Consider the following 288,358-nt stretch of genomic DNA (forward strand, 5'->3'; position numbering starts at 1 on the left):
GAAAATCAATTTGTTCATAAATTTGTCTTGGAAGATCTCATGTTCAGCTAAATCAAATTTACTTTTGTGTGACCTTAAATTTGGGCACCGATAGTGAATTTGTTTTGGCATATTCATAATTTTGATTGGGAAACTTAGTGCTACAGTAAAAGAATGATCAACTGATTTTTACCTTATTATTGTAATGACTTGCAGGATTTTTCACAATGTGATGTTGCATACGTTTTACTCCTCTTTGTTATCAAATACATAAAAGAGTATATTCCTAATCTGATATTTCTTCTTGGTTGATCTTTACAATATGGTAACTGGTAGTTTGGCGACATTTTGGAGGCGATAGAGGTTACTACCTGGCACTTTGGTAATAATGTGAGCAGTACTCAGTTCCGATTACGCATTATTTTGTGTGAGGGAAATGAGAGATCATGGGATATGTCATGTGATATTAATGGACGAATTACGGTTCTTTAATCGGAAAAGGGGAGAAATCGGGAAAAAATCTGGAAATTTTGTATTTGGCTTTATTCTGTCTTGTGTGAAACAGTGTTCGTGAATTTTTGGATCCCATGGCCGTAACTAAAGTGAATTCGAAATGGGTATTTATGTATGTATTAATTTAATGTATGTGCTCATTTATATTTTAAGTAGTGTTTTTGAATTTAATTATATTTTAATTAAATGATAGTTATTTTGTGAATTTTATGTTTGTAGGAATTTGGTATACGTTTTAGTTGAAGTAAACGTGCATGGAAATAATTTAAATATCTGACACTAAGTATTTGTAATGGTTGCGGTATGAATTCGTTTTTGACGTGTATAATGTAATAGATGATTTAGAGGTAAAAGTTTTTGGATATTTTATTTATTTTATATGTGGAAATGTTCATTACTTTTTCGCGATCAGGTAATTTCATATATGTTCTTTTTACCGGGTTTAAAGATTGAGAAAATTGTCATGTATTTTCGTGAATTTTTTCTAATATATGAGAAAAAAGCAGTGTACATGGATATAGTGAAGAGTGTGCGCAATGCCATTTTTGTGCAATTCTGGGATGTTTTTTTTTAAGTAAAAATAAGTCGGCGTGTATATGGTTTATGTGTATGTGTTATTTTGAAAAACGCGTAAAGAGTATGGTATTGTGCACTTTTTCCCAATTTTGCAGTGAATATTTGTCATGATTAAGCAGTTTTTTTAGATAAAATTTCTAGCATAAGTGTAATTCGGCTAGTAGATTGTTGGAAGAAGTGTTCAGTAGATAAAAAGAAAAGAAACATGTCTTTACTTCGTGAAGACAAAATGGCGGCGGGAAAAAAAAATAGAGGTTTGCTGTAGGAGAGTTCGTCGCCAAATTTTCGCCAAAAAAACGCCAAGTTACCATAATGTAAAGATCAACCTTCTTCTTTTATAAGAGTGTAATATATCATAATGTGATACTTGGGATTTTTTTTAGAGTACATAACAGCATTTTTTTTTGACATGCTAATAGAACCAGAGTATTTTATTTACTTGTTGCTTTAAAACAGGTTTTAAATCAAGGCTATTTTTTTCTGCTTATTCAGTATGCACATAAAACTTACTTAAGCTATATTTTTAACAAATTAATGAGATATATGTTTTAGGTTAGCTGCTTTAATAGAAAAAGAACTAAACTAAAATGATGTACCTTGAACATTTTATTGAAAATAAGAATATCTTAGCAGTGTTGGCTAAGATTATTCAGACCTTTTTTTTCATTTATTTTGATATTTCCATATACACAGAGTCGTAGCTAGGGTTTTCAGCGCCCAGGGACAACTGAAGATTTCGCGCCCCCTACTGCCTGCCAAGAATGGAAAACATTTAATTCTAAAATGTCGTAACATCAGTTTGACGCCCCTTGGATTCTGCGCCCGGGGACAGATGCCCCCCTTGCCCCCCTCTAGCTACGCCCCTGCATATACATTCATTTAAATAAGAATCCAGTAAAGTAAAATCATTCTATATAAAGCTGTTGATTTATAATAGAAAAACATATCAAATTACTGCTGTATTTTAATAAGATTTCAATATAATGGAATGAATTGCACTACATTAAGAAAAAAAAAAGTGAAAAAAATTCTGTTTTTGCATTATTTTCACTGTCTGTGTTTTGCATATGCTTGTTACAAGAGGCCATAATCTATAGATCTGTAGCTAAATGATATTTTTATGTTTTTACATATGGAAATTAACTAATAAGAACTGTGATCAGAGTCGTAGCTAGGGTTTTCAGCGCCCAGGGACAACTAAAGATTTCGTGCCCCCTACTGCTTACCAAGGATGGAAAACATTTAATTCTAAAATGTCGTAACATCAGTTTGACGCCCCTTAGATTCTGCGCCCGGGGACAGATGCCCCCATCTAGCTACGCCCCTGACTGTGATTTAAGCATTGCCCTTGCAGTGGTATAGATTGAATCTTATATAGGTTATGGAATTATCATTAAATATTCAGATAAGTGTACTATTAACAGCATATGTATGTTTTTTTCATCATTTAATGCATGTAAATTTATCAGTAGCAAATTTATCAGTATTTTTTCTATGTGTTATAAAAAGTAGCTGTCAATAACAAATAATTGACTAGTAAATAATATCTGCAAATTCCGTATGTAAAAGTATTATTTTTATTTATTTATGTACGTATTATTTTTTAATTTCGTTTTACCTAAATAAGGGTGAAAAAATGTTTTTGATGTGGAATTTTTACTCTACTAAATCTATACAATTTTTTTTTTTTTTTTTTTTTTTTTTTTTTGCCATCAGAGAACTGAAGTATATTTTACAGCATCATTTTGCACTTCAATCTGAGCATTATAATTTAAAGGTGCTTGTCTTGAACCAGTATTTAAAATCATAAAGCCTTTTCTGGAAACACATGCAAAATAACATTTATAACCAGTTTGCTACAATAATAGATGTTAGATTCCATGTAAGCAAACTTCAAATAGCAGATTTAAAATAAAAAACATGCTTTATATGCAGACATGCTATTAATTTTTTTCAGAAGTTTAAACTGTGAACTTGCTAGATATATTAAAGCGCCAACATGCACTTATGTATTCATCATGTAAAAATTTATTGACAATTTTAGGAAATTATCTGTTGATTCAGGAAAGCTTTAGAAACTTAAAAATTACTGAAGTTGTATTCATACCAATTTGTACCCACAGCTTTAATGGCCTCTAAATAGTTTAACATGTAATGTAAATAAAAGTAATATGCTTAACTCCATCAGTACTGAAATGCCATAGCTGAGAAATTAAGAATTATCATACAAATAGAGCACTGAGAGACATATAATTTTTATATGACACATGAAATTACCTTGAATTCTAAAAGGAAAAAAGTTTAATAACTATGAAAGGATGATTATAAATCCAGTACAACCTCATAAAAATTTAAACATACAGCTGCGAGGAATTTATTGTCAAAAAATAGATTTTCAGATGCTTAACATTATGCATGTATTTAAAAGTAAAAATTGAAAATTCAATAAAGAAAGTATTTTTAACTAATATACAAATGTGAAATATACTATATGAAAATGTTTTAGAAACTTTCAAAATAACTTAAATCATATGAGAAATTTGGCAGTTTAAAAAAAAATACAAGAAAGAAGCTGAACTGCAGAGAAAAGAAGGGGGACAAATCCACACATCTTTATATGAATGCAAAAAATCGGAAGTTTGGATACCCTAGAATGTTAAATAATAACGTTTTAGCGAACACTGCTAAAGAGCCAAAAATGGCACCCCAAACCTGAAATACAACCCTAAAGCGTGGCTACAATACGAAGGCCCACGCTTGAACATGGCTGATGAGTCAACCTGTGTCTCTAGTAGCTGTAATATGATTGGCTTATTTTAACGAAGTTTCCCAACTCTCGAACGAAGGTTGCTTACCGTAAGGATTCCTCCGACGGTCGTTGTCACGAATGCCAATTTAACCAACAGTCCTTACGGTTACTGGAGCCGTGAAATTTAGCGGTCGTCCGTTAAGAGAAGATCGTTATTAACGCTCCTTGTCGTGAATAGGGCCCTAATTCAGTTTCGAAGTTAGTATGTTTCCCCTCTTCCTAACTCAATACGTCGGAAGTTCCACGATCCTGACAAAACAATTTCTTAGTTTCTATTTCTCCTCTGATAGGCAAACATATTCATGAGGGTTCAACTACTGAAAAGATGTATATGAATCCTTTGCGTTGCACATTAGGAGATATAAGCAATAAACAAACGATACTACTTTTTTTTTTTTTTTTTTCCTCTGCCAAATTAAGTACTGTACTTGTTAGATGTTCTGATTTCATCCAGTCGTACTTTGCCATTCGTAGTTTTTCTTTCACACTTGTGTTTACTTTTTCGCCTGGCGAGCAGAAAACCTTAGCAACTGCAAAAGGAAACGTGGTTTGTTTGTAAATATATTTGAAACACGGAGTGTTTATACTGATTTGAAATTATGAAATCTGCTATTTTATATGATCTTTGAAAGTTGAAAGAGTGTTTGAATTTTTAACCTCATCATAGTAAATAAAAAATATAAAATGTAATTTTTTTTATAATTAGGTAATTTGTATCAGATTGGATTCTAATTACAAGAAGCTTATTATAACAAATTCAATTTAATGCGAAATGTTTTAGAAATTTGATCTTTCATTTAAATTTTAGAAATATGTCAGATTTAGAAAAACAGTCAACTGAAATACAGTTAATTAGACGGGAACTGAAGAATATTCGGTGAGTAATTAAATAAAGTGTAAAATATCGGCAGTCGCAATCATAATTTAAATGTGATATTGTGAGTGAATACAGCTTAAATTGCCCCGGAGTCTGTCTCGATACTTCTCAGGGCTCTAAAGTAGAATTGGATGTCCCATCGATTAGCGATAAATTTTGTTCAATTTTGGCGATAAAAACCCCATTTCTGATTACCATGATAGTTTTAGCTTTGCTTTATCTTCCTGATTTTTTTTTTTTTTTTTTTTTTTTTTTTTTAAGTGAAAATAGATCGATGTGTACATGGACACCGAGTTTGTGCAATTCTTTGATTTCTTATTTTAGTTTTGTGTAGCGGCTCTCTTGAAATTGTGCCATCCTGCCGTCGAATTTGGCGTCACAAAAGAATCGCTAGAAAAGCAAGAGGCACCCAATTGTAAACTTTTACCCATCTCAGTTTTTGGAGTTAAATCATAATTCAAACAGGAGTACACCAGTGTCCTACATAAGAAAAGCTCCGGCACGAAGCTGAAACACAATTTAAGGAGAAAATTCTTTTAATCTTGTAAAATTTTATTTTAGTAATATATATGCCTTAAAAATGAGCAAAGATTTAGAATTTTAAGAACAAAAATGTCTCACCCATTTGGAAAAATTTCATTTTGAAGGAGTTACAATAATCTTTATGAAAGCTTGTTTCAGAAGGAGTAAATTTTTCTGTCATGAAAGTACTAAAAATTATTATCCTGGTTGTGCCTCTATATTCACTGATTAGGTATCGATTTTAGTTACTTATGATTTAATATAGAATGTAGAAGGCTATGTTTATGTTCCTGAATGGTTGTAATTTACGGTTTGTCTATATTTTAGGGTGCCTCTTGGATTATCACCAAGTTGTTGTTTCATTTATGGTAACCTGAGTAGTCAAATATTATGGGAACCTTATTATGATGTGATTGGTTGTATGATTGCGGTTAATTTGACTGATGGGAAAACATTTGGGTTAGAGTTGACTTTAGGGTATGCCTTGTATTATCGCGAAATTGTTGTTTCATTTATTGCCAAGTTGTTGTCTCATTTATGACAACCTGAGTAGTTGAATGCTATGGAAACCCTATTATGACGTAATTGGTTGCAGTGAATTTGAATCATGGGAAAAAATTTTTAAAGTGTGTGTCGGATTTTGGGTAAGGGCTTGTGTGTGATGGATAAGTACGTTGTTATTTTGTGGTTTACACGATAAATTGGCTGAATGTAGTAAGATTAATTTGAAGTTTCTGTAGGATTTGGAATGAAAGGGAAAAAAGCATTAATTGATTGGTGTGTAAATGAAGGTTTACTTAGTAGCCATTATTAAGTGCCCTGCTTGGAGGAAGGAAATGCGAACGGTCGAACATCGGATAATTTCGAACGGAGGATATTTTTTACTCTTATTTTTGGGATGTGTTTGACTGAAGACTCATAAATTCGTAAATAAGGTAAGTGGATATTTCCTTCGTGTAGTGCTAAGATCAATTTCCTTTTTTATCTTATTTTATTGTTTGATTTAAAATGTAGTTTATTCAGATTATGTATTTTTTTGTTTTGCTTCTTTGACTTTTGAAGTTAAAATAGGTCGATGTGTACATGGATAAAGTCAAGAGAGTGCGCAATGCCATTTTTGTGCAATTCTGGGATGTTTTTGTTTTTAAGTGAAAATAGGTTGTTGTGCACATGGATACCAAGTTTGTGCAATTTTTGTCTTGTTATTTTGGCTTTGTGTAGCGGCAATTTTTGCCCCAAAAATTTCTGTTACGCAAGGCAAAATAAGCCAAAGAATTGCACAAACTCAGTATCCATATACTGCCAAAAATCGCAAAGTTTCGCCAAGGGGTACCCTGAAGTATACTTTTGCCAATATTTGTAAGGGCTTCTTTCTGTGTTGGATGTGAGTTAGGAAGTACATTGCTTATTTTGTGCTGTACACCATAAAATGGCTGTATGTGATTAATTTAATGTAAAGTTTCTGTATGATTTGGAACGAAAGGGAAAGAAACCATTAATTGACTGGCGTGTAAATGATGGTTTACCCAATAGTCATTATAAATGTTCTGTGTATACGAAGGAAATGTATGTGTTCAAACGTAAAGATTGTTCAGATGGATTTGAATGGGTTTGTCTGGCACTATGGAGGATATTTTTTACTCTTATTTTTATGAATTTATATGGTGACGGCAGTATGCACATTCTAGTTGAGATAATTTAGAAAAGTTTTTGGATGTTGTTAAGGAATTTTGTGTGCCACATACTGAAGACACAGAAATTTCTAATATGGCAAGTCGATATTTCCTTTTTGTAGTGCATGTATGCAATAACATGTATTGGGTAGAGTAGACTTTAAGGTACCCCTTGTATTATGGAGAAGCTGTTGTTTCATTTATATTGCGACGTAATCGGGTGCATGATTCTGAGAAATTTTGAATCCGGGGATGTTTTGTAAGCATTTTTGTGGTTGTGTGTTGGTTTGATTCTTTAGACAGTAGAATGGCCGCATGTAGTAAGATTAATTTGTAATTTGAACTTTCTGTACGATTTGGAGCAAAAGGGGAAAAGAGCTAATTGACTGAAGTTTAAATGAAGGTTTACTTAGTAGCCATTATAAGTGTCCTGTATGTAGGAAGGATATGTGTCTAGTCGAGCATAAAAACCGTTTAGATGGATTTGAATGGGTTTGTAGGAAGAAAGGTTCAGATGGTCACTATGTGAAGGGTTTGATCAGAAAGAGTACCTGGTTTGAAAAAAAGTCATTTGAGTATGATTGATATTTTGATTTTTACGTGGTTCTGGGTGTACGAAGCGAATTCGAAAATCATGGTAAGTGAATATTTGCTTTTGGTAGTGCTTAAATGTATAACATGTTTTTCCTTTTTTATGTTATTGTATTGTTTGGTTTAAAATGTATTTTATTGAGATTGTGTATTTTTTGTTTGCCTATATTGTAGAATTTGGTGTTTCTTTGACTGTTTAAATGAAAATATATCATTGTGTACATGGACAAAGTAAAGGGAGTGCCCAATGGAAGTTTGTGCAATTCTGGGATTTTTTTTTTTTTAAGTGAAAATAGGTCGACGTGTACATGGCTAAAGTTAAAAGAGTGCGCAATGCCATTTTTGTGCAATTTGGGTATTTTTTTTAAAGTAAAAATAGGTTGACGTGTACATGGAGATAAAGTCAAAGGAGTATGCAATGCCATTTTTGTGCAATTCGGGGATTTTTTTTAAGTGAAAATAAGTCGATGTGTAAATGGATACCGAGTTTGTGCAATTGTTTGTCTTATTATTTTGGCTTTGTGTAGCGGCGATTTTTGGGGCAAAAATCGCCACTTCGCAAGCCAAAATAACAAGTCAAAGAATTGCAAAAATCGGTATCCATGTACCGCCAAAAACCGCCAAGTTTCACCAAGGGGTACCCTAAACTGTACTTTTACCCATGTATTTTCTTTTTTATGTTATTTCATTGTATGATTTAAAATGCAGTTTATTGAGCTTTGATTGGGTACAAATTTTGTTCAGTTTTGGTGATGAGTAACTTAACTTTATATGACAGCATTATTCTCCTGATTTTTTTTAAGTGAAAATAGATCGATGTGTTCATGGACAGAGTCAAGGAACTGTGCAATGTTGAGTTTGTGCAATTTTCTGATGTTAAGTGAAAATAGCTCGATGTGTACATGAACACTGAGTTTGTGCAATTCTTTAATTTGTTATTTTAGTTTTGTGTAGCGGCGATCTTGAAATTGGGTCTCAGTGGCCAATTTACTACAGACTGTAAATGATAAAATACTTTGAAAAATGCTCAGATGCACTCAGTGCTACTGAATTTCCATTAAAAGAGCATCTGCAGACCTTTTGGAAGGATATAACCAAATGTGGGAATCCAGATCATCATTTGTACAGAACCTCAGGTTTGTCTTTAGCTTATAGATCAATCCCTCAGATTTGAGGCCAATTCTTTCCCCTGCCACATTCTGCTTGACAGCTGGAATTATGTAAAAAAAGTAATCATGGTCAGAAAATGTATGACTCTTTTCTTTGTGTTTTTGTATCTATACTTCTCTTTTAATTTTTTATCTTGATGCTGTTATACTAATTCTAGTATTTTTTCTATTACTATAAGTGCCACTTTATTTGTTGTATTCTTTTTCATTGGTATGCTGGGGAAAGAATGATTTTTGTATCTGGTGTCCCCTAAACAGCAACTTATCCTGTTTATATCCAACATTTAAATTCAGTCAGAGTATGCCTGTGCTATTTCTTAGCTTTTGAATAAAATCGTAATTCCAGCTGAAGCACCAGATAAAAGAAAGTCCAGTGTTTTATTTTATTTTGTAAATATTTATCATTAATTTATTAAATTTTTATTTATTGCTTTATAATTTGTTTAAATTAATTTTTTTATTATTTTAATCATTTGTTATTTTAATTATTAATTATTTTATTTAGTTACTTTTGTTCATCTTTCCTGGTAGCCCTCTACAGAGCTCTGGCACTTTTAATTTTAGAACATAAACTCTGATTGTGAGTAACATTTGAAAATTTAGAGGCCATTCTATGGCTATTGGGGACAAAAGTCGCACATAAATTTGGCAATATCTCCTTGATAAAATGGCTGATCCATGGTCAACCAGTAAAAGTGTGGACATTGGAGGTTTGACCCAGCTTCAAATTCCGGGGAGTGGATTGGTTGCATGGGTTGTTTCCAAATGAGTAATATGGACCTTAGCCAGTTTTCCCAAAATATTCTCCACAAAGTATCACTTTCCTTAGACAGATGACCCTTGAATGTTTTCACACAACAAGAGTTAGATTAACAATTAAAAATACTAAGCAAGGCCTTAGAGCTTCAAGGAAAGAGGGCACCACAAAAATCTTCTGTTGCCAGGTTTACCATGGAAAGCATGGTGTAGTTTAACTAAGACTGAGAGAGAAGGAATAGGAAAAAAATTGATGTAAATGTATGAGGAGGCAACTAAAACCTCTTAAGTGCTTAGGGCCACAAAAAATCCATGGCCTAGCCATAACCCACATAATTCCTGCCCTAGCCATAACCCACATTAAGCCGTAAGCCACATTCCTGCCTTAGCCATAACCCATATAATCTAATCCAGTCCTTTCTAAAATTAGTCACCACACCTTTTTCATTTAAATTAGCAAACTTGATTGCTCTGTCTATAATGTGTAAATTTCAAATGTTACTAAAGCCTTATGTGGGAGTTTCTGTACAAAATAAATGGATCAGTATGACAGCACTAGGTATCAAAATTTTAAGAATTTAGGGAATGTAGAGAGTGACAGAATCCAGTAGCCACAGAGTTACACCATGTGGCAACATACAAAGCACCAACCCTGACAAGCAAGTACCAATATGGGAATTAAGTGTGCCAATCTTGGTAACTAACCACAGTAGCCACTTTAATAAGGAATTATCAGTAATTTTTATTTTTGAATTTTGAACAGATATTCTAGAATTTTGTTTGTGGCAAACAAGATCGCCGAAATCAATATTACATTGGCTATATAAATTTGTTAATTAACTATTTAAATTTGAACATTAGAAGAATAAAAACTGCACAGAAATAATTATGTACAGTCAAAAGTCGTTAATTCGGACACCCATAATCCGGACGTCAAAGCTGCGCACGTAAGACCTTTACGGCTGCGAATACGCGTGTAGGCGTGCGCAAAATACGTTTGCGAATGCGCGTTTAATGTATAACGGACGGTATAAACTAAGCAAAAATTATCTAATTCAGTTAATGTTGCAGATTGCGTTGTTCCTTAATCTTCGAATTGGATTCGGCTTATTATTTTTTGCAGACTGTTAGAGCAATTTTATAAAAGTAAGCTTGAACTTTCGATTATGTCAAATAGAATTTCTGATATATATTTACTAATATGTAAAGGATCTACAAAGCGAAAGTATGTTTCGAAATCCATTAAACAAAAAGTGGAATTGCTACAAAAAAATGGATACAGGCATATCCTTTGTTTATCTAAACTTTAACGTTTGTTTATCTTTAATGCCGCGGCGCGCAATGAATTGGAAGTTGATTTGTCAGCACTATCCTTATCTTCAGGGCAGATGTTTTTATTTTATTTGGCTTATAATTCCTTAGTAAATGTAGTATTTCATCTCGATGTACTCCGTTTTTGATATGATTTAAATCAAATTCCTCGTCATTATAATTCGCTTCGATAGCGAAGAAAGTGACAGAGGTTATTGAAAACGAAAAAATTTCAATTGACAAATTAGTCGGTATTCTCGACACAGCAATTATAGGACTTGAACAGCGGAACTTTGTAACTGAACAAGAAATTATGTCTATTTATAGAATTAAAGAGAATGTATTATCACATAAAAAACGAAGCAACTTAAACAACTTATTGAAAGAAATGTTTAATAAAGTAAACAAATAAATATTAAGCTTTTTTTTTTTTTTTTTTTTGTGTGTGTGTGTGTTTGTAAATTTTGATACCCTTTAGGTCATAATTGTTCTTTATTTCATAAATTACGGTTTCATATTTTTAATTTTATAATTTCTGCATGCCATCGTACCAGATTTAAACTGATGATCTATAATCCGGAAAAATCGGTAATCCGGAATCGCCGAAGTCCCGACGAGTCCGGATTAACGACTTTTGACTGTTAATCAAAATGTCATCCATAAAAGAAGAAAACATGAAATTATTTACAAAGCAGTGATTATATTAGTCATAGAAATTTAAATCATGAAAAAGTATAGGTAGAAGCTAGGTCGGCCCCTCTGTAGTACCGTAGGTGATTAAGGTATTGCAGTACCTGGCTAAGTAATAAGCTTTCACTCTAGTTGTAATTCTGAGGGAAAACTTCCCATGGGGGACGGTCCAAGGATCTCCCATCCGTGTTCTAATACCAACTTCTCGTGAGGATTTTGGCTGACCATGTATTTTAAATGCCCTCTTGTCGCATGTATACATCATTTGGGATTTGAACACAGGGCTATTGATATGGCAGTCAGCATCACTAACCACTAACCCCGTCTGGGTGGCAAGCTGTCAGACACCTTGAAGGGGTATTTTGTTAATTCCACATATATGGAATACAACTGTGTTATGTTCTAAATAACCATTTATATTATGAATTTGCTCATAAAATGTTACTAGGTTTGGTATGCATATTTCCCAACCACATTCATCAGATGAGAGCTTTGAGTACTCTCAAATAAATAACTAAATATGCTAAAACAAAGAAATAATCAATTTTAAATATAGTGCATTATAAATAAATAAGAAGTCACTTTACCGTGTGGTATGTACATTGGATTGTCATCTTCGAGGTATGTGTGGATGGGGTGAGAATGAGGTTAGTATAGTAGATGTCACTTCATGTGATCGCATTTAATTTAATTAATTTAATCGCATAATTCATAAGGATATTGTTATTTAATTGCTGATGTTCCACCCTTTTAGATATGAAAACATGAAAAATCAACAGTTTATGTTATCAAAATATTGCAAAATGAACTTTCTAAACTGAAATATATTTGCCAAATTAGTTTAAAATACATAATAAAAATTCCCAAGTAAGGGATTAAGTAAGGATACTTTCTAGAAATAACTAAGCAAGAATTCCAAGTAAGGCGTTAAGTAATCCAAATTAAGGATGCTTTCTAGAATATGTATTATATAGAAAATGTATTATATATGTATTTCTAGAAAATGTATTCTAGAATATGAAATTATAAGTAGTAGCCAAGATATCAAAACCTGCAAAATTCTTAAAGATCAGTTAATTAAAATATTTCAGTCAAGTGGCATGTGCCTACATAAATGGAATTCTAACTGTGAGCTTCTAGAAATAGAAAGGTAAAACTCCAAAGAACATTTATTTGTCCAGAGTGAAGAATCTTCAACTAAAGTTTGAAATTCGAATGAAGAAACATTTGGTTATAAAGTTTCAGTGAAACTGCAAAATGTTTATATCAAACAAGAAGTTTTATCGACTATTGCTAAACTGTATGACCATTTGGATTTATTGGATGTGTTATAATTAAAGCCAAGGTATTTTTCCCAAAGCTTCGGCTAGAGAAAATTAACTGGAATGATGAACTTATTTATCAACTGAAAAGAATGAATGGAACCATTTTCTTCACACCTTAAAGGAAACTGAAAACATTAGCAGTCTTCTTGTTTGTTAGTCTCACAACTTTTTAATAAAATCATCATTTCTCTAAAACTGAACATTGATAAAGTCCCCCCCCCCTTTTTTTTTGACACAACTGTCTCTCTCACCTGGATAAATTCGTTCCTTTATCAGCTCAAAGCTTTTGTAGGAAATTGAGTATCTCAAATTCAATATCTTATGTCAAATTACCAGTGGCAACATGTCTCATCTAGTGAAATTCCTGTTGATCATGGTATTTATCCCTCTGATTTTAAGTACCTGAACCTTTGGTACTCTAGGCCAAGTATTGCTTCTGAAAACACCTAGGATGGTTCCAGTACAAAACAAATAAACTGCACCAAAAAAGAACTATATTTGACTGAACTTAGAAAATTATATAACATCATCTTAGTTTTTTTTTTTTTTTTTTTTCCTATTACAAGGGACTTTATTAACCAATATCTCTCTCTAAATAATAACTTTCATAAACTAATACAAATTCTTAGTTTTATTTTTGGATTCACAAATAACTGCAGAAACTAGGAAAAGATACTCATACTTAATTAGAACAGTACGGGTAAATGCATTCCGTAGAGAAACTAATGCTTTACAGAAAAAAACAAAATGTTAAGGGAAGTAATATGAGTTACTTAAATATTTTTCTTGGTGATTCATGTTGATGGTCAACTTGTTCATTCTGATCAGTCATCTGACCAGAAACATCCTATTTTACTGCCTCAAGATCACAAGCTAACTGATATCTAAATGGATCATTTTCACATGAAAAATTTGCATGCTGGTTCCCAAAATTTACTTAATCTTGTAAGGCAAGAATATTGACCACTAAATGGAAGAAATAATGCTAGGAATTTGTACATCAATGCATTAATTGCTTTAAGGTGAAACCTAAAATAGAAGAGCAGTTAATGACATTTTTGACAAGGAAAGCATCGCAGTAAATCCCCCTTTTACCAATACTGGTATAGCTCTTTGTGACCCATTTTATATAAAATATAAAAATCAATGCAAAACTATTTTAAGCAAAATTTATGTAGCAGTATTTGTTTATTTTTCACATTCATGCAATACACTTGGAAATTCTCAATAATCTAACAGCTGGGACTTTAATTGTGACTGTAAAATGATTTTTTGCTCATCATGGCATTTGTTCCACAATATTTTCAGACAGTGCCAGTAATTAAGTAATCACTAATTTAGAGCTGAAAAAAATTATATAATCTCATTTCTAGTCTCTGAAAATCTAGGTGTTCATTTAGTATTACAATCAATTTAGAAATTTTTTTTCTCCTAGATCTAATTTTGGTGGACTTTGCGAGGCAGGAATTATATCATTTAAATAGCATCTGAAACAAATTAACTCTTGAAGAATCCGAAATAGTTGTTAATCAAATTGAAGGTATCCTTAATAATCAACCATTTATTCGAGTATTGTCAGATCCAAATGATTTTGAGACTTAACACGTGGTCTTTTCTTCATTGATCGGCCCATTAGTATCCCTTCTGAACCTCAACTAATTAATGTTATGACTAATAGACTTTCTAAGTGGCAACAAGTTCAAAAACTTAACCAAATCATTTGGCAAGAGTGCTCAAGAAGCAGAGTCGTAGCTAGGGTTTTCAGCGCCCAGGGACAACTGAAGATTTCACGACTCCTACTGCTTGCCAAGGATGGAAAACATTTAATTCTAAAATGTTCGTAACATCAGTTTGGCGCCCCTTGGATTCTGCGCCCAGGGACAGATGCTCCCCCTTGCCCCCCTCTAGCTACGCCCCTGTCAAGAAGTTATTTAAATAATCTCTTGCAACAAGAAAAATGGCAGTTTGAAAAAGGTATCCAAAAGGATAGTCTTGTACTGTTAAAAAAATATAACCTTCCAATTTGTTCTTCGTTAATTAGTAGAATGCATGATGTTATACCAGGAACAGATTGAAAAATGCGCACTGTTTTAGTACAAACACTTCCATGGGATTTTTAAACATAGTATTTCTAATACAGTCAAAAGTCTTTAATCCGGACTCGTCGGGACTTCGGCGATTCCGGATTATCGATTTTTCCGGATTATAGATCATCAGTTTAAATCTGGTAAGATGGCATGCAGAAATTATAAAATTAAAGATATGAAACCGTAATTTATAAAATAACGAGCAATTATGATCTAAAGGGTATCAAAATTTACAAAAAAAAAAGCTTAATATTTATTTGCTTACTTTATTAAACATTTCTTTCAACGCGCGCATGCGTAAAGCATACCTTACGCATAGCCGAAATTAGAAAATTGCAACCAGAAAACTATTTGATTTGTATTCGTGATATTTATAATGATGAGGAATTTGATTTAAATCATATCAAAGACGGAGTACATCCAGATTAAATACTACATTTAGTAAGGAATTATAAGCCGAATAAAATAAAAACATCTGCCCTGCAGATAACGATAGTGCTGACAGATCAACTTCCAGTTCATTGCACGCCGCGACGTCCCCCCCCCCGCGCAGAGCAGCGTGAAATTGATAAACAGATTTCGGAACGGTTAGATAAACAAAGTATATGCCTTTATCCATTTTTTGTAGCAATTCGTTTTTTGTTTGATGGATATCGAAACATACTTCCGTTTTCTAGATCCTTTGGGAGCTCCAGCATCGGAAATTCTATTTGACATAATCGAAAGTTCAAGCTTACTTTTATAAAATTGCTCTTACAGTCTGCAAAAAATAATAAGCCGGATCCAATTCGAAGATTAAGGAACAACGCAATCATCAACATTAATTGAAATAGATAATTAGATAATTTTAGCTTATACCGTCCGTTATACATTAAACGCGCTGACGAAAACGTATTCTGCGCTTGCGCTGACGCATATGCGCAGTCGTAAAAGTCTTGCGCGCACGCGTAAACGCACGCGTCAACGCATGCGCATGCGTCAACGCGTAAACGCATGCGCATGCGTCAACGCGGCGCATGCTCAGAAAGATTTTAGCTTTGAGGTTCGTATTATAGATCATTCCGGATTATGGGTGTCCGAATTAACGACTTTTGACTGTATATGTTTATTACCTTTTAAACATAGTATTTCTAATATATGTTTATTACCTGTAAATAATACCTTAACTTTCTATACTCTTACAGAATTTTATTATTTTGAGTAAATATTCTATATTGCATTTTAAATGTTCTTTGGTATATGATTGTGCTATTTTAAATTTTTTAAAAGTTTCATTATATAACTTCTTAACAATTTCTTAATAGTTTTGCTAAATCAAATTTGTTAAAATCCAGAAGATTTGAAAGTCGGACAGTGTTGATGCCACCCTGTAAAACAAACAAACAAACAAAAAAAGCAACTTATTAGTGCCAAGTTGGCTGTATTTATACTGCTTGATATGGCAGTCCCTTTTTGCTATAAAAATTATAGTTTTTAGGCTTTCAGTCATTCAATTGTCTCTGATTTATCAGAAGTAGAATTTGGTAAAGAAATGAAAATAAAATGTTAAATTTCTATTGGACTTAATAGCATATTACAGTCCAATATGATACTGTGTGAAAAAATATCATATGTTGCATTTCAAATTTAAATTAACCTTTTTATCCCTTTAAAATGTCCAGAAACATATTATTTTACAATACTCAAACATAAAGTATATTGTTAAAATAAAATATATAGCATAAAAATGCAAAAGTAAAATAATTTTTTTTTTTATTTTTTTTTAAAAAAGCAAAAGAAACTGTACAACTTGATAGAAGATGCTTCTTATTTCGCTAGGTTTCAGGAATAAATAAAGTGGAATGAAGAATATTTTTCATCTTTGTTATGCTAGGGTTCCAAAAAGTTTTTTTCCTTCTATTTACCATAGACTGCATTCCAAGTCTTTGGTCTTTATTAATTTTAAAGTATCTTAGTTTTTATTAATACAAATTTACAATTTATTAATATTTTCTGTTTTGATGTTAAAACTTTTCATATTAAAGTTAAGATCTCTATTTCATTCAAGATTTCATTAGTGCTAAGATTCATTTGAAATCTCTTGTTTTTCCTTCTTTTAGCCAAGAGTTAATGAAACAGAATGCAAGACTTAAATCTGAAGTTAGTAGAATCAAAACTGTTTTAAGTCAAGAGCATTTGAAGTCAGGTTCATCAGGTGTTAAAGGTTAATTTTTATGCTTGTCAAATATTTTATTCATACTTACATATTTTATTAAAATATATTAATACTGCATTTGTGTGTTAATTTATGTAGCAGTATTCAGTATGCAAATATTATTATGATTAACAGTTTGGCAGTTTAATATTTTTATGGAGTGAAACTTTTATTTAGTTTTAATTTTAATTTCAGCAGTATTTGCTTTTAGTTTTAATGTGCTTAGTTCTCAGTAGAGTTTATAGCCTCTGTAATCTGAATGTGATGCCTACTTCTGTTTATTTCCTAGGGCATCTGTATTTGAAGAAAGAGAAAATTTTCAAACAATTTGGCTGGAACTTGAGTCAAGATTTCTTTATTTCTAAATAGGCTTATTATCAGGGTACATCAAAGCTGATAATTATGCTCATCTTATATCTACTTGCAGTTAGGATCTACTTGCATAGATCACATATGCCTACATATTTCTCTTGTCTGCTTGCAAGGAGGATCAGTATTGGAATTATGCAATATGAATAAGAGTTCTCTTCTGTATCTGTGATATTCTACTTAATTAACTGCTGTAATAAAGATTTCCTCTGGCTGAGAATTGAAACCAGATTTTTTTTTAAATCTGATGATGAGTGTATGGCTACAGCAACATAATGGCCTTTAATGGCACTTATTTAACTATCTACCTGCTGAAATTTGGTTTTGTTGGATATACCTAACAAATAACTGAAATATATATATATATATATATATATAAAATAAAAAAAAATAAAAAAAAAAAACACTGTATTAACACATTCTTGGAAACTAATTTATAGGTGATTTCCATTAAATTTCCAAAAAAAAAAAAAAAAAAAAAAAAAAAAAAAAAAAAAAAATTCTTGATGACTTAAATGGTGTATACTTTTTATAGCATAAATGTGGACCAGTTCCTAGTAAAACAACATCTTTGAAAAATGTGAAGGATGTATATTTCTTATATGTAATTACTTTGCATAATTATCACATCATTGAATACTATAAAAGTTTATGTAATATATCAGAGCTTATGAAAAATTTCAGAAATATAAAATTAACATGTTTCCAAATTTTTAATAACCTTTTAAAACATATTATAATTCCATTATTAATATTATGATTGATTGATCATTATTATTATGATGTTACTGTAAATTTCTTTCATATTAACATTTATTTGTGTTTGAATTTTCAAAACTATCATCTACAATTTTATATGTATTAATTATAAACACTATTCAGCCGAATGAAAAGTATTCAAATGTTTGTATTTTGTTGCTATACATTATAACTGGAAAACTATGATACCAAATTTTAGTTGCTATGCAATATGTCTATAAAAGTCCATATGCAGCATTTTTTTTTTGAAATTGTTATTAGACATTTGAAAGTGTTTTAATTGATACAGATATTCACACTAAAGTATTTTTTAGTTTAAAAGAAACATCAGTTTTAAAGAAGTTATGAAATCTGATTTTTTATGCAGATCCCACTCTACATAGTTACATTTAGTAAGAGTTTTCATTCATTTAAAAAATAAAAGAAAGTTAGACTTTTTTATGACAAAAATTGACTGATATTCTTAATTTTAATTGTTTTTCCCCCTGATTTTTTAGTGCCAAAAAACCAAATTTATCACTCTTCTTTAGGGATCAAATTAATAAATTAAGGTCATTCAAGGCTGATATTTTCCCATTAAATATCATTCAGACATATATCCATCTAGTGTGTATATTTGGTAGTAAATATAATGTGTAAATTTTCTTGAATATATAATATTTCATTTGATATGCTGGGAACATTTTCACACTTCTAGAACACATGCTTTGTAAGTGATTGTAATGGGACAGTGGAGTTTCCCAGCTGATAGAAAAGAAAGCTGTGCACTTGTTCAGAAATATGACGTTTTGTCCAACAATGGACAAATCAAAAATGTGCTTCCATGAAGTTGTACTTCTTAAACACTAAATTATTATGAATCAAAATTTATGCACAATGGCAAATTTGTGCAAATCTGTGATTTTTTTTTCCAAGCAAAAAGTGGTTGCTATGTACATAAAGAGAACACCAATGTGTGCAAATAGCTGTGTACATAGTGCAAGAAAAAATAAGTGTTTTATTTTGGTTGTTTTTTGTATTTTTAATTTTGTTAATAGGTAACTATTTTATGTAATTCTTAGTGTTCAGCCAGTTTCTAAAATGGCTGTTGTCTTTCAAGTCACAGCTTGGCAAAAAATTAATCACCAAGTGTTAGTGATTTTTTTTAGATAGAAGGGGGCTGATGAAAAAATACATATTTTTTTGGTATTATTTGTGCAATTAATATTGTTTTCAAATTTTAGGTGAAGAACAGAAAGGTTTCTCCATGGTACCAATAGGTCATATATCATCTTGTTTTAATACTAAAAATGGGATTCCTAGACAACCTTCACTGTGTAGTGCTGCTAAAGCCACACTGAAAATTGAAAATTCTATTTTCACTAATCCAGAGCATTCATTAATAGGCTTAGATGAATTCTCTCATATTTGGTATGTATTTATCAGTATATTATAAATACTTTGGTCAAAATCTCCTCAAATAGTGTGAAAAAATATAATATTTATTTTTATTATAAATTCATAAAATTGGGTTGATTTAGAAGTAAATCACAATTTACTAGAGGTTGTTTTCATCATGTAGTATATCATCAGCTTAGGACTCAAACTCATGTCATCAATATATTATCTCATTTTGTTTATTGTGAATATATTATTTCATAGTTACTTTGCAGTCTTAAGTTGAAGCATGTTTTTAGACTGCAATGAAATTATAATGATGCATAATAGTTTATTTTGAGCAACTGTAATACTATACAGACAACCTCAGTTGTAAATCTTTTTCAGGTGTAATTAAAAACAACTTGTTAATAGGAGTGACTTCTAAATTGGAATTTATAAAAATTTTTAAAGCTAATATTGTTATTTTTTTTCTTAAATTCTTTCAGATGCTTTTGATTTTTAATAGAGAGAAAATACTCTTCATAGAATTAGATAAAATATTAAAAAATATTTAAAAGTTTAATTGTATCTACTATTTTTACCAGATTCACAGTTTAAACATGGAAGATATACCAAAGTCCACCACTGCTGACTTGCAACTCCAGGCTTGTTCCTAAACTTTTCTAACTAGTAATGATTTAAGTTTAAACATTGAAAAACAGTATAGATTGGATAGTGCTGCTTACAGGCTCTAATAATAGGCAATACTTGTGGAAAGAAAGCTAGATTTTAATCTTTAAAGAGTTGCACTTACAGTAGAGCTGTGTAAGATACTTAACATGTGGGAAGGGAGAGAGAAGAAGGATATGTATCTTAGAAATTTAATGATTTTTACAGAAAATGAAAACGATGATAGAATAATTGCTAGCTGAAAATAACATATTAATTTCCATAGATCAAAGATAAAAAATAGAAGTTATATGAAGAAGTAACATATATTTTGGAGCTTTGATAAAAAAACATATGATGAGCAGGTGTATATGTTATGCATATGATGGATCAAAGAAATTTGTGTGCTGTTTACAGTGTTTCAGCTCCAAATAATATTATGAACCACAAAATATTTACTGAAAATATCTCGACTTTGCTACTGTATATGTATTGTTTTACTTCACAAATAGTAATAATAATTGTTTTGAAGTAAAATACAATTTTATTTCAGTACAACTGATTTTTAAGGTAAATTATATCATTGGAAGAGAAAAACTGCAGATTTTATTGCTATTGGTGTTTCTTTCATTGTATCATTCCTAATTGCTAATTGCACTGAAAAGCAGTTTAAACATATTTTAATTGTAATTATACAGAAATCATTTCATGGGTGGTAACTCTTCACTAAATAAAATTGAAAAATAACAAGTGGATTTTTTCCTCCTTTATAAATGTTATAGAGAACTAGGAAAGGTATTGATTGATTGTTAGATTTTTAATTTAAGTTTAATGACAGCTTAATCATTTTTATCTAATAAAATTTTCCTACAGAAATTTACAAATCTGTAAGATTAAAAAACAGTGTATATAGTATGTACAGTCAAAAGTCGTTAATTCGGACACCCATAATTCGGAATGATCTATAATCCAGACCTCAAAGCTAAAAACTTTCTGCGCATGCGCCGCGTTGACACATGCGCATAGGCGTTTACGCGTGCGCGTAAGATCTTTTACGACTGCGCATATGAGTGTGCGCAAGTGCAGAATACTTTTTCGCGTGCGCGTTTTATGTATAATGGACGTATAAGCTAAAATTATCTAATTATCTATTTCAGTTAATGTTGATGATTGCGTTGTTCCTTAATTTTCGAATTGGATCCGGCTTATTATATTTTGCAGACTGTAAGAGCAATTTTGTAAAAGTAAGCTTAAACTTTCGATTATATCAAATAGAATTTCCGATATATATTTGTTAATATGTAAAGGATCTAAAGCGAAAGTATGTTTTGAAATCCGAAATCTGTTTATCAATTTCACGCTGCTCGGCGGGGGGAACGGCGCATCGGGCGCGTAATGAATTGGAAGTTGATCTGTCAGCACTATCCTTATCTTCAGGGCAGATGTTTTTATTTTATTTGGCTTATAATTCCTTACCAAATTAGTATTTCATCTCGATGTGCTCCGTCTTTGATATGATTTAAAACAAGTTCCTCGTCATTATAATTCGCTTCCGATAGCGAAGAAAGTGACAGAGGTTAGTGAAAACGAAAAAATTTCGATTGACAAATTAGTGGGTGTTCTCGACACAGCAATTATAGGACTTGAACAGCGGAACTTTGTAACTGAACAAGAAATTATGTCTGTTTAATAGAATTAAAGAGAAAGTATTATCACATGAAACGAAGCAAAACTTAAACAACTTACATTGAAAGAAATGTTTAATAAAGTAAACAAATAAATACTAAGCTTTTTCTTTTTGCAAATTTTGATACCCTTTAGATCATACTTGTTCTTTATTTCATAAATTACGGTTTCATATTTTTAATTTTAGAATTTCTGCATGCCATCTTACGATATTTAAACTGATGATCTATAATCCGGAATCGCCGAAGTCCCGACGAGTCCGGATTAACGACTTTTGACTGTATTACTTAATTTCCTAGTTTTACAAATATGTATAAATTTCATCCCAAGTTGTTTAGCTAGAATTTCTTCGTTTGTTCACTTAGAATTAGTTATTAGTTTATCAGTTGTGGAGCCATTCATTTAGATGCAATAAAACAGAATGGTTAAAGAGGGTTTTTATTAAGATTTGTATGCTGAAATTTTAAAACTTTTTAATTTATTGTTATTTGTGATTATTTAATTGACTTCATTCCTTAATTCTGTATCTGAGTTACTCGTATTTTTTAAAAATGTACCCAAGTGTATGGTGAAATTGTTATACATATATGTAATGCGTATTGTTATGTATGTAAATATACTATATATATATATATATATATATATATATATAAAGGATGAAATAAAATTAAGCAGATGTTGTTTTTATTGTTATACATATATGTAATGCGTATTGTTATGTATGTAAATATACTATATATATATATATATATATATATATAAGGATGAAATAAAATTAAGCAGATGTTGTTTTTATTGTTACATTTGAATGTAGATTTGATTGTTCAGTCTTTTATTGATATAATTTATAAATTTTTATGAAAGAAGTGTTAACTCAGATTTGGTTTACTATGTCAACTTATTTCATTAATTTATGTAGTTATTTATATTATAGAGTTTTTTGGTATTGTAATGAATTATGTTTATTAATAATTTTTAATTTCCAGGGTTTTATTTGTGTTTCATGAGAACAAAAAACAGAATTCAGTGAAAGCAAAAGTTCATCCACCACGTTTAAATGGAGCTTCAGTTGGTGTCTTTAGTACCCGCTCACCACATAGACCTTGTGCCATTGGATTATCACTTGTGAAATTAGATAAAATTGAAGGTATAAACATACTATGGTTTTTGATTTATTTTATGAAAATGCACTGATGCCACATTATTTGAAGTTTCTTATTGATGTTAGAAACATGTGAGATTATTATAATAATTATATTTTTTAAAAATAAATATCCTGTTACATTTTGTAGCATGAGTAAAGAACATTAGGAGTCATACTTAAAGGATTCTAGTTTTCTATTCTCATTCAAACAGAATATTAGAGAAGCTTTCAGGTTATTGAACATTTGTAGTTGAATAACACTAAGCTGTCCAACACCTGGCTATTGGAAACTGATTTAAATGTTTGATTGTAAGCAATGCATAATTGGAATTATTTTCCAACTCTTAACTTTTTACGTTAATTCTGAATTGCTGTATTTCACAAACTGTGAGAAATTCACATATTAGAAATAGAAATGTATTCTTTAACTTTTTATGTTAATTGTGAATTGCTGTATTTCATAATCTACTAGGAATTTACATATTACAAATAAAAGTAATGAGTAACACTTTTTTGGAATGGGGTAAAATGAGGTTATAGTTATACTAAAACTTCAAATATCCAGACTAAATAGGGTATATGTAAACATAAAAAAAAAAAGGATAACTAGGCTCTCTTTTTTAAGGCCAGATACTTATTTGCTGTAATGAAAAAGAAAATGATCATATTTTTTTTCTTTATCATATTTTATTTCAACAAAAATTACACTTAAAAAAAAAGGTTTAGTTTGTTTTATATAAAACAAAAGAAAATAGCTCTTTTTCTAATGATAAAACTAATTTATATATCTGTATATTATTTGCTGAAACACAAAACCCATTTGTATTTTAACTAATCAGAAATAATGAAAAGTCAACTTTTATTATACAGGGTATAACTTAAACACATAATCCAGTTTTTATTTTTTACTGCATTACAATTCAAATTATATTTAATAATATATTTTTTAATTTATATAGTAATAGTTTTGAATTATAGTCATACATGCTTTCAAGTTAATTATTTGTCAAACATTACATGGTGCATAAATTAGTTAACTAACTTTGGAAACAAACTCCTTTTTCTTACAAATGAATGGACACTAGCTCCTTAAGCATTTGTTAGGAATGATTGATCCCATCAATGATTTAGTTGTCTCATCACCGTGAACATGCTCAAGTCATGTAAAATCACATGCTGTAGAACGACATTACATCTATGACAAGGATTAGACTCGCAGAAACAACCAAACCTTGCATGAGATTCAAATCTACGCCTTGGAGTTTGGGCTAGTATTTAGCATCTGATAAACTGTGTAATATTCAGGATGACTTTATAATATATAAATGTACTGTATTCACATTTTAAAATTTTTATGTCAAAAAAAATTAAAAGCATATAAATAAAATAACAGCAGTTTCAATTTCATTTGAAAATAAATTTAAAGTTATTATATGATTTTAAATTAATTACTGAAAAAAAAAAAAAAAAGTCCAGGTAACTAGAGTTTTACTGCACTAAATGTATTGGTGTAAATAAAGTAGATATTATATTCACTTTTTTAATGTCCATATTTTTTATTCAAAAATTTCAATACAGATTTTGAGGTGTGAAATTACACAAATCTTTTAGTTCTTAAGTTTGATAATGTGCACTTCTCTCTTGTAGGAATCTTATAATAATGAGAGGAGCACTGAGCAGCAAAACTTAGGGATGTTAAAATTTTAGAATTTCAAGAGGCAGCAGAATTTAGGAGCCACAAAAATTGCACCCGATGGCAAAATACATAGCGCTGTCCTGCCTCCTCCTATAACTACTCAAAGGCCAAATATGTGATTCTGGCCAACATCAATATAACATCAATCAATACAGTGCTGCCATGCAACTTCTTAGCCAGCAGGTGTTTAAAAATGATATGAAGAAGCCTCAATCAGTTGTGAGAAAAATCCCATATGTATGGCACACCTTCTTTCTTTTGTTCCCTTCCTAGATTTTGTAAAAGGGAAATTTTTTGGCTGGTGGTCCAGAGGTCCAGATATTGGACATCTGCATTCTGGACTTTGTACTTTATATATATTTCATAGCTTTGTATCATATATACACCGAAGAGCCATTACATTATGACCACCCTCCATCTATAACAATTGGCTCACGCAGGAACAATACCACAGTGCATTCACAGCTGATGTTGGAGTATATAAAGTGGCTATGCATTGTCTTTCCAAACATGCAGAATTAGTGACATAATGGGAAAAACAGCTGAGTTATCAGACTTCAGTAAAGGTCAAATTGTTATGGTTTGGCAATTCGGAACATCAGTATCAGAAATGGTGCTTTTAGTGGGCTGTTCACGTGCAGTTGTTGTGATCATGTATCGAAAGTTGTGTGTGGATGGTGAAACAACAAGTCGGCGACCAGCAGTGTGTCGTTGAAAGCGCATTGATTACAGAGGAGAGCGGAGATTGCTAGGCATTGTTCACCATGACCAAAGAGCTACAACGGTCGAAATCACCCCCAGCTACAACAGTGGCGACCCAGATAGTGTTTCTCAACACACTGTGCAGCATACATTGTTTCTATGGCCTAAGCAGTCGAAGCATGGTTTTTCACTCACAACACATCACTGCCAGCTGCATCTGTAATGAACCAAGAAACATTGGAAGTGCACATTAGAATGTTGGAAGAAAGTTTCATGGTCCAACAAATTATGTTTTCTTGTCCATCATATCAAAAGGCATGTACTAACACATGATTACCAAATGAAACCCTGGCTCCCATATGCACAGTTGGACAGAGACAAGCCGGTGGCGGGGGGGGGGGTATTATGGTGTGGGCAATGTTTTCATCAAGCACATTAGGACCTATAATCCCCCTGATGTCTGTGCGCTACGTGAACGTCATTGCAGACCAGGTTCACCCATTCATGACAACAGTATTTCTGGCGGAGGATTGTGTTTACCAGCAGGATAATGCACCATGTCATAAGGGTCGAATCGTCAGGGAGTGGTTCGAGGAGCATTCCAGTGACTTTCAAGTAATGTCTTGGCCTCCAAATTCACCTAGAATTAAACCAATAGAGCATTTATATATGTGTGGTAGGGGAGTTGAAGATGCTTTGCTAGGGTTAAATAAACAATTTCAACATTTTCCACACTATGGACGACATTTAATGAAAATAACAGAAACGGTACAGTTTGAATATAATACACGTGCTCTTGCGCCTTCTCGCGCTTGTTAGATATAAACACCGTTCTTTATCACTTTTAGAATCTAAATAGCAGCTTAGCGCCTACTCGCACTAGCTATATGCAGTCAAGTTACCACCTTCACATGGAAACACAGAGTTCCATATTTAACACCTTCACGTGTAGACCTACGTCTTACCACCTTCTCGTGGAGACATCTTATCACCTTTGTGTGGGTTAGAAGACTGTTTATCTATGTCATCATTCTCTTTCACCTCGCTCTCGCTGCTGGCACATAGGTGAGGCCTTCTGGTGGTTGTGTTGCACTTACGGATACCACAATTCGGCGATCCTGACTTGGTTTTTGTCCTCGAAAACGCGGATCAGCGACACCGAAACATTAAGACAGCACCTGAAAATAAATTAAGAAAAAAAAAAAAAAGAAAGAAAGAAAGAAAGAAAAAAAAAAAAAAGAATGAAAGATGTGCGGAAGAACCACACATAGTCCTAGACATGAACAGTCCAATCCTTCATGTGATCAGCTGCTGTAGTGTTACATCCAGGACCTTCATGGTGTCCCACGTTTTCCACCTGGTAGCGATCTTTACCTTTCCTCGCTGTTACACAATATGGAACTTTGGCCTTAACTTTAGACCACCTCCATACTGCGTTCTTTGTATGGCAACTAGGTTGTTCACCATTGTATACCTGTGCCTCTTTTCTCTTCTTGTTGTATGTTTTTCTATTCTCTTCCTGAATTTTTAAAATGTTTTCCTTGCATCCTCTCTCATATCTTCTCGATCTTTCATCAGAATATTTCTTTCTTCTTCTTCGAGAATTTCCATTAAGTCTTCTCGATTTCTCATTTTAACACCAGTGAGAAACTCAAATGGAGAACTCTTTGTGCTTCTGTTCTTAGTGGTGTTCAAGATCCATTGTACATCTCCAACATATTTGTACCACTTGGTTGGATCATCTATGAATAATTTGGATGGGACTGGAATCAGACTGAGATGAATTCTTTCCACTTATCCATTTCCTCTAGGAACGCCTGTAGTTGTACATATGTGCTGGATCTACTCTTGACTACAGTAATCTTCAGAGTCTTTAGAGATAAACGCCGTACCTTTGTCACTTATTATTCTCAAAGGATTGCCAAAAGTTGACTGTTGCAGTTTTAGCTTCTGCAATGCCTCTTGAGCTGATGTAAACTTTACTGGATAAAGCCACACGAACTTTATGAATGCATCAACCACGGTTAAGATATGATTGTAGTTCTTATTTGTCGAAGGTAATGGTCCTATAAAATCGATATGAAAAGTGCTCAAAGGGATACTATCTTTTGGTATGGGATTCAGCAATCCTTTATTCTTACCTCGTTTTCTGTCACACAAAATACATTCTACACAATTTGAAATAACTTGTTCAATTCATTTTCTAAGGTTAGGAATATAAAAGTCGATTTTCAGCGGATCTTCTATTTTAGACACTGCAAAGTGTCCCTTGTTGTGGATACTACGTATGATTTTTAGCTCTAATGCTTCGGGTACCACAAGTAACCCGCGACCACTGTCGAACTTGTATAGTATACCATTCTTCACTAGGAAATCTTTCTTTAGTCCTTGCTCGACTAAGGATTTTAGCAACTGGAGACGCTCATCACTTCTTTGCGCAGCTGCAATTTTGGCTGTAACTTCTCCCTGAGAACAAGTAACCATCATGACAGCCTTTCTATTTAATGAATCCACATGCTTCATTTGCTGCCCAGATCTGTGAACAATTTCATAGTCAAATTCTTCTAGAAGTAACGCCCATCTCGCCACTTTAGGAGTTAGATCTTTCTTAAACATAGTCTTCTGGAAAGCATCACAATCCGTAATTATTCTGTTCTTAGATCCTAAAAGGTAATTCCTGAATTTCTTTAGAGCCTCTGTTATAGCTAACACTTCAAGCTCATAACTAGATAGCTTCTCTTGTTGGAGACTACTTTTTTTACTTATGAAGTAAATGGGGTGTAACTGTCCATCATCTGAATTTTGTAGCAATACAACGCCGAAACCATGACTGCTTGCGTCTGTATGCAATTCTAAAGGTGCTCCTTGTTTAAAAATATGAAGAACCGGACTTGTCGATAAAAGTTCTTTCAATTTATTAAATGCTTCTTTTTGTTCAGGCCCAAATTTGAATTCTGCTCCGTTGCGAAGAAGATCACAGTGCAAGGATGTCAAACTCGCGGCCCACAACAAATATTTTTGCGGCCCGGCCAATATATCGGCAAATAATAATATATAATAATAAAATAACATATCGACGAAGAAAAAAATGAAATGTTTACTGCAAAGTAATTAACGATAATTTATTCAGTGTTGTTAGATTACTCACAGCGTGCTGACACACACACTACTTAAATTACAAATGCGTGTGAGTAGCTTGCGTTCAGCTACCTTCGGCTTTTGGGGAACACGTGCACTCAGAACTTGTACGCATCTCCCGATAGCCGAATGTGGCCGAACTCATGGTCTCAGTTTTCCAATCATAGTTTTGTACAATATATTGGTGCATGCACTTTTGCTTTATTATTAATTATTACTGAATTCATATTGTTACCGATTTCATAGTTATTTATTTAGTTAGTATTTTTTTATTTAGAATTGTAATTAGATTTGCTTCATGTTGCCTTAGCAACGCAGACGATTTTTGAAAAGACAGCTGCGTTGGAAGGTTAAAAATAGAACAGCGCGTGCATTTAATACCTAATAAATAAATATCTCGTAATTGCTGTTGCCATCCACAAAATTCCAGATATTTATAGATGTTTCCAGTATATTCGAGAAATTAATTATAAAACTTATAAAAGCCGAGAACAAACAACTCATCTCAGTAGTAATTGTAGTTCTAGCGAACTGTTTGTTTACTTAATGCTGTGATTGATTTGTAGCGATTTCCTGTGAGATAGAATTAGTTTCTCTGTTTTGAATTGATTTTTGCTAAACGTTTGACATTTTGTGATATTGTTAGAATATTTTTGAAGAAATATTTCAGCATTTTGATTTATCTCTTGTGGAAAGAATAAATTTTTGTTAACTTTTTAACGTTAACCGTGTTTATTCCAGCCCTTTGTATTCAGTATGTCTATATCAAAACCAAGTGGGAGTAAAATCAAACGAAAAATCGCTGATGAACATAGAATATTCCAAGTAAAATGGGAATTAGAATATTTTTGCTGTGAAATAAAAGATAAAATAATCTGCTTGATATGTAATAATACTATTAATGTACCAAAGTTATGTAATATTAAACGTCATTACGAACAACACAAATCGAAATATAACAATTACGAAGGATTAATGAGAGAAGAAAAGTTGAAAGAGCTCAAGTTAGGAGTGAAAAAGCAACAGTCCATGTTTAGTAAAGTATTGCAAGAAAGTGAAGCGGCGGTACATGCAAGCTACGTCTTGTCCGAGTTGATAGCTAAACATTCGAAGCCTTTTACTGACGGTGATTTCATCAAGGAATGCCTAATGAAAGCTGGAGAAATTGTTTGTCCTGGAAATGTGAAGGCTTTTCAATCAATTTCATTGTCTCGAAATACAGTTGCGAAAAGAGTTACTGATTTAGCCGCGAATTTAAGTGATCAGATCAAAGCAAAATCATCTAGTTTCGAAAATTTCTCCATTGCCTGTGACGAGAGCACAGACATTAACGGCAATTAGCAGTGTTTCTTCGTTCTTGTGACAAGAATTTTACCATTTTTGAGGAATTACTGGAACTAATACCGATGCCTGGTACTACGACAGGAGAAGATATATTTACTTCTGTTTTTGGACTTCTGCAGAAATACAATCTACCTTTGGCAAAATTAAATTCTGTAGCTACAGATGGCGTTTCATCAATGACCGGGAAAAACAAGGGCTTCGTAGCATTACTAAGAAAAAAACTTAGTGAAATTCACGGTTCAAACATTCATCATATGCATTGTATTATACATCAAGAAGTTCTATGCACGAAAGTAATAAATATGGAGAATGTTTTGTCTTATATAAAAAAAGTTATAAATTTTATAAGATCTCGAGGTTTAAATCAGCGTCAATTCACTGCTTTCTTAAGTGAGTTAGATAGTGAATATTCGGGTTTGTCCTACTATACCGAGGTACGTTGGTTATCTTGCTCCAAGATTCTCAAACAATTCTGGGATTTGAAAGAAGAAATATGTCAGTTTTTAAAAACGAAAAATCAAGACGTAAGTTTGTTTTACGATCCAATATGGATACAAGATTTATCTTTATTGGTTGATATAACCAAACACTTAACCGATTTAAATTTATCGTTACAAGGAAAAGATCATATCATTACGAACATGTTTGACATAATTAAAGCATTCAAATGTCAACTAGTTCTTTAGGAAAAACAACTTAAAAATGAAGATTTGACGCACTTCCCGACGTGCAGCATGAAGAAATCAAGTTTAGATGATACTTGTTCGTATCAAAAATACGCAGAAAAAATTGCAAATTTAATAACTGAATTTGAAACGAGGTTTAATGATTTTAGTTCCCTCGAAGACAATTTTTTTTTTTGTTTGTTTTTTTTTTTTTGTTTGTTTTGTTTTCTTCGATTTTCTCAATAAGTATTGACTCAGTACCCAGCCATATGCAAATGGAGGTGATCGAGATTCAATGCAACTCAAATTTGAAAGCAAAATTCATTGAAGTGGGCGTGCCTGAATTTTACAAATATTTACCAGCCAGGTTTGAAAATACTCGAAAATTCGCATATAAATTATTTCCATGTTTGGTAGCACTTATCGGTGCGAGCAGTTATTTTCAGTCATGAAAGGTAATAAGTCTCCTATTAGAAACCGTATTAATGATGCGCACCTTGGGTCAGCATTGAAAAGTTATCACTGCAAACAAAATTTCTCCCGAAATAGGAAAAATAATAGCAGAGAAGAGATGTCAAGTGTCAGGACGTAAACATTAAAATTTTCTTGTTCTTTTCTATATAAATATATTAAATATATATATATGTTTATTATTGTATTATTCGAAATAAATCTACGTTTCTATGAATATTATTATTTTTTTTTTTTTTTTTTATTTTTTTCGGCCCGCCTAAAGTTAAACCTTGTTTGTTTGGCCCAAGTGTACCTATGAGTTTGACATCCCTGACTTAGTGGTTTCGCTATTTTTGAATAGCTGGTAATAAATTTCCTAAAATACCTAGTAAGGCCCAAGAAACACTGAATCTGCTTAAGGTTTTTGGGTTCCGGGAAATTTTGAACAGCCCTAGTTTTTTCAGTAGAGGGGCGAATTGTACCATCCTCAATAACATACCCGAGAAATTCTATTTTTCTTTTCAAAAATTGGCATTTCTTAAAATTGATCTCCAAACCGTATTCTTTGGCTACTTCTAAAACGCGTTTTAACTTTTCTAAACCTTCTTTCTCGTTTCGTGCTGGAATAATAAAATCGTCCATGTAAGTAACAACAGTGTCATCTCGAATTTAGTCTCTAACAGGGATGTTTGTGCTCCGGGGAAACCCCGGAATTCCGGGGATTTTGAACTTCGATACCCGGAAGTTCCAGGGATCATCGTTCAAAAGGAAGTAGGAATAATAATGAATTATTTATTTTGATCTGGGTAATTTTGTTTGCTTTGAAAGCAGAAAACGCAAGGTCAGTGTGTGTGGTGAAAACTTTTCCTTTCTTTCTCCAAAGGCAGTGATAATGCGTGAAAAGGGGGAAAAAGCTTCTTTTTTGTTCTTTCCTTATTGCGAGTTATGACTCATTCCCCCGGTTCTCGGACATTCTCTTCTGGATTCTTTTCCGCAAGTAGGCGCGGCAGAAAAAAAAAGGAGAGACTTCGTTCGACCAGATGTGCGATCACGTGACTCTGGGTTCAAAGCATGGAGGTAGGAAGTAAGAAGGAGTCGCCCTAAACAAGTTTCTCCGTACCCTGCTCTGAAGCACCGGCGATCCCTACGTGGTGACCAAAACATTGGGTCATTTACCATTGAGTTCTATGGGATTTGACGCGTTCGGGTGTAAATATTTTGTAATTACGTCGCAAATATACATATAAATGTATATATTTTCTTTTTCTACAACACTTCAGAGTCCTAAGTATGTGAAAACAACATATTTTTAAACAACATTTCATTCTGAACGGAATTAAATGCTATACTTTTCACAGGACAGTTTTCTCAGAATGGTTTAATTTGAATGAAATATTTTCACAAGTTTTCGTTAATTACATTAGAAAAAAAAATTAAGGTAATTCGATTTTATTCGGTTAAGGTACAAAAATTAAGATCAAAGTTTATTGTATTATTAATATTAAAATTATGCATTATTTCTTTTCTATTTATAGAGCTTCTTCCTAAAATACTTTCTTAAATATGACATGATTTTTTGGCTTCTTTTAAATCGAAAAATGTAAGTCAATTTATAATTAATGCTCTATTCGGTTCATTTTAAATTAGAGAATTATTAGGAATTAGCGAAATACTTTAAATAGTACTTGACTTACTCTAAACATTTCTGAAAGGGAATAAAATAAGGTGTTTTTTTTTTTTTTTTTTTTTTTTTTTAAGTATTATTTAAAATTTGTAACTGAGTTATTATAAAATGTAAAGGGAATAATTCTTTTAATTATACTTATCAGATTTTTTTTAACCCTTCATTTCAACAATACATATTCCAAAACTCTTTATTACGTTCTTAAGTGCGCATCTTATAGCATTTGCTTTACAATACCTTTTAACAGATTGCTTTCCAATACGAACAATTCTTGCTTAAATAGTTTTATAACGTATTTGTCAACAGGATTTCAATTTATGTTTACAATTCAATATTAAGGTTATTATATATTTAGATAACATTTATAATCATTATAAATTAGATACATTTAATCATTAGATTTCTTCACAGTACTTTCACAGTTGTTTATAAGTGAATAAATTCTTCATTTCAAATACATTTATAAATAATTTAATGGATATTTAAGTATTTTGTCAAAGGCAGATACATGCTTTTTGCAAGCACATGCATAAATACCCGTACATATTTCCTATTTATCATTTCCGGCATGTGCAAATCTTTAATTTCTGTGCATTCACTATATTTTTCGTGTAAAGTAATTTACACTAATTTAGCATACACCCGAAAGTTTTACATAAAAAATATATATGAATATAATTTGAATGAAAATTATGATTATTATTTTTAATACCCACTCAAAGGTCAGTTTTTCTTCAAAATTCCTCCACGATGGCATCTCTCTCTTTAGGCAGATAGCCCTTGCATGCGTTACTCTATTTAATAAAAACTTAATCTGACCTATGTGCCTAATTACAAATATTTTAACATACATAATTTTATATTTACATTTAGCCATCAAGTTTCAAACTTTTCAAATCTTCTAGAAAATAAATTTTGGCAGATCTCTTTTAGCAATTTTCTTAAAATCTATATTTTTGTAGTGCAACAGCTTAGAATTTTATAAAACAAATTCATAATCAAAATCGCTGTTGTTAGTTATCGAAAAATAACCAAGATGTGATTTTTGCGTAAATGTCAGTAAACTATACAAATTGCTATTATCCATCACACTATGAATGTTTCATGCGAGAGTGTCCCTTTTTCGATTTCTATGGAACTGTCGTGTGTCGAAATACTATCAGAATCTTGTCAAGCGAGCTTCTGAATGTAAACAAAGAACACCCCGCCTGGTGACCCAAGCTTCAAAGCAGTGCTTCACTTCTAGCGCGGAATGGCCCTCCTCCCTTTCCTACCTCCATGGTTCAAAGGTCTTATCTCTCCTGGCGTGGCGCCAATAAGTAGAGAAGGGGGATTTTTCGCCGTATTAGCTATTTGTCATTGATCGCTTCTCAACTTTTGTTTCTCCGCTGTGTAAAATTTTCGTTTCGTTTATTGAAATATTTTTTATTTATGTACGCAAGAGAATTTCACTATGAAATTTCTCGATATAAATAGTGATATTATACAATTAGAAGAAGGTGTCCGGAATGCATTTAGGTGGAATTGGATTGAACGGAGAGATTGTAATGGGGATACCATCGGCACATGGTGCAAGAAAATAAATGTTGCTGGACAAGCATATTGTGTTTTTTGTAACTCACTGCTGAAGTATGGTGGGGAAGGATTCAAGGCTTTCACAAATCATTCTAAAACTGTGACGCACATAAAATATTCAAAGTGCATTAGACATTCAATGACTTTAAGTAATTATGCTAATTCAAAAAATACTGATGACTTACTGGAGACTGATGCTGGGCCATTGGATATAGTGACAAAAAAAGCACGCCAAGAGGTATTAATAACTTCGTTTATCGCCGAGAATTCTCTTTCTTTCAATGTAGCTCCCAATTTAATTGAGCTCTGCAAACAGTTGAGCCTCAATCAGACGGCACTATACTCGTTGGAAATGTCCAGGACTACTGCATGTTATAAGATGAAATGTGGACTCGCAAAAACTATTAAGGAAAATATCATTAAAACTTTAAAGGAGACTCCATTTTCTCTAAATTTGGATGAAAGTACTAGCAATGCTCAAGAAAGTATACTGGCAATATTGGTGCAGTTTTATGACAACAATCAAAATGAAGTTGTAGTTCATCATTTTGCATCTCTAAAGATGGAATCTTGCAATTCAGAAGCTGTTTTTAAAGCAGTTGTTAATACTATTGAAGATAATAATATTCCATGGGCAAACTTAATTAGTGTATTAATGGACTCATGTAACACCATGCGTGGAAAAAAAAAGGGTGTTGAAACCAGACTACGATCAAACAAAGCACCCCACTTATTAGATATTGATGGTGACACATGTCACACAGCTAATAACTGTGCAAAAAAATTTGCTTCATGTTTTCATAGATACTTAGAAGATTTGTTTGATGACATCTATTTTGATATGAAAAGCTGCAGTAAAAGAGAAAATTTTTTCAAAATCTGTGAATCCCTTGCCATTAAAAAACTTAAGCCCTTGAAGAGACCAGACCATAGGTGGGTGTACATTTTATGTGTTTTAGAAAGAATCAAAGATCTGTGGGATGCTCTTATTGCATTTTATTTTCACTACTTGGATAAAACTGATAAAGGAGATTATTTTTTTTATGTTGAAACTGTATAGAATAAAAGAAATATTTCTGCAGCTCAGAAAAAAATTATTGAAGGGGTGTATTCTTGCTTGCATTCCCAACAACTCACAAAGGATGCTTTAGCTTGGAAAAAGAGAATACTAAATGGGTTATTTGTTATGCAAAACAAAACTTTATTGCATATGGCATTATATTCAGCAGTATTACCAGAGTTCAACACATATATTAAATTATTTGAAACAAAAAAACCAGTGCTTCATTTAATACATTCCAGTATTTATAAATTGATGGCAAAATTTTTCTCTTTTTTTATGAAGCCAGAAAATATAGAGTGCACATCTTATAATGATTTATTAAAGGTTGATGTCACAAATCCAGGATTCCATCTACCTAGCAAAGTAATATTTACTGGTGCAGAAGCTTCCACTCTCCTGAAGAAATTATCAAAAAATCATCCAATAGCAAAAGAATTCCAAATTTCTCTGATGAAAGCTTATACTAATACAGCACAGCATATGAAACAGAAATTTCCCCTTAAAAATTCATATCTAATTAGTTTTACAGCATTAGATCCAGAGCTAAGAGGTAAAACCAGTACAATATTAGCTTTTGAAAAATTATCATCTTTTATGTCCCATATTTTTAGTGATAAAGAAAAGTCAAAAGTAGAAGCTGAAATAAGGTTATACCAGAGTGATATTGATATCACCAAAGAAATGCTCTACACATCTGATGAAAGTGTAAATCAAGTCAAGTGTACAATTGATAAATATTGGTCTAAATTTTTTAATTTAAAAGATGATTTCACAAATGATTATAAGTATCCTACATTGGCTAAATTGGTCAAAGCCTGCCTTAGCTGCTTCCATGGCCCATTAGTGGAAAGTGCATTCAACTTAATGGATACACTTGTCACTGACTATAGAACCTCTCTTAAGATTGATCCCCTAGATGCAGTGCAGACTATTAAATATGATTTAATGGCTTCTAAAGAAACCTCATGTGAAAAATATGGCTCAAAAAATCCAATGACTGATCCAATTCACAAAGATCTCTTACTGAATATGAACAGAAGTTGGAAAACATATCAAGAGAACTTAAAAACATGTATTTCAGATGAGTCACCTATAAAAGTCTGAAAAACTTTCTTTCTACATTAGCAGAAAAGCAAACTGCTTCTACCTCTGCATGTGCAGTTCTCGAGGAAATTTCTTCAACTGTAAATGAGGAAAATAAAAGTCAACCTTCCTGCAATTATGAAGTTCACCATAAAAGAAAGACAATCCCACAAACATCAGAAAATAAAAAAAAGCAGCAGAAATTAGATAATTTTTTTTAAAGAATTAATTCAGGTAATTTAAAATATTTACATAAAATGTAGTAGTTTATATGTTTGAAAATTTATGGTTATTAATTTTGCAAAAAAAGTAATTCATTGAACTTTTATAATTAGGTCATTCAATACTTCATAATTGTAATTTTTCATTTCTCTCCCCCCCCCCTTCTTGAAACTCCAAAATGTCGGTAGTAAAAATCCGTAAAAGTTTCAGGGGATTTTTTGGGGTCCCACAAACACCTCTGCTCTAAGCACATTATAAATAAATCTTTGGAATACACTAGGGGACGTGCACAAACCAAAAGGTGCTTTTAGGAATTCGTACAAACCTGCATGTGTAATGAATGCCAAATATTTAGTAAAGTTTTCCTCCACTGGAACATGAAAAAAACCATTTTTTAAGTCTAATGTCAAAAAAACCTTTGCTTCACCCAAACGATCTAAAACCTCTTCTTGTGCCATGAGAAAAGAATCCTTAACTATTTTTTTATTTAATTGCCTGAAGTCAATACAAATTCGTGTCTTGCCCAATTTTTTCCTACACAAAACAATTGATGAAGCATATTCTGAACACGATGGCTTTATAATTCCATCCTTTAACCATTCATCTATTTGATCATCAACAATTTTTTGGTCAGCAAAAGGAATTCTCGAACGCTGAGAAACTGGAATTTCATCTTTTAATATTACTTTCATTTTTTCTGTACTGCGCGGCTTTTCTAACGGTTTATACTCATTAATAAGAGTGGAAACAGAATTACGTAATGCTGAATGTATGATAAATCTATTTCGTTGTCTCCGTCAATGGCTGCAGAAATAAATGAAAAAAAAAAATTCCTTTTCAAAGAGATGGGATCATTTTCATATTGTGCAATCATCACTCCCTCAGAACAGATGTCACCTAGACTCGAAGGCGGCAAAACGAATTCTGTAATTAGCTCATGAACCATTGCTGCTTCTATCTCTGTTTGTTTTTTGCTTTCGCATAAAGAAAAAATCAACTTAGCCATTTCCGCTTTAAGCACCTGACCAACCGAACTTTTGAGTTCCATACATCCACATGATATTTTATTCGGAAAAAGAGATTTCTTTACAACTAACAGTTCACTTCCAGAATCTATTAAACATTTTATTTTCTTACCATCGATCAACAGTTCAATAAATTCTAACTTATTTCTAGCTGCATTATTCGATTCAATCTTTAACCCAGATACCTTTTTTTGAGAAAAACTTTCCTCCTCTTCTAAACGTTTGGGACAATTTCTCGCAAAATGAAACAATTCCCCTTTACTCCCACATACATAGCAAATACGTTCTGTTTTACTACTATTCTGATTTACAAGCTTCCCTGAATCCTTGAAATTGCTCTGAGCTTTCCTAAGATTGTTTCTGGAAAAATTAAGCTTTTTATTTTCTGGAGTTTCGATTCACGTGTTACTGGTATCAGGTAAAGATTTACACCTAGATGAATAAAATAAATCACATTCTCTCCCCAATTAATTAGGTGGGAACCAACTTTGACCCTCCTGAACATTGATATGTTCCTTTGTTTTAGAATCCCGAGTTCCATACAACTTATCAGATACAATAAGATCACACAATTTCTTAAACCTCTCGCAACTTACAATAATAATTGAAAGTTGCACCGAGTCAAGATGCAAACTGAAAACGCGATTCAGATGAATATCTTTGTGCATTTTTTTAATTATTCAAACATTCATGCGGTGTCAGCTGAAATTCTTTCAATATTAGTGTTTTTAATTTATCATAATCCGCGATCTCTTGTTCAGAAACATACGTTAAAACATTATTACATTTATCACCTAACAAACTAATCAACACTTCTGATTTTAATTCAACTGGTACACTTTTAGTAGTAAAAGCTTTCTCAAGAGACTGAAAAAACAAATGCAGAGCTTCCGGTTTCTGAGGTATAGCTATAGTTAGTGTTTTGACGCTTTTAATGATATCTTCAAGACTAGTCTGCGTGTTTCTTCTATCACCCGATAAGGATTGGGATTTTAAATTTTCTATCTCAATCTGCTTTTCAATTTGAGCTAATTTAAGACGTTCAATCTCTAACAGATAGTGTTCATGACTTGTTGTAGGCATCCGATCCTCGGCGATCGATTTGACGACATCACGAACAAATTCAACGTTCGTTTTGAAGGCATCAGAATGTTGGATAATTTTTTTAATGTCAGCTTTTTTAGCATTTTCTGGAACAGTCTCTCCAATTTGTTCGCAATTACTATTAAATTACTTTTCTTTAAATTACTTAAGAAACTCATTTTAAAAATGAAACATAAGTATCACTATCTTCAAAAAAGAAATAAAGCAAAGTTTTCACAGTACCTTCTCTAAAGTATTCCAGACAGAGCTCCCAGATTTTCTATGTTAGGGAAGTTCAAGATGCTTTTCTAGGGTTCAAAAAATAATTCCAATGTTTTCCACACCACAGATGATATTTCATGAAAATGACAGAAAAGGTACAGATTGAATTAAATACAAGCGATGTTGCGCCTTCTCCCGCTTGTTAGATATAAACACGGTTCTTTATCACTTTTAGAATCTAAATAGCAGCTTAGCGCTGACTCGCACTAGCTGTCGTATATGCAGTCAAGTTGCCACCTTTACGTAGAAACATAGAATTCCATATTTAACACCTTCACGTGTAGACCTACGTCTTACCAGCTTCTTGGGGAGACATCTTATCACTTTCGCGTGGAATAGAACACTGTCTGTCTATGTCATCCTTCTCTTTCACCTCGCTCTCGCTGCTGGTGCATCGGTGAGGCCCTCTGGTGGTTGTGTTGCACTTACGGATACCCCCCATATATATATATATGCACACACATATACTACAAAGATGAATAAAACTACTCCTAATTAAATGGAATAGAAAACAAGAAATTCAAAATTCTTATGTAAATACATCTACAGACTTTTTGTCCAAATGGCAGCAAAAGTTTTTTACTAATCATTTTAAAATATATTATATAAAATAGATTATAATTTTAATCACAAAATTTTAATCACAAAAACTTCATCACAAAAATTCAAGCACATTCTGTACAATAGTAGTTTTTGTTTCCTGATCATATTCCTTTTGTTGAAATATTACTTTGTCTTTTACACTATCATGATTTGAAGCATTGCTTTTATACAGTAAATTATTTTCAGTTCCTTCTATTGCATTCTGAGAAGCCCACTCCTTAAAAAGTTTTACAAATGATGTCCTGGGATGTAATACTCTATGCTTAACAAATCCCATGAATTTTTAGCCAATTCACCAAAAGACTGCACTTCATTCATCCCTTTGCTTCATAAAAATGATAATGTGGAGAATACAGAGACCAACATTTTTTTCATATATTCCTTCATGAAAATCAAGCTGTGGTTGTCACATAAGCATACACGGGAATTTTATAACACCACCATATACTGAAATAAATAAGTACTATATATTTGATAGCTTTTCAAAGAAGAGAGTGATTTGTATTTGCCAGTAGATCAGCTCCTTTGCTCCATTCATGAGTGTGACTTGATAAAAAATAATCGCTTGAAAGAATATAGTAATTTAACATAAAAAAGTAGTTTGGTACATTTTTTCCTTTAGTTTCCAAAATCATGTCAACATGTTGGTTTAAAAGATGGCTGTCAATATATTTTCATCTGTGGTTTGACCAAGAATATCCTAGAGAGTTGAATTTGAGATTTTACATTCCTATACCTGATATAGCTACCACCAGTGTCTTGAGAGAATAATCAACAAAATTTAATTAATAGAAGTAGATGCTTTTTTTTCATTTACACAAAAGGAAGCACTTTTTTCTTCTTGTTGATATAGCCTGAAAATACCATGTTTACTTGCGTAATAGTTATACTTTTTTTTGCTAATTTTTCATTGTGAAAGTCTAGGTGCTACTATTATGTGGGGAAATCTACTACACAGTATTGCACACGTTTGAAGATTTTTTTCTGCTTTAAAAGGGGGGTGCAACTATTATGCAAGTAAATACGGTAAATCTCAGAAGTTGTAATATGTAAGATATTCTTTCATGGATCTTCTCAGCTTTGGTTCCCAATTATAAAGTAATGATACTTAAATTATAGAGTATAATTATAAAGTATAATTTTTACTGCTTCAAATTTCTTTCTTGAATGATTGAGGTATTTTAATTTTTTTATTTATTTTCTTCCTTCACTAAATGAACATTTTAAACTTTTATATTCTTTATTCAAAAACTGGATTTAATTGTGTAACATTTCATTTCTTTTGAAGCAGTTGGTGAAATTGTTTTATATAAATTACATACTAAAATTTGTAACTTTCCTTTTCTAGCTGTATAATTTTTATTTTTTCAGGAATCTCTCTCAGAAGTTATTTATTTCTCTTATATGAATTTAATATTTATTTTATTGAGGAAATATTTGGTACTTAAATATTTTTCAATAGTTATATGTTCTAACTAATATGAAACTAATACTGGTGGATACAAATTTTATTAGTATCCACCAGTAATATAAAAATATTACATATATTTAAAAAAACTGCATGGTTCATACTATAATGTATTTAAAATTGCATTTACAGTTATACATGTTATATTTTTATTTGCTTTCTAGGGAGCATATTATTTTTGTCTGGAATTGATATACTAGATAAAACACCTGTACTTGATATCAAGCCTTATATACCATTTTATGACATTCCAAATGCTCTGAAAATTTCAAGTGAAAATGAGTTGTCAGAAAAACATCAGTCTGAAAGTGAGTTAAATAAGAAATTAATTGTTTAAAGAGAAATATAATTAAGTATATAAACTTGGTTCCAAATTTATGATGAATTATATCTAGATGAAGATCGTGTAAAAAATAATTTAATTAGAAGAAGTAGTTATAATCCTGTGTCTTGTGTATATCTTAAATGTCTGGTAGAAGAAAGTATAGGAAAAATAAATAAGTTGTTTTATTATACCTGTGTATTCCTAGCATGTGGTCATTCCTTAAGTAATGCAGTTTCTTTCCAGTACTTTTTTATCATCATTTTCTGCATGACTTATCAAATGTTAAGTTAAAGCAAAAAATGCAGATTTCTTATCTGCATTTTTGTCTTTAGATTTCTTATTTGCATTTTGTCTTTAGATTAGAAAAAGAGTGATTTCTCAATAACATAGTCACTGTAATCCTTTGCTAGCATATGAAGAATGATAGCTTAATAAAAACAATATACATATCTATAACTCAGGGCACTTTTATTCAAAAAAGATACTGCTATGTGTTTTTGGTAACATATGAAAAGAATCATCTATTTCAAAAATCAAGTCTTCCCTGAAGAGCTATATGTATGTAGTTTTATATGTACTATAAAACAGCTGACAGGGCTAAAGCAAGACACTGAATGGGGGAGGGGACAGGAGACAACCTACTGTATTTAACAGAAAAGGCATATTTTTTTCATTGTGAAAACATGACCTCACATCGCATGAGAAATTTTAAAAACGCAAAATGTAAATTGACTCATCCGACATATTCTGATCAGCCACTGTCAGATTACCTTGTTTTTCCAAGACAAAATAATCTTAATGTAATATATTTAAATTTGTAATTAGATGTCTGAAGACAACTTGATTTATTTTTTGGACTAAAATACAAAAATTTCTATTGCCATGTTACTGAAAATTTAAAATTAAGCTGAGAACTGTATAATTAAATGATAATGATTAGTATATCTAAGTTCTCCCCCCTTTTGTAAGGGTGGTTTTGTATGTGTGTGGTATTTTAAACACACTAAAAAATTGTGTTATTTATGGGATGACCGAATGCATTTATTGAATCTATGCTAAAGTGATGGGTTAAATTATCACTAAAATAAAGAAAAGAAGAATGTTTTAGAATGGCAGTGAGTATTTTCCATCTGTTTAAATTGTACTGCTGGTAATTGTTCAAATATTTTGTCTTAAATTATGGAACTTTTGCATTATAAAATTTTCTACATGTGAAGAGATTCTTTACATTATTTTGAGGAAAGTTATCAAAAGTCATTTTTCAATGTTCAGGTTATTTTATATTTTTATAATTTTTTAAAGCCAAGCATTTCTAATTTTTTTTTCTAAATTAATTCTTATGTAATTGCATATAAGTTTTTATGTCTTGTCACATGGTTATATATTCTATAACCATAATCGTCCACATCTACAAAAGTGAAAAATTTTACATGCATTTAATATAATTGAATATAAAAAATGATGAACCCATGTTACAGGTGGCTGGTATCCATAGGGATTCATGTTTAGTGTCTTAAGCCTGCAGTTGATGATAGTCCATTAGAGCTTTCTCCAATCATATGCATTATTGAATGTACTAAAATATAGTTATAAGTGCTTTAACTCACACAATAATAACAGAATATTTAGTTGGAAATTCTGGACGACAGTATTCATCATTTTTAAGTGAACATAGCAGATGAATATCCCTATGCATTATCATACAAAACAATTGTATGTCATGCTAATGTCTAAGTTTCGAAGTTTATTTATTTATGCTAAGTGTGAACAATTGCTTTACTGTTTTAGACATCTCTTATGATAAGACAAATTTTCGAGATAAGCATTTTTTATCAAAAATACTTCTTTTTTTCTTTTTAACATTAACCAGTGATTTTCCCATTAAATCATTAAGCTTATTCCCAATCAACCAAAATATTGGAATATGAAACTTTCTATAACAAAGCAAGATTATTATAAAAATTTGATTTTTTTTTATTATTATTATTACTTACATTTTGGTAATAAAAATATTTTCTTTAAGAACTGTGTATTTTGAAACATGTTAACTTTGAAAAACAAACTGCACACTTTAGATGTAATTTTTAACAGTAATTTTTAAATTAAAAAACTGCGTTGAATGTTCTGTTATGTGTTTTGCATATGATATATTTTTCTGTTTAAATCAATTTTAGGTGGTAGCAGCTCACAGTTTAGTTACAATTGTAAAACTGAGCTTTTGCCAAACCAAAATGCTAAATCAGAGTTCTTTGAATTAGAAAGTTTTACAAATAGCAAGAAATTCAACCAGAACTTGCCTTCTCTAAGTAAAGCACCAGAATATCTTGATGTAATGTTTACAAACAGAGCAGTGAGTGATCTTGAAATGTTTCATTCTGAAAAAGATCACAGTGAGAAATGTAGATATTGCTTGACATTTGTTGATGGCCAAATAAGTGCAAAAAAAGGAATAATAGAAATACTTGAAAATGATCCAAGATCTGTTTACAGAAGACAGAAGTGTACAGACAGACTATATTATTTCTACTTGGATAACATGCATATTACCTGTTGGTTTGATGAAATGATTGCAGAAGTATTACGAGTAAAACCTTCATGTAAAGTTTGAGAGAAGGAACTGTATGAAATATGCACATGATGTATCATATATTTATTAATAAATTATTTTAAAATATATACTGTTTTCTTCTTTTATATCTAAATTATATATATATAAATATATATATTATTTAAATTCTAAATTATTATATTATGAAAATATCTAAATTATTATGTTAAATCATTAAATATTAAATTTATATAAAAAAAACTACAAGAGATAATTAATTAATCTTAAAACTTATTCTGAGCATCAGAACAATTAAAAACCTTCCTGAATCCAATTTCAAATTTATTATAATATATTTTATGACCTTCAACTTAGAATTGCAGTGTGTCTGCATTTTTAGATATACTTACTTCGAATACTATCATGACTACTAATTACTTAACAGCAACAGTTTTATTTACCTTTAATGACAGGCAATCATATTATCACTTAATTATCAAAGTGACAATTTGATTAGAGTGAGTCATGTAAGTTATAGATAATTAAATCATTAATGATTAATTTAATTTAAATAATTGAATGAAGTTACTCGGAGAATTTATTTTGAAGGCTCTTTAGCAACCGTAAGGTTAGTAGCTGATTCGGACATCTTTCTTGCCAAAAGCACATTGTAAAATTTTCTTTATATGCTTTCTGGGTTGTTACTTGAAAGCTGTTACTGTCACTGTCAAGGAACAACAGGCGTATATGGATAACATTTGGAATAATAGGTGGAGAAAAGAGTGCCTGTCAATCAAAAGTTTGGTGAATCTGCAAAACGGGGAATGCAGTACAAAGGTCTTGTATATCTTTTTTCTCCCTCCATCTTCTAAAGAAGAATTTATTATGCACAAATTTTGTTTTCCTGTCCTGCACTTTCGAGGATTAAATCTGATTGTTCTGTAGCTCTTTGTTAACCTCTCAAAACAAAATTTAGGTTAATGGATTTTAAGAATTCTCCTTCAAAAATAATATAGTCATACATCTTATTCATGACTTATATCTGGGTCCACTGGTGTTGGGGACATCTTTATTAAACTTATAAGGTTCCAACCTTAAAGTTACAGCTGTGTGTATGGAACCTTGAGAACTGGTAAGTGAATAATTGCTTTAGCTCAGGAAACAGAAACGTAAACTCAGGAAGGGTTAATTACCCTTTATTGCTCAAAATAAAAATTAACAGATGGCCATTTCTCAGGACGTACAGAAAAGCCTCCACTTGGGTTTGAACTCAAGAGTACTAAGAAAATCAAACTTAACTAATGCTTAACTAAAAATATATAGCCGAAGCTATCAAAATTCTACAGGAGTTGGCTCCTAAATGTCAACTAAACGGCGAAGCTATCAAGGACCTGAAATACGGCCGAGCATAGTAATAGCTTAGAGAGAGAGTGTAGCCAAAAGGCGAACACGCACTAGTCAGAATCTCTGTCAGTGGAACTTCGACTTGAGTAGGGCAATCCTTCATTTGCATCTATGGCTAATATTTTGCAGTCCAAAAATTTAAATGTGCTACAATGTGTAGACCACATAAACAGAATTTTAATGCTTGTAAAAGAACATATAAGAACAACAGATGTTTTATGCCAGGAAATTCTGCCTTTCGCCTATGTCTGAGAGCATTGGCACTGAATTGCAAGCACCGAGAATTGCAAAACTGCAAAAACATCACTGAAATCCTCCAGCATCTACAATCTATAAATTCTATAAATGTGTGTGTGATTATGGCAAAGCCTCACATGACGAGTTTTAAGAGAAAGGTACGCCGAAAAATTAGAAATACAGGAGCACGCGCATTTTAACATTCAATAGACAGATATCTCGTAATTGTACTCTTTTGCTTTCCAGAAACCTCGAGAAAATACCAGAATGTTCTCGTGCATGATTAAAAAGCTTATAAAAATCGGAGCAAAACATCTCAGTTCAGTTGTTTACTAAGTTTTTGTTGTTGTTTGTAGCGAATTCGCGGTGAAATCGGATTAGCTTTCTCTGCGCTTTGGATAAAGTTCTATTTAACGGTTTAGTAGTTCAAAATATAAATACTGTGCGATATTGTGATATTGTACGAATATCTGTGAGGAAGAATTTCAGCATTTTGTTTTATTTCTTGTGATAAGAATAAATTTTGTTGACTTTTTATCGGACTTGGGCATTCTATTTATTAAGAAACCGTACGTACGCAACAATCACCGGAAGAAAGATTTTCCAGTAATAATTTATCAGCATTTTCTTTGTTGTTATTACATCCTGAGGCTATGCTAAAGATGCCAATGGAAAAATTTACCAAAAATGTGGAGTGCTTTTACAGCTTTCATAATTTGAAAAAAATTGACAATGAGAGAAAACTCTGGTATAATTTTTGGAAAACGAAGAAACTCGAGATCGACAACATGAAGGGGTTAGCTATGGAAGATTTGGTAATAGAAGCGATAATTTTTTCCCCAGAAACGAAACGTGCTCTTCTTATATCTTTTTTTTCAACCTTGTACTAGGTGTATTATTGAGCATTCATTTAGTACGCTGTGGAGAGTAAGATCTTGGTGCAGAGTAAGAAGAGAGAATCGCTTAAATAGGCTGTGTATGTTAAGTGTGCACCAAAAGCTTGTCCAAGAAACAAGAATAGAAATTAAAAAATAATAATAATAATAAGTTTTAGAACTGTTGCAAACTCAGCCGATAGGGGGCGATAGTGAGCCCTTGAATTTAAAACTGATTTGTTTACTTTTATCTTTAGAATGTAGCTAGATATGTAAGATGTGTTTTGTCAAGTGAATTGTTCTTCGTTATAATGTGTCAATAAAGGATTAAAAGCTAAGTAAATTTCAATTACTTTCTTTAGAAGCTAAGAAGATCAAGAACCAGGCAATATCTATTATTTATATCCGATTTTGTTTTATGGTGTCGAACTACCGAGAGCTATAGTAATTGAAAATGGCACAGCCTAGTGAATTAGAGAAGTTAAAGAGTAAAAAAAAACTATTCGAACTTCTTTTAACTAAAATTGTGAATAAAATAAATGGCACATTAAAGGGGGACAATATTGATTATGACGATTTGGATGATTTAAAATGTCAGTTAGAAGAAAAAGCTAATCAGATCTATCAGCTAGATTCTACCATAGAAAGCATTATAAGTGATTTAGAAATGCTTGAAGCTGATGTTCTGACAAGCCAGGAATACCGCGAAAAGATTACGAGTTCCAAATCGAAACTATTAGAAAGACACGTTAAGCGTAAACGTGAAAACGAAAGTAAAATTGATGTACACGATGAATCCTCTAGAATTTCTGAAGAAGGAGTAATTATTAATTATCCTAATGTTAAACTGCCAAAATTAAAAATAGAACCGTTCGACGGCAAATATGAAAACTGTCAGGGATTTTGGGGACAGTTTGAGGGTGCAATTCATGAAAATAAACAGTTTGAAGTGTCTGGTATGCAAATGTAAGATAATAACACTTCTCTGACTCCAATGGAACCAATATTTTATTCCTTACAAAGTTATAGATTTTTATTCATAAGATTTATTTACATTTTACATGCACGTAGCATCGCGTGACAAAAACTCGAAGTTTGTTTACTTCGTTCTTCGCGGAGACTAGAAGGTGTTGCCATTCCGCTTTAACTAAATTTAATTAGAAACTTGACGGAACTGAAGCGACTCTACACACCCCCTTCCTAGTGACAGCGATTATGGAAGATAGTCTTTAAAGTGACTGGGGAACTTCACATGTCTGCCGGTTCTAGTAGTCTTGGTTTCATGATGAGTTTCTGAATTTCCTTCAGTGTTCTTGAGTGCAGGTGTTTCCCCAAGTTCCGCTTTCTTGGAATGGGAGTTTTGGAAAGGAATATCAGAAGTTTGCACTAGGAAACATGGCTTTAGTCGGTCTATTGAAACTCTTTTAACTTTTCCTCGGATTTCAATATCGAAGTACTTATCCTTTCTTGCTCTTACAGGATACGGTCCAAGATAGACAGGCTGTAGCTACGAATTATTAATGTTGTTGTATAGGAATACGTGAGAACAGTTGGAAAGATGTTTAGAAACAAAGACTGTTCTATTTCCACGGGTGGTGGTAGAACTTGGCTTCATAGCTCTTATTATTTTCTGAAGGTTTTGAGAAAATTCAGACTGTTTAATATGAGGTATTGTTGAAAAGAATTCACCAGGTAATGCTAAAGGAGTTCCGTATACAAGTTCTGCGGATGAGCAACCTAAGTCTTCCTTGATGGCAGATCTTATGCCTAAAAGAACGAAAGTCAACGCTTCCAGCCATAATTTTGATTCGAGTAGATGACATTTGAGACTTGCTTTTAAAGTTCGGTGCTGTCTTTCGATCAGGCCATTGGCCTGTGGATGGTACGCAGTTGTAGTGTTTGTATGAAAACAAGATATTTTCCTAAAGCTTGAAAGAGTTGGCTATCAAATTGCCGACCTTGGTCATATGTTATGCGATTCGGAATTCCAAAGCGTGAAAACCAAGTATAAATCAAAGCTTTAGCAATAGATTCTGCTGATTGATCTTCTAACGCTACCGCTTCGATCCATAGTGTATAACGATCGATGATGGTTAGAATGTATTTGAATCCTTTGCAAGAAGGTAGCGGACCCACCAGATCTCCCAAAGATGACTGTGTATGTCTGTGAACTTTAGATCTTTGGCAAGATAAACATGCTCTAGTCCATAGTTGGCAGTCTTTATTCATATTGGGCCATATGAAACGTCGTGTTATCAATTTTATCGTGGATCTTATTCCAGGATGAGATAAATTATGGATTGAAGAAAATATTTTCTGCCGAAACTTTGCAGGGATGTATGGTCGATTATAATTTGTAGAAGTATCACAGTAAATTTTCTTGTCGCTGTCCGGTATAGGGATCTGTAGAATTTTTAAGTTTGGGTTGTTTTTTAGTATCTCCAAGTCGTCATCTTCTTGACAGTCTACTATAGTTTGTAAGTCTATTGCAGATGGTACAGAAATGATGTCTATGCGAGAGAGAGCGTCAGCGACGGTATTTTCATGCCCTTGTATGAATCGGATATCGGTTGAGAACTGGCCAATATATGACAGTTGTCTAGCTTGTCGTGGTGAAGCTTTTTCCAAATTTTGTTGGAAGGCAAATGTTAGTGGTTTGTGATCCGTGTATATTGCAAAAGTTCGCCCTTCTAAGATGTATTTGAAATGTTTTACTGCTGTATAGATAGCTAAGAGTTCTCTGTCCGTTTATTGTATATATTTTTGTTGTGCTGATGTCAAATTTCGGGAAAAGAAACTTAAGGGTTGTTTTGCATTATTCACAATCTGATGTAAAACGGCTCCAATGGCAGTATCGGAAGCATCAGTTGTTAGCGATATTTCAGCCTTTTCGGATGGGTGAGTTAAGTTTGTGGCATGAATAAGTGCATCTTTTAAGATCTGGAAGGCGTTTCTTGTTTCTGCCGTCCAGGTTATTTCTTTTCTGCAGTTCTTTTTAATACCACTGAGCAATGTTGTTAAAGGTTGTTGCAGTTTCGCACAATTTGGTATGAATCTGTGATAAAAATTCACCATACCTAAAAATCGTCTTAAACTAGTAAATGACTTTGGTTCTGGGAAATTTTTGACATCAAAATCATCTCATCTGCTTTCTGAACTGCTTTCCTCGCTAATTTTTTGCCAGCTTCTTTAGATCTGGTTTTGAGGGAGACTTTAAAATTTTCTCCCGACAATACGTCGTTTGCAATTTGTGTTCCAGTCCGCAAACCTTCTTTTCCAACTCTTTTGGCTCCACTCATCAAAAAAGGCATAGCACTGCGAAACAGCTTTGCAAAAAATTCACCAATACCATAACTTTTCTATAAAATGGTTCCTTGATAGTAAGGTAATCCATTTCCAGTTTGAGCTAAATAATAATCTTCAAATTTTTTCGTGCAACACGTGTAAGGCACCTGCATGTTTGATGCTTCTAATCTTGCATACACAATCCAAATGAAATCAATTTGCAAATGAAGGCTTCTTTTATAGAATTTGTCTCAGACGAAAATGCAACACAAGAAATACTTTGCCTCTTTCGAATGGTACTAAATCTCCAGAGTGAAGTCTTATGTCAATATGTATAGTCTGAAAATGTTGACGGATAACTGGCAAGTAAATGGGCCGGGGGTAATGAGCATTTATGATGTCTCCGTCATTTCCTTCTACGGTGACAATTTTTAACAACGGAGCTTGTACATCTCCGACAATTTGAGGCTCTACGAGATCGCAATACACATACATGACAGGAATAGATACTTTGGGATCGGCTACAAAAGGACTTTGCTCCAATCCTTTGTAAACACCCGGCTCGAACCCTAGAAGCTCAGCTAATCCTTCGTGAAGAATGACTTTGCAGTTTTCGTCGGTCTTAATGGTCACTTTTTTCGTGACAGGATGATAACTGAATTCAATCTTATTTTTATGGGAAGGTATTTTCATGGCTTTTAATAAATCTGGTATCGTTTCATAACATCCTGGAGGCACTCTTCATCCTTCCAATTTTCCATCACCCAAATCAAATCCAAATAAATTATTGTCTTTTCGGACGTTATACCATGTGTGAGGGTAAATAAAGTCTACAAGAGACAACTCCCACTGACTATTTAAATCCATCGGAGTAGGAAGCTGAGTGGTAAATTGTGATATTTTGTTGTCTGGAAAAAAGTGCATGGAGCTGTCACTGATCAGTGTGATAAAGAAAGACATGTTTCGTTCAAATGACAGATAAGCAGAATGTACAGGCCTTTTATACCCTTCTCACATCATCTACCCAAGCATTGAAGCTTTCGGGGTACCCCTGAAATTTCACAAAATATTCCACTTTCCCGCGACGTTTCCTCTTTTTTAAAACTTTTTCAACGGGATAATAACCAGAGTCCGAAACCTTTTGAAGTTCTTGTTTGTAAAAAGTTCCTTGTATAACTTCTCCTGCTAGATCTTTGAGTTTGTAGACGACTGGAATCCGTCGAATAATTTTATAGATTGCAAAAATTTTTCTTGTCCAGTTTTGTTCGTATCCTTTCTCAAAGACCATTTTTTCTCGGCTGATGCGTACCGCATCTCCAATCTTTAAATCTGAAGAAACAGGCACTTGTGCTAGTTGCTGTCCGTACAATGTTTTTCAAATTCTTTCTTGATTTTGTAATGTAACCGATACATGTTCTGTCTTAATACTACGATGCCATGTATGGTTATAACTGGATATCAATTTATCAATCACATCAATATACCTTCGTGTATTCATTTCGGTAAAGTATTTCCACATTTTCGTTTTCAGAGTTCGATTAAATCGTTCTACGACAGAAGCTTTGGTTGCATTATGTGTCGTGAAAAAGTGAACATTTCTCTTTTTCAAAAAATTTTGAACGTGTTTATTGGTAAACTCTTTCCCTGCATCTGTTTGTAATGATTCAGGTGTACGTTCCGAAAATATCTTTTCGAAAGCAGATTGGATGGACACAGATGTTTTATCTTTGAGAGGGATAGCCCAAGCGTATTTTGAAAGGATGTCTATACAGGTCAGCAAATATTTATATCCATCATTAAAAGACGCCAGGGATTGCATATCCACTAAATCAGATTGAAATTGCTCGTTTAAGCCTCCTACGATGACTCTGTTCCTGGGAAACTTGTGCCTCAAAGGCTTGTGCAAAGTATAAGAATCTTTGGTTTGCAACCATTTCTGGATGTCTTTTGTTTTTACGCGACCTTTTAAAGCACGATGCAAAGCAGCAACACCCCCGAAACTTGCGGGAACCTGTGGATCTCGATAGGTCTGAGACAGAGCTGCGTTCATTGCAACAGTTGTTATGATCTAAGCGTACGCTGATATTCATTTATATATGTTTAACTAAAACAGGGAAATAATGCCGAAGTTTCTAATAACTTGCCGATATGAAGATTTTAGAAAATAGGTCTAAAACATGTACAAGAGAGAAAATGAATGTTACTTAACATCTCAAAGGTTGAACAAGTAATGATATATATGTTTAAGAACAATTATATTTATACTATAAAAATCAATAGGTTTGTATTCAATAGGTATATTTAAAATTTATCTTAGTGTTCATTACAGATTAATTCTTTTAAATAAGGTCTGAACCTGGAGACAGTCATGAGGACATTGTAAAACAAAATAACATTTTATTGAATATCCTAATTAATTTACAAATATTCATAGTATTCAATACCTAAGACACCATTGGTAGTACAAAATGTGTTTCTTACTTCATCGAGTACATGATTTAAACGCACAGATTTTAAAAAGTCCTTGGTAATGTAGTGAGCAGGTTTCAGTAACATTAAATAGGATTGTTCAGCCCAAATATTTCCGTAAAATTGTCTGGCGATGTTAACAGCATTGAATCTCAGAGCAATGGCATTCACAGTTTCTGTCTTATGAACAAGTTCTTCACAATCTATGCGCTGGGGATATTTTAGTTCTTCTTGTTGGTTAAGAAGCTCTTCAAGTGACATCTTTAGAATGGTTTGGAGGCGTGCTCTTCCCATAGAAATGTCGAAGGACTGGGGCAGATTTTCTTCCTTAACAGGTTCGTCGGATATGCTTTCGTAGGCTTCACAAAAGTTCATGTTTTGATAAACGAGGTTGGTGACAATGTCACTGATACGGCTAAAGTGGGTCATCAGTTCTTCCCACTGCGTAGTTGTAATCCCGAGGCTACTTTTTTCATCTCCTTGAGCAGAAAGTTGTTTCAGAGTGAAGTGAGAATGCTTATTATACGTGACCACAAAGTTCTTGGGCAACTCCAGATTTAGTGTCAGCAGGTCTGGTTCCTCTACTGTCATGTTGGTTGCGAGAATATTCAACACAACGGCTCAAAGTTCACTCCACGTCTTGTCGGATAGTAAGCTTTACCATATTTGGCATACTCTCGGATGTGCACAGTCACTTTTCCCTTGTAAATGCTGGGTCCCACAAAGACATTGTTTCCCATGTGAGTGAGCTCCTCTGGAATAGCCTCTTCGGTGAAGAGTCCTTTGCTCTGAAAAAAAATTAAATCAGTTAGTATATAATACATAAAAATGGGGTCACATACAATATCAACTTTAATATATAAGCTTTTCGCAAATACGTACTTTTTTCTCGAAATGGGTTGTTTCTTCTGCTTTTCTTTTGGCACAAAAGCTAGCAGATTCTCTTGGAGCATCTTGGGTGCGGTCTTCATGGCTCAACACTTTATCGTTCAAAGGCATAGGTTCTTTCTCAAATAGGTTTTCCATCTGAAAAAAAGTAAAGACAAATTAAGCACATATTGCAAATTCAACTATTTTTAAAGATTAAAAAATCTAAAAACAGTATATTTTCAAAAAGTTACTTACCTCTCTGTGGTTTCGTGCCTGATCCATTCAAAGCAGTGAAGAATGATTGTCTAAGCAAAAGCAGGTACGTACACTCAGGGCGACAGGCAGGAAAGAAATGAGGAAAGTTGCTCGAGATAACCTTATATCGGGTAGGAACTCTTTATTTCATCTGAACGGTGATTGGTTAAGAGACGGTGAGGTCATATTTCAAAGAATCTGATTGGTTCACAGAAAAGTATCCATACACCTGAGCGGAGGCATACAAAGGTGTGATACGGCAGACGCCATTTTGTAAAACAACATGCCCCAACAAGAAATGGATGATGTCATGCCAAACACGTGGTTCAAGAGTTCGTTGCCACAAAACCTAAAAATATATATTCGATGCCACAAAAAATAAAATTGAAAAATAGTGTCGTTGCTACAAAAATAAAAACTTTGAAAAGATCGTTGTCACAGAATCAAAAACAAAACGATGCATGACGTCGTTCCATCACGTGATACAAGATGGCGCTGGTGTCGTCACTTCCGGAGAAATTCAAAATGGCGAAGGCCACGCCCCCTTTTCTGTGACGTCACTTCCGTCACCCGAGTACTGTGGCTTACTACTCACAGGCAAATGGCCTGATCGAAAGGCAACACCGATCTTTAAAAGCAAGCCTCAAATGTCATCTACTCGAATCAAAATCATGACTGGAAGCATTGCCTTTCGTTCTTTTAGGCATAAGATCTGCCATCAAGGAAGACTTAGGTTGCTCATCCGCAGAACTTGTATACGGAACTCCTTTAGCATTACCAGGAGAATTTTTTTCAACAATACCTCATATGAAACGGTCTGAATTTTGTCAAAACCTTCAGAAAATAATAAGAGATATGAAGCCAAGTCCTACCACCCATGGAAATATACACGGATATACAGTCGTTTTTTCTAGACATCTTTAAAACTGTTCTCACGTATTCCTATACAACAACATTAATAATTCTTCACTACAGCTTGTCTATCTTGGACCGTATCCTGTAAGAGCAAGAAAGGATAAGTATTTCGATATTGAAATCCACGGAAAAGTTAAAAGAGTTTCTATAGACAGACTAAAGCCATGTTTACTAGTGAAACATTCTGATATTCATTTCCAAGACTCCCATTCCAAGAAAGCAGAACTTGGGGAAACACCTGCACTCAAGAACACTGAAGAAAATTCAGAAACCCAGCATGAAACCAAGCTTACTAGAAAGACCATCTTCCAGAATCGCTGTTACTAGGAAGGGGGTGTGTAGTGTCGGTTCAGTTCCGGCAAGTTTCTAATTAAGTTTAGTTTCCGAGAAGAACGAAGTAAACAAAGTTTCTAATTAAGTCTAGTCTCCGCGAAGAACGAAGTAAACAAAGTTCGGTCTATCGTGCGATTTAATGTGCATGTAAAATGTAAATAAATATTATGAATAAGGATTTATAACGTTGGTAAGGTATAAAATATTGATTTTATTGGAGTCAGGGAAGTGTTATTTTCCTACGTTTGCATACGAGACACTTCAACCGCAAATAGAAACTATTTGAATATATAAAGTAATAGGGAAGACAAAGCTTACCAGAATAAGAGAATCCCTTAATTTTTTATTTTTTAAAATTTACATTACTCGTGTCCCACAACACAACATTTTCTCTATAGAAATCTATTAGTTGAAAAATTTGAGTTTCGCTCCAACGAAATACAGCCATGTTTATTATTCCAAATGAGGAGAAAAGCACGTGATTATTCAAAGCAATCTTATTGGCTAGAGACTCCGATTTTATCGTAGGCTAGTGAGCAGTGAATACCAGTTCTGAAATCGTGGCAGAGAACATAACCGATTTTTGGCGCATGCGCAGATCTTTAAAATTGTTGCTCTACCAGAAAGTCGGAGGAGAAAATCTCGGCAACATTAATCACGCATGCGCACCAACATTAACCACGCATGCACACTGAGTAGTCGAATCCGTCATTTGAACCCAATTGAAAAGAACGGATTCTACGTACGCGAACTGCCTAAGTGCTGTCAAGGATTTTAAGTCCTGACGACTTTCAAAAGTTTAGAAGGGAAAATGGGTTCCTTTTCTTATATATATATTAAAAGAAGGAACGCATTTTCTTTTATTAAAGTATATATAAAAAATCTGATGTGTACATCACATGACTTCACATGACGGAATATTAAATTATACGCATTTTTTCTTGCATTTCATTTAAACTTATTGGATTGTATTAAATCTACTTCGCCGACAGCGCATAAACCACAATAGAATAAATGCATTCTTTAAAATTCACTTTGTTTACCATACGACACTCTGGTGCTAGGTTTACTTAACAGTATTATATTTCATTCATATTATAACTCAGAATGCACAAAATGTATATCATTTAAAGAATTATCTAATCGTTGCCACATGTTCTATTCAAATACTATAATAAAGCTAGAACTAGAACTATGTATAAAAGAAATTAAGCAAACAAAACAAAACAGAAACAGTTTTTCACAGACGATTGAGTATTTCTCATTTAATTACTTCAGTTCTCACTTCGCGAGAAGGCAAAAATACATAAAAACTTAAAATATCTATATTAAAAATTACGAAGTAAATCTTAAACGCTTATTTCCTCGAAAAAATTCCAGAAAGAATTAAGCATGATTTAATTGGCAATAATAAATTAAGGCGTTATCTTTGTTGTTGCGAAGCTAAGTTGCTCTAGATTGGCAACAAATCCACTAGTCTGGTGTTTCAAATGTAAACAATCAATGGCCGCCATCAACAACAAAAAAAAAAAGGCTTAGTGGCACTTAAACAACTTTAAAATTGTTGATAATTCTAAAATTATTGCATACAGGTTTACTAAAGGCATAAAAACCTTAACCGGAAGATAAAAACAACATAATACAATCATTTTTAAAGCAAAAAACGTACAATTTACAAACATATACGAGTAAAGAAACTGAGATCACTGAGCTGGGTAACAGAGTGGATATATATATAAATATATTTATATACGTTTGGTGCGGCCGATTGCAACCAAAATACGAGGTGCACATCTATATGTTATAGCAGTCCTATATGCAAAATTTCAACGTTCTGAGGCTACTTGTTTTGAAGTTATGCGAGATACGTACGTTCGTACAGACACCACGAAAAATTCTTTTCAGAATTAATTTTAAAGCAATTTTATAAATTTTTTTGGAGGAAACAAGTCTTTTATTCTGTCTTTACGTACAGATATCACGCAAAAACATCGTTAAATTGCATTCGATAGCGGTCAAAATGGATATTTTCGTTGAAATATGCTGCCTGAAACTTTTCGCGATTACAGTACTTCGAGTTACTTTGGTAAACGGTTGCACGGATTTTGGCGATTTTTCGTTTGGCGAGTAATACAACTTATGGTAAACCCATTGCTGGATAAGTTATTTACGGTAACCGATACTTTGTTGTCATTTTATTAAAAATAATGCTTTTTATTATGCATAAATTCCGTGTTTTAAATATTATTTATGGCTTCTAAATGTTAAAAATGAATTTAATTTTGCATTTTTATTTGAAATAAAAATTTTGTTGTTTATTATATTTTATATAATTTTATGTTGTGGATGATGTAATCAATGACGTCTCCTTACTTAAAAAGTAATTGGTTTTATTAATATCTATAAATTTAATCTAATGTTTTAAACATTATTTATGGCTGTTAAATATTAAAACACAATTTAATTTTGCATTTGTTTTAAAAATGATTATATTATGAATGATTATTTAAATAATTTTAATTCTGTGCGTGATGTAATCAGCTCCCTGATTGGTTACTGAATATTTGTGCACTACCGCGCCATTTTAAAATTTTATTATTCATTTCTTCGAATTCCTCAGATTTCAAATGGAATGGATATGTCCGAAGATGAATGTTGCTATTGGTAATTACCAAGAATTATGGGTATTAGAATAAAAAAATTGCCCTTTGAGACCTTATTTTGGCCAACCAGTCTTTCCTAATCAAAGATTTATTTATAAATTGTTAATAGCGTCAGAGGAAATTTATTTTAAATTTTTGGATATAACCTCGCTAATTGCTTCTTCAATGAAGTGCGAGAAATGTGTATCAATGATGAAGATGGTTAAAGGAGCCGATTCAATTATGATTCCGATTTTTTTTGTGGTACTTAGCAATAAAAAACAGGTTAAATGACTCCAAAAAATGTAAGTACATATTTTTTTTTTATTTTATAATTGTATACTTCAATTTTTGTTAAAAAAATTAGGCTAAATCGCAGAATAGGCTGCATCAGTCGATGCTGTGTTTACTTCTCTTATGCTTGGACACGCCTTTTTATGACGTAATATTGGTTACGCCTCTTCTTAAACACAATTTATAAGTATGCTATAACTTCGTATTTAAAGAAAACTTAAATGAAGTTTTAACTCAGTTGAAATGGTATGTTTATAATGTTCTGCGCGAGATTTTTTTAATTATAAATCTACTTTTGTGTGGTGTGTGGTAGTGTTAGCATTTAACGAAACGAATTATCTCTGACAAATGTATTATTAAGATACCAAACGATTGAAAATATTGAATGCATGAGTTGAAAATTATAACCGTAACTTCTGAAAATACAGAAAAGAATTCTTTTGCTTAAAGAATGTTTTGATTATTGATGAGTGTGACAAAATCGGTGCTTACTGCAGAATGGATGAGTATCTGAATCTAGATTTTTTTTAATCAGTTGGAGCGAAGAGGCAAAAAGAGCGTTATTGAGTGGTGTATGCAGAAAAGTTTGATTGCAATATCGTATAAGTGCCCAATTTGTGGAACAAATATGAAACTAGTAGAGAGACGATTTTGAGACGTATAGACGATTTTGAGTGGTGCGCAATGCCGAGTTTGTGCAACTCTGAGATTTTTTTAAGTGAAAATTGATCGATGTGCACATGGGCAAAGCCAATGCCGTGCGCGATGCCGAGTTTGTGCAATTCTGAGGTGTATTTTTTAAGTGAAAATAGATCGATGTGCAGACGGGCAAAGCGAGTGTGGTGCGCAATGCCGAGTTTGTGCAATCCTGGGATTTGCTAATATGGGATTTGTTAATTCTGGGATTTGTTATTATGGGATTTGTTAATTCTGGGTTTTGAAAATAGATCAATGTGTACATGGGCAAAACCAATGTGGTGCGCAATGCCGAGGATGTGCGCGACGCCGAGTTTGTGCAATTCTGGGATTTTTTTAAGTGAAAACAGATCGATGTGCACATGGGCAAAGCCAGTGTGGTGCGCAATGCCGAGTTTGTGCAATTCTGGGATATTTTAACCCTCTGGGCGGCCAGGATTTTTGCTTAGAAAGCACAAATTTCCCAAAATTACTATGAGAACAAATTATTTTTTTGATTTTAATGTAAAAACTCTCCTGGTATTTTATACCTGAATTTGTTTTCTTTTGATATATTGCCTTAATTTCGTTGACATATTTTAATATACACGTATATATAAGTTCTTACAAATATCACAATAAATATTCTAGGCCATATATATACGGCCTTGCCGCTTAGAGGGTTAAGTGAAAATAGATCGATGTGTACATGGGTAAAGCCAATGTGGTGCGCAATGCCGAGGTTGTGCCCGATGCCGAGTTTGTGCAATTCTGGGAAGTATTTTGAAGTGAAAATAGATCGATGTGCACATGGGCAAGCCAATGTGGTGCGCAATGCCGAGGTTGTGATAGATGCCGAGTTTGTGCAATTCTGGGATTTTTTTAAGTGAAAATAGATCGATGTGCACATGGGCAAAGCCAATGTGTTGCGCAATGCCGAGGTTGTGCGCGATGCCGAGTTTGTGCAATTCTGGGATGTTTTTTGAAGTGAAAATAGATCGATGTGGACATGGGCAAGCCAATGTGGTGCGCAATCCCGAGTTTGTGCAATTGTGGGATGTTTTTTTAAGTGAAAATTGATCGATGTGCGCATGGGTAAAGCCAATGCTGTGCGCGATGCGGAGTTTGTGCAATTCTGGGGTTTTTTTTAAGTGAAAACAGATCGATGTGCACATGGGCAAAGCCAGTTTGGTGCGCAATGCCGAGGTTGTGCAATTCTGGGATATTTTAAGTGAAAATAGATCGATGTGTACATGGGCAAAGCCAATGTGTTGCGCAATGCCGAGGTTGTGCGCGATGCAGAGTTTGTGCAATTCTGGGATGTTTTTTGAAGTGAAAATAGATCGATGTGCACATGGGCAAGCCAATGTGGTGCGCAATGCCGAGTTTGCGGAATTGTGGGATGTTTTTTAAGTGAAAATTGATCGATGTGCACATAGGCAAAGCAAATGCTGTGCGCGATGCCGAGTTTGTGCAGTTCTGGGATTTTTTTAAGTGAAAACAGATCGATGTGCACATGGGCAAAGCCAGTGTGGTGCGCAATGCCGAGTTTGTGCAATTCTGGGATGTTTTTTGAAGTGAAAATAGATCGATGTGCACATGGGCAAGCCAATGTGGTGCGCAATGTCGAGGTTGTGATAGATGCTGAGTTTGTGCAATTCTGGGATTTTTTAAAGTGAAAATTGATTGATGTACACATGGGCATAGCCAATGCTGTGCGCGATGCCGAGTTTGTGCAATTCTGGGATGTTTTTCTAAGTGAAAATAGATCGATGTGCACATGGGCAAAGCCAGTGTGGTGTGCAATGCCGAGTTTGTGCAATTCTGGGATTTTTTAAGTGAAAATAGATCGATGTGTACATGGGCAAAGCCAATGTGGTGCACAATGCCGAGTTTGTGCAATTCTGGGATGTTTTTTGAAGTGAAAATAGATCGATGTGCACATGGGCAAAGCCAGTGTGGTGCGCAATGCCGAGGCTGTGCGCGATGCCGAGTTTGTGCAGCTCTGGTATGTTTTTTAAGTGAAAATAGATCGATGTGCATATGGTCAAAGTCAGTGTGGTGCGCAATGCCGAGTTTGAACAATTCTCTGATTTTTCTTTAAGTGAAAATAGATGGATGAGCACATGGACACCGAGTTTGTGGAATTCTTTGATGTTTTTCGAGCGAATACTGATCGTTGTGTAGACGAGAAAACGAGGTTGTGTGTGATGCCGAGCAGTAATGTAACTTTATGTATGTGCAATGTTTAACAGATCTTTAGTGTATTTTAAATTTGTATTGTTGTTTTAATTGTGAATTATATTTAAGACGTCATTTTTCATTTAAATTGTATTTTTAATTTTTTGGCTTTGTTATGTTTATAACGCTTTCCGACATGCGACATATATCGATAGCCCGACGATCTACTCAACAGTAGCAAAATTGTTAACTTTAACTCTTGAAGTAACGTTTACCTCGTATTTTAATTGCACTTTATAATATGAGTTCATTGATAATATGTGTGTGTGTGCGTATGTGAAGCATTGCTTAGTGTTCCAAGTTTGTAGTATTTATTTTATTATATTATTTTCTTTCATTCTGAGAAATTAGATTTTTTTATTTATTAATGCGTAGAATTCTAGCATGCCTACACAGAATATGGCGTGATTTAGGAATTTTAGAACTGATATGAAAGTTGTGTAATGATGTTTATATGCAATAAAAAATATTCTTTTTTTATTAATGTAAAGTTTAAAAATTTTTAGAAATAATGAAAATTGTCTAATTATTGGTATGTAAGGAATTATGTCGTTACGTAGCAAGAAGGTAATTTGTAAAAATGATAAAATTGAAATGTTCCACAATATGAATTTAAATTTAAAAAAATATTTTATTTGTATAAATAAAAAAAATTAATAAAAAAAATAATAATAATTTAATAAAAATCTTTGAAAATATTGAAGCTCTACAAGTATTAGAGACTGCGACGTTGTTTATCGTTTTAATAATTGGTAGAATTCGCTCACTGTATCATGGTAATTTTAAATATAAACAATTTATTATACTTATTATCAGTAACGCCTAAGCTTAAATGTTATAAATGTAAATTAAAAGTAAAGAATCTGGTATTAATTTACAATAATAAACAATTTAGTATTGTTATTTTTAAGAGAAAATAGAAAGTACCCGTAGTGTAAATGCGAGACTACATTGTGACGTCATAAGCTTAGTCCCACCCATTTATGGACGTCATACAGCTCCTCCTACTGAACTTTGTTGATGTAGATTTGATTTGCCTATTCTGCGCTTTTACCAAAAATTAATACACTGTTTTCAAAAATTGCTGAGATAATTATTGTCACATATGTTTTAATTTTAATTATATTCTATATAACATATTTTAAAGTATTTGAATTTAATAATATTCTAATTCTTTTAAATGTTGGTGTGATGGTTTTTAATTCGATATTCAATTTCAGTAATATTTTAATGTAATTAAACGTTGGCACAATGTTTTTATAGCGGTGTTTTTATTCTCTTTTTTGCTATGTGAAAGTAATAATAACCTTACTTTAGTATTTTATATTCATAGTAAATGTATTTATTTACACTTGCCTGCCATCTTAAAAAACGACATTTTTAACAAAAAATTAATCCATTACTTTTAACGATATTTATTTTTTTTAAGTTTCGAATACTTTACAATGCGTAAAAACAGCGTTTTTCAAGATGACTGACGATTGTAAAAATCGCGCCAACAATAGCGCCAACGTAAACCGCCAAAAATTCCTGCAACCGTCTACCAAAGTAGCACCCTTCATTTTTACTTCGTACAAGGAAGTAAAAAAAGCAGATTTTTATGTTCACAATGTTTATCGTTCTCCTGAATGGTTGGAATAGTTTAATGACTGATTTGTGGGGCGGGACAAAATCTTGTTTACATTTTTTGTATTTGTTAGAATACATTTAGCTTCAAAGATGTGTTTTGCATAATCAAGACTTTAATTCATTCCTCTTTGAAATTGTCTGAGAAAAGGTAATAAAAATTAGACAGAGGATTTCTGTGTAGAAAATTTAGACATGAAATAAGTTAAAAGCGATTAAATCAACTATTAAATAAATAACTGATCATATAATACTGGTTATTAACAATTTTGCATGGCCTGTTTATTTTTTTATGGAAATACTTAGCATTTTCAGGACTCAAAAAGTATTTAAAAGAAATTTGAAATATTAGTACAAACACATTAATAACTTAAATTGAAATAAATAATGGGATGTAATTTAAAAGACAGAAATAATTTAATGTAAGAGATTTAGATTTTAAAATTTCCACATACAAATGATTTATCAGATTTTATAAGGTTTTTTTTTTTCATAAATAACTTTGATTTTGAAACATGGCATTTGAACCTAAAAACATGTGTGGATACTGAAAAAGTAATGAATATATAAGAATATTATAATGTTTTCTTATTGAATATCAAATTCTGACAGCCCTATGGTATAAGACTAGGGTCTAAGTTTGCATAAAAATTCCTCAGTTAAATAAAAGAATTTAAGTAATTTCTGTAGCCTTTTTGTCAATACCTTAGAGATTTTTAACTGTCCTTGCTTGCAATTAGAACCATCCAGTGGCGTAGCGAAGGGGGTGGCAAGGGTGTGTATCATGCCCGGGCGCCGCTCTCAGAGGGGCGCCAAATGGTCTCCAAACAAGAATTTCTGGAAAATTTCAGTTTTTATTTTGATCGATTTCTGGAAAATGTATTTAAAATTAATAATTATTGTAATATAATTAATTAATTATTTTCTTGATTTGTCTGATAAAATGTGTACTAAAATGTTTGCAGTACATCAACCAAATATCTCCGCATACAAAACGTTCTTTCTGACCACTTTACTTCTCTAAAATGGAGATATATTTTTAGTTTTTTTAAACAAAATGCGCATATAGCTCCCGTTTTTAAAACTATCGTTTTAAACTTAAAATTTGATCCCAAATTTCTCAAACATATCTTTCCAAAAATGATTCCATAGTCTGGAAATGACATTTTGAGAAACTTCTAACGCTTTCGCTACAATGGATTTCGTTTGACTCTCCTATAAACGACTGATGGCCTTTCTGACTACCAAGTCAACTTACTGAGACATCGTATATTCACTGCTACAAAGCATTCAACGCGTGTCAATTGTTTCTAATCTCCTACTACAAAAGGAATGTTGCAGGTCGATCTTTACTCCTTATCTAAAACGCATAGTTTTCGATGTCAGAGACTAAATTTGCATATTCCCAACTTTGTAAAGGTTATAATTTTCCTTTAATAATCTCTTCTCTTTCCTTTTGTTAAAAAGGTTGTCGATTATATGGTTATTTCATACCGAACTCACAATATCCCTTAATTGTTTTGAGCAGTGAATGTGACTGCAAGATATTACTGCGCAGTAGAAAAAAAGAAACTGAACCTAAAAGTCCATTACAGATCTATGGAGAAAATATTTTTTCAAACCTAAGAGTCGCACTTCAAATACTCCTTACTATTTCATTATCAAATATTATCTATGTACGTTCGTTCAGCAAATTAAAATAAATTTTGACTATTCACAATCAACGGTGGGACATGATCCCTAAGTAATCTAGCGTTTTTAAATGTGGAAAGAGAAAAATTTGAAATGACCGATTTTGATGAAGTAATTGATAAATTTTCTTCATCTAAGGCAAGAAAAATGTGTACATAGTAATTAATTGTATTAATGTATTATATTATTATTAATAAATATATCTACTTATTTATAATATACATTAAACTTTTAATTGTTTAAAACTTGTACTTTATTAAAAACAATTATATAAATATGTAAAATAAATAATACCTTTTTAACTAATTCCAGATCATCGTCTGTCAGAATTTTCAGCCGACACAGATACATTTCCGACTCCAATGCTAGTGTAGTTAGGTAATGACTATTCTTAATATATTTTAGAGTATTTTATGGCAGATTCAGCATTTTATTATTATTTACATTATTTTCTTATTACGAATATATTCTATACATTATATTACTATGTTTTTTTTGGGGGGGGCGCCAGAAAGGTATTTTGCCCCAGGCGCCAGTTATGCTCGCTACGCCACTGGAACCAGCCTTAAATCCTTATTTTACCTAATAATTTCCTGAACTTTATCATGTATATAGATTGACCTCGTCTTTGTAACTGATAATTATTACTTGCAAATTATTCTCTTGCTGGTGAACTATTAACAACCCTTTCTATTGCTGAGTTAAGGTTAACAACCTTCGCTCTTGCTACCGCCTGCCTTACGGAAATCAGCGTAAAATGCCTGTACCTGAGTTAATTGTGCGCATGCGTGAACGTAGGTGGTGTGACTAGCCTGTTAGCTATTCGCATCGTCGGTACGATTAGCCAGTGCGGAAAATCGCTTCGTGTAGACGAGCCTTAACACTAGTGTAATGTTAGCCAAGAAGATTAGACCTTAGAATATCAAGTTGAAAAATGCGTCTCCAGATAACCTTTTTTTTAGAAACCGCTACGTAGGCATCACATATTCAGCAGTAACAATAGTTATTCATCACCTCTTGATGAATAATTATTAATGTAACGTAAAAAAAATAATTAAGTTCCCAATTTTCATGAAAATGATGTTTTCAATTTCTTTTTGTTTGTTAGCCCAAAGGAGCTTTAGGTCAGAAGGGCTATTAATTTCGTTTTGGCATTTTGCGTCGATTCACTTTTTGAAATTGTTGCCACCAAATATTATCGTCCTGTATTATATTTAAAGAGATTTAATGATGAACAATCTGCATAAACGTATGAATGTTTCTCGCATTATGATGAAACAAAGGTACACTGCGGGAAAAAAAAAGGGGTGGACAGTTTTATATCTCCCGTTCTACTGGGCCGATTGACAAAAATCAAATTGCGTTTTTCATGTCTCGAAAGCGCGACTTAGGATATATATATATTACACTGAAGTGACAAAAGTCATAGGATAGCAATATGCAAATATACAGATGGCAGTAGTATCGCGTAGAAAATGTATAAATGCGAAGTGCTTTGGCAAAGCTTTCATTTATGTTCAAGTTATTCATGTGAAGAGGCTTTGACGTGATTATGGCCGCACGACGAGAATTAACAGACTTTGAACGTGGAATGGTAGTTGGAGCTAGACGCATTTCATTTCGGATATCGTTAGGGAATTCAACATTCCGAGATCCACAGTGTCAAGTGTGTGCCGCATATTCACAAAGCCTACAGACCATTTCTTCTACAGTCTGCTCTCATTGGATGAAACATCTGCTTGTCGGTCATATTTGGAATGGCGAGTTATCGCTTTGTAGGCGTGGTAATTAACGCCAAACAAACCTTGTAGGCTTTCAGTACAGCGAGAAGAAATAGCTTTTATTTCATTTGATATTTTTTTATTTTATGAATGAAAGCTAAGGTGAATTTTGTGAAATATATTTTAAATAACCTACTGATCTTATTAACAGTTTATTTGTATTTGAATTTAAACTGTTAAAAATACGATAATTGTTTTGCAAGAAAATGTGTTTACAATTAATATTTACAATCAATAGAATCAATCAATTGAATAAACATTTAAGGGCGTCGGATACCTATTCTTTTAGCCTAAATTATGAGTAAGTATAACTAAAATTATATTTTATTCCATAATGCGCTGTTTCTATTGAAACGTTTTTCGGGATCTTGGATCATAATCTTGCTACTGGTACCTACTACAAAGAGTACAAACCAGTAAATAAAAATAAGAAAAATTAGCATTAACAAAAATAGAGAAATTCAAAGTGTTAAATTTTTAACACCACACCCGAAGGAAAAAAGACCAATAATGACAAAGTCAATTCAATAAAGTGAGTAATAAAAGTAATAAAAACAAATCCGTCCATGGCAGAGTTCGTAAAAGTTCACGAGCGGGGATAGAACCGGCGATCTAGAAGTCCGACAAATTTTTTCATCCTCGTTACCGTTGAGCTGCTGTTTCGGCGTTGGGTTTTGCACACTTTTCGGTACACGAGGCTGATATGCAAATAGTAATGGCGATGATGCAAAAGTCGCCAAGTACAAGATTCTGTAACCCTACGTTTCCTGTTTTGACCAATCGGAGCAAACAGTAGAAGAAACGGTCTGTAGGCTTTGTGTATATGCGAGTGTGCCGAGAGTATCTAATTTCAGGCATAACATCCCACCATGGACAGTGCAGTGGCCGACCACCTGCACTTAACGACCGAGACCAGCGACGTCTGCGTAAAGTTGTCAATGTTCACAGACAAGCAACACTGCGTCCAATAACCGCAGAAATCAATGTGGGACGTACGAGGGACGTGTCCGATAGGACAGTGCGGCGAAATTTGTCTTTCTTGGGCTGCTGTCACATATCGCTGAGTGGTCAGCGCGCTGCCTTGCAAATGGAAAGGTGGCGAGTTCGAACCTTACCCGTAGACAGTATATAATTCAGTTAGCTTTTCAATATCCGTGCCCAGTTTCGCAAGATACAGAACGAGATAAAGACCGAAACCCGCTTATTAAAACAAGCGGAGTGGAAAACATACATTGAGTTCCTAAGGACTGAAGACAAATCGATTTGGCGCGCAGCCGCCCGATTACGCAAACATAAAGCATACATTCCGCCCCTTCAAACGGCCGATGGCGCACAGATGGCCTACACTGACTCAGAAAAGGCTAATGTCATACCTGACAGCCTTGCAACTCAATTCACACCAAACCACGACTCCTACTGTAACCGCACGGTTACACAGGGGCGCATACAAGCACGGGTTAAAGATTTTTTAACACAACCTATCACAACTGAACTCAGACCAACGGACCCTACTGAAGTCAAGGTTTTCATTGATAAATTTAAACCTGACAAGGCACCTGGCATAGATTCTATTTCGAATCGCATGATCAAAAACTTCCCCCCTATGTTTATCGTATGGATCACGGTACTCATAAATTTAATGCTCAGGAGAAGCTATTTCCCCGACTGCTGGAAAATTGCAGCAGTCGTCCCCATTCCAAAACCGGGACAAAATTTAAACTTACCCGTCAACTACAGACCCATAAGTCTGTTATCTCCTCTCTCTAAGATCTATGAATTTGTCTTACTTAATCGCCTGAATGAATTCTGTCGGGATCAAAATTTACTAATCCCGGAACAATTCGGCTTCCGACCTAAGCACTCCACGGTACACCAGTTACTCCGTGTAGTGGAATTCATTCATGAAGGCTTTCGTAAGCGAGAGAAAACTGGAATTGTCTATCTGGACGTTGCCAAAGCCTTTGACAGGACTTGGTATGACGGGATTATGTACAAGTTCATGCGGCTTGGTTTTTCGGCTCATCTCATTAAAATTATTAACTCGTACTTGACCGGAAGCAGTTTCCGCGTGCGAGTTAACCACGTATTCTCCTCTCCCCGCCCAATCTATGCTGGGGTAGCTCAAGGTAGCCTCCTTGCCCCGTCAATCTTTAACCTTTATGTAAATGATATTCCTAAGGCCCCAAATATCGATCTTGCGTTATACGCAGACGATACAGCCATCATCTCACAACACTCCAACACCCTCCAGGTAATCTCACAATTGCAGAGTTACCTTTCGACCTTAGAACTCTGGCTCGGTCTGTATAAAATCAAAATTAATGTCGCAAAATGTGCTGTCACTATGTTCATCCGAAGAAATATCCCAAGTTTACCTAATTTAATGCTCTTCGGTGAACCCATTCCCTGGGTCTCTTCTTACAAATATCTAGGTGTTTTACTAGACTCAAAATTAACTAGGCAGCCTCACATTCGCAAAATCATAGCGGGTGCTACAGCTGTCAAAACCGCCCTACGCCCTCTTTTAGCTAGTAATAGCGACCTGTCAACTGATAACAAAATCTTGCTCTACAAATCAATGATTAGGCCGGTTCTTACTTATGCGTGTCTCGTCTGGGGCCCATCTGCACTGACTAACAGAAATCATGTCCACATTTTTCAATCTAAAATGCTTCGGCAAATTTTAAAAGCTCCGTGGTTCGTACGGAACGAAGAGATTCATAATGACCTCAAAATTATGCCCATTAATCGCTATATACAGCGACTTTCGGAAAAAGTTTTCAAAAATATTCAACTTGTTGCAAATCCTGTGCTTCATATGCTACCCGTATACGATCCTGCTGTTGCTTCTTCCCGGAAAAGACCCAGAGCGGTTCTTAACAGGGAATATTCAGCTCTTCCATTTAAACGGGCTAGATATGAGCACACTGATAGCCACGTGAATAACTACCTCTCGTTCCTTAACCCCCCCCCGCCTCTAAAGTTCTTTAATGCACACGGCATTAACTCGAGGAACCTCCTTTAACGTTTCTTTAATAAGAAACATCAGAGTCAAATAGGCCTGATTTAAAATACTTTAACTTATCAAATGATGTAAAACTGTAAAAGATTTTTAAATTATAGCTTCTTTCTTCCTTTAAAAAGGAACTTTCTTAGGTGCTTAACAGCGTCCTTTTTGGCCTTTAAATACCACATTGAATAACGGTCAAAAATGAAACTTCTCCCTCCCAGCTGATCACTGGCAGAACTGCTTTTTCGACCTGTAAACAGGTTCCCCCCTCCCTCCCACCTCGAAGAACGCGCATCGGAATTCCCTTGCGTATTCTTCATCTGACGTATGCAAAACATGATTATCAAGGTTCAAGGAAACTTCACCTTTTATTTTTCTAGTCAAAATTTTATAGCTGCCCCTATCTAAATTATTCTGGCCCTTTTTTGGCGCAAAATTAAGACCTTCTGAGTTTTTTGCCTTTTTTTGACTCAGTGTGAAGGCACTTATTCCAAGTCATTCAGCTTATCAAAATTTTACCCTATTTGACAATCCCCTCTTTTTGATGATTTAATTTCCTTTGAAGATGTGGAGGTAAAGGCGCAATTGCCTATGAACTCCGTAAATTGCACTTCCTTCATCCTTGATTCCTTGGGCTATGCCAGCAGAAGACCGACTCGAGTGCCTTGTGTAAGCGCATTGTTTCGGACTTCAAAAATGATACTTTCGTGCTCCGGATATGGATGTAATTCCAGATATGTGAAAGATGGAGGAGTAACATTTCACAACTGAGCTTTTTCTAATGTTTTAAAACCTAATTTTATAAAATGTAGAGGTTTTTTTATCCACTCTACTTACCTTTTTCTAATAAAAAATAGATTTTCTAATTTTATATAATATATGCATACTTGAAATAACATTTAAATAAAAGTATCTTAATATATATGTATGTTTCTAATAACTGTTTTCTGAAAAAAATGTTAAAATTTTAGTAATACAATATAATTTTAATTAGTCTAGTATTCTGCTTTGGCGACATTTTTTATACGCCAACACACTGCTTTGAATGCGTTTGTTTATATATTCTTTGCGTTTGCTCATGCGGACATGTGCGAAGTAGTAATGTATGTATTTAATACTTGGTAATGTTGATGTAACACTATGTAAGAACTGCATAAAATTATGTTTTTTTTAGGGGGGGGACATGAATGACTTTATTTATATCCTTTTCTTGCATCCAAATATAACAAATTTGTTTACCTTCAATCACGTATTTTCTTTCTTATATCATGTTTCTGGCATTTATTCCAATATTAATAATTTGTTAAGTATTAAGAAAATAGCAATTATATAGCAGTTAAATTTCAAAACTTTAATAGTTTTAAGTTTCTTTTTAAAAATAATGAATATTATTTAAATTTTACCTTCTAAAATTATTTAAAATAAGTGTGACTACATTGTGAAACGTGCATAATATATATATATATATATATATATATATTGCTAGTAAAAGGAATATATATATATATATATTTGCTAGTAAAAGGAAGTCTTAATTTACCACCTTTTTGTTTCATAATTTAATTATTTATCACTCTCTCTCTTCCTTTTAACTTATATCTGCTATATTGACATTCATTTTTAGTTCATTTTATTTAATATCTTTCTCACTTTGATTTGCCTACTCTGTAGTTCTCTGTAATACACCGTATTAACACTAAATTTCCTTTTCGTATTAATATTAAATTTCCTTTTTGTACTATTTTCTGTTTTCACTCATTCTTCTTATGTTATCTATTTTTTTTTATTTTTTATTCTGTCCTGAGTACTAAAAAGCCTTCTTTTTTATTTATTTATTTTACTTATTTATTTTTTAGTTTGCTATTAGTTTATTATTTATTATTTAGTTATTAGTTTATTATTTAGTTTGTTCTCTCCAGTTTTTTTAATTTTATTTTAAATTCGGTAGACGCCGATGGACATATTGCAAAATATTATTCTACAGCATGAAAATTATTTAAATTTTAAAAATTAAAATTTAAAATAAAGTAAAATTTTAAAATAAAGTGTTCAATTTTAGGGAAATTATTAATTTTGGCTGGTGTTTATCGATCTAACCTCTTCTGCAAATTCAACGGCAGCTTCTGCGAAATGACGTCTTTCCAAGTTCGCATTTCGAACTGAGAGAAAAGAGAAAAAAAAATCGCCAGCCATGGCGATAGTACGCCAAAGTCTGGATTCAGTTCCATTTCATGCCCAAACTCCTGCAGCCCATTCCTGTGCCACTTTTTCACCCGGTTTTGAATGGCGATGCTCCGTCTAGTATATAACAGGTCTATGGTCAGATGAGTCACGTTTTCAGTTGGTAAGAGCTGATGGTAGGGTTCGAGTGTGGCGCAGACCCCACGAAGCCATAGACCCAAGTTGTCAACAAGGCACTGTTCAAGCTGGTGGTGGTTCCATAATGGTCTGGGCTGTTTTTACATGGCATGGACTCGGTCCTCTGGTGCTACTGAACCGATCATTGACTGGAAATAAATACCTTCAGCTACTTGAAGATCACTTACAGCCATTCATGGACTTCACGTACTCAAACAACGATGGGATTTTTATGGATGACAGTGCGCCATGTCACCGGGCCACAATTGTTCGCGATTGGTTAGAACATTCTGGACAATTCCAGCGAATGATCTGGCCACCTAGATCGCCCGACATGAATCCCATCGAACATTTATGGAACATCATCGAGATATCAGTTCGTGTCCAAAACCATGCACCGTCAACACTTTCACAATTATGGACGTCTATAGAGGCAGCATGGCTCAATATTCCTGCAGAAGACTTCCAACGACTTGTTGAGTCCATGCCACGTCGAGTTGCTGCACTTCGCCGGGCAAAAGGAGGACCGAGAAAATATTAACAGGTATCCCATGACTTTTGTCACTTCAGTGTATTATATTTATATATAGCACTATTCTAACATAGGTATTTTGACAGAAAATCGGACCTTTTCTGAAATAACATACCAATTTTTTTTTTTACGTATTTCGGTTCTACGACTCAAATTATTTCTAAATACTAAATTTTGTAAAATTTGGTGCGAAATTTATGGAAAAATTCAAAAATTTATTTTGGCGCATTTTTTTCAGGTTGCGCCAAGAAACATTATTTGAAAGAAAGACACATCGTTCTTTCTTTCAAATAATTTTCTTTATATTATATTTTGAATTATAATTGTTATTATTTTAAATATATATATATTTTTTTTCTTTTTTGAATTTCATTTTAATTGTTTAAGTTGCATGGTTTCTTTCAAATAACTGCTTTAAAAATTTCTACTTACGCATTCCAACTGCGTCGTTTCCGTAACTCGATAATCCATTTCATCAGTATTTGGTCACAGCCTCTATCAGTCTTTAGTGGCTAGACATTTTGAAGGCATGAGATAAAAAGAAAGACTAGTTTCATCAAGAGGGAAAACGTCCTTAGATGACATCTATATACATCACTGGATAAATTCCTGAATCTTCAAATAATTCGCCTGAGACAGTGGCGTAGCGAGGGGGGGGGGGCAAGGGGTTGTATGATGCCCTGCCAAATGGTCTCCAAACAAGATTCTCATCATATCACTGTATTTTTTTCAGGAGGGCGCCAAAAACGTATTTTGCCCCGGGCGCCAGTTATGCTCACTACTCCACTGGACTGAGATATCATGAGATGCTCCGTTATGATGTTTTATAAAGTAATTTAAATTTATACAACCATACAGTCAAAAGCCAGTCGCTCATCACTTTAATCTGCATATGGTTTTGTCTTTTCCGTTAGCACAAACTCAATTGCTGCTATTTGCTGGTGTATACGTCCAAGTGTTTTCTCTTTGAACACCCAACTACCTTGAAGTACATTCTCCTTTAAATTTTTGCTTTTTTTCCCCTAATTTCCTTCCTTCAGCTCATTTGTTTTCAGTGCTGAGACAAGAAAATTATGATTTTTCGTTTGTTACACTTCCATAAATTTTGCATTGTTGTGAATTTTTTAAATATCAGTAAATCAAATGCGTTTCAGCTGAAGACAGCTTTTCATTTTCTAGACATTTCGATTATAAATAAAGTTTACAGAAAAGTGCAAAGGATTAATATTTGAATTAAAAGATTTTTGTTAAATGAAAAAGAAATAAACCACTCCAGCAGCGCTTATCCTGTACCATCGAGTGATTCGATTCTTATACCGGGTGCAAACAATCTAAATCATATGATTTAGAATTTTTAAGCCTAATTTCTACATTAAAGATTTTTTTTTTTTAAATCTACAACATGAGAGAAAATTACTACTTAAAACATTCTTACTAAGAAGATAATGTAAAAATTTGTATTTATATATATATATTTTAAAAAATACTGTCAACGACTTGTTTGCTTAAAAACATTATGAAAATAAACATCAAACGAACTTTCTCAGTTTTAGACAATTCATTTTAAATTAAGTTAAAGTAAAGTAGCAGACGATAACATTCTTTGGCATTGGCATCAACAGTAGCTTGGCGATTTTTTACGGCCCTCATAACGAAAGTGTACCAAATTATTTAAAAATAAAAGACAAAAAATGTGTGAATTTTATTTGGAATGAGCCTAAATTTCGAAATGTGAAAGGAAAAATCAAAAAAGTTCAATAAAAAAAAAAAAAAAAAAAAAAAGATATTAATAAATATATGCCAAATTCAATTAACATTGAGAAGCTATTTTTTAAAAACTACTCGTACAATTTTTACAAAACTTGGCAGCCTGGCATAATTTGAGTAGTAAAATCGAAATATGTAAAAACAATTGGTATGTTATTTCAGAAAAAGTCCGATTTTGTGTCCAAATACCTATGTTAGAATAGTGCTACATATAAATCTAATATACGAGGGTTGGAACTTTAATAGTGGCAACTATTTATTTACAAGGAATACAAAAGTGATTCATGTCACCATGTTTTACAGTCCTTCAATATAGCCACCAGCATTGTGTACAACCCGTTTCCAACGATGTGGAAGTCGCAGAATACCTGTAGCAGCGCCTGTTTTGTTGATAGTTTGAATGGACCGGTCTACTGCCACAAGAATCTCAGGAACAGTTTGGAAGCGAGTGCCACGAAGTGGTTCCTTCATCTTAGGAATTAAGTCATAGTCACAAGGGCTTAGATCTGGGTAGTATGGTGGATGGTAAAGCACTTCCCAGCCCCATCGCTTGAACAAATCAGTCACAGCTTGCGCTGCATGCGGCCGAGCATTGTCATGCAAAATGAGAGGAGTGTTCTGCAGAAAGTGTCGCCATTTTTTTCTCAAAGCTGGTCGGAGATTGTGCTCCAAAAATGAGCAGTAATACTGAGCAGTGACGGTCTGCTGTGGATGACACCATCACAGTCGTACACGAGAATCACCGTAACTTTCACATTGCTGGGGTTCTGACGAAATTTCGAACGTCGTGGTGATCCGTGATGACGCCATTAGTTTGATTGACATTTCAGTTCTGGCTGGTACGATCAGGCCCAAGTCTCATCCAGCGTAATAATACGGCATAAAAAAGCATCTCCTTCGTGCTCATAGCGCTCCAAGTGGGTTTGGGCAGCATAGTATCGTAGCCATTTCTGCATTTCCGTCAATTGATGTGGAACCCATCGCGAAGCAATTTTTCTCATGGACAGGCATTCCTTCAGAATGTGCGCCACAGTCGTACACGCCAATCCTGTTTGTCCGGCCAGCTGACAAATCGTTTGGCAGCGATCACTGTCCATTAGTGCGGCAACAGCTTGCACGTCTGCATGGCTGACATTCGGACGACCTGGCCACAGCATGTCTGCCATGTTTTGGCGTCCTTCATTGAATGCTTTCACCCATCTTGCTACGATTCTGTAAGGCAATGCAGATTCCTCGCAAGCCTCTTGAAACCCTTGATGACACTCTCGTGCTGTACGACCTCTGGCATATTCAATTTTTATGCAACATCGTTGTTCTTGTTTTGAGAACATCCTGACAACACTTACTTTAGACCGCGAGCTAATACAAGGATCCGTTCTTCGCGTCACTCCGCATGCGCATGACGTAGGCAGTACGAGTCTTTTTGCTGAGAGGTAAGGTAGGTATGTAGTTTACGTGTGGTATACGCGATATTCTTTAGTTTTGTTGCATAGCGTTTTTTCAGCTGTGTTGCCACTATTAAAGTTCCAACCCTCGTATATCCTAAGTCATGCTTTTGAGACATGAAAAACGCAGCAATTTGAATTCTGTCAATCGGCCCAGCAGAACGAGAAACTTGTCCAATTTTATTATTTTGCGCAGTGTATCTAGAGCCATAAAATTTTCAATCACGTACGTTTTCACCCGAATATGGGCATCTTTAAGTCTAAATGTGGAATTTGTTTTACTACCTATTTCATATTTTGTAAAGCATTTATGAGTTTATGATTAAGAAACTTAACAATTTCAAAGCGAGCAATGGCAACACTGTACATTAAAAATTCTAAAGATATGCCCTTTTAAATATTTTGCGATATTGCTGTTGGATTGAATTTTATAGTTTCAGTGCGAAGAACATGATATTGTTACGAAATGTCCAGGCGCGGTAAGATAGCTTCCCCGCAAAGCAGGTTTAGAGCTGCCATAAAATGCCAAAAGAAGGCAGGGTTGCCACATTTGACGAAAAATAGCCCATTTGGCGGCATCATCGGTGATATGCCATGGACGGATGGAGAACCTTCTGGAACGAATTCTTACCGGTTTAGCCCAGTGTGTTCTCGAACACAAGCCGAAAGCTATATAAACCCTGCTGGTACCCGAAGAGTTAGTAAGTCTGTGCGGAGTCCAACGAGTTGATAGTCAATGAGTGCCGAGCTGGTTGCCAAGCGCACCAAAAGAGTCTCTTAGTGTATCGTTGAGAGAGTGTGTTGAGCTTTGGGAATGATTGAATCAGGAGCTGTACTCTTGTATATCGTCGAGTGCATCGTGAATTGTAGCATGGAGACTCTCGAGAGTATGTGGAGTTCCGGGAATGACCAAGCAGAGTCGGGAACTGTACTCTGATGCTTTGCCGTGAAGCTGTTTCCACCTTTATAGCCTGATAGTGTGAAGGCTCTGTTGCTGATTGTGTTAGTGTGTGTATAGTTCTTCGACAACTGTAAAAATGTGTTTTGGAGCTGTCCTGAAAATACTGGCCAATAAAGTGTGTTTTGATACTTCATAAAGTATCGTCGCTACTCACACCAAACCCTGTACGTACGTAACGTAAAGGAACAAAATAATGCAACAATATTTAATAAATAAAAGTAACACACAAAAAGTTTAAAAAAAAAATAACCTCTTTGGGCATAATATAAAATCTGAAGGCTTTCAGATTTCGGATGACTTTACTTAATCTTGTCTAAACAGCACAATAAAGATCTGCAGTAATGGTATGGCCACACTCCAGATACTGGATCAGGACAACAAATCACAGCTCACACCTCCAAGCGAGACGACTTTTCTAAACGTCTTGCCATTTTCAATTGGTCTAACACATCTGCAAACTTACTCTACCTATCCGCACAACTGTTGCCATCTGCCTACACTCTGGGGATAACGAAAATTACTTTTCACATACTGTTGTTTGTAACCATTTCTTTCGAATCAATCTACGTATGCTTTCAACAATGGTATTACATATAATGTGGGTAAATAATATCCAAATAAATAAACAAAGTTTTAAAAATGATTCTTTACTTTCTTTCTAAGGATATTAATTATTATTTACTGGTTACTATTCAAATCATGAGCTCTTTTATTTAGAATTGATCCATGCTTTCGTTTTTAACTTCTCCAAGTTTTTCAAAAAATTTCCGATTTTCCATTACTTTCTGAAGTTTTGATTTTTTCAGACCTTCCAGCTAAATGGGAATCCTGCACATAATTATGTTTTAATTTATATGGAAACTCTATTTTCACATATGCTTTAATTGTCACCCAAGCATCAAAACAGTGATGAGATGCAAGCCTTGTCTGTTTCAGACTGTTCAGTGTTCAACCTTTGTAGAGTTGCATCTGCAGTCTTCTTGTTTTAAATTTTTATTGTTTGCAACAGGAGTACATATGCTGAATGATTATTTATATCACTTCTGTTGCAGACACTGTTGTGCAGACTCTTAGCCTGAATTTAACAAGTTAATGTGAACTTCAAATTATTAACCAGAATAAATGATTGAAGTATTTTTTGATATATTTTTGAAATAAAAAAATCTGCAGAATTGTTATTTAAAAAAAATAATTATTCATATTTTGTATGGTGTTTAAAAAAATCAAGATGTTCTCGTTTTGAAATAATTTAATAATCTAATTACTATTTTATTCATTAATAAATCATCGGATTTATTTATGAATAAACTACTCTCAGTGTAAATTAATTCTATTAGAGAATAAATATAAAAAAAGCATGACAGCAAGCTAATATTACAAACTTAAATCATTATGAGTTAAAATGCAAGACATTTAGCAAAAAACTTTATTTTTAAAAACTGCTTCATTTACAGAAACACAAAGAATCTGAGAGACATTTATACATAACAAGAAAATCATATATTTGAAGGGGCAGGGGAGAAAAATCAAGCTTATGTTGAAATATTCCATATATTTATATATGTGCAAGTGTTAAATTTAAAATCGAAAGCTGTACGAAAACCACAACTACAACAGTTTTAAGTATACCTGGCTAAAAGTGCCTGGTTTTAAAAAATAAAGCTGCTTCAGACGTGACTCAAGAACACGTTTATATAAATTAATGAGTGTAAAGATATGATACATACATTCAGAAACTTCCAAGTATTTTTCTCACTAGGATTCCCATTTATGCAGATATATGAAGGCTAAGGAGAACATGCATAGTTGAAGTCCAACCCAGCCGAAGGACATAAAATTACAATTTAGCTTCAGCAAAAGCATTAGTTTATTATACAATGTGCTGCCAATGAGGCAGAATATATTACCTGAAATGGAAGCCATTCACCTGAGCACTTGATACGTTTTTCAAATCATTCATATACATTGTGCATTGTTTTTAAAACCTTTGTTTTGTTATCAGTGGTGTAGCTAATGTGTGTGTAGGGGGGGGGAGAGAAAATTAATATTCCAAGGAAAGTACAAGTAAGCTTAGAGGCTTCTTCCTTTCACATCAAAATAAAATATAATTCTCTTTACTATAATTTTGTTTTCTTATACTTTTATTAAAAGGCAATTTCACTCTTTTAACACTTTTCCTCGCCCCCACCCCAACTTGAATCACCATTAGTAGACATTTATCATCAAAAGTTAAGAAATGAGAGAGTGCATTTTTTATATACTCAATGATATAACATTGCTTATTTAGCCCATATTTCTATATAACATATTACAAAATCTAATTGAGGTTACCTTTGTGTTATGTTTGATTATTAATTCAGTAAATGAATATAATTAAAAACTGCTTAAAATTCATGACAGCAACTAAAAAAGGAAATATATTATATTTTAGAGCTTAATTATAGCTGACAGTTCTAAGAACTATTGAACACATACAATTTGTCTCAGGCTGAATTTGCAATGAAAGAACAGGTTGGCTGTATCCCTCTTTTAGCAGTTTATCACTGTGTTATATGAAAAGAGGCAGTGTTCCTTAGGAAAGGGCAGACTGTTTCCCAATGTAAAAACAAATTTATATTAGTAAAAAGTGTCATTAATTAACATTTTATTTGTATTTACTATAAGGTAAATAGAAATTATCCGTGTTTGTTTTGAATTTTTTATACCAAACCAGTGAAATATGCATATAATTAAAAAAAAAAGATTCCCTTTCGTGCCCACCCCCAAAAAGGCTTCAAAACCAATAAGCTACACCACTGTCAACAAGATCCATAATGAAATAAGCAAATGGGAAAGAAATCGGACATGTTTTCAAAGATTGCAAACACAGAAAACAAGAAAGAAAGAAAAAAAAAAAAAAAAAAAAAAAAAATTATTGCACACAATCAAATACAGTTCATAATAGTAATAATGACTGAGTTCAGGCAGTAATGAACCATACAAAAAAATGAAAATAACATGCTGCACCTCAGTGACATTTATTTAAAAAAAATGTTCCCATTCTGAAATACTTCAGAAACGTCTAATTATAAGCCTTTTGCAATGATAAGAATTTGAAGCAACATTTGATACTTACACCAAACGCTTTTTCATAAACACTCAAATAAAGCTTTTTTTTTCCCTATCTCTAGCACTTTAAATAATAGGTTCGATATTTACAATAGTAGCAACACAAGAATCTAGGCATTAGCATTCACATAAAAGAAACTAAAAGGCTTAATTTAAACTAAAATAATAACAAAGTTTAGATGCAACAATTTGCTTTGGAATAATAGCTCATTTTATGTAAATTAAACAAAATTTCCAATAAATGAAAGTTGTGCTATTTATTTAAATGTGGTGGAAACAACAATTTTCCAATTATTAATGCTCATACAAATTAAAATATTTACAAAAGAATGTCTAAATGATTTTATTTTTAATATATAAATCTTAAATTATTTATATAAATATCTGTACACATACAATATTAAATGATGCAGCAATGTAACATCATAAAACAGATACAGTAATTTACAAGGAAATTTTACATGGATTGAAAGAAAAATTTACCAAATAAACACTTTTTTAAAATGCACATACAGACAACAAATCATGCAATCTGGCTCTGCCAATTGCTCTTTTCTTATTATCAAAGTATAGTTCATGAAAAACATTCACGAATCCATAACACAAAATGAGCAGATTCATGAGGTGGTTCAATTGAAATAGTATTTACAATTCAAAAATATACTATGTTCTAATTTATTTCTAATTGTAAAACTTTAAGTCTGCTTTAAGAATAACATTAAATATTGAGGAGGTAGATGCCTGTAGTGTGCAATATACCACTAAATACTTCACTAATGACCTTTTACAGATTATATTTGACTTAAACAAATTCAATGAAAAAATTTTTTCAACAACAATTTTATAATGCTTGAGCATAATTAACAGCAAAAACTGCACAACAAAATAACATTTTATTATTAAGTATTAATGTGCGGGCAGGATGGGTGTCTATTATAGGATAAAAACCTAATTTTTCAAACGATACTATTATCAGCTTTGTTTATATTACAATGATAGATCAATCTTAACAGTAATTATTTCTAACATTAGAAATACCTTTAGGAAAATTTTTATCCTTTTTGCTTCTTTGAATAAAAACAATCTATAGTTTAAACCAGTTCAAATACCTGAATTTTTTCATACCCATAAATTTACATTCTATATCATTTTTCTTTGATTTAATCCATTTCAAAACAAAATCAATATACTGAATTTATGCCAAAAGTTACGGTATAATTTTATAAGTGAAGCTAATACGGTAAAAAATCACTTAAGTGAATATAAAGATATTTTAGAACTAGATCTTTGATTGAATATTCATCCGTACCTGATACTTTGTTTCTGGTAGTTTGAAAGAAAACTTCATGATACTCTATTGCAATTTTTTTTTTTTTTAAATTTAACTTTTAGGATCTAAGTTTTTTATTATCAAAAAGGAATTAAGACTTAACAATTGATTAATGATTGTTTTAGCTAACATTCGATGTTTTAAAATCCTGAAGTAAATAACACCCTGAGCATGGTAGGTAACAGTATGTTTAACAAACCTTGGCCTAAACTTCACTTTGCTCCATAGAACAAATACATAAAGCTCAGTTCAAAGAAACCAGACTTAAGTGTGTGCAATATATTAGATCAGAGAGTTCATCACAGTTCAACCTTTTCAAAAAATGACAAATAAAGGCATAAGAAAATTTAATGCTCACATTTCTCAATTTATTTATTTAAAAATATTAGATAATGGCAGTATTTTGCTTCTGAATAGTACAGAGGAAACACTAATATGAACTGATATATATATATATTAAAAAAAAAAAAACATTTATTATCACTTAACAAACGAAAGAAAATGACTTGTGACCATCACACTTATGTTTAAAGGAAAATGCTGCAATAATAAATAATACACATATGAATATAGCCATAGTTCTTCACTGTACACAAATATATTTTTCGTTTTCCCTTTGCAAGATGCCACTGGTCTTATTTATTCATTAATCACTTAACCATTAAGAACAAATTTAAAAAAAAAAAATAATTTGGCTTCATTTTTCAAAATTAGCTACTGCAAAACACTCCTATTAGTGCACCCATGGAAAATGCATAAGGAAGCTGCAAATATGTTACTAAGAAAAATCTTGGCTTGTATTAAATAATTTTTTTTTATCACTTCTCTTCAAACCATCACACAGAATACTGGAAACTTTCTTTGAAATGCAATGTAAATTTACAGATTCGAGCATCCCTCTTGGCTACGCCTGATTAGAAGTCACCGGAGATTCTTCATGATTTAACACATACACATGCAAAATTTACATGTGTCATATAATAAAAGCCATGCAAAGGGATAGGCTCGCAACTCTACATAAACAAAAATTGCTGCTACACTATGTACAAAAAGATCATGTCTTCCAGTTGATGGAACCTTGAGGAAGTGACCGCGGTGGGATCATGTCCAGCAAATACTGGCGTTGTAATTCTGCAGAGCTCATAGGAGATTTACCAAGAAGCTGATATGAATATGCCTGAGCAGCCAGTAATGGAGCAAATGGCAACATGTGGGCTGGTTGAGGTTGGGGCATTGTCTGTGCAAAATGTTGCAACTGTTGTGCCTGTGCATGGAGAAGAGACTGATGAGCTGCACTCAACTTTGGTAAGTGCTGTAATAATGAAGCAGAGTTTACCATGGCAGCCTGAGAATTATTCCCACTGCTGCTAGAACCCATTTTAGACATAAGACCATGCACCGGACTGTGTGGTGCAGGAGGTGTTGGTATTGAAGGTCCACTTGATGTAACAATAGCAGGGGTAGGAGTAGAACAAGGGGTATGAGTAGGAGAAATGCCAATAGGAGGAGGACTTGGCATGGCTTGGGACATTCGCTGTTCTATCTCTTGCTCCTGTTGCAAGGCTTTCACAAAAGCAGTTTTTAAACGATTTGTGTGCTCTGCTTTTAAAGCTTTCTTGATATTTGATGTAACACATGTTTCACAAATAACTGAAGGCTTGTGCATACGAGATCGGCCTGCATCTTGCCACTTCCATACTGGGCTAAAATCAGTACCGCACTGAACACATTCAAAAGGCTCTGGTGGAGGACGATTGATGTTTGGATCCTCTGTTATGAAATCAACAACCTTTTCAAGTCCCAGCAGACAAATAAATTCTTGATTGTTAGCATTTGGAACAAAATGCATTTCTGGTGGAGGTGGTTTAGGAGGTGGAATTTGTAAAAGAGTTTTCTCCAATTGTTTTCGTAATGCTAATTTTGCAGCTGCTTGCCTTTGAGCTGGAGTCTGGTTATCTAATCTTTCTAACTGAGATTGTTGTATTGTTGAAGATGGTGATGGACAAGCTTGAGGTGTAGCCTAGACAAATGTAAAATAACATATTACTGAAAAGTACACTTTAAAATTATTATTAGCCATATTTCAATAATGCATCTGATTTAATTATAAATCAAAAGTAAAGGACAAGCTGATATTATAATAAGTCAAATAAAATGTGCTCTTGTAACAGTTGTTTCTTCCTTGGCTGGACTATATTTTCACTCAATTGTGCATCATAGAACAAAACAGCTCACCTCAAAATAATTATAACTGTAATACAGAGAAGACAGCTGTAATATAGAGAAGAGCTGGTATATACTAAATATAGTAATATAGAAAAGATACTCATTATTCAAATGTTATTTTCAAAAACCAATATCTGATATTGATTACGGACTATATTTTGCACATCATAAAATATTAATATTTATAAATAAAATGTTGACTTAAAGCCTTTAGAACATTAATTTACAACAAGATGAATTCATATACTTGGACATGAAATTTTTGCCACCAAAGTTTTTTTCCTCATTTTCTCATGAATTTATTAGAAATTTTTAAGACTATAAAATTAGATTTTACTTTTCTTCTGCTCAAAAATTATTAGTATCTGCATAATTCAAGCATATGTAACTTCAAAAATGATGCTACTTGATTATGAAATTAGTTGAATGAAACCTTATGAACATATATTCTTGTTACTTTCAAAAACAAATTAATGTTTATGTAATGTAATGTAAACAGAATATTTCATGCAACACATCACAAAAATGAGCATTGCACTTGTGTCTTACTTCAAATAATAATGAAATTTTGGATATTCCATCTATTTTAAAAGAAACAGAGAAAGACAAATATGAAGCATGTTTTTAAAAGCATGCTGTTAAGTACTATGAGGGCAGATCAAAAAGTAAGTTGCACTTCCAAGTTATGACCATTTATTGAATTGTCAATACAAAAGCAACACTTCTATGTCAGCATACAATGTAAATTCACTTTTCCACATAGTTCCCAAGACACTCTAAACATTTCTCCGAACAAACAACCAACTTTTCGATTTCGGATACATAGAAATCTCCTCCAGCACCATATAACCAAATGCAACTGCTTTCATCTTTTCATCATTTTGGAATCACTGTCCACCGAGATGCTTTTTAAACTTAACAAAAACATAAACGCAACACCTCACAAGGCTCACCAAACGTGTGACCTGCTGCAGCGATTTAAGTGGGAGGTTTGGCAACATCCTTCATACAGTCCTGATTGAGCACCATGTGACTTTTTATGGGTTCATATACAAGGGAAATTATAAGTTCTGTCGTATTTTAAATAGGCAGGTGATTTTTCTTATAAATAAAAAAAAATCTGGCTAGTGAGTCAATCGGATTTTTTTTTGTTTTTTTAGCTGCTGTATAATATAAAAGGTGCCCTTTTTTACCATTCATCATTTACTTGTAATATTTAAAGGGAAAAACATGTCGGTAGATAAAGTGCATTTACGACACTGCATTTTATATGAATTCCAAAAAGGAAGCAACGCATCTGTTGCATGTAAAAATTTATGTGCGGTATTTGGAAAAGATATTGTAAATGTTCGTACTTGTCAAAGATGGTTTAGCAAATTTCGTTCTGGGGACCTGAGCCTCAAAGAAAGTGTTCGATCTGGACGACCATCCAAGATCGATAATGATGTTTTGTGATCCATGTTGGAAAATAATCCACATTTAACAAGTCGAGAAATTGCAGAAGAGTTTGGCATTCATCATACAACTGTTGGAGATCACATTAAATCTCTTGGGTTTGTGTTAAAGCAAAGTGTTTGGGTTCCACATGAATTAACGGAAAAGAATTTGTCTGATCGTGTAAGAATATGTTCATCACATCTGATTAGACACAATGTGGAGCTGTTTTTGGACAGGCTGGTTACTGGAGATGAAAAGTGGATTCTTTACGAGAATATTAAAAGAAAAAAATCTTACTGCAAACCAGGAACATCATCAACAACAGTTTCAAAACCAAGTATCCATCAACGAAAAGTACTGCTTTGTTTGTGGTGGGACAGGAAAGGTCCAGTGTATTACGAGTTGATGAAACAGGGAAAAAACATCAACGCGGATCTGTACTGCAATCAGCTGGATAAATTGAATGCAGCTATCAAAGAAAAAAAGGCCAGCATTAGCGTCCAGAAAAGGAATAGTGTTCCATCACGATAATGCTCGCCCGCATACTGCAGTGGTGACACTACAAAAATTGAATGCGTTAGGATGGGAAATCCTTAGTCACCCCCCGTATTCACCTGACATTGCACCCTCTGATTATTACCTGTTCAGATCTATGCAAAATTATGTAACGGGAAAAAAATTCAAGTCTTTTGAAAGTGTTTCTAAGGCAGTTGCTGACTATTTTAACTCCATGGATGAGAACTTCTACAAAACAGGAATTTACAGGTTACCTGAAGATGGCAACAGGTTGTAACACATAACGGAGCATATATAATTGATTAATATTAAACACATATTTTTATAAATGAATTCAAATATTTTCTTTAAAATACGACAGAACTTTCCCTCCAACCCAATAGTTTGGGACCATGATTGTATATCAGTAATATCAGTCCCATGTGTTGTAATCTGAGCACATGATCAATAATCTTTAAAATTTTATAACAGGATATTAGAGATAAATTATTTTATATAACGTTTTCAATTAATTATTGTTTCACTCCTTTTCCTTTTTTAAATCATTTTTATAACTTCCTTATCATTTTATTATTTAATTATAACATTGTTAATATTTTGAAATTTATTAAATATGAATTTCAATTTTTGGTCTTCGTGAAAAATTAGTTCTAAATTTCTTACTTTGTGTCTTTACTGATAATTTTTCAGCAGCTTAACCCATTAACCGCCAAAACTGTAAGGAATGATTCTTTTCTCATGAAAATAATAACAAATATTAAATTAAGCATTTATAACATAAATTTACATTGAAAATTTAAAAAATGCCTTTCCTTGTGGAAAAAGGTGAGTGTTGCATTCGTGCAATGTCAGCGGAATAAGACTACGGATGTTTAGTGAATAGGATTGTACTCGTGCGATGTTTTCTTTGAGTAGAGCACTGGATTACTTTTTAGCTACATAACGTTTCATAAATCTACAGATCACTTGTAATTAATTTAATATTAAAATATACATTTTATTTCTTTTACAAATACAGATTATTTCGATTGAATGATTCAAGCATGAAAAGCTTCACTGCAATCATGATGTAAAGTTACATTACATACTTTCATCTATAAACAGTCTGGCTATGGCACTCTTTACTACGAAGTCTTTTGTTATCATTGGACTTTACGATAAAATGTCTGCCATCTCCATGCAGTGGTTTCTGAATGCTGAATTTACTAGGTCTTCATGTTGCTGATCTATTTCTAGCTAATTCTACAATCTCAATAGGAGTTTGCAAAAGGAATAATGCAATCTCGTGCCTGAAATCTAAAAAAGACTTTTCATTTCCAGTAGTAGAAAGTCGTGATATTTAGTAAGTTTATTTACATTCTCACCTTATGTAATTTATCAGTATTGTCAATTTGACTACTGTGAGCTAAAGGCAAATTCTGCTTCATATTCCTGTACTGCAAACACGATATCGATTCTCGTACAATAAGAACAGAAATGTCCTTATCAAGAGACCAATACATTTCTTCTTGAGGTAAAGAAGGATATCCCGTTAGCAATAATATTCCAATAAATCTACCCATATAAGCTTCAGATGCAATAAATTCTGGGAATCTTGTTGAGCGTATACATTTGTCTGTTCAACAAGAAGAGAGTAAATGTCTAACTAAAAAGAAAATCGAAAATCTCTCCAATAGTCTTACCTTGTATTTTGTCTTTTGTAGTTTCTGTTCTATCTCTTTCTTTTTTTTCTACCTGAGACATAACTGGCAGTTCCTTTTTTATCCATTTCAAGTTTTCAGCTTTTTAAACTTTTTGTATTACTACCACTGCTTGTAGGAGGCTGAAACTTACTTCTTACATGAATTTCAACTTCCCTAGCAATATCATTTGGTAAAATATCATTACCAATATTTAAAACGTTGCCGCTCCCTTTTTCTTCATCACTAACTTCTGCAATTTCTGGGGGAACAACAACAATATCAGTTTCATTCTGGTCATTATTAACATTATCATCGTCTGTTTCTTCATCAAAAAATCTTTGAAGAGCTTTTTCTAATGTAAGATATCTTGCTATATAGGCATTTTTAAAGCAGCCAGAACATCGAGGAATGAGTAAAAAAGGAGATTACTCGTTTCCTGATGATGATGATGCACCTGTTTTCCCTTCCTTCCCAACACAAATATAAACATCTGAATGATGTAATGTTCTGATAAACGGTGACCTTGACTAAAAATAGATCATTCATAAAGACGGCGATTCTCTCGTTAAATATTTTCGGCAAAAATATCCGGTCTAAGATGTTTTTAAAATTTTGCTTAAAGTATGAGATTAATTATTATAAATAAAATAATTGTTGAAGGCAAATATTTTTTTTACAGAAATAATATTCATAATATTCCCTACACACAATCATCTGCTGGTATAAAATATCTTACATAGTTATATTCACACGCATTTATTTTGATCGTCGCGTCAACGCAACACCAGCGGCTAATGGGTTAATGCAAAGAAATACTAGGGCATGTTTATACATTTTTTTGTAAAGTTTTGTAATTAATAATATTTTATATATACCCTGCATTCGAAATATTCTACTTCAAGCCATGGTCCAGCAAAAGGATCCCGGTTTTATTCCACAGTTGCTTAAGATCACCAATGCCTACTTTACAAATGTTTTAATTTTTTAAAAAATGCTTTTCACACACACACTAAAGAAGACCAATTTTCAAATAATGTCAATAATTGTTTAAATAAAAGTTTTCTTTCCTTTTCCCCAATTAATTGGGAAGTCCTTGAATACGAGAAAGAAAAAATGACAACAAATTTGTTATGCAGTTTTTAAAAAAAATTATTTATTTAAATTTCAAACTATTGCTTTTCCAAAAGTACTGAAAATCTGGCATTTTCAAATACTTTCAAGGAATATATGAACTTTAAATTAAGACTACTTTAACATGCTTTGATTCAATTATCTAATTCACTAAATACAATCTTTTAAAATGTACCAATATAAAAAAAAGTACATTTAGTTTTACAAACCTGAGTCATAGGTATCTGATGTTGATTACTTGGAACAGGCTGTTGCATATTATGCAGATTGTAACCCATCACCATATTTGGAGGTGTTGTAACTGGAGTTCGAGAGACAGAATTATGACTGGGTCTCATCATTCCAGCTATCATATTAGAAGACACTGTGGAACTTGCACTGGTGCTGCTCGCTCTTTGTCCAATAAGTGGCGGAGGACCACCATGAGCATTTTGACTGCACATCTAAAATCCAGATATAAAAGCTTGGGTATAATATGCAGTGTAAGATACAGTAACTGCATTAACATCAAACATGTAAATGAAATGCTTTATGGTAAAAATAAAAAATACAGAAATATTCCTTTATTTGATTTTAAGAAATGAGGTATCACAGATTTTGTTTCTTCAGGGTTAAATTATCAATAAAATATAGGATATTTTCTTCATACAAAAGTAATAATGGAAACAAAAAGGAATAAATTCTGAATTACCCCTTTTTTGCCCATATACCTCTATTCATTGAAATGGGGTGATGCAATTTAAATTTTGGGGACCCGGGGAAACGATAGTCAGGTTTGTTTTTATAAAATATAGAAAAGGCTTACTTTTGCATGCTTGAAAATAGTCATTCTTAATGTATTTTGAATGAAATAACCTTAAAAACTTTGCTTAGCCTATTGTAAATATATTTTTTCATTCAAATTGCATAACAGAAATATTACACGTCCATAATTTGAAAACGATAATTACATTTTACAGCAAGACTAAAATAAATGGCATACGGCACATTTCCTTCCCAACACAAAATCAAACAGGATAGAGGAGGGGGGGGGAATAAACTTGCACAGAATGGCAAAAACTCAATTGGTATATACTTTAACATTAAAAAAATATATATATTTCAATGCCATTTTTCATTTATCTTTAGAGAAATAATGTTCAAATTTTAACTGATAAATGTATCAATAACAAGAAGATTTACAGCCTATTTCTGCATACAAACACATTGCAATCACTTGTTTAGTTTAGAAAAAAAGAATTTACTTTTAAATGCTAATAAAAAAATACATTCATTTAAAAAGAAATACAAACAGAGTCACTCTTAATTTACTTCGCTTTAAAGTGAGAGAACATGGAGAATGATAGCAAACGAAATATTTGTGAGAATAATTAAAATTCATTAAAAGAAATTCTGAGTCTCATAAAAGGTTGGATGATTACACTATAAAAGTTGAAAATTTATGAACACTAAGCTATTAAAATTACACAGAGATTCACTTTGAATTGCAATGAAATTCATATTTATTAAAATCAGATTCCTCTCAGTAAAATAGGTACTCTCCCGTTATCAGGACCGGATTCAGAAATGTAGGTAAGTATATACATGTGGGTGTTTATATGTGTGTACACATGCATGCATACATGCATACATTTTCGTGTACTATATGCATGCATACATTTTCAGAATCCGGTCCTGATAATAGAAGCGCACTGTAAAATATCTTAAAGTTAAAAATGATCTAAAATCTTCAAAAATGGAATTAAGCTAAATGCTATTATTTTTACATAAGGAGTGAAAAATCAATTGCATTGATAAATAAATATAAAAACATATATAGTACTATTTAAAAGCATATAGAGTATCAGGAGTACAAATAAGTCTTCGTCTTTTCTCTCTGTCTTATTAGAAACTTGGCATTTATTCTGAATGAATGTTTATGATATGTTTTATTCATTCATGTTTAGTTCAATATCTTGCATTACATTGTATCCATCACTAGCCACAACTTTTTCTCAACTTTCAGGCAGTGTATGGATATCGCGGACGAATGCTTCATCTTTCAAGATCACTTCTTCATTAATTAATCCAATTTTTGGTATCTTCATATGATATGAAGTGCTACTTCATATCATATAGGAGTACAGGCCATGCATTTGAAACTAGTAATATCAAATGATGATGATGTTTTTAATTATGGCAAAGCACACTAGGGCTATCTGCCTAAAGGGAGGGATGCCTTTGTGAAGGACTTTCTAAGGGAAACAGGCTCGTATACACGTTACACATGAGGAAAACCACGAAAACACCCATGCAGCCAGCCCGTTCGCGGGATTCGAACCTCGGACTGAACTACCAGTGTTCAGTGACTTTACAGTAATATCAAAAGGAGCAATGTCTGGCGAATATAGCGGGAGGGGGAAAACTTCTCATCTGAATATTTCTGAGTAAATTTTGCAACATGTGGAGCATTATCATGCAGGAGAATAATTTGTCATATTTGTAGTAGGCACATTTATCTTTGAGTGCTCAGCTCAATCTTATCAACTGTGTTCGATAGAGAGCGTTCCATTCGGTCTGAGCAACTCAAAAAACATGACACCAAGTTAAGCCCACCATATACACAACATGCTTTTTTCTTCCCCCAGTTTGGCTGTCGATGTTGAAGCATGGCCAGTGGTCCCCTTGTTTTCTTCTTTTTGTCTCCATTTTCATCATCAGTGACCGTATGATTCAAAAAACTCTTTTGTTTATGCCTGGTAGAAAGCATTTCATATGTAAAAAATCTGCATTCAATGTTTCTCGACTTCAGTTATTTCGTAGCTTTTGAAGAATTTCAAGTGCTACGAATTTCAAGTGTTAAGAGCAAATTCTATTTGTGTTTTGCACGAATCTTCATCCAGTAATGCTTCCAATTTCACGTCTGCATACACTGTCATCCTTCTGCTCTGCCTTCACATTAAAATCACAATTCTTAAGCTTTTGAAACCACTAAGGCAGCCTCACTATATGCTTCTACAAGCAAATGATGCATCTCAGCTGCAGGTTTCTTCAAATTAAAGAAGTAAATCAAAAGTTCCTGTAAATGATGCTCTTTCTGCTTAAAACTCAACATTTTCACAAGAAAGAAAATATACAATGCTGATATAAAATCGTTAATATTTCAAGGTTATGGTATTAGCAGACGTCCAACATTACGCTATGACATTTTATATCGGACAATTTTAACCATAACTTACTGGTGGTGCCATTTTTTTTTTTTTCATTTTATATCTAACAATTTTGTCGCGAGCAACTCAACGATTGTATAAATGTAATTTCTTTATAGCAGACGTCCAACATTACGCTATGACATTTTTAAATTGGACAATTTTAACCATAACATAAATAAATGCGTATATAAATATAACTACCTAAGATATTTTATACCAGCAGATGATTTTGTGTAGGGAATATTATGAAGATTATTTCTGTAAAAAAATATTTGCCTTCAACAATAATTTTGTTTATAATAATTAATCTCATACTTTAAGCAAAATTTTCGACCGGGGTGGTGCCCATTTTTTTTTTCATTTTATATCTAACAATTTTGTCGTGAGCAACTCAACGATTGTATAAATGTAATTTCTTTAAAGGTTAATTTTACGGTTTGGCAACATTGTATCGTTTTTATGTTTTAGAATAAATAAAGTAAAAATGCACTATGACTTTGCATTAACGTGGATTGCCTGTTTTATAGTGAGTTAATTAAGGTGGATTGCCAGTTTTACAGTGAATTAATTGGGTGGATTGCCGTACTACTTAACTATAAGTTTCTCTTGTCTCTTAAGTGGATTGCCAGTTTTACAGTGAATCAATTGGGTGAATTGCCCGTATTTAAGTTTCTCTTTACATTTCTTTTAACCCTGGTGTTGCGTTGACGCAACGGCCAAAATAAATGCGTATATAACTACCTAAGATATTTTATACCAGCAGATGATTTTGTGTAGGGAATATTATGAAGATTATTTCTGTAAAAAAATATTTGCCTTCAACAATAATTTTGTTTATAATAATTAATCTCATTCTTTAAGCAAAATTTTCGACCGGGTATTTTTGCAGAAAATATTTAACAAAAGAATCGCCGTCTTTATGAGTGATTTATTTTTAGTCAAGGTCACTGTTTATCAGAACATTACATCAGTCAGATGTTTATATTTGTGTTGGGAAGCAAGGGAAAACAGGTGTTGCGCTGATGCAACGTCAGCAGGAAACGGGTAATCAATCTCCTTTTTCACTCATTCCTTTCGATGTTCTGGTTGTTTAAAAATGCCTAGAACGAGGTATCTTACATTAGAAGAAGCCCTTCAAAGATTTTTTTGATGAAGAAACAGATGATGATAATGTTAATAATGACCAGAATGAAACTGATAGTGTTGTTGTTCCCCAGAAATTGCAGAAACTAGTGACGAAGAAGAAAGGAATGGCATTGTTTTAAATAATGATAATGATATTTTACCAAATGATACTGCTGGGGAAGTTGAAATTCACGTAAGAAGTAAGTTTCAGCCTTCTAAAAGCAGTTATATTCATACTAAAAAGTTCAAAAAGAAGATTGAAATCTTGAAGTGGATAAAAAAGGAACTGTTAGTTATGTCTCAGGAAGAACATGAAGAAAGAGATAGAAGAGAAATTATAAAAGACAAAATACAAGGTAAAACTAGTGCACAGATTTTCGTTTTGGTTTAGACATTTACTCTCTTCTCGTTGCACAGACAAATATATACGCTTGGGGGGGAAACAGAATTTATTGCATTTGAAGCCTATATGAGAAGATTTATTGGAATATTATTGCTTACAGGATATTATTCTTTACCTCAAGAAAAAATGTATTGGTTTTTTGATAAGGACATTTCTGTTCCTGTTGTACGAGAATCAATATCACGTTTGCAGTACAGGAATATGAAGCAGAATTTGCATTTGACAATAGTCATATTGACAATACTGATAAATTATATGAGGTGAGACCATATCTAAACTTACTAAATATCACCACTTTTTACTACTGGAAATATAAAGTCTCTTTTAGATTTCAGATGCGTGAATGCATTATTCCTTTTGAAAACTCCTATTGAGAGTGTAGAATTAGCCAGAAACAGATCAGCAAATGGAAGACCTAGTAAATTCAGCATTCAAAAACCATTGCATGGAGATGGTGGACATTTTATCGTAAAGTCCGTTAATAACAAAAGACTGTTGTAAAGAGTACCATAGCCAGACTTTTTATAGATGCAAAGTATGTAATGTAGCTTTACATCATGATTGTAATCAAGCTTTTCATGCTTGAATCTTTCAATTGAAATAATCTGTATTTGTAAAAGAAATACAATGTATATTTTAATATTAAATTAATTACAAGTGATTTGTAGATTTATAAAACGTTATACAGCTAAAAAGTAATCTTGCGCTCCACTCAAACGAAACATCACATGAGTACAATCCTACTTACTAAACATCCGTAATCTTATTCCGCTGACATTGCACGAACGCAACACTTGCATTTTCTACAGGTAAGAGCATTATTTTTTATTTTCAATGTAAATTTATGTTATAAATGCTTAATTTAATATTTGTTATTATTTTCATGAGAAAAGAAACATTCCTTGTAGTTTTGGTGGTTAATGGGTTAATGGAGTACCGACTGAATGAACAAAATTCAGGTAGAGTCTCGTAATAAATTTCAACCATAACTTACTGGTGGTGACATTTTTTTTTTTTTTTCAAACTGCAGAGGCTTATTTGTACTCTCAAAACATTATAGAGAAATAAATAACTGAATGGATAAATACACTGTCTTTAAAGTGTCATTATTTTCCTAATTGTTGGGTTAATGGATATATATTTCGAATTACAAAAGTATTTTGAATGATGCAAATATTCATGTTTTGGTGATCCCCCTCAAAAAAAAAAAAAAAAAACTCTTTTGTAAAAATTATGAAATCTTATTTTTTACTGTCCTCTGATGCATATAGTCATATTTAGAAAAATTCTACCTTGTTATTAGATAGAAAAGGGGGAGACAAAAAGTTTCTATATGACAAAAATTAACCTGCATTCCAGTTTAATCAGCACAATTTGACCTCTTTCATCCACATTATCTAATATGCACAGTCATCAAAAATGAATGTTTGGATTATAAAAATACATTATATCAGAACTATTACACACACTGAAATGGTTTAAATATTAAACCATAATAAAGTAACTTTAGTTTTGTATACACACGAGAAAAAGAAATACATGAGAATTTTCTCAATATCTAAAACCAGATATTATGAGGTTGCTGAGAAATCCAATCTTACTTATAATTGCAGAGATATTTCAGTTTTGTCTTTGCAGATTTATTTAGATGGAACAAGCTTAGGTACATATGAGAAAAACACTTGAAATCTTCATCAACTGTGGCAAATGACAACACCCACTGTAAATGCAATTTTGTAATTCAATAGAAATGTTAAAAGACTGGATACAATTTTGAAGTCTGCTGCCCAACAGTGGGGGAAAAAAATGAAAATATGTTAAATTTAAGAAAAAGCTTGTGAGTATATACCAACATTAAAATCCTTTTGACATGTTTATATTTTTTAAATAGTATGTCTTTAAAAACCATCAATCTTTTTTCTTAACGACTCCAGAATATCCTCAGTGAAATTAATAATTAAAAAAAAGTTACTATCAAACAGTTCTGCAATTATACTATTGCCACTAGAAATAAAACAGCTGCCCAGACGGGAAAGTGGTTAGTGATTCTGACACTATTGTACCGAAGAGCCAGTGTTCGAATCTTGGAGAAGGCATGGATGTAATTTGTTCGTCCTTTCATAGGAGGCAATGGTTGTCTACCTATTAGATGCCTTCACAACAAATGGACCACAACTTTGGCCTAAGTAGTGGCCAACATCTATGGATTGCCTGGGCCTACCATTGGGGGGAGGGGTAGAAATAAAAAACTTTTAAATTTTGCATTTAAGTATTTTGTTAAGAATTTATATTTACTTAAATAGTCAGTAATTATAATGCCTCACTATATATAGTTTTTAGGATGCCTACGATTAATATATAAACTGAAAGTACAGATGTAAAAACCTGAAATAAATTTACAAATAATTATAAATCAGAAGATTTACCAGAGGTGAATTTAGCATTGATGACTGGTGTGACAACTGTTGACTCAACATTTTATTCTGAGTCTGTGGAACTTGGCCACTACGTACAAGTGGTGGTGGAGCGGCACTGGAGGCACCTCTGTTTGCTGTAGGAACCATTTTACCTGCCATTGCTGCAGCTGCTTGATTTATTAAGTTCTCTTTAATCATTTGACTTTGGTGTAGCTTTTTTAAGAGGACTAATTTCATTTCTTCACTCCTCAGTTCATCTCGAAGCTCACGCAGAATCCTTTGTTTTTCTTTCAGTTCTTCCGGATTCCATCTTTTTTCAGGTGGTAGAGGAGGCATCTCCAAAACCTCAGAGTCAGAATTTTTCGAATCACTTTCATACCCATTCAAATGACCATTCAGACGAGGCTTTTCTTCATCCGAGAGTACTATGACATCAGGTGATGAACAACTGCTGGCACTATTTTGCTGCTGGTCAGAGACACAGAGTCTCTTTCGCGGCAGCATACGTACATGATGGCTTGACTTGCTCCTTTTGTTGTCGTGTGTCCTCTCTATGCAGCCAGACTCTGAGGTATTAGAGGCTGAGGCTGGCTGTGCAAATGTTGAGCTGATTGAGCCACCTAATTTTCTTTCTGAAGGTGGGGGTGCTCGCCATTTGGTACTTAAGTCTATGGTTTCATCTAGTCCATAGGATGATGAATAAGAACTCTTTTCTCTACTTCCAAAATTAACAGGTTTTTCTTTCCTGCAACAGGGAAAAAAGAATAATTGCAACTCCATTAGATAACCAAAATTTCATATCACATTTCCACACAGAAAGAGCAGAAAACAATAGCATTGGGAAAGAATTACTTAAAATTGTACATTTACTTAATAAGGCCATAAGCATTAATATTTTTTTTCCTCTTAAAGAATGCTGAATTACTAATGCTAACTGTTGCAATACAAAGGTATAAATGTTATCGATTAATACCAGAATTAATCTATTGTATACATAAAGATTGTAAAGCATATGCTGAATTACTAATCAGAATTTTGCCATATGACCACAAAATTACACAAAATAATTCAGCAATCACATATGTTATAAATTTCAATTGCTACAAGGAACTTTTCACACATGAAGGTTAATGAACTAAAGCCTCTCTTTTTGAGTTTAAAACTTCACTTACTACCACCACCATCATTCAAACCGGGAGCATGCAGAGAGAGAGAGAGAGAGAGAAAAAAAAAAAAAAAAGTATAGAAACTTTAGCTATTTTTAAAAAATATATCAGAAAATTCCACCAAGACTTCAAAATAGTAACAAATGCTCTAACCTATTGACATTTTTAAACATTTTTAAGTGTGCTACACTTTAAAAAGCACAGTTATATCTACACAGACAGCGTGAGGAAAATTAACTTTACCAATGTACCGAAACTATCTTTATTTATTTTATAATTATACTCTGCTCTCCACTAACTTGTAAATTAATTAAATGCAACTGAATGGACTACTGCAACTAATTTAAACACATATGCAGAGTGTATGATTTGATAACAAATATACAACAAGAAATAAAAATACATCTCAAAACGTAACATTAATTAATTAATTTATTAATTAATTAATTTTTTTTTTAATTTTGCAAGTCTTCAAACATTATTTTAAATCACCAAAAGTACCACCTTTTGCGGGGGTGAAAAGGAAGGAGGAGGATTTCAAGTTTGATAAAGAAATGAAACTAAAAAGTGAATCAAATAGGATGTAAATCTAACAAAATAAACTAAATTATTTTCCACAAACTCTGAAATAATCAGCATGACATATATTCCAGCCATGAATCCTTATTTTAAGATAATTTAAGTATCAAATTCGAATTTATTTACTTCAATGATAAATCTGCAGCTTCCTCAAATTCCATAGCACTGAACCCCCGAGCATGTCCTTCAGGTGTAAGGACCGATCGAAATATTGCTTTCCTAGAAATACATATCAAACAAAATGAAAATGGATAAGGTAATAAATAACAGAGAAATCTCAACAACTATTTTCACATCCAACTAAATTAACCAATTAATAACAAAACACTAAAACAGATAATTGAATTTTGTATCATACAGTCCAGTTACACAAGGTAAAAGAAAAATTAAATTATTACATTGAATACGGATCACAGTTTTTTAAAAATAATAATCATATTTAACCTTTTACAGCATGATTTTATTAACATTTTTTTTTTTCAGAATTATTTTCAATTACTTTTTACTCATTTTATCTTTTAATGCATTGATTTAAAGATATGAGTCATTAAAACAGGGTTTTATTCATATATAATTTTATGGTGTTTCCACAGTAATCACATTTGTTAAGCTCACAATGCTTAACCAAAAAATAATATAAATAGACTAAATAATAAATAAAATAGTCTGAAATTATTAAGTATTCATTTTTAAATACGTAATATACAGTAATCACTTTTGGTTAAGCTCACAGTGGTGGATTGAAATTATTAAGTATTTATTTTTAAATACATAATACACAAATTCAAATGAAAAAAAAAATGTTACATCTAAATTAAAAATAACCTTTTTTTTAGCATAAAAAATGCGTAAGATTAAACATTATACTTGTATTTCATGGTCCACTGGAAAGCAGTCCAAATGCATAGCTTTAAAAAAAATCTTTTTTTAAATAAAATTTATAACTCATCAGTTATTAAGTGCACATCTACCTTGTTGCTAATAAGGTAATGACTATCACTTTTCTTCTGTGATATAAGATAGTGTACTTTTTGTCCTAATTAAGATCCCTCCTTTCTAGCCCATTCATAAAACAGCAACTATATTGGCTATATTTTTCCGTGAGTTTCTGCTTGCAAAAGCCATTTAGAAATGATAGCTATATTTAATACATTTTCAAATAAATCTCCCCCCCATTTCTTATACTAAAGTTACTCATTCCAAAATGATTTTTATAGATAAAATTCAGTTGTTTTATGTCCTCTCCCCTTTTTTGGCATGTGAATATCATTTAGCAAATTGGATTGGAAGATGAATGCAATAATTTGCAGAAACAATTCCAATGCGACAGAAATATCAATACACTGGCAATCTGGCATGTGAATATATCATTTAGCAAATTGGATTGGAAGATGAATGCAATAATTTACAGAAATAATTCCAACGCGACAGAAATATCAATACACTGGCAATCTGGCATGTGAATATCATTTAGCAAATTGGATTGGAAGATGAATGCAATAATTTGCAGAAACAATTCCAATGCAACAGAAATATCAATACACTAGCAATCTGGCATGTGAATATCCTTTAGCAAATTGGATTGGAAGATGAATGCAATAATTTGCGACAGAAATATCAATACACTGGCAATCAAATGCCAGTATAATTGAAAGTTCGAAAGACAATTCCTTCCAACTTCCAACTCAGTGGTCTGTTTTGGATACAATCAATGTTTTAATAAATGGATTCCATAGCTTTTGCACTTCTATTTGCAAGTTCCTTTGGCAAATCATAAAGAGAGAAAACTATATTTAAGAGTGTTAGTAACAACTGACAGATGATTATTAACAATCCCAGAATGAAACAACGTTGTTTAATTAAATTCCTTTCTTGCTTAAATTCCCATTTTATATAGATAACCAATAATAGCACAAATCATTCAAATTTTGAATCTAAAGTAAACTGGTTTTTTGTTGATGAATATTTAAGAAGAATGGTGACTGAAATATGGATCCATTTATTTGTGAATTAATTTAGCTGAATTTTTGTCTAATTTATTATTAGTATGCAGTAGATTCCTGGGAAATAACAACAGATTCAGCATCTATCACCAATTTTCTCTCTTAGATCATTTTTGATGTCCTTAATAAACATAGAATTCCTTCTTCATTTTTTAAAATTATTTATTTATTTATTTTTAAGGAGAATTAAAAACTGCTTTTTGTCTCTCAAAAAGTTTTCTCTATAACTTGTTCTTCAGAATTATTTTTGCTATTTCACCATAAATTAAAATACTAGTTTGTCCATTAACATTAGATAGCATAATAGGACCGAGAATACTTGTCATCAATATTATCATCTTCAGTTTCATCAACAGATAGTTAGCATAAAATTGTTTGCCACAGATTTTAGTAGAGAGACTAGATAGTGGGCAAATAGATACTGATGTCGCTTTATTTCCTGAAGAACATTCCACTTCCTAATGAAGAGGGACCTGTACCTGTTCACCCCAGAATTGATAATGTTTTGACTGAACTCTATGTCAAACTCAAGGTTGTTGCTTTGCTAATTTTATATTTTAAATTGGCATGTTTCTCTTTTGTCCAGATAGTTACGAGTTTCCACTAGTTTCATTAAGAGGTATCTAACAAATTTTATGTTCTTCCTAAGAAATAATCTGTGTACCCAAATCCTTAATTGCCATCAAATATTCAACAGTTTTTTTTAAAATCTAACACGAGAAATAATTGGACATGTGAAAATCTGTTAAATACTGTATACAAATACTATGCATCAAATGTGGTACTCTGTGTGTTGGCAGGAATAGTCCCCCCCTGCATATAACAGTTCAAATGGAACATACCAAAGGCAAGGTTTTAAGGCTTAAAAGGAACTGTTCTATAAAAGATAGAGTGTTCGAATATTCCAATTATGTATCTCTCTGTAACCCATATAGAAGGCACCCAGCAGTAAATCCAAAAATCAACTGTATTGCAAAAGACACATAAACTAGAGACTACTACCGATGCATATATACAGATGGCTCCAAAATGAAAGAAGAAGTCAGATGTGCATACTTTAATTTCTCAAGTTAAAATAATTTGAAAAGCTAAAGTTAGAAATCAAAACAGTATTTTTCAAGCTGAGTTATCAGCAATAAAAATGGCCCTAGATTATTGTACCAAAAACTAACAAAAAAATATTCAAATATATACAGATAGTCAATCCACGATTCTAGCTATGAAAAATACTAAACATCATTGTCCAATCATTCAAGATATCTATGACATCTCCATCTCAAATCCTGATATACAACCTACTATTTCATGGGTTAAATCCCATGTGGGGATTTCTGAAAATGAAGAAGCAGATGAAGTGGCACAATCTGTTATTGCTGACACTGATGCAGAATTAATAACTCCCTCTTGGCCCAAATCTCAGCTAAAACACCAACTTAAATGCCTATGGGAACAAGTATGGGAAGAAGAGTGGAAAAATAGTGAGAAGGGGTGAAAAATCGTGATAAGTGACTCTTCCAACTTCAACCTCACAGCAATATAGACAACCTAGCATGAATCAATTGGTTTATGATAGGACATGGGCCCTTTCCCCACATATTTTTACGAAAGAAACATAGCTCATGCCGAGCAATGTATATGTGGGAAAGGATACCGAGTTTGTGCAATTCTTTGACTTGTTATTTTGGCTTTGTGTAGCGGCGATTTTAGCAACGAAAATCGGCACTACACAAAGACAAAAAACAAATCAAAGAATTGCACAAACTCAGTATCCATGTATACACTGGCCTATTTTTACTTAAAAAATATCACAGAATTGCATGAACTAAAAAATATCACAGAATTGCATGAACTAGGCATTGTGCACTCCTTTGACTTTATCCATGTACATGTCGACCTATTTTCACTTAAAAAAAACATCAGAGAATTGCACAAACTAGGTATTGCACACTCCCTTGACTTGGCGATAAATGAAACAACTTCACAATAATACAAGGGGGTACCCTTCAGTCTACTCCAACCTTTCTAGTTTGATCAAAATTTTTGTATAGCTCTGTTTTCCACACCTTTCTCTTTGCTCTCCTTTCAAAGCTTAGCTATTCAACACTTTTCAATAAAATTATTGTTAATAAATGCTTATTTTTTGAGAATATAAATTAGTTACTCTAAACAACTATACCATTAAACCAAATTTCAGGAATCAATATGGTTCAGTATTCAGACAAGACTAACCTCTTAATTCAAGTATCAGAGATCGATTCAATTCAACTTTAATTACCAAGCTTATACACAAGCTTCCTAGGTCATTCCAAAAAATTGCTAAAATTATGCCCAGAAAAGGTTATGATGGTCAAGATGGCATTATCAGGGCAGCGAGCTCAGTTACTTAACATTATGCAATGCAACTGTTATTCCTCTTTATTTCTTCAAAAGATAGACATTATTTTAAACTATTCCAACAAAATAATTCCACAAGCATAAGCTTAAGGAATTATACAGTTCAGAATCTCTTGTTCTAAATACCCACAACCAAGCTGTTAACATAAGCCTTATGGATCAATCTGGTTTAAGTGCTAACCTACTATGATATGGCATCAACTGATTTCAAGCCTTCCCTGAAAAGCTGCTCTTATACACAGGGTCAGCAGCAAGCCAATATGGCCATGCCAGATGGCAGAAAATAGTAGCCATGGAGAATGTATATGCCAATAAAAATTTCAGCCCTGCTTATACATGGAAAAAGCTACAAAAACCAGGACAATCAGAATAATGCAAAAAAAAAAAAAAAAAAAAAAAAAAAAAACAGCTGGGTTATTGAAGGGAGACAATTTTTGAGAGCACTATGAACAAGCATTTGTAGGGACCTGGCAATGCTGTTTTAAAAGATAATGAATAAGCATTTAAAAAAAAAAATTATGTAACTTTTTGAAATTAAATTATTTCTCTGATATTTAAAAAACTTTTACATCTCTTCACATAATATCTGTATAAGCCCATTTTTGATATGGTAGTTGGTATTTCGAGCAAACTTAACTGTGTTCTGCTTCAATTTTAATTTAAAGAAAATACATAGATTTAAAAACAATCCTTAAGTAGTTATTTAGTAATCAATTTTAACACTCGATTTCAGTAAAGCAGAAATCGGAAGACATTAACACGTCTCCTATTCATTAACATTTATAAGGAAATATACAATTTCTTTGAAGATATTACTAATATCCAGTAAATAAACATAAGAATTTGAGGCACACATCTAAAAAATTTCATAAATTATTACAATACTCAATTACAATGAAATTCTAAATTATTTTATATACTAACAGGCCAAGTAAAATGTCCATTGCAGTTAACTTAAAAATTTTAAATTCAAAAACTGCAGAATCAAATTTTTTCAGGAGATATTAACATAACTGAAATACAATATTTATAATTTAACAAACTTCTAGTTAAGTTTAATACATGGTACGTTACAGAAAAAAAATAATTTATGCATCTTATTAAGAAAAGGTTACATAAACAAACAAAATACCTTTATTTAGTCTTTATAAGTCTTTACGTCTCAAATTTTAAAAAAAGTACAAAGTGTTAGTTTTACTAATTACCTGCTTTGATTTCCAAACAACCCAGCAGCAAAGTAGTCTGATGGACCATTCCATTCTTTAGGCATTATTGATACCTGAAAAAAAATTTACCTTTGGTTATTTATAAAAAAAGATATGAACATTTAAAAAAATTATTCTTCCTTAAATACTTAGTAGGACAGTTATGATTTATTTGTGTTGGCAAAGCACACAAGGATGACTTCATGGAAGCCACTCTGAGAGAGAATGGCTCACATATACATTACACTTTTGAAGGATCACAAAAACAAAGCCATGGTATGCTGAATGCCTGAATGCTGGTAAAAAAATTACCTTAACTACTGACATGAAGATAAAATCTGTAATTTGGATAAAGGTTCCAAACTTCATCTATTCTTTTGATTTAATTAAGAGTAGAAGCTTGTAACATAAAGCCTTTCCCACACACAACAGTACAGTCAAGAGATGCAAAAATAGAGTCAAAATTATGCATTTTGCTTAAAGCTATTTATTCTCAAAGGATATTAAAATGATTACTAGGCAATAATTAAAAATTTCTTGTCAGTCTAAAATTTTCATTATTGATTAAACAATCAAGGGAAAATACTTATATGTTTGTCTCATTTTATTTCAGGAGCATTAATTTTCTATTTTACTTGCAGTGAGGGATTTCATTTCATTTTATTCAGTATTCATTATGCATTAAATGAAATACAATATCCATCCATCCATTTTTTGTAACATATTTTAAATTAAAAAAAGAACCTGGAATACTTAGGCTCATAAAATTTTCATACTCAAAGAATCATTATTTAACTGTAGTATGTAGTTAAAAATACTTTTACATTTTCCATTAGGAATGAAATTTTCATGCATTGCATTATTCTTATTTATAAACTAATGCAATTTTGCATTACAACTAGACTATAACAATGTTTTACAGAATCTCCCCCTCCCAAATTCTGGTTACCTGGCAACTAATATTTATTAAACCTGTACTTGTCCATCACTGTATAATGTGAAGTAAATTCTCATTAAAAAAAATATTTGTTTAGTTACTCTCTTAGAATGGTAAAAAATTGTTGACTAAAATGAAAAGTAACAGGAAGAACATTACACCCTAAAAGATTTAATGCAAAATGTATTATTATATATAGATTAAAGAATATATATTTAAATTGGTAAATATGCATATACAGATATAGCATGAGTTACTTATTTTTAATGACATTATGTATGATGGCAATAATTTACTGTAATAAAACACTTCTAAAACTAAAAGGCCTTATATTGCTTTACACTCCTTTCTTTTTACTTTTCTCAAGTTTCCTGTCTTAGAAACTCCAAGCAATGTTCCCTTAAGACACATGGTATATGCATAATTATGAATATCAAATCTATATTCCGTTTTTAATATACACAATGACATAAAAGGTTTTCTCTCATAGAGAAGAATTTGTGTAAGTATTAAAATAAGAAAGGCAGTGGAATTCAAGAGCAAGCAATATTTGCTTATGCCTCATATTCAAATTTAACATCATCATCCAATGGCTATTCCTAGAACAATGATTCTTAGAATCAATAAATATCTTACTATGTTATTCATAACTTATTCTTTATATAACTATTTATTCCTTAGGTTCGAAAAAGATTCTTAACTAGGTGAAGAACACGGGGAAAAGGCTGCCATAACGCAATGCAAAATGCAAAGTTCATGACATGCTCCAGCAGAATGGGAGGGGGGGAAGCGAGTATTGAGCAAACAGACGAGAAACTACTTAAAAGAATTTCGAGCAGCCATCTTGCGCGACGCTTTCCGCCAAGTCGCCTTTTTTCCTCCCTCCACAATTTCCTCCTCCCCTTCATGATAGAAGCTGCGAGGAAGAAACAAAGGGCTTTGGGCTATTGATCTTTGTTATCCGACCACCACTTTTAAATGCACGGTCACATGACCCGGCTAAGGTAGAGCGAGGTGATCACGTGATCAAACTGACCTGCCCTAACCAGTGGGCATATTTCCTCCAAGAATTTAAACTACCAATGCACAACATAAATAAAAACCCTTTACGCAAAAGTCGTTTAGTTCTAGAAAAAGCCAAGCAAATAATCTTGCGATATTTTCCCTCCTCCCATACTCTAGACACTAGAGAACACCCCCTTCCGCCCACTTTTTTTTTATCGATCTTCCTCCATGCGCACACGAGACGGGTTTTTTTTTCAAATATCCGCCCCCCCGGTAATCCACGATTCACAGTTAAAAGCAAAGCAAAGAAGCAGCAGAAGTGGCACAAAATATCGATCTTTTATATCGTTGTCTTTTATCGCCGGGCTGAAGACGCGCGCCAGACATTTTATTTGCCACGAATTCAGAGCTTTGGAAGGCACGCCTCGTACATGTACATTGCGCCGCAGGGGTTTTTTAGTAAGAGGTTAATAACAACGGCATGGCATTAGCATGTCGGAGGTGATAACGCAACGTTCTTAAAAAGAAAGGGAAAAAAATCTTGTTTTATTCAAGCATTATTTCTGGTTCGGCGATCTCCAAGTCATTTTTCTTTTTTCCCTTCTCCTTATGCACGATGCCCTACATTTCAACATTTGCTATTTTAAGCTGGCAGTAAATAAAACCTCAACTTGCACGAATCGCAGTTAAGGGTGACTATAATTGAGTCTTGCGCTATCTTTCAGATTTCGACTGATAGCTAACGTAGCTTGGAACATTTAATCCCGCAGCGATACAAAAACAGAAGTAATTTTCACTATTTTACAGCTCACAAGTGAAAGATTTAAACACTGCTATTCACACATTCATAAAAAACATAAAATAAAGAGTAGAACATTATTCTAAAAACTGTATTGTAATCATTAAAGCAGATCACTAAAGCTTTATATAAAAACTGAACATTCAGCGTTATCAAATAAAATATGCAACTACCAAAACATTCAGCAAGATAAATCATCTCTAAAATATAAATTGTATGTAAAGCTGTATAAACAAATTAACTCTGATATCACACATCCCTAAAATAAAAATTGTATGTAAAGCTGTATAAATAAAGTAACTCTGATTACAACTCGAAACAATTTTGCCGATACCAATTTTTTATTAAAACGATAATAAATAAGTGATGTAATGCAATATGTCATAATTCAAAACTAAAATGCTACTCTAAAACCATTTTAAATAGTTAATTAAATAAATAAATAAATGAAAAACTAATAATAATTTTTAACCGGTACTGATATGAAAGAGAAATTACTTATTTTAAATAAAAAGTCCTCCAGAAATTCTTAAAAAGGGGAATTACCCTCAATGGATAAATCTAAAATCAATAGGGCACAAATGCATTATTTACTTTTAACTTTAGCAAAGATTAAATTACTAATGAGCCGTAAGTTCAACATTTATGAACATCAGAGATGCCACAGAACTGCTAGACGTATTTTAGGATTCTCTTTCCTATGTCAGTGAAAGAGGAAATGTTCCATAATTGTCACATAAATTTATTTTCACTCTAATTCAAACATTTAAATTACTAATTTCACATCAAACATGCTGCTCAGAAAAATTGTTCACACTGTATCAAGATCGAAACTAGTCTCGTCTCAAGTAGCTGGCAAGCTTTATTTATGCGACTGTTTCTGACACATCTGAACTAAAAACTAATTAAAAAAAAAATCTAAAATAATACAGTTACAATAGGAAACGATGGAATACAAACTGGGTAATTTTTAGACAAGATTAATATAACTATTAAAAACAACCAGCAAAGATTAGGGTTCGAATATGAGTTCAACCGGGTTCGAATTTCGGTGAACGAGCTGACTGCATGGGGATTTTCATGGTTTCCACCGTATATGACGTGAACATGAGTTATTTTCTTTTTGAAGCCCTCTACGAAGGTACCCTCTCTTTAACTAAATAGTCTACACGTGGTTTGCCGTAGCCTTTTCATTTTGAAAAAATAAATAAATAAATAAATAAATGCTTTCAAAAACAGAAGGGGAGACCGGTGATATAAAAGTGGTAAAAAAATATTCTAATCAGCTTAAACTGACAGAAAACAGACGCACATACTGCTTTAACAGAAAAAGCAGAATATGATAAGGCAAAAAGGGATTACAATGAGACAGAAAAGCAGAATATGACTTTTTTATTCTACTTTTTTGACAGATTAAGGACAAAAGCATTGTCGTAATACGATTCCAATCGGTTTTAGCTCACAAATTCATTTCCGGCGCTACACAAAACGTTAAATGTTGCACAACACATCATATGCAAATCTAAATCAATATATAACAGAATTCCAGTTTTCCGGACTAACTGAAGTTAAAGCTAATCAGGGAACTGGTAAATCCGCATACACTATTTAATATTTTGGGATAATTAAACATGTATTTATCATAACGTAAGCGAAAGCATTCCATTTTCCCGTTTATCGTATTTTATTTCCATAAAGCTATTAAGTCAAAAAATATTTATATTTCCGTAAAAAGAACACAGCACGTGCTTTCATTGATAAAAACCAAACAGGGAAACCATTTTTTATTTGCATTAATATAAATCCATTTCTATTTCAACTAAATAAAAAAATTGAATGTGGCCACCACATGACCTTCCTCGTACGGCCAATTAAATTACACACTTTTTTTTTTTTTGTTGCACTTCAATTAAACTTATTTCGGCGAATTGTTGTAACTTAATTTATTGATCCCTCAAGGCAAGTTGAAAATGACATCAACAATTGCAAATTTTTTAAATTAAATATCTCGGTCAATTTTTGGCGTAGGGGGGGGCAAACATCATATACACTTGAATGCAAACTTAATAGAATTTACATATTACGCCGAATTTCTGAAAAACTAATGGGCAGATTTCAGTGAAATCCATTTACGAATATATATTTGTAACAAAGAAAAATATGTACCATCTAAAGGTCATTTCATGCACAGATGATTATCAGAAAAGCTCATTGTGCAAGAATGTCTGAAGTCTACATTGTGATATCAAACTGAAAAGGAGTCTAATATGGAGTATGGTCCCTCTGACAGCCACACATGTCGCGCGAGGTGACTCCTACAGCAAAACGGTTTTCGGACGGGGGGGGGGGAGTCGAGAGATGAAATTATCCTCCCAACAGCGTGCCAGACATACGGTTAAGCTCAAGAGATCTGACTGGCCAATCCATGTAGCGAATTTTCTCACTTTCCAAGTTATCATCAACTAGCTACGTGAACAAGAGTAATCATCCATTAACGCAGTACCAACTGTGCCTCTGAAAAATCGAACACACGGCTCTAAGATCTATTCTCTATACCTTGCAACTGTAGTAAGCGTTTGTCAAACATATGCAAGGATGTACGGCCGTCCAGCATTATACCAGCCCAAACCACTACACCTCTACCAACGTAATGACCCTTTTCCTTCATGTCAAAGGGACGGAATTGTATTCCAGGCTATCTCCACATACAGGTAGGGGGAAAATCAGCGTCCAGGCTGAAGCTCGACTCGTATGTAAAAAGCACGGTGCTTCGCTGAAGTCTGCTCCAAGGCACATGTTGTTTGCACCATGCTAAACGCACCCTTTTGTGTGCTGCAATCAGCGGGTCTTCTGGCATCTCTTAAAGCGTTCAGGTGATTGTAAACCGTGAAACCCAGTGACAGCCATACAGCTCATGTGACAGCTGTGAAGCTGTAGCAGTTCTGTGTCACCGCGCTGAAAGTGCCAAATAACGATCCTCATTCGTCGATGGAGATCTTGGTCACCTTGTCAGGTTTTCTTGATATGGATCCAGTGTCTTCAAACTGTCCCCACAAATTGAAGACGACACTGGTTACACTAAGTTATACATATACGCCTGCACTTGTGACTGGCTTACCTCCGATCTATCCACAATGCTCCATCTCACTTTTTCATCCATACGTGATGTTCCCCCTCCCGAGGGTTGACTCAGGAGAATTCCTGGGAAGTACTGGTTAGGATCAGTACCTAGGCAATTTCAATCACGGGGGTATATAATTTGACTCAGCAGGACAAGAACCCGAGTATTGTACTCAGGTTGTTTCAGGCTTGGCAGAGACCGTACTGGTACTGTATGTTCCTTCGGTTGGGGTGGGTCTAGATTGGAGATCGTCGACCAAGTCCCCGGGGTTTGGCCCCATTAACTTCTCGTGACGGGAACTGACAGAGTGGTCAGAGCGCACTTTACGGCGTTTGATTAGCCGATCGAGTGGTGTCCGGAGGCAAAATGACTAAGTTTAATTCATATCTATGATTTGTTCTGCCCAAAGCTTCGTATAAAGCCGGGCGGGGACTGCGCATATATATCAGGTTTTCTTTCATATATGCGGTTACTGACCCAGTCTCCTAATAGGTCAGTTAAGTTCTTGTAGTATTTTTCTTAAAGTAATTTTAACGTGCATTACCAGGTACCTTAGGGTACATAAAAATCAGACGGACGAAGACCTCTCGGATTTGGACAGGTCGTTCAGAGCAAAGAAATCACTTCCTTTACGTAAAGAAGATTTTATCAATTCCCCCCCCCTCCTCGAAGAAGCACAAGAAAGTGAAAGTTCAAAGAAAGAGGTCCCCTGGACCATAGATATCCAAACTCCGCATGGGTCCGCAAGTCGGACATGGGTCGGGGATCTATGTTTGTCTGCTGCGTCTGTCATGCATACGTTCGAGGCTAAACATTATATCGGATACCATATAAAATTTACCTAATTCATGCGAGAAAAACGTCGAATGTCCTTAAGGAGTTAAGAACACACAAATCGTCGAGTGACTGACTAGTAGAGTATTGCCGAAAATGCCACGAAGGGTGCGGCGTGACCGGCTCAGATGGAAATTTTTGCCAGTACGACGCATCACATGAAACTATCTTAACATGAGAAGCAGGTCTGGGCTTGGGATAACCCGAAATATCGCAGGAACAAATCGTCGAAAACACATCGCGTACTTACATATCCTCTCCACAGTCACAGCTCCGCAGACACGGATATGTACGCTTACGTATTCGACTCTGAATATTTGCGTAGTACGGTTTAATACTTTTCGTAAAAATAGACATAATTTACAAATTTTTTGCATACAAGTGTAATTTTATTTTCTTCATAATGAGTATAAACTTTTCTAAATACAAGTATAAGAACCAAGAGACCGTTATTTGTTCTTTTTTTTTTTTTTTCTTTTTTTTAATTTGATTTTGCCAAACATGGAATATGTTTGTCATTTAAAACACTTTTGTAACTGGATGTATATCACTACGACCAGCGATGGAGAAAATAAAGGTCGGGTAAAGTCTTTTAAGCAAAGGAAGGAGGGCGGTTATATATATAAGATATATAAGGCATAAAATACAACAGAAAATTTAGCCCCTTTCGTTCCTGCTTATAATTTGGCTATATTCCCGCCTTGGAATCTGTACTGCGCCACTTATGTCATTAGTTTCATTTGCAATGATCCGCAGTGCGTAAGCTCTTCTCCAATCACCACTCAAAACTGAAACAAAAGAGACGAGCCAATATATACACTCGTTTGCAAAAAAACCGAAGCACCACAATCGAAGTGGCTGTTTTTTGATGAAACTGAATATGTGTATAGCTTATACACAGATAATAATATGATAAACTAACTGATTATTGGCTTCCCTGCCTCGTTAGACTAAACAACATTACAGGTCCCCTATACCTTCAGAACAAGTCGTAGAGGTTCAACCTCCGCTATTGCCCCTCCAGGAGAGCGGCGCACCACCTGGCTTTTTGGTCAGGCAGCATTGGTCGTTTGATTTGCTACCTGCCAGTCACTCGGGCTGCCCGTCGCAGCGGGACATTGCCCAGCGAAACCGGGGACGCTACCGCTCCGGGCTACTAGAATCACGCCGCATTAGGATGTTCCAGACCCCGACGCCGGCCAATAAGTGACCTTTCCCAGGGCCTTCAGAACTACCAAGTTTATAAATTTTATACCCCTGTGGCCGAGACTACCTAGGTACAGATCCCAGCCAGTAGCTTCGCAGAGTTCTTTACGTCGACCCCAATCAAGGTCATGGTACCTGTTGAGTGTTCAAATTAGTAGTTGGTCGAACCGCCCCTAGCAGCAATGCATACTTGAATTCGTCGAGGCAAGGAGTGGTAGAGGTCCTCATGTCATCCTGCGACACATTCTGCCAGGCATTTATGGGTTGTCGCTCCAGATATGCTATATTTTGTGGTGCCCGAATCTGGCGGTCTACTATGTCACAGACATGCTCGATTGGTAAAAGGTCTGGTGACCTTGCTGGCCAAGGAAGAGTATCAACCACACGGAGACAGTCCAGAGATATGCGAGTGGTATTATCCTGTTGGAAAATGGCCCCAGGATGACGAGCCGTGAAGGGTAATGCAACCGGCCGCAGGATGATATCAATATATCGTTGAGCTGTCAAAGATGTACGCAAGATGACCAAAGATGACTTTCTGTCATAAGAAATAGCGCCCCACACCATTACACCAGGGGTTATGGCTGTATGCCTTTGTAAAACAAAGGCTAATTGGGACAGCTGGCCCCGTCCTCCCCAGACATGAAAACGGTGGTCATCTGCTTCAAGAGTGAAGCGGAATTCATCGCTGAATACTATACAATGTCAGTCTGATGGCAGCCATGATGATCGGCTGCGACACCACTTCAGACGACTCCGCCAATGTTGTGGGGGTTATAGGCAAACGTCTTAAAGGCCTCTGTGAGCGTAACCCCGCCTCAGACAAGCGCCGTGAGATGGTAGACGGTACCACGGGAGGTATATACGTGGCTGTAGTGCGTTGAATAGTCGACATTAATAATGTTGGGGCGGTTCGGGTCTGGCTAATAATTATCGTATCTTGTCTAGCATTTTGTGGTCCTTGGCCTTCCAGAGCTTTCATTTCGCCGGCAATTTCCTTGTAGCAACCATTGCTGCCAACATCTTTGCATAGCAGTGTATGTACGCTGCAGGTGGCGGTCTATTGCTCGATATGACCACCCAGGTTCACGCAACCCTCAATGCGACTACGTTCGAAGTCGTTTAGTTGTCTGTAAGGTCTTCGATATGGTCGTAATGGTATCTTTAGTTGCTTCTTTAAGGAATTGCAATTGCAGCAACAGAAAGAGATAAATTTTCTGCCTCTGTTACTGGTTTTATAATTTGCGAATTGCGCAGACTAATGCGCGCTGTGATCGCAATTCCTGTTCATTTGCCTTGAAACTTTGATCATTTGCATGTTCGATCAAGATGTTTTTGCATATAAATTTTCCGCCTATCTTACTGGTTTTATACTTTGCGAATTGCGCCCTACTAATGCGCGCTGTGATCGCATTCTTGTTCATTTGCCTTGAAACTTTGATCATTTGCGTGTTCGATCAAGATATTTTTGCATACCAAATTTCGTCACGATCGCAAAAGTCCTTCTTGGTGCTTCGATTTTTTTGAAAAAGAGTGTATCCCAGCTAACACGCACTTACTTTTTTCTCCCTTTCCTCGCCTAACTTCTGTCCGCTGCTTTGTAGCTTTCAAAAAATTTCAAATTGTTTAAAAATGCAATATATTTTATCTAACATTGAGAGGAGCTTACAACAGTTACTGGGAGGAGTTATGAAAATAGAGAAGATATATCCTCAAAAATTAATGATGTGTGATATAAGATATGTATCAAGAATGCTTAGGAATAAATTGCGTTGAACTCAGCATGTCTGTCTGCAAGACCATAATTATATCTCTGCTATAGTTCCAAGCTATCTATCCTCTAACATCGTCCTACCCACGAGTGAAAAATAATTTGTGTCTTTTGCCTTTGTGTGTCAAATGTCTCATCCAACAACAAATTATCAACAACAATCATTACATATACACTTTTCGTACCGCCGACTGCAATAAAAAAAGGGTGATGCATAATCAAATGTTACAGCAATCCCATATACAAAATTTCAACATTCTGCGGCTAATCGTTTATGAATGACAAGGAGATACATACGTTCAGACGTCACGAAAAAATCCCTTTTGAATCCACTTTACAATCCGTTTTGGAAAAAAAAAACAGTCCTCTATTCTGGCCCTACGTACAGACATCACGGGGAGGGGGATGAATTCGGGAACGATCAAAATGGACACTTCTGTTGAAAACTGATAACCGAAATTTCTCGCGATTACAATACTTTCTTTACTTCGTACAAGGAAGCAAAAATGGTATCAATCTATATTTGTTTAAAATAAAAAAATAAATAAAAAATAAATAAATAAAATTTAATAATAAAAAATTACATGATGTTTCCAATTCTCCCCTCTATAATAATAATAATAATAATAAATTAAAAAAAAACTCTAAATTATTTGCTTAAAACAAAACGCACTATCTATTTCTGTTTCCAACCAATATTAAGCTACAGCATCATTTCTTTATTGACATAAAATAATAACCAATGAATATTGTTTTAACTGATGTAAAGTAATAATAAAACATATCTTCAGATTAAATTCATAAAAAACTCAACACTGATTCAATATGATGCATACATATATATCAACCTCGACTGCAAAGAGGCCGTAATAACGAAGCAAAGACTTCAATGAGAATTCGTGTGTTATTTCCATACAATTTTTCATTTTCATTCAGAGTTTACGATACGAATATAGTGAAACGATTTCAGCAAATTATGCAAACAAATAATAATACTTATCGCGATGACCAAGTAATAACAAAGGTTAGGTAAAATCAGAATCGATGCCGGTATTTGTATCAAGGTCGCAGTACAACGGATACGAAATTAAATTTTTTGAAGAACCTGAGGTAACTATCAAATAACTCCATTTTGTGTTTAAGGCGAAATTTGAGCCATTGTAAATGTGTAATCTAAGACACAAAAATATATTATTACTAATTAAAAATACTATAATGAGCTTAATATTAAATGCTTATTTAATTCAGGATACTGAGTTATAGTTTGAATTGTATAATTTACTGAAGTTACACTTTGAAACACCTAATCATATTACATTTCTTTTATTTCTTTCATTTTCCTACTTTAAAATTTCTCTTTTTGTTTTGAAAATTTGAGGATTACAGATATAAATAACATTTCCCCTTTTTCTACCTCTCTCTCTCTCTCTCTTTTTTTTTTAATAGTCTCTTGGTGCTTAATATAACTAAGATGAATGATGCTTTTTAATAACTCTGGGGTGTTTATTATAATCGAGCTGAATGATAAGATTATGCATTCATATTAATGAATGAGAAAATTTAATGACACAAAATTCACATATAAATAATTTTGCAAGCTTAATGAATGGGTTAACGTGAAATGTGACAGTACTTAATACGTACGCTACTGATGTCCCACGTGATAAGATCAAAACACCACTCTGCAACAATTCAAAACTTTCTTGTGAGTTAAGATGAAACATTTTTTAATCTCAACTTTGAACCTAACGGATCTAACCTGCCATAAAAGCTTATTTGTTTTGTTATTTGAGAAATAAACTCCGATAATAAAGTATATGAAATAAAATCTAAAGAAAAATTTCACTTAATTAATGCAATGGAAAAATAATAATAATAAATACCTTTTGAAAAATGAAGGGGAAATATTTTAGCATAATTTCCTAACCGATAGTGAAATTCAACTCGCTTTACGAATGAAATTCTCTTTGTCACAAATTTTACTAACCCTTAAAATGCTAATTTCATTTGACTTGACTCCGTGTTGGTAAAATTGTAATGATTCCTACTGAGTTATTATTGCAGCTGTTATCCCAAAATACCGCTGATGGGAGACAAAGATTCTTTTTTAAATTGCTAAAAATGGCCAAAACGATATTGCCATACAAACTGAGTTTGAACTAGCGTGGTCTAGACTAGATGACAAACCAAAAATGTTAAGCTCGGTATCATATAAACCATATAAGTAAGAAAATATCAGAAATTAGAGATTGTTGATATTATTTGAATAAAGGAAATCACACAAGAAGGGAAGGAATGCCATCGTGGAGTATTTTCTACGGGATAGTGGCTCGTATTTATGTTACACATGGAGCAAACCACAAAAACCAGCCAGTCCGTTCGCTTGAATTCGAACCTACGTCGAACTGCTAGCATTCAGAAGTGATTCCCGCCAGGCAACTGATTGGACAGAAATTAGAGGCTGTGCATGCCTACAAATTGTTTGTCGGTTTTTGCTTTTATTGGGTTTCGAATTCGGGGTTCGCTGACCTGGATATTTTGAGCATTTTTAACACCGACTTTTTTCTCTTAGAAAAAGAAGTCCATTAAGGTGTTATTAAGTCATAGAGGAGGCGAAGTAACATCACCAACGTGCCCAATGTCTTTCAAAGATTATCGTATTCAAAGCTATTCTTAAATTTGCTATATTTCTTTAAAATATACGTCATGAACTCTCGCTGACTGATTAGACCATCACAAGAAGCATGCCTAAACGGTCTCGCGATTTGTAACACATCAATATTAAAAGTTCCTGAAACCAGTATACTAGTTATCTGATTTGTGAAGTTATTCGAATCAGCACATATGAACCAAAGATGCAGTATTAAATACCGCGCTGTAAAAATGCAAAATATAAAGCGATAGCAAATAAATATTTAATAAAAAAAAGGGAGAGGTTCTTCAGAAAAAGGATTTTTTTACCATAGAAAACTTAATTCAGACATTCAATAACATTTAACAGACATTCCATAAAAACACCCACAATTTTAGGCCTCAATATTTCGATTCACATAATAAATCTTCAGTAACAAAAAGTACGATAATAACGATGATCCTCCAATTCAATTACGAAATTTCTACATGCTTAAAATATCATCAATACCCGAAAAGGAAGCGTTATTTTTTCTTTTTCCTTTCTTTTAATTTTCAAGCACGAAGAATTTAAGCGAAACAAATAAGTATCTTTTTCCGTTTGTAAACCGTCATTACATTTCAACGCTTATGAACAACTTCCTCGTTTCCACTGGATGTAACGGGCTTTTGTATTACGCAATTTTGTTGATGAGTGCAACAAATTCTTTTCAGAATTTTTTAAACGGATAACAGATAATATTATATATATATATATATATATATATATATATATAAAAAAAAAAAAAAGCTGACCCGCGAAAATGGCGCCAACAAAAATCAAGGCACAACTACCGAAAACTGTAATAAAACCATTCTCTCGTTCTTTGCCTAAGTTACAAGAAAATATGCTTATAAATAAAATCGATGACATTCGGGCTAATCTTACGAAAAATTCTTCCTTTTCTTGAAAAACAAATATAAAGTTATATGCAAATAACTTTATTTTACAAGCGATACAAAACATTATACTGCGAAATCAATTTGCAGTCACTCTCATCGAAATACTTAATAAATAACATAAATAATTATAATAATAAAAAGGTCTGAAAGGTTTCAGATTTTAAATTACGTCCAAAAGAGCGTTTTTTTAACGTTTTGTGTGTTACATTTATTTATTAAATATCATGTAGTCTCACGCGCTGGAGATAAAAATGTTTTTTTCTGAACAACGTTGCCATTTCTCGCTTTGAAACCATTTAGTTTTTTAATAAAAAATTTGTTGATGTGTCACAAAATAAGAAATCGATAATAAAATAAATTTCAAATTCAAATTAGGGCTTCCACATGCCCAAATTCAATGGAAGATTACGTTAGTCAAATTTTGATGGCTCTAGGTACCGTTGCTTTATCACAATGCGAGAAACATATATACATTTATGGAGATTTTTCATTATTTAATTTCTTCAGATATTATAATACAGGGCGATAATATTAGGTGGCAACGATTTGAAAAGTGATATAGCCTTTTAAAGGTTTCAACGCAAAATCGCAAAACGAAAACAATAGTCCTTCAGGGCAAATTGCCTCTTTGGAAAATTAACACTATTTATTTTTTACCTCCCAAATTGCATACCGTAGGTATGGGAAATAATGTTTTCGGTTCAGAAATTCGACAGTAGTGAATGAAGACAAATTAGGGTTCCCACAACATATTTTACTGTTTTTACAATGACGTCTGTGTACTTGTGTGACGATGTTTTCGTTCATAGTAACTCTTATACAACACTTCCAAAAATTTCCATTTTCCGTATTTGAACTTTCTACATTCACATAATGAGTTGATAAGATTTTGGGGAAGTCGTACTTCACTCGAAATCTATAAAAGTATGTTTACACTAGCGGAAATCCCATAGAATGTTTTTACTATTTTTACAATGATGATGTTCTGTATATATGAGAAACGATTTTTTCGTCCACTATAACTCTTACATAAACTTCCAAAAAATTCTTTTTTCAATATTTAAGCTTTCAACATTCATTTTGGGTAAAATGGACGACGGCAAGTGATAGTTTACAAGTAGCCTATAACAGTCTTTAATGGACAACCGGAAGTGGTATTTTGCTTGAAGGCAATAACAGTTTTTAATGAAAAAATATTAAAAATAACTCAAAACGTTTCGATTTCAGCATGTAAGACTTTTATATCAGTGGGAACACATATTAGATTTCGCCAAAAATTGGTAAACCGAAAGTCATACTTTACTCGAAACTTTGCAACAGACTAGTAAAAAAAATAAATTATGAGATTCAACAGTTCTCAAATTTGGTATGTGATTAAGAACAACATATTACATTTATAAGCATTAAATATATTCCTGGGATTATGCTTGAGAAAAGGCTCATTATGAAGCCGAGTTCTCATCATGAAACAAATGTATCAACCTTAATCTTCAATTTTGTGTTCGTTTCACTTTTGCGCCGAATCGATTTCCAAATAAAAAGATGCTGTCACCAAATGTAATTGCTGAGTATTATTTTTAAAGAAATAAAACAGAAAATAAAAATAATATAGCGAATGCACAAAGTAATGTGTAACCCTACTTAACAATCGGTCGGAAATTCTGAAGATACGCTGCTTTTGAGAATTTTGTGATCGTTAAGTCGTTGATTTTTAAATCAGAAACACTATTTCAGAAGTCAAACAACAAAAATCAGCGTTATACCTACAAAATTTTCACAGGACTAGTTTCGATGGTTTTACCGAACCATCATCTTCAGCTGCAAAACCGCAAATGAAAACATTGCGGTTTTGCAGCTGAAGATGATGGTTCGGTAAAACCATCGAAAGTAGTCCTGTGAAAATTTTGTAGGTATAACGCTGATTTTTGTTGTTTGACTTCTGAATTAGTATTTATTCGGCGTGTTATTGTGTCTTAATTACAGAAACACTATATAAGCAGTGGATGCTTCCAAGCCGGTATAGAGGTTGTTGACCCTGTCGTAGCGATGGGCGTGGGTTCGATTCCCGGAGCAGGCATGGCTGTAATTGTGCGTCCCTTCATAGGAGGCAATGATGGCCACATATTTGTTACTTCCATAATGAAATGGCCACCACTTCCGGCCTTTGTAGTGGCTCCAGGCTATTGGTTATTAAATAAAGCGACCGGCCATTAATACCGGAAGTGATACTTTGTCTCAATATTGGTGGAGGGGATGGAGATTTTAAGCACAAATCATTAAATACAACTGAATCACCTTTTTGTATAGTGCTGAGATTACTTTGATATTGCAACAAAAAATGAGGAACGGCTACATAAATAATAATTAAATAAATTAAGGAAATTCTAAATGGTAAAACATGTTACAAAATTATTTATTTTTGCACCTTTATTATTTTAAATTCGATCTGAAACAAACCATTCTTACTAAAACCAGTGAACGTATGTCAGCAAACGGGCTGGCTGCATAGGCGTTTCTGTAGTTTTCCCTATGTGCTACCTAAATACGAGTCAGTTTCCTTAGAAAATCCCTCATGAAGGCTTCCTTCCCTTACGCAGATAGTCTTTGGTTGTTTTGAGCATTTAAATCCATTCATGTTTATATAACCACGAAACCAATAAAACAATATTTTTTATTCTCAACATAACGGCATTTATGACCTGCATAATAACTTACGTACCACAAAAAGTATAAACACGTATTTTTCTTTGCTTTTATTAAATATTAAAATAAATATGGCGTGAAAACGCGGCGTAAAGTTGACTGCACTCTATGAATTGGCGATTTTACAATCCCAATTTTTAATCTGACGTAACTGGCATCTACCGTTTCAGCCGGGAATTCAGTTATCCTAAGAATGATAGCATCGGTGTATATAACCTCAGACTTTTTACAATACAGACTTGTCAATGTAACTTAAAAAGAAGGCGAGAAAATAAGTAGTGAATATGAATCAGCAATATATAAGGAAACAATTGCAACTGCCGGCCAACCGGTATAGTGTCGCTGACTGCTGTGCGGAAGGGCCCGGTTTCGAATCCCGGAGAAGGCATGGATGCTTGTAAATGTATAGTGTCGATGCAGCATGGCGGCATTCTAAATATGCGGCGAGCCGAAAGTCCTCTCGTGTGGTTTGGTGGAAGGGGAGAAGGGGGAGACCCTCGGATCCCCCCACAGTGCTCTCCATCAAAATTAGGGGCGGAAGTGAGGAAAATCGCACTGTCACCTGAATGGAGCTCAAGGCTGTTGCCAACGGCAGGCGTATTCTAGCGCTCCTTGCCACGAGGTATTTTGTGGGCTTGAGCTGACTACGTCAGACAAGTGAGCATCAACACAATTGCAACTATTATTAAGTACAAAAACATATTTCTAAGAGTTCATCAAAACCCAGCGCTTTCGAAATCAACAATAATGAACGAATATTTAAGATACAAGACATGAAATAACTATCTGTAATAATTTTCGCACAGCCTATGAGTTCAACAGTTGAAATTTTTAATTAGTTCAAATTTTGAAGATCCATGGAATTGTATTGAATGAAGCACTGATAATGTGGTTTAGGGAATTTGAATGATTTGCCCTAATTATTAATAGTAGTTTTATTGTACTTTTCTCTCGTAATTCATACAAGATCGTACATTCTTCTTTTGTCTTAAGTATTATCTAACTTTAAGCTGCACACTTTTTCGCTACATCAATATGCCTATTGAACACAGATGTATTAGTTGAATGAATACGGCGATTTAATGATCATTATAACGGGAAAATAATTAATTTAAATGACTGCATTTAATTTTTTCATTAACTATAGCCACTCTTGAAATTTCATTGACATTTTCATCTCAAATATCACACGTTCCATAAAGAAATATATTTAGAGCTAAGGATCCAAAAGTAAGTTAAAATTTCTTCTTCAGCATTATATTTCATTAAAAAAAAAGGGGGGGGGAGGAATTTTAGTAGAAATTTCTAAAGCTGCTGTTTGATATGAAAAATACCACATTCAAAGACGTCTGCGCTAGCTAGCAGAATTAATTTGTACATATTAATTTAAGTGCACATATTAATATGTATTTTCAGTTGTATTGTCTCAGTGATATGTAAGTACTGCGAGAATAAATATTTATTAACATAAGTGAAGAATATTTCTTAAAGAAAGTAAAGGTAATAATTCTTAGAGAAAGTAAAGGTAAAATTTCAGAAATTTGATTAACTAGAATTATTACCTAGAATTTAACAAATTATTGCCTTAATGTACGTTAAGCCTAAACTGAATGCGGAAGCTCGCCAAAACTGAAGGTAGAAAGGTACGTGCATTTGTAAACTGTTTATATTATGTTTAAGTATTAAACGGAAAGAACTTAAGTAAAATGATTGTATTATTATTTGAAAATTGAAGTCTAAGATGGCTTATTTGGCAAGGGGCAAGAAATGTAACTTAAAAGAACTTGCTTTGGAAATGGATGTAGATGTCCCTTCTGATATTAAAATTGTAGGCTTAAGAGATATGATTTTGAATAGTTAACTTCGTTATAGTAAGAACTATAACGAAGACTTTACTAAACAAATGCTAGATAGAATTATAAATCATCGCTTAGAAAGGTAAAAAGATAGAAATTTTGAAAAGCAAAGAACATTTGAACTCAAAAAGGAAAAGATGGAAATTTTAGAAAAAGATAAGCAAAGAACATTTGAACTCGAAAAATTGAAAATAGAAACGGAAATCAGAAGTAGTAATATAAATGAATCTCTTCCTTAGTAAAAGTAATATTTGTGATATGAGTAAATTAATGCATAAGTATGATTTTAATAAAGGTGATATAAGTTTTTATGTAGTCTTATTTGAGAGATAGGCACGACGGATTGAGTTAAAAGAACAAAATTGGGTTTCTCAGCTGTTGGGTCTATTGCCTTATGAAATAACTCAATTAATTGTCCGTGAGTCTGAAGAAAAAGCTAACGACTATAAGCACGTTAAGCAACTGTTATTGAGAAAATTTAAGTTAAGCCCTGAACAGTTTCGGCAAAAGTTCGTTGATCATATTAAAACGTTGCGTAGTACGTGGAGAGACTTCGTTTGAATTAAAAAATTATTTTGAAGAGTGGCTTGCTGGATTAAATATAACAGATTTTGACTCTTTAAAACAGCTTGTTATTACGGATCAATTAAAGAAAGGAATCCCCGCTGCTATACGAGATAATTTCATTGATGATTGGTCTAAATTCATTAACCCTTAAGATTTGGCGGAAAAACTAGATGAATATGAAAATATTCGGGCATGGATAAAAGTACTTTAAGTAGAAAATAAAACCTTTAGCCTAAATTTGGTTCTAAATTTTATGAGGGATCCTATAATCAGTACTGAAGACCCAGCAATGTTAACGATTCTCTGCAGACAAATGGTAATTTCAAAGTGGGTTTTAAAAACAGTTTTGATAATAAATACAATTTGAGAGATTAAATTTTATAAAATAGACGATAGCAAAAGGAAATAGACCTCTAGAAGATGTAAATACATCTGTAAAGCAATCTAAGATAAATGAAAGAATAGACAGATCTCCTAAAGAATATATTTTCTCGAGTGGCAACAATTGAACGGTAATTTTTTTCTGAAGTGCGCATATTAATTTGTATTTTCAGTTGTTGTATCCTCTCAGTAACTGAAAATACAAAATTACTCTATGGCACTACTCTGTTGTTGCCACTCGAGAAAATATATTCTAAAAAAAAAAAAAAAAAAAAAAAAAAAAAAAAAAAAAAAAACGTTTACATTCGGGCATCCTGACTTTGTTGCGACCTCGGAACATTAAGAACTTATACTTAAAAAATTAAATCTGTAATATTAAAATTTATAGCTCGAAAGTCTTTAACTGTCATATAGATTCACCGTCGTTTTCTATTCCTTTTCCGTGTTCTAGTTTCAGTAATATGTGGCGTGTTGTTATTGTTATCCCTAGCAAGATTGATGTCATCACCATCCTCCTTCTCTGATTCAGCTTGACACTGCCATGACTTTAATTGGCTCACATAAGCTGTCGTACTAAAGAAACGTCCTTTCACCTTCTCTTCTAATTGAGTCACTCTATAAGTATCACTTAGTAAAAACTTCTGTAACTATCAAAGGTCCTCGATACTTTTGTTGTGTTTTGGTTGATTCTCCCGTTGATTTAGGTACTCTTCTCATAACTGCTATTTCTCCTCGTTCGAATGTTAAAGAACTGCTTTTCTTCTTGTCATAATTTGCTTTCTTTTTTATCTGCATATTTTCAATTCTCTTTCTAGCTTCATTCTGTAAGATTACTGGATTCTCCCATTCATTTGCGTCTACATTTGTAATCATCCTCATCAATCCGTCGTTAAATTTTGGTGAATAACCGTGAAGCATTTTGAAAAGAGTTTTATTTGTAGTCTTATTTATCATATTGTTTAGATTTCTTTCGCATTCCTTAATCCATTTGTCCCAGTCCCTATGATTCGTATTTTTTATACTCGTTTTAATCGTAGCTAAAATTGTTCGATTTGCTCTTTCCGCATTCAATTACCACTTGGATGTTGAGCGTATGACTGATTCCATTATTTTGACAATACTCTCGAAATTCCTTCGCTAAGAAACATGTTCCTCTATAGCTGATATTTTTTTCTTGCAACCCAAAATCATCTAAAAACTCTTCAATGCAACTAACACATACTTGGTTGCAGTACTTTTCATAAGATATAAGCGTGTAAAGCTTGTAAAATTATCAATTATTACAAATAATTCTGTATTTCCTCTTGAACTTTTTACGAATGGTCCTAAATGATCTATATATATGATTGCGAAAGGTCTTCGACCAGGTCTAATTGGATACAGTACTCCTTGTTTTTTACCACTAGGCACTTTATTTACTAGGCATTCGAAAGACATCGATCAGTTTCTTGGGAAGCCTTAAGTTTAATTCGCGGAGTGTTGATGTCATTTTGCAACTGTGAAAATGGACAATCATTAACATAGCGTATGTGCAAGGTATTACCTATCTTGGCGTATGCAATATGTGGTATATCAATCCATGTTCGACCAACTAATAACACATATTATATCGTTTCATTCCTTTAAACCAGTGTGACTCCTTGATTTTGGCAACAGTTGTAACTGCTGAAAAATATCCCAAAAGATCGTGAAATTTTACTACAATACCTTTTCTCATCGACTTAGGTATGACATATAACAATTTCTCCTTTTCCTAATTTTTTACTTTACGAAACAATCGATTATTCTTCAAGACGTAATTTTCAGTTACATATTTCTCTGCACTCGTTCTATCATTTATCTTTTTCTTTAAAATGTCTATTAATTTGCGTAATTCTGGAAATGAATGCTGAATCATAAGAATTTGTTCATCTATCGTTAGCGTTAAACAAACTTCCAAGTTGTTTTCAATTATAGAGTCTAAAGTTTCTACTGGCTGATCGACTGGATATTGGCTCAATGCATCTACGTGACTCATTTTTTACCTTGCCTGTGCTTTATTTCAAGACTATTCCTGGATCAGATTACTCCACCTTGCTATCTGAGGAGTTGAATTTTTCTTCGCATTTAAATAAACTAAAGCTTGACAGTCTGTAATTACCGTAAATCGGATTCCAATTAAAAATTGACGAAGTCGTGTCAAAGTCCAAACTATAGCCATTAATTCTAATTTGCTTCAATGATAATTCTTTTCTGCTTTTGTTGTTTCTTTACTTACACAATAAACTAAATGCCACTTTTTATCTTCACCTTTTTGCCAGAGCATTCCTGCCAACCCTCTGCTGCTCGCGTCGGTGTGCACTTTAGTCTATGCTTCCGAATTATATAACGCTAGTACTGGTTCATTAGTTAAATGATCTTTTAAAGTACTTTTTGCTGATCTTCATTCCAACGAAATGTTTCATCCTTCTTCGTCAGTCTCATTAACGGCTCAGCTTTCTCTGCATATTTCGGTAGAAACCTTCTAAAGAAACTTGTAAGACCTAAAAATTATTTAACTTCATGTTCATTGGTTGATTTAGGAAAGTTTAATATGGCTAGTACTTTTCTTGGTCCAGGCTGCATACCACTCGATTTTATTACAAATCCCGAATATTGAAATTCATCTTTTCAAAATTCGCATTTTGTCAGTTTCAATGTCAACTTTGCTTCTCGCAATCTAGCAAACACTTTTCTAAGTTTTTCCATTATTTCTTCCCAAGATTTAGACGAAATTAATATGTCGTCCAAATAGTATACTTCTTTATTAAGCAATGGACCTAAAACTTGACTCATAAGTATGAAATTCTGCAGGAGCGTTAGCTAACCCAAAAATCATACGTTCAAATTGAACAGTATCATCTGCAGTGATGAAAGCTGTTTTCAGTTTCGCTTCTTCAGTTAAAGGAATCTGTAAATATCCATGAGCTAAGTCCAATGTGGTGAAAACTTTATACTCACTAAGACATTCAAGAAGATCATCTATCCTAGGGAGTAGAAATTTATCTTGAACAGTTTGCGAATTCAACTTCTGTCTTTTTCCTTACGAGTAAAACTGGACTAGCATACGGAGATTTTGTTTCAGTAACAATTCCATATTTCTTCCATTCATTTATTATCTTCTTTATAGAAGCAGGCTCCTCGGCATTGGTTTTATACGACTTCAAGCAAATAGGCTTACTCCCTTCAATTTCTTTAATATCCATTTTTGTTAAGGTTGTACACGCTAATTCCTCCATATTTAATAAAAACAATCTCGATACTCAGCAAATATAAAACTTCCTGTTTTCTCTCTGGAATATTATTATTATTAACTTTAATTTCTTCTAAAGTAATCGGTGTCTTCTTAATTTCATTTAGTATTTCCTTTTGATTTGAATTTTCAGTTTTCTGATCTGTACTTGATTCAACTAATTCTGCTACTTCCGCTCTACCGATACATTTATTCTCTTTTAAAATTAATTTTCGATCGCTGTAGTTAGTGACTGATATCACTGCTTCTTCCTGTATTACTTCCAATAATGAGCCCAACTCATCTTCCGATCCACTTATTAAAACATAACCGTTATTTATTTCATCAGTTTTAACTTTCACAAAATTAACCGTACTACTTTTGATTTCAGTTTCTTGGGAAGCCTTAGTTTAATTCGCGGAGTGTTGATGTCATTTTGCAACTGTGAAAATGGACAATCATTAGCATAGCGTATGTGCAAGGTATTACCAATCTTGGCGTATGCAGTATGTAGTAAATCAATCCATGTTCGACCAACTATTAAGTCGCATGGTTGCGTTTCATCTCCTACAATTAGAATTGTAATGTCCTTTCCTTCCACACTATCAATCTCTAAATTAACAGTTACTTTTCCCAATGTTCTAGCGGCTGGTTTACTCTGGTTTCCAAAGCCAAACAATTCCTCCACATCAGGTTTTATAGTAAGATTCAGTTTCTTAGCCACAGACTGTTTCAATAGACACGAACTAGAACCTGTACCTATGATTGCAGTAATTTCTTCTCTATTATTGATGCAATCATACTTTAAATATACAGTTGGTGAAACGTTTGAATTCTGGTTCACGGATAAATTTCAAGTCTGAACTCTTAGACGTACACTTTTTTAAAGTATTAGCCTTTTCATTATATTTCCTGCAAGTAATTTTTTTTTTTTTTTTTTTTTTTTTAAGGTTGAGCACAATCCGTCACTATATGTCCATAATCATTACAATGGAGCATTTCGGCTCACCCTTTTCATTGCGGATACCAGAATTATGTTCCCTTTTCCAATCGTCTATTTTATAAAATTTATTCCTCAAATTGTAAATTGTACTTACTATCAAAACTGTTTTTAAAACCCACTTTGAAATTATCATTTGTCTGCACAGAATCGTTAACATTTCTGGGTCTTGAGTACTGATTACAGGATCTTTCATAAAATTTAGAACCAAATTTAGGTTAAAAGTTTTATTTTGTACTTGAAGTACTTTTATCCCTGTCCTAATATTTTCATATTCATCTAGTTTTTCAGCCAACTCTTCAGGATTAATGAATTTAGACTAATCATCAATGAAATTATCTCATATAGCAGCGAGACCCCTTATTTTACTTGATCCGTAATAATAAGCTGTTTTAAAAGAGTCAAAATCTGCTATATTTAATCCAGCAACCCACTCTTCAAAATAATTTTTTAATTCAAACGAAGTCTCTCCACGTACTACGCAACGTTTTAATATGATCAACGAACTTTTGCCGAAACTGTTCAGGGCTTAACTTAAATTTTCTCAATAACAGTTGCTTAACGTGCTTATAGTCGTTAGCTTTTTCTTCAGACTCACGGACAATTAATTGAGTTATTTCATAAGGCAATAGACCCAACAGCTGAGAAACCCAATTTTGTTCTTTTAACTCAATCCGTCGTGCCTATCTCTCAAATAAGACTACATAAAAACTTATATCACCTTTATTAAAATCATACTTATGCATTAATTTACTCATATCACAAATATTACTTTTACTAGGGAAGAGATTCATTTATATTACTACTTCTGATTTCCGTTTCTATTTTCAATTTTCCGAGTTCAAATGTTCTTTGCTTATCTTTTTCTAAAATTTCCATCTTTTCCTTTTTGAGTTCAAATGTTCTTTGCTTTTCTAAAATTTCTAACTTTTCCCTGTCTAAGCGATCATTTATCATTTGTTTAGTAAAGTCTTCGTTATATAGCTTACTATTCAAAGCCTACAATTTTAATATCAGAAGGGACATCTACATCCAGTTCCAAAGCAAGTTTTAAGTCACATTTCTTGCCCCTTGCCAAATAAGCCATCTTAAGATTTCAACTTTCAAATAATAATATAATAATTATATTTAAGTTTCTTCCGTTTAATACTTAAACATAACATAAGCAGTTTATAAAATGCACGTACCCTTTCTACCTTCAGTTTTGGCGAGCTTACGCATTCAGTTTAGGCTTCAAGTACATTAAGGCAATACGTTGTCAAATCCTAGGTAATAATTCTAGTTAATGCCACTTCTGAAATGTTAGCTTTACTAACTTTCTTTAAGAAATATTCGGCTAAAGTGCAGATTCGCCCACTTATTTGTTTGGCGCTTTTTAAAAGTGTAAGAAGAATTGGTGTATATAATATTTGTGAATATTCTATGACTTTTTAAGTGAAAATAGGTCGATGTGTACATGGATAAAGTCAAGCGAGTGCACAACGCCAATTTTGTGCAATTCTGGGGTGTTTTTTTAAGTGAAAATAGGTCGATGTGTATCGATGGATATCGAGTATGTGCAATTCTTAAAAACGCGCCAAGCAGTGGGCGATTCTGCACTTTCCCCAAATATTCTTCACTTATGTTAATAAATCTTTATTCTCGCATTACTTACATATCACTGAGACGAAACAACTGAAAATCAAAATTACTCTATGCACACTTCAAAGAAAACATTACCGTTCAAAACTAATCTGTTGTTGCCACTTGGGAAAATATATTTTAAAAAATCTGATGTGTACACCACATGACTTCCTTGCACGGAATATTAAATTATACGCATTTTTCTTGCATTTCATTTAAACTTATTGGATTGTATTAAATCTACTTTCCCGACAGAGCATAAACCACAATAGAATAAATGCATTCTTTAAAATTCACTCTAGGATTTGTTTACCATAGCGACACTCTGGCGCTAGATTCACTTAACAGTATTATATTTCGTTCATATTATAATGCACAAAATTTATATCATTTAAAGAATAGAATTATCTAATCGTTGTCACATGTTCTATTCAAATACTATAATAAAGCTAGAATAATGTATAAAAGAAATTAAGCAAACAAAACAAAAAAGAAACAGTTTTTCCACAGACGATTGAGTATTTTTCATTCAATTAATTCAGTTCTCACTTCGAGAGAAGGCAAAAATACATAAAAACTCAAAATATTTATATTAAAAATTACGAAGTAAATCTGAAACACTTATTTCCTCGAAAATGTTCCAGAAAGGATTAAGCATGATTTAATTGGCAATAATAAATGAAGGCGTTATCTTTGTTGTTGCAAAGCTAAGTTGCTCTAGATTGGCAACAAATCCACTAGTCTGCTGTTTCAAATGTAAGCAATCAATGGCGCCATAAAAAAAAAAAAAAAAAAAAAAAAAAAAAAAAAAAAAAAAAAGCCTTAGCGACACTTAAACAACTTTAAAATTGTTGATAATTCTAAAAATATTGCATACATATTTACTAAAGGCATAAAAGCCTTAACCGGAAGATAAAAACAACATAATTCAATCATTTTTAAAGCAAAAAATGTACAATTTACAAACATATAACAGTAAAGAAACTGAGATTACTGAATTCACTAACAGTAGCAGACTGGATATATATATAAAAATACGTTTGGTGTGGCCGATTGCAACAAAATACGAAGTGCACATCTACATGTTATAGCAGTCCTATATACAAAATTTCAACGTTCTGAGGCTACTCGTTTTTGAGTTATGCGAGATACGTACGTACGTTCGTACAGAAGCCACGAAAATTCTCTTCAGAATTAATTTTAAAGCAGTTTTATAAATTTTTTTTGAGGAAACAAGTCTTTTATTGTGTCCTTACGTACAGATATCACGCAAAAACATCCGTTAAATTGCATTCGATAGCGGTCAAAATGGATATTTTCGTTGAAATGTGTTGCCTGAAACTTTTCGCGATTACAATACTTTCTTTTAACTGCGTACAAGGAAGTAAAAAAACGGTATATTGCTGCTCATAATAATGCATACATCTGAGTACTAAAAAAGGGAAAATCATCCATATAAGTAACTAAGATAACGGCATTTTTCACTTGCTATTGAGGTCTATGCACACAATGCTTGACTGAACATTGATTGCTATTTAAAATAACCTACACATTACAATAATTTTTTGTCCATGGCACAATACTCGAATGACAAAAATAAAGAAACATATGACTTAAAACACTTAAAGTGACACTACATTTAATCACTTCATATTTAATCATTTTAATTTTTTTTTTAATTTTTAAAATTAAAATGATCACCTTTACTCCCCCCTCCAAAAGGACAGGAGCAAAATAGAAAAACTAAGTCATAGTCCAAAATCCTTAAATATAGCAAAGAAAATAAATGCTTTTGTCCTACATCATTCTCGGGAGACTAAATATTGAAAGTTTTTTTGCCTTCTTTTTCTGTCACTAATTTCTCCACGGGTTTTCAGATCAATGAATTTTAAATGCCTCTATTTCAAAGACACTACAGTCAAATCAATCTTGCCTTATTTGGAATTCGAAGCAAAGTTCATCAGAGCAAATTTATCTTACTCTTCACTGACTGCTGCGGCAGTAAGAGCTTAAATTAGATATCGTTCATAGTACAAATTAAGAATTCTCACTTAACGTCGCTAAAAATGTTGTCTATTCACTTAACATCTCTTTGTAAAAATCAACGTTAAATCTAAGTCTATATTTTGCTTAATTTCATTGTCTAATCTAAGAATTTACTTTTAATTTCATACTCTCGTGTCAATATTATTTCCTTTATATAAGTAATACAGTCGTTCCATTGTACAACACATTATAGCAAGAATAATAAATAAATTATCCATTTATCAAAACTATTTCAGCAACGGATGAACACAGCCTGATTTAGAACTTTATGATTGATCCCACTTACTTTATAAGCCAGAGATTCGCGATTTCGTGTCGCGTTTTCTTTTAACAGTGCTTACTTTAATATATCCTGCATATAGCTAGATAAAACTTTGATATTTTTTTACAGCTAAATATTGCAAAACTAATACTGACTCACGTAAAATAAGAGACTTTCAAAAATGTTTACTTATATGATAATGACGTTCAAATCAAAATATTCATTACTGGTGTCGCTCCAATCACAGATTCAAACAATCGGCGGTGGAAGCCCAAACTACACGGATACTTGAAAATACGTCATTTTAAAAATGTAAAAATAACGTAATCTTACTTACACATGTTCTTAAACGTTAAAAAATAAAGAATCACTAGGATATAATTTGAGTAACAAGTAACGCAACTAAATGAAATCTTATTGGATAAAGGATAGTGTAGCCACCTGTGGTAACAATTTGTTGTAAGTAAATCAAGTCACGTGGAACATAAACATGGACTCATATCGAAAAAGAATGATCGACAGAACAACGGTTCTGCTTCACATGCTGTTGTCATTTCTGACATTATAAGAAGCATTTTATATATCATTAGAGTGGGGGGGGGGGAAGTTTTTTATTTCTAGGGAGGAAAAAAACTGAAAGCTCTCAGATTTTATATTACGCTCAGAGGGGCATTTTTTTAACGTTTTGCATGTTACCTTTATTTTCTTCGCACTTAAACCATAAAATTCAATTCAACAGCAACATCACAAAAACAAAATAATTTTAAAAGAGCATATCTTTAGAATTTCCGATACACAATCTCGCGCGCTGGAGATAAAAGTGTCCCCCCCCCGGTACAGTGTTGCTATCGCTCGCTTTGAAATCGTTGACTTATTAATCAAAAGTTCGTTAAAGTTTTACAAAATATGAACCAAATAATAAAACAAATTCCAAATTTGGGCTTCCAGATGCCCATATTCGAGGAAGCAGTATGTTATTCAAAATTTGATGTCTCTAGTTACCGTTGTTTTTTACATCGCGAGTAACATACATACATACATACAAACGCCGTTTATAATGAACCAACGCAAAATTCCAAAACCAAATTAATAGCCTTTTTCGGCAACTTACTCCTTTGGGCTAAAAACCTTCGCTTGTACAACTTCCGCAAAAAGAAACTTCACAAAATTTCGAAAAAACTGCATCGCCCTTTTAGGTATATCACCTAAAAGGGCCTTTTAGGTATATCACTAAGCTAAAATAATGGGTCTGCCGCAGCAAGAATTCAATTATACATCTCTCGCAGATCGTAATGTTGAACATCAAAAATTAAAATATCTCAAATAATCAATAAACCTTTACACTCAGATACACAAATAAATAAACAAAGAAAGGAGGGGGGATAAGCGTAACATAGAAGGTCATTTTAAAGTGTAAACTAAAAGTTAGCCAATTACAGTAACTTGAAACGATCCAAAATTTACATTTTACTGAAAAATGTGAGTACAAAGCATAACAGATGTCTTTAAATTACAATGTCCTCAAAAAATTAAATTAATTCACATGATCTCTTTGCATAACTCTTAAAAAAAGGGGAGGAGGGGAAAAAAGGAACAAAAATCTTACACGTCTTAAAGAAGAATTCACAATAAAATGGAAAGCAACATAATTTATAATTAAAATATTCCCTACCAGTTAGCTACGCAATATACAGGATTCAGAGTATCTTCTCATTAACTACAACAAAACTGTAAATATTTATACAAATTACCAATTGGATATATTCTAAATTAAATGTATTTAAAATTTATATCACACTAAAAAATAAAAGAATTGCATTTGAAGCTTTTGAAGCATTCAGTTTTTTAATGAACTAACAGATAACAAAAATAATTAAAAACAATAATTTTTAAATATTAAAAAAATTAAATCTTATGCTTTGCCAATAACTCTGAATACGATGGCGTATGAAAGATTTTGTTCAGTGTTAACACACCGCTTTTAAACTGCTCAGTTTATTAATCAAAACATGTTATGTTATTTGAATATGCTAATCTGCCTAAGGGGAGGGAGGAGCGCCTTTGTAGAGGACTTTCTAAGGAAAGCTGGCTCGCATTCACTCTACATACGGGAAAAATCAACCATGCAGTAACCCCCCCCCCACTCGCGTAATGGTAAACCGCACATTGAGTTGTCAATGTTAAAGAATTTTACTTAACTGCGCATGCTCAATAGTATACCGCTGGCGTGGGAGGAAATCCTGGTCACTAAGAATACAAGGCTGTTTGTTAGCCATGTTGGGGGAGGGGGGGGTTAACAATTGCATTACTATAGAAATTTGTTGTGTGCTTATTGATGTGCTTCTGTTTCATCTAATTTTGACTTATTCTGTTCATAAATATTACAATTAATATCAGCTATTTGAATTTAATTCAGCAATTTGAACTGAATTTATTCCTTAATTTGACAAAGTATATACGGATGGAACGTATGGTAAATACTCAACTGCTTTTATTCCTCAGAAGTATTCAGCTCAGAAATATTACAATAAGCATTCAGCTAATATATCTTGTAATGTTTCCTGTTTTGTTATCCTTCTTAAACGAAAATTTGCGTAGTTTACACTCGATAGTTACACTCTAAATAAGGAAGCAACTTACAGCCTAACATGTTTTAAAACCCTGAACGGTTTACGCCCAGATAACACAATATCAACCATATACCGTATTTGTCTTCTTTTAAAATAATTGTCGTTGCGCCAAATTCTATTCTGAGCATGCGCAATAAGCGAAATTCATTTAACATTGATCAACTCAATGTACGGTTTGCCATTACGCATCCCGTTCGTCTGGATTCGAACCCAAGATGAGGTTACAAACAGCCAGCACTCTTTAACAACTCGGCCACTGTTGAGGTATTAAAAAAAAAAAAAAAAAAAAAAAAAAAAAACTTAAATTTTAGAAATTTAATATTTAAATGTTTTGCCAAACAGCAACATTCGCTTAAAGGTTACCTCTATACTCTTTCCTTTCTTTTCGTCTATTAGTTTTCGTGGCCATGATCGTATCTACGTATGTATTTCATTTTCTCAGGCCAGGACTTTATATGTTCAATGAAAACAATACACCCCATTCACCGTCTTTTAAAAAAATAATAATAATTAAATAAAAAAATCTGTCAGCTTTCATATTTTATATAATGCCCAAAGGAGTTTTTTTTTTTTTTTAAACATTTTGCGTGTTACATTTATTTATTAAATATCATGTTCTTCGCACTTCAAACATAACATTCAATTCAACAGCAACATCACAAAATATTTAAAAGAGACCATATAATTAATATTTAGGATAAAGTCTCGCGCGCTGGACATAAAAATGTTTTTTAGTCCAAAGGGATTTGAATCCCGAAGGACTATTAGTTTCGTTTTGGCATTTTGCGTTGGACGGATAAATGTCGGTTCACTTTTCAAACTGTTGCCATAAAATGTTAGAGTCCTGCATTATATTTGAAGAAATTAAATAATGAAAATCTGCGTAAATGTATGTATATTTCTCACATTGTCATAAAATAACGGTACATAAAGTCATCGAATTTTGAATAACGTAATCCTCCAACGAATATGAGCATGTGGAAGACCAAATTTGAAATTTGTTTTATGATCAATTTCCTATTTTTTAAAACTTTGACGAATTTTTGATTAACAAACTCAAGGATTTCAAAGCGAGCAATGGCAACGTTGTGCAGAAAAAAACATTTTTATCTCCAGCGCGTGAGTCTCTGTATCGGAAATTCTAAAGATATGCTCGTTTTAAAACTATTTTGCGATATTGCTGTTGCATTGGATCTTATGGTTTAAGTGCGAGGAACATGATATTTAATAAAGAAAGGTAACACACAAAATGTTAAAAAACGCCCCTTTGGACGTAATTTAAAATCTGAAACATTTCAGATTTTTTTTTTTTTTTTCCTTCTTCTCCGTACAGTGTTGCCATTGCTTGCTTTGAAACCGTTGAGTTTCTTAATCAAAAACTCATAAATTCTGTACAAAATATGAAATAGATAATAAAACAAATTCCAAATTTGGGCGTCCAGATCCCAATATTCCGGTGGAGATGTACGGTATTCAAAATTTGATGGCTCTAGGTACCGTTGTATGCGAGAAATGTATGTATGTGAGAAACATACATACATTTAACAGCCCTTCTGGGCTAATATGCTCTTTGGGCTAAAAATAAATCTGAAAGCTTTCAAATTTTACATTACGTCCAAACGCACTTTTTAGTCCAAAAGGGGAATTTGTCCAGAAGGATTATTAATTTCGTTCGTAAAATCACATTCCTACAGCTTTGATTGCTTCCTTTATTTTATTTTTTGCAATACTGGCCTTTATCTTCTGTACGCAAGAATCATGGTAATGATTTGTTGGTTCCTGTATTTTACTGATTGGCTTTGTCGACATCTCCAAATAGTGATACCGTTAGTGATACCGTTAGTAAATGTAAATAATTGGAAACCATATATATTAATACACGTTTATCTTTTTGGGTGGTTGTGAATTCCATGTTTCTAAAAAAGGTTCAATACACACTAAAATGTATTTCGTTCTTCAATCCGTCAACAATGATGATAAAGCCCAAATACTTTAGATAACTTTACAGAAAACTGTCCTTATACTTATTAGTTTAAACGATACACAGTAATTGATGAAAATTTTACAAGTGAATCAAATCAGGATATAAAATTACGGGTAATGTAAGTGGATGGTAGGAGGATGGTTTTTCCAAAATTGTCATTTGACGTCAAAATCTCACACACTCACAGGGGGCCTAGATCGTTAGCCCCGAGAGGCATCAGCATTATACAGATAAAATGAAAATTGATTAATAGTTAATTTGGCTATGCTTTCTTCACCAGTATTGTAATAAGACCACATAGGAAAGCTTACTTACACACACAGGAAATAAGAATGATCCGCTTTCACAATCTGTCAGAATGGAACTACCGCTGATTTGAAAGCATGCTTTTAGGGGATTGTCTTTGTTAGCTTTCGATAAGAGACTAAGCAACACAATTTTTTCCTATGTTAGAATACAAATAGCTATCAAAAGAGATCTTCACAGTTGATGAAAGGAGGAGATATTTCTAAGGTCAGTATTTTAAATTAAATCATAATTCCCCGTATACGACAGAGCAACACACGAGGTAAAGGCCAGTTTCAAATGCAAAACATTTATCTTTGGAAGAAAAATGAAGAAGCAAATATTTGAGTTTTATAAGACTGGTTATTAAAAAAAATGACTAAGTATGTTGGTGGCAATAATTTGAAAAATAATGCAACCTATTTAAATGTTTCGATACAAAATGTCGTTTCAAGAGTAATAGCCCTTCTGGGCTAACGCCTTTTGGGGATTAAAAAAAAACAAAATCCAGATATATTTTCCCCTCTGTCACTAAAATTACAAAGCCTTACGTTGGTTTAAACTGAAGAAAATTACAAATGTTATATGTTAAGACGCAATAACACGCCGAATAAATATTAATTCACAAGTCAAACAACAAAAATCAGCGTTATATTTACAAAATTTTCACAGGACTAGTTTCGATGGTTTTACCGAGCCACGGCTTCGCCCTTTAAAGAAATTATGTTTTAGTTCTGGTTTCACCAACCACTTGCTTATTCTTTTCCAGGCTTTCTTATCTTATCTAATCATTATTTCCTATCTTGTTCATTTCGGTTTTGCAGCTGAGGATGGTGGTTCGGTAAAACCATCGAAACTAGTCCTGTGAAAATTTTGTAAATATAACGCTGATTTTTGTTGTTTGACTTGTGAATTAATGTTATATGTTACTTTATGAAGTATACCTAATATATAATTGTTACGAATTTGCTATACATCTAAATTATTTTAGTGAAATAACATGTGAAATTATAGTATCTTTGGTACAATGTAACATGAGAAGTTCGAAATAGTGAAGCTCTCCCAGAAAAATAAGGTTACAGGAATAAGTCTATTTAACGTTGAGGTAAATGGTTATCTCGTTACATCAGCGAGATATTGCCAAGTTGGCGATGGTTTGGCCGACTAATTTTTGCCGCCAGAACTGGAGAGAAATCCCCTAAAATCACCAAATATGACGACATTTTGATCTGGTCCCTGTATAACGGTAACTGGTATTGCAATCGATATCTGCATGTAACAGTATCCGTATCCAGCCCTTAGCGGGTGCAAAACAAGTTATCTGTCTACTTTGTGCATCTGTCTGTCCGTATCTGCTTTCCAGTAATTTCGAGAAATGGAAGGTACTACAGATTTCTTTGCGGGCAGGGGAGAATTATGTAAGACCGCAGACAGCATCAGTTGTCAGTTTTTTTTTTAATAGTTCAGAAAGCGTTATTAGTAGTTTGAAGTGATGATTATTGATTGTGCTCTGTCCTACTGAGAAGAGATACGCGAGTAGCTCTTGTGGAATGTTCCAGAACTGTACTCTTTTGGAAAAGTAAATTTTATCAAGCTATCATCTGTTCTGTGTGCATTCAATCCATTACTAACCCCGTACGCATACAGCAGTGTACACTGCGAAAAAAATGGGGGAGGCAGTTTAATATTATTTACGGAGAAATTCAAACGTTTAACTTGGCGCATTTTTTTTTTTTAGTTTGCGCCAAGAATAATTCACTCGGCGAACTTCTTAATTTATAGCAACCTATTTTCCTTTCCTTTTTTTCATTGCAAAACGAGCGGGAAAAAAGTCATCATTCATACTTTCAAATAATTTTAACAAAGTGCGTTAACCACATTTGCGTTATTCTCGCTTATAACAAATATGCCAAATTTCAAAACGTGCCAATATGTAAATTCATCTATATCTTAGAAACTTTTGAATAACAAACTCTATTTTTTGCAGGTGTGCCTAGAAATACATCTACTTTAAGATGATTTTAAAAATTTTATAATTTAAAATAATTTTCGAAAAATTTATAAAAATTATTTAACAATACACATTTTAAAAATAAATCATAAAAAATGGGCGAATTTTATTTCGAATGAACCTAAATTTCAAAATATGAAAGGAAGAATCAAGTAAGTGTAACAAAAGAGATATTAATAAATTAATTATCTTTGATGACCAGTACAGCACTGCACAGTCCTTGTATGGTAGTCCTCTACCACACAAGGACTACTGACTTAGTGCAATCTTGAAATACAAAACCTACCAGACAGGACATTTCAACCTATAGTCCTAAGACAAAAAAAATTGGGCTCTCTAGAACTCATTCGATATTCGAAACGAGTTTTATACCTGATGTTCGAATCGGATAACGGAACTACACAGCAATTCAATGGGAGGGCAGTTCGAAATAATGAAGACTTTCCATTATTTGAGTTCGAGAGCTTTTATACTGGAGCAATGCAAGATTGATGTGCAAAAGTGGTACTAGACTTGCGATGACTGTGCAAACCAAAAATAGCCGAAGAAGCGCTGCCGAGAGAAATTGCAACGTTATAATCTACCTCTTTTTCCAATGCATTGTCTTCGATATTCTGGGACATCTACCACGATTTACTGATGGCAACAAGTATATCCTTGTTGTCATTGATTACTTTATAAAGTGGTCTGCAGCGTATCTTAGCCCAGATCAAGGGGCTGTCACGGCAACAGAAGTAATGACACAGCATTGAATTTCCAGGTTTGGATAACCTTTTCAATTACGAGTTCCGATCAAAGAGGTAATACACAGTCAGACGACATGGTACAGAGGTTTAATCGAACAATCCTTAATAAACGCACTGATGGTTTCCAGAAACCAACAAAACTGGAACCAGAAATTAATTACCTCAGTTCTTACTTGCCTATCGCAGTGCTGTACCGTAGTACTGTAGTGTATAGTAGTGCTTTACATACCAGATGCTCTTCGGTCGTGACCTTCATCTGCCACTTAGATCTGTTGTTGAGTCGCCCTCCGAATGCGCCTTCATCGTTTGAGGAGTACATCCAAATCTCCAGGCGCGGTTTGAAGTGATGCACAATTCTGCAATTCTTAACTTAATGACGGAGAAGATGAAGGAAGATCCGATACGACACGAGAGCTACAGGACATCAATTCAATCCCTGTACCGTTCTAAACAGGCAAAGCGACGTCCATAAATCATCAAATTCTATGCCTAAAATCGTTCATTACGACAAGTTAGAGCTTTACTATGGCAATAGTAAGAGAACAGCCTGCCTCCCTTATTATGACCATAGTACGTTGTCCCCATACTGTATATAATGTAAATAGTATACTGAATTGGAACATCACGATAATTAGTACTTAGACAGCCGCTACAAGTGTGTCAGAAATGGTGAATAAGACAGCTTGTTCTAAGATTATTATATCAAGGGTGCACAAACAATGCGAAGAATAAAAAGCGGTCTATAAGAGATCATGTGAACGAAAAGACTGGTGATTATTTCATAACATATCTGAACTCCAATTAGCCAAAATTTCGCGCAATCCGAAGTGTACATGTAATTGCAAACTATTTTTTTCCCACGAAAACCTGGTCATGAATACGGTCCGAAGCACACAGAAGTCCACACAAAATTTTTAATCCTGAACGCCATCCACACAGAATTTCGAAATAAAGAATACGAAGAAGACGAGTGCTGAGGTGACTGACGAACTTAGCAAAAAAGATGCAAGAAATGGTTACTAAAAATTTTAAATGCAGTTATAAGAAAGTTAAAATGAGAGTATGTAACAGACAGTTATCTGTTTTCATTAGCCTTTATTCTTTGCCTTTAATTTCAATATCTGTTCGACAAATTTTACATATTTAGATGTAATTAAAATAATACTCATTTATATAACAATTGCATTTAATTATCGAAATATTGTACCTATTAGTTTTAAAATAATACACGTATTTTTATTCTGTTTTAATGCACATAAAATTTAAAATCCCTTAAAAACTTATTGCTTTGATATATAAAATCTACCCCCCCCCCTAATTTTTTACTTCGATATGACTGCCGCCTTCAATCATTTGAAGTGGCATCGGCTCACACACGGAGTATCATTATATTCCGTGGGCTCACATTACTAATCGAATTACCCCCAAAATCGGTAAAAATCTTAAAATTGATGTTCCCCTTTTCTAGAAGCATAAAAACTGTAATTAAGAACTAAGGTGTATTCAAAAATTAATAAGACTAAAGAAAATATTAAAAGTCTTAAGAAATTTTAGAAACTGTACTGCTAAAAACTAATCTCCACCCGCAATTCGCAATTATTCGGAAATATTTTAAGAAATTTTCACATAAATTTACATACATAGCGTCTATAAATACACATCTTAAGTAGAGGATATCAACATTCTTCATGCGAAATGTAAATTCTTACGGCCTTCATTTTACTTATATTAAATAAACTACATCATGGCAAATTTAAAAAAAAATCTTGCACACAAAATCAAAGTTTTATAGCAGCAAGGAATAAAATAAATTAAAAAAAAAACCTATTTTAATATTACTGACTAACCTATTTTAATTTAGTACAAGGACACAGATTCAGCGATTGTTCGCAAAACCATGATTTCGTCAAAAACAATTTTCTTTCGGAAGGGTGGAGGTTGTTTATTCTGTATTATATTTGACACAGAAATTCGATTACTTATTGCAATAATAACTAATATTACAATAATAAAAAATGGCGAACGTCATACTTCGAAAATTCTTCCCATCTGATAAAGGAATGCGAATTTTCAAACTGCCTCTGTTACTGTCTATAGTCATTTCAATGACTGAAGCAAAATTGTATGTTCTAATAATCTTAGACAAGTGTAGATGGTCAATATTACTATTCAGCCTCAAAATTATAAAGAATGAAACAGCGAAAATTTAGCTACATCATCAACTAAACACAGGTAAATTAAACATGGTTTGTTAACACAACTTCGGCCTGTTAAAAAAGTATAATTAGTGTCTTAGTCTGTAACAAAATTATGAGCATCTTTCACTCCTTTTGCTTAAAACTCATCAACATACAAAGAAAAAAAAGGGGGGAAGAAATGATAAAAAAACTATAAAAAGTACACTCACTTCCAAAAGTTAAGCACGGAGAGGAAAATGCTAATTTCCGGAAGCCAATCAGAATCGAAGAGGATGCAATTCGCTGCAGAGGTAGATTAGATGGAAGTATGCAAATACGAGTATGTTAGGTAACAGCCAACCGCGCCTTCATGTCAAGAAATATGCAAAAAGGCAGTCTTATAAGAAGCCAGCTTTATACTACTAATACATGGCACCACACGACGCCTCATTTGTTCAAAGTTAACTTATTCTACGGACGGCGGCACAGGAGCCTCCGTCGCTAGTAATCTCTGAGTTTTAGCACAGCATGTGGACAAGTACTTCCATATTATTCGATACAACTTACTCGATTCCTCAAGCATTTAAAAGTCAAGTATAATATATTGATAAAAGGCGTTAATGGTCGATTGCCTCTTACTAAGTGATAAGACATAGACAGAGACATGGAGAATTTGGTTGTAAGTGCTGATAGAAGGTGTTTAAAACTTTCGTACAATTTGTTTTCAAGACATACGTGTTTCTATGAATTCCAGAAGACAAATGAAGATTCTGAGCGCTGGCGTGCTGTAGGGCGCATTGAAGCAGGACAGTCGATCACAGATGTTGGTCTTTTTTTCGGCGTTCATCATTCTGTAATTTCACGTTTATGGAAACAATTCCAAACTACAATTACAGACAATTGTCCGAAGGCCCGTAACCGGTCGCCCAAGGGTTACAATCGCCGCGGAAGACCGATATATTGCTATTGTAGCCAAGAGGAATCGCAGAGCGACCTCCACACGTGTGACATCTATGGTTACAGCGCCCACTAGTAAGGCGATATCTGCAGCTACTGTACGCCGAAGATTACATATGAGTGGACTGTACGCCTGGGGACCTCGAGTTTATGTTCCTCTATTCGTCTAATCAAGAGGGGCACGATTACAGTGGTGGCGGGAACATGTCAATTCGAATGTGTCTGACTGGGGCAATGTCATATTTACTGATGAATTAAGCTGTCCAGTATCGAGATGAAGTCCTAGAACCCATTGTGAGATTGTACGCTGCAGCAATTGGCCCTACTTTTATTTTAATGGACGATAACAAACCTCCCTATAGAGCTGACATCGTCGATGACTACCTGGAGAGTGAAGGGATTGCGCGTATGGCGTGGCCAGCATATTCGCCCGACCTTAATCCCATTGAAAATCTTTGGGATGCTCTCGGCACCAACGAAAAATTGGGAAAAATTATAATTTTCTACACAAATGGAATGTATTCACGGGACCATTAAGTTAGGCTAATCAACGTTAAAACTCTCTCTAAAAAAATTAGTGTTTAAACAACGTTAAAAATCTCTCTAAATATCACGAAAACTCGTATCGATATATGGATTACATCATAAATTTACTGCAAAAAAGTTTATACATGTCTCTCGCACTGTAAATCGAAAATGGATATATAACGCAAGAGCAAAACTTCCATTTACGCATTAATAATAATCCAGTGACAACATGACCTTTAAAAGGAAACCAAGTAAATGAAATCGATATACTTATGTCATTATAGTTAATACAATAATGAATAAATCAAGTTAAAACTTTTATGTTTTACAGTTATGTACAGTAACATTCTATATTAACACAGCATTGAAAACATTGTTACATTAAAAACACCCACAACACACATCAGGGCAATTTAATTAGTCCATAGGGACTTTGTACCTGAGGATTTTCATTTTGGCATTTTGCGTTGAAATCTTTAAAAAACTGTATCACTTTTCAAACTATTACCACCAAATATTATCGCCCTGTATTATATTTGGAGAAATTAATTAATGAAGAATTTGCATAAATGTATGTATGTTTCTCGCATTGAGATAAAACAACGGCACCTAAAGCCATCAAATTTTGAATGACGTAATCCTACTCTTAAATTTGAATCGTAAATGTGAAATTTGGAATCTATTATCGATTTCATATTTTGTAAAACTTTACCAAATTTCTGATTAACAAACTATACGATTTCAAAGCGAGCAATGGCAACACTCACTATACGGAAATATATATATATATATATATATATATATATATATCTAGCGCGCGAGACTCTGTATCGGAAAAAGATATGCTCATTTTAAAATTAATTTGTGATATTGCTGTTGAACTGAATTTTATAGTTTGAGTACGTAGATGATATTTTAAAAATAAAGGTTACACACAAAACGTTTAAAAAACGGCCCTTTGGACGTAATTTAAAGTATGAAACCTTTCAGATTTTCTTTTTTTTTCTTTGCATGATTTTTTTTTCCTTCTTAGAAGAAATTCCACCATAAGTTAGTGACACTTCTTATGAAATCTTAAGGAGTTCTTTTGGTTTACAATACTGCACTAAACATGATTTAAAATAAAATAAATTTTAAAAAAATGTGAAAGCTTTCAGATTTTATATTACGCCTAAAAGGGCTTTTCCCTCCCTTTCTTTCTTTTCTTCTTTTCTCTTTTTTTTTTTAAATTTTTTTGTTATGTTGTTAACTACATTTATTAAATATCATGTTCTTCACAATTAAACCATAAAATTCAGTTCAACAGCAACATCGCAAAATAATTTTACAATGGGCATATTTTTGGTATTTCCGATACACAGTCTCGCGCGCTAGAGATAAAAGTGTCCCCCCTACACTGTTGCCATTGCTCGCTTTGAAATCGTTAGTTTGTTAATCGAAAATTCGTTGAAATGTTACAAAATATGAAATCGACACTAAAATTAGAGCTTCTAGATGCCCATATTCGGTGGAAGATTACGTTATTCAAATTTTGATGGCTCTAGGTACCGTTGTTTTTTCCCAATGGGAGATACATACATACATTTATACAGATTCTTCATTATTTAATTTCTTTAAATATAATACAGGACGATAATATTTGGCGGCAACAATTTAAAAAGTGATTCAAACTTTCAAAGTTTTTGGCACAAAATGCCAAAATGAAATTAATGAAGGGTTCTCCTGGGCTTACCACCTTTGGGCTAAATAAGAACCGCGCGAGATTCTACAGCAGTATTTAAATAACTGAAGTAGGAGAAAATGAGTAGAAAATCCTATAGGGCATTTTTAATCCTTACATTCCCTCAGGCGTAGCCAAACATTTTGGCCACTATCTGAAAAAAAAAAAAAAAAAAAAAAAAGTTATGCGTGCCACTTCCAAACCTTCCAACAAATACAAAATTATAAAAAGGTGGAAAAAAAATGTTATTTATAGACTGATTATGGGATTCTTAAGCAAACAGCCCATTTTCTTTATTTAAGTCTGAGCACTGGACATTTAAAAAATAATATCATAAATAAAACTAACATTAAAACTAAGGTTTTATTGTTAAACATTTCTAACCGTTCAGTCAGTTATGTTATGTATAAAATAAAAATGAATAGTTTGACATATTTCATTCAAAATAACTATTAAACAGTCGGTATTTAATTCATATGATTTTTGAATATGTAGTTTTTTTTCCTCGAGTCATCTACAAGTATATTACGATTAGTTCTTGCAGATCCTAACAAAATTAGGTGTTTTAGTTGCATATCAGTTAATCTTGAATGATATTTTGATATTATGTTCATAATAGAAAACATTTGTTCACAAATATATGTTAATACAAACCTAAGGAAATATCTGACAACCAAATCGTGTAAATTTGGAAATTGTTTGTTGGTACAAATTTTCAAAATTCAATATAATTTGGATCACTTGCAGTTGAAACAAGTTCCTAATGTTTGCTTTTCAGTATACTATGCTGCTCTAGGTCAATAATTTCGATTTGGATTTCAATTTGGTAACAATTAACGGCTGCCAGAGAAACTGAATTATTATATAGTTATTCTAATGTGTTTATGCGAGTATCTATCGACGAAGTTGATACAGACGATATTTTTTTTCAGATCTTTTAATTTTTCGATAAGTTTTCGCATGTTCGCATGCCACTGTTAATACTCCGTGCCACAGAGCGGCACGCGTGCCGTGGGTTGGCCATTCCTGCCTTAGCTCATCGAAATATTTGTGACAAAAAGTGTTTGTGAAACGACAAGAACAATATAGTATGTACTGCAAATTCATTGATTAAAAACATGATTTATCTTTACGTTTTTATTCACATGTCTCTCACGACGAATAGCGACATGAGATGGCTGCAAGTATTTGTACGCTAACCTCTCAGCTTTTTAGATTTCGCAGGTTACGTGGTTTTGGTCTACCAACTTTTCTCTCCAACTGGCCGCAATATTCGCGTAGTTCAAATTGGTACTCTTCAAGAGTCAAATGCACATTAAATTTTTATTCTACATTCTTGAAAATGGAGTAACATTTTCCCTTTCATTTGCATATGACAATTATTTTTTAAATTTGAATTCAAAAGCAAACGTTCGAGATCTCAAAGCCTGGACAAGAATAAGCATTCTTATCTTATCTAATCATTATTTCCTATCTTGTTCATTTGCGGTTTTGCAGCTGAAGATGGTGGTTCGGTAAAACCATCGAAACTAGTCCTGTGAAAACTTTGTAAATATAACGCTGATTTTTGTTGTTTGACTTCTGAATTAACACTTCTTTCCTCTGGATCTATTACGCATAAAACAATTACTGCAGAAGTTTTCTTTAGCACACACACAAAGTAAGAATTTGAACATTTTAACCTTCTACAACGCTGAAACATACATTTTAGAGTAAAATACCAGGAAAAATATGGTATTAAATTACCAGCACTTTAGTAACAAATTTTAAGTTACGATGTAGTAAGAGTAATTCGAAAATTCTATGGTGATTTAATAGATATAATTCCTCCCCCCCCCCAATCTGATCTCAAATTTAGTTAATATTTTAAATAAGGTCAAAACTTCGACATTATGTTATTCTTGAAACTGGCTAAAAAGTGATATATTAGCGCAAAGAAGTGTTTGAGGTAAGGACATGAACGTAAACTAGTTAATTAACTAATTCATAATAATTTTATATGTTAATTCTCTTTGTCTTTCTACTGTGCAAAAAATATCAATCCTTTATCTTTAGCAGCAAAAGTAGTGTTTAAGACAGAGTTTCTTAAACGATGGGTCGCGACCCATGGGGTCTCAAATCGAAATTCTGGGGCGCGAAAATTCATTTCGATAGTTGAATTTAAAAAAACTGCATTTATAAGACCTGAAATTATAGTACTATTTTGTTATCATGACCGTATTCAGAAATGTATGAATGTACGCACATATGTATGTATGTTCACATATGTGTACATGTATACACACACATATACATCCATACATGAATACTTAAATATATTTCTGGATCGATCTTGATTACTGGATAGTACCGAAATTACATTAATTGATATTAATGAGATTAATTACCTGTTATATAAAGTGCAAAAGGAATTTCAAAACTATCTAGCGATTTAAACTCAAAACTGGAGTTTTCACAAAAATCCTTGATGAATTCTGAATCCGAGTTAGAACTAAGTTTGTCATTATTTTTGAAATGGCATTAAATGTTCTTTTCTCATTCAGCTTCACATATTTTTATAAAACTACTTTTTCAGCTTTAATCGTTCAACGTTGAAACATGTTAAAGATCCTTTATGTCCAGCAGTGTCATATATCGCATCAACATTTAATTTGTTATGCAGCAGAAAACAAGCAATCTATCTCATTAGAGCTTTCTTTAATTTTTGTTTGCTTAAAATAAATCCTTAAACTACTTCTTCGTATATTGTTTACCGAACAAGTAAATCATTTACGGGAGGATATTTATTTTATATTTAATATCTGGAGTCGCGAAAAAAATTTCAGTGATAAAAAGGGGTCGCGATTGAAATCCTGGTTTAAGAGGTCCTTGGTATGCGGCCGTAATTTAGCAAAAGCAATATCTTTATGAGCATTAGTTACTGTATTTCTCTCCATCGTGTATTCCCAGCGATTTTAGAGTACGATTTAAAAATTTTGATTTATTCCTGTAACTTCTTATTTACTCCCTAAAATAAGGAAATGGATTCTCCCACAAGAATAAATAGTTCTTAGAATTTCCCAGACTTGCATTCTTTACTGATGAATTTAAAGGCTGTTCAATTCACTCTTCGAAATTCTAGCCTTCCCATTCACCCTCCCCTACTATGGAAATAGAGCAGGAAATGAGGTACATATGTATAATCTAATATCAACCCCACAATCGTTTGCCCTTGGGTCCTCCTTAAGGAAGTCGTTACAGCAGGGTACTAAAAGGCACTAATGATACTTCTTTCTAAAATTTTTTTTAAAGAAATATTTAGAGATCATAAAAATTTCCTACTCTCAGTTACGTCTCTTAGCAACAATTAATGTGTCGAATTCATTGTTTGGTTGGTTTATTTAACAACAGCAAAGCATTTGATAGTTATATGCCTAAAGGAAGGGATGACTTCGTGAAGGATTTTCTAAGGATAACTGGCTCTTATACACGTTATACATGAGAAAAACTATGAAAATGCCCATGCAACCAGTCTACGTTCGCCAAGATAGAACCCCGGACCAAACTACCAATGCTTTGCGACTTTACCGCTCGGTTGCTGATGGGCCTCGGGTCTAATTAATGCATACTTTTAAAATCGCATAAACAGGAGTATATATATGTGAAGGGTAGAAACAGAAGTGTATCAAAATCACAAACGGCCCCGGTTCTAAGAAGACCCCCAGAACACTTTCTAGATTTAAAGAAAAGCAGTATAAAGGTGGGGAGGGGGGATAGTAAATAAACCCTATGTTTTGAGCTGTGAAGCCCACAAAAGTTAGTTTACGTCGTAGAAGTGTTAAGTTACGCTGTAACGGATTCATGAAGTGGGAAGCCTCACGTTCTTTATTACTTCGGACAAAAATTTTATACATGTTTTTGATATTGAATATAAATCGTTTTTAAACATTTTGATACAGCATTAAAAAAATAACTGAATCAAATTTTCCTTATCAGTTTCATAGTTCAAAATAAGAAAGGGGGATATAACCACAATTTTTAAACTTCAGACTGTTTGTGACGCCAAGGTTACTTCTAAAATGACCGCATCTATAACACTTCAGTTAAAACACATAATATAAAGCATTTTGGATGTTTAGTACTACGCCATTCTAAGAGGTACATTATCAGAACTAAATTTCGTTCATGTATGGGATCCATTCGGAAGAGATTACCACAATTAAAATTCCGTCTTTGTTTCATGTCTTGTTGAAAACCTGTCGGATGAATAGCTAGATTATGAAGCTAAATAATGTTAGAAAAAAGAAGCAATAATAGTAGTTCACACGTACTGGGATTTTGAATAAATGACATCTAAATGGGCGTATTATTTAGGTGACGATTTAAAGATGTCCGACTCGCTTTAAAGGCATTAAACCGTCACCATACCTAAATTCTGCCCCAAAAAAGCAAAGATAAGTAAAAAATAAGTAACAGTATGCTCTATAGCATATTTTATAATCAATACTGATTTCTTTAGTTCTTCGCAATTTTAGAAAGAGATGTAACCTTTGACCTTACCTGCTTCTAAGTCTGCATTCAAAACTGAATGTGTTGTTGCTAAAAGTATCAGCTACACGGCTCATGTTAATAGCTCAACTGAAAGTGCTTTTCACCAAAACAGTGTACAGAAATATATATATGTGAAGGGTAGAAACAGAAGTGTATCAAAATCACAAACGGCCCCGGTTCTAAGAAGACCCCCAGAACACTTTCTAGATTTAAAGAAAAGCAGTTGCCTCCTCTGGTTGATGAATTTCATTCCATTAAAGATAACAAAGCAATTTTTAGAAACATTCAAATTTTCGACCTATTTATAAATGCAAATGAAGTTTTTGCTTAAATGGCCTAGAAGGCAGATAGATCAAGTGAATTAGTTATTAAAATTTCTAAAAGGTTCTTAAAAAAATTTCTACATATAAACTTAAATTTAAGTTATTCTTGTTCTTCAAATTGAACTACGTACTTCTTATATTATTATCAGCACGTGTCAACTTATTTACGATAACTTTTTTAAGTAACTGCAATTTTTTCAGCTTTGTCAGACAGAAAATACAACTGCACAATGCCATAAAACTGATAGGTTTGAATTAATTTTCTACAACTACTGAGGTTTTATCATTCATAATTTTTATTTTTCCATGAAAGAAAGGAAACAAGTTTAAAAAAAAAATATGCACTCTCACTAAAGATCCTCTTGAGATGCCTCAGGCTCGAGAATAACTGGACCGTTTAAAAGCCCGATATTTCGAATTCATTGAAGAGGAAAGACGGAGAGTTTTAATTTGTTTACTGTATAACAAAAAACGTTAGCAAAGATCTCTGCAAGCTTGTTTTATCACATAGCGATTCTGTGCGTACACATACAAACACGAAATTCCTTAAATTACATAACACTAAGAAAACGGCTTCTGCATAGTGGAGAGGGCTGGGGAAAGGCCCACCCTCCCTGTGCAAAACTAATAAATTTTTATATGGATTTCATACGGAGGCAAATTGCTAATCAATAAATCATTCATTATATTTTAATTAACTGAATAAAAATTTCCATACCTTTACGTGCAAACTTTGCGAAGATTTACAGCTAAGAATACTTTTTCAGAACCTAAGTGACCTTGTATTTAGAATTCTCTTGATTTTAAATGTCCCTTAGCTTTATTTAACCATTAAGATTTTAAAGTTTTCACTTGAAACGGCAGGAAACAGGAATTCATTTCCAACCCCTTTGAGATGAAATTTCAAAGTGAACTAACTACCAAGACGCTTGAAACCTTTCTTTCAGGGGGGTCACCTTTGTTAATTTTCACATAAGATATTGGGGAATACAAAGGAATTTTTCCTATTGTCTGCTGACTTTTATCCCTAAACGAGGGAAACCCACATAGTTGCTTTTTCATAGTCGAATGATGGAACATTAAATTTTGCAAACACTGCCTTATATTGAAAATAGGCCTTGGTAGCAAATATTTCCTAGGTACGCCTAACATCAATACAATATTCTAAACGATTTTAGTTACTTTTTCAAACTGAATAAAGTTTATAATTACATTCATTGATTAATAGTTTTAATTTATACAAAACAATAATTTTTGACAATGCACAAATCAGAAATTCGCATTCAATTTTTTTTTATGAAAATCGAGTAACAATTTTAGCTGCATACATATATATTAATCAAATCCCCTTGCATGTCGTGATATAAACATTTTTTTTTTCCATTTGAGTATTCTTATTTAATATGCTCATTTAATTAAAAAATATTTAATTGATTTTCCCCCTTTTGTATTTAGTATATATTCATCATTCAAACTATATCACTGTTCGTGATATTACTCTTTTTATTTTTTTTATGTGTGTATTCTTTTAGATATTATCTTCGAGTTAAAAAAAGAAAAAACTTTTTTTGATAATTTCATTGTATCGTATTGCATTCTGCACCTTTCAGATGGCAGTATTAGTGCAGAATTTTAGAGAGCAAGTAAATTATGAGAAACACGCTGAAGATTTTTTGCGCTGAGCTAACATTCCACTGCTGAGGGAAAACGGAAGGGAATTTACAAAACCTTTATACTTCTCAGTCGAGCGAATGTCAATCGACAGTAACTATCCTCAAACTCTGAGGCGGAAAGGCAGAATTTTTCTGGCCGATATTTCAATCGGAGCCCTTTTTTTTGGGGGGGGGGGGACATTGGAACCTTGAATTATATCGTTTTTCGGCGAAGCTTTTGGTTAATATTCTTATTTGGCCTATATCATTACGAAAAGCTTTCACTGAATTTTCAGGAAAACATTCATTGTTTATATAAAATAGCTGACTGCTGTTTGTCCCTTTTGTATTTTCTCCGATTTGGAAAGTCATTGTCTAAATAGTTAAGATTCTAAGATAAACATTCTCGAAATTTTTGCGCAATCGATGCTTATTATAACGGCCGTTCTACAATGACCAGTATGAAAGGCCTACAGTTGATCACTCTATATTGGGTCAAATTCGCAATTAACAATCATTCGTTATAATAAAGCTTTTGTTCTTCTTGATGCAAGAAGTTCAAATATACAATTTACATCAATAACTTACGATTCATATCCAATAAAATTTCCTTATCCGTTAAAAAAAAAAAAAAAATAATCAAACAAAGAGATTTAAATATTTTTTCTAAAATTATATGCACAAAAATTAGTATTGAAATTAATTTGCGTCAGAGGCGTTATAAACTATTCAAGTCTGACAACTGTGGAAGAAAAACTACAAGTAGGAAACATGAATAGAAAGAAAAAAAAAAAGAGAGAGCTTTTAATCATTTTTAAAATTTCCTTCCGGACTGAAACATTAACATATAAATTAATTGTATATTCACGTTAAAATAAAAACTGGTGGGACGTCTACATAGCCCAGAAGTCATAATTTTTACCTCAGCCAATATTTTTGTATACACTTAAAAGTACAACAATACACGGACAACAAATGTACAGCGTATTCTTTTATAGTACATTGTAATATAACAGCGCCATGTTCGCTTTCGCACCACTTTTGGAGGATTACCTTCAAAAATTTTCATGCTTTTCCTTTTTTTATTGTACAAAATCTGAAACTTTTTGAAGGAAAGGAAGGAAGATAAGGCAGCATTTTATGACTGGCGAAAAGTTAACTTCTGTAATTTGTCACGGCTTCGTTCTCAATTCCCGAAGGTCTTACTAGAGTAAACGATCCAAGCTTAGGATAGAAGTTGATGAGAAAAAAAAAAAAAAAAAAAAAAAAAAAGGTATTTAAACCAGAATGCTAATATATCCTCAATTTTTTGTTAAACTTAGGCAACATGCATTTTCAGATTTCAAATTACTAGCTTTTTTTTTTTTTTTTTCATGTTTTACATGGGAATTCTGAAGTGCTTTCCCATTGGAAATTTAAATCACATTTTTTACTTACAAATCCTCCCTCTTATTTTGATGCAATTACAGGGAGAGTATTCAATATGCTTTGAACATGCAAATGTTTTGCAGGATTTTTCGTGGGAGATACCTGAAGAATACGTACTAGAATTTCTGAGGAATAAACCTCATCATTATGCATATGCATGAACGCCCTCCTCCCACAAAAAAAAGTTCGAAAAACATGCTATTTACGTTACGCTATAAATTTTAAGCCACAATACTCCGTTCTAAAAATCGAAATAGCAACAAAGAAAAAATATATGTTTTATTAAGCAGATAATTTATTCAGTAGCATGAAATTTTGCTACATGAAATATTTATATGCGGTTTTTTTCGATAGATTAGCAACTAGTCTGTTATTTTAGAATAGGCACTTCAAGGACAATCTCCTCACGGATTGCCTCTTATGCACGGTAACGATAGCTGCGGAACATAATTCACTTCCCGTGAACAGACCAAGAATGAAGGCTGTTCTGAAATAAAGTAACAAATAAGGTGGAAAGTACTCTCCGGTGATTATTCCGATGACCCTCCCTAAATGTAATGCGTGTAGTAATCACACGCATTACATTTAAGGAGGGTCATAATGACTTTGAAGCACATACTTTAAAATAACACACTATAGTTATGCTTCGGTGGCTTTGTAAGCACAATCTGACCAATTTCTGGTTAAAAGAGATGGATGCAATTTACCATGAGTCTCATTCATTCGTTATGACACACCTTTGACTATTTAATTATAATACAGATACTCCCCACCTTGCGAACTTTCACAGACACGAATAAACCTGTTCTCAAAGCGTGAAATTGGTTTGGATTCGAAAAGAAAATTTTCACACTTTTGGAAGGACAACAATATTCGTAATTCTGTACAGAACACGCATAATACACGGGAAGATGTAAACATAACACATGTATATATGAATGCCGTTTGTACAGTATGCGGTTCTATCTTATTTCAAAATATTACAGTTTTAATCAAAATGATGAAAAGAAGAAAGCGTGGGCAAGTTTCTTCAACATTAGTAGTAGTATGCAGGTTGATCTAAGCCTGCAAAAGGAGGATTTCCAAGAACTGCTACTCTCACACGGTGAAGAATGGACTAAGACGCGATGCATCACGAACAGCAATAGAGAGAGGAGAAGAAAGAGCCAAAGCCAGTCAAAAAGTTCGATACGAAGTTAATGAAAGTAGTGTTTCTTAAATTTGAGGAGGTCTCACTTTTTTTTATTGAGAATCGCTGACATAAACCATATTTGCTAGAATTCCTATTTCTCATTTCCAAATTTAACTTACATGCACTCCGTTTCATTTTTTGATTATATAACGTGGGCCGCATTAAAGGGCCCTGAAGGTTACTTGCTGTAATAAATTTGAAAGATAAGTGAAACAGCTTATTCTGCTTGAATTACTGTTTTGCAATATCAAATGGTTGATTAATGTGGTAAGGTGAAGGCGAGTGGTCGAGTAGTATAGTAATTAGGGTAACGAAACGCACTAGGAGAATCTCAGGTGGGGAAGCAGCAAGATTTATAAAATATAAAATGAAAATGCATCCTTTATGCTCAATACGTATAAGTTCGTGGCCATAATGATGTGAGAAAAGTTTTTCTTTTTTTACCGCAAAAAGGGAAAGGGTAACCCGCAAGCTATTTAAAGTAAAAAGGTCTTTACTTTGTGGTAATTTACGTTGTACCTAAAATTATAAAATACAAACTACATATTTCAAATTCTAATCGTTGTAATTTACAGCCTTTAATAAGAAAATATACCACGCTTACGTACTGCTCAAATTTTATAAAGTGTAGAAAATTTTAATTTCGAGGGATTAACTTACAATACTAATTTCTATACCTGATAAATTCTTTGTTCCCTTCTGAGTCTTATAATTCCCTTCTTTTCTTTGATATTCTAATTAACGGCAATGTATATGATTTTAATACTACAATTTGTCGTAAACTTTTTCTGTTTGTTTGCCTTCCCATGCTAAATCCTGTCAGATCGCTGAACAAAACAAAAAAGGGGATTTCTTTTCACTTTTATGTGTATCATGCTTCCAAAGTCTGTTCTTGAGAATTTTTGCTTCCCCATAAACAATTATTTGAAATTGGTTCACATTGGAATTAGATTTTCTTCCAAAATCACTGATAAATCATTAGCAAAATTTTTCAGTCTGCAATCAAAAACAACACACCGCTTTAGAAATAACCATAATAAGGATGTTATCATTCCATTTCATTATCCAATCAATTATAAAATTCTTCAGATTCTCCAGTAGTTCAACTTTCATCAAATTTTCTCAAGTATCAATGAAATTCCTTTTTCGATTTATGAAGATCCAGTCTCTGTTTTTAATTCTTGGGAAACTTATATCCTGTCCGTATGGTTTGATGCATATCGGCCCAACTAAACGAGCGTCAAATATCGCGTTAAGGAACAAAAGTATTATGTTCGAAAACGGGAAATAAATAATTGGATAGCTAAATATAAAGACACTTTAATAAATAAAGATAACACACTAAACGTTAAAAAAACGCCCCTTTGAACGTAATTTAAAATCTGAATTTTTTTTTTTTTTTTTTTACTTTAACGAATTTTTGATTAATAAACTCAAGGATTTCAAAGCGAGCAATGGCGACACTGTACGGAAAAAACATTTTTATCTTCAGCGCACGAGACTATCGGAAATTCTAAAAATATACTGTTTTTAAATATTTTGTGATACTGCTGTTGAATTGAATTTTATGCGGTTTAAGTACGAAGAACTTGATACTTAATAAATAAAGGTAACACACAAAACGTTGGAAAAAAAAAAAAAAAAAAAAAAAAAAAAAAAAGGCCCCTTTGGGTGTAATATAAAATACGAAAGGTTTCAAATTTTTAATTTAATTTATTATTATTTTGTGTGTGTGCTGTAGCATCCTTACACTTCCGTTCATAATCCTACGCATTAAACACCAGCAGCTCTTTAAACTAAAAAGAGAGTTTCTTTACAGCAATTATTATTGTACAGGAACTATAAAATTATTTCCTCTAGCTTGTTAAAAATCTCCTCACACAATGTTTAGACTCTTTTCATAAAATTTTGAATCTTAGTCTAAGAAACTCTACAATATCAAGTTCATTCCATGTTTAATATTTAAAGAAAAAAGATACTAGTTATCTTTTCAAAATACTTGCAGAGGTTACAGTCAGCATGATTCTAGACTGGCAACGTATATCTAAAGCAGTAACCTCAATTTTACAGATCAAAATATTTGCACAAAACGGATTAAAATTAACTATAAATAAGAAATGCTTCAGGATGATATGATAATAAAGATATCACACTCCATAATTTCACAACAAAAACATAATCGATACCATTTACGAATTAACAAGAAACATAAAAAGGTCACGAATAAATTAACATTTACTTATGAACTCATGAGATACAAGCTGACCATATTTCCGAGACAGAAAAACAACACATGGGATAAAAGTTAATGCCGAAATAAATAAGTTGCATGACATAAGACATGGCAAACTTCTTAGTAAAAAAAACTTGCCTTACACGATATAGTTTTGTTCTCGAAACTACCATAGTTGTTGCAGTCTCAGTACTTCATCTAAACTTTTTTGATTAAATAAATGTTTGACATAAGATTTCAACGGGCGCAGTATTTCCTGAAACATAAAGTAATGTATTCTATAATAATGCAAATATCTGGAAAGTATAGACGTCTATTCTGAACTGGAAGACGTCTTCTCTGAATCTAAGTCAGAGAAAACTCCGCACTTATTTATCTTATCCAGAAATGTTCCATGCATCCCAACTGCCAAATAGTTAATGGATTTTACGAAGATTCACTTATCGAATCTACAACATAAAATCCTCAATAAAGATATTCTGAATATATTTTCATTCAAGCAGCATCTTTTTTAGTAGAACCCACTTGAATTTCGAAGTGTTTTCGAGACTGCACTTCCACTTGTTGATTGATCAAACATTTCATTTTTTCTGGATTCTAAACTGCTTGTAAGATTTACCTGCGTAACTTTATAATTAAGGAAATGCGTTTGACGTATCGACATTTGATCGCTTCCAACGACAACCACAATTTCAAAGATTTCCAAACATTTCTCAAGACATAACACAACTTGTTTCTCCTGTCTTGAAGAAGAAAGTAAGAAAAAGGCCATCAAATCTGCTAAGATTTCTAGTATATGGTTACAAGTTACCTTTATGATTAAATAATGAAGAATCTCCATGTATGTATGTTTTTCGCATTGTGGAAAAACTTTGCGATATCTACATGCACCAAATTTTGAACATACGCTGTCCTCCAAGGGAATATGCGCACATCGCAGCCCGAATTTTGAATCTGTTTTATTTATTTAGTTCATATTTTCTGGGAATTTAATCAGGTTTTAATTAACCAACTCGAGGAAGTGTGTTGTCACTTGAAAAACTGTACGATATTATCACATACTGTTGTGGATAAAAAAACATTTCCTATATACTGTGATATCACCTGCTTTTATTACACTTATCTTAATTTTCTTCTTTTCTATTTCCAGTACAAATTTTGCTTTATTCTGAAAGTTTAACAGAGTAATTTTTTCACTGTTCCGCAATAAATGAATTTGAATACTTTTTTTTAACAAACCCCGATTAATCCGCCTCTGTATAATCGTGAGCTTAAATCAGCCATTCAAAATGAATTACTAAATCGTAAATTAACTATTCAGTCATCAATCTTCCGTTTCTTGTTGATTCCTATCGAATTACATGAGCTATATTAATAATAGCACTGAGCTTTCTGTTTTGAAGTGTGGTCACGTTTTTGGATGCTGATTAACTCTTCAAAAGGCACCGGTATATAATATATACCGGAAGCTTCGCAAAATTTAAACCTCCTAAAAAGTGCTTCTACACCAAAAGCTGTAATCTTGAGTTTCTAGCGTTTCATTTTGATTCTAAATGGCAGCACTACCCTATGAATGCTCAATATTTTGCAGTTATGAAATTAATATACCTCGTTCATCACGTATGAAGATCCATAATTCTGCTGGAGGGAAGGAAAAAATTCAAAATCTTCAAATATATGGCGCACACATTCTGAAGCTTATACATTTACTGCAATTCAATCAATACTGATAATTAAAAGATTAAATAAAATTTTAATTCCGGTATATAAAATATACCAGCGTACATACTGAAGGTATCTTGCCAACAGATGGCAGACCAGGGTTCTCCTTCTCTACTCTGTGGGGTGACAAAATTAATTTATATTATATTTATGCGCAATATGATACAATTTTTATGATTAATTTGCATGTTGTTTAGGATTAACTATTACGTTCATGGGGTTCATGAATAAAAGTATTTTAATTTCTTTTTATACCTTGCTCATTTCAGCACAGTTTTCCTTCATCTCTGTTTAGCTAAAATTTTCATTTCACCACTTCACCCTTTCTCCCAAGTGAAACTCATCCATTTCAAAATTGTTGCCTGGGGTCAAAATGTTACACAATTGTAGGGGTAAAATGTGGCATGTTAGTCCCGGAAGACACCTGTCGCTTCGTGTTTTCCAAAACCTTAGAATGCAAGGAAAATGAAAAGAGATGGCATAGTGGAGTTGTAATAAGATCACACACAAGGAAGCTAGCTCATTTACAATGGAAAATACAGCAAATAGGAATGCACTTTAACTCCCTCCGTTTTCATATGCAAGTGGAATGGAAAATATGCTGATTTGAAAGCATACTTTTATGCTTTGTTAATTTCAGATCAGAGACCAACGAACACAAGAGCAATTTTTTCCCTGGGCGGTTTTCAAACCTTCAATTAATTGTTATACACAAGAGCAGTTTCCCCCCTGGGCGATACAAGTAGGCAATTTTCAAAATAAGTTTTCACAGTTGATGAAAGAGGAGACAATATTTCCAAGACCAGTTTCTAAACGCAAAACATTTATCTTGGAAGGAAAAATTTCACTGGTTCCACAGGACCTATGAGCCTGACATTAGGGAAAAAAACGGCTTCCAGGTGTGTTAGTACTTCACCTCTATTGAAGAGATATTCTTCCTGAGCAAAATTACATATTACTACCTTATTTATCGAAAAATTAAAAAACCCACTGTGTCGAAAATTGAAACAAAGACTTAGGTTTATAAAATAATAAAATTGTTTAATGGCTTTTCTTTCTGAATAAAATGATATGTTACAACCTAAGTTTACAAAGGGATCCTTACGGGACCCGATAATCGAAAAAGTGTGCGGGCGTGGAGTTCTTAGTATCATAGCAGGAAGCACATTCATTTTATATTTTATCTAAAGCATAAAATATAATAACTTCAAAATGTAACTTTAATTTTTCTCGTGTTTCATTTTTCAGCTTAAAGTTACATTTCCATGTAACACTATGCTAGTTCAGTTACAGCTTGATACGATTTATTGCATGCAGTGTTATATTTTCTAAGTTTTTTGATAAAAAATAACAATGTTCAACTTAAATCACTTTCAAAAGCTTTTTACATATATTTTATGTAATTATGTTCAACTGGGTGACATCATTAAAGTGGCTAAAAACATAAATTTTATTTCTGAAATTTTAAATTTCTGGCGAAATTTTTGACTTTAGACTTACATAGCGATATTGAAGCACCCATTAAAAGTAAGAAAAAACAGATTAAAAAGCAACAATTAACAACTGGCGGCAACATTTAAAAAAAAAAAAAAGTGGTGCCTTACAGGGGCAGCGGTTATCGGCCCTCAAAACTGAGGATATTACTCTGAATTTTTTAAAACTGAAAGTCTCAGTTTTGTGTTCTTAGTGTCCATACATTACAATTCATACAAAATGTTACCACAATTTAAATTCTTTTATATACTACCCCTGGAAGGGTAAAATTTACATATAATCAAGTGAACCTATTTTTTTCTAATTACACTGCTTAAAAATACAAATAAATTATTAATTGTATTTTTCTGTTACATATAATGTGGGTTATTGCGCTTTCTTATGTAACCGTAATTATTAGTTAATTGTGGACGCCGTTCTCTTCAATACGCCATTTAATCGAAAATCCCATATATTCTCGCGTCAGTAACTGAAATTTTGCTTTTTACAATAATATGTATAATGTATTTTTATAGTTTTGATAGATAAGGCCTCTTATAATGCTCATATAATTAATTAAAATAATATATTAATACATCTGTAACTGGTCTACAACAGAAATGTTTACGTAAAAAAACAAATGCCTTCCACATTAACGCCATTTTTCAATTAAAAAAAAAAAAAAAACTCTCGAAAAGAATGCCGGTTTCAGAGTAGAGGAGATGTAAATTATAGAGCACACTCACTGATTTTATAGGGAATATTTTGCTACAAAAAGAAAAGGTCTTAACAATATACAAATGCGGGAAACAATTATCGAAGTGCAGTAATAGCATGTTTAAAACGCAGTAAGTATACTAGCTAAGCCTACTGTTAATTCAAGAGGAAACTATTAAAACTGAAAAGACAAATAGGAAGCGAAAAAAAGTTAGCACGACCAAAACATTGTAAGAATTACAGCTGAAATAGTCCTCGCAGCAAACAAACCATGATTAGGTTTCATCATGCAAACCCGTAGGGCAGGGATCTCCAACCTTTTTGTCTCTAAGAGCACATTCTAAAATATCCCGTTGGAAGGTGAGAACCATTTACTTTTCAAAGGTGAATTTACAGTTGGAATTGGTTAATAATAAATGCACATAAAATAAATAAATAAATAAATAAAGAGATCGGTCGCATTTCGCTTTGTGCTGGTATCTGTGTTGGACGCAATTTCTATCTCATTAAAAATGACAAAACTTTCATACAGAATTTTATTGAAAACTAAAACATTTTTATTGTGATAGCACAGTGGCGGGCACAATTTAAATAATCGGTGGGCGCCAAGGTGCCCGCGGGCTTAGGGTTGGGAACTCCTGCTGTACAGCATCAAGACAAGTAACTTGGCGCTGAAGAATTGCCGATTTCAGATATCCCACTTAAGATTTGACGCTGATAAAACTTAAACCTTAAAAAAAATTCTGAAAGATTTCAGATTTTACACACGTTAACGCTAAAAGATTAAACAAACTTTTTTTAAAAAAGCTTTGTGTGTTACCTTTATTTATTAAATATCATGTTCTTCCCATTTAAAGCATAAAATTCAATTCAACAGCAATATCGCAAAATAATTTTTAAATGAGCACATCTTTAGAATTTCCGATACACAGTCTTGCGCGCTGGAGATAATCCTCCCAGTACAGTGTTGCCATTCATCGCTTTGAAATCGTTGAGTTTGTGAATCAAAAATTCTTTAATGCCTGACAAAACATGAAATAGATAATAAACAAATTCCAAATTAGGTCTTTCAGATGCCCATATTCGAAGGAAGGTTACATTATTCAAAATTTGATGGCTCTAGGTACCGTTGTTTTATCACAATGCGAGATACATTTATGCAGATTCTTCATTATTCAATTTGTTTAAATATAATGCAGGGCTCTAATATTTGGTGGCAACAGCTTGGAAAACGAATCAACGCAATATGCCAAAACGAAATTAATAGCCTTTCTGGGCTAACGCCCTTTGGGATTAAAAAAAAAAAAAAAAGTTTCAGATTTTAAATTACGTCCAAAGGGGCGTTTTTTAACATTTTGTGTATTACCTTTCTTTATTAAATATCATGTTCCTCGCACTTAAACCATAAGATCCAGTGCAACAGCAATATCGCAAAATAGTTTTAAAACGAGCATATCTTTAGAATTTCCGATACAGAGACTCACGCACTGGAGATAAAAATGTTTTTTTCTGCACAACGTTGCCATTGCTCGCTTTGAAATCCTTGAGTTTGTTAATCAAAAATTCGTCAAAGTTTTAAAAAATAGGAAATCGATCATAAAACAAATTTCAAATTTGGTCTTCCACATGCTCATATTCGTTGGAGGATTACGTTATTCAAAATTCGATGACTCTATGTACCGTTATTTTATGACAATGTGAGAAATATACATACATTTATGCAGATTTTCATTATTTAATTTCTTCAAATATAATGCAGGACTCTAACATTTTATGGCAACAGTTTGAAAAGTGAACCGACATTTATCCGTCCGACGCAAAATGCCAAAACGAAACTAATAGTCCTTCGGGATTCAAATCCCTTTGGACTTAAAAAAAAAAAAAAAAAAAAAAAAACTGAAAGCTTTCGGATTTTACATTACGCCCAAAAAGACTTTTTTTTTTAACCTTTTGTGTGTTACCTTTATTTATTAAATGTTCTTTGCACTTAAAGCATAAAATTAAATTCAACAGCAATATCACAAACTAATTTTAAAACGAGCACATCCTTAAAATTTCCGATACAGAGTTTCGCACGTTGAGAGAATCCCTCCCGCACAGTTTTGCCATTGCTCGCTTTGAAATCGTTGAGTTTGTTAATCAAAAATTCGTTGAAGTGTTACAAAATTTGAAATCGATAATAAAACAAATTTCAAATTCAAAATTAGAGCTTCTAGATGCCCATATTCGGTGGAAGATTACGTAATTCAAAATTTGATGGCTCTAGATACCGTTGTTTATCACAATGCGAGAAACAGCTATATATTTATGCAGATTCTTCATTATTTAATTTCTTTAAATAAATATATAAATATAACACAGGGCGATAATATTTAGTGGCAACAATTTGAAAAGTGAACTGACATTTAAAATTTTCAACGGAAAATGCGAAAACGATATTAATAGCAGGTCTGCGCTAACGTCCTTGGGCTTAAAAAAAAAAAAAAAAACTCGGATGCAAAAGCAGGACTGGCAGATTTTAAACCAGGCAATGACTGTCGGTCCAAACTAAGTTTGTAAATGAATAAATTCCTGTAAACTGACACTATCATTAAAAACCGCTAAATTCGTAGATACAACATGATGGAAAATGTAATTAGGGTAACTAAAAAAAAAAAAAACAAAAAACAAAAAACCGAAGAATCTAAATAACCTTGAAAAAATATCATGTTTTTAACCATGTCTTCATGGAAGACTTTCTAAGGGCAATTGGCTAGTTAGTATACACATAACAAATACGGAAAACCATGAAAACGCCCATGCTGCCAGCCCGTTCACCGGGGACTGAATCCCGGACTAAATTACGCCGCCCAGCCGGCATAGCAGTTAGTGACACTAACAGGCGTAGCGATGGGTCCGGGTTCGAATTCCGGAGAAGCCATGGTTGTAACTGTTCGTCCCTTCACAGGAGGCAACGGTGACCACCTAATAGGTGCTTCTATAATGAAATGCCCACCACGTAGTCCTTGTAGTGGCGCAAGGCTACTGGCTATTAAATAAAGGACCCGGCCATTGGCCTAAGTCTTTAACGGATATCTTGGAATATAAAAAGCTATTTTACAACCTATAAATTGCAATTAACGCTGTTTATAACACGATAATAGACTAACGGTGTAAATCGTAATTCGCATGTTTCTAATTATTGCATTATAAATTGAACATTGCTCACATACTTACACAGCTTATAAAGACAATTTAGTTCTTTTATCTTATTCCGTAATAATATTGCAGGATGTAATGTTATATATAGATTTCTAAAAGAGATCATCGGTCAGTTACTTTGCAATAAATGTGAGTACGTTACATCTTCACATTCTTTGCTATTTGATGACCCCTATGTTCATGTGAAGAAACCAGCACGCAAAAAAATCGTGTCATAAAAACATAAAATTTAATGAAATCACATACCCAAGCAGCTTTTAACATGCAATCGATTCAATTATAATTTACGTAAACGAAACACATGCAGCTGCAGCTATGATTATATTTAAAGCTCTTACTCAAAAACTGTGAGTTACAAAATAGCATAAGGAATAGTGTGATGAAGTTCTCAAGACTTATGAATGAATCACTGATCTCTTGCCTTGGGAGTTACAGGTAGTAAAATTACAAAACAATGAACTCAAAAAAGGAGAGAGAAAGATCAAGAATAAATAATAAAAAACCAAAATTCCATAAGTAATACTTACCTATTCTCTGGTTCCGCCACTGGCCGTTTCAAAAGGATGGGTGACACTGATTGTATTATTTCAGCAGACAATGTTAAAGTTTTCGATGGAGTGAATCTTAGGCCTTAAAATTACAATGGATGTCGCTTTACATTTTTGCCCGCAACTATTTTGATAACACTAAATGATGACAAAAATATCCTTCAATGGACTTTAACAAAAAACATATAAATACTTATTTTCACAGTATTTTAATTAGGAGGAAGACGTCATTAATAGTTGATTATCCGTAATCATTACGCAAAAGTTCATTAATGAACTGTTCATATTCATAATGTTTCTAGAAATCTGTTTCAAATATTGATAGGCAGTCTGTCATTGATGATGCAACATGAGGTTTTTTAATCAATATCCACCCAATAGTTAAATCCCTCACAACTCCTAGTAGTGGGAGACGTGTTTAGTTATTCATCTTTATCTCATTTATTAAAAAGCTGGCATGTTTAAAAGAGTTCTTTATTTATCTTCTCTGAGACGCGTTTGCAAGCATTAACTATTGCTTGAAATCAAAATCAAGATTTTTGGCGACCTAATTCCTTACTTAGTGACATGTCTCTGTCATTTGAGAAATTCTATACTATATTTCGAACTTATTCAACGATTCTATTTGACGGCATTATTTCAATAAAAAAAAAATTAATAAATAAAATAAAATTAAAAAAAAAAAAAAACCTTCTTTGATAACATTAACCATATTATTGATCACAATAAGGGATATATTTCCAATATTTTCGTATGAAAACGGCCGGAGCTTCGAGAATTCGATAACAATATCTGAAAGTTAACATTAACCGCAATCACATTAAGCGGCGCCTACTGTATTAAGCTTAACGTCTTAATACGTCTAAAAAATGAAAATGAAAAAATGTCCTACATCGGAAAGGAATGAGGTTCTGCCGATGAAAAGGGGACATTTCAGAAATTATATTTCAAATTCAATAATCTCAAAATGTTAAATAAAACATTCCCCCCCCCAAAAAAAAATGGATAAGCTGTACAAGAAAAACAAAGTAGCAACACTGGAATACGTAGACCACCTGGTCACGTAATTAGACGTCAATAAACTGAATTCATATTCAGTTACTTTACGACTCTATGCAATTTTCACATTTCTGTGCACATAGCGAATGCTTTGCATATTTGACAGATTAAAAGAATATACCTTTTTTAAAAGAAAACAGAAAATAAACTTTTTTATTGTTTTGAATGAGCGTTGTTATAAACAACATGCTGTACACTCTGCACAAACACACAAAAGGAACAGTTCTATAGCTCCTGTTCTACTAGGCCGATTGACAAAATTTAACTTGCGTTTCATATCTCGATAGCATGACTTAGGATACAAATTAGATTTACATAGAGTATTGTTGTAACATAGGTATTTTGACTTTTTCTCAAATGACATACCGATTTTTCTCCATATTTCGATTCTACAAATCAAATTATGGCTAAAAATCAAATTTTGCAAAATCTGATCAGAAACTTACCGAGAAATTAAAAAATTTATCTTGGAGCACTTTTTTCAGTCAGTGCTGAGAATAATTCGCTTGATGAAATTCTTAATTTATGGTAATTTACTTCAATGTACAGTCAAAAGTCGTTAATTCGGACACCCATAATCCGGACCTCAAAGCTACAAACTTTCTGCACATGCGTCACGTTGACGCATGCGCATAGGCGTTTACGCGAGCGCGTAAGACCTTTACAGATGCGAATATGCATGTGCGCATGCACGTTTAATGTATAACGGACGGTATAAGCTAAGCTAAAATTATCTAATTCAGTTAATGTTGCAGATTGCGTTGTTCTTAATCTTCGAATTGCCTCCGGCTTATTATTTTTTGCAGACTGTTAGAGCAATTTTATAAAAGTAAGCTTGAACTTTCGATTATGTCAAATAGAATTTCCGATATATATTTACAAATATGTAAAGGATCTACAAAGCGAAAGTTTGTTTCGAAATCTGTTTATCAATTTCACGCTGCTCTGTGGCGGGGGGGGCAGAGCTGTGGGGCGCGCAATAAGTTGGAAGTTGATCTGTCAGGGGCCAGCTACATGGAAGTTTTCATAACTATCCTTATCTTCAGGGCAGATGTTTTAATTTTATTTGGCTTATTATTCCTTACTAAATGTAGTATTTCATCTCGATGTACCTCCGTCTTTGATATGATTTAAATCAAGTTCCCCGTCATTATAATTCGCTTTTGATAGTGAAGAAAGTGACACAGAGGTTATTGAAAACGAAACAATTTAGATTGACAAATTAGTCGGTATTCTCGACACAGCAATTATAGGACTTGAACAGCGGAACTTTGTAACTAAACACGAAATTATGTCTGTTTAATAGAATTAAAGATAAAGTATTATCACATGAAAGGAAGCAACTTAAACTACTTACATTGAAAGATATGTTTAATAAAGTAAACAAATAAATATTAAGCTTTTTCTTTTTGTAAATTTTGATACCCTTTAGATCATAAGTGTTCTTTATTTCATAAATTACGGTTTTATATTTTTAATTTTGTAATTTCTGCATGCCATCTTACCAGATTTAAACTGATGATCTATAATCCGGAAAAATCCATAATCCAGAATCGCCGAAGTCCCGACGAGTCCGGATTAACGACTTTTAAGAGCAGGAAAAAAAAAAAAAAAAAAAAAAAAGAGGAGGGGGGTTATATTGTTCATTTTTTTAAATAATTTTCTTTATATAACATTTTTAAATCATAATTGTTATTTTTATAGATCTGTAAATCACATTTGGCGTTATTATTGCTTAAAAACGAAGATACCAAATTTCAAAAGGCGCTAATATTTAAATTCATGTATATACTGAGAAATTTTGAACAAAAAACTGTAATTTTTTGTAGGTACGCCTAGAAATACATTTACTTTAAAACGATGGTAAAAATTTTATAGGTTGTAATTCAAAGTTTTTTTCGAAAAGTTTATAGAAATTACAATACAAATTAAAAAAAAAAAAAAAAAATTCTACGAATTTTACTTTAATTGAAACTAAATTTCGAACTGTGAAAGGAGGAATCACGTAAGTTCAATAGAAAACGAGACATGAATAAATCTATACCAAATTCAATTAACATTCAGGAGCTAAAATTCTGAGAGCTAATTTTTTTTAAATTACTCGTGCGATTTTTACAAAACTTGGCATAATTTGAGTCGCAGAATAAAAATATAGAAACAAATTGGTATGTCATTTCAGAGAAGGTCCGATTTTGTGTCAAAATACCTAAGTATTACGATTAATAATGTCTTCATGAAATTAGCCTGTTTTTCGGTAATTCGTCAGCAACAATCTTTTCAGCTGGTTACCAGGTGTCCTTAAACTCGAAGATACAAAACTATCGCGGCATCTCGATTCAGGGGCGTAGCTAGAGGGGGAGCATCTGTCCCCGGGCGCAGAATCCAAGGGGCGCCAAACTAATGTTATGACATTTTAAAATTAAATGTTTTCCATCCTTGGCAAGCAGTAGGGGGCGCGAAATCTTCAGTTGTCCCTGGGCGCTGAAAACCCTAGCTACGACTCTGTCCCGATTAAAATATACATTTCCTTTGATTTCCTAAACACAGATTTATTTTAAAAACTGGGAAGATGACTCCTTTCTAAAATAAAAAATTACGTTTTTACTTCAAAGAAGCTATTTTCAATACTTATGAATATTCCAGTAACCGAAAAATCAAAATAATCTTTTCAAGTTGAAATCCGTGGTGGCTATAAAAAAATGTACTAATACACGTTTTTTTCTTTACTTTGATAATTCATGTACAATACATCCGAGCTTAAACTATCCCATTATACTTTAAGAAGGCAGTTGTAGGAATGACATATTTATTGCATCTGAAGAGTAACTTTTCTTCTTAATAACCATTCGCCGTGAAATCAAATATGCAGTCTTAGAAATTTGAGATCAGCCCATAAACGGTCGGGGCCCATCAGTGGCCAAGCGGTAAAATCGCTGAACACTGGTAGTTCCGACCTGGGTTCGAATCCAAGGCTAAGAATTTGCATTGTTAAGAAGGAAAACTTCTCCGTAACAGTGGCTCCATCCCAACGTAGAAGGAAGCAGCCGCACACGCGCGAAATATCTGTCCCCAAAGCTCGAAGCCAGGGTCAAAGTTCAAAGGTCACGTTTATCAAAAGTTAATTTTTTTTAAACTTTAAAGAAAAAAAATTTTTTCTGCGCAAGTAAATTAATTAATGGATCAGTTGAGTTAAAAAAAATATGAAAATCAGAGTTTAAATTATCGCGAAACGTCAAAGAACGTATTCCTCAATTTCTTGTACATATCTTAGTACATATCGCGCAGAGGGGCCCACCAGCGGCCGAGCGGTAAAGTCGCTGAACACTGGTAGTTCGGTTCGAGGTTAGAATCCCGCGAACGGGCTGGATGCTTGGGCGTTTTCGTGGTTTTCCCCATGTGTAACGTGTATACGAGCCAGTTTTCCTTAGAAAGTCCTCCACGAAGGCAGCCCTCACCTTAGACAGATAGCCCTCGAGGCTTTGCCATAATCACACACACCGCGCAGAGGGAAATTCTTGCCGCCAAATCCCTTGGCGAATTTTTCCCTCCGCTTTCTACAGTGTAATATCAAACTGGTTTACATTACGTTCATGGAACCCTTCCTTCCTTCCTTACATAGACGTTCTTTGTGCCGGCGAAAGGGATGAATACATGGGCGTTTTCGTGGTTTTCCCCATGTGTAACGTATATATAAGACAGTTTCTCTTAGGAAGTCCTCCACGAAGGCATTTCTCCTCTTAGGCAGATGGCCTAGTGTGCTTTGCCATAATAAACTAAACCATCCCAAAACCAAACGGTTAAGCGGTAAAACCAGTGCTCACTGGGAATTTGACACAGAATCACATCGCAGAGAACGGGCCAGCTACATGGAAGTTTTCATAATTTTTCGTGAATACGAGCAAATCTTCCTTAAAAGGTCAGCAAGAAGGCATATTTTCTCTTAGGCAGAAGATAGCGTGCTTTGCCACAAACTGAATAATCTAATCAGAACCTTTTAAACATAATCTATTTTATATATATTGCAATTCGAACCCGCCTCAAATAATATTGTTATCTATGGTAATAATTATTTGGCCCATAGTGCACCCTCTTCTACTATTTTTTGTTTTTTTTTTTACTTTATTTTTTCTCGGCGAACACTAGACATTCTACTACAGATATAACAGATATAACTGCTAATGAATATCCTAATAGGCAACTGGTTGTTTTTTCTCCACCATCTCAAATATCCAATATGTAAAAAGAAAATAGAACAAAACAAATTGCAAAGGAACTTTCTTGTCCTCAGCCTGAATTTTTATTGTCGTTTTAAACGCTTACTGAGTGAATATGCTCCTAAAAGATTAATCTCCCCCCCTCTTTTTAAATAACCCGGCGCCTTATTTAATAGCCATTAAACTAGCGCCACTACTGGGGCCGGAAGTGGTAGCCATTTCATTATGGAAGCATCTAATAGGTGGTCACAGTTGCCTCCTACGAAGGGACGGACGACTACAACCATGCCTTCTGCGGAATTCGAACCCAGGACCCTCGCTACGGCAGACAGGGTCACTAGCCACTATAACGGCTGGGAGGCAAAAGATTAATCCTTCATGCTTGAAATCACAAAAGAATCATTTTAAGAACGGAGTACGAAAACAGCGTAAGCGGTTTATAAATTGAATTCATTAAATTCATAAAATTTGCATATTGTCTGTCTATTGCCATACTTTAAACAATAAAAAGCGGTAATGACTATGAATGAAATGAAAAATAATATATAAAAATATCTTATTAAAGATGTACTCTGAAGCATTTAATATGCTTTTTACTCTCTTGTACGAAGTAAAAGAAGTATTGTAATAGCGAAAAATTACGGTTATCAGATTTCAACGAAAATATTCCTTTTAACCGTTTCCAAATCCTTTTCACTATTTTTTTTTTTTTTTTTTCTCGTGACATTTGTATGTATGGACAAAATAAAGGCCTCTTTATTCCAATATTGGTTCAAAAAAGATTTTTTCGTGACGTCTGTACTTACATACGCATGCAATGCGAGATACATACGTTAACTCAAAAACGATTAGCCGTAGACCACTGAAATTTCGTATATGGGACTACTATAACATTCTAGTTGTGATCTATCTTTTTTTTACTGCAATCTACGATAATAAAAGTGTATACATATAAGTAAACAAAGTAATAATTAGTAATAAATTGCCTAATACTCGCGTGTACATATATATATATATATATGCAAGTATCAGGCAATTATATATACCGGGTGGCCATAATTAAACTGACAGTGCTCACAGTGTTCTGTAGCGCAATCTATTTGCGAGAATGACGCCACATTTTGTAGGAAGATTAAACAAGACGGGGGACGAAGGATTCCGCGAAAAAACAAATTAGTTCCAAAAGTCACCGCTAGGGGAATATTTGGCGCTGTGTAATAGAAAATAGAGTGTTAAAAAAATGCAAATTAATACGGAATAAAATTACCTTTTATTATGCACATTTTCTGATTTAGTTCAAGTGCAATATGGCAACACTTTTAAAAAAGCGCAAAATCTACATAAACACCGATAAAGTCTCGTTATCTGCAATATCACGTACGCTGAGCAGAAGAAGTTCTTTATTCAAATTTCACATTACATCCATTCGCACAGTGCCAGCTGCTTGGGTTTTAAAAGGCAATGTGTTACCTTTCGAATCAATCGTATTGAAAGTTTATGTGCAATGTCTCCTTCTTTAGCCGAGCGTGCGTTACTGGTCAACTTCTTTTACCTCAGCCAGTGCAACGCGTCAGCCGCTCTCCGTGCTATTAGAAAGCACAAAAAAATGCGTAAAGGTAACGGTCCTGTGTCAGTTAATGGGCTAAACGCAATGGTTGCGACGTTTGAGAAAACAGGTTCTCTGAAGGTTAAGTCAGGCAGAGGGCGAAAACCTGTACCACAGGATACAATTGAAACAGTTGCCACGGCGATTGTCGACAGAGGACCAGACAATATTGCTGCCACCTCTAGCGCTCGTGGAGTAGCTCGGAATATGTATATGCCTTACAGTACGTTATGGAAAATTTTACGAAACATTATCAATTTCTATCCGTACAAGATCAGCCGTGTACAGGAGTTACTGTACCCCGACCATGATAAGCGATTGACTTTTGCTCTCACCTTTCTTGCCAGAATGGAGGTGGATGATGCTTGGCCGTGGAAAATCTTATGGGGAGACGAGGCCCACTTTTACCTAAATGGAACTGTGAATACCCAGAACTGCCGAATTTGGGATGACAAACCACCACATGCAGTCACAGCAATTCCCTTACATTCACCAAAGATAACTGTTTGTTGTAGGTTCACAGCGGAATTTAGGTCCATTCTTCTACGAGAACATTACCCCGACAGGACCGGAAACCTGTTCTGTTACCGGAGAGAAATATCGCCACATGTTGAACACCTTTGTCATTCCGGCACTTCAGCAAAGACAATGCTTGGGGGAATCATTTTCATGCAAGATGGAGCCCCTCCACACTTTGCTGTAATACAGAAATTCACAACAGAAAGAGTCATTAGCCGCTACTTTCCAACTGCATGGCCACCTCGGTCGCCTGATCTTACCCCATGCGACTTCTGGCTATGGGGTTACCTTAATTCCAAGGTCTATCAAGGAGTGGTCCAGGATTTGGCTATGTTGAAGGATAACATATCACGGACTGTACGGGAGATTCCTGCAGACATGTTACTTTCTGCTGTTGTGCATACTGTGCACAGAATGCAATATGTGCTCCACAACAACGGCAGCCACATTGAACCTCATTTGAATGCAAAATAAAAGGTAATTTCCGTATTGATTTGCATTTGTAAACACTCTATTTTCTATTACATAGCGCCAAATATTCCCCTAGCGGTGACTTATGGAACTAATTTGTTTTTTTCGCGGAATCCTTCGTCCCCCGTCTTGTTTAATCTTCCTACAAAATGTGGCGTCATTCTCGCAAATAGATCGCGCTACAGAACACTGTGAGCACTGTCAGTTTAATTCTGGCCACCCGGTATATATATATATTATATATATATGCATAAATATCCCCTAACCAGGCTCCCAATTATGGAAGTGTTTTAAATGACGTAAATATGTCAAATTTAAAAAAAAATAATTCGGACAAATAACGAAATCTAACTTTTAAAGCGGTTTTTCAGTTCATATACATGAGAAAGTTTTACACCCGCTATGAAAAAATAAAATTATAAGAAGACTGACTACCGTACGCCAAAAACTGACCAGATATTTCATTTTTAATTTGCCTTGAGGATTCGGTTAATTAAGTTAGAATAATTCAGGGAAACAAGTTTAAATGAAGTATAGCAAAAAATGCATAATTTAATAGGCCGTACAAGCAAGTCATGTAGTGTCTACATCAGCCTTTTTTTAATGTAAATGCGAAGGATTGATGATTACCTTAAAATACTTTTTAAATGTAAAGATACGCATACTAAATGAGTACTATTTTTAAGAGGCATTTTAAGTCCGTAGATCATATATTTAAGTTAATACTGTTATTTCTACAATAATTACATAGTAAAGTCATGCTTTAGAGATTTATCACAAAACTGCCAGAAATCGCATTCAGATTACCAATACAAACGATAAAACAATAAAATATATACACACATATATACGAGGCAGTACCCCTCGTATGTTGCCAAATTCACATTAAATTCAGTTAAATTTCTAAAAAAAAATGGTGCTACTTTGGTAGACGGTTGCACGGATTTTGGCGATTTTTCTTTTGGCGAGTAATACAACTTATGGTAAACCCATTGCTGGATAAGTTATTTATGGTAACCGATATTTTGTTGTCATTTTATTTAAAAAATAATGCGTTTTATTATGTATAACTTCCGTGTTTTAAATATTATTTATGGCTTCTAAATATTAAAAATCAATTTAATTTTACATTTTTATTTGAAATAAAAATTTTGTTGTTTATAATATTTTATATAATTTTATGTTGTTGATGACGTAATGACGTCACCTTACTTAAAAAGTAATTGGTTTTATTAATATCTATAAATTTAATCTAATGTTTTAAACATTATTTATCGCTGTTAAATATTAAAATACAATTTAATTTTGCATTTGTTTTAAAAATGATTTTATTATGAATGATTATTTAAATAATTTTAATTCTATGCGTGATGCAATCAGCTCCCTGATTGGTTACGGAATATTTGTGCATTACCGCGCCATTTTAAAATTTTATTATTCATCTCTTCGAATTCCTCAGATTTCAAATGGAATGGATATCTCTGTTTCGAAGATGAATGTTGTTATTGGTAATTATCAAGAATTATAGGTATTGGAATAAAAAAATTGCCCTTCGAGACCTTATTTTGGCCAACCTGTCTTTCCTCATCAAAGATTTATTTATAAATTGTTAATAGTGTCAGAGGAAATTTATTTTAAATTTTTTAAGGAAACCTAGCTAATTGCTTCTTCAATGAAGTGCGAGATATGTGGATAACAGATGAAGATGGTTAAAAGAGCCAATTCAATTATGATTTCGACTTTTTTTGTGGTACTTATCAATAAACTAGAGGTTAAATTACTCAAAAAAATGTAAGTACATATTTTTCTTTTATTTTATAATTGTATACTTCAATTTTTGTTAAGAATTTAATACACTATTTTAAAAAATTGCTGTAAATAATTATTGTCACATATGTTTTAATGTTAATTATATTTTATATAACATATTTTAAAGTATTTAATTTAATAATATTCTAATTCTTTTAAATGTTGGTAGGATGGTTTTTAATTCGATATTCAATTTCACTAATATTTTAATCTAATTAAACGTTGGCACAATGTTTTTATAGCGGTGTTTTTATTCTCTTTTTTGCTATATGAAAGTAATAATAGCCTTACTTTAGTATTTTATACTCATAGTAAATGTATTTATTTACACTTGCCTGCCATCTTAAAAAACGACATTTTGGTGCTACTTTGGTAGACGGTTGCACGGATTTTTGGCGATTTTCCTTTGGCGAGCAATACAACTTATGGTAAACCCATTGCTGGAATAGTTATTTATGGTAACAGATACTTTGTTGTCATTTTATTTAAAAAATAATGCGTTTTATTGTGCATAAATTCCGTGTTTAAAATATTATTTATGGATTTTAAATATTAAAAATCAATTTAATTTTGCATTTTTATTTGAAATAAAAATTTTATTGTTTATCACATTTTATGAAATTTTATGTTGTGGATGATGTAATCAATGACGTTACCTTACTTTAAAAGTAATTCGTTTTAATATGTATAAATTTAATCTAATGTTTTTAAACATTATTTATGGCTCTTAAATATTAAAATACAATTTAATTTTGCATTTTTTTAAAAAATGATTTTATTATGTATGAATTTTTAAATAATTTTAATTCTAGCCGTGATGTAATAAGCTCTCTGATTGGTTATAGAATATTTGTGCATTAACGAGCTGTAATCAGCTCCCTGATTGGTTACTGACAATTCGTGCATTTCCCCGCCGTTTTAAAATTTAATTTATATCTTCGAATTCCTTCAAAGATATCTTCAAAGATGTTATCGAAATTATGATTCTGATTTTTTATTGTGGTACTTATCAGTAAAGAATAGGTTAAACACTCAAAAAAATGTAAGTACATATTTTTCTTTTATTTTATAATTGTATACTTCAATTTTTGTTAAAAAAATTAATACACTATTTTCAGAAATTGCTGAGATAATTATTGTCCATATGTTTTAATGTTAATTGTATTCTATATAACGTATTTTAAAGTATTTGAATTTAATAATATTCTAATTCTTTTAAATGTTGGTATGATGGTTTTTAATTCGATATTCAATTTCAGTAATATTTTAATCTAATTAAACGTTGGCCCAATGTTTTTATAGCAGTGTTTTTATTCTCTTCTTTGCTATATGAAAGTAATAATAACCTTACTTTAGTATTTTATACTCATAGTAAATGTATTTATTTACACTTGCCTGCCATCTTAAAAAACGACATTTTCAACAAAAAATTAATCCATTACTTTTAACGATATTTATTTATTTATTTATTTTTAAGTTTCGAATACTTTACTATGCGTAAAAACAGCGTTTTTCAAGATGGCTGACGTTTTTTAAAAATCGCGCCAACGTAAACCGCCAAAAATCCGTGCAACCGTCTACCAAAGTAGCACCGACATTTTCAACAAAAAATTAATCCATTACTTTTAACGATATTTATTTTTTTTAAGTTTCGAATACTTTACTATGCGTAAGAACAGCGTTTTTCAAGATGGCTGACGATTGTAAAAATCGCGCCAACATAAATCGCCAAAAATCCGTGCAACCGTCTACCAAAGTAGCACCAAAAAATTACAATTTAATTTTTACTGATATCCATATTAAAAAAAATAGCATACCTTTGATTACCACCAGTGGAAGGCACTATTTTAACAAATATGTCTGGACAAACGAATCGGAAATGAGATAAACGCGGCCACTTTTTTACGTCTCCTAAAAAAAAAAAAAAAGAAAGAAAGAAAGAAAGAAAGACAGCAGTGAAAAAAAAATCGGGACGGATGAGAAATTCACTTGAACGGATGTTCACAGCATTCTGCAATATCCTTTCAAAACAAGAAAAAACAGTTTCCTTTAATCATGGAATCTTTGCTTTCCTACGACGGGGGAGAGATAGCATAACCCCTCGGTCTATAAATAGATTCGCTGACAAAAAGACGATCCGATTTTTAGAAGCAGTAATGAGGTCTCCTAACGATTTATAACAACGTCACCATAAAAACTCATAAAAATACCTATTTTTAAAGCCAAAAGCAATTTTGGCTATTGGCTTTTGCCCTTTAAACAAAACTTTTTTTATTGCTCAGGAACAGGTTTTGCAAGTTTTTATTACAGGAACAAAAACATCCTGATAAAAAGAGTACTTCTTTCCAAACATTTCTATTCTCAAGAAATGAAAAGTAGCACGTTCCTTTGTATTTTAAGTTTTACACCTTTCTGATTCATTTTTGAACTGGCAACAAATGACCACTCCGTAAAAAACAATTAATTTATGGAACCTTTTTTTGGCAATAATAAAGTTTGATTTGGCTTGGTTTAATTGATTATGGCAAAGTACACTAGGGCTGTCTGCCTAAGGGATGGGATGCCTTCATGGAGGTCTATCTATGGGAAACTGGCTCGTATACCCGTTACACATGCAGAAAACCACAAAAACGCCTATGCTGCAAGCCCGTTCACCATGAATCGAACCCAGGTCGATACTACCAGTGTTCAGTGATTCTATCGCTGGGTTGCTGGTGGACCTGACATAAAGTGACCACATTTTCATTCAGACAAAACGGGACAAATGGAATGAAATGAGAATTATAATTTAGTTATGAAAGCAGACCAATAATTCAAAAAAATATATTTTATTATATACATTCATATACTTGTCTATAAATATACAAAAATATATTTATTATTAACTATTGGTAACTACTCGTATAAAAATATTTGTAAAAAAACAATAATTTGAATATTACACGTTTTTTAATTAATTTAATATTTTATTTAAAAAAATTATGATTTTCTTTCACGGTCATATTTTTATCCGAGTGAATACTTTGCAATAGATTCGGATCATTTATTAAAATGTCATGAAATTTCTCGCATGAATTGGTCAAATTAGATTTTAGGCTTAATATAGATTTTTTAGTTTTAATGTTCAACTGTATTTTTCCGATTGTCCATATTTTATTGATACTAGAAAAACGCGTTCTGTTGCTTCATTTCCTGGAAGGGAGAGCGTGTGTTCTACAATTTTCAAAACACCTCATCAAAAAAATCATTTTTGCAAATATTATTTTTCGGAAAATGGTTACTAATATATTAAAAAGATTTTTCCACATATTCCCATAAAATCTCCTTCCCAATGAAAGTTTTTAATATCCTCTTAATAGCACCTTGTTCTTCCAACCTAGGGATGCCCTTTCAAATAACTAAAGGAATGTAATCGTTATCAATTCTTTCTTGCAATTTTGTTTTTAAATTATTGATTTCATTTGACACTTGCATAATTAAAATTTTGTCCCCTTCAATAATTTTCACAGCATTGTGAAATAATGTAGCTTGGTTTGGATGAACTGAAGCTAAATTTGTGATGTGTCATTTTCAAAAAAGAGCTGAGGTATTCTTGGACATTTATCTTGTGATAAAAAGTATGATTTTAATGGTTCATGTATTTAAAAAATATTTTCTACAGCTGGGCCATCGTGTTTTGCTGTAACCAATAATTCTTTAATATTCGATTTCTGCGCTTTCACAAAATTCTTCAAACTTTCAATATGCACAGCATATATATAAAAATATGAATAAATTTTTGCAATAATATTTTCAACATCCACTGGAAGCAAATCAGATGCTGTTTGAATAGTATTGTGTAATATGTGCACTGCACAACCTACTTGAATATTTTTTTGGTTCAAACGTTCGTTAAGTTTCATAAAATCGTTATTGATGCTTCTTCTAGCTTTTCCACCAAAATTTACGTTAGTGTTATCCTTAGAATAGGTAATAATTTTATTGTTCAAATTATTCTTTTTTAAAATAGTACTTATTGAATCAAAAATTCTTTGTGAAATTTCACCCGACAATGAAACAAAATCTATTATTCTAATTTTAATTTCTGTTTCTGGATCAAAAAGTCTAATAATTGTGAAAAATAATTTTTAATTTCTGTTTCTGGATCAAAAAGTCTAACAATTGCGGGAAATAATTTTAAGTCTTTGTGGTTGGAAGCATCATAATATATGGGTATAAATGTGCATTTATCTAATTCTTTCTGCAGTTGCGAAAACGAATATGGTTAAAAAACATTACAAATAATTCCTTCGGGTTTTGTCCTTGCACATGCAAATTTTTTGTCGTACAATGTTTTGATCATTTGCAACGTACAATCAATTGATCTGAAACTTTGATTGCGGTTTATGGTAAAATAGCCCTTCAGCTAATGTTTCTTCATTAACAATACAGGTTCCTTGACGAGACATAACAACAATGATCGAACAACACCGAGTAAATCTAACTCGCTACATCGCCTAATTTAGTTTACTCTGCATGCATTTTATATGTTTTTTTATTTCTTTATATTCACTATAATAATTAATAAATAATAGGTAATATATTTTTACAGTACATTTAAAATAAGAAATGCAGATGTTTTCTAAAAAGCGGGACATTTTTAAAAATCGGTGGGACCTGGGACTGTCCCACCAAAATCGGAACGTGTGGTCACTTTAACCTGGCAACAATAAGACCAGAAGCTGAAAGAGGAAGTTCCTCATGTATGAGAAAGTCCCCCACCCATTTATAAACAAATATATAAATTTTGCTATTGAATTTAATGAAATCATTTAAAGGAAAAACCACACTCACTATCTATTGAAATTCATCAGACATGCTTTATCAAATACCTCCAGTTGTAAGAATTTGAAATTATTAAAATAAATAAAATTTTGCAGGTTTTTAAGAAAATTTTTATTACTTAATGGATACTGAAAAGCTATTCAATTGCTTACAGGATAATTTCCATATTCTGAAAAGTGCTGAAGAAAAATTTAAAAATAAATAAATATTTCATAAACAAGAAAAACAGAGATTTTCTTCTACCAGAAAAAAAAAAAAAAAATCTATAAATTTCATTGAAATGTTTAATTTTACAATGAACATTTGCAATAGATATAATAGATTTTGATTGAATAAAATGTTCGATTTTACTTAACTCAAGAAAGAATATGCACTTTTTCTAATTACAGGAAACTAAAATCAGTATAAATTTCTTTAAAATGAATAAAAATGATCATTATTTTTCAGAATCTTAACACCTTTTTAAAAGCATCTTCAAATTATAACTGCATCCCTCTGTCCTTTGAAAAAAAAAATAAAAACGATGTTTCAAATAAAACTCAACAATAAAAACAAATGTACGAGGGCTATCCAGAAAGTAGATTACGTTTTGGAATAAAAAAATAAACAAAGTATAGGAAACAAATTTTATTATATACAGATGAAAGCCACACTCAAATACTACTTTTCTACATAGTCACCATACAAATTAAGGCATTTATCGTAGCGATGTACGAGCTTGGAAATTCCTTCGTCGAAAAATTCGGCCGCCTGCGCCTTCAACCACTTCGTTACCTCTTCTTGCAGCTGTGCGTCGTCATCAAAACGCTGCATAGCCAGCCACTTCTTCATTGCTGGAAATAGGTGGAAGTCGCTCGGTGCCAGGTCGGGACTGTACGGCGGATGAGGAAACAACTCCCACTTAAAAGATTCAAGAACTTTACGAGTGATATTTGCCGTGTGGGGCCGGGCGTTGTCGTGAATCAACAAGATCTTAGAGCTCAACATTCCTCTGCGCTTGTTTTGAATTGCTCTTCTGAGTTTTTGGAGAGTTTGGCAATACCTTTGAGAGTTTATTGTAGTGCCTCTTTCCAGGAAGTCCACCAAAATTACACCTTTTCTGTCCCAAAAAACAGTCGCCATCATCTTCCTTGCCGACATTGTTTGCATGCATTTCTTGGGTTTTTGGGGAGAACTTGTGTGCCCCCACTGCATTGATTGCAATTTCGTTTCACAGTTCACATGTTTCACCCATGTTTCGTCACCAGTAACGATGCGATCGAGTAAAGAGTCACCATCCTTATGGTAAGCGTCCAAAAAGTTCAACGCTGCAGCCATTCGCTGATTTTTGTGGTCCTCTGTCAAGATTTTTGGAATCCATCTTGCACAAAACTTGTGGTAACCAAGCTTTTCGCTGATGATTTCGTGCAACAAACTTCGCGAAATTTGTGGAAAACTCAAAGAAAGTCCCGTTATTGTGAAATTTCGATTTTCACGGACTTTAGCATCGACTTTTTCGAGAAGTTCGGCGGTCACTATGCTGGGTCTCCCACTTCGATCTTCGTCGTGAACATTGGTTCGGCCATTTTGAAATCTTATGACCCACTGACGCACTCCACCTTCAGTGATAATGTTGTCCCCATACACTTCACGAAGCTGCCGATAGATTTCTATCGGTTTACAGTTTTTTGCAGTCAGAAACCTTATTACTGAGCGCACCTCGCAGCTCGCGGGATTTTCAATTAACGCAGACATTTCAAACCGTCACAGTATCTGAACGAAGCACAGCACGAACCTCTCACTAGCACGGCTAGATGCAGACTGAGCTGCGCAACGCTCTGACCCCAAGATGGCCGCGCTAGCCCCGCCCCTAGCGGACACAGACGGAAACGTAATCTACTTCCTGGATGGCCTACGTATTAACCACTGGGTGAAGTGTTTAATAATAATAATAATAATAATAAAACTCACAGATATAATTTAAAAAAAGTGTTGCTATTGCATAAAATAAAATATTGTTATCTATCACACACTGACTTGTGTCATTTTGCAAAGCATAAGCTATTAATTCAAATTTAATCTACATGTTATTGATTAACAAACTAAGCAGTTTAAAAAGCTTCTATAATTATTCATTACTAGCTGAACCCGTGAAATTACAATAAAATTCATTATATGTTTGTTTTTCTTTTTGATAACTAGCCACTTGGTCAGCCAGCCATTTAAATAATTATAATAAAAAAGGAAAAAAATATCTAATGATTTTAATGAATCCTGTTAAAATAATTTCACGGCTCAGTTTAATGAATTAGCTAATTGTGCGGCCACCAGCTTAAAATTATTATTCTACAAAAGAAAAAATATATAATGATTTTAATCAGTCCAATTAGTGTAATTTCATTGGGTCCAGTATGCAATCAATATAATAAATACTGGACAATAAGCATTTTTATAGAATTAAAAACATTTACATGCTAATTATTATTTTGAAATATACTGAAAAGTAACACAGGGTGATGTAGAGTTTATTCCTCCCCCTAGTCAAATTAGACTCAGTGAGATTAAAATTCATTAATTTTACTCTGAATTGTAAATCTTTTCAGATAAAGTTCACACACAATTTACACAGGAGAGTCAAAATTCATTTTGCTTGGTTTACACATACACACAAATTTATCTCAGTGCAAGAGGGGAAACAAAGGTGCGGCAAGTGAGGCAAATGCAAATAGATGGAGTGCCAAATTATGTGCAAAATTTTAGAAATATACTTGAGATGTAAATTATAATACTTATTTTTTAATTCTGAAACAGTGTTACGGAAAACAACATTTTAACCCTCTAAGTCCTATTGACCTACTTCATATGGTAATCAGATTTTTTGTCAACTGGCATATATTGACTTATAATTTAAGACATTTTGCTTTCTTACTTTCTAATAATGTAAATATCATCTTAATGAATGTTAAGTTAATGAAAATAGAGACTAAAATTAGTAATTATACAAATTTACCTACCTAATAAACGCTGTTTAAATACAGGTCTTCAGGACAGATCTAAAATGCCGCACTGATCAAAGGGTTAAAATTAATTTAAATCAGTAAAAGGGCACTGAGTATTTGTGCCCTTTTATTTTTATTTATATTGAGTATTCGTGTAAGGTGATGTGATTTCTTAAATCTAACTAAATCAAATCAAAATCTGATTAATTATTAACGATTTAATATTTAAAATGGAAAAAAAAGAATTATGATTACTCTTATTTAATTTTTAACTCATTATACCCATTTCAAACCAAATACGAGGCGTATTCGGAAACTAAGTACCATTTTGAAAAAAAAAAAAAAAAAAAAAAAAAAAGTAAAACAATTTTTTCGAATGCAATTTTATTTTTACATGAAAATACATGTCTTAAACTATTTTTCAACATAGTTTCCGCCAATGATCAAACACTTGTCATAGCGGGTGACCAGTTTTTGTATACCATCGTCAAAGAAACTTCCCGCCAGTTTCGATAACCACGACTCCACAGCATTTTTCGTGTCATCGTCAGATCCAAATCACTTGACACCAAGCTCGCGCTTCATGTGCAGGAACAAGTGATAGTCGGACGGCGCCAAGTCTGGGCTGTGCGGTGGGTGATTGAACTGCTCCCAATGAAACTGTCGAATTAGCGATTGACTGACAACAGCAGTATGAGGCCGAGCATTGTCATGGAGCAACACAATTCCTTTACTGAGCATTCCTCTTCATTTGTTTTGAATGGCACGCCTTAGCTTTGTTAAAGTCTCACAATATTGTGCCGCATTAATGGTTTCACCTCTGGGAAGAAATTCAGTAAGCAAAATGCTTTTCCCATCCCAGAAGACAGTGCACATGATTTTTTGTGATGACACTGTCACTTTGAACTTTTGTTTTTTCGGAGAATGAGTGTGTCTCCACTCCATCGATTGTTGTTTCGATTTTGGTGTGAAATGACACACCCAAGATTCCTGTCACAATTTGGTTTAAAAAGTTTTCTCCCTCATCACTGTACCGCATGAGAAACGTCAGGGCACTACCAAGTCGCTTTGTTTTGTGAACATGAGTGAGCATTTTTGGAACCCATCGGGAACACAGTTTGCAATAATTCAAGCGGTCAGACACAATTTCGAACAAAACAGTACGTGAAATTTCTGGAAATGCCTCTGAAATGTTCTTATGAATTCCTCTGTTCTTATGAATTGCTTCATCAACTTTCCTTACCAAATCATCGGTGACAACAGAAGGCCGACCACTCTGAGCCTCGGCGTGGACATTTGTTCGACCTGCATTAAACATTCTTACCCACTTTCTCACCATTCCATCACTTATCGCGTATTCGCCGTAAACTTCTGTCACTTGACGATAATTTTCGGCCGGTTTAACATTCCTCGCGTTCAAAAATTTAAACACGGCACGAATCTCACAGTCAGCGGGAGAACTAATTGTCTTAAACATTTTGAATGTGCACAGCAAACTGAAAACACAACATAGAGCAACCAAAATGGCGACAATTGAAAGTCAGTGAACAAGAAAGACTAGTGCGAATGCGCGGAACGCCTACCACAGCACTAGAATGAAACGGTACTTAGTTTCCGAATACGCTACGTACATTATTTAAGCAAATCAATTTAAAGTTTTCCATATGTTTTTGTGGAACTTAATACTGCAAGATAAAGAAAACTTAGATAAAACATTGAAAATGAAAATTTAAATATACGTAAAAGCTGCATATTTAATATGCGGTGAGGTGAGGTTATTTTAATGTGGCAAAGCATACAAGGGCTATGTGGCAAAGCATACAAGGGCTATCTGCTGAAATGAAGGGATTCTGTGGAGAATTTTTTTAGAGAATCTGGCTCTTATTCATAATACACATAGGCAAAACCATGATAACCAATTATATGCTAGTCCATTTTCCTGGTTTTGAAGTTGGGTTAACCTGATATTGAATGCTGGTGAATGGATTGGCTACATGGGTGTTTTTTCCCTTCGTGAAACATAATTAACAGAGTACTTTCTTTAGAAAAATCTTCTACGAAGGGCATTCCTTTCCTTAGGCAAATAGTCCGCACATGTTAACCATACTGAATCAAACAAACAAACATAACAGAATGATTATTTTTTTCTTTAAGGGAAATAAGATAAAAAATTATGGAGAAATGTGAAAATTTAGTTTTAAAGATGCATATCAAGATAACATACAGACAAGTTTTTTTAAAAAAAAAAAAGATTAATAAATCAGGCTATCCAAAATGAAGCTTTAAAAGAACTAATTTCTAAGAAAAATATATTTTCATAGCAGAAATGAAAGAAATGATTAATATTTTAATCTCATAACTAAAAGGAAGATATTAAAAATTACACAAGCTTGCTTATGATTTCCAGTTTTTAACTGGTGAAAAAATTAATTTCATTGGATTTAGGTATTTTAAAGGTCAGGTATGGTTAAAGAGAGTTTAGCAAAGCACACAAAGGCTATCTGCCTAGGCAGATAGAATGCTCCGGTATTTTATAAAGGATCAAATTAATATCTTAATATCTAAATTATATAAATGCTCCAAGGAATCCATTCAGAAATATCTAGTTTTAAAACCATATTATTTCAGTAATTCTGGTTGCTAAGTTCTGTCAACAGAGAGAGTTGTTATCATCAGGAGATCGTGCTTAGCGATGCTTTTGTTGTAAAGATGTAGTTAAACTTTGATTTTTCATTTCCAGTTTAAACTTACAACTTTTGCTCTCCTATTAGTTTTTCCTTTTTTGCTTCTAGAATCACTTTTTCAGTTATGAGCACCAGCATGCTCTAATTGTGCAGAAAAAAAAATTTAGAAACAAAGTGGAGATAAAAGTTAGCAGCAGTTCCTAACCCTAACACGGCAGTTCTTAAGCCTTACGTAAGTTGGCAAGTTAGTTCCAAAAATGGAAACTGGAAAGATATCAGTTAAGGCATTATGAGGAAAAAGTGACTGGCCTATTTGGAAATACTGAATTAAGTTCGTATTAAGTTATCACGAAAATGCTTTAGTAGTCGTGGAAGGAAAATTGGAAAAGCCAGTAGAGCGTGATCAAGCCACCGCTGAAGAGATTCGAAAGAAACAAAAGACGGCGTGAAGGTTTTTAATAAAGCCAATAATTGCACTATGATGGTTCTTAAGAATTCCATGACTGTAGATGCTTTACAAAAAATAATGAGATTTGATAGCGCAAGAGAAATTTGGCTCAAACTTCGCAAAATATTTGAAGATTTATCCAATAACCAACTTTACAATATATGCTTATAGTTCTTCAAATTCAGTTGGTCAAATGATGATACATCAGGTCATTTATCAAAATTGAAGAGTTTATAGAATGAAATGAACAGTGGACCCAAAATAAGGAAGAAAACAGACTCCCAGAGATGCTGTTAATTTGCAAAATATTGGATGCTCTCTTCCTTCCAGTTATTGTACTTTCAAATCGAGTTACTTCTTAGTGAAGAAAAGAGAACTCTAGATGAATTAACCACACAATTGTGTACCCATGAAAGAGAATTAAAGAAAAATTCAAATTTTGTAGAAACTTTAAATCAGGAAGCATTGATAGAAAATTCGAAATCTAAGCAGAAATCAGCTCCTAACAAGAAAGACAACAGCAAGTGCAATTATTGCCACCAGAGAGGACATTGAGTCATAATATGCAAAAAGTGGCTAGCTGATGGAAAACCACCGAAACCCAGTAGTCTACATACAAAGGCAAAGAAAAAAGATGAGAACAGTGTTGCTGCAAATATAACACTCCTAGCTGTAGATGAGGCAATATTTTCTGCTGAAACAAATTCTGATGATTGGTTCATTGGCAATGGAGCCTCAAAACATGTTGTCAATAGCAGTCAGTACTTTATAGACTTCCAGTAGCAGTCATTACTTTATAGATAAGTTTGAACTTCCCCATAGCATCACTGTAGCAGATGGGAAGTCATTACCATCTGCTACAGTGGATGGTAATGCCATCAATTGGAAAAGGCACTTTCAAGATAATGACCATTGTTAATGGAATGAATCAAATCAAAAATATTGAAAATCAAATCAAAAATCTTGTGGTATGTTCCAGACATAAGTAAAAATTTATTTTCCATGTTTGCAACTCAAAATAAAAAACAGAACAGTGTGTTTGAATCAACATTTAAAGACTGCTATTTAAAAATACATGGTGAAATAGTTCTTCATGGTAGAAGAAATGCTGTTAAGGGTCTCTTCAAAGCCATGATGAAGGTTTTAGACTCACATTGACTGAAACTCACATTGACATAAATGTGACCGAGAATAATGAATCAACTCTTCAACTTTATCATGAATGATAGGGTCACCAAGATTAAAAGGCAAGTAAAAGCAATTCTTGAGAAAGAGTTGAATATGAAGATTAACCTTGATATGAAATTATGTGAAGCCTGTGTATATGAAAAACCCCACTGTTTAAAGTTTGGAAACAGAAAAGAGGTTACAAAAGCTGGAGAATTGTTCTCAACAGATGTTTATGGACCATTTGATAAATCATTTAAGAAATATCAATACCTCACAATCTTCAAATATGCTTACACCAAATTTTGATACTGCTTTTCTTAAAGCACAAATCAGAAGTAAAAGATGTGCTTAAAATTCCATAGCTCATGCTAAGAACTTAGGGCACATAAAGTTAGAGAAATCCTCAGTGACAATGGTAGAGAGTTTGACAACCAAGCAGTTCAAAAGATCTTGAGCAAGCATGGAATCTCGCAGAGGCTCACAGCTCCATATACACCAGAGCAAAATAGCAGTGTTGAACGAGAGAATACGGCAATTTTTGAAATGGCCAGAACTCTCAAATATTCAAATGAAGAAGTGAACTTTCCAGCTTTCCTAGAGTTCATCAGCACTTCAGTTTACATACTGAATATGGCTGGCAAGTCTTCATCCTTATGAATTATGGATGGGAACAAAACCTAGAATAAAACATACGTGCATTATTGGATCAGTCTGCTATGCTCCTGTTCCAGTTCAGAAGAGGAGAAAGATGGACAAAAAAGCAGTTAAGGGCTATCTTCTTGGGTATGATGAAGATAAAAGATACCGCAAATTGATCAAAGAATTGAACAGTGTAATCTGTTCACGTGATGTTATATTCAATGAGAAGCTTGCAGATTGTGCAGTAAGGGTGCACTTGCCTATTCAAGATCAAAACAGACTAATTTCTGGCTCTGAGTATCAAGAAGATTCAGAAAAAGATGAATCAGAAAAGTTACTTTATGAAGATAAAAAAAAAGGAACACAATGGAGAAATACCAGGAAACAGATTAGAAGATTTTGAAGAACAAGAATGTGAAAATATTAATTTGCAAAATAATGCACAGTCAAGATGCCTAAGAAATATAGCAGAACTGAGAAAGCCAAAGCGTTTTGAAGATTACATAATGGTAGGTGAAATTTTTGTTGCTGATTCTGAAGAGCCTGGTTCTTATGAAGAAGCAATCAACTGTAAACAAAGTGTGTATTGGAAACAAGCTACGGATTCTGAGATGACATCACTGATGGAAAATGAAACATGGACTTTAGAAAAATTACCAAACGATGCTAAAGCTATAACATGCAAGTGAGTTTATAAGACCAAAAAGAATCCTGATGAATCTATTGATAAATTCAAGGCCACACTCATTGTTAAAGGATTTAGTTGGCATTGTGGAGTTGATTATGATCAAACATTTAATCCAATAACAAAGTTAGGAACTATTCATAAAATTCTTAGTTTTGCAACCAACAAGAATATGCATCTTTCACAGTTTGATATCTGATCAGCATTCCCATATGAAACACTTGAAGAATCCACATATATGCAGCAACCAGAAGGATATGGTGATGGTTCTGACAAAGTCTGTTAACTGAAATATATTTTATAAGGACTGAAACAAGCTTCACGGTGTTGGAATAAATATTTTGGAGGCTTTGTGTCACAACTTGGCTTTAAGACGAATGAAGCAGATCCATGCTTATATATAAGAAACAAAAATGGGAAGAAGCTAATCGTATGTCTGTACATAGATGATGGTTTGACAGGATCAACGTATATGCAAGAAACTGAAAAATTTCTAAGAGAATAGAAGTCAAGATTCCGAATCACAACTAAACCATCAGTATGTTTTCTTGGACTTGAAATTAAGCATTCTGAAGATGGAAGTATCAGAATTAGTCAGCAAGCTTACGCAAAAATACTCTTCGAAAATTTGGGATGGAAGATTACAAACCAGTGTCAACTCCTAGGATAAGTTTAACTGAAAAGAAAAAGGGAGATAGCCAAACACAGAAATTTTCCCCTACAGAGAAATTGTAGGAGCTTTAATGTATCTTATGTTAGGTACAAGACCAGATTTAGATGTTGGCATTCTTTCACGTCATCTTGAAAGTCCATCTTAAGATGATCGGATCAGAGAAAACATGTATTTAGATACACAATAGGTTCTCTTACTAAAGATATTACATGCAAAAATAAATACAAACCAGGAGTATTGGACTGCTATAGTGATGCAAATTTTGGAAAATGTCAAGTAATAGGGATATCTATAAGTATAGTTGTGATATTATACAGTGCTGTAGCCATCTCATGGATTAGCCAAAGACAGTTGCTGCAATTCGACAACTAAAGCAGAGATAATTGCAGCTAGTGAATGTTCTAGAAGTAATTTGGTTAAAGTGATAATTTAGTGACGTTAGCAAGTTACAGTAATTTAAATAGATAACACTGCTGCAGTAAGACTAGGGTAAAGGGGTTGCAATAAACTGAAAGCTTGTGTTTTATGGAATCATTTGTATTACTTTTGGGTAGGATACGAACTATGCGAAATTTAATTGAAGACCCCCTTCTTATCTAATCAGAAAAACCTCCTTCCTTCTTAGTGCCAACTGCCTCACAACATTCTTCAGTCAGCTTTTCCATCCCCAATCTCATATATGAAGGCTGAAACAGAACAAAGGAAACCTATGAACTGTGTGACTTTGCTTTTCCTTACAAGAAGCAAAAGTCATTTATCCTTGTTATTGGGATATTGCATTGAGATTACAACCCTCTATTTTCATTTATAATATGTTCTAAAAACCGTGCATACAAAACAAATATTAAAATTAAAAATCTGGTATATGCTAAATTAAAAAAAAATTTCTTTTACAATCACATTATGGTTTTATAACGCTTAAAAGAATAATAAGTCAAAACTTGTTTTTTCTTCACAGGAATGCAAAAATTTCCAAGTAGTAGATTTTAGCTGCTGATATTAGTTTTGACCTACATAAAACTGATAGATTAATGTGACATACAAAAAAACTGATTATGTATATATATTTGCTTTATGGAATTTATCACTCATTTTAGTGTTTCAGGAATTTGATAGGATACTACAAATGTTTTTAACGACTTTTACTAGGTTTCAAAATTCCTTTCTTATATATACAGTCAAAAATCTTTACTCCAGACTTGTCGGGACCTCGGCGATTCCGGATTATCGGTTTTTCCAGATTATAGATCATCAGTTTAAATCTGGTAAGATGGCACGCAGAAATTGTAAAATTAAAAATATGAAACCGTAATTTATGAAATAAAGAGCACTTATGATCTAAAGGGTATCAAAATTTACAAAAAAAAAAAAAAAAAAAAAAAAGCTTAATAATTTTTTGTTTACTTTATTAAACATTTCTTTCAATGCGTGTATGTGTAAAGCATACATTATGCATAGTCGAAATTAGAAAATTGCAACAGAAAAACTATTTGATGTGTATTCGTGATATTTATAATGACGAGGAATTTGATTTAAATCATATCAAAGAAGGACTACATCGAGATGAAATACTACATTTAGTAAGGAAGTATAAGCCGACTAAAATAAAAACATCTGCCCTGAAGATAAGGATAGTGCTGACAGATCAACTTCCAGTTTCATTGCGCACCGCGACGTTTTATGATAACCAGTGTAGATAATTTTAGCATTCACGCATGCGTGTTTAATGTATAACGGACTGTGCGCATTATGCATTTACGCATGTGCAGAAAGTTTGTAGCTTTGAGGTCCGGATTATAGATCATTCCAAATTATGGACATCCGGATTAAAGACTTTTGACTGTATATATAAATCAACCTATGAAATACAAATTTTGTAGTGCACCTTAAATTAGTTTTTTTTTTTCCAAGATAAATATTAACAAATCTTCTTCAGATAGTAAAAAATGGTTTTAACTTTCAAATTTACCATTTTAGGTAAATAATTTCAATTTGATTTTAAAAATTCTCTTGATTAAATCTAAAAATTAGGTCTGTTTTAAATGGTTAAAAATTCACACCAATATTATTGTAATATATGCCTTAATAAGCTTTCCATTTTTAATCACTGAAGTTATTTTAAAGTTATGTAATTTTCTTACAAATTCCATATTTTAATATTAGATATATTTAAATTTTTATTTTGTTTTCCAATTACTCTAACCGTACTTTACTCTTATTACTTTAACAAATATATGATTTATTATACACATTTAATTAATAATTTATGATAACTATGAGCATCTGTAGCATTTTCATAATTCATAAAGAAATTTTTAATTCCTTTATATTCATATCTTGGGATTTCAACTTCCTCTTCATCCATTTCTTGTTCTATTGTACTCAAGTTTTCATGTATCTAGAACTTGTATATTGTTGTACTGTATTTATGCCAACTTACATTTAAATGTTAATTTTCATAAACTCTTGCATCATAATTCTAGTTAGTTAACAGAAGATGTTTCTAACACCTTAGTACAGATTAATCTTCAATATGCAGCTTATTTTCCAATCTAATTTCAGGTTTAATTATTTGAAATTATTTGTAAAAAAAGACGGTCACTAAAGCAAGTTAATATTTCTGTTGTAATTTATAATACGAGTTTTTGTGATTTATAATATACCTCATTTATAATTTTTATTAAATTTTCCGGAAGTATTGGAACTAACAAAAGGTACTGCTAATGTTATACATTCAGATTAAAATGATTTAAATTGCCATTTCTTTCTTCACTGATGCTTTTATGTTATATTCCTAATATTTCATAATAGCATACAGATAAATTTAACTCATTTTTCAAACATGTAAATACATAATTCAGCATACTTTTATATTTACAAATACTGTAATCTTCTCTTTAATATATTTTTCAGCATATAACATCTGATCAACTTATTTCAAGAGGTCTTATGGCCAAGCAGTAAAGTCACTAAACACTGGCAGTTCGACCAGAATTTCAACTCCCAGTAACAATCCAGCCCTTTCTTTTTCTGTACATATTTTTTAATGGAAAAAATGCAGTGTAAAAACTTCAGGTTATGAAGTAAAAATATTTTTAAAATTTAATCTTTAAAACTACTATACAGTTTTATTCATTGGTAATTTTCACCTTTACCTTAGTATATCTCTTTACAAATCCCAACAGAATAAGAAAATAATAATTAAAGAAATAAACCTGGTTCCTATGATTGATACCTTGGTGCAAATTATATGTGTTTTTACAAAAACACAGACTTTATACAGAGATCAATAAGCTATGGATTATTTCTCTATATAATTTGCTTAACATGTTTATTGTGGAATTTTCTTGAAAGTACTAAGTACTATCCTATAACCCTCTCGCTGCGCATCCCACGATTTCCACGGGCAACGTAAAAGTAGCAAAATTTGCGCAACCCGCGATGAATTTTTGCCGTGTATTTAACTGTGTAACCTGCTCTTTCTCCGTTCAAGGTTTAATTTTCGGCTTTTCTGTGGTGTTTAATTGTTTATTCAGATGTTGGCTAAGACATGGTATTAGTTGTTCACATTTCTGCCAAATATACACGAATATGTAATATAGCATTTTGCGCATGCTTTTCAGAACTCAAAGATGTCTAGCAGGAAGCTTTTCGTGAGTGATACAACCTATATTCCTAAAGATATTTCCAACACTGGTAGTAGTTCTGACTCTGATTTCAAGTATATTGAAGATAGTTATAGCGATACTGATGAGAATTTCTCAGATTCCTCTTCCTCTGCAGATAGTGATGAATCTGAAAATTCAGTTTCTATTGAAAATGTTCGACAGTGGTGCAAAATTGATATGCAAAATATTACATTATGCAAATATTTTCATTAGTATATATGTTTTACCTTTGTATTTTATAAAATAAAACACAATTTAACGAATATAATTTTTCAAAATTTTCCTTTTGTATCATTATTCTTCAATTTCAGTATTCTGACAACCTTTTTCTGTGATCTAATTCTATATTGAAAAAAAACTCTTTTACAAAAAAGTTTTGTATATTTTAACTCTAAAATATATGTAGATTTGAAATATGTAATAAAAAAATTACGCAATTTTTGAACCTATTTTGATTTAAAAAAAGTACGCAGCGAGAGGGTTAACCCTTTCCAGCATGTTACCTTAAGTCGGAGTTTTGATTTAAAAAAAAAAAAAAAAAAAAAAAAAAAAAAAAAAAGGCAGTCTAATTAGACCTAGAGGAGTACAGAAGTAAAATTTTGTGAAGATAGCACTTATCCTTTTAATTCTGTGCGTGTGCCCATAGTGGCACACTCATTTAATAAGAGCTTCCAAAAAAGTACTGAAACGAGCATTGTTGTCAATGTATGACCGTTGATGAGATGCGGAGAAACAAACAATACAGACTCTCAGTTGTCCTAGATTATTGGTGAGCCCGGTCTGGGCACACCTAGGGTTCACCGTTTGATTTTAGACAAGATTTCAAGGTAAAAATTTAAAACTATGATAGAATAAAGAGATTAGCATACAGCCAAAAATAAATAAATAAATAAATAACACGGAAATTTCTTTTCAAATAATTCCTTTTATACCCTAAAAAAATCTGGAAGATTTCTTTGAAAAATGAGAGTCTTAAAAAACTAAACATGGCTAAAATATATGGACTGGTTTGTGTTGAGCTGCCATCTACTATAAATAAAGCTCAGAGTAACCTATAGTAACCTATAAATCCTTTTTCATTCAATTTTTCTATGCATACGCAAGGAAATTTTTAGGTGTGTCCAGACCAGAAACTGTGCCGCAAAGGGTTAACATGTTTATTTCGGAACTATACTTTAGTACCAAATAATCGTTCGCACGCCAGTTAACTATATTAAATTTTCCAGTCTAGTTTAGACACCATGACTATTATTATCAAGGAAATATATAGCATTAACAGACATAATTTATAAGAAATATAATTTGTATGCTTATTTTATATTACTAATTTACATTACTACTATAATAATATTTGTTCTAGCATTTAATTAATGAAATGTGTTTCCAATGCTAATATGTGTATTTACTAACACCTTTCATTTTCTCTGCTAGCTCTTGCATTTATCACTTATTCAAGTAATTCGCCTGCTTATTACATATTTTTTACTTGATCTTGCGATATGTAATCCTATTTCTCTATTTTTTTCTGTTGGCTGATTTTGCTTCGAAAAGTAAACTATACTTCACAACAAGCTAACCTGAGAACACATACAAGGCTAGAACGACCTTTTCACCCAGTTCTTCAAGTTATCCATATGCACCAAATCGCCTGCGGAAATTCAATTCCTCCAATTCGCTATACATTTGGCGACTTCTTGCCAAATCCAGTGTATTTTTAAGTAACAATCTTTCTATGTGATGAAGCTGCAGTTGAAATTGTTAGTTCATTGTAGTGTAAATTGTAGGGCATTTTATTGGTCTTAATTTATATGAAAATTTTCACTATAATCTAAATATGACACTTACAAATTTGATGACATTTAAAACCCGAATCATTACTTAAAACTTGAAACAGAAGAGCTAACAATGTATTTCTTGTAGTTTGGGTTAAATTTTTTACCAAGACCGTTCGCTTAGTTAAAAGTAAAATATATAAATTTAGAAAAATCTGGTACAAGTTATTTTCTTTTAATTTTTAAGAGTTTACGCAGTTTGTTGCTTCTGAAAAGGTGAACCAGAGAAAAATGCCGATTTTTATTTTCTAACGATGTTAATTTAATTTTAATTTCCGATTATTTAAAAACTCTGATTATGTTTTATAATAAACATCAATAAAAATTATATCCTGTATTGTCTCCTAAGACACATACTCTTCCAGTCATGCCCAGACAATCACTCTCCTACAGTACGTCTTATCCTATCTTTTTCATTACTGTTTAAAATCAAATATAAAATAAATAAAAAATACTGGAAACTGAGATCTTCGGATTACAGTCTAATGACTAAAAAATTTACCATTAAAAATTTTCAAGATATTAGAAAAATATTAAAAACTTTAACATCGTAAAACAAACAAAAATTAAGACATAAATGATCTTAAACTACCAATTAGTTTGTACCAATCAGTTAAAAATATAACATTAGAAATGTCTTTTGTTAGTTACAGCAAAGCGCAAATGTTTATATGAACTAAAAAATTAAACTGTAATGTAATATGACTGCATTGGGTAATGTAATGACTGTAATGCATTGGGGTACCTCAGTGCATTATATAAAAGAAGTCCTTTACCCTTATAAAGTCTCCACAAAGACAACTCATCCTTTAGACAGAAATCCTTGTTCCTTCTAGCGGCCGAGCGGTAAAGTCGCTGAACATTGGTAGTTCGATCCGAGATTCGAATCCCGCGAATGGGCTGGCTGCATGGGTGTTTTCGCGGTTTTCCCCATGTGTAACGTGTATACAAGCCAGTTTCCCTTAGAAAGTCCTCCTCAAAGGCATCCTTATCCTTAGGCAGATAGCCCTCGAAGCTTTGCCGTAATTAAATAACCTAACCTAACCTTGTTTCTTCTACCATAATTAACTTATAATTGATCATTACTTCCGTATTGGTTAGGCTAGGTGATTTGAATATGGCAAAGCACACAAGAGCTATCTGACTAAGGGGTAAGATATATTCATGGAGGACTTTCTAAAGGAAAAGGGCTCGTATTCAAGTTATACATGGGAAACCCCACGAAAACTGACCATGAATCGCTTGGGTTCAAACAATGTCCAACTACCAGTATTCAGCGATCTTAACCATTCGGCTACTGGTGGGACACATTCATATTATATTTTCTAATGGATGTTAGCTTGTATTTATAGTGTTATTTATGACTGTTTATAGCTCTGCCTTTTTTTAAATTTGTGGCCTTGATAACGGCCCTTGCATTTTTAATTTGTGGCCTTGAAAATAGCCTTTTTTTAATTGAGGTATTCAATCCCACCAAGATTATCGTTTGAAGAATTTGAGCTATCCGACTCATCAATAATAAATTGCATGCACTGAACGGTGTTCTCCACCAGACAATCTAATTTCCACATTTTCTTTTCCTCTTCTATTACATGCCTCATGCATTTAGCCCATTGCATAGGAATCACCAAATCAATTCCTTTCTCAATCAATTAACGAACTTTGTCCTTTTTAAGAGTTCTGTTTTCAGATGCTACATACCCTTTCTTACTACTCCATATGAGTTCAATTGGGTTCAGTTCGCAATGATATGGTGGTAAATGCAAAACAGTATGTCCGGCTTCAGCAGCTACAGTATCTTTACTATGAAATTCAAATTGTTTTCGAAACTTAGAAACGAGAACTAAAAGTTCTGCTTTTAACATATCAGCTTCCCAAGGAATATTTTTTTTTTTTTTTTTTTTTTTTTTTGTCAACCAGAGCTGAATGTCTGCTTTCCTTGTACTTGAAGAAGGAATGTTTTCAGACAAAACCCAGTGATAAGACGCATTATCCAACACAATTTACACTGTTTGGTTGCAAGTTAGACAATAATTTTTTTTCAAACCAGTTTTCATAATATTCTGAATTCATTTCCCCATGGTAATCTCCTTTCTTTTTCTTAGCTACGAATATATCACATGCTTCAGGAATAAATCTGTTTTCATTACCAGCATGAACAACTATACACCGAGAGCCTTTTCCTGAGGGAGCAAATAAACCTGTTGGAAGACCGCTCAAAAAGGCTTAGCACTTTTTATGTTTGTATCCTCCCCAAATTTTGGTTTTAGAATGCCCAAAATTTACCCAAGTTTCATCGGTGTAATAAATTGTCCCGCCCTGTGAACAATATTTTTTTATATCTCTTAGATATCTAAGCCTCCAGCATTGAATACCGTCACGTTCAAACAAAATTAACTGGTGTTTTCGTTTTCAGTAAGCAAATCCTAAATCATTCATAATTCGTCCTACCGTGCCAATGGACATATTGAGCAAATCAGCTTCATCATTTATAGCTTTAGCCACTTTTTGCACAGCTGGAATTTCACTCCGTAAAAAGAAATCATGAACTTTCCTTCATATTGTTGCTAAAGTTAACTCATCATATCATTTGATTCGGGTTTGCATATCGACTTTCAGATTTCGTTTCTTACATGGAGTCCAAAATCCTCCATTTTCTTTCAATTCAGATTTCATGCAATTTATGCTTGTTACAGAAACGCTAGTCAAATCAGCAGCAAAAGTAACAATATCATTATTGGATTTTTTAAAGGAAAATGCTCCCGTAATTTGACAAAAACATTCAGCGGCACTGCGCAATGGTTTTCCAGCTTTATGAGGCTGAAAATTAAACACATATGTTGAAGATGAAGCAGACGCCATGACAATTGCTTTTTTTTCATCTCCCGGTCAGTGAATGAATGAATGATTTAATTGCTTTTCTCATTGAGAATGGAGGGAAGTCGGGGTTGCTGGAATTTGCAGTTTCACCAATAATGCCAAAAAAAGGGGATGTCTTCCTGCTGGTCATCAAATGATTGACATGATTTAGCAAATTTTTAATTAAAAAGCTGGACGCAAAGTAATATATCGTTTTACACATTTTTTCCCTTATGTTCTCCTTGTTCAGCAGTATTCATATTTCACAGCGTAATTTTTAAAATATTACTTCTCGAAACAGTAGAACTATATTCTTTGGTGGACACATACACTTTCTAGTATATCCAGTGTTCTCAACTTAGGTTGACCTGTAGTATAGATATTAACCCTCAGGTTTTCGAAAGAGAAAGGTCTTCTTTGGAATTTGGAATTTTGGATATTTTTATTTTAATCCCATACAAATGCTTCATTAATTTATCCTTTACAATCCTTTAAATATCAACATTAACATTAGTTGTTGCCAGACGCAGTGCATGAGTAAATGAGTTGTCTAACAGTGAAGATCTATACAGTCAAAAGTCGTTAATCCGGACTCGTCGGGACTTCAGCGATTCCGGATTATAGATCATCAGTTTAAATCTGGTAAGATGGCGTGCAGAAATTATAAAATTAAAAATATGAAACCATAATTTATGTAATAAAGAACAATTATGATCTAAAGGGTATCAAAATTTACAAAAAAAAAAAAAAAAAAAGCTTGATATTTATTTGTTTACTTTACTTTCTTCGCTATCGGAAGCAAATTATAATGACGAGGAATTTGATTTAAATCATATCAAAGACGGAGTACATCGAGATGAAATACTACATTTAGTAAGGAATTATAAGCCAAATAAAATAAAAACATCTGCCCTGAAGATAAGGATAGTGCTGATACATCAACTTCCAATTCATCGTGGCGTCCCCCCGCCGCAGAGCAGCGTGAAATTGATAAACAGATTTCCGAATGGTTAGATAAACAAAGGATATGCCTTTGTCCATTTTTTGCAGCAATTCCACTTTTTGTTTAATGAACTTCGAAACATACTTTCGCTTTGTAGATCCTTTACATATTAGTAAATATATATCGGAAATTCTATTTGACATAATTGAAAGTTCAAGCTTACTTTTATAAAATTGCTCTAACAGTCTGCAAAAAATAATAAGCCGGATCCAATTCGAAGATTAAGGAACAACGCAATCTGCAACATTAACTGAATCAGATAATTTTAGCTTAGCATATAACGTCCGTTATATAGTAAACGCGCATGCGTAAATGTATTTTGGGCTTGCGCACACGCATATTCGCAGCCGTAAAGGTCTTACACGCATGTGTTAACTTGACGCATGCGCAGAAAATTTGTAGCTTTGAGGTCCGGATTATAGATCATTCCGGATTATGGGTGTCCGAATTAACGACTTTTGACTGTATTTAGATTTTATAAAATTCATCGAAGAATACACACTTTCACAAAGATGGTTACTGTCCATCATCAAACCCTTTTTTAAGTCAAGATTGGTTAATTTGGGTAAACGCTTGCAAAGGAGCTTAAAAAAAATCTATTCCAGACTCTGTTCTGCGTTTGTAAAAGGGCTCTGATTGTAGGTCACATAATTGCAATTGATAATCAGTCTTTACACTTTCAATTGCAATTGTTAATGGATGAATAAAAAGTGATATACACTGGTGTGCAAAATTAAGGATGAGACGGTTTTTTCAATATAACTTTGTACAAAAGCTTTGCAAATCAACACATTTAATACCGTAAGATCCCCAATACGTAAGGACATGAGTAATGTAAGCAACACTTACTAAAAGAGAAATCAGAGGGATAAAAAGAAGCTTTATTGAAAAAGTAGCATGGAGCGCAATGCGACTGAAGGCCGAAACATCCCTGTGATGGGTGTCCAGCAAGAAACATCCGGTCTTTAATAAGGGATATGATCTCCCCTGACTGCTAGGCAGGTTTCACAGCGTTTGTCCATGCTGAGAATGAGGGTGTCAATGAGTTGTTGAGGCATTGCTGCCCATTCATCTTGGAGCGCCAATCGAAGCTCCGGAATCGTTACTGGTGGTAAGGTACGAGCTGCCAAACGTCTGCCTAGAAAATCCCATACATGATCGATGGGATTGAGATCCGGAGATCATGTCTGCCAATCCATACGTTCAATATCCTCACTCTCTAAGAGCTGTTCGGCAGCTACTGTGCGATGACATGGTGCATTGTCGCCTATGAAAAGGAACTGCGGACCCATAGCGCCTCTAAAAAGACGCACATATGGAAGAAGAATCTCGTTATAATAACGGGTCCCGTTGACTGAACCTGCGTCGAAGATGTGAAGGTCTGTACGACTACCAAGCATGATGCCTCCCCAAACGAGAACACCGACACATCCATACCTGTCCCTTTCAATGATGTTCGAGAGATGATTGCGGCTTCCCCTCTCTCTCCAGATGAGTATGCGATGAGAATCGCTACTCAGACTGAATCTGCTCTCATCTGTAAAGAGTACTCGTCCCCATTCATTGTCTCTCCAATTCCGGTGTTCCATGCACCACAGAGAACGCCTTCTCCGATGGGCCAGTACAGGGCGTCGTGCAAACAGACCACCACCGTGCAGTCTTCTGGCCACAGTAAAACACGATATCGGTAAAATGCGATTGAAATTGCTAAATGACACTTCAGAAAATAATTCTTGCGACGAAAATGCATCTGATGATGATGAAAATTTTGTTATAAATAACAAAAGAACTATTGGGGATATAATTTCATCTTCCAAATCCACTTCAAATAATAGCTAGCTGAATGAAAATATTCTAAGTAAATACAGTTTAGGAGTTCATAAAACAACAAAGAATTGTAAAAGTGTTACCCTTAGGACTCCTATATCGAGTGTGGCTCAACATTGTATTTCTTACACTAACTCCTTTGTTGAGCTAGACTGGTCATTATACATTGTAATTCCTAAAATAATTTTAAATGTTTAAAACTATTTTTTTCTTTCAATATTTTGTAATATGTAAATAAAGACTAAATTTATTATGTTTGACCAAGTTAGATAATTTTAAATTCTTTTTAGTATATTTTTAACATATGTCGAGTGTGGCTTGACATATTTCTTACACCAACTCCTTTGTTGAGCTAGACTCGACATTATACATGGTAATTCCTAAAATAATTGAAAATGTTTAAAACTGTTTTTCCCCCCCTTTCAAATATTTTATACTATGTGAATAAAGATTAAATTTATTACATTTGACCAATAGCATTTAAAATTCTCTTTAGTATTATTTTTACATTAGGATCAAAAGAGTCATTTGTAGTGTGGTGTAGTTGTCCAACACGCTACCCAAAGCCTCTGTTGTATTTCAGGGTTGAAATAACTCAACTCAAGTTATAAAACAATAGCAAGAATTTTAATAAAAATATAAATGCAAGATGTTAGGATTACATCAATCTGGTATGTAGATAACACTTAATAATACTTCTACAGGGTTACAAATGTACTGTGCTCGGAAAGATTAGTCCATGCTAAATCTCCTAGCACGACAAAATACTCCAAGTAGGACAATTCACCTCCAGTATTCCCAGTGGACATACGGTCTTCTATCTTGGAAAAGTCAGCTCGTTGAACATGCAGAGGATAATTTCAAACTCCCGTACACACTAAGTGAGGAATTTGTCTAAGCTCTCTTGAAACAATCTCTCTCCACAACCTCAACTCTCCTGTTGCTTGTCATACGCTGAATCGTAGCGAGATTGTCCCCTCGGGTAAGAAACAGGTACAGTTGCAATCTCCAAACTGCATTCCATAGTGACACCGCCCGCCAGACACTGTAGTAGAAGCTGTTCTTCCCATAGACAGACAGTATGCTTTAGAAAAAAACCCGCATTTTTTGTAGTCTTTGATATTTTATTTACATAAAAACCTATGTTTTAATTAAAATAATAATAACTGAACTGTTATATTTATTTATTTTTTATGTGCTTAAGTATAAAAATAAAGATGCCTCGAATCAAGAGAAGACAATCATTCAACAATGAATATGAAAGTAGTGATGATGGATGTATGACTCAAGTAGATAATGAACTTGAATTATTGGAAGATGATATAAGTTTTACAAAAGCATCTGAGCTATTGTTTTCGGTTCCTTTTCAAACCGAGACCAATTCTGATGAAGAAATTATTGTAAAAAGAAGAAGAAATTTAGAAGACCAAACACTCAAAAGATGGGAACAAGGATAGAAAGAGAGAGCAACTTTCTGGATTACCTAAACCAAAAATTTATGGAAAATTATATACCTCATGAAAATTTGGCAATTGATGAATCTACATTCTCGTTCAAGGGGAAAATAAACTTTCTCACATCTAACCCTTAAAAAAAGAAGGGGGGACTTCGAGTTTATGTTTTAGCAGATGCTAAGACAAATTATTTATATACATTTGTTCCATATTATGGTAAAATAACAACAGATGGCTTAATTATACCAGATCTTAATTTCACTAGCAAAATTGTGATGCAACTCTATCGAAATTTACAAAATTCGATTCCTGAAGGTAAAGGGTATCATATTTTTACTGAGATTTTATACGAACTCCACTTTAGGAGCAGAACTTCTGAAATCCAACTGCATTCTTACTGGAACATTTATGACCAATCGAAAAGGACTGCCAGAACAAATAATAATAAAAAAAAAATATTAGCTGTTGGGCATAAAATTGGTTACAGAAAAGAAAAGACATGACAAAAGCATGGTCACAATGTTTAGTACAAAACAATCTTCTATTTCACAACCTGCCAGAAAATTATCAAATACGACTGAAAATGCTAGTGAAAAAATAAACAAACCGACTATCATATTAGATTATAATAAAAATATGGGTGCAGTAGACTTCACCGACCAGTATGCTACATAATATTGTTTTCTGAGGAAGACGTTGAAATTGTCACAAAAGTTATTTTTCTGGGGATTGGAAACTTCCATTGTGCACTTATACATTTTAGTCAATGAATATGCTACAAAGGAAAGTATCAAAAAGATGTCACACAGAAATTTTTAGAAATCATTTAGAGAAAATTTATTGATGAATCTATAAAAGTATATTATAAGTCTCAAGACTTTCGTGCTTCTAGACAAAAAACACCGGCCGATTGTCCACAGATGATACTATCCAATGTTTAGATGGGAAGACTCATTTTATTTTTTTTCATAAAAAACACAAGGACTGTATGGTATGTTCCAACTGAAAGGTCAAAGCGAGGGAGAAAAGAAACAACATTCTATTGTGATACTTGTGATAGGAAACCCGGTCTTTATATAGGAGAATGTTTTAAAAAATATACTTTGAAAAATTATAAATAATTAAGGTAAATAAATTAGTTAAATCCAGAAATTTATATTTATTTACGGTTGATCTTTACAATATGGTAACTGGTAGTTTGGCGACATTTTGGAGGCGATAAAGGTTACTACCTGGGACTTTGGTAATAATGTGAGCAGTACTCAGTTCCGATTACGCATTATTTTGTGTGAGGGAAATGAGAGATCATGGGATATGTCATGATATTAATGGACGAATTACGGTTCTTTAATCGGAAAAGGGGGGAAATCGGGAAAAAATCTGGAAATTTTGTATTTGGCTTTATTCTGTGTTGTGTGAAACAGTGTTCGTGAATTTTTGGATCCCATGGCCGTAACTAAAGTGAATTCGAAATGGGCATTTATGTATGTATTAATTTAATGTATGTGCTCATTTATATTTTAAGTAGTGTTTTTGAATTTAATTATATTTTAATTAAATGATAGTTATTTTGTGAATTTTATGTTTGTAGGAATTTGGTATACGTTTTAGTTGAAGTAAACGTGCATGGAAATAATTTAAATTTTTGATACTAAGTATTTGTAATGCTTGCGGTATGAATTCGTTGGTGACGTGTATAATGTAATAGATGATTTAGAGGTAAAAGTTTTTGGATATTTTATTTATTTATATGTGGAAATGTTCATATTTGGAAAGGGTAAATACTTTTTCGCGATCAGGTAATTTCATATTTGTTCTTTTTACCGGGTTTAAAGATTGAGAAAATTGTCATGTATTTTCGTGAAATTTTTCTAATTTATGAGAAAAAAGCAGTGTACATGGATATAGTGAAGAGTGTGCGCAATGCCATTTTTGTGCAATTCTGGGATGTTTTTTTTATAAAATTTCTAGCGTAAGTGTAATTCGGCTAGTAGATTGTTGGAAGAAGTGTTCAGTAGATAAAAAGAAAAGAAACATGTCTTTACTTCGTGAAGACAAAATGGCGGCGTGGAAAAAAAAATAGAGGGTTGCTGTAGGAGAGTTGGTCGCCAAATTTTCACCAAAAAATCGCCAAGTTACCATAATGTAAAGATCAACCTTATTTACTATCCTACTACTTAATATAAATGAAAAAATATTTGCTGTTGCAATACAACCTTTTATTTGGACCCTCTTTTTTTATCTATTTGGTAAATAAATTAAAGAGTTGCTGGTTAGTAAAATATATATATATATATATATTAAGGAGTGGAAAGAGTTAAGAAAATAATAAAGAAAAGCAATCACCCCTTCAAAGTGACTTGGAAGAAGGAAAAGCTAGAACTATATGGAAAATACATCATCAGCGTTAAATTTTTCTCTATTCAAAATATTCTAAAAGAAAATCCGGGACCTACACCATATTCCGAAAGAAATATTGCTGATAACAGTCCTAAATTTCCTAAAGACTTTTCATAAATGACAAAATTTTGAATACCATAAAGAAATGTTCAGAAGTGGAAGCAAGATCAAAACCAAATAATGAAGCTTGGAACACATTTTGTGATGAATTACATTCTTTTATTGCAATATTATATGTCTGAGGAACTTTAGCTGCAAAAGGGGTCTCTATCACTAGCCTTTGGTCTAAGACCTGCAGTCACAACAAAGAGAAGGAAACATATTTTTAGAAATCATGCAACGTATGTATTTTGACTTAAAAATTTCAGGATTAGATAGATAGATTGAAAGATGATAAATTTGCAGTAATATAACATTTGGAATATTTGCATAGGAAACTGTTTTATTTATGTTTTAGAAACCAGGAGAAAACATTACTGTAGATGAGCGGCTTTTTCTATCAAAGACATGCTGTAGAATTTTGCAATACAAACCAAATAAACCAGATAAATTTGGCATCAAATTTTGGTGGCTGTAGATGTGAGCTCAAAATACATTATCAATGCAATTCCATATTTAGGAAAGGATGATTCCAAATCAAATTATCTAACTGTTGGCAAAAATGCTGCTTTTCGGTTAGTAAAGCCTTACCTCAAGACAGGACGAAATATAAGAAGTGATAGTGTTTTTACATCTCTAAAGCTTGTAGAAAACCTAAAATAGTTTGAGCCATGTTGGAACAATCAATAGAGTGATCATTCCAAATTCCTTGAAAAAAAGTATTAAATCCAACTACCTTCATGATACAGAATACCACTATTCTTGCTTCATCATGTAGTTCTTCTCTCAGCACATTGCATTCTTCATTAGAAGTTACTCACAACGAGAAGAAAAATCCTGAAATAATAAATTTCTATACTTCCACAAAATTTGGAGTTGACATAGATCAGATGGCAAAGAAATATTCCGTGAAATCTGCATCTCAAGGCGTTGGCTGATGCATGTATTTTTCAATATTTTAGATCTAGTGGAGATCAATGCATGGGCAGTTTTTTAAACAGGTTTTAATCTGAGCAGAAGAGACTATATTGGAGCTAAGAGAGAAATGCATTGCAAAAGAGCCAGAAGTTATCCATCCATAGATTATCCGAGCAAACGAAAACGTTGCCAGATAAAGCAATGCAAAAACAATAAAACTAATACTGTTTGTGACAAATGTTCAAAATTTCTGTGTGGATTATGCACAGCAAAAGAAACAAAGACTGTAATATTCTGTGTGGATTATGCACAGCAAAAGAAACAAAGACTATAATATTCTGTGTGAAATGTTTCCAGAGAAAGAAGTATAATGTGTCATGGATATTTAATTTTCATTGTGATTTTATTAATCAGAAGGAACATTATGAATTTTAAATTAATTAAAATGTATGTTATTTAAAAAAATTTCTTGCATTTCATTTTATACAGGCTGCCAAAATCTTAAAGCATCCATTCTGAAATTAAAAATTTTTAATTTTCTTTGATGGTGCTATTAACTAAATTTCATATTATATAACATTCTAGAAGCTAAATTTTATAAACCATTGCAAAATCCTTGCATTAGTTATGAAACACTTTATTTTCTGTATGTATTTCCCATACAAATTAAAAATAACATCACTGAAGTCCATGGGTCAGCTAAGACCCACTCCTGTAGTTCTAGGTATGCAAGAAATGCGGTAATTCTAGTGTTAACAGAATGCTTTATAGAACGAACAATTCTTGCTTAAATAGTTTTATAAACATATTTGTCAACGCAATTTCAGTTTATGTTTACAATTAAATGTTAAGTTTACGATATATTTAAATAATATTTATAATCATTCATTATAAATCTAGATATATTTAATAACTAGATTTCTTCAAAGTAACTTTCACAGGAGTTTATGCATGAATAAATCCTTCATTTCTATTTATGTATTTTGTTAAAGGCAGATACATGCTTTTTGCAAGCATATGCATAAATAGCCATATATATTTAACATTTTCGGCGTGTGCAAATCTTTGATTTTCAAGCATTCACTACCCTTTTTGAGTAAAGTAATTTGCAATAATTTAGAATAGACGAAAATTTTTTACATAAGAAATATGTAGAAATATAATTTGAATGAAAATTACATGCATTATTTTTAATACCCACTCTAAGTCAGTTTTCCTTCGAAATTCCTCCACAATGGCATTTTCTCCCTTTAGGCAGACAGTCCTTGCATGCCTTACTCTACTTGATAAAAATTTAACCTGACCTATGTGCCTAATTATAAATATTGTAACATGGATAATTTTATATTTACAAGCGTTCAAGTTTCAAACTTTTGACATAAAACACGTTTTAGGATACATTCATTATCAAATTCAAATTTTCTAGTAAATATATTTTGGCAGAACATCCAATACCTCTTTTAGCGATTTTACCGAGTTTAATAGTTCTCTGATAATATAATAAATAATAACTACCCATTTCATATTTAAACTTTAACCTCACCATCATCAGATCATAATCTTGATTGCCTTACTCTACATAATATTGCTTCAATTTTTAAAATAGTTAAAACAACAAGCTGATCTAAATTCACAAATACCTGAAATTTTCATACTGTGAGGTAATCCAGAAGATATCAATATGCAAAGTATACTGATATACTGATTAATAGTATTTTTTTTACTTATTACATACTCCACCCTTAGGCACTACACAGAAAGGGAGGGATGACCTGTGAAAGTCTTTTTAAGGGAAACTGGCTCGTATCCATGATCCACATGGGGAAAAGCATGGAAAACACCCATGCCACCAGCCCATTCGCCGCAGATGGGTTCGAGTCGCGACTTTTACCACTCGGCCGCTGGTGGGCCCATTAATAACACTGATGATGCTTTTCTCACATCTTGAAACTCTTTCAAAAATAGCAGACCACTACTCAAATATATGTATTGAACAACAAAGATTTTTCATTCATAATTTTGAATTACATTTGGTCATCAATTAAACATATTGCTAAATAAAATTTTAAAGAAAGACAGAACTCTATTTTTTTCATTTTTTAGTTAACCCAAAGTGATTATTTTTCAGTTAAATAAAATAATAGTATATGGATGATAAAAAAATGTATTTTATTTAAAACATTTTTGTGTTTAGAAAATAAAAGTAGTGAATACTCTATCAAGGGTATCAAAAGACGTACACAATTTTAAAAGTTCTGCAAAATCGCTTTTGCAAATTACCAAAAAATAACCAAGATGTGATTTCACTAAACTATACAAATTTCTATTATTCATCTAACAATGAATGTTTCTTACATGTGGAAGTGTCCCACTTTCTGATTTGTATGCAACTGTTGTGAGTGGAAATACTATCAAAGCACTGTGAAGAAAGCTCTTTCTAAACAAAAAAAACACCCCATCTGGGGACCAAAGGCTGGGAGCAGTGCAGGGTTGGTCCCTTCTTTTATTCTTACCTCCATGTTATATATAGTTAAAGTATCACTTCTATCTGCCCAATTTAACCCAAAATCTAATGAACTCTTTACTCTCTCTGAACATGTGAATGTAGAAAGCTAACATACAGAAAACATAAGTTTTAGGAGCCTTTGAATACTGTAGATGAAAAAATAGTGACACATAGACACACTCTTATCATTCCAAAATAGTTAAAGCATGTTGTGGGGATCCTAATTCCCAAATCACTGAAATTCATCAAAAGTAAAGTACTACCACTTTTGGTTGTCCAAGTTTACCCCAAATCTAATCAACAAAGGTAGGCGGTTACCATAAAAATTTTTTTAAATTGCTCATATTGATGAATTACAATGATAAAATTGAAAGTTTGACATCAATTTTTAAAAACCTTCCTGATAAGATACCAAGTTCAAATTTTGCATAGGGACTGTTTGTGAATGACAATACAACATAATTAAGCAATTTTTTAAAATTCGATTTAAATTCTTTAAAAATTTAATACTGAAATAATTTTTTCACATATCTTCATTTAGCAAACTAATTCAAACTTTCAGAATTTTAATACAGTCAAAAGTCGTTAATCCGGACTCGTCGGGACTTCGGCAATTCCGGATTATCGATTTTTCCGGATTATAGATCATCAGTTTAAATCTGGTAAGATGGCATGCAGAAATTATAAAATTAAAAATATGAAACCGTAATTTATGAAATAAAGAACAACTATGATCTAAAGGGTATCAAAATTTACAAAAAAAAAAAAAAAAAAAAAAAAAAATGCTTAATATTTATTTGTTTACTTTATTAAACATTTCTTTCAATGTAAGTTGTTTAAGTTGCTTCATTTTTTATGTGATAATACATTCTCTTTAATTCCTTAAACAGACATAATTTCTTGTTCAGTTACAAAGTTCCGCTGTTCAAGTCCTATAATTGCTGTGTCGAGAATACCGACTAATTTGTCAATTGAAATTTTTTCGTTTTCAATAACCTCTGTCACTTTCTTCGCTATCGGAAGCGAATTATAATGACGAGGAATTTGATTTAAATCATATCAAAGATGGAGTACATCGAGATGAAATACTACATTTAATAAGGAATTATAAGCCAAATAAAATAAAAAAATCTGCCCTGAAGATAAGGATAGTGCTGACAGATCAACTTCCAACTCATTGCGCGCCACGGTGTTAAAGATAAACAGAGTTTAGAAAAACAAAAGTTAAAGTTTAGATAAACAAAGGATATGCCTTTATCCATTTTTTTGCAGCAATTCCACTTTTTGTTTAATGAATTTCGAAACATACTTTCGCTTTGTAGATCATTTACATATTAATAAATATATATCAGAAATTCTATTTGACATAATCGAAAGTTCAAGCTTACTTTTATAAAATTGCTCTAACAGTCTGCAAAAAATAATAAGCCAGATCCAATTCGAAGATTAAGGAACAACGCAATCTGCAACATTAACTGAAATAGATAATTAACTAATTTTAGCTTAGCTTATACCGTCCGTTATACATTAAACGCGCACTCGTAAACGTATTTTGCGCACGCGCACAAGCATATTCTCAGCCGTAAAGGCCTTACGACGCATGCGCAGAAAGTTTGAAGCTTTGAGGTCCAGATTATAGATTATTCCGGATTATGGGTGTCTGAATTAACGACTTTTGACTGTATCTGCACAATCAGATAGATTGAAGCAAAAATACTTTAAATGAAGATTTTATGACATTTTTAGTGTAATTTCAATTTTCTGGCAAAACTGCTGTATTTTACAGCATCTGACATAACACAATTGTTGGAAGTAAAACAATGATTAGTCATTGGGAAAAAAAAAAGATTTTTCAATTGAATACTATGATTGAACATGTCAGTGAAATTAAAAAGATAAAAAAGATTTTATAAAATGAGCTTTTATTTAAAACTCATAAATAATAAATGAACTAAAAGAAGAAAAATAGGTTCTACAGTTTAATGGGAACAACTGATTAAATAAGCCTCTTTACAAAATTCTTGTAAATTATGCAAAATGCATGGACAGCTAAAAACTAATCCTATTAATTTAATTATCGGTAAAATCCTAGTATACGGTGCAGCCTTGGCACGATTTTGAAAATTATTGCCAACACCAAAAATGACCCATAAAACGTCTATGTATATACTATCACGATATACATAGCATATACTATGTATAACTATATACTATATTCTTTGAATACTAGTTTACTACTCATCAAATATGTCCCGTTTTTACTGCTCATCATAAAAGTCACCAAAAGTAGCCAAATCCCGCGTGCACCGGATACTAAGATTAAACCTAATTATGTTGTCAAAAGTATAAACCACTCTCTTTACTAGGTAGAAGTTTACGATTGGGTGCCCCTTGTTTTTTGGCGATTCTTTTTTGACGCCAAGATCGGTGCCAGGAAGACATAATTTCAAGATGGCCTCTACACAAAACCAAAATAAAAAGTCAAAGAATTACATAACTCTGTGCCCATGTACACATCGATCTGTTTTTACTTAAAAAAAATCCCAGAATTGAACAAACTAGGCATTGTGCACTGTTTAAATTTGTCCATATACACATCAATCTATTTTTATTTTAAAAAATTCAGGGGGCTGAAGCAAAGTTACACTATCATGGTAACCAGAAATAAGATTTCATCGCCAAAATTTTACAAAAAAATTGTCGCTAATCGAAGGGGCACCAAATTCTACACTAGAGCCCTTTACTAATTTATAAAAGGTTCTTCACACTTTATTATTCCTGATTTAGAACTTTAGATGAATTTCTTAAACAGAATTATTTAATATCTTGTTCCCATTAAACTGTATGATGAATGACTTTTCTCCCTTTAGTTAGTTAATTATTTTATGAGTTTTAAATAAAAGCTTATTTTAGAAAAACTTTAATATTTTTTATTTGAAACAAATGATAACAAATCAGAATAAAATCTTTGCCTATTAGTAGAATACTGGGGTTTAAAAAATAAATGAAAAATAAAAAACTGCAGAGGTAAATTTAAGAAAGAATGCATACATATCTTTCTAATGCTCAGTAACTGAAATTATAGGATAAGATTACAGAAAACACATTTTGCAAATAATAATAACTAACTCTTCAGAATGAATCTCACAAAAGAAAAAGGGGTGGGATAATTTAATAACCTCTGTAATCACACAGTGAAGGTAATGTAATAATGTCCATGGAATTCTCATAGAAGATTGTTACACATGACACTTTTTCACCTTAAAAAAATTAATTTGAAAAATTAAAGATGGGGGAGGGAGATACCTGCCATGCATTTTGGTAGATTTTTTTTTTTTTTTAATTCTATATAATTTCTAGTTATAAAAATAGTTTATAGGTGGCACATGTACTTTTCCATTACGCATACACAAGATAAAATGCATAACAGGTGCATAATTGAAAAGTACCAAAAAAAATTTACATTTGATGAATTAAAATGCACAAATTACTTAAGAATTCTAATTCAAGAAGCTCGCTATGTATTAGTGAATTAGTGAACTTTCTTTTTAATTTTATTTTTATGTACGGGACAATTTTAATAATAGTACTTCTTTAAAACTGGACATAATTTAGCATAAATTTTAAAAAATTTGTAAACTACAAATATGTATATTTATGAAAAGCCACAAAACTTTAGTAGTAATAAGTACACTTGATATAGTTTCAGAGTTATATAATTGAAATGAGTTTATATCCCAATTTAAGTAATAAAAAAATACTTGTCAACATGCTATTAATCTCAGATTCTTTTTTTAACAATTTTTAATTATTTAATAAAGGCAACAGCTATATTTTTAATTCATAAAGCCATAATTTTCATAAATTAAACTAAAAATTACATTAACATAAAAAATATGATAATTATATAATACATTCTTTGTAAACAAACAGCAGGAATTTAATACAAGTTCTATTTAATTTTTCCATAAAGATATCAAATATTAACAATTTTTCTTTCTCAACAAACTAATATTACTCAATTATTTAATTTTAACTGGAGAAATCTTTAACATTTATCTGGAATAATAATCAATTATCATTAATAGAAACTATTACCAATACCGAATAATATGGTTATTTTCACTCATGTGTTTTAATATTTGAGCCTATTTTTTTAAAATACATAATTCGTACTATTCATTCCTTAATTCATCATTTGGAACCCATGATTTAGGCATTATTATTTCTTGTTGAAAGATAACGGAAAATTACGAACAGATCTGTTAACGATACGTGGTCAATTAAGGCAATAACCTTTCTCCACTTTCGTAAGCTTAGAAATAACCTTAGATCATGTATTAAACGAGGATTAAAATGCCAATCGATTTAAATGTCTCTCAGTAAATCATATGAACTTCAATATAAATATAGTATTACGATTAAAAAAATAAACAGTAAAAACTCGCGTTGGAATAGCTATTACAACTTCGCGGAGTAAAATTTAATTTTATCCATACATCAATAAACGCAACAATATCAGATGTTTTGTATAGCATTTGTAAATACACTGTAAAATTTAGGAAAGCGAATCAATCATACGGAAAAAAGAAATCGTATTTTAAGGCGTATATAACAAAAGAAAAAAAATAAGCCATAGAGTGGATCAAAGAAAGATGGCAATTACTTAAGATTCAGGTTTAGGCCTAGTACAAATACGAATGGATAAATTTCGTGTCCATATATAACAAGGTATTAATTGATCGAACACTAACATAAAATTCACAGCTGAAACAATAACTAAAAATGTACATACAAAATTCTTAATTAATCTTACTAATCATAATGTAAAGTCAGTTTTTCTTACGCATTACGACACTTAATCCCATATCATTAACACACTATATTTTAAATAGTTTTCAATAATTTTAAAACAATATGCCTCATTTTGTTTTATCAAATATTTTTTACACTAATTAATAACTACATACTGATAACGACGCTATAAATCTCCCAACATTACATACAAGTATTTGTTGCATATGGAAATCAGTGAAGTATGATATTTTTTTAAAGTTTATTGTTCAAATTTTTTAATTTATTTGTATTCATAGGAAGATATTCATAATTTAGTGAAGTTAATATAAGTGTAACACTGAGAAAAATTAATCTAAATGGTCATGATTTTATTTTGATTCATTCAGCCAACTCTCTGCAGTTCTGGCGTTATGAAATAAAGATTTTAATCACTGCGGAAGCATTAAAACTAAATTGAAACTGAAAGCGGCAGTTCAAATAATGTGTGTTAAGAAGTTTTTAGTCTAGCTGTCCATCAAACGAAGCACTGTGTAGGGTAGTTTCCGTCTAGCAGAGCTCCCATTCGCCAAACATTGAACGTCACCATACTACATTCAGCTGCTAGGGTTAGGATCAGTGCTCGCGCAACCGCCATAGTAAAAATCGCCACGGGACGTAGAATAGCTATCGCTGCTGGCGCCACATTAGCAAACGGCTGACTTCTACTACTGGCTTCCCTCACCTTTCGCGGCCAGTATCGTTATGATTTCTCGAGATAAGAAAATAAGAGCGATCGCTTACCTTCTGAAATATCCTATTTCTTCTCTGAAGACTGTATGATAGCCCAGCGTTGATGATTTGAGAAAAAAAGCCAAGGAAAGCTGAGCGAAGGTCAGGTAACAATCGCGACGTTTTGTGTCTCCGCTTGTTTTTCTCTCCGAACTCGAGCTGCTACCGCCACAGCTCGATTATGCACTGGGGACTAATTACACAAGAGTCTTCCGATCGAGTTGGCGATATTCTTGCGAATTGATCGGCGATTTTAAAAAACACATAATCCTTTTTTGTAAAAGATCTAAATGTTACGATTCCAATACATTTTCACACCCGATGGAAAATCGAAAATCCGAAATTGTTTACTTCCGTATCAGCTGACTTCGGCCCTCTCGTCACATCAGACTAACTCAAACAATTTTATACAACATGGCGTTCCCTCTTTCTCCCTCTCTACTTCGTCTCGTCACACGCACACACATACACACACACACGATTCGGTGTGCACGGGGTTTTCGCTAAAAGTAGCACGGGCGAAGTAAACAATTGTTTATTGTAAACATCTTTGCTTTCGATGATTGGATGAGGTAAGGGGGGTTCGCTGACTGGAATATACTATGGTATTCCGTTCGTAGTAATACCGGGTAATCATGCTATGCGGCAGCGGTGGTGTAGCGCTGTTGGCATGGTAACCGGCGGATCGCAGCGGAATCGGTCGTCCACAGACATTCAGAGGTATATACACCGATGGTGTGAGCACTCGGCCATTTGGTACTAACTGATTAATGACAAAGACGTCATTCAAGCAGTCTCTGCTCGCTACTCCCCCAGGGGTATAGTGTCTCTGCGCGCCCGTACCTTGCGCCTTAGATGAGAAGGAGGAACGGAAAGGCGCATTATTGTGCAGAGATGCTGATGCAGACTTATTGAATTCATTTCTTTTATTATTATTAATACTTTTATTTATTTAATGAAGAAAATTCTGGCACTTTTACGTTCGGTAATTTGTATCTAATGGATAAAGCTAAAATCTGGGAGGGTTTCTTGATGATGGGCATAATTACTTTTCTTTTCATTTGGACTGATTTAAAAAATTGTTACAAGTGATTAAAAACTCTTAGTTTTCTTTCTCTCTCACTCTCTCTGTCTCAGCTAACTGTCATATTTCGCTCTGGACAATTTTTATGCTAAGAGTTATTTATTTATTTCTGCACTCATAAAATAACATTTCCTAATTAAAAAAATGTGAGGATCTAGTAAGTGAATAGTTAAACTATTCAATTGCAACTTTTGCTTCTTATTGCTTATCAGCAATGCGACCATGTCACAAAGTTATCTAATCATGGTATTTCATATCATAAAAATGAATCATAGTCAGAAAGTACAGGAATTTCTTATAGGTTATCGTAAATGTTAAATGCCATATTTACCAATAATACGTAATCATATCGTGAAATAAATAATGTATAATCGCATTTTAAGCGCCACCGTATTAAAAAAAAAGTTGTTGTTTTTGACTCTATTATTCTTTTTTGTAATATGTCATAAATGTTGCTTAATGTCATGTAATATATTTATAAAATATAATATTACATTTATATCTGTTTTTTAGACCATAATCAGTTTGTATTCATGTGGATGCATAAGATCCATGTGGACAAAATGTTATGTCTATTCGTATACAAATGGTACTTAATGTATTATATTACAATTTTATGCGCAATATGACTGGATGCAGAAAAAATTTATTCCCAAGCAAAAAGTTCGAAAATATCTAAACTGCCAACTGGAAATAAAAAAGTTCGCATTTATTTTTAACTTTATATGAATTTATAAATCATGCCCTTATATTTTTACATGATAAGTATCAAAATTTGTAGTGGGAAGCTAAAATGTATTAACTATCCGGAATATACCCAGTACTTATAAAAGCATATAAAGGTGGCAAAATTTAATTCTCAAATATGATGAATAATATAAACTGTAGATGAGGTGTTATTTAAAATCATACAATGGCAAAAGGAAAAACAAAGTCTTTATTATTATTATCCCCCCCCCCCATTAAAACGGGAACTTAATGCGAGAATGAAGTGAGAAAGTAGTACACTTTAAGAATTCCGAACTACCAGTATGTAATTGTAATTTATTGTGTTCACATGCAAGAAAAGTTCCAAAAAAAGCAATGAAATGAAACATTTAAAAACTTGCAGTCTGAAGAACACCTCAAAAGAGAAGTTATCGTTAAAAAATGTTAAATTTGCTTTTAAATGAAAATTTTTTAAATTTTAATAACCATTCAAATATTTCGCTTCTCTTCTTAAATAAAAATAATCTTATCTGTAACTTAAAATAATATAATCAACTCAAAAACAAAATGTATTTAAATCTTTGTTTTAATAAACCGGCTAAGAACAATTTTTAAAAACTTATCTGTTTCTAAATTTCGCTTATGAACGTAGAATGGTATAAACAGAAAATATCGAGATATTAAAAAAAGGATAATATCGTTTAAGTAAAATTAAAAACAAGAATATATAGAGAGAATCTTGCAAACCTGGTTTCCCTGGCTGATAGATTTTGTTCTCTATGTGGAAGGTAATATATACAAAAAAGCACGCCAGAGTTTCCTGCGACTGGCACAAAGCGACAAAATCCAAGAAAGGCAAAATTATTAGAATTTAGGTAATCAACGAGCAGCAAAATATTTAGAATTTAGGTAATCATCAAGAAATAAAATTTATTAGAATTTAGGTAATCATCAAGCAACAAAATTTATTAGAATTTAGGGCTGTCAAAATTTTTAAACGTCAAAAAAAAAAAAAAAAAAAAAAAAAACTTTAAATTTAGAAAAAGAAATTGGTTGGTTTATAAAGTCATTAAAAAAAGAAAAAAGAAATTTTATCATATGAAAATAAATTTGAGTATAAAGGGTAACAGGGCTGCATATCTTTGTTTCTAAATATTCCCTGCAAGACAAGCATTTTCAAGTCATTAGTGATAAAGACTCATTAATGATAACAGTGATAATCTGCACTGGTGGCAAACTAGAAAACTAGAAACCAGGCTTATTTTAAAAGCAAGTTCTAAATATCCGGAAGAGAACTAGTGATAAGGGTGACAAAAACGAAGGGCGTCAAGAACAAATACCCTTAAATGGCAAAGTTTTTTTGTATTACCGCCCCGTGTAAAATGTTTTCGAGAAAACGAAAAGAAATATGTTAACTTTATCTAAGGATAGGTGATCTATTCATCCACCTGAATATTGTTGACTACACACCCGTTTTTGGTTCAAAAGTTTAATTAGTAATTAAATTATTTACATAGCTCCGATTGTAGAGGCTTAATACTGAATATAATTTTTAAATAAATTTTAAATTCCTCTTCTTATGTTCTTTTTATTTAAAAGTCCTACTTTTGCCTCTTATGAGTTCTTCCCCTCTACTCAGCTTTCAGAGGATATGACTAGTTTGCAACTTTTTTTATGTACATTTAATTTCAATATTAATTTTTGTATATACCATTTGTAAGAAAAAAATATTTAAGTTCTTTATCTAACAACAAAGCTTTTTTAACTCCTAATGAAATTTTGCTTGATATCATTGAGGTAATTAATAATTTATGTAAATAATTTTAAAATTGTTTTGTAATATGCAGTTATACAGTATATTCCTTTCATAACAATTCTTCCCGCCATGAGAAAAGAACACGTTATAACGAATGATCGCCATTTAGATTATTGGTTTAATATACTTTCATGAGTTGGAAACTTTTTGGATTCTTGTTTGTAATGGTATGGTCGCTATAATGAGTGATCTCAAAAACAGCTTCGACATTCTCTCACAGATATATTTTAAAATTTAAAAGGCATGTTTTAAAAGCCATTTACGTTCCAAATCATAGAAAACTAAAGGCGAAAGATAACAATCAACGATTTTTTTATAAACCTTCCACGTTTTCCTGAAAAATGAAGAAACTCATTAAGTGATTTTTCGAAAAATCATGTGATTCACGTTCACGCAATATTTCAATAACTTTAGAAGCTTTCCATACATGATATACCTTAGAAAGAATTTAGCTAGAAGTTTTTTTCTAGTTTCTCGGAAGCTTACTGTAAATGAGACGATTTTTTTGCAAAACATTCGTATACATTTTATGCCAGCATTGGTCTAATCAGAATAATGCCGAGAATTTACCTAAGTTAAGAAATGAGAGAGGTGTTGGTGTTGGTGTATTTAATTATGGCAAAGCACACGAGGGCTATCTGCCTAAGGGGAGGGATGCCTTTATGGAGGACTTTCTAAGGGAAACTGTCTCGTATACTCGTTACACATGGGGAAAACCACGAAAACGCCCATGCAGCCAGCCCGTTCGCGGGATTGAAATGAGAGAGGAGAAAATCTAAAATTTACGATTAGTGAGAAAAATGCTTTCACGAAATATTTAATGTACGCGATGCTCAGATTTACCTTAGATTAAAATCTGTAACTACCATTCTGTTTCTAATATCTTATCTTTAAAAAAAAATCGTTGTTTTTTATTTTAAAATTAATTTTTTGGAAATGAATCGATTGCAATTGAAAGGGAATCTTGAAGCGACGATTCATAGAAAGTGAAACAAATGCTATGATTCTTCCAATAAAAATTCACAGCGTTCTTGCCTAGAATCATAAACATGACCTTCCAATAACTTGCTATATATGCTGAACCGTTGCACCATAATAGCATAAAGAGGAATGCCTTTTACAAAATCGTTATTTTAGAAATGTTAAATTTTAGTTATAATAAATTTTCATGAATATTTAGAGAATTTCATCTAAAAATTGACTGGATATTCAATTATAAGCTGATATCAAGATAGGGTATTTTTTAATTTAAGAAGACTTATAGTAAAATAATCTGATACCTTTATGAACGAAATGGAATTTTTAGCCCAAAGGGTCATTTGCCCAGAACGGCTATTAATTTCCTTTTGGCATTTTTCGTCGTTCACAGTAAAACGGCATTTCACTTTTTAAATTGTTGATACCAAATATTAGAGCCCTGCATTATATTTAAAGAAATTAAATAATGAAGAATCTGCATGAATGTATGTACGTTTCTCGCATTGTTAAAAACAACGGTACCCAGAGACATCAAATTTTGTATAACATAGTCCTTCATTCGAATATGGGCATTTGGAAGCCCAAATTTGAAATTTGTTTTATTATCTATTTCATATTTTGTAAAATTTTAACGAATTTTTGATTAAAAAACTCAATGATTTCAAAGCGAGCAATGGCAACACTATATGGGAAATAAAAAAACATTTTATCTCCAGCGCGCAAGACTCTGTATCCAATATTCTAAAGATATACTGTTTTTAAATATTTTGTAATATTGCTGTTGAAATGAATTTCATGGTTTAAGTGATGGTAAGATGATATTTAATAAACTGACGTAACACACAAACGTTTAAAAAAAACGCCCCTTTGGCCGTAATATAAAATCTGAAAGCCTTCAGATTTTATTTTATTATTATTATTATTTAATTTTATTTCTATAAATTATGACCCTAAACTTTATGGTTAAAATTATTTGGATACTTAAAATCCAAACAAGTAAACTTTTTTAAAGTACCAAGACTTATTCCTCAGAGTAGCTTTTCGAAATTTCTCACGACTATCTCCATATGAAATTTAATCATAAGCTAGACCCCTTATCATAGATTTCCACGACGAAAAACGTCCCTATAAAACTAAGCATTATGTTCAAAGACTTCTGCGTGTGATTCTAAGAATTTCATGTGAAATGAAAATCAGGTGGTTTTTCTAACTTTTGCTGTCGTAGTTAATATAAGTCATGTATTTTTAGAATTTTAGAAAAAATTACATATATTCATATTATTTTACAAAACGAAGAAAATTATAACACCAGTCACAAGATAATCCAAATCTTGACGTATATGTATTGTGTCTTTTCCCTTTTTACACGAGGCAGATAGCTCTAGCGTGCTTTGACATAATCAAACAAAGCAAGACCTTTTCGCACGTTTGACTTTAAAAGCTAAATCGTATAAAATTAATTTTTGTAAGTAATAGTATATAATTAATACGAATTCCCAGTGTAATGAATATCATGCTCAGAACTATTTTCATAATTGTAGTTGTATAGAGTCATTAGGTTATTTTGAAGCACGAGATATGAAAAACGAGCAATGCCCTCGTCTGCACCCGAACCTGAACCTCGCTCGAATACGTGCCAATTGTGCTACCGTTACACCACGAAGGCATGCGAGAAGGTGAGAGAAAATACAGATTTATTATAAGACACAACTGCGTTCACCTTCCTTCACCATCGAAAAATTCTGCATTTTTTATACAAGCCAACAGCTAATGCTTTGTTATTACCTCCTATTCTAGTCTGAACATTCGGAAATTCACGAAAATGATTGAACATTGTGATATAAGGAAAGCAGCACTGTCTGTGTAACCTTTGAAAGCGTAAATGAAGGTATTTTAAGGGCTTTCCTGCAGCAAATAAGAACATCAAGGGATAATTGCAATGTAGTGGAAAACTCGAATTGAATAATTTAAAGCCTCGTAAATATGTGGACTCACCCAGAAGCTGTAACTCGGAAGCAGTTCGATTTTAAATGTGATAACCCAAAGAAGTAGCATTCTACATTAGGATACAAAATGCAAGTAACTTTCCTGATTTTGCTCTAATTCCGCAAAAACAACTAAAAGACATTAAATTCATTCCACAGAAACACAATGTAGTATTTAAAGGATGACGAAAGTACAGTAGCCAAAAAATGAATAGGATGTATAGTACGGAATTGAATAAATAGAGACTTTATTGACAGTATGGCCAGGTACAAAAAATTGTCTGCCTAAGAGGGAGAAGAACAAACTAAAGAGCCTTATTGAAGGATATGGCCAGCCCTAAGTACAATGGTTGCTTTGCACTATCTGTCGACACTTAACACAAGATTACCTTACAGTTCTCGGGGTAAGAACTCCCATTTTTCAAGGAGCTTATGTTTCATTTGTTTGTTGTTCTCTGGAGGGTAAGATCATGCCGCCAGGAGTCTCCCTAATGTTTCCCACACATGTTCAATGGAATTTAAATCAGAGGAGCATACTGCCCATTCCATTCTGTGGAATTCTTCACTTTCCAAGAGGTCCTCAACATCATGAGTAATGTGTGGCCGTGCATTGTCATCCATGAAATAATTATAGGACCAAAATAGATCAATGGTACCCCGGAGAAAGATGCATATGGGGGAGGATAACTTCATCACAATAACGATCTCCGGTAAGTGAACCTCTGAAGAAAATATGGAGCTCCGTCTGCCCGTTCATCATTATGCCTTCCCATACAAGCACGCGAGGACCACCCTAGCGGTCTCTTTCCCTGATATTAGTGCGAAGAAAACGTGTCTCCGCCTCTCTTCCATATCAACTGAGGCCAAGAATCGTTTGTCAGATTGTATCGACTCGGTAAAGAGAACTTAGTTGCCTAAATGAGGTGTTCAGTCTTTATATTCTCTATGTCACTGTAAACGGTGCAGCCGATGGGCTCATGTCAATGGTATGTAGCGTTTAGGACGGCTGGCGGGTAGGCAACCTTTATGAAGTTGTCTAGCCACAGTAATAAAGCGCGATACCTGTCGTCTGGTTGCCATGCGCAACTGCTAAACTCTGCCTATTTCGAACTTTTTTCGCCTGCAGTGCGATAATCAACAATCGCCGTTGTTTTCCTTGGCCGACCACAACCAACCTATTTTACAGCTTTGGAAGTCTTTTCAAGTTCGTGAAAGAACACTTTTATCATTTCCAAACTTTTGGACGTCAAAAGTCAAACTACCACATTGCTTGAGCTTGCCAATCATTCTACCACCTATAAAGGCTCTTAATATTTTCTTATAGTTTTCTTATATTGTGCGTACAGTCTCACTTTCTCTTGCAGAAGAATGACTGAAATGTGGCTTTCTTTCATCTTTTTGCCTTTCACTGGCGCGCTGACTCCTGGCGTTTTGCGTATCCTGATGTCCCTTTAACGCCATGTTTGCATATGCGCCACCTTTCTACTGTGTTGGCTTTTCATTGTACTGATCGCAAAATGACATTTTTAACCACTTCGTCGTTGTGTGTTGATAAATGAATCTGTTGCTTAAGTTTCGAAGACTACTGTTCATGTTCAAGAACCCATTAACTGGAATTCTGAGGAAAGCTTATGATCAACATCTGTTTCCCTCTGGGAATATAACTAACTAGAAAGCCCGGCGGTCATACGAAATGACCGCTGTTCTAGATATTATAAATTGTAATTAAAATTTGCGCAAAGGTGTCTGCTAATTCAAACTGAATTACCCAGGGCAGGTGGCGAGGACGCCCCTTTGCTTACTGCCCCACGGAGTTTTCCCCTTTTACTTGCTTAATTGCTTAGAGTGCAATGAAGGAAACCGCTGGCGGTACATTTCTTAAGAGTTAACGCTAGGTCAATAAATAAAGGTGATTTAAATAATAAAATGTTAATTCACATGTCAAAGATCTCTTTGTACACAACATTTTTTTGTGCAGATCTTTCCATCATTTATTTCCATCATCATTAGTTCGCCTTGCAGAGGACCATGCATTATTTTTAATTTTACGTCCGTTCTTTCATAGATTCTTGAACAGGCAACATAAAGTTGACGGTGTCCAAATGCAGGCTCAGGTTAAAAATTGACAACACGCTTAAGCGTTTGTCCCTGAGACTTATTGATGGTTATAGCAAAGGCAAGTTTTACAGGAAATTGTCTACGTCTCAATTGAAACGGCAACCCTGTGCCGTGGCAACTTCCCCTCAGTGGCTAGTACAGTTACGTAAGCAACCAATAAACTATCGGCGACAAACAGACACTTAAGCCGCATATATATATGGGGTGAAGTAACATCATATCCTCCGAAACAGCTGGCTCTCGGGCTTAGCGAAACACACCGTTGGATTCCGCAGGTCCGTGGCACGCCATTTTGACCATTAGCGTCTTCTTGGGACTTTAATTAGCCGAGATATTAATTAAAAACTTATTTTCCCCTACGTTTTCCCTACAATTTCCACTTTATTTCTTGGGTTTTCCCTATTACAGGGATTTGGCTACGTGCCAAATTCTTTTTTCTCGAATATCTACGGAACGGCGCCGAGTTGAAATTCGAGACGTGTATCCTCGGATTCCAAAAAATTCTCCGAATCCATCGATTCCGTTCTCATATTCGTACGACTTTAATTGGCATTAAAAACTGAGGAAACTTTAATTTCCGCTCTCATTTTTCCGAGGGGCAACAATAAACTATCGACGACACACACTTTAGCCGCTTATATATATAATTCACAAAGCATATTTTTCTTATCGTGGTAGTAAGGTATACAGAAAAAGATTCAATCATTTAGAGAAGATACAAAAACCTCAAGAAATTCCCACTCAAGCTTCAGCTCAAACTAATCAAGAAATGCCTAAAAAACTTTACAGTGACAAAAGCAGAAAAACCCACAGGAAAATTTAGCAGAAATCATTAACATTTTCAAAGATCAGCAAACCCTTTATGTCATGAAATCAATAACCACAATAGCTCAGAGAATTAAATCAGCTAAATCAAATATGCAGAAACTTTGTCTAGCTTTTCAAGCCATCGAGATTATTTTGAACTTTGCAGATCAAGATTAATTCGCAGCGTCTCTTAACACGAGCATAGCCGAGCCGCAGAAATCCTCAAAATGCAGATCTTCACATCGTGGTTTCGGTCCTCGGGGCCGCTCACTACGATTTTTGCCAAAAGATGGCGCCACATTTACTTCTCTTCTAGAGACTCTGCACTAGGTGCAAAAAGTACGTTCCATCTTATTGGATTCAACTCATCATTAAAGATACCCTATTTATAATATATTGGTAAAGGCCACACTAGGCCGATTGCCTCTTAATTGCGTTACGACTTAGACATAGACAACGCATATTTTACTTTTCCAGCGGTGGCTAAAAAAATAAAGCCGTATCCTCAAAATCAAGGAATACTTAATGAAAATCATTCTGAACTCTAAAATATGAACTAGGTCAGTAAGGGGTTTCATTAAATCAGTGGCTCAAACTCACACTGCACGCGGACAGAATGCCCAATCTAAAATCAGCCGATAAGATAGAATTTTTTTAAAGTAAAATGAAAATTTTTTTATCAAGAAAATAATTATTTAACTAAATTTTAAATTTCGCTTACTAATTATTTATCATACGTACATTAATATTAATATAGGAAGGGGGAAATAGATTTATATTTATTCTCTGCCTGAAATCTAAAGTTTGACGCCTGCAAGACACTTTTTATTGGTTACACTTTGTAATTCAAATGTATTGACAACTAAATATTAAATTTTCAGACTGGCCTTCCTTTGAAATAATTCTAACATGTTTAATCAATCATTTAATAAATTACTCTAATTTTAATTTAAAATAAACAAATTATGAAACTTTCTAGGTTCACTTGGTTTATTCCAAGTGGGACAAAACTTGATAAACAAATATTTATTGTTTATCAAGTTTATATCAAAGTTAGATATAAAAAACTTATAGCAATATCAATATCAAAAACTTTAATATCAATATCAAAGTTAGTGTTAGTCTCATATTTATGTTGTGTAGCAAATTTAATATAATTGGGTGAATCATAAAAATCAAAATTTTAATTTGTAAATATTCAAAATTTTAGCTACACAACTAGTTTGGATATATTCTTTTATTTGGCTTATTAATTATAGTGTAATATATTTCGGCTATTCGAGTTTACGCGAACTGCGTCTTCAATCTTGTACACTCAGACAATGGATATAGGTGAATTTTCATATAATAAACGCAGTTTTACATGATGAAAATTAATTTGATTTCTTAGTATTTAATATCATTAGTTGCAGAAATATTAGCTCTTTAATTTGACTCAACTTTCGTTTTCCTAAATTTAATTGCATTTTAGGTATGAGCTTTAATTAAAAGATTTTTTTCCGTTTTCATTGTGATTTCTCCTTTGTGGGAAGAAGTGCCCTCTTTCCGGTAAAATATTCGTTTTTTCGAGTTTTCAGCGTTCCTTCGTTGGAACTGCTTACAGGGTTGTTGAAATTCCAAGTATCTCCCCTTCACTAGGCGTGGTTGTTTGGCGACGGCTTGGCGACTTGGAATTTCCGTTGAGGTTTCAAAGTGGTGGCTTTGGCGAGTTTGTTAACATGAAGGAATGCTGTAGTTGCAACTGGTTTAACTTTTGGCGATGAGTGAGTTGTGCCAAGTTGGTATTCCGGCGCTCTCCCTTTTAACGGGTTGTTTTGTGGGACGAGATGACTTTTTCACACTATTTTTGACTGTTTTCACTTGCCGTGAAGTTGTGCTGGCGGACAGCTGAATTTGTTCGGAATCATGTTCAAAAGAATGAAAAGTGTGGTAGGGCCCTGGTTAGGCCGTTGCTTCTCGAGTTTTACTTAAATGAATTGGCTCCGTTTCTCGTAAATAGCCGTTTCTCGTGGCCTTCGGCCCGAGAAAATGTTCGGCATCTCTATCAAGTGGATTCCGTCAGCATAGATAGATCCGTCAGCACTTAAAAAATGCATGATCTGCAACTTGTGAATAACTTCAGCATCGATAATAGCTCTTAAAAATGTTTGATCTGCAACTTCTGAATAACTTCAGCATCGATAATAGCCCTTAAAAATGTATGATATTCAACTTCAGCATCAATAATAGCTCTTAAAAAATGTATGATCTTCAGCTTCAGCATCGATAATAGCTCTTAAAAATGTATGATCTTCAACTTCAGCATCGATTTAGTGCGTTTTCTTTCTTTCTTTCTTTTTTTTTTTTTTTCAAGAAAATTTTAAAGCTTCTATTTAAGGACATTCCATGGCCATAGCATTCAAGAACTTTTCTATTAGACTTTTGGGACTCGAAAAATTTTAAAAATACTATTTCAAGAAATTCCGTGTCCGTAGCCACAGGAACTTTTTCCTAACGTCTCTTTTGGTGTGTCAGCAGTTGGTTTCAAGAAATTGGTTTGGAGTTCCACCGCCTCTTACTCGCCAACCAGGCTCCTGTGACGTTTCAGCTAAGTGATTTGTAATTTGTATTTTTTTTCTTTTCTAATAGTTAATGGTTAGGGAATTAATTCTGTTTGTTGAGTTGAAGTAAAGTATTAAATTGACTAAGGATTTAAAGATTATTTTTTAAAATTATTGTAACTTAACTTAATTATAAAAGAAAAATAAGTTCTTCATGAAATTATTTAATTGAATTTTTTTGGAGTTTCCTTCATGGTGAAGATTGATTTGTAATAGTACCAGTATCTGAGCATTTTTGCTCCTCTCAGGGATTTACTTTGTTTGTTGAATTGTAATATATATATATATATATATATATATATATATATATATATATAAATTCCAATAAGAGTTAAATAAATAATTTTTTTTTCCTAGATCAATCAATGGTTAATTTATTTTGTGTGCTCATGATTTTCAGCAGTCTATTACTCAAATTGATTTTAGGGTTAATCCGGAATAAACACAACGCAAAAGTGATAATTTTTATTGTTACTAGTACCTTATTGTTGAAATGAGTATTTGTAGTGTTGTGGTCAACTAGTAGGTTACCTTATTGGTAAATTCAAAAAAACGTCACAATAAAATTGGTGCCGTGACCCTTCGAACCAATTAGCACCCAACAAAATTGGTGCCGTGACCCTTCGAACTAATTAGTACCCAACAAAATTGGTGCCGTGACCCTTCGAACCAACTTAGCACCTAACAATTTTTTTTGTGTGTGCTGTGATTTTTGCACCACCTTTTGGATTGCACTTATAATTGAACTTAATTTTGACTGGAGACTGGTGATTGTCATGTGTAGTATTGCATATTTTTGTGAAAGTTTTCTTCCACATGTCTAGGCTTTTTACTGAAACCCTATTCGTTAGTTGGTTACAGTGACAGGCCTATATAGTGGTCGTATTTCTGTGCTTATTTTATACTTATTACCTTAGGGAGCATAACAATTATGCTACTGATACACTTATGGACTTTTAAACTTTATTGTATCCAAACACAAACATTTTCACGCAGTACCTTAATTTGTTTATTTAAGTAATTTCTTTATGTCCAAAATTTTGTATTACATTTTTACATATTGAGTTTGAGGATTACTGTTTCCAATTTTTGCAACTGTATGTTTGCAATATAAGGTTAAAAGGCACACTTGTTTATCGCTCATTGGGATACAGCCCTATACTTTTATGTGCTTGCAATTACTGGTATCCATTTATCATCAGTTTAAAGTTTTGGTGAGAATTGCATTTGTGTTAATGAATTGATTTTTGCTTATTGCATTTTGAGTAATTATTTTGGAGATTTCTAATTTTAATTAATTGAATTAATGTCAGCAGTATTTTTGTGTTCAAGAACTAGTAATTTTTTTTTTTAACCTCTTGAAGGTGTGTTAATGGATTTTATGGAATTTGTGCCTAATCGAATTGAGTTAAAAATTTTTGATTTTTGAATTTTTGGAAAATATTGAAATGTTTGTTTCTTAAAGTAAAATTTGGTTAGATTTGTAAAGTTGCGCGGGACCAGTGATGGTTTATGCAGGGATGCTTTGATTTTTTTGTGGAAGTTAATTTTCAGCGGGAGTGAAGCTTCTTGTTTAGCTTTCTGAGTTTGAGTACTTAATTTTCTACCTTAGTTATTAGTTCTGTGAACATTTGTTTTAACAGTGATTTTTTTTTTTTTTTGGTTTGTCAATTTTTGAGCTTAATAGCTTATTGCTTTGGTTTTGAATTAATTTTTTTTTTCTTTGGTTGAACTTGTTGCAGTGTTGCAGTAACTTTAAAAGGGGATGTGAAATGTGTTTTGGAAATTTAAAACTTTGATACTAGTGAAAGTGAAAATTTGTTTGAGAAGTATTTTGATTTGATTTTAAGATTTTTAAGAGTGATTAGCTCCACTGAGTTTTGTACTGAGTTTCAGTTTTCAAGTTGGTTGTCTTTTAAGATTTTTTTTTTTTTTTTTTTCCTTTCTGGTTTCTGGTTATACTGTGTGGTTACTGAAAAATTGTGATTGCTCTTGAGGCTTAGTGTATTTCAAGGAGTTTTGTTTTGCAATGGTTTAAGGAGAAGTATAGAATTGAGATTTGTGGAATTTGAGATTTTGAGTTTGAGAATTTGTGTAAACACTTCCCTCTTGTTTGCTTTTGCAGTTTTGTGCCTGCAGTTGTGTAGTTGTGATGTGAAGTGGTCATGCTTATGATTGCTACCTAGAGTGCAATGCATACTCTTCATCTTCTTTAATTACTCTCCAACTATTCTTTAATTACTATTCTTTAATTACTCCATAAGCTAGACTTTGAGAACCTTGGTGCAGCATGGTTTTCTTTAAAAATTGTGGCAAACCCTTTTGTTGGACACCTTTTTGTTTACGTGGAAATTCTCTGTGTGTAACCTGCTTCAGTTCTGTTTTTGTTGGATTCATTTTGGCTAATTTCTGAATTCAAAATTTTTTTTTTTTTTTGGTTTGATCTTAACTTGTTTATGAATTTGATTTCCAATTTTTTTTTTGAAAAGTTAGTTTTGTTTTCTTGGAAGAATAGTTAAAGGTTTTTCCTCAGTATTTTCAACTGGTTTGGTCTAGGAGTTGTTTGCATTTGTGTGAATTTCCTTTAGTTTCGGTTTGGAGTTCTTGACTCAATAGTGTTTTGCTTTTAAGGATTTTTTCGGCTGGCCCGAATTTTAATTTCCTTGTTTCCAGTAAGATTGTCTAAATTATTTTTCCTTTTTGCTTCTAGATGCGCTCTAGTTTCTTTGGCTTAATTTTTTTTTGGTCAAGTTCTCTTTTCCGTTCCTGGGGGTGTTCTCCGTTTGTTTCAACTTCAGGTTCAGTTCAGTGTTTAATTCAATTAGGATTTTTTTTATCACTGTTGGTTGACTGAATTGTTAAGGTGTAATTTTCACTCACTTGTGATTTTTTTTGGTTTGTGTACTTATATTAACTTGTTTTTGCAAATGAAAGTTTTTCTGTGACACTTCACTCCTGCTGCTGTTTAATTGGTTATTCGAGTTAAATTAGATTTTGAATTCAATTGATAAAATTTTGTGCTTTGTAATTGAATTTTAATTTTTTTAATCAGTGCTTTCCGTGGCAACTAGTTTTGAGTTGATTATTTGTGTGGCACTTAACTTGGTACCAAGACCTAGTATGATTTATTCTTAATTGGTTCGTTATGTAAACCTTTTCTTTTGTCTGTGGGTCTTATAATTTTTTCCTTGCAGCCAAAAATTCCCCGATCATGGGAGGAATGTTGTATAGCAAATTTAATATAATTGGGTGAATCATAAAAATCAAAATTTTAATTTGTAAATATTCAAAATTTTAGCTACACAACAAGTTTGGATATATTCTTTTATTTGGCTTATTAATTCTAGTGTAATATATTTCGGCTATTCGAGTTTACGGGAACTGCGTCTTCAATCTTGCACACTCAGACAATGGATATAGGTGAATTTTCATGTAATAAACTCAGTTTTTCATGATAAAAATTAATTAGATTTCTTAGTATTTAATATCATTAGCTGCAGAAAAATTAGCTCTTCAATTTGAGTCAACTTTCGTTTTCCTAACTTTAATTGCATTTTAGTTATGAGCTTTAATTAATAGTTTTTTTTTCCGTTTTCATTGTGATTTCTCCTTTGTGGGAAGAAGTGCCCTCTTTCCGGTAAAATATTCGTTTTTTTCGAGTTTTCAGCGTTCCTTCGTTGGGACTGCTTACAGGGCTGTTGAAATTCCAAGTTTCTCCCCTTCACTAGGCGTGGTTGTTTGGCGACTGCTTGGCGACTTAGAATTTCCGTTGGGGTTTCAAAGTGGTGGCTTTGGCGAGTTTGTTAACATGAAGGAATACTGTAGTTGCAACTGGTTTAACTTTTGGTGATGAGTGAGTTGTGCCAAGTTGGTATTCCGGCGCTTTCCCTTTTAACGGGTTGTTTTGTGGGACGAGGTGACTTTTTGACACTTTTTTTGACTGTTTTCACTTGCTGTGAAGTTGTGCTGGCCGACAGCTGAATTTGTTTGGAATCATGTTCAAGAGAATGAAAAATGTGGTAGGGCCCTGGTTAGGCCGTTGCTTCTCGAGTTTTACTTGAATGAAACCTCATAAGCTTGGCATCAACATACAGCAAGTGAGGGCCACGAGATCTAAAGAACTCTTGATTAGGTGCAATGAAGCCACACACCTGCACAAACTTAAAAAAGTAATTGAAGAGTCCAGCGTGCTGACAGAGCACTTAGAACTAAGGATTCCCCGTCCGTTTAGGAGCTCTCTTATAGTATTTGAGGTACCCTGTGACATAACGGCAGACGAAATAAAAGCAGCATTTGAAGATCTTTAGCCAGAAACGCGGTCGCCAGTAATCTTTCCAAAAGGCCCGAGACCTAGGGACGAAACTAGCTGTAATTGGATACTGGAAGTGACAGCAGATTTCAAAGACAGGCTGCTCGACCACAAGCGGGTTTATATTGGATTTACTTCGTGTCCGTTTAGAGAATACGTAAAAATAACCCGCTGCTACAACTGCCAAACCTTTGACCATCTAAGTAAGAATTGCAGATTCCCACCAGCCTGTACTAAGTGCGGAAAAGGTCATTTAACACAGTGTACGGCAGAAGAGGAAAATTGTGCGAATTTTGTTCACTCCAATACGCATAATAGCACAGACTTTGACGCAAGTCATCCGGCAAGTTCTTCAAAATGTCCCGTGTACTGACAGGAACTGCAACGACGCAGCAAAACACAGCAAAAACGGATGTAGGCAGTAACCAATTCCGCCAACAAGTCACAGGACTTAGGTTTCTCCAAGAAAACCTGCAGAGAGCTAGATCTGCAACGCTTAACTTCATGGATATTATGACAAACGAAAATGCGGATATCGCCCTCATACAAGAGCCGTACTTAGCACATAGTCATCTGCCAGGAATTCCACCCACAAGCAAGACGTTCCAGTCAACCTCTCAACAGGCTGCCATAATTTATAATGGTCCCCTATCTCCCCTCCTTACATCTCAGACGCAGCACTCAGTTACCATTAAACTAGAGACAACTACGGGACACCTTAAAATTACTAATGTGTTCTTTCCACCAAGCGTGGAATTAGATCCACTATTAATAGAAATCAGCACTGTCGTCAGAAAAGGGAACAACCAAATCTTATCAGCAGGTGATTTCAATGCTTCAAGTCCCTTATGGGGGGCACGAGTGGAAAACGTAAGAGGCAAAATGGTTTTAGAATATGCAATGACAAACAGATTAAGCATCGTAAACACGTCAGACTCACCGCCCACCTTTCGCACTATAAGGGCGGAAGGTGGGCCGGATTTAACCATGGTTTCTTCCCAATTAGCAAATCAAATATCGGAATGGCATGTTATGGACATTCCCTCTCTGAGCGACCACAGAATAATCAGCTATCTAATGGGCGCTCAGTTAACATATACTCTGAAACAGAGGTTCAAGACAGCTTATGGAGGACATCAGAAGTTCCTTAATCTGCTTCGTCCTTATGTAGGTCAATTGATTTTCAACTTCCATGCAAGCAACACCATAGACGGACTGGATGACGCCTACAGGCATTTAATTGGAACTCTAACAAGTGCAGCAAAACAAACGTATAAGAAAAAACACCCAGCCAGAAGAAAGAACTTTTCTGGTGGAATGACAAACTAACGGCAAACAGAAGCAGAGTTCAGGCGCTCAGAAGACTGGCACAGTCAGAAACAGATTCCATACAAAGGGACCAAAAAATGCAGACGTACAAGAAGGCACTTGCGCAATACAAACTACAGATAATAAAGGCCAAATCCGACTCCTGGCAGGAACACTGTAGTAGAATACCGGAAATGTTTGGGAAAATACAAAAAATCGCCGCAGGTAAGGTCTTTAGACCGACTCAATTGACTGCGAATGTGGCCCCTGCATATACCACCGCACCAAATACAAGAAATATTCTTTCGGTAATACTGAAAACGGTTTTTCCTTCAGATGATCCCGCCAATGACTCAGAAATGCATACATTAATAAGGACGCAATTTCAGGAAAAATTCTGGTCTTCCAAAAATGTAGACTATCTCCCATCAACAATAGAGGAAATAGACTTAATCATAAATGGTTTGGCAAGGAAAAAGCCACCGGGGGCGGATGGCCTAGACAATATAATACTCAAGGCATTGCATAATGACTTTCCAGAGCTGATCCACTCAGTCTGCAAAGCATGCTGAAAAGTAGGACACTTTCCAAAAGATATGAAGCTGGCAGAGATCGCTCTGTTTCACAAAAAGGGGAAAGATCCCTCGGATCCGACCTACTACTGCCCGGTAAGTCTCCTTCCCACAATTAGCAAAGTTCTAGAAAAAATCATTCTAATGAGGCTAAATTATTTCCTGAATAAAAGTTCAGTAATTAATAAAAAAAAACAGTATGGCTTCCGTGAAGGAATATCTACGGAACAGGCAGTAGCAGATCTCCTGAAAGTGCTGAAAAACAACAGAGAGGAAGACAATCACTCAATAGTAATATCTATTGACATAAAGGGAGCCTTCGATAATGTCTGGTGGCCTGATGTAACAAAAGAATTAGATTCAATCAACTGCCCAATTCAGATCTTAAAGTTGATAAGGAGCTACCTTGAAGACAGACAAGTTCAAGTAACTACAAACGATGGAATAATCCAGCATAAACTGGAGAAAGGCTGTCTACAGGGTTCCTGTCTTGGCCAACCCTGTGGAACCTAGTAGCTAATTCAGCGTTCCAAATTTTTGAGATGGAGAGCGAAATACATCTGCAAGCTTTTGCGGATGATTTCCTTCTAGTAACTTCGGGAAGAAAGAATATCGAGAAAATTACACAAAATGCACCAAATAGGTTCTTAGAGTGGGCACAAACACATAAACTTACGATCTCAGCAGAAAAAACTACCATGCTATTTATAGGGCGTAAAAGAGTAATGAAAAGAAATCCTACCATTAGACCCAACGGTAGCTCAATAAAATGCTCTCCAAACATAAAATACCTAGGATTTATCCTCAACAATAATCTCTCTTGGATTCCCCACTTAAAAGAATTCAGGAAAAGATGTATCGCACTCACAAACACAATGCTACGCACAACAGGACTGCAGTGGGGAGCACCACCATGGGTGCTTAAGAGGTGGTACCAAGCAATAACAGAAAGAATTGTTCTCTACGGCGTAGCGATCTGGGGAAATACACTCAACGTAAGCATGCGTAGATTACTCCTGTCCATGCAAAAGCTGCAACTGTTGCTCATCTGCAAGGGCTACAGAACTACTTCAACGACAGCTCTGCAGGTTCTAGCAGGAATTCCTCCGCTAGACCTGCAAGCGGAAAGGGAGTCGTTAATTACAAGAGTGTTAAGGCTAGGTGAGGATGGAGTTCTATGGGAACAACACCACTTTGCTGAAGACTTTGAAAAACACAAGCCAGTGACGCAAGGACATCCGGCTGAAACACATCTAAAAAAGTGTATTCTAGGCCACTATGTGACACCAAAAGATAATCACACAGCTATATTTACAGATGACTCAAAACCCAAGACGGGTACTGGCAGTGCCTTCTGCGTTCTAAAAGGTAATACAATTGTGTATAAATTGAAAAGAAGACTTGGCAGTAGGAACTCAGTATTCCAAGCTGAGCTGGCAGCACTTAAAGCAGCAATTAATTATGTGAAGAGGAACAGACTTATCCACATTACTATTTACAGTGATTCTGCCTCTAGCCTTGACGCAATCAAAGGTTACAAAAGCAAAAGCCAGTATGTCCAAGAACTTAGAAAAATCCTCCTCAGTCTTCTACGATCAGAAAGACCATGCCTCACGTGGGTTTCGGCTCACGTGGGCATTAAAGGCAATGAGGAAGCAGACAGCCTGGCAAAGGAGGTCTCAAGAACAGAACTGCCAGATAAATTACCTAGGTCTCATCTCAAAAAGATCACTCTAAAACAACTGATAGACAGATGGCAAGCCAGATGGGACACAGCAGATATAGGAAGGAGAACGTATGTGTTCTTCCCAAAAACAACGCTAGAGTTAAACTGCAATAGTGGTAGTCAGACACAGTTTTATACAGGTCATGGCCCATTCCTGACCTATCTGCATAGATTCAGCCTGAGTGACACAGAAAGATGTCAATGTGGAGAGGTGGGGGATCCAGACCACTACGTCTTCCACTGCACAAACACGGCACAGTACCATATAAGAAAGCCAAGTCAAGCTTACTGGCCACAATGGGCGGAAAGTATGAGAACAAACAAAACAGCAAATAAAAAGCTACAAGCGATAATCAGCCATTGTCAGAGAAGGTATTCTCTAATACGACGATAAGTGTCCCCAAATAGAAATAATCAAGTGCTTAGCGCTCTGAATCATAAAATGTATAAATCACACTAAATCAATCTGGGCACACACCTCGAACCTCTCAACCCAAGACTAACTTAGATAATTAGGACTATGGCAACAACCTGCTTATATTTTTTAAAATGTTTACTTTTGAAATTAAAGTACAGGTCTAGCACTCGCAAGACCAGATCGTGCCAGTAAAATCTTCAACAGCAATGAGTTTTTCCTACACTTACTAATCGTGTATTTAAATTACAAGTTTGTGATAAATAGGTTCAAGAAGGGCAAGGTCAACTTATGTTATCACCTTAAGTTTATGAATGATATTATTATTGGTATGGCATTTTTGACTTCTTAATTTTAATAAATATTCAACTTTTTATGTAAATTTTAGGGAAGAAATATCTGTATTTATGTGATCAATTGCATGTTTGAATCTCTTCCTTAGTGATCAGCATTACGTGCTTAATTATGTTTTGTATAAATTATGTGCATGTTCTAAGGTGATAAAACTAACTATGGAATTAATGTAGGTAAGTTTCTCTTTTTAATTATGTATCAGCATTATGTATTCAAGTGTTTGGAATCAGATATCAGTTTTACTGAGTATGGTGCTGTACTTTATCTGTTTATGTTCACTTAAAAGTACTCAAGTCTGTATTTATTCCTTCTCTGCATGTACTATGAAAGTCAGTTCGTACTTGGCTAGGATTTAGACTACATAGCATTACTTAATGATCAGTATTATGTACTATGCATATCAGTTTTGTGTTTAGTTTTCATGTATTATGTATGCATTTTTAAGTGTTATGTATGCAGGCATTAGGAATCAGCTTTCTGTATTTCTGTACTCAGTATCATGTTAGTTTTTCACTTTAATATTCAGTTTTGTACTTATGTATGTATTATCCTGTCTGCAAGTACTACGAAAGAAAATGCAGGTGAATGGTTCAATTTGTAAAACAACTACAGTTTAAGTATGCGCAAAGAACTAAATTATGCAGGAATTTGTTATCTTAGTGATAATAGGTACACATTCTTTTAAATGTTCTTACATGAGAGTCATGCACATGGAAAGTAAACTGCGTTAAATTATGTTTGAGCGCTAGGATTTTTTTTAATCATCTTTTAATCTCTCTCTTTATTTATTTTTTTTTATTATTATTTTTTTTAAGTTTACTATGTGCAATAATTTAATAGGTTACAACTTTCCTCCATGCAGGACCAACGATTTCACAGAAGCCCCATAAATATATGACAGTTGTGTCAGGATAAGCACCCGCATGTAGACATTTAGCAAGTCCAGAAAATCCACGGCAGTTAATTTTTCAGGCAGAGTCCTCCTATCTTTACTTTATCTAACACAAGTTTCTGTCTATTCTAACAGCGATTCTTAACAGTCTTTTGATTGCTTCTTTTCTTAATTTTAAGTAGTTCCTAACAGGATACTCTTTCCCCGTACAACAACATCCAAGCTTATATGTAGACTTTATGAGGCTCTTAGCCGTCTATTCGGCTGCGTTCCCGGAGCAGGATGGAGCAGAGAGTAGATGGTTTCTGCTAGGAAGATAACACACTGTGAGGCTAAGGCCAGGTCAGTGGTCTTCCTTGGTGGCGCTCACTCACTCACTCACTCACTTAAATGAATTGGCTCAAGTAGCCGTTTCTCGTGGCCTTCGGGCCGAGAAAATTTTCGGCATCTCTATCAAGTGAATTCCGTCAGCATAGATAATAGCACTTAAAAATGTATGATCTGCAACTTCTGAATAACTTCAGCATCGATAATAGCTCTTAAAAATGTTCGATCTGCAACTTCTGAATAACTTCAGCATCGATAATAACTCTTAAAAATGTTTGATCTGCAACTTCTGAATAACATCAGCATCGATAATAGCCCTTAAAAATGTATGATCTTCAACTTCAGCATCGATAATAGCTCTTAAAAATGTATGATCTTCAACTTCAGCATCGATAATAGCTCTTAAAAATGTATGATCTTCAACTTCAGCATCGATAATAGCTCTTAAAAATGTATGATCTTCAACTTCAGCATCGATTCAGTGCGTTTTTTTTTTTTTTTTTTTCAAGAAAATTTTAAAGCTTCTAATTAAGGACATTCCATGGCCATAGCATCCAAGAACTCTTCTATTAGACTTTTGGGACTCGAAAAAATTTTAAAGTTACTATTTCAAGAAATTCCGTGTCCATAGCCACAGGAACTTTTTCCTAACGTCTCTTTTGGTGTGTCAACAGTTGGTTTCAAGAAATTGGTTTGGAGTTCCACCGCCTCTTACTCGCCAACCAGGCTCCTGTGATGTTTCAGCTAAGTGATTCGTATTTTATTTCTTTTCTAATAGTTAATGGTTAGGGAATTAATTCTGTTTGTTGAGTTGAAGTAAAGTATTAAATTGACTAAGGATTTAAAGATTATTTTTTAAAATTATTGTAACTTAACTTAATTGTAAAAGAAAAATAAGTTCTTCATGAAATTATTTAATTCAATTTTTTTGGAGTTTCCTTCATGGTGAGGACTGATTTGTAATAGTACCAGTATCTGAGCATTTTTGCTCCTCTCAGGGATTTACTTTGTTTGTTGAATTGTAATAACAAAACTACTTAACTTTTATCCGGTTAAACAATAATAATCAAATGGAAAAAAATGAAAATTATTATGTGCAATAACTATTTTATTTTGTTGGATGGTATTGAGTGCAATAATATTTCTTCTGTATTGATTATTCTGTGTGAAGTGGAAGGTGTAACTTGTCAAAATTTATATTTTTTTTTTCTCCCCGGGGAGGGTACTGTTCATTAACTTATAGTTTATTTTTGGTATGTTTACATGATTGCAAAAGTAACTGTAATAGAGATTCTAAAGACTAATGTTAAAGAAATAATTACTCAGTAATAGTTTGATTTGTAAAACAATAGTACAAAATTTAATTTTCCAAGTAATTTTTGATTTTCCAAGTAATGGATAATATATATATAGATCAATCAATGGTTAATTTATTTTGTGTGCTCATGATTTTCAGCAGTCTATTACTCAAATTGATTTTAGGGTTAATCCCGAATAAACACAACGCAAAAATGATAATTTTTATTGTTACTAGTATCTTATTGTTGAAATGAGTATTAGTAGTGTTGTGGTCAACTAGTAGGTTACCTTATTGGTAAATTCAAAAAAAGTCACAACATTTATTAAATTTTTCTTTGACATATAAATTAAAATACATATATTTGTATGTAAATAACTGTAATTCTGTACACAAATACAAAATTTGTTTGCATAATGTCTGTGCACTGGAGAAAGATTACTAGAAATTATCTACATCTAGGATCGCCCGTCAATCGAGTTTAGCGGAATCGGAAAGCTGTTCACATACAAATATTGTTACGAATTTTGTACGTATGTAAGTAATTTTAGTCAAGTTATATATAAAACTGTAGTATCTTTTGTATAATGTAACATAAAATGCTTCAACAGAAGAAGCTATGCCAGAAAAATAAGATTACATGAGCATGTCTATTTAAAATTTGGATAAATGACTATTCCACTAAATTGGCGAGATTTGGGCAAGCTAGCGATGGTTTTGGCGCCAAATTTTTGTCGTGAAATTACCAAAAGCGGCGAAATTTGCCAACCGTTTGCTGATATTTTGTTCCATTCTCTGTACAATTGTAATTCATAGTATACTATAATTGAATAACTGCAAATTATCCCTATATGTAACTATAACCATATCCGGCTCTTATATAACTTTAATCGTATATGCCTTCCAGTGACTTTGAGAAAGGGAAATTACTAGAGATTCCCCGGCGGTCGAGGTTAAAGATATATAAGACCAGAGTGAGCATCTTCATTTCTTTGACTTTGGAATACTGAGATTTCTCCCTGCGAGCTTCGCTCTCTAGATGCGCTTTGCATTACGTTGTGTTTAACTTTCTTAATAGTCTGAAGTAGTAACTATTGATTATGATATGTCATATTGAAAAGAGCTGTACGAGTACTTTCGTGGAAAGTTCCAAAACTATAAAGTGTTTCTTTTTGAAAATTAAATTTTATCAAGCTATGATATGTTCTGTATGCATTCAATCCATTACGAACCCGTACGCACACACCATATATTTCCGAACAAAGCGATTATTCTTAGTGCAAAAAATTTGCAACTAAGAATACTTAGTTTTTGACAAATACGAATACAATTTAATCAAATCTGTATCTTCAGATCTTTGAATAAGTATCACGTATGAAACTATAAAATAATTAGCTCAGTTTATAGGTTTTCCGTTGCACTGTTATGGCTAGTTTTTAATGGTAATGAAAATTATGTAAATTCGGACCTCAAATAATTATATTCTTAAAGGTCTTCGCAACAAATACATAACTAAAACGATTTCGAGAGCCGCATGCCGTCCGCTGGCCTCCAGTTTGAGATTATTTCACTAAATAAGTAAGTTGTTAAGTAATGCTCTAATTCCGAGAATTTTATGCCTAAAGTTACAAAATATTTTTTAAAATTTAATTTAAATAAAATAAATATTTTATTAATTGGAAATTTTCCTCCAGGATACCATATAAAAGATTATATTTTATTACTTACACAGCGCTCCCGTCATTGTGTAGGAGCTGTTTTCATAAAGTTATTTACCTTTTGAGAAATTTTATAATTGGACGTATACATCTAAGATCAATTATTTAAAGAAATAAACCTGCAAAACCTTGTTTAGAACACTTTTCGATTGACAGTCACGTACCAGGTATTGTTTAATATCCACCAGTCAATCTACTTAAAAGTTTCATCTTTTACAAAAAATGTGCGAGGAAAACTTCGCGTTTCTAAGCGATTCAGTTTATTCTACATGTGGCGAGAACAAACATATATAGTGACAAATGTTTCTGTTCCCAGGAGCAAAAGCTAGAACGAAAATAGGAATTTAAAAAAAAAAAAAAAAAATTTCTTTCTTTCTTTCTTTTTTTTTCTTTCTTTTCTTTTCTTTCTTTCTTTCTTTTTTTTTTTTTATTTTTCTTTCTTTTCTTTCTTTCTTTCTTTTTTTTTTTTTTTTCCCCTTCCCTTTCCCATGTGTAACGCTCGAGCCAGTTTCTCTTAGAGAATCCTCCGCGAAAGCCGAAAGTCTTCCAAGAAGGCACCCCTTCTCTTAGCAGACAATCCTCGTGTACTTATTCAAAATAACCAAACCTAAACAGTAATTTTTTTTACTCATCCGTTGGTAGCTGCATCCACTGGCATTGGTCCAATGCTAATAACAGTTTGTAAATAAAATAAATTGAATTAGAAATAATTTTAAATGTGGGATTTTAACATGCTGTAGATTAAATTTTACTCATGATGTCATTGCAGGAATGAAAGCGAAGAGTAAATTTTAATAATTCAAGATTCATGATTCATTTCTACATTCACTAAGACAACAGGAAAGCATACAAAAAAAAAAAAAAAAAAAAAAAAAAATTGCAAATAATGTACCATGATTTACTGAGCTCTTAAATATGAATCATCCAAAATTTTGCAAAAAATAGATATGAACTCATCTTATGTATAATACAATGTCTAAGAAAACATTTATATCAGGAACAAATTGATTTTAACACATAAATATGCAAGATTCTGTGCTGTATACTTTTAAGTTACAGTTGAAGAATTTTAAGAACTGATCAACGAATAATCGCTTGAGTTCGTGAGATAGAGAACATCACGTAAGAAGGTGAAATTACCCCTTATTATTCCAACTAAGTTTAACTGAACTCCGTCTTGGAGTTTTACAATAAAGCCCCCACTCGGGCTTGAACTTAGGAAACTAAAACTTAACTAATCTTAACTAAAAAAGATATAGTCGAAGCTATCAGAATTCTAACAGAGTTGGTCCATTAGCTCTAAATAACGGCGAAGCTATCGAGGGCCTAAGTACGGCCGAGCGTAATAATAGCTTAAGAGAGAGTAGCCTAAAAAGGTGGACGCGTGCTAGCCAGAATCACTGGTCCTTTCTAACGAAGTTAGTAGAACTTCACGGTTAAATACTTCTCCTCATTTGCATTCAAACGCGATTCTAAAACTACGTTCTGGTCGGAAGTTGTAAGTTGAAATTCAGGAAGACAGGAAAGCAACATTAACTAAAAATTTAACTGTTAGGTAAATTAACATAATCCTTACAAATCTTATAAAAGACACGTATGGTAAAGTTCTTTTCCCCTGTTCTTTTAATTTTGCTGTACGGTTATTTATTTATTATCTTGTTTAATTTTTTCAAAATTACAGTAGTTGACTGATGCGGTTTATAAAACTGATGGTGCCCTCTAGCATGTTACTTAACAAGCTATGCATTTTGCATTTGATTTGTTAAAATTCAAAAACAAGCGGGTGTGGCAACGTTAGATTGGCGTAGGTTTCGTAAAAAACTTTTATGTAGTTTCATATAAAATTGCTACCAATTTAGGGTCCTCTCTTTGTATGGCATTCCTTTTGCATGGCATATTTTATACGGCATTTCTTTTAATAATATTTTTTTTTCCCTTCCCTTCTTATTTGTTTGGACTACATTCCAGGCTAGCTCGAAGGAATCGGAGATTTATCCTACGAATCGGACACAATATGGATATCATCTAAAAACCGTTTGTCCCATTGATGAAACCAGTCTTTCCATTCATCCCATGACTTCAAAATGCCTAGACTTTAAAAATGTTCCGTTTTATGGTAAAAGTCGCTTACCTATTTTACTTTGACCAAATACTGATTAAACGGAAAGAGATATTTCTTCTATGTCAGAAATACCAAGGTGTTTCAAAAATGTTTATGATATATATCATCTTTTGCATTAGTACTTTTAAAATTTAAAATTTTAGTTTTTTTAATCTTATGTATTTGGTTCTTTCGATCTTAAAAATAAAATATTTGACTGAAATGTGAATAATATTTTAAGAAATTAAAAGTAGGATATTAATGGCACAATGATAAAGCTGTGTAACTAATGTTTGCAACTCAAAGCCGCCCAGGTGAGAAAGTGGTTAGTGAATCTTGACTGGCGTACTGAATGGGCCGGGTTCGAATCCCGGAGGAAGCGTGAATATAATTTGGAGAATGTCCGTCCCTTCATGGAACAAACGGTGGCTCACCTATTAGGTGCCTCCATAATAAAGACACCATCGCTTCCGACCTTAGTAGTGGCCAACTGCTATAAACAGCTAGAGTTCGCCATTGGGGGAGGGAAGGGGGTATTTGAAAATAATCAGTACTGGATCTATATGTAAGCTGCACAAGCTATAGATTACTGCCGTCACTTTCTTAAGGGCTCTCCCCCAAATTGTTCCGTCATTCGAATGAATGAAGAGAAATTTTTAAAACAATTGTTTGAAGAAAGATAATTCAACTATGCAACTTAATCAATTAAGATGAAATTTTAAAAACGAAAAAAATTGATAAAAATAACAATTATTATTAAAAATTCTTAAATTTAAAAAAAAAATTGAAAGAATAAACGATGCACCTCCACAATGAGAGATAAAGCGAAATAGGTTAGCATTAATTAAGAATTTTGCGAAGTGAATTATTCTTGGTTCAAAGTGAAAAAAAGTGCGCCATAAAAGCCTTTTGAATTTCTACATATTTTGTTCCCCACATTTCACATAATTTGGTATTTAGACAAAATTTGCGCTGTAGAATCGAAACAGAGAAATAAAACTGGCATGTCATTTCAGAAAATGTCCTATTTTGTGTCAAAGCACATATGTTAAAAAAAATGCTATACATAAATCTAATATATATATAGTATATATATTCTAAGTCGCGCTTTCGAGCCATGAAAAACGCAAGTTGAATTTCTTCAATCAGCTCAGTAGAACGGAAGAAAAGAATTGTCTTTTTAAAGTAAAGGAAGTATTATAATCGTGAAAAATTCCGGGTATTATATTTCAACGAAAATATCCATTTTGACGGCTATCAAATGAAATTTAACAATGTTTTTGCGTGACGTCTGTAATAAGGACAAAATAAAGGACTCTTTTCTCCCAAACGAATTATAAAACTGATTTAAAATGGATTCGGAAGAGAATTTTTCGTGGCGTCTGTACGTACGTACGTATGTATGTATGTATGTATCTCGCATAACTCAAAAACGAGTAGCCTCAGACATTGAAATTTTGTATATAGGACTGCTATAACGTGTAGATGCGCACCTCTCTTTTTAGTTGCAATTGGCCGAACCAAAAACTATATAAATACATACATATATATACCACTATTCTGTTACTTGGCTCCGTGAACTCAGTTTTTTTTTTTTTTTTTTTTTTTTTAAGTTCTTATATCCTGGTTAATTGCGCATCTTTGCTTAAAAATGGCAAATGACTGAATTATATTGTTCTTAATCTTCCGGCTACGGTTTGTATGCCTTTAGCTAATCTGCGTGTAATAGTTGTACAATTATCAACAATTAAAAAGTTGTTTAAGTGCGACTAAGCCTAATTTTTTAGCCATAGCAGCCATATTTGTTTACATTTAAAACTTAGCAGAATAGTGATGCACCTTTAGTGTCTTTTTGCCGAGTGAAACCAAAATAAACTTTTAGTTTTGTGCACCTAAAATATGTCTTTTTACACGCTGGCCGAACTGCTTGTCTTTGCTCAAAGAGGCAATTTGCCCAGAAGGGCTATTAATTTCGTTTTAGCATTTTGCGTCGATCCATTGCTGAAATTGTTGAAAATAAAATGATCATGTGATCTCCGGCGATCGTCTGGTATCTTTTTCCCAGCAGGCCTTGCGATAAATGTTTATGTACAAAATAAAGAATTCGGAATATAACGGATATTTTTTGCTTAATCGGTTAGTTTATTCTTTTTGTCAGATTACCTGATTAATTATATTTGGATTATATTTCAGTCTGATATGTTTATGTATGAGTTGTGAATAAAGAAAAGAAAAACTTGGACGATATGGTCTTCAGGCAAAATTCGTGTTTATTCTTTAGTGTGCTATATTACTTTTTTTATGATATTGCTGTTGAATGAATTTTATGATTTAAGTCCGAAGAACATTATATTTAATAAATAAAGGTAACACACAAAACGTTAAAAGAAAACCCTTTTGGGCGTAATATAAAATCTGAAAGCTTTCAGATCTTTTTCTTTTTATATTTTTCTATATTTTTCAATTTTTAATAAAAATATTCTGAGGTTTTATGTATTTTTGCTTTGTCGCGAAGTGGGAACTTAATTAATTGAATGAGAAATATATCTGTAATGAAATTGGAGGAATTAAGTTTAAATGAAATGCAACAAAAAATGCGTATAATTTAATATTCCGTACAAGGAAGTCATGTGGTGTACACATCAGATTTTTTTTTAAAGTTATTTTTCTTACACGCTTTATTTTTCCTATATAGTTATTAATGTTTGCACTATATACTTGTTTGTAATGCAGATGTTAATAAGACTGTAAGATTCCAACCTTCAAGTTACAGCTAAAAATGAGGAACCTTAAGAACTGGTAAGCGAATAATCGCTTAGTTCAAAAAGATAGAAACGTAGTTAGTTTCGATAAAGTAAGATAGGACGTACGAGTAAAAAGATAGAAACGTACGAAGGGTTAGTTACCCTTTATTATTCAAAATAAATTAACAGTTGACTCCTCGGAGTTTACAGCAAAGCCTCCACTTGGACTTGAACTCAAGAGTGCTAACAAAATAAAACTTAATTAAAAAGATATAGCCGAAGCTATCAAGATTCTACCAGAGTTGGCCCCTTAACGCTAGCTAATGGCGAAGCTATCAAGGGCCTAAAGTACGGCCGATCATTGTTATGGACAAAAAGTCACGGCACCAAAAATGTTATGGTGTTTTTCTAATTTTTGAATTTTTAATTTTTTACCCTTCTAATTTTCCTAAGTTACCAAAAGGGGTACCCTACTAATTTACCATAACACCATAATACTCTTTCCTACCATAACATTCCAGTATCAATAACCTGTTCTAATTGCGTTGTGTTTATTTCGGAATAACCCTAAAATTCATTTGAGTAAGACTGGTAAAAAATCATGAACACACAAAATAAATTTAACCTTTGAATGATCTAGAAAAACTTATTTATTTAACTATTAATGCAAATTATATATATATATATCCATTAGTTGAAAAAAATCAAAATATAATCAACAAAATTTGAACTATTGTTTAACACATCCAACATTTCTGAGTAATTATTTTTTTTAACATCCTTGTAATTACTATTAAATTTAATATTGCAAATCTGGTAAAACATACCAAAATAAACTATAAATTTAAGAACACTACCCTCCCCGGGAAGAAAATAATTAAAAAAAAATATATAAATTTAACAAATTACACTTTACACTTCACACAGAATTCATCAATTCAACAAAAAATATTGCTTAATATTGCACTCAATACCATCATTTAAATACTATTATTGCACATAATAATTTTTATTATTTAATTTTTTTTCCTTTGATTAATTAGATATGGTTTAACCGGATAAAGATAAGTAATGACACATCTACCCTTCTACAAACAAGTTCTTCCTGAGAGAAGCAAGAATGCTCTAATACAAGCACTTTTACAAATCATCCTCACTAATGAGTAATTAAAAAAAAATTCAATTAAATAATTTCCTGAAGAACTTAATTTTCTTAACCATTAAGTTAAGTTACAATAATTTTAATAAGGTTATAAATCTTTATTAAATTTAATGCTTTTACTTAATTGATACACCAAAGAAAAAATGATTTCTATAGAGTTAGGATAAAGTTATCAACTACAAAAAATTTAGGGTTCAACAAATAAAGTTAATTCAATCATTTTAACTGCAGAAATCTATAATATTTAACTAACCAAGAATTAACAAAAAAAAAAAAAAAAAAAAAAAAAAAAAAAAAAAAAAAACTTATCTGTTTGCTGAGCAGAGGGAAATCAAACAACAACAACAACAACAACAACAACAAAAAAAAAAAAACCCACCGAAGCTCATGAGGAATGCTGGCAGCCTGTTGAATGGAAAAAAAAAAATGTTCGTCGAGTTGTATGGAGTCATTACGGTAGCCTAGAAGTTCTAGTAGATTTTAGGATGAACAAATGAGGTTCCAATACGGTAAGATAAGTGAAATACAGTTCCGGATGTGGTGATACTAGAAGATTATGATGAACAAATGAGGATCTAAACAGGCCAAATAATTGAATACAGTCCCGGATATGGAGATACGAGGAAATTAACAGGAACTAACTTTCAAACCAATTCCCTGACATCTTCAGCAGGAAATGAGGAATCAAATTCTAACAGGTTCCAAAAGCAACGGTTGTAAATTAACGCTCTGTTTCAGAGTAAAGCGACGAATCATATGGGTGAGCTGGGAGTACGCATCATTTAGCGACGAATCATATGGGTGAGCTGGGAGCACGCATCATTTTTCTAGAAATTTACTTCTGTATATTTTTCTTGAGATACACAAACACACACAACAAAAAAAACTGATGAAAGAATTTAGAAATTTTGCGAAGACATAGATGCCCATACCTACGGCCCGCGCTCAAAGCGCTTAGCCAAGAGGCCCGTAGGTCTATCGGGGCGAAGCTCCATTTTCTTCGTCGGAGTCAACTGTCGCCTCCGGCAGATGGAATTCAAAGGGCAAAAGAAGTGTCAAAAAGTGTAAAAAGTGACCTCGTCCCACAAAACAACCCGTTAAAAGGGAGAGCGCCGGACTGCCAAGTTGGCGCAACCCATTAATCGCCGAAAGTTAAAATAGTTGCAACAACAGCATACCCTCATGTTATCAAACTCGCCAAAACCACTACTTTGAAACCTCAACGGAAAATCTATGTCGCCAAACCCTCGCCAAACAAACACCACCTGTGACAGGGGGAAATTAGGAATTTCAACAACCCTGCAAGGGTCCCAACGAAAGAACGCTGAAAACTCGCAAAAAGTGATTTTTCAACCGGAAGGAAGTCATTTCATCCCCCTTTAACTAAATCACAAACGAAACGAAGAAAAATCTACTAATTAAAGCTAATAACTGAAATGCAATTAAAGTTAGAAAAACGAAAGTTATGCCAAATTAAAGAGCTAATTTTTCTGCAACTAATGATATTAAATACTAAGAAATCAAATTAATTTTTGACATGAAAAACTGAGTTTATTACGTGGAAAAAAAATACTTATCCATTGTTTGCGTGTACAAGATTGAAGACGCAGTTCGCGTAAACTCGGAAAGCCAAAATATATTACACTAGAATTAATAGGCCCAAAAAGAATATAACCAAACTTGTGTAGCTCAAATTTTGAATAATTACAAATTAAAATTTTGATTTTTGTGAATCACTTAAATTAAATTCGCTACACAACATCATCAGTGGCGACTCGTAATAAGCACTGTGGAACTGCAGCACCCCCTATTTCCACTTATTATTATTTTTAATATTTAATATAGTGTGCCCTTTAGTCTTTAATTCTTTCTTTATACTTTTACAATACATAATCCTTGAGCTTAATGCCAGTTGCCATCCGCTAACTTTGTGAAAAAGGTGCGAAATTCTTTGTTTCCTATGTTGAACTGCGGTGCTTAACCACCAGGGTGCTTGGGCGCCATAGCCCTACCCCTCATCGAATAAATAATGATAAAAGTTTCGAATTATGAGAAATATAACTGAATGTGCTAAATAATTAAATGAGCAAGAGTTTAAATTCATAATTGCTAATAGTTAAATACAAATGGAACTGCGCGCTTCACAGTTCCAGCAACGTGGTGCTTGGTTGTTCTGCGCATGCGCGCACAGAAAGCAGCAAGCGAGCCTTGTAGCGAAAAGAGCACTGTCGCTCTTGCAGTGCCGATATTCTGGCATGTTGTTGGAAACGTGATTTCTTTTTACTCTGCGCGTGTGGTATTCCTCCACAAGGTGGAACTTCATCATACGTGCCGTAAACAGAGTTCATGAAAATTAGCAACCTTTAAAAAATTGCCGTACTGAAATTCAATCAACATCAATTGCAGATCAAACTATTGCAAAAGCTACAGGAATTTAAATATATATATATATATATATATATATATATATATATATATACATATATATATATATACATATATATATATATATATGTATGATCTTAAATCCATTTAGTGCAACTACAAGTTATTACTATTTGCGCAATTGCTGCAAAGTTAGTTAATAATAATTTATTTCCTAAACAGTATTGATTAATTGATTATATTATCTCCTAAGTTTAATTAAAGTAGAATTGTTTTAAAAGTGTGAATCCATACTGATAAGTTATATTTTGAAAGATGTTTTGAAGTAATTTGAAAGCCAAATGTTAATAATGTTTTAACGGGGACTGGAGTTAAATCATCATGAAGAATAAAATTTCAATTGTAAAAGGAAAAATTAAAACCTGTAATCATTGTCATTGATCGGAAATTAGTTGACTTTTCAAGGGGAATAAACCAACTCCCGTTCAATGAACAATAATTGATAAAAATACGTAAATACGAAAGTGTTTCGTCTTTACTCGAGTTATAAGTTAAAGCCAAACCCGCAATTCTAGTCAGGCAAAATATTTCCGCGAATAGAAGGAATTATGAACCAATGCTGATACTCAAAGAACTTATTCTTATGAAGCATTTTAGTCAATTCAATTTGGAGTAAAAATCAATTACTGTAGAGTAATCCTAAGTAACTCGAGTAACTGTCCCCGACACTTTCATGTTTATGCATTTGAGTACTATATTATTTGTAGAAATTAAACATTGGAAATTGTCATTATGAAATCGAATTCAAAGTAAAGTTGAAATAAACATAGAAGATTACAAAATAAGTTAAATAATGCAAACTTTGTAAAAACAAATCAAAGACAATATAAAAATAATATAAAAATAATATAGAAAATAATATAAATAAGATCAGTGAAGGTACATGAAGATATAAAGGCCAGAAAAGGTATTAAGTAACTTACATTCTTTCTAGTGGGGGAGTTGGCAAAGTGTTCTCTTCGTGTCTGACTCATAAGTGTAGGGTGTCCGAAAATTCTTAGCGGCAATGTGGGCTTTGAATAATATCAGTCGGTAAGACTTGGGTTAAGTAATTTATGGTAGTGGGTGGGACTTGGAATTCTTGAGGGATGTATTTTGTGGAGTTCTTATCTGAGTGAGACTGTTAAGATTTTTTTTTTTTTTTTTGAAAATACTAGTGAATGGAAATTAATTAATTTCTGGCTAATTGTCGTGTCGCAATGATTAAGAATTTAAGAAAGGAAAAAGGAATTTTCACTGTCCAAGAGCTAATAGACAGACTAAAGGCATGAAATAGGCCCATTTTTTTAGTAACAGTATAGTAACAGTATATGTCTGAAGACAATTAGCTTTTTACAGTATATATAATTGAGTAATTACACTATATACAAATCTTTCAACTGACAGTCATCCAACTTGTACCGCCTTCTCAGGTTTAGGAACAAATTATCATATCCCTATCAGTTAAATGATTTAGAGTGAGTATTTAACGCCTGCTCTTTTAAGGCAATGGTTGATAAATTGAATGGGAATTAGATTATTTTTGAGAATTTTAATAAGGATAAAAATTTCGCGTTGTAAATCTATTGTATCTGTGTATATAGTTTTAATTCGTTGTATTTGATTAATTATAGTATTGTTAATTACTTTTTTGGATATGTTGGAGTTCCAATTTATTAATTTGTTAGTATTGAAATTGAACTTTCTTGTTTTGTCAAAAAGTAAAATTTTTTTGTAGTTAATGATTTGAAGATCTAGAAAGTCTATGCTATTTTGTGAATTATTAGTTTTATTAAGTGTAAGACAATTCGGATAAATCTCGGAGTGTTCAATTTTATCAAAATTATTAATTGTAATAAGGTCATCAATATATCTGTAGGTGTGTTTGTAGTAATTTAACTCTTGTGGTTGTAGATTTTTTTGGAAGTTAAATTCTTTGACAAATAAAAAGATATTACATATCGAGGTGCTGGAATGTAAGCCCATTGGCAAACCTCTGACTTGTTTAAAAAGTTGATTTTGAAACTTGATGTAGTTATGAAAAAGTGTGCATTTTAGGTAGGTTTTCCATTTGTCAAGAGTCATGATATTGAGCATATTAGGGAAAAGTTTAGGTAGATCAAGTAGACTGGTATAGATTTCTTCTAGAGGAAGTGAGGTATATAAGTTTTCAAAATCATAGCAGTTAATATTTTGGATGTTAATGGTTTGAATGGTATTAATGACAGGAGTGTTATTATGAATGATCCAGCAATAGTTATGATTAGTGTTACAATCATTGAAAATAAATTTACAGATTTTATTAAGTTGAATTGAAAAATAATAGTCTACATTTTTCTTTTAATTATTAGTTCCATTAGCTATAAATCTGAATTTTAATAGTGTTTTATGGAATTTGGGAACCGCATAAAGATTAGTAAATCTGCTGTAGTTTGCATTGAAAGTAATATTGAGTTTCTTATGAAAAGTTTTAATCCTGTTTATTATAGATGTTTCTGTAAGGTTGGCCAATTTATAAGTAGTTGCATTGAGAAGTTCTTTATGAATAATTTCAGCGTAGAATTGTTTTCATATAATGCTAAAGTTATTAGTTGCTTTATCTATTTTTGTAATAGTTGTTTTAATTTACCGTATTTACGCGAATCTAATGCGCATCGTTTTTGGCCAAATGTAGTATTCAAAATTGGGGTGCGCATTAGATTCGAGTGCAAAGTTCGCCGATGACGTCAACCAAATTTCTCGACTACATTTACTGTTACATTTATCGTTGACACATTATTGCATAGAGGATACAAACTGCAGAGTACGTAGTCACGAAATGGAGGGCAAACAGAGAAGAATGTCATACGACGCTACTTTCAAACTTAAAGTAATTCTTTATGCTGAAAAAAATGGCAATAGAAAGGCAGGGAGAGAGTTCAACGTATCTGAGAGCAATGTTCGCTTGTGGCGGCAACAGAAATTGGCACTGTTTGCAACTAAAGCTAGTAGAAAGAAATTCATTGGCCCTCGCAAAGGAAGACACCCTAAAATTAAAGAAAAGTTTTGGAATTTGTACGTGAAAGGAGGAAGAATGGACAACCTGTGACTAGTGATACCATAAGAAATAAAGCAAAAGAGGAGGCTGAAGTTCTTGGAATACCGAAACAAGAGTTTAAGGCTAGCCGTGGATGGCTGGATCGGTTTATGAAGCGGATGGGTTTATCTCTAAGACGCCGTACAACAATATGCCAAAAGCTTCCTGCAGATTTTGAGGGAAAACTACTAACATTTCAGCGGTATGTCATCACACTTCGGAAGGAAAAGAATTTCTCAATGGGGCAAATTGGCAACGCTGACGAGACGGCAATTTGGTTTGATATGCCTCGTAACTACACCATTACGGAGAAGGGGACTAAGGAAGTTATCATCAAAACTTCGGGATGTGAAAAACAACGCGTAACAGTGATGCTGTCAATAACAGCAGACGGGTGCAAACTTCCCCCTTTCTTAATCTTCAAACGGAAAACATGCCCTAAAACCCCTAAGAATGAAAAGCTGTTCCCAGATGATGTCCTGATTCGAAACCAAGAGAAGGGGTGGATGACGGAATCATTAATGCTTGATTGGCTCCGAAATGTATGGAAACGCCGTTCCGGTGGGCTCTCTAATCCACCATCAGTGCTTTGTCTGGACGCATTTCGTGGTCATCTCACCGACGACGTAAAAAAGAAGATGCACAGCCTAGGCAGTGATCTTGTTATCATTCCTGGAGGGATGACGTCTGTGTTACAACCCCTGGACGTTAGTATAAATAAACCTTTTAAGGGGTACGTTCAGGCGGAGTACGAAAAATGGTTTTGTGAGCCAAACCGTGTATTGACCCCGACAGGAAAAATTAAGCATGCTGCACCGCACATTGTTGCACACTGGGTTTCTGCTGCCTGGAAAAGCATCGAAGCACCAATGATTGTGAAATCTTTCAAGAAATGCTGCATTTCAAATTAATTGAATGGCAGTGACGATGACGTGCTCTGGAACGCCGAGGATGACGATGACGATGATGAGGAATGAAGAAATGAATCTGCTTCTGACGAAGAGAGCTGCGAGGATTCCAGTGATGAAAACATTAGTGAATAAAGACGTTTACTATTAATCACTGATTGTAGAAACTGTTAGCTAGATAGAAATGTTACGATTTATTTCATGTTCATATTTTACGATAGGTACCGTATATACGGTAGTGCTAATTAACAATGAGTGTTTCACATGACAATAGCCCACTAATAGGTTAATTCTATGTTCTGCTACTTTATGTATAAATCCATTGTTGTATCAAATATGGTATCTAAATTTAAATAAAATTATCATACCATTAATTGATAGTTTATATACAAATCCATTGTTGTATAAAATAAGATTTAATAAATTCCTCATTCATTGATGCGCATTACATTCGCCGACAAACAATTTTTTTATTATTTAAAGTTTTAAAATGGGGATGCGCATTAGATTCGATGGCGCATTAGATTCGCATAAATACGGTATTCATATCTGATGTAAGTTGCGACCAATTCAGTGTACTTTTAAACTTGAGGTGACTGATTTCGGTGGATATGCGTTGAAGAATTTTAGCTTTCCATTTTAAGAAGGTATCTATGGGTAAATTCAGTTGATAGCTTGCTTTAAATTCGTTGATGTTGTTTTCGAAAGTCTTGTAACAGTAATTTGTAGTCATGTTTCTTACTTGTCTAAATTTTGTACCATAACTTATTAGTGTTTTTAGTTGATGGTTTTGTATGATATTCAGGTTGCCAGTAATTATGTGCTGGTGATGAGAATCTACGTAATTGCTGTAAATTGGTGTCTTACAATGTCATTCTGCCGTTTCATCTATTTCATGGTGGTTAGTGAGCAAGTTGCTTAAAGTCCTTTGATATTTAAATGCAATCATTGGTATTGTGTCAACTGCGGGGAAGTAATCTTTACAATCTCTGATGATTCTTGAGAAATGAATATTGCCAAACTGCGGATGCAGAAAATTGACTTTTATAATAAAAATAAATTTTGCGTTGAGTGAGACTATTAGAGAGTCTGAAAAGACTAAAATCAAGAATCATGTCTTTAATGATTTGTATGTCGTCGTAGCTTTCTTGAATGAATTTTTTTTAGTTTGATAAGGAATTTATTAGTACAGGAGTGTAACCAGTTGAGAAGTTTCTTGGGAAAGTAGTCTGAGTCAAAAAAACATTTCAATTGTTTTTTCAATGCAAGTGTATCCAAAGTGGATAAAAATCTCGCATTATTTTTTATTTTGCTTCCTCTTTTTCCTCTCTGCGTTTTGTTGCTGTAGAGCTTAAATTGGCTGAAAATAGACTTCTTAGAAGTATCTCTATGACTATGTATATACGTGTTAAGTCCATATGGATAAAGTGAACGTTGTTTTAGTATATAGAGAGATTCCTGAAAAATTCGTGTTTTGTGATTGGGTATTATATCTAGTATCTGAAGTTGAATAGAGTTGAAGTCATGGTGTTTAAAGTGTTCTAATTCTGCTGTATTGAGTTGTGATGGTGTACTTATTTTAATGCTATTTTTTTGTGCGTTGAATTTTTTGATTTGAGCTCTATGGTTATTGATTCGAAAGTTAAGATTGTTTTTAGTCTGTCCTATATATTTAATATGTCAAGTACCGCATGTAATCATGTAAATACAGTTAAATGTTTTTCATAGAAATTGTTTTTTGGGTTTACCTGTAGCAGGCATGGCGTTAAATTTTCAAGTTTGTCATCTAGTGGAATGACATTTAATGATTTCAATATGAGATAAACTAGCAAGATATAAAAGTAAGGAGGCTGCTAACCTTCAATACAGTAAAGTTTTTGTATAAGAACTTTAAAACTTAAAAAAGAATGGAGATAATATATAAAGTGGGTATTTTAGGTAAGAGATAAATAGCGCTAATAGCTGCTATTTAGCATATCAAATGTTGTATGACCTTAACTCCATTTAGTGCGAATACAAGTTATTACTACTTGCGCAATTGCTGCAAAGTTAGTTAATAATAATTTATTTCCTAAACAGTATTGATTAATTGATTATATTATCTCCTAAGTTTAATTAAAGTAGAATTGTTTTAAAAGTGTGAATCCATACTGATAAGTTATATTTTGAAAGATGTTTTGAAGTAATTTGAAAGCCAAATGTTAATAATGTTTTAACGGGGACTGGAGTTAAATCATCATGAAGAATAAAATTTCAATTGTAAAAGGAAAAATTAAAACCTGTAATCATTGTCATTGATCGGAAATTAGTTGACTTTTCAAGGGGAATAAACCAACTCCCGTTCAATGAACAATAATTGATAAAAATACGTAAATACGAAAGTGTTTCGTCTTTACTCGAGTTATAAGTTAAAGCCAAACCCGCAATTCTAGTCAGGCAAAATATTTCCGCGAATAGAAGGAATTATGAACCAATGCTGATACTCAAAGAACTTATTCTTATGAAGCATTTTAGTCAATTCAATTTGGAGTAAAAATCAATTACTGTAGAGTAATCCTAAGTAACTCGAGTAACTGTCCCCGACACTTTCATGTTTATGCATTTGAGTACTATATTATTTGTAGAAATTAAACATTGGAAATTGTCATTATGAAATCGAATTCAAAGTAAAGTTGAAATAAACATAGAAGATTACAAAATAAGTTAAATAATGCAAAGTTTGTAAAAACAAATCAAAGACAATATAAAGTAATATAGAAAAATGTAAAAAATAATATATAATAAAAACAGTGAATGTACATGAAGATATAAAGGCCAGAAAAGGTATTAAGTAACTTACATTCTTTCTAGTGGGGGAGTTGGCAAAGTATTCTCTTCATGTCTGACTCATAAGTGTTGGGTGTCCGAAAATTCTTAGCGGCAGTGGGGGCTTTGAATAATATCAGTCGGTAAGACTTGGGTTAAGTAATTTATGGTAGTGGGTGGGACTTGGAATTCTTGAGGGATGTATTTTGTGGAGTTCTTATCTGAGTGAGACTGTTAAGATTTTTTTTTTTTTTGAAAATACTAGTGAATGGAAATTAATTAATTTCTGGCTAATTGTCGTGTCGCAATGATTAAGAATTTAAGAAAGGAAAAAGGAATTTTCACTGTCCAAGAGCTAATAGACAGACTAAAGGCATGAAATAGGCCCATTTTTTTAGTAACAGTATAGTAACAGTATATGTCTGAAGACAATTAGCTTTTTACAGTATATATAATTGAGTAATTACACTATATACAAATCTTTCAACTGACAGTTATCCAACTTGTACCGCCTTCTCAGGTTTAGGAACAAATTATCATATCCCTATCAGTTAAATGATTTAGAGTGAGTATTTAACGCCTGCTCTTTTAAGGCAATGGTTGATAAATTGAATGGGAATTAGATTATTTTTGAGAATTTTAATAAGGATAAAAATTTCGCGTTGTAAATCTATTGTATCTGTGTATATAGTTTTAATTCGTTGTATTTGATTAATTATAGTATTGTTAATTACTTTTTTGGATATGTTGGAGTTCCAATTTATTAATTTGTTAGTATTGAAATTGAACTTTCTTGTTTTGTCAAAAAGTAAAATTTTTTTGTAGTTAATGATTTGAAGATCTAGAAAGTCTATGCTATTTTGTGAATTATTAGTTTTATTAAGTGTAAGACAATTCGGATAAATCTCGGAGTGTTCAATTTTATCAAAATTATTAATTGTAATAAGGTCATCAATATATCTGTAGGTGTGTTTGTAGTAATTTAACTCTTGTGGTTGTAGATTTTTTTGGAAGTTAAATTCTTTGACAAATAAAAAGATATTACATATCGAGGTGCTGGAATGTAAGCCCATTGGCAAACCTCTGACTTGTTTAAAAAGTTGATTTTGAAACTTGATGTAGTTATGAAAAAGTGTGCATTTTAGGTAGGTTTTCCATTTGTCAAGAGTCATGATATTGAGCATATTAGGGAAAAGTTTAGGTAGATCAAGTAGACTGGTATAGATTTCTTCTAGAGGAAGTGAGGTATATAAGTTTTCAAAATCATAGCAGTTAATATTTTGGATGTTAATGGTTTGAATGGTATTAATGACAGGAGTGTTATTATGAATGATCCAGCAATAGTTATGATTAGTGTTACAATCATTGAAAATAAATTTACAGATTTTATTAAGTTGAATTGAAAAATAATAGTCTACATTTTTCTTTTAATTATTAGTTCCATTAGCTATAAATCTGAATTTTAATAGTGTTTTATGGAATTTGGGAACCGCATAAAGATTAGTAAATCTGCTGTAGTTTGCATTGAAAGTAATATTGAGTTTCTTATGAAAAGTTTTAATCCTGTTTATTATAGATGTTTCTGTAAGGTTGGCCAATTTATAAGTAGTTGCATTGAGAAGTTCTTTATGAACAATTTCAGCGTAGAATTGTTTTCATATAATGCTAAAATTATTAGTTGCTTTATCTATTTTTGTAATAGTAAAAAGCTGTTTTAATTTGTTAATATCTGATGTAAGTTGCGACCAATTCAGTGTACTTTTAAACTTGAGGTGACTGATTTCGGTGGATATGCGTTGAAGAATTTTAGCTTTCCATTTTAAGAAGGTATCTATGGGTAAATTCAGTTGATAGCTTGCTTTAAATTCGTTGATGTTGTTTTCGAAAGTCTTGTAACAGTAATTTGTAGTCATGTTTATTACTTGTCTAAATTTTGTACCATAACTTATTAGTGTTTTTAGTTGATGGTTTTGTATGATATTCAGGTTGCCAGTAATTATATGCTGGTGATGAGAATCTACGTAATTGCTGTAAATTGGTGTCTTACAATGTCATTCTGCCGTTTCATCTATTTCATGGTGGTTAGTGAGCAAGTTGCTTAAAGTCCTTTGATATTTAAATGCAATCATTGGTATTGTGTCAACTGCGGGGAAGTAATCTTTACAATCTCTGATGATTCTTGAGAAATGAATATTGCCAAACTGCGGATGCAGAAAATTGACTTTTATAATAAAAATAAATTTTGCGTTGAGTGAGACTATTAGAGAGTCTGAAAAGACTAAAATCAAGAATCATGTCTTTAATGATTTGTATGTCGTCGTAGCTTTCTTGAATGAATTTTTTTTAGTTTGATAAGGAATTTATTAGTACAGGAGTGTAACCAGTTGAGAAGTTTCTTGGGAAAGTAGTCTGAGTCAAAAAAACATTTCAATTGTTTTTTCAATGCAAGTGTATCCAAAGTGGATAAAAATCTCGCATTATTTTTTATTTTGCTTCCTCTTTTTCCTCTCTGCGTTTTGTTGCTGCAGAGCTTAAATTGGCTGAAAATAGACTTCTTAGAAGTATCTCTATGACTATGTATATAAGTATTAAGTCCATATGGATAAAGTGAACGTTGTTTTAGTATATAGAGAGATTCCTGAAAAATTCGTGTTTTGTGATTGGGTATTATATCTAGTATCTGAAGTTGAATAGAGTTGAAGTCATGGTGTTTAAAGTGTTCTAATTCTGCTGTATTGAGTTGTGATGGTGTACTTATTTTAATGCTATTTTTTTGCGCGTTGAATTTTTTGATTTGAGCTCTATGGTTATTGATTCGAAAGTTAAGATTGCTTTTAGTCTGTCCTATATATTTAATATGTCAAGTACCGCATGTAATCATGTAAATACAGTTAAATGTTTTTCATAGAAATTGTTTTTTGGGTTTACCTGTAGCAGGCATGGCGTTAAATTTTCAAGTTTGTCATCTAGTGGAATGACATTTAATGATTTCAATATGAGATAAACTAGCAAGATATAAAAGTAAGGAGGCTGCTAACCTTCAATACAGTAAAGTTTTTGTATAAGAACTTTAAAACTTAAAAAAGAATGGAGATAATTGTTGAAATAATATACAACTAAATGCAATCCAGAGAAATTAGTGTGTTGTTTAAAGTTAACGAATATATAAGAAATTTCAAAATTGCTATTTTAGAATTAAGAAACTCGAAGTACTGTAAGAATTTTTCAAAGCCACTGATGGCAGAAGCTAAGGAAATATGTGACTTTATACTATATATTGATATAATGCACAGGTATTCTTCCACTAAACACTTAGAAGCTGCTAAATTGTTTAACAAGAAATGAACAAGTTTAATAAGAATTTTAGGAATGAACATTCTACAGAAGAAATAGTACTGACCACGAAGCATATTTAATGATTGACAAAGAAAAGCTTGAAACTGAACTAAAAGTATTCTATTGTAGGTCTGATATCCATGAATATTGCAAATTAATTGAGCTACAGAAATTTATCTTCGAAAATAATCTAGATGATGTTCTTAGTGAAATTACGAAACAGATAAAAATTCTCTTGAGAGTTCCCATGACTACATCAGAGGCAGAACGCTGCTTTTCAACATTTAAAAGAATGAAAACTTTTCTAAGAAGCACTAGGAATTCGGAAAGACTAAATGCGCTTGCATTGATTTCAATAAAGAAAAATTTCCTCATTTGTCATCCAGAGATCAAGGAGAAAATTATTGATCTTTTCGTATAAATTAAAACAAGAAGAATGGAATGGATTTTTAAATAAATAGGCAAAGATTGAACTGAAACAATTTTGGTTAAATTAATTAAGAAATGTTTAATTTTTTTCTTGTAAGATTTCATGAAGTTTCAAAATAAATTTTCTTTTTATACATGTTTATTTCCTTTTAGACAATTTTAAAATAAAGGTTAAATTTTTTTGGAACTGCACCCCCACTAATTTTAGCCACGAGCCGCCACTGCCGATCATAAAAATAGCTTAGAAAGAGAGTAGCCTAAGACGAATGCGCGCTGCTCAGAATCTCTGGTTGTCTAACCAAGTTCCAAGTTCCAAGTTACACCTATGCCGAGATTATCAAGCATTCTGCTTGATGTGTTCCGGCTGTCATTAGATGTTTGCTCTTTGGGCGCTGAAAAGAGAATAAGTTCGAAGTGTGTGTCCAGAAGGGCAGGAGCTAATGGCGAAGGGGCATGACCAGTTGTCACGTGGGCTGCAAGCTGACTTATCATTGGTTGCGAGTCTTCTGAAATACTTCGCTAAAATTGCAATTAAATACAGTACAAAACATATATGAAAGTAGAGATAGTAAAATTAATTACATAAATCAGTCTTCTAAATTATTTACATATGCATATTAGTCCAAGTACGTCAGGAGATAAACACAAGGCACGGGAAGAAGAGCTGGTAAACTAAGATGAGGTTCAGACGCTTGCTGCTTGAGTTTGGTGTCACTGAAAGTAGATACTATCGTGATCATTATTTAATAGACACTAATTAAGTGGGAAAGTCTTGATTTTCCATCAGGTAAGCAGCATAAGGCACTGAGAAACCTATCTTCGGCAAGTATCTCGTAGTGAAACAAGTTAAAGTTCATAAGATGTTAACAATTTACCGCACCATTGAAGAAACTTGCATTAATCTTGCGAATAAATTGATTTAGTGGTTCAATTTTCATGTCTCTATGCAATACTTTGTTTCTGACATAATAGTGGGCACTTGTGCTAATCCTAAGAAACTTGTTCTGCACTTTCTGGAGTTTCTGTATATCTTTTTCGGTGGCGGTAGCCCAGGCTGGCGCCGCATATGTCATAATTGGTCTGATGGTACTAAGATAAATTAGTCTTTTCTTATACAGATCCAATTTTGAAAATTTTCCTATAATTGGGTAGAGACATTTCATGACTCTTAGTGCATGGTTACGAACATTCTCAATATGTGCAGTCCAGGTAAGTCGATTATTGATAGTTATGCCAAGATATTTCGCTTTATTGACAATTGGCACTGATTCGTTAAACAGTAACAGTTTCTTTTAAGGGGGGCATTCCTCTTTCTTTTTCTGACAATGAGGAGTTGAGATTTTTGTGCATTAATTCGGACTTTCCAGCGTTTGCACTAGCTTTCAATGTAAGGGACGTTTTCCTGTAGTTTTTTAATTGCATGATTAAGATTCACTGAATTCACCGCGTGTTAAGGAATATTCTTTGATATCGCCAAAAGATGGCGTTAGGAGCCCATCTATCGGCTTATTTAACCTTTCCCCTTCTGAACACGTGACTTGAAAAAATATTCTTCTTCTTGAAGGTAGAATTTCGATGCACTACGCAATAGAATTCGATTTAGATTTTAGCTGGAACTATTCAGTTCTTGCCTTTTGAGCATTAAATATTCGATTCAGGCATTTTAGCCTACATTGTATATATGTAAATATTAAGTTTAATTAATATTCATGGAAAACCCTTCAGGCCATGCATCTCATTTTTTGGATTATGAGTGATTCGACTTTGATCTAGAACTTTCGTTACATAATGGTGCATCGGCTCCAGAAAAGAATCTGATTAATTTGAAAATTTGTGTTTTTCGCCTTTTGGATTAGCTTTGTAAGCGAACACTTCTCACGGTAAGTCTCCTTTGATAATTTATTAAAATGGAACAGAAGACACTAATTAAGAATCGAGCACATATACGTGCTTCTGTAACTCAAATCATTAAAAATGTAGATGAGTATTTAAAAGAAGAATATCAAGAAGAGTTAGAAAATTGTTTGGAATTGTTAAATAGTAAAGAAACGGAACTACATGATTTAAATGAAAAAATACAAAATTTGATTGAAGATGAATCAAAATTAGATTCAGATATTAACACTTCTATGGAATATAACGATAAAATAATAATAGCGAAGTCTAAAATCAACCGTTATTTAAGGAAATAAAATACTCAAAATATCAACACGAATTTAAATAATTCATCTACAGAAGTTGAAACCAAAAGACAGATTGAAGGCAATGTGAAATTGCCCAAATTCTTAATTCACAAATTTTCCGGAGATTATAACGATTGGATGAATTTTTGGAATTCATTCAAGGTCACTATTCATGACAATGTTACACTTTCGAAGACAGAAAAATTTAATTATTTGAGAACTTATTTATGTGGAAACGCAGTATCAGCCATAGAAGGTCTCTCAATCTCAGAGGCTAATTATGACTCTGCTATAGACATTCTTAAAAATAGATTCGGTCAAAGTGACCTTATTATCAATACACACATTTCTAATCTCTTAAATTAAAATCCCGTTCAGAGTTCAAGTGAGGTGGCAAAATTGCGAAAACTTTATGATATAATTAACGTTTAAGTAAGAAGCCTTTTAGCATTCGGTGTGAAACCAGAAACATATTCCAACATGTTTATTCCAATTTTGATGAAAATTGTCCCGGACGATATAACTTTAGAATTTCATCGTACAAATACTGAAAATCCTTCAACCTATGATTTAAACAAATTTCTAGACTTTGTCCGATTAGAAATAGAATCGCGAGAAAAGATTAATTCGTTATCCTTTCCACGCAAGTCAAAACCGGAAATGAAAGGTATTAACAGATATCCACCGACGCCGAAACATAAACAAACTGTCACCACACATGAATTTATGGCAGCCGCGTCATCAGATGGAAACTGCATTTTTTGTTTTCAAAACCATGACTCAGAGTCCTGTTTATGCCTTACAGTTAATGAGAAGAGAGATATTTTGAAAAAACAAGCGCGTTGTTTTCTTTGTTTGGCCCCTAAACACAAAATCTCACAGTGCCGACAACGCCAAACTAAACTTTGTGAAATTTGCAAAGGTAAACATTCAGAAGCCACATGTTTTAAATCCAGTTCGATAGTTAAAAATACACCAAGTGATAAAAAGGATAGTATATTAATTTCCCGATGGTAAAAAACCCATTGCCATTCTAATTGGTGCAGATTATTATTACAATATAGTAATGGGACACGTTAAATACTTAAGCAAAAATCTTGTTGCAGTGGAAACTATTTTCGGCTGGTGCCTACATAGACGAAAAGGTGATGATGATGTCTCTTTAGCTTTTGATGTAGTTGTAGGGAAAGATTTGATTTCCAAACAAATAACAAAATTTTGGGACTTGGAAAACTCAGGACTTATTGATAAGAGGGAAAACTTCGATTCAACTGAAAATGAAGTCGTCGAAAATTTCGAATCAAATATAACATATGAAAATTCTCGCTATAAAGTTAGATTGCCTTGGAAACATGACACATCAAATCTAAATAATAATAGGGAAATGGCAGAACAAACATTTCATCGACTTAGAAAACGATTTAAAAAAGATCCTAATCTATTTTCCGAATACAGGAACGTATTAAGAGATCAGTTAAATCAAAATATTATCGAACCAGTTTCAGAAATTTCAAATGAAGAGGATGTCGTGTTTTACTTGCCACATAGGGAAGTTATACGCGAGGATCGAGCTACAAGTAAATTACGTATTGTTTATGATGCATCATCGCATGCCCCAGGATCCATTTCTTTAAATGACTGTCTACATGTTGGGCCAAATTTATACCCTGAAATATTCGAAATAATGTTAAGTTTTCGGTATAATCTAATAGCCTTCACCGCAGATATAAAACAAGCCTTTTTACAGATTCTCATACATGAAAAAGATCGAGACGCAACCAGGTTTCTGTTTTCCGATTTCCCTAATGATGAAACCATTTCTCCTGACATATATAGGTTCACTAGAGTTTTATTCGGAATAAATAGTAGTCCATTTCTATTAGCCGCTACCATTAAACATCATCTGAAAAAATATTATAAACTTTATCTTACAACGGTTAACTTTTTGAATGAGAACGTATATGTAGATGATGTGATTGGAAGCCAACCAACGATCAATGAAGCATTAACTACGAGTCTAGAATCGGTCCAAATATTTAAGGAAGCAAGCATGCAGCTTCACAAATGGCATAGTAACTCGAGACAATTACATGAATTGTGGCTAAAAAAGGGTATCGTTCCAGATGAAAATCCTGAAGATTTTAATAAAGAAAATTTCCCATTTAAAGTCTTAGGTATGGCATGGGATAATTCAAAGGACTTAAGGCTTGTTTCCACTACTGCGTACGAACCAACGACTTCTTATAACAGATAGACGGCTCACCCACAGAGAATTCATCTGCTAGGATGTCTCCAACATATACCACGTGACTAATGCTCTTGGCGCTCTTGGGGATTGATAGCTTAGACTGTTCATCGCCAGTTTGGCCCGCTTTTGATATGGCAAGTAGTGCTTTTTATTTCCGCCTCCTAGCAGTCAGCAGACAACGACCTCGAATTAGGTTGTTCGATTTTTTACAATTATATTTAGATACAATTTAACCCCTTTTTCCCTGAATATTTTATCTATATTTTTAATAATCGCTTTAAATTATTTGCACCATTGTTTAAGATGTTTAGGTTAAATAATTTTAGGAAGAAAATCTAAAATAAATAATAAAAAATGAGATGGAAACTTTAATTTGTATAACGTTAAAAAATTAATTGCACTACTGTTATAATATTTGAGAAGGTAAAAAAATCTCGTTTAATTTTAATGCATTGCATCCTAAAGAGACAAAGAAAATCACATTGTATTACATGTATATACTTACAGACTGTTGACTTTCAGCTGGAACTATAAACTATTACTGTCCAAACTTAATATAGTTTATGATACAAAAAGATAAATTATACTGAATTAATTAATTAAAATTATGTTTACTTAAATATATGAAAGTAAAATATTAAAGAAAAATATTTTACTTTCATATATTTAAGTAAACATAATTTTAATTAATTTAAAGTCAGAAATAGTTTTTGGAAGAATTTCATTTACTTTTGACCTCTCAGTGTTAGCAATAGTACTTGCATTATGGAAATGTAGGATAGTAAAGAATTTTTTATTTTTAAAAAGATCTTTATTAAGTAATTGATTATGCCCATTTTATTCAGTTACTTGCATATTAAAGTGCTTATAAATTCAGCAATGTCCAGAAAATAATTTCATGCAAACTTGGAAGCTACTGCCTTAACTGTACATTAAATTTAGTAAGATTTCATATTTTGCAGATCAGCTGTAAAATGTACATTTTCAAAATAAAATTTTCTTTCTGAATTATAAATTCAAACATGACAATACATATTCTATTTTATTCCTGTATCCCAATTAAATAAACACATTATGAAAATGTGCATTTAAATATAGTATTTACTATAAAGTAAGTGGCTTAATTACAAATAAACACTCAAAAATTAAGTAAAACAAAAATATACTACTTATCATGAACACTAATCTTTTAAACGTGAGCAGAACGCACGTTTTGAATAAAAAGTTTTCGCTCTTCACCAGCTGCAAAGGATCCAACTTGCATCTGATGAAGAAATAAAGCTTTTCGATTGAAAAGCATGTCCTGCTAATATTTTAAAAGTTTGGTGTTCATACAAAGTAGTATATTTTTATTTTAAGTGGATTAATGCTTTATTTTATTTATTAAAATTATTTATTCTAAAGTATATCAAGAACAAGTACTAAAAATCACCTACTCAAAATGGTAGTCAAGTATATTCCAAATTTCTTATTTTTGATATGTGAATAAGTAATGAGCTTTTTAAAACAAAAACACACAATTTGGCCAAAATATAGAAACTAGTTATTGTTATATACTACATGAATAACTTTATGAAATACAATAATGCAATATAATATGAAATACAATAATAATAACCTCTTTTTTCCTGAATATTTTATCTATATTTTTAATAATCGCTTTAAATTATTTGCACCGTTGTTTGTTGCACCCTATATATGGCTCTGATATGAAAAATTTGACTTATCAAACTTTTTTTATTTATTATTATTATTTTTGGAGATGGTATGTATTTTTAAAAAATTAGCTTGTCGAACCATTGAAATCTTTATAGATATATAAAGAATGTGATATTTACTTTTAAAAAATGAATACATAAAACAATGTAAATAAAATACAAACTACAAATTAAAAATACATGCTTTTATTTTTAAAAATACAGGACTTGAATAAAACTTAAAATATTGTCCCTTAAAAAGTGTAATTTTTGTGTTAACACTACGTACGTTTTTGTTCTGAAGTTTTTCTGTTTCAACTTTACCTGCATAGTACAGTCGTATTTTCAGGTATTCAAACAGAATGGCTTTTATCAAAGAACTTCCATGGTTATCTAAAGGCTCATGATTTAAAATATGTTCATGCATGCCTAAAAATATATTTGGAGAGTTTTCTATTATACATTTAACACTATCTGAAATTAATGAAGCCATAATGTTTTTTTGTTTAAGTTTTCCAGAAGCTTGGGTGGTTCGAAAAGATTTCTCAGCTGCTCTACGTATCTTCACAACACTACCAGATGGAACTATTAATCCTCCCCTATTTTTTCTACCTAATAATTTACTTTGTGTATAATCAACTGTTAAACCAACATTAGACAGAGAATATATACAAGTATCACATTTTAATGCATTTTTCAATTTTTTAACAACACTACCAGCAATGTATGCAACAACATCACTAACAAAGTCTGAGAATTGTTTACAGCTTGTTAATGCAAAAGAATGATCTTCAGTAACACAATTCTCAGAAAAATTAAAATCACCTTTAAAGGTATCTGTGGAGTTGAAATTGATTGACTTCAAGTACATATTAGTGGAACTGCTCACATTTAAAATATTTGTATCGTCTAAAACGATGCAATTTGCACTACCTGATGTCATTATGTGATGGTGCATCAGTAAGCGAACATATGCTGCTTTAAATTGTTTTGCAGTAGGGTTGTTGTTGTGACTACCTTTTGTGCGTATGGCACTGAAAAATAACTCAAGGTGGTCCTGTGATAATTTGTATGTCAGGAAAAAGTTTAATGGGTGAGGTGAAATTTCACACAGCTCAATATATAACGATTTAATACTATTGATGCAAACAAAAAATCCTAAAAATCCTGTTTTCCTGTTGCTATGCAACATGTATTCTCCAATTTTACTTGTTCTTAAGTTTTTTATGTATTCTTGTGCTGTATTTAAGAAATTTAATATAGTATCTTTATTTTGGGGCTTAATTGGAGATTTAAAATCTTTACTTAATAGGTTTTTGCTGTTTAAGATGTCAAAAAGGCTATTGAATATTTTTAAAAATTTTATGGTTGGAGCACAGCCAATGAATGTGGGGTGTTTTAAATCGTTTTCTAAATATAAAAGAGCATCAGCAACACTATTACTGAGAACCTGGGCTGCAAGTTTAACCTTCATTTTTTCACGATACCATTCTATGTGCCGTGCCCGTAACTTTGTTGCAGCATGAAGGCTTTGCTCCTTTTGAAATTTTTCTAAATTGATTATATGCTCCCACAAAATGAAGCCACTGTCACCATCAACAATGGATCCTTTTGATGCCAAGCAATTTCTAACGAGCTTCAACATATGGCAAGGATCCATTATGACATACACATTGTCTCCGGTGGCAGGGTGTGGAAAATAATTGATTAAATTATTGCTTTGTAAATTTGCACCTAATGCATTTGCAGTTGCAATATTGCTACTGCAACCATCAAATGTCAAACTTATAATTCTAATGCCAGTCTCTTGAAGATAATGAAGGGCCTCATTAATAAGATTGGCTCTTTCTAGAGCATTTAACCCATTTATCAAAAAATACGAAACTGGAACCTTCCAGCTTCCATTAATGGCATTCACCATGAAAACTAAAGCCTCTTTTGCATGAGGCAGCTCATCATCATCTATGTCAGTACCTAAGTCAACATATCCAGTAAAACGAGTTCTATCCCATTCAATATGTTGTCGTATTGCCATTTCATCGACAATAAGAGCTCCATAAATGGTTTTGTTTAAAGCTTCTTCTGCTTTAAGTTTCAATGATTGTAGGGCTTCCTTCGTAAATCCAGGAGAACCACTAACTTTACCATACCACCTTCTTAAAGTAGAAGGATGGGGAAGACTGTCGTTGAACATTTGTCTGACATAATTATATGCTTTTGCCGAATAAAAATTTAAAGTCATGGCAAATGTTCGGAGGTCTTCTGAATATTCAGCTCTTGAATTACTACATTCAAGTCTTTTTATGAAGTCCCCTGCAGCTCCAGACAACTAGAGGAAGGAAGCAAAAAAATTAAGATTTTAATATAATATTAAACATAAAAATTTTAAATATAATATAATAAAACATAGATGAGTTTTAGCAATAACTTATAACATTTTTATGTAATGGTCACCTCAAAAATAATTTAAAAAACCTACAGGTGCAATATTTTCATGACACTAATGGAAATACAACCTGTGACATTGCATCCTGCATGTCATTTCCTTAATCAAAGAATTACTTGATTAGACATACATTTCTGATTATTACATTTTGAAAATTCTCAGCAAGTATTCATTATATCTTAGGGTGCATGATAAGGGGCCATCCAAAAATGATGTCACGCTCTGATGGGGGAGGGGGTTTGTGCAATTGTCACAAGGGAGAAGAAGAGTAATAAAAAGTGTGACATCACACACATTTTGGTTAAAAAACAGCATTTAAAATCAGCTGATTAAATTTTGAAATTACAAAAATTGAGGGTATTTCTTTCTATTGGGGCTAAAACAACTTTCCTGGGATTAATAAAAATTCTACTGATTCTTACTAAATGATTTAGATCAGCATTTCCCAGCTTTAAATCAGAAGTGAAAGTATATGTTTATGTAATAGCCTGACATTTGGCAAGGGAAGGAGGATAAAAAATTTTATGAAAATGTGCAACATCATTTATGAATTACCCCTAAATTAAGTTATAGTTAAAAACCAAAACTATAGTTAAAAGCACAATTTCTCTGGGAAATGATGGATAAAATAATTGTAAGAGAGATACAAAACTGGATATTGTAAAAATTTGTTAAGCTTATCCCTAAAATTGTTGACGCTGAATCAGATATTAAATTCTGAGTTTTTAACTCAGTCAGCAGCTCGTCTAAAGAGGCCACACGCTTCTTCAGTCTTTTGTTCTGTTTATCTAACAATTTAATTTTTCTTTTCATGCTGATATTTTGCTGCTGAGCTATTTCAAGAACTTTTTTTGCTTTACTTGGAGATGTAACATCCTCATCATTAAAATCTCCCAAATAATGCAGCCGTTTCCTTCTTTCAGGAGTTACAGATGTACTTGCTGAACCTACAACAGATTTCAAGACGAAATATTAAATATAAGTGTTATATTAATAATAATTATTATTATTTATAAATCATACTCATATGGAGCTTAATAACGCATTTCAGTAATTTTATGGCTAATAATTTGATTTGGTGTGGAGGAAAAGGATTATTTTATTTGTGTAATGTCTTTCTGAGAGGAAACAGAATTAAAAGTTATGAAACATGAATATTTATAGCAAGCAAGGAGATTTTGAGGGTAATTTGCCATCTTAAATTAGTAAAAAATAAATAATGGGTTTTTCTTCACAAGCTTTCAATACCTTGAAAAATATTAGAGTTCAGGCAAGATGTTGTAGATATAAACTAAATTAGTTTTAAAAGTTCCCATAATCTCAGATTACTTTATCGTGTAATAGTTCAAGTGTTTTAGTTGCTTTAATTAGCAATTGCATAAAATTTTCAAGCTAAGTTCATTAAATTTAATTTACAAATGAAACTGAAACATAAACATAAATAAAAAAAAGTAGGCTAAAAGTAAATTACAAGCATTCTGGAAATTCTAAACTGAATATAAGTCTAGAATGCAACAAAATTCACCTACTTACAAAACTATTTTTCTCTCTAAAAATGCTATTTAACATATTGAAACCAATACAATTAATAGAATTCAAAGAAAAAAATTACTACATCACAGCATGTTATGTTAGACTTAATCAAAGTACAATTTCTTCCTCGACTCTCTCTCACATACATAAATAAGTATGTTAAGTACATGATACTGAAATTGAAAATAGAGCATCACTTACTTTCTGAATAGTGCATAGACTCTTCTGGATTGGGCTGAAGTGGCTTTTTTGACGACTTTGACGCTTGTAAACATTTTTTTGTAAGTGAGAAGGGAAATTAAATAACGTTGGAATTGCTGTGGCCTTTAACCAGGTGCCTCCAAACTTTGTTCTATCGAAGCAGTCTGATGTAAAATGTTTCGAACATAACTTTGAATAGTTGGTTACTCTAAAGTTTTCCCGCCGCAGTTGTACTTCCCATTGTTTTTGCCTTTCTGGATCTTTAGGGAAACTATAAATGAAAAAAAAAAAAAAAAAAAAAAAAAAACTTAATTGTACTAAAGTAGCAAATGAAGTATTAAATTACACACATATATGTATTCCAGGTCATACAGGTATACTGCAGAAGAATGGTAATTTTTCAGAATCATTTAAGAATTCTTTAAGTACATGCTGAAAAATATCATGAAATTTTAAAAGTGTAGTAATTTTTCATTGGAAAGAAATGTAAATATACCTACAATTAGAGTCAAAACAATAATATAATTGTCTGTATATGGGGATGGCATTTTTCCCTTTAGCCTTTTATTACATGAGAATTCTTATTTCATGATTCTGTATTGGAATGGAAATCAAAGGGTCCTTTTGGACCACCTTAAAGTTCTCTTAAAATTATTTTACAATAGTACGTACATTCAAAAACACAATTTGTAATACATCAAATTACAGGTCAAAAGGTGCCTTCTAGAGAAAAGAGGGTCAAGTGAAATTTAAAAGAAAAGGAGTCACTTTCAAATTAGATTGTTAATGATGGGAAAAATTTGTGCTCAAGGCAATGTTGAAAAAAGTTAGTTTGATTTTGTCATCAACAATTCTTTCTTAATAAAAATCTATTAACAAAATTATATTTCACTGCATGCAGGTTCAACTTCTAAAATGAGCACCACCTCTCTTTTCTTGAGATTATATTACTGAAACATAATAATGCACTCTCTTTTCTTGAGATTATATTACTGGAACAAAATAATGCAATCTTAATTACTGATTTCCACACTCATGTGTATGTCATGGGGGGATGAATACATCTTATTAACTATAACAAATATTTTATATTGAATATGTATCAAACGGTAACAAACTTCAACTCAGTATTTATTATTAGGATCAAAACGATATTACAGTTAAAAATTCTCTCACTCTCCTTTTTTTTTTAAATACTATTTAAAATATGGTTAAGTTTTTTACATCACATTTTTTCAATTACATTAAATTTCTAACAGCATCGTAGATGAGACAGAATTATAATCCAGATTATTTTTATTTTAATTGATTTTATAGAAAATAATGATACAGCATTGAGCTCTATAAAAGTAATCTGATTTTTAAAATAATGCTGTTTAACTGTTTATGTTCAATGTTGCATGAATCAAGATCTTCAGCTTTTTTTTTTTTTTTTTAACAAAGTAAACATATCGCACAATCTTTTCTCAATAATTTAATGCTAATAACAGCATTTTTCTTTTTTTATCGCAAGCAGTAATTGTTTATGAAATCAAAACGCGTACGACTTGGCGAAAAAAAGTTAACGCCAATTGGCGCAGCTTTCTATTTCAACGGAATACACGGAAAAAACATATAAAATTCAATTATTTGTAAAGGATGAATCCAGTAAATAGTGTCACAGTATTTAATACATTTTGATGCTAATAATACATGCTGAAAATGTCATATACAGCGGCAATTTTCTTGTACAATATGGCTGAAAATTTCCACCCAATTCAACAGAGATAGTAAAACGACAGAAATACTGAAAATAAAATAATAAATCATGCAGTTTTAACTTACCTATGAAAGGTTACAGGTCCTCCTTTTACGAAACTTTCTTTACATCCATAGGCGCTGCAGCGAATAACCATTTTTACTTAAATTTTATGTGACCAAGCAGAGCAGCAGTCTTTCGTCCCATAGAAAGCAATGTAAAGTATTTCCGGACTTTCGGAATTCGCGCAGCAGTCACGTGACACTAATGTTGGAACCGGTTGAAGGTTGCAATAAGCTCTCTACCAGTATATTATCTCGTTGGTACGAACGCGTTGCGTCAATTGAAGACACGCCTACGGCATCCGTACAAGGGTTTCCACTGCTGCGTATCCGTAAAATATTTTCATTTTCCGCCGCTAGGTGTCACTGTAATATTTTGGCGCCAAACAAGCAGTTCGCAAGTTACGACGCTGGTTTTGGATTTGATATGGATCCTGACGTAAAACGCAGAAAAGTTTTGTTTACTAAATTCCATGTTATTGGAAATTTTTATTTCTGCTTATGGACTGCGAAAGTAAAGTACGCTAGCAATTTTTATATAAGTAAGGTTATAATGCATATTATGAACATCACTAATTCCATAGAAGCTTAAGTAAATTAAAAAAAAAAACTTTTTGTGTTTCTAGAAGCCTTAAATATTATGAAATAATATATATATTATTAAAACTAAAATGTAGTGTTAGTGAAAAAGTAAACAAATAAATAAATAAAATAAAAAAGTTAAAGGGATTAAAAAATAGTTGGTACTTTAAAAGTACAGAGCAACTGTAAAGAAAGGTTCACAATATTTACGCAAAATTTCCTATGCTTGTATACCGCTGACTTCATGGTCATAGCTGGATAAGTTATTAGAAATATCGTTTGTTTCGAAATGCACTATGGGCAGTTATATTTTATGCATAATCCATAAATATTATTTTTAATTCATATCGCTTTGTACAGAAGTTATAAAAATAAGATTTTTCTCTTTATATATACACACATTAGGTATAGGAAATGGAAATATTTAATTAATTAATTCCTGCACTTCTGCTGGAGAGGACTGAATTTAAAAGCAATTATTATAGTAATTTTTTGTTAAAAAATGTTTAGGGCATTAATACTGTCTCATGTTAATTGGAATGAAAGTTTAGAGTCGTAAACATTCCAAAGTCGGAGCACATGTATATACATTCACATAAAAGTGAAACGAATATATATATATATCTGCAGGGTTTCAAAATAAATTAAATTTAAATAATTCTCTTGCGCCATTGCTGCAAGGAATGAAATTTGAATTTAACAAACATTTTCTATTCGTAAAAAGCAAATTAAAAGTTAAGTAAATTTAAATGAAATTTAATGCAAACAAATAAAGGATTAATTATTGCTGCGAACTAATATACAATATCATTTAAATTCTGAGAGCATATGTAAATCAAGTGCAAGTATCAAAATCCATGAATAAATATATAATTCCAAAAATTTATTTATCCTATTATTCACTTATGCATTTTTATAAACTTTTTAGGATTAAATCTATCCTATTATTCATTTATGCATTTTTATAAATTTTTTAGGATTAATAATCTATCCCATTATTCACTTATGCATTTTTATAAATTTTTGGAATTATATATTTATTCATGGATTTTGATACTTGCACTTGATTTACATATGCTCTCAGAATTTAAATGATATTGTAGATTAGTTCGCAGCAATAATTAATCACTTATTTCATCTATATTTAATTAACTTTAAATTTGCTTTTTACGAATAGAGAATGTTTGTTAAATTCAAATATATATATACAGGGTATGCTTTAAATTAGTATTATATAATTTTTTAACTTTTTTGCTGGGGGGAAATTTAAATAAACAAGATCATAAATAAAACAATATATTTAACGTATATAATAATAGAAATAAATTATAAAACACGAATATAGATCAAATTGAAACAAAAAGCTAAGAAAGTTGCAGACAGGGTGTAAAATGCGCATGGGATTCGAACTCACGACCCCAAAAGGTAAGCATTTATACCATCAGTTTTACCACTAAGCTAGCATCATATGGAGTGGATGCATATTTTGGCTTATATACATTATCAAGTAAATCCATTCTTGAAACTAAATTTTTTGGTTCTATTTCAGTGTACTATCGTCTGAGAAATTCACCAGAGTTTGTTCTTCAGCTTCTAGTACATTTTTTACAAAAAACATTATCTTTTAAAGTGGCGTTCCGATTGAAGTTAAACGGGCTATTAAAAATATATTTCATGTGCTTACAAATATATGTTAGCCAAAAAGATATATTTATAAAGGGAAATACAAATTTAACATACTCTTCAATGAACTGGAGTATTTAAAAGACTATCAAATTTAATTTATAATTAACGTTTTTAGTTTTTACCTGTTTTAAAAGAAAAAAATAACAAATCTTTTAATCATATCTAATTTGCTATAGCAGTTTGATATAGTCAGACATTCATTTTCATTAAAGGTAAATGAATATGCAGAACTAGGAAATAATTGTCAGGACAAATTTTGCTATTTCATCGACTTGGAATTATAATTTTTACCGCTGATTTTCTTGAACTGAATTTCTTGAACGCCTGATTTTATCTGCGAACAAGTACTTTAGTTACAGTTATCTTATATTTTAAAATCTTTTTTTAACTAAATTCAGCTGATTGCTGTCTTTTTCAGCACGCAGATTTCTCGCTATAATGTTAATTCAGAAATAAGTATTTTCTAGCAAAACATTCTTTCCCTATTAGCGAGGGTTCATTGCTACTTCTGCCGCCATTAATTTTTAGTCACTGCACCTGATTGCTCCTTTTTTACCACGTGATCCCAACGCATCCGCAGACATACGGATAGAAGTTGAACATTGTTGAACTCCATCTGTATGTCATCCGTCACCGCACACCGACCGCATTGCAGATGTCAATCAAAGTGAATTCGCTCGCTGATTGGAGAAACGCATACGCACCGCAACGCATACGCAGCAGTGGAAACGGGCCTTTACTGTATTTTGATGTTCGGAACTTATTGTCTTTCACATCTAAACCAATAGAAACAAAACGATTTCTTCTACAAGTGTTGGGTCGTATATTCGATCCGACTGGAATTTTAGGACCTTTCCCTGTTCCAAGTGCTTAATACAGAAGATTTGGTTGTCACAAATAGATTGGGATGAACCGTTACCTGAAGACTTGTCCTCTGAATGGAGAAAGTGGTGTGAAGAGCTACCTCAAATAGCTGAATTCTCCATCTCTCGTTACCTTTTCATGCACTCGAACATTAATGTCGAAAATCTCGAACTACATTGCTTTTCAGATGCAAATGTCAAAGCCTATGGTACAGTCGCATATTTACGTTTCACGACAGAAAATAAAGAAATCAAAACGGCCTTTGTCTCTTCTAAAAATAGGGTAGCCCCACTAAAATCCCTTACTTTACCGAGGCTAGAATTAATGGGGGCATTGTTATCAGTAAAGTTAGTCAGCAATATTCTGAAAGCACTGAAATTGGGAATTCCGTGCTATTTTTGGACAGGCTCAACAATTACTTACTTTTGGATCCAGAAACATCCTGAAGCCTTCAAACCCTTTGTCAAGAATCGTGTCAAAGAAATACAAAAATTGAGTTCACCTCAAGATTGGCATTATTGCCCAGGTGTCGACAAGCCTGCAGATCTCGTATCTCGGGGACCGAAGATTTCCAAGTTAATAAATGAGACCATTTGGACGCAAGGTCCCCAATGGCTTCAACTCCCTCACGAACTTTGGCCAAGATTAGATATTAAATAAACAATAGATGAAAACAAGCTGGAATACCGAAAGGGATCCGGTGATATACATCAACTTGAATATACAATCGAAAAATGTTCAGATGATCTTTTCGACATATCAAAATATAGCAAATTAGAAAAGGTGTTGAGAGTCATTGCTTGAACAACACGTTTCATTAGAAAATTAAGAAAAACTAGCGACATTCAAGGAACTCTCACAGCTGAAGAGTTACAAGAAGCAGAAAATTTCTGGATAAGATCAGAGCAAAAGAAGTTTTTTGCCGAAGAATATAAACCCCTCAAAGAAGGTAATTCAGTTGGAAAAAATTCTCCTTTATACAATTTTTTTCCTTACATTGATGAAAAGGAAATCATGAGGTTGAGAAGAAGACTGGAATTTTCTGACTTCTCACTAGATAATAAACATCCAATAATCTTACCTAAAAATTCTCGACTAACGATTCTGATTGTATGCAAAGAACATGAGAAGATAATGTATGGAGGAATTGCTGCGACTTTAGCTAAAGTCAGATCACGCTTCTGGATTCCTAAAGGACGACAGTTAGTCAAAAGAGCATTAAAAGGTTGTATAATTTGCCAAAAATATTTAGCTAAACCAGCAGACCAGATGACAGCACCCTTACCAAAGGATTGTAAAAACTCCATTGCCATTCTATATTGCCCATACGCGATTGTAAAAACCCCATTGCCATTCTATATTGCCCATACCCGATTGTAAAAATCCCATTGCCATTCTAATTGGTGCAGATTATTATTACAACATAGTAATTGGACACGTTAAATACTTAAGCAAAAATCTTGTTGCAGTGGAAACTATTTTCGGCTGGTGCCTACATGGACGAAAAGGTGATGATGATGTCTCTTTAGCTTTTGATGTAGTTGTAGGGGAAGATTTGATTTCCAAACAAATAACAAAATTTTGGGACTTGGAAAACTCTGGACTTATTGATAAGAGGGAAAACTTTGATTCAACTGAAAATGAAGTCGTCGAATATTTCGAATCAAATATAACATATGAAAATTCTCGCTATAAAGTTAGATTGCCTTGGAAACATGACACATCAAATCTAAATAATAATAGGGAAATGGCAGAACAAACATTTCATCGACTTAGAAAACGATTTAAAAAAGATCCTAATGTATTTTCCGAATACAGGAACGTATTAAGAGATCAGTTAAATCAAAATATTATCGAAGCAGTTTCAGAAATTTCAAATGAAGAGGATGTCGTGTTTTACTTGCCACATAGGGAAGTTATACACGAGGATCGAGCTACAAGTAAATTACGTATTGTTTATGATGCATCATCGCATGCCCCAGGATCCATTTCTTTAAATGACTGTCTACATGTTGGGCCAAATTTATACCCTGAAATATTCGAAATAATGTTAAGTTTTCGGTATAATCTAATAGCCTTCACCGCAGATATAAAACAAACCTTTTTACAGATTCTCATACATGAAAAAGATCGAGACGCAACCAGGTTTCTGTTTTCCGATTTCCCTAATGATGAAACCATTTCTCCTGACATATATAGGTTCACTAGAGTTTTATTCGGAATAAATAGTAGTCCATTTCTATTAGCCGCTACCATTAAACATCATCTGAAAAAATATAATAAACTTTATCCTACAACGGTTAACTTTTTGAATGAGAACGTATATGTAGATGATGTGATTGGAAGCCAACCAAAGATCAGTGAAGCATTAACTACGAGTCTAGAATCGGTCCAAATATCTAAGGAAGCAAGCATGCAGCTTCACAAATGGCATAGTAACTCGAGAAAATTACATGAATTGTGGATAAAAAAGGGTATCGTTCCAGATGAAAAACCTGAAGATTTTAATAAAGAAAATTAAAATCTTAGGTATGGCATGGGATAATTCAAAGGACTTACTGTATTTTGATGTTCGGAACTTCCAATAGAAACAAAACGATTTCTTCTACAAGTGTTGGGTCGGATATTCGATCCGATTGGAATTTTAGGACCTTTCACTGTTAGAATAAAGTGCTTAATACAGAAGATTTGGTTGTCACAAATAGATTGGGATGAACCGTTACCTGAAGACTTGTCCTCTGAATGGAGAAAGTGGTGTGAAGAGCTACCTCAAATAGCTGAATTCTCCATCTCTCGTTACCTTTTCATGCACTCGAACATTAATGCCGAAAATCTCGAACTACATTGCTTTTCAGATGCAAGTGTCAAAGCCCATGGTACAGTCGCATATTTACGTTTCACGACAGAAAATAAAGAAATCAAAACGGCCTTTGTCTCTTCTAAAAATAGGGTAGCCCCACTAAAATCCCTTACTTTACCGAGGCTAGAATTAATGGGGGCATTGTTATCAGTTAAGTTAGTCAGCAATATTCTGAAAGCACTGAAATTGGGAATTCCGTGTTATTTTTGGACAGACTCAACAATTACTTACTTTTGGATCCAGAAACATCCTGAAGCCTTCAAACCCTTTGTCAGGGATCGTGTCGAAGAAATACAAAAATTGAGTTTGTAAGGATCTTAAGTTTTACTAACGTTTATTTTATTTTAAATCTTTACTATCTCTTCTTATTTTCTACTTCCGGCCAGAATTATAAGCGTGAAGGTTTTTATGCAAAGTTTGTCTGGCGAACGCCAAGTACTTAAGTTGTGGCTTTTTGCCAAGCAAGAGAGAGAGGAAGCAGTAAGTCAACGCAGGCCGCTTACCTTAGAAGTTACGCAGTTGCTGTTCGCCTTCCAGGCCAGAGGTTTTAATCCTCTTGATAAATTAAACGTATTGTAGTGTTCACAGTCTCTGTGCTACATACGCTTCCTGTTATTATAAGGCCAATCTTCCACGTGTATTATTCTAAAGTTAAATTAGAGTTTAGTTTTATTTTTATACTTTTTTACGTCAGACCCCGAGTGGAGGGTCAGTGTATTCCGAAGTACGGAAGTTATTGTATATAGAGAAAAATAAAGGGTTTTGTATACCCTTCGTCTGTATCCTGTCTACTTATCACAATTAGTGAACATAGCTTTAGTAAGCTCTCTGTTCCGAGTCAGGTCCTTGTATGTTCCCGAAGAAGGTTAGAAGGAACATTGAACCTGATAGTGGCGCCCAACGAAGAAGAATAACCATGGCCGTGTTTCAAGAAGAACCTGTGCTGCCTGCAGAAACGGCTCAGAATCCAGAAATGCCAGCTGCCGCCCTGGAAGGATTCGGTTACATCGTCCAGACCATGCGCGCTTCGATGAAACCAGAAGCAACGTTTAACGGAAACTCACCGGTAACCAGTTTTTTGGAAAAATTGGATGACCACTTCATGCTCTACCCCGTGCACGAGTTTCAAAAAGTTACCTTAGCTACCAGCGCTTTGAGGGGCCAAGCGCTTAACTGGTTCAAATGTATCGGCAGAAGTCTCTTGGGTCAAGCAGGAAGTCCCACCTATACTTACGAAAATTTCAAGACTGCCCTACTAAAAGCCTTCCCTGTTGTAAGGGATCGTGCGAAATTAGAAACGGAACTTTTTAGTATATATCAACAAAGAATCGAAAACCTCTCGAGCTTTATTTTAAGAAAAATTCACGTTTCCAAGCTCTTGTATGGAAACCGTCCGGATCCTGAAATAATTCAAGTTATTTTGCCGAGGTTACTGCCCCAAGTGCAAGACTTTATTGAATTAAGAAATCCGACTACACTGGAAAAGTTATTTGAGCTAGCAATCCAGTTTGAAAGTAGAAGAACGGCGGACGTCGAAAGAAGACGCCAATATCAACAGCGAAACCAATTTGGTACGCCAAGACTACAGCAAACTCAAGCATACGGCTACGGAGAAAAAGCGAATCAGTGGGCAAAGAAACCCGAGCATTCAAAAACAGCCGGCGAACGTCGACAGTTCAATAGCAACCCAGGAAAAAAGTCTCAAGGCCAGCGGAAAAAGAAGGAAAGCACGGAAAGGAAAAATAATTTAAACTAAAACGGATTTCTGCTGACGAGAGGGTGCGGAAATCCGAAGGCCACGAAAACACCTCTTCCTACAAGTTAAATACAGTAATGGTGAAAAATTTGACTCTTCCGAAGATTGAAGTCTTGGTGAATAATATCCCGGCCACCGCACTCCTGGATACCGGCGCGCAGTGTTCCTGTGTGGCAGAAGTCTTTTTTAGAAAGTATTTTCGCAAATACCGCATATATAATGCGGATAATACGACAGTATTAGCGGCGCAAGGAGAACAATGTAAGTGCGTAGGTAAAGTACCTTTGTATATCCGTATCAAGGACGAACAAGTAAAGGTGATGTTTTTTATAGTAAAGAATCTGCAAGCACATTTGATCTTAGGAATAGACTTTCTTTCAGACGCACAAGCTACACTGGATTTTAATGAAGCGTCCCTTAAGCTGACAATGAAACCAGTGCGTGTAGAAAAGGTTGAACCGCCAAGGTTAAATCTTGACCACCTGCCTAATGACGAGCAAGATAGAATCCGACAAGTGGTAAGTGAATTTGCTTCGTTATTTAGTGATATTCCAGGATTTACTCAGGTTACTAACCATAGTATTGACACCGGAGATGCATTGCCAGTTCGTCAAAAACCATACCGGTATGATAAGAATAAGGAAAAAATTATAGAATGGCATATTACCGATATGCTACGTAAAAAGATCATAACGCCCATCTCAAGTAGTTATGCTAGCCCGGTGGTTTTATGTAAGAAAAATAATGATTATCCTTTGGAGCATCCAAAAAGGTGGAGATTCGCTATTGATTACCGTAAATTAAATTCCATAACGAAATATCCGGTATATCCGTTACCGATCATAGAAGAAATTTTAAGGAACATAAAATCAATCAAATTTATGGCGACTTTAGACTTAACGACTGGTTATTTTCAAATAGGGGTGAGGCCTGAGGACGTGCCTAAGACTGCTTTTATAACCAAGTCTGGCACTTATGCATTTTTGCGTATGCCGTTTGGCCTTTCAGGCGCCCCGGCAACATTTCAGCGATGCATGGACATTGTGTTAAGACCTGTTCTTGGAAAGTCCACATTTATCTATTTAGACGATATCATTATTACTAGTGATAATCTCGACCAACATATACAGGATTTAAGACAGGTGTTTTCTTTATTAAATGAGGCCGGTCTAAAAGTTAATGTCGAAAAGTGCAAATTTGCAGCCCCTGAATTAAAATATTTAGGTTACAAAATATCGCAAAAAGGGATCGAGACAGATGAATCAAAAATAATCGCTGTACAAAAGTATCCGACTCCAAACACGGCAAAGAAGCTCTCTTCTTTTCTAGGACTTTGTTCATATTATAGGTCCTTTATAAAAGATTTTGCGGCTATCGCTGAGCCATTGTTAAAATTAAAAAGGAAAAAGGCAAGATTCTCGTGGACGGCCGAAGCCAATAGTGCTTTCGAAAAATTAAAACAAGCATTAACGCAAGCCGCTGTGTTGAAATTTCCTGAAAAGGATGAAAATTTAGAAATTTCAGCAGATGCTTCGGATTATGCGGTAGGAGCGGTACTTTCGCAAAATGAGCAGCCCGTGGCATTTTTTAGCCGAACTTTAAATCAAACACAAAGAAACTATTCCGCGACCGAGAGAGAGGCACTTGCAGTTCTGTTAGCAGTGCAAAAGTTCCGAGTCTATTTTGGAAAGGCGCCGATAACAGTATACTCTGATCATGCGGCGGTAACTAGATTGTACTCAGGGAAAAATTTATCCCCAAGGTTAATAAGATGGGCACTCAAGCTGCAAGAATATAATCTGGTAATCAAGCATACCCCCGGAAAGGAAAATATCGTAGCAGATGCCCTATCACGAATTAAATTAGACGAACAGGGTAATACCGTAAAAGTTGCAATGCTTACAGCGTGTACAATAAATTCCCGAGAAACTGTAATAACAGAACTGGGTAAGGATCCTGAGTTTGGAAGTATTTATGAGTATTTGAAGGATCCTGAAAATTTTAGCCACCAAGATATTGTGGCGATAAGAAGTAGGGCGGCCCATTACGAACTAATAGATGGTCTATTATTCTACACAAAAACTACGAATTCCAACAACGAATTTCACCCTGTTATCCCAGCTAGTCTTAGATTAAATATCCTGCATGAGCTCCATGACAGCCCTTTAGCTTCTCATGCTGGTATTCGAAAAACTATCCAACGCGTACGCGAGGCAGTCTACTTTCCTGAACTGCAAAAGTTAACAAGGGCGTATGTCCAGTCCTGCCCAACATGTCAAGCCGTTAATTATATTAATTTCCGCCCGGCCGGGTTTCTAAATAGTATTAAATCCGAATTTCCAAAAGAAATAATTGGCATCGATTTATTGGGCCCTTTCCCAAAAAGTCAGTTAAATAAAAGTCGCTATCTCCTTGTTATGGTTGATCATTTTAGTAAATGGACCGAAATTGTTCCCTTAAAACGAGCCTCCGCGAAATTAGTTACCGATTCTATTTTAAATAAATATATTTTAAAATACGGGGCGCCCCTAAAAGTTATATCGGATAATGGTCCTCAATTTGTAAGTAATATATTTGAAGACATGTGCCAAAAACTGGGCATACGTCATTTAAAAATGGTCCCGTATCGGCCGCAATCAAATATAGCGGAACGGGTCAACAGAAATATAGTGAAAATTATCCGTAGTTATGTTAAAAATTTTCATAAAAGCTGGGATAACTATGTCAATGAATTTGCTTTCGCCCTTAGGACCGCAAAACATGATACAACGGGCAAAACTCCAGCTGAGTTATTTCTAGGCAGAAAGATTATAACACCGTTAGATAAACTATTTTATGTGCAACAAAGAGCCCCAGAATTTAAAATGGGTGATATAGAAAAACTAATAAAAGGAGCAAAAAAGAATACGGAAGTAGCACAAAGAAAACAGAAATTATATTATGATTTGAAACGACGGGGAGTAACTTATAAAGTAGGGGATGAAGTTTTAAAAATTAAGCATTCACTTTCTTCAGCACCAGAAGATAAAACTGCCAAATTTTTTCCACGATTTGAAGGACCATATGTTATAGAAAAAATAACTCACGCTGTTGTAGTGTTAAAAGCCAGAAATGGTGAAACCTGTTCCTCAAACATTGATCAAATCAAGCCCTACTTCGATCGTAATAAAATGCAAATCTTTTCAGATCTTTTGCAGGATCCGGCACGGCAGACACCGCAGGTACAAGTTCCAGAGGTGAAAAAACGACAAGTACAAGGGCAAGCCAATGAGAGACAGAAGCAAGTGAAAAGAAAATTGCCCCGCGGAAAAATGGAAGGTAACAAGAAAAAGAAGCCGTTCCACCGTCCAGAAAACAGAGTTCACGAACACCCCCAGAATGAAGAAGGGAGAAGGACGACGTATGTGAAGAGGACCAGGAGAAATGACGGCAACTATAACCCGGCTTTAAAACGGAAGATCTACTCATCCGACAGAACTCTCCGCAGCAAAAGTCGCCGAACTGCGGAAGGGCCATCAGCGGCGGAGGAAAAAGTACAAGAAAAATTTGAACGGCCAACAACGAGGTCCAAGCAGGATCACGACAGAAGTTTCCCGGTTCCGCCAAGACCAGCTGCCATCAAACGGCAAAGACCACAAGCAGAGGAGAAAAGGAAAGTATTCAAGGGTGGCCGTACTGGTGAGAAAAGGAAGCTTCCAGAGGAAAGCACTGAAGGGCGAGCCCGTACAAGAAGGAGGATAAACCAAGCTACTATCTGCAGTACCTGTAAAGACTGGGCCCAGAAAAGGATGTCCGAATATTACAAAGATAAGTAAAATTTTATGTTACTTTGCAAACTTAAGTTAATCTTTCATTCTTACTGCAAGTGGCAGATTTCAAGAAGTTTTACCTCATACGAGGTCTACCTTTATCGCCAAAAGGGCGAGAAATGAGTTGTGACCGATTTTCGTATTATGTTTTTAAATTACTCGTGCGTAAAACTAAAGTTGATGTATAATAGCGTTGTGTAAAGACTTAAATATTGTAAAAAGTTATTGTATAAATTTTATTTAAAACATTCTCGCAAGAAAGAAGTTTTAGTCTGAAAGACTTTTTGAAATGTAGTATTATTTCAATGTAGAAAGAATTGGCACTTGCTTTGAAAAGAATAGAAGTTAACAATGTACTACTAATGTATTTTTCAAATGTGTAAAATTAACGGCATGTTGATATGTTCTTATATACATGTGAACTGTTATTTTAAATGTTAAGAAATACCGTGATATGGTAAAAGTGAAAGTAATGTTAAAAATTTGTTATTCGTGTGACTGTAAAGATTAAATCATGGCGAATATGTGGTAAAGGTTGAATGATGTAGTTAGGCTCTCTGACGCTACACTTTAGAGTTAGCCACTTTTAGAATAGTACCTCAGGGTTTAGAGTTGAAAGTAGGGTGTGTTAAGAGGTCTCGTTATGTTGAATTTTAACACGTTAGTGTTTTGATTGTAGGAGAAGTGTGGCACACGTAGACAGAAACACATTCGTGTTTGGTGTTCTTTTACAACACATGTCAGAGACCACGGGGAGAGATAATTAAAATAGTCATGAATGAAATAAGAATGTTAAGAGCAGTATAATTCTATATGTTACTTGCCATGTCATTGTGTAACATTTCATTAAACTAGTTTTCCTTCCAGATCTCTGGAAGGAACCAGAATTGAATAAAAGCTCCTGGTTAGATGCAGTACAGATGAAAAAAAAAGATTGTTGTATATCCTGGGAACTGCTATTGTAACAAATTTCTTTCTGTTAAATTTCTAGTTTCTAGCTAAGTTGTGTTTGTAAAAGGTTGGCCTCGCGTTAGATTCTAGAGCTAAAAGTTTTCAACAAGGTCGTTTTAGACCTCAGTTTCAAACTAATTAACTCTGGCGGGAAGTATGTAAGGATCTTAAGTTTTACTAACGTTTATTTTATTTTAAATCTTTACTATCACTTCTTATTTTCTACTTCCGGCCAGAATTATAAGCGTGAAGGTTTTTATGCAAAGTTTGTCTGGCGAACGCCAAGTACTTAAGTTGTGGCTTTTTGCCAAGCAAGGGAGAGAGGAAGCAGTACGTCAACGCAGGCCGCTTACCTTAGAAGTTACGCAGTTGCTGTTCGCCTTCCAGGCCAGAGGTTTTAATCCTCTTGATAAATTAAACGTATTGTAGTGTTCACAGTCTCTGTGCTACATACGCTTCCTGTTATTATAAGGCCAATCTTCCACGTGTATTATTCTAAAGTTAAATTAGAGTTTAGTTTTATTTTTATACTTTTTTACGTCAGACCCCGAGTGGAGGGTCAGTGTATTCCGAAGTACGGAAGTTATTGTATATAGAGAAAAATAAAGGGTTTTGTATACCCTTCGTCTGTATCCTGTCTACTTACCACAATTAGTGAACATAGATTTAGTAAGCTCTCTGTTCCGAGTCAGGTCCTTGTATGTTCCCGAAAAAGGTTAGAAGGAACATTGAACCTGATAAGTTCACCTCAAGATTGGCATTATTGCCCAGGTGTCGACAAGCCTGCAGATCTCGTATCTCGGGGACCGAAGATTTCCAAGTTAATAAATGAGACCATTTGGACGCAAGGTCCCCAATGGCTTCAACTCCCTCACGAACTTTGGCCAAGATTAGATATTAAAGAAACAATAGATGAAAACAAGCTGGAATACCGAAAGGGATCCGGTGATATACATCAACTTGAATGTACAATCGAAAAAAGTACAGATGATCTTTTCGACATATCAAAATATAGCAAATTAGAAAAGGTGTTGAGAGTCATTGCTTGAACAACACGTTTCATTAGAAATTTAAGAAAAACTAGCGACATTCAAGGAACTCTCACAGCTGAAGAGTTACAAGAAGTAGAAAATTTCTGGATAAGATCAGAGCAAAAGAAGTTTTTTTGCCGAAGAATATAAACCCCTCAAAGAAGGTAATTCAGTTGGAAAAAATTCTCCTTTGTACAATTTTCTTCCTTACATTGATGAAAAGGAAATCATGAGGTTGAGAGGAAGACTGGAATTTTCTGACTTCTCACTATATAATAAACATCCAATAATCTTACCTAAAAATTCTCGACTAACGATTCTGATTGTATGCAAAGAACATGAGAAGATAATACATGGAGGAATTGCTGCGACTTTAGCTAAAGTCAGATCACGCTTCTGGATTCCTAAAGGACGACAGTTAGTCAAAAAAGCATTAAAAGGTTGTATAATTTGCCAAAAATATTTAGCTAAACCAGCAGACCAGATGACTGCACCCTTACCAAAGGATTGTATAAACTCCATTGCCATTCTATATTGCCCATACCTGATTGTAAAAACCCCATTGCCATTCTATATTGCCCATATCCGATTGTAAAAAACCCATTGCCATTCTAATTGGTACAGATTATTATTACAACACAGTAATTGGACACGTTAAATACTTAAGCAAAAATCTTGTTGCAGTGGAAACTATTTTCGGCTGGTGCCTACATGGACGAAAAGGTGATGATGATGTCCCTTTAGCTTTTGATGTAGTTGTAGGGGAAGATTTGATTTCCAAACAAATAACAAAATTTTGGGACTTGGAAAACTCAGGACTTATTGATAAGAGGGAAAACTTTGATTCAACTGAAAATGAAGTCGTCGAATATTTCGAATCAAATATAACATATGAAAATTCTCGCTATAAAGTTAGATTGCCTTGGAAACATGACACATCAAATCTAAATAATAATAGGGAAATGGCAGAACAAACATTTCATCGACTTAGAAAACGATTTAAAAAAGATCCTAATCTATTTTCCGAATACAGGAACGTATTAAGAGATCAGTTAAATCAAAATATTATCGAACCAGTTTCAGAAATTTCAAATGAAGAGGATGTCGTGTTTTACTTGCCACATAGGGAAGTTATACGCGAGGATCGAGCTACAAGTAAATTACGTATTGTTTATGATGCATCATCGCATGCCCCAGGATCCATTTCTTTAAATGACCGTCTACATGTTGGGCCAAATTTATACCCTGAAATATTCGAAATAATGTTAAGTTTTCGGTATAATCTAATAGCCTTCACCGCAGATATAAAACAAACCTTTTTACAGATTCTCATACATGAAAAAGATCGAGACGCAACCAGGTTTCTGTTTTCCGATTTCCCTAATGATGAAACCATTTCTCCTGACATATATAGGTTCACTAGAGTTTTATTCGGAATAAATAGTAGTCCATTTCTATTAGCCGCTACCATTAAACATCATCTGAAAAAATATAATAAACTTTATCCTACAACGGTTAACTTTTTGAATGAGAACGTATATGCAGATGATGTGATTGGAAGCCAACCAAAGATCAGTGAAGCATTAACTACGAGTCTAGAATCGGTCCAAATATCTAAGGAAGCAAGCATGCAGCTTCACAAATGGCATAGTAACTCGAGACAATTACATGAATTGTGGCTAAAAAAGGGTATCGTTCCAGATGAAAATCCTGAAGATTTTAATAAAGAAAATTTCCCATTTAAAGTCTTAGGTATGGCATGGGATAATTCAAAGGACTTAAGGCTTGTTTCCACTACTGCGTACGAACCAACGACTTCTTATAACAGATAGACGGCTCACCCACAGAGAATTCATCTGCTAGGATGTCTCCAACATATACCACGTGACTAATGCTCTTGGCGCTCTTGGGGATTGATAGCTTAGACTGTTCATCGCCAGTTTGGCCCGCTTTTGATATGGCAAGTAGTGCTTTTTATTTCCGCCTCCTAGCAGTCAGCAGACAACGACCTCGAATTAGGTTGTTCGATTTTTTACAATTATATTTAGATACAATTTAACCCCTTTTTCCCTGAATATTTTATCTATATTTTTAATAATCGCTTTAAATTATTTGCACCATTGTTTAAGATGTTTAGGTTAAATAATTTTAGGAAGAAAATCTAAAATAAATAATAAAAAATGAGATGGAAACTTTAATTTGTATAACGTTAAAAAATTAATTGCACTACTGTTATAATATTTGAGAAGGTAAAAAAATCTCGTTTAATTTTAATGCATTGCATCCTAAAGAGACAAAGAAAATCACATTGTATTACATGTATATACTTACAGACTGTTGACTTTCAGCTGGAACTATAAACTATTACTGTCCAAACTTAATATAGTTTATGATACAAAAAGATAAATTATACTGAATTAATTAATTAAAATTATGTTTACTTAAATATATGAAAGTAAAATATTAAAGAAAAATATTTTACTTTCATATATTTAAGTAAACATAATTTTAATTAATTTAAAGTCAGAAATAGTTTTTGGAAGAATTTCATTTACTTTTGACCTCTCAGTGTTAGCAATAGTACTTGCATTATGGAAATGTAGGATAGTAAAGAATTTTTTATTTTTAAAAAGATCTTTATTAAGTAATTGATTATGCCCATTTTATTCAGTTACTTGCATATTAAAGTGCTTATAAATTCAGCAATGTCCAGAAAATAATTTCATGCAAACTTGGAAGCTACTGCCTTAACTGTACATTAAATTTAGTAAGATTTCATATTTTGCAGATCAGCTGTAAAATGTACATTTTCAAAATAAAATTTTCTTTCTGAATTATAAATTCAAACATGACAATACATATTCTATTTTATTCCTGTATCCCAATTAAATAAACACATTATGAAAATGTGCATTTAAATATAGTATTTACTATAAAGTAAGTGGCTTAATTACAAATAAACACTCAAAAATTAAGTAAAACAAAAATATACTACTTATCATGAACACTAATCTTTTAAACGTGAGCAGAACGCACGTTTTGAATAAAAAGTTTTCGCTCTTCACCAGCTGCAAAGGATCCAACTTGCATCTGATGAAGAAATAAAGCTTTTCGATTGAAAAGCATGTCCTGCTAATATTTTAAAAGTTTGGTGTTCATACAAAGTAGTATATTTTTATTTTAAGTGGATTAATGCTTTATTTTATTTATTAAAATTATTTATTCTAAAGTATATCAAGAACAAGTACTAAAAATCACCTACTCAAAATGGTAGTCAAGTATATTCCAAATTTCTTATTTTTGATATGTGAATAAGTAATGAGCTTTTTAAAACAAAAACACACAATTTGGCCAAAATATAGAAACTAGTTATTGTTATATACTACATGAATAACTTTATGAAATACAATAATGCAATATAATATGAAATACAATAATAATAACCTCTTTTTTCCTGAATATTTTATCTATATTTTTAATAATCGCTTTAAATTATTTGCACCGTTGTTTGTTGCACCCTATATATGGCTCTGATATGAAAAATTTGACTTATCAAACTTTTTTTATTTATTATTATTATTTTTGGAGATGGTATGTATTTTTAAAAAATTAGCTTGTCGAACCATTGAAATCTTTATAGATATATAAAGAATGTGATATTTACTTTTAAAAAATGAATACATAAAACAATGTAAATAAAATACAAACTACAAATTAAAAATACATGCTTTTATTTTTAAAAATACAGGACTTGAATAAAACTTAAAATATTGTCCCTTAAAAAGTGTAATTTTTGTGTTAACACTACGTACGTTTTTGTTCTGAAGTTTTTCTGTTTCAACTTTACCTGCATAGTACAGTCGTATTTTCAGGTATTCAAACAGAATGGCTTTTATCAAAGAACTTCCATGGTTATCTAAAGGCTCATGATTTAAAATATGTTCATGCATGCCTAAAAATATATTTGGAGAGTTTTCTATTATACATTTAACACTATCTGAAATTAATGAAGCCATAATGTTTTTTTGTTTAAGTTTTCCAGAAGCTTGGGTGGTTCGAAAAGATTTCTCAGCTGCTCTACGTATCTTCACAACACTACCAGATGGAACTATTAATCCTCCCCTATTTTTTCTACCTAATAATTTACTTTGTGTATAATCAACTGTTAAACCAACATTAGACAGAGAATATATACAAGTATCACATTTTAATGCATTTTTCAATTTTTTAACAACACTACCAGCAATGTATGCAACAACATCACTAACAAAGTCTGAGAATTGTTTACAGCTTGTTAATGCAAAAGAATGATCTTCAGTAACACAATTCTCAGAAAAATTAAAATCACCTTTAAAGGTATCTGTGGAGTTGAAATTGATTGACTTCAAGTACATATTAGTGGAACTGCTCACATTTAAAATATTTGTATCGTCTAAAACGATGCAATTTGCACTACCTGATGTCATTATGTGATGGTGCATCAGTAAGCGAACATATGCTGCTTTAAATTGTTTTGCAGTAGGGTTGTTGTTGTGACTACCTTTTGTGCGTATGGCACTGAAAAATAACTCAAGGTGGTCCTGTGATAATTTGTATGTCAGGAAAAAGTTTAATGGGTGAGGTGAAATTTCACACAGCTCAATATATAACGATTTAATACTATTGATGCAAACAAAAAATCCTAAAAATCCTGTTTTCCTGTTGCTATGCAACATGTATTCTCCAATTTTACTTGTTCTTAAGTTTTTTATGTATTCTTGTGCTGTATTTAAGAAATTTAATATAGTATCTTTATTTTGGGGCTTAATTGGAGATTTAAAATCTTTACTTAATAGGTTTTTGCTGTTTAAGATGTCAAAAAGGCTATTGAATATTTTTAAAAATTTTATGGTTGGAGCACAGCCAATGAATGTGGGGTGTTTTAAATCGTTTTCTAAATATAAAAGAGCATCAGCAACACTATTACTGAGAACCTGGGCTGCAAGTTTAACCTTCATTTTTTCACGATACCATTCTATGTGCCGTGCCCGTAACTTTGTTGCAGCATGAAGGCTTTGCTCCTTTTGAAATTTTTCTAAATTGATTATATGCTCCCACAAAATGAAGCCACTGTCACCATCAACAATGGATCCTTTTGATGCCAAGCAATTTCTAACGAGCTTCAACATATGGCAAGGATCCATTATGACATACACATTGTCTCCGGTGGCAGGGTGTGGAAAATAATTGATTAAATTATTGCTTTGTAAATTTGCACCTAATGCATTTGCAGTTGCAATATTGCTACTGCAACCATCAAATGTCAAACTTATAATTCTAATGCCAGTCTCTTGAAGATAATGAAGGGCCTCATTAATAAGATTGGCTCTTTCTAGAGCATTTAACCCATTTATCAAAAAATACGAAACTGGAACCTTCCAGCTTCCATTAATGGCATTCACCATGAAAACTAAAGCCTCTTTTGCATGAGGCAGCTCATCATCATCTATGTCAGTACCTAAGTCAACATATCCAGTAAAACGAGTTCTATCCCATTCAATATGTTGTCGTATTGCCATTTCATCGACAATAAGAGCTCCATAAATGGTTTTGTTTAAAGCTTCTTCTGCTTTAAGTTTCAATGATTGTAGGGCTTCCTTCGTAAATCCAGGAGAACCACTAACTTTACCATACCACCTTCTTAAAGTAGAAGGATGGGGAAGACTGTCGTTGAACATTTGTCTGACATAATTATATGCTTTTGCCGAATAAAAATTTAAAGTCATGGCAAATGTTCGGAGGTCTTCTGAATATTCAGCTCTTGAATTACTACATTCAAGTCTTTTTATGAAGTCCCCTGCAGCTCCAGACAACTAGAGGAAGGAAGCAAAAAAATTAAGATTTTAATATAATATTAAACATAAAAATTTTAAATATAATATAATAAAACATAGATGAGTTTTAGCAATAACTTATAACATTTTTATGTAATGGTCACCTCAAAAATAATTTAAAAAACCTACAGGTGCAATATTTTCATGACACTAATGGAAATACAACCTGTGACATTGCATCCTGCATGTCATTTCCTTAATCAAAGAATTACTTGATTAGACATACATTTCTGATTATTACATTTTGAAAATTCTCAGCAAGTATTCATTATATCTTAGGGTGCATGATAAGGGGCCATCCAAAAATGATGTCACGCTCTGATGGGGGAGGGGGTTTGTGCAATTGTCACAAGGGAGAAGAAGAGTAATAAAAAGTGTGACATCACACACATTTTGGTTAAAAAACAGCATTTAAAATCAGCTGATTAAATTTTGAAATTACAAAAATTGAGGGTATTTCTTTCTATTGGGGCTAAAACAACTTTCCTGGGATTAATAAAAATTCTACTGATTCTTACTAAATGATTTAGATCAGCATTTCCCAGCTTTAAATCAGAAGTGAAAGTATATGTTTATGTAATAGCCTGACATTTGGCAAGGGAAGGAGGATAAAAAATTTTATGAAAATGTGCAACATCATTTATGAATTACCCCTAAATTAAGTTATAGTTAAAAACCAAAACTATAGTTAAAAGCACAATTTCTCTGGGAAATGATGGATAAAATAATTGTAAGAGAGATACAAAACTGGATATTGTAAAAATTTGTTAAGCTTATCCCTAAAATTGTTGACGCTGAATCAGATATTAAATTCTGAGTTTTTAACTCAGTCAGCAGCTCGTCTAAAGAGGCCACACGCTTCTTCAGTCTTTTGTTCTGTTTATCTAACAATTTAATTTTTCTTTTCATGCTGATATTTTGCTGCTGAGCTATTTCAAGAACTTTTTTTGCTTTACTTGGAGATGTAACATCCTCATCATTAAAATCTCCCAAATAATGCAGCCGTTTCCTTCTTTCAGGAGTTACAGATGTACTTGCTGAACCTACAACAGATTTCAAGACGAAATATTAAATATAAGTGTTATATTAATAATAATTATTATTATTTATAAATCATACTCATATGGAGCTTAATAACGCATTTCAGTAATTTTATGGCTAATAATTTGATTTGGTGTGGAGGAAAAGGATTATTTTATTTGTGTAATGTCTTTCTGAGAGGAAACAGAATTAAAAGTTATGAAACATGAATATTTATAGCAAGCAAGGAGATTTTGAGGGTAATTTGCCATCTTAAATTAGTAAAAAATAAATAATGGGTTTTTCTTCACAAGCTTTCAATACCTTGAAAAATATTAGAGTTCAGGCAAGATGTTGTAGATATAAACTAAATTAGTTTTAAAAGTTCCCATAATCTCAGATTACTTTATCGTGTAATAGTTCAAGTGTTTTAGTTGCTTTAATTAGCAATTGCATAAAATTTTCAAGCTAAGTTCATTAAATTTAATTTACAAATGAAACTGAAACATAAACATAAATAAAAAAAAGTAGGCTAAAAGTAAATTACAAGCATTCTGGAAATTCTAAACTGAATATAAGTCTAGAATGCAACAAAATTCACCTACTTACAAAACTATTTTTCTCTCTAAAAATGCTATTTAACATATTGAAACCAATACAATTAATAGAATTCAAAGAAAAAAATTACTACATCACAGCATGTTATGTTAGACTTAATCAAAGTACAATTTCTTCCTCGACTCTCTCTCACATACATAAATAAGTATGTTAAGTACATGATACTGAAATTGAAAATAGAGCATCACTTACTTTCTGAATAGTGCATAGACTCTTCTGGATTGGGCTGAAGTGGCTTTTTTGACGACTTTGACGCTTGTAAACATTTTTTTGTAAGTGAGAAGGGAAATTAAATAACGTTGGAATTGCTGTGGCCTTTAACCAGGTGCCTCCAAACTTTGTTCTATCGAAGCAGTCTGATGTAAAATGTTTCGAACATAACTTTGAATAGTTGGTTACTCTAAAGTTTTCCCGCCGCAGTTGTACTTCCCATTGTTTTTGCCTTTCTGGATCTTTAGGGAAACTATAAATGAAAAAAAAAAAAAAAAAAAAAAAAAAAAACTTAATTGTACTAAAGTAGCAAATGAAGTATTAAATTACACACATATATGTATTCCAGGTCATACAGGTATACTGCAGAAGAATGGTAATTTTTCAGAATCATTTAAGAATTCTTTAAGTACATGCTGAAAAATATCATGAAATTTTAAAAGTGTAGTAATTTTTCATTGGAAAGAAATGTAAATATACCTACAATTAGAGTCAAAACAATAATATAATTGTCTGTATATGGGGATGGCATTTTTCCCTTTAGCCTTTTATTACATGAGAATTCTTATTTCATGATTCTGTATTGGAATGGAAATCAAAGGGTCCTTTTGGACCACCTTAAAGTTCTCTTAAAATTATTTTACAATAGTACGTACATTCAAAAACACAATTTGTAATACATCAAATTACAGGTCAAAAGGTGCCTTCTAGAGAAAAGAGGGTCAAGTGAAATTTAAAAGAAAAGGAGTCACTTTCAAATTAGATTGTTAATGATGGGAAAAATTTGTGCTCAAGGCAATGTTGAAAAAAGTTAGTTTGATTTTGTCATCAACAATTCTTTCTTAATAAAAATCTATTAACAAAATTATATTTCACTGCATGCAGGTTCAACTTCTAAAATGAGCACCACCTCTCTTTTCTTGAGATTATATTACTGAAACATAATAATGCACTCTCTTTTCTTGAGATTATATTACTGGAACAAAATAATGCAATCTTAATTACTGATTTCCACACTCATGTGTATGTCATGGGGGGATGAATACATCTTATTAACTATAACAAATATTTTATATTGAATATGTATCAAACGGTAACAAACTTCAACTCAGTATTTATTATTAGGATCAAAACGATATTACAGTTAAAAATTCTCTCACTCTCCTTTTTTTTTTAAATACTATTTAAAATATGGTTAAGTTTTTTACATCACATTTTTTCAATTACATTAAATTTCTAACAGCATCGTAGATGAGACAGAATTATAATCCAGATTATTTTTATTTTAATTGATTTTATAGAAAATAATGATACAGCATTGAGCTCTATAAAAGTAATCTGATTTTTAAAATAATGCTGTTTAACTGTTTATGTTCAATGTTGCATGAATCAAGATCTTCAGCTTTTTTTTTTTTTTTTTAACAAAGTAAACATATCGCACAATCTTTTCTCAATAATTTAATGCTAATAACAGCATTTTTCTTTTTTTATCGCAAGCAGTAATTGTTTATGAAATCAAAACGCGTACGACTTGGCGAAAAAAAGTTAACGCCAATTGGCGCAGCTTTCTATTTCAACGGAATACACGGAAAAAACATATAAAATTCAATTATTTGTAAAGGATGAATCCAGTAAATAGTGTCACAGTATTTAATACATTTTGATGCTAATAATACATGCTGAAAATGTCATATACAGCGGCAATTTTCTTGTACAATATGGCTGAAAATTTCCACCCAATTCAACAGAGATAGTAAAACGACAGAAATACTGAAAATAAAATAATAAATCATGCAGTTTTAACTTACCTATGAAAGGTTACAGGTCCTCCTTTTACGAAACTTTCTTTACATCCATAGGCGCTGCAGCGAATAACCATTTTTACTTAAATTTTATGTGACCAAGCAGAGCAGCAGTCTTTCGTCCCATAGAAAGCAATGTAAAGTATTTCCGGACTTTCGGAATTCGCGCAGCAGTCACGTGACACTAATGTTGGAACCGGTTGAAGGTTGCAATAAGCTCTCTACCAGTATATTATCTCGTTGGTACGAACGCGTTGCGTCAATTGAAGACACGCCTACGGCATCCGTACAAGGGTTTCCACTGCTGCGTATCCGTAAAATATTTTCATTTTCCGCCGCTAGGTGTCACTGTAATATTTTGGCGCCAAACAAGCAGTTCGCAAGTTACGACGCTGGTTTTGGATTTGATATGGATCCTGACGTAAAACGCAGAAAAGTTTTGTTTACTAAATTCCATGTTATTGGAAATTTTTATTTCTGCTTATGGACTGCGAAAGTAAAGTACGCTAGCAATTTTTATATAAGTAAGGTTATAATGCATATTATGAACATCACTAATTCCATAGAAGCTTAAGTAAATTAAAAAAAAAAACTTTTTGTGTTTCTAGAAGCCTTAAATATTATGAAATAATATATATATTATTAAAACTAAAATGTAGTGTTAGTGAAAAAGTAAACAAATAAATAAATA

General features: G+C 33.0%; 4 protein-coding genes across 12 annotated transcripts; 1 reads left to right on the top strand and 3 right to left on the bottom strand.

The window, feature by feature from the left end:
* Positions 1 to 394: 394 nt before the first annotated feature.
* Positions 395 to 44,145, top strand: LOC118193299 (tRNA (adenine(37)-N6)-methyltransferase). Of its 7 annotated transcripts, XM_035364359.2 has the most exons (7): positions 4,429 to 4,563; positions 4,686 to 4,754; positions 16,978 to 17,081; positions 19,424 to 19,610; positions 22,901 to 23,061; positions 41,309 to 41,452; positions 43,644 to 44,145. In XM_035364359.2, exons 2-7 carry the CDS (start codon positions 4,690 to 4,692, stop codon positions 44,075 to 44,077), a joined length of 1,095 nt encoding a protein of 364 aa, XP_035220250.2. In that variant the 5' UTR covers positions 4,429 to 4,563; positions 4,686 to 4,689; the 3' UTR covers positions 44,078 to 44,145. The 7 variants fall into 7 exon arrangements, with proteins under 7 accessions (XP_035220251.2, XP_035220254.2, XP_035220249.2 ...); XM_035364360.2 differs by lacking the exons at positions 4,429 to 4,563; positions 4,686 to 4,754 and adding an exon at positions 395 to 604; XM_035364363.2 differs by lacking the exons at positions 4,429 to 4,563; positions 4,686 to 4,754 and adding an exon at positions 4,052 to 4,075.
* An 8,750-nt stretch (positions 44,146 to 52,895) lies between these two features.
* Positions 52,896 to 53,516, bottom strand: LOC118193296 (uncharacterized). The gene is made up of 3 exons (XM_085822945.1): positions 53,413 to 53,516; positions 53,170 to 53,313; positions 52,896 to 53,075 (listed from the first exon to the last, which is right to left on the bottom strand). The coding sequence occupies exons 1-3, from the start codon at positions 53,437 to 53,439 to the stop codon at positions 52,896 to 52,898; spliced, it is 351 nt and encodes a 116-aa protein (XP_085679071.1). The 5' UTR covers positions 53,440 to 53,516.
* A 23,580-nt stretch (positions 53,517 to 77,096) lies between these two features.
* On the bottom strand, positions 77,097 to 209,332 carry LOC118192109 (transcriptional repressor p66-beta-like). 3 transcript variants are annotated; one of them, XM_085821988.1, is made up of 6 exons: positions 208,511 to 209,332; positions 101,598 to 101,671; positions 96,122 to 96,214; positions 94,260 to 94,995; positions 87,324 to 87,557; positions 77,097 to 82,142 (listed from the first exon to the last, which is right to left on the bottom strand). In XM_085821988.1, the coding sequence occupies exons 2-6, from the start codon at positions 101,660 to 101,662 to the stop codon at positions 81,177 to 81,179; spliced, it is 2,094 nt and encodes a 697-aa protein (XP_085678114.1). In that variant the 5' UTR covers positions 101,663 to 101,671; positions 208,511 to 209,332; the 3' UTR covers positions 77,097 to 81,176. The 3 variants fall into 3 exon arrangements, with proteins under 3 accessions (XP_085678114.1, XP_035219848.1, XP_035219236.1); XM_035363957.2 differs by lacking the exon at positions 208,511 to 209,332 and adding an exon at positions 172,084 to 172,151; XM_035363345.2 differs by lacking the exon at positions 208,511 to 209,332 and adding an exon at positions 103,171 to 103,797.
* Positions 209,333 to 261,879: 52,547 nt separating this feature from the next.
* LOC118190331 (THAP domain-containing protein 1-like) lies at positions 261,880 to 264,839 on the bottom strand. Its single transcript, XM_085821989.1, has 3 exons — positions 264,630 to 264,839; positions 262,806 to 263,076; positions 261,880 to 262,018 (listed from the first exon to the last, which is right to left on the bottom strand). The coding sequence occupies exons 1-3, from the start codon at positions 264,698 to 264,700 to the stop codon at positions 261,998 to 262,000; spliced, it is 363 nt and encodes a 120-aa protein (XP_085678115.1). The 5' UTR covers positions 264,701 to 264,839; the 3' UTR covers positions 261,880 to 261,997.
* Positions 264,840 to 288,358: the final 23,519 nt, after the last annotated feature.

This window comes from Stegodyphus dumicola, chromosome 8 (genome assembly GCF_044657685.1).
Source record: "Stegodyphus dumicola isolate Sdum_Otavi_A_Nest chromosome 8, ASM4465768v1".
NCBI lineage: Eukaryota > Metazoa > Arthropoda > Arachnida > Araneae > Eresidae > Stegodyphus > Stegodyphus dumicola.

Coding starts and splice junctions, on each gene's coding strand:
- LOC118193299 (XM_035364358.2), top strand. CDS start 4,690: ATGTCAGATTTAGAAAAACAGTCAACTGAAATACAGTTAATTAGACGG. Junction 4,755..16,977: donor CGGGAACTGAAGAATATTCG/GTGAGTAATTAA, acceptor TCCTTCTTTTAG/CCAAGAGTTAATGAAACAGA. Junction 41,453..43,643: donor AGAAAAACATCAGTCTGAAA/GTGAGTTAAATA, acceptor AATCAATTTTAG/GTGGTAGCAGCTCACAGTTT.
- LOC118193296 (XM_085822945.1), bottom strand. CDS start 53,439: ATGGATCAGGCACGAAACCACAGAGAG. Junction 53,314..53,412: donor AGGCACGAAACCACAGAGAG/GTAAGTAACTTT, acceptor ACTTTTTTTCAG/ATGGAAAACCTATTTGAGAA. Junction 53,076..53,169: donor CAACCCATTTCGAGAAAAAA/GTACGTATTTGC, acceptor ATTTTTTTTCAG/AGCAAAGGACTCTTCACCGA.
- LOC118192109 (XM_035363345.2), bottom strand. Junction 96,215..101,597: donor TTGTTTGGAAATCAAAGCAG/GTAATTAGTAAA, acceptor ATGTATTTCTAG/GAAAGCAATATTTCGATCGG. Junction 87,558..94,259: donor CAATGCTAAATTCACCTCTG/GTAAATCTTCTG, acceptor TCTGGATTTTAG/ATGTGCAGTCAAAATGCTCA.
- LOC118190331 (XM_085821989.1), bottom strand. CDS start 264,700: ATGGTTATTCGCTGCAGCGCCTATGGATGTAAAGAAAGTTTCGTAAAA. Junction 263,077..264,629: donor GGACCTGTAACCTTTCATAG/GTAAGTTAAAAC, acceptor TTTCATTTATAG/TTTCCCTAAAGATCCAGAAA. Junction 262,019..262,805: donor GTCTATGCACTATTCAGAAA/GTAAGTGATGCT, acceptor AATCTGTTGTAG/GTTCAGCAAGTACATCTGTA.